Source organism: Desmodus rotundus, chromosome X, assembly GCF_022682495.2.
Source record: "Desmodus rotundus isolate HL8 chromosome X, HLdesRot8A.1, whole genome shotgun sequence".
NCBI classification, from domain to species: Eukaryota; Metazoa; Chordata; class Mammalia; order Chiroptera; family Phyllostomidae; genus Desmodus; species Desmodus rotundus.
The window spans coordinates 52,007,664-52,296,021 of NC_071400.1; the positions used below are offsets into that span (position 1 = coordinate 52,007,664).

At 38.2% G+C, this 288,358-nt stretch overlaps 2 protein-coding genes and 2 pseudogenes across 2 annotated transcripts in view; 2 read left to right on the forward strand and 2 right to left on the reverse strand.

Moving 5' to 3' along the window:
- The first annotated feature begins 29,514 nt into the window (after positions 1–29,514).
- On the forward strand, positions 29,515–31,745 carry LOC112308257 (heat shock protein HSP 90-beta pseudogene; annotated as a pseudogene).
- Positions 31,746–34,994: 3,249 nt separating this feature from the next.
- On the forward strand, positions 34,995–213,471 carry HTR2C (5-hydroxytryptamine receptor 2C). Its single transcript, XM_053917643.1, is given in 5 exon segments — positions 34,995–35,030; positions 41,899–42,211; positions 115,334–115,534; positions 212,539–212,847; positions 212,850–213,471. Coding segments are annotated over 5 exon segments (1,374 nt in total). The 3' UTR covers positions 213,365–213,471.
- LOC112308238 (cyclin-G1 pseudogene) lies at positions 80,411–81,181 on the reverse strand (annotated as a pseudogene).
- A 62,457-nt stretch (positions 213,472–275,928) lies between the features above and the next one.
- Positions 275,929–288,358, reverse strand: part of IL13RA2 (interleukin 13 receptor subunit alpha 2) — a 22,004-nt gene continuing 9,574 nt past the window's right edge. Inside the window, exons 7-10 of the mRNA XM_024564422.2 lie at positions 287,097–287,242; positions 285,545–285,689; positions 277,628–277,743; positions 275,929–276,047 (exon numbers count right to left, since the gene is read on the reverse strand). Of these exons, the coding sequence (XP_024420190.1) occupies positions 275,997–276,047; positions 277,628–277,743; positions 285,545–285,689; positions 287,097–287,242 (458 nt within the window). The 3' untranslated portion in view covers positions 275,929–275,996. The remainder of the gene's footprint in view (positions 276,048–277,627; positions 277,744–285,544; positions 285,690–287,096; positions 287,243–288,358) is intronic.

Genomic DNA, 288,358 nt, shown 5'->3' on the forward strand with positions numbered 1-288,358 from the left:
CTGTCTTTGCTGTTGTTCCTCAAGTTATCGTAGGTGTAGATTAGGCTCTTTATTTGAAATATTTCTATTATTTTTAGGTAGGCCTGTATTGCTATGGACTTCCCTCTCAGGACTGCTCTTGCTGTGTCCCAAAGGCTTTGTGTTGTAGTGAGTTCATTTTCGTTTGTTTCCAGAAACTTTTTGATTTCTTCTCTAATCTCATTTTTCACCCTTTTATTGTTTAATAGCATGCTATTCAGTCTCCATGTTTTTGAGTGTTTTGAAGTTTTTTCCTTGAGATTTGTTTCTAGTTTCAGTCCCTTGTGGTTGGAGAAAATGCTTGATATGATTTCAATTTTCTTGAATTTGTTGAGGCTTGTTTTGTGTCCTATCATGTGGTCTATCTTTGAAAATGTTCCATGTGCATTTGAAAAATATGTGTATTTTTCTTCTTTGGGATGAAAGGGTCTACATATCTCAGTTGAGTCCATTTCTACTAGGTCATTGTTCAATGCTATGGTATCTTTGTTGATATTTTGTTTGGAAGATCTGTCCATCTTTGACAGTGGGGTATTAATGTCCCCTACTGTAATTGTGTCCCTGTCAATATATTTCTTGAAGTCCTGAAAGATTTTCGTTATGTATTTAGGTGCTCCTATGTTGGGAGCATATATATTTACAATGTTTATCTCTTCTTGGTGGATTCTTCCTTTGAGTATTATGAAGTGACCTTCTGTGTCTCTCGTTATAGCCATTTTTTTTTTAAGTTTATTTTTTTCTGATATGAATATTGCTATGCATGCTTATTTTCCCCTGTCTATTTGCGTGGAAAATTTGTTTCCAACCCTTCACTTTCAGTCTGTGTAGGTCTTTTGTCCTGAGATGGGTCTATTGTAGGCAGCATATGTGTGGGTCATGCTTTCTTACCCCTTCACTTACTCTATGTCTTTTGATTGGAGCATTTAATCCTTTTACATTTAAGGTTATTATCGATAGGTAATTATTCATTGCCATTGTTTCCTACCTGTGTTCCTCTCTCTTTCTCTTTTCCTTCCTTTCCTTGAAGCAGTCCCTTTAGCATCTCTTGCAGAGCTGGTTTGGTGGAATTGTATTCTTTTGTACTTCTTTTGTCTGGGAAACTCTTTATTTGGCCTTCTATCTTAATTGAGAGCCTTGCTGGGTAAAGTAGTTGTGGTTGCAGGCCTCTGGTTCTCATTACTGAGAATATTTTTTCCATTCTCTTGTGGCTTGCTGCATTTCCATTGAGAAGTCAGTTGCTAACCTTATCGGGGCTCCCTTGTATGTTACTTCCTGGTTCTCCCTTGTTGCCTTTAAGATTCTTTCCTTGTCTTGGAATTTTGCCATTTTAATTATGATGTGACTTGCAGTGGGCCTCTTTGGGTTCCTCTTGATTGGGTCTCTCTGTGATTCCTGGATTTCTGTGACTTTCTCTCATCAAATTAGGGATATTTTCCATCATTACTTTTTCAAACAGGTTTTCTATCCCTTGCTCTTTCTCTTCTCCTTCTGGTATCCCTATTATATGGATATTATTGTGTTTCATGTTGTCCTGCATTTCCCGTAACCCCTCTTCATTCTTTCTGAGCCTCTTTTCCTTTTGTTGCTCTTTCTGGGTGTTTTTTTCTAACTTGTCCTGCAGTTCGCTGATCCAATGCCCTGCTTCATCGAGCCTGTTTTTCATTCCTTCTACTGTTTCTTCAGTTCAGAAATTGTATTCTTCATCTCCTCTTGGCCCCTGGTGATAGTTTCTATTTCCTTTTTCCTGTTGATGTAGTTTGCAGTGAGTCCATTGCACTTTCCCTGTAGTTTTTGGTATTTCTGTGTGAGCTCAGTGAGCTTCCTGATAACCATTGCTTTGAACTCAGTATCTCATAGTTGACTTGCCCCTCTTTCATTTAGCATTCTTTCTGCGACTTCCTTCTTTCCTCTCCTTTGCGGCTTGTTTCTTTGTCTGCCCAATATTTGTTTCACTCTTCCTATTAGCCTGTGCTTCTTAAGTTGCTCTGTTCGGCCTCCCTGGATATATGTTTTGAACTTCTGTGGTAGAATATCTGTGAAATTCCGTGGTACAGTCTCCTTAATCACCCAATCTTACTGATCTTGGGGTGTGGTTTATGTTGGCTCTCTGTACATCTTTGGTTTTTGGTGCTTTCTGAGCTTTTCTTTGGCAGGTCTTTCACACCTGCTGGTTATCTGAGGGTCAGTCTGTCCCCTACCTCTTGTTTTCTGTTGTACAGGTGTGGGCTTGTTTTGTTGGAGCTCGTCCTTCTGTATGCACAAGGTTTTGAGCCTTTTCTCTTGCTCTTGTTCAATTGTTTGTTCTTAGTAATTTCATCACTATTTAATTGTATTTCCAGATAGGTCTTGGATTGAGTTAGTATGACTTCCACTCCCTCCTTCACTTTCTCCTGTTCTTAGCTATTGGTGTTGCGTTTGTTGATGGGTTTCCTCTTCCAGGATGTATCCTGATATTCACAGCTTCTGCCTTCTCTTTTTTATGGTAGGTTGTAAGAGGATGTCGAAATGGCTTAAGAGAGCAGGAGTGTGTTATATATTATTTAAAGTACTAGCCCTTAGAGAAGATATAGGAGGTCCTTTGCATATATATCATGTTAACCATGATATTTCATCCACCTAGCCACTTTTTATAAAGGATGGAAAGATGATAACATTCCTGTTGTGGGGGTGAAGTATTGTGAGTTAGATCTAGAGAGCTGTGAGCTTGTGGGAGGTCAGATTATGAGGTAAAGTGAGTGTAAAGGGTAGAAAAAAGGTTTAATGTGTGAGAGAATAGATTTAACCCCACCATTAATAAAGTTCAGGAAACAGTGAAGTGGGCTGAGGTCTGGGAGGTGTTCTGTGTAGTATTTACAGACGTATGGAACAACTATTATTTACAATAGTAATGGAGCAACAATCATATGACAGAATCTATGTGATCTGAATAACTAGAATAGGGAGTACAGATCCTAGAGTAGTGTGCTAATGGAAACCAAGTGAAGTGAAAGACAGTTACTTAACAATACACTGTGAAAGAGAGAACAAGGGGGAAAGCAGTCAAACAATGCAAATTAACCAGTCAAGGAAGAAGACTAAACAGAAAGAAGAGAGATACAAAAATATTAATAAAATGAATGCTGTAAGGATAATGAAAAAATAATAGTACAAATATACAATATGTTGCAAGTTCTCTGGAGCAGCAAAGTGTAATTTGTTTCACTGTCTCAGCTATTGGGATGCCCCCTGTTTGGGTCCAACTTTGGTCTTTTTACAGTTCCAGGTTTTATTGTTTCACTTGTGGGGATTTAAAAAACAAACAAAAAAAGACAGAAGGAAGAAGAAATATAAAGAGAGAGAAAGAAGTAGTAGAACAAGAAAGAAGGAAAGAGAGGAAGAAGGTGTTAAAAGAAAGAAAAGATAATAAAAAATAATAGTAAAGAATTACTTAAAAACTAAAACTAGAACAAGAACTAAAACAAAACAAAATCCTGCTGGCCAAGTCAGTTTTGCTCGTCTTTCTTGGCTGTAGCCAACTCAGGCAGCCTCCCGCCCAGCTGTCCAGTGGCCCCTAGACCCACAGGTTCAGGCACTCACTGTCCTCTGGGTTATGGGGGTGTGTGCACAGGGCCTTCTTTGATTCACACTCTCCCAGGTGCCTTTGGTCTCCCATCTCTCAGAGTTGCATGCCACCCAGTGAGTGCCTGTGGTCTCGGGTGTGCACTCTCGCCTCCCCCCCCCAACCCGTGCTTAGGATTTGGGCTCGATATCCCCCACAGCCCAGATCTGCTGCTGCAGGAGAGTTCCCCAAAGTGCCCCTGAGGGTCTTTTTCTTTTTGGGAAAATCCTCCTGCTCAATCCTGCCGCTCCACACAAGGAACGGCCTGTCCTCTAGCACAGCCCACCTCTCCAGCTAGAACAGGGACTGTCCGTGTCAGGGCCCAACAAGGCCCAACTCTCAACTCTCCCTTGCTGGCGCCCATGCTCTTTGTGTGTTTACCACACTTCCTCCTTATTCCACTCCCTTGGACCTCAAACAACCAGGTCTCTCTTATGCTGCTCAAGCCTTGTTTGGCATGGGAGGGAGCTGTTAACCCGGCTCTCTCCCAGGAGTCCAGCGGCAGGCACGGTGGGCGCGTGCCTGGGGCTGCAGTAGCCTTGGTCCCCATGCTGGTTCCAGGGCCCTTGTTGTCCTAAAGCAGTCCCCTTACCAACTGTTTTTTCAGTGTCCTCTATACTTTTTGGTTTCCTCTCTTCATAAACACTGGGGTGCTTTTGGCTGTTCACTTTGTTCCTCAGTAGATCAGCTAGGCGTTTCACCCATGTGCAGGGGGAAGTGGACTCTGTTCCCACCTATCTCGCGGCCATCTCAGGCAAGGGGTTTTATTAGAAAAGGAAGGGAAACAATTACATGAACGTAATGAAGGAATTTCTATTGGTGCTAATAAGCTAAGTTATTCTTTAGTTATACATGGTGGTGCTAATTCTAAGGAATGTTCATAATCATCAGTCCTTGTGGTCAGGAGGTCTGCTCTCCTGTTAGCTTTATAGATAGATGTTTGGAATACACTGTCATTTGACACACTCCAAAAGTTATTTTCCTCATTTTGAACATTCCAAAGGTTTGAGGAATAAGATGTGCAATAAGATGAGGAATAAGGCAGTTCCTTTGGAATGGCTTTCCCAGTTTTATTTTAAAATAGCTGCACTTCCATTTTTAATATTTTGCGGTATCTCCATACTGCTTTCCATGGTGGCTTCATCAATCTGCATTTCCACCAACAGTGCATAAAGGTATGATTCCAATCATATGTGGATATAATGAACAACGTAAAATAACAAAACAGAAACAGATTTATAGATAGCAGACTTACAGCTGTCAGGGGGATTTTGGGGGCTGGATGAAAAGGTGAAGGGATGAAGCAAAAAAAATAATCTCATAGTTACAGACAACCACATGGTGATTACTAGAGGGAAAGGGGATTGGGGAAGAAGAAGAAGGAATGGGGGGATAATTGGTAATGGAAGGAGAATTGACTTGGGGTGGTAAACACACAATACAATATACAGATGATGTATTAAGTATACACCTGAAACCTATATAATTTAATTAACCAATGTCACCTCAATAAATTCAATAAAAATAAACAAAGTTGCTCCACTTTGGCTTTTTCACAATTCTTACATAACCATGATACAATTACCACACCTAACAATTTTAAGAATAATTTCCTGACATCGTCTAATATGCTAGTCCATTTTCAAATTTTCTCAATTGTACCAGAAATACCTTTTTATTTTTTCTTTTAAAATTTACTTTAACTTTATATTAAACTGTGGAATAACATGTTTGACATTTTAGCAAAATTGCTTACAGTTGATCTATATTATAGTAGGAATCTATGTGGTAGAAAACTATGTTTCTCCTGCACACAAGTAGATGGAACAATCAGGATTGCTTATATGTGTTATGATCTTCGGTGATATGTAAAAACAGGTGTGACTGTTATGTAGCATCTGTTATTTCACAAATGTCTTATTTTACTCCACTTTGCAGTGATCAATATTTTGTAGTGTTTTAATATCAGATAACTTAATTTACCTGCTTCAATACTGAGAATAAAAATACTCAACCACTAAAAAAAGGAGCTTTGAATCATTATGAATTGATTTCAATTTATGAAATTATGATACTTTGAAGGATGATAGTGATAAAATCTGTATATTCTTAGCACATTTTCTTTTTATTCCCCACCCTCAATATACACAAAAGCACACACATATACACACACTTTAAAATCATATGCAAAAGGATTTGAGGATTTATATTGGTTTGAACTCCTTGACAGATTTTATTTTTTAAATTGAGTTGTACAGGAGGTACTCTGGGAATGTAATTAGCAGGACTCTTACCACATCTTGCTAGAAATAAGAGTGAAAACATATTATGTGTCACTCATGGTCTCATATTTTAGCTTTAATCTCCCTGAAAAGAGTTATAAAATAGGCATATATCTTTTTCAAAATATTGACACCATCTGATATGAAGTTCACAGAACAAGTGCAAGTATCTTTTGAAGTCCTCAAACTGAAGTACTACTTTTCTCCATAAATTTTTAAAAAAGGAAGAAAATAACACAAAGCAGTGAATGTTTCAATTGAGCATTAAACCCCTAAAGTGGAAGTCAAGCTTTAAATATTTGCACAACTGGTCATTATTTCTTATACCTCACTTTTTCCTGTAAAATATTCTAGGCATAATATTTTTTTAATCAGAAAACTACAATTAAATAACTTGGTTTAATTTATTTGTGAGTCTGTGTAATCTCCTAACTCTTTGAGAATGAGCATATATTTCGGATTCAGTTAAGGAAGTAGAACACATAAGACAGGATACATATATATTAATTTTCAGGATATGTAGGATCCATTATGAGAATACTCAAATTCAAAGTCACTTTTGCAGTCTTTTGGAATCAAGAGGCTTTGTCAGATGCATATCCTGTTTTATTTATTTATTTAATATATATATATATATTTATTTTATTTTATTTTGTTTTTTATTCAGTTACAACTGTTTGCATTTTCTCCCCATCCCTCCACCCCACCCCAGCTGAACCCACTTTCCTCCCCCACCTCCACCCTCCCCCTTGATTTTGTCCATGTGTCCTTTATAGTAGTTCCTGTAATCCCCTCTTCCCACTGTCCCCAACCCACTCCCCCCTGGCTATTGTTAGATTGTTCTTAACTTCAATGTCTCTGGTTATATTTTGTTTGCTTTTTTCTTCTATTGCTTATGTTCCAGTTAAAGGTGATATCATATGGTATTTGTCCCTCACCGTCTCGCTTATTTCACTTAGCATAATGCTCTCCAGTTCCATCCATGCTGTTGCAAAGGGTATAAGCTCCTTCTTTTATATTTAATTGAAAATAACATGAAGTAGAATCTAATTATAACCAATCTTAACTATTTAGAAGAATTTTAATTAAAAAGCTTACAAAAATAGCATAAAGTCAAACATTTATGAAAATACCTGATTCACAGCATTTAAGAACCAGAAGGATAAATAAAGATCTTCTCTCACAACTCCTTCCTATCATGAATGGATAATCTGAGGCCAAAATAGGTTCAGTAACTTATCCTAAGTTATACATCAACTGAGTGATAAACTCTGGACTAGAACCCATGTCTCCCACCACCCAACTTAGGGCCCTTTATGCTATGCTACACATATTAAACATCTAGAGTATTGAATGACACTAGAAAGGATTATATATTATATAAATGAATAATTATGAAATGAATTTTGATTTGACTCACTTTAGTTGTGATATATTTTAATGGCACATTATCTGTTATGTGTAAATATTGCTGAATTTTAGTGATGTAGATGCATTATTTAATAATATAAAACAAGAGAGAGAGGATGGCGGTGAGATAGGTGGGAGCGGAGTTAACTTCCCCCTGCACCAGAGTGAAACACCTACCCACTCTGCTGAGAAACAAAGCGAACAGCCAAAAGCAGCCCAGTGTTTATGAAGATAGGAGACCAAAAGGTACAGAGGACACTGAGAAAACAGAAGGTAAGGGGATTGCTTCAAGACAAAAAGGTCCCTGGGACCAACGCAGTGACCAGGGCGGCTGCAGCCCCAGGCCTGCCCTTGCGGGGCCTGCCACAGGACTCCTGGGAGAAAGCCAGGTTAACATCCCCCTCCACTGCCAAACAAGGCCTGAGCAACACTATGAGAGACCTGGTTGCCTGAAGTCAAAGGGAGGAGAATAAGGACGAAGTGGAAAACCCAGGGAGACAGTAGGCACTGGACAAGGAGAGTTGAAAGTTGGGCCTAGTGCAATCCTGACCTGGACAGTCCCCTGCCGAGCTGGAGAAGTGGGCTGTGTGAGAGGAAAGGCCTTTCCTTGTATGGAGGGAACCACAGGATTGAACAGGAGGATTTTTCCCAAAAAGAAAAAGACCCTCTGGGGCACTTGGGGCTATTCCCCTGCAGCAACAGCTCCAGGCCCCTCTCCACTCCAACACCCATAGGGGGACTGTGCGCACCTCATCTCAGAGGGTGCTGATACTACAGGCACCACCCGGGGCAGGGTACCCAGCAATCAGGAGTGTGCCTATCCACCGGGGAGGGCTCACACCTCATCTCTGAGGGAGCTGAGACAACAGGCACCACACGGGGCAGGGTGCCCAGCAACCGGGAGTGTGCCTATCCACCAGGGCGTGCTTGCACCTCATCTCTGAGGGAGCTGAGACTATAGGAATCACTGGGGGAGTGTGCCCAGCTACCTGGGAGTGCCCGCACCTCATCTCAGAGGGAGCTGAGAGTACAGAAACCACCCAGGGGTGGGTGCCCAGCAAATTGGAGTGTCTGCACCTCATCTCGGAGTGAAATGAGACCACAGGAACAAGGGAGAGTGCGAATCAAGGAAGGCTCTGCACGCACACCAATAGCCCCAAGAAGACCTGCTATAATAGAAGAGTGTGTGGAAGCTGGGAACACCAGGATTCCTCCTGGAAGAGGAAACCCACCAACAAAAGAATCACCAACAGATAACAACAAAATAAGGTGAAAGAGGGAGTGGAAGTCACACTAACTCAACTCAGGACCTATCTGGATATACAACTAAATAGTGAGAAAAAACAACTGAAGAAGAGCAAGAGTAAAGCTTCAAAAACTTGTAAACACGGAAAAACCAGCTCCAATACAACCTTCCCACACCTGCACAACAGAAGACAAGAGGTGGGGGACAGACTGACCCTCAGATAACCAGCTGGTGGGAAAGACCCACCAAAGAAAGACCCAACAAGAACCAAAAACCAAAGACATAAACAGAGCCAAAAGAAACCACAGCCCAAGATCAGTAAGATCAGGAGATCAAGGAGACAGTACACAAAATCTCACAGGCATTCTACCACAGAAGTTTACACCAAAAACTCAGAGGGTCAGAAGAGAGCAACATAAGAAGAAAAGGATAACAGGAAGAGTCTCAAAACAATGGGAAGACAAAGAAAAAATCCCCAAATGAAAGGAAAGGGGAAAGTCTCAGAGAGAATGCTAAATGAAAAAGAGGCAAGTCAACTGTCAGATTCTGAGTTCAAGGAATTGGTTATGAGGAAGTTTAATGAGCTCACACAGAATTACCAAAAACTACAGGGAAACTACAATGAATTCACTGCAAACTATATCAACATGAAAAAGGAAATAGAAACTATCAACAAAGGCCAAGAGGAAATGAAGAATACAATTTCTGAATTGAAGAACACAGTAGAAGGAATCAAAATCAGGCACGATGAAGCAGAGGACCGGATCAGCAAACTGGAGGACAAGGTAGAAAAAAACACCCACAATGAGCAAGAAAAGGAAAAGAGGCTCAGAAAGAATGAAGAGGGGATACGGGAAATGCAGGACAACATGAAACACAATAATATCCGTATAATAGGGATACCAGAAGGAGAAGAGGTAGAGCAAGGGATAGAAAACCTGTTTGAAAACGTAATGATGGAAAATTTCCCTAATTTGATGAGAGAAAGTCACAGAAGTCCAGGAATCACAGAGAGTCACAGTCAATAGGAACCCAAAGAGGCCCACCACAAGAAACATCATAATTAAAATGTCAAAATTCCAATACAAAGAAAGAATCTTAAAGGCAGCAAGGGAAAAAAAGGAAGTAACATAGAAGGCAGCCCCGATAAGGTTAGCAACTGACTTCTCAATGGAAACGCTCCAAGCCAGAAGAGAATGGCAAAAAATATTCCAAGTAAGGAGAACCAGAGGCCTGCAACCAAGACTACTTTACCCAGCAAGGCTCTCAATTAAGATAGAAGGCCAAATAAAGAGTTTCCCAGACAAAAGAAGTCTGAAAGAATATACCTCCACCAAACCAGCTCTGCAAGACATGCTAAACGGGCTGCTATAAGGAAAGGAAGGAAAAGAGAGAAAGAGGGAAGAACACAGGTACAGAAAAACAGTAATGAATAAATACCTGTCAATAATAACCTTAAATGTAAATTGATTAAATGTTCCGATCAAAAGACATAGAATAGCTGAATGGATAAGGAAGCATTACCCACACATATGCTGCCTACAAGAGACCCACCTCAGGACAGAAGACCTACACAGACTGAAAGTGAAGGGCTGGAAACAAATATTCCAAGCAAATGCACAGGAAAAAAAAAAACAGGGGTAGCAATACTCATATCTGACAAAATAGACTTCAAAAAAAAAGCCATAAAGAGAGACCCAGATGGTCACTTCATAATACTCAAAGGAAGAATCCACCAAGAAGAGATAAACATTGTAAATATATATGCTCCCAACATAGGAGCACCCAAATACATAAAGAAAATCTTGGAGGATTTCAAGAAAGATATTGACAGCACCACAATTATAGTAGGGGACTTTAATACCACACTGTCAAAGATGGACAGATCTTCTAAACATAATATCAACAAAGATATTGTGGCATTGAACAAGGCCTTGGATGAAATGGACTTAACTGATATATGGAGATCCTTTCATCCCAAAGAAGCAACATACACATTCTTTACAAGTGTACATAGAACATTTTCAAAGATAGACCACATGATAGGACACAAAACAAGTCTCAACAAATTCACGAAAATTGAAATCATATCAAGTATTTTCTCTGACCATAAGGGACTGAAACTAGAAACAAATCTCAAGGAAAATACCCCAAAACACTCAAAAACATGGAGATTGAATAGCATGCTATTAAACAATGAACGGGTGAAAAATGAGATCAGAGAAGAAATCAAAAAGTTTCTGGAAACAAACGAAGATGAACTCACAACAACACAAAGCCTTTGGGACACAGCAAGAGCAGTCCTGAGAGGGAAGTTCATAGCAATACAGGTCTACCTAAAAATAATAGAAATATTTGAAATAAAATGCCTAATCCTACACCTACGAGAACTTGTGGAACAACAACAAAGACAACCAAGAGCAAGTACCAGGAACGAAATAAACAAGATCAGAGCAGAGTTAAGTGACATAGAGACTAAAAGCACAATTGTAAGGATCAACGAATCCAGGAGATGGTTCTTTGAAAAGATAAACAAAATCAACAAGCCCTTAAGCAGGCTCATCAAGAAAAAAAGAGGAGGACCCAAATAAACACAATCAGAAATGCAAGAGGAGAGACTACAATGGATACCACCAAGATACAAAGGATTGTAAGAAATTACTATGAAGAACTGTATGCCAGAAAATTTGAAAACCTAGATGAAATGGAAAAATTTCTAGAAAAATATAACCTTCCAAAATTCAATGAGGAAGAAGAACAAAGCCTGAACAGACCAGTAACGCCTGATGAAATTGAAACAGTAATCAAAAAACTTCCAACACACAAAAGCCCTGGACCAGATGGTTTCACAGGAGAATTCTACAAAGCATTTAAGGCAGAGGTAACTCCCATCCTCCACAGATTATTTCAAATAATTCAAGAAGATGGAAGACTCCCAAACTCATTTTACTAAGCCAACATCATCCTAATCCCAAAACCAGATAAAGACATAACAAAGAAAGAAATCTTCAGGCCAATATCACTGATGAACATACATGTTAAATCCTCAAAACAATATTGGCAAACCGCATCCAGCAATACATGAAAAAGATCATACACCATGACCAAGTGGGATTCATCCCAGGGATGCAAGGATGTTATAATATTTGTAAATCAATAAACATAATACACCACATAAAAAAAGCAAAGACAAAAAACACTTGATCATATAAATAGATGCAGAAAAGCATTTCATAAGGTACAGCACCCATTTATGATAAAAACCCTTAACAAAGTGGAAATACAGGGAGCATTTCTCAACATAATAAAGGCCATATATGAGAGATATACAGCCAACATCATACTCAATGGACAAAAAATTAGAGCTTTCCCACTAAGATCAGGAACAAGACAAGGATGCCCTCTCTCATCACTCCTATTCAACATAATACTGGAAGTCCTAGCCACAGCAATCAGAGAAGAAAAAGAAATAAATTGCATCCAAATTGGAAAGGAGGAAATGAAACTGTCACTGTTTGCAGATGACATGAAAATGTACATGGAAAATCCTATAGACTCTACCAGAAAACTACTCAACCTAATAAATGAATTTGGCAAAACAGCTGGATACAAAGTCAATACTCAGAAATCAAAGGCATTCCTGTACACCATCAATGAAACTTCTGAAACCGAAATCAGGAAAAAAAAATCCCATTTGATATATCAACCAGAAAAATAAAGTCCCTAGGAATAAACCTAACCAAGGAGGTAAAAGACCTGTACTCAGAAAACTACACAACACTGAAGAAAGAAATTAAGGCAGACACCAACAAATGGAAGCATGTACCATGCTCATGGATTGGAAGAATTAACATTATCAAAATGGCCATACTACCCAAAGCAATTTACAGATTCAATGCAATCCCTATTCAAGTACCCATGACATATTTCACAGATATAGAACAAACATTTCAGAAATTCATATGGAACCACAAATGACCCCGAATAGCTGCAGCTGCCGCGGTCCAGCCACAGCAGGGTCCAGGGATTCCTGAAAGGTGGGCAAGGCGTTGGCGATGGGAGACAGACGACATCACGCCTCAGAGGACAGTGAAGCTCTGTTCCGCTTATTGCAAGTACAAATGTATTTTTATATTTTCCTTTTTGGCATAGATTAACATTTGCAAGTGTATAACATCATCAGTTAAGCAGAAACATCAATACAAAGGTAACCAGGAAAAGTACGACAGTTTCCATGGATATAATTATATTAAACAAAGATTGTTTTGACCAAAGTTTCCATAGATTCAGTTATAGTGAACAAAGGTTATTTTAACTAGGAGAGTTATAAATCAGAAGATTAGACATTTTCAGAAATTGTTTATAGGGCAAAAGTATACGGTAGATTGAACAGAGGCAATAAGTCCTTTGTGATATCTAACTTAGCTATCTATCTTTTCTGTCTAAAATGTTTCTCTGTGTACTATAAACTTTAACTTCATAGTAACTGTTTCTATATGCTTAATAGCTAACCAGCTTTTCTTATTTCTATGGCTGTTTAATTGATATATATTCTTATTTAAGGTAAAGGAGGGGCTGTTCTCCACCAACTTTTAGACATTCAGGGGCTATTTCATTAGAGGGGATTATTTCTTACTCAGGTTTATAAACACATTGTTTAAACAATTTTGGGCATGATTCGGTAGTCTGGGGAGAACCAGTTGTCCCTTCAGAAGTTCCCTCAAGGTTCGAGCCTCTTTCTACTCATGGCCTGTTCTCATGGGAATCAAGGTTCAAAGTAAGACCATGAATAACATCAACAAGGAAGTTACTAAGAGCAATCCCAGGAAAATCACCGCCCCCCTTGTATGCCACGTTCTCCTCCAGAAAGATGGATTCCTTCAATTCCCTCTTTCCATGTCCGGACCTTGTCAGACAACATGGTTGGAAGACGACGTGGCATGCAGCAATTTTGAGAAAGAAGAACAAAGCAGGAGGGATCACAATACCTGATATCAAACTGTACTACAAGGCCACTGTAATCAAAACAGCCTGGTACTGGCATAAAAACAGGCACATAGACCAATGGAACAGAACAGTGAGCCCAGAAATAAGCCCAAGTCTTTATGGTCAATTAAATATTTGACAAAAGAGGCAGGAACATAAAATGGAGCAAAAATAGCCTCTTCAACAAATGGTGTTGGGATATCTGGACAGCTACATCCAAAAAAATGAAACTTGATCACCAACTTACATCACACACAAAAATAAATTCAAGATGGATAAAAGACTTAAATATAAGTCATAACACCATAAACGTTCTAGAGGAAAACATTGGCAGGAAGATCTCAGACATTCCACACAGCAACATCCTCACAGACACATCCCCTAAATCAAAGGATATAAAGGAAAGAATAAACAAATAGGACCTCATCTAAATAAAAAGCTTCTGCATGGCTAAAGAAAACAGCACCAAATTACAAAGAGAACCAACAGGATGGGAAAACATACTTGCCAATAATAGGTCAGGCAAGGGCCTGATCTCCAAAGTATATAAAGAACTCATACGACTCTACTCCAGGAAGACAAACAACCCAATTAAAAAATGGGCAAAGGACTTGAACAGACACTTCTCCACGGAAGACACACAGAGGGCTCAGAGACATATGAAAAGATGCTCAGTATCACTAGCCATCAGAGAGATGCAAATTAAAACCACAATGAGATACCATCTTACACCAGTCAGAGGGTCCTACATAAACAAATCCACAAACAAATGTTGGAGAAGATGCAGAGAAAAGGGAACCCTAGTACACTGTTGGTGGGAATGTAGACTGGTGAGGCCACTGTGGAAAACAGTATGGAATTTCCTCAGAAAACTAAGAATGGAACTTCCCTTTGACCCAGCAATTCCGCTGCTGGGATTATACCCTAAGAACCCTGAAACACCAATCCAAAAGAACCTGTGCACCCCAATGTTCATAGCAGCACAATTTACAATAGCCAAGTACTGGAAGCAACCTAAGTGCCCATCAGCAAAGGAGTGGATCCAAAAACTATGGTATATTCTACGCAGCAAAGAGAAAGAAGGAGCTTATACCCTTTGCAACAGCATGGATGGAACTGGAGAGCATTATGCTAAGTGAAATAAGCCAGGAGGTGAGGGACAAATACCATATGATCTCATCTTTAACTGGAACATAATCAACAAAAGAAAAAAAGCAAACAAAATACAACCAGAGAGATTGAATTTAAGAACCATGTAACAATAGCCACAGGGGAGTGGGTAGGGGATAGTGTGGAGAGGGGTTTATAGGAGCTACTATAAAGGACACAAGGACAAAATCAAGGGGGAGGGCTGCGGTGGGGTGGGGGGAAATGTAGAAAATGCAGACAATTGTAACTGAATAAAAATAAATTAATTATTTTTTAAAATAATAATAATATAAAACAAAAGTAGGAGTTGCTCTTTTTTTTTTTTTTTATGATGGGACAGAAGAACCAGGAATAGACTGAGTCTTTCACTCCAAAGTAGATTGTTGTTTGTTTGTTTCTCTTCCCTTTATATAGATAATTCTGAAGCTGTGAAATGAAAAGCTGTTGAGTAAACTGAGGAGTAAATAGTTCATTCAGATGTCCAGATGTAACCAAGTACCCAGTTATTTTTCACTAAATAGGTCTGATCAACTGATTGAACATTTTCTTTTCATGACTAGACTGGATCCCTCTACTATAACCTGCTGCTATATAACCAGAAGTTTGTGATCTCTTCACCTAATTAGATGGGAAGTGGGAATTGCTTATGGGGGAAGATACGCCATTGTAAATATTAGAACACAGTTTAGTATGTAACTAAATTGAATTTTAAATATCTTAGGGAAAGATGAAGTGGGTTTTCCCCTTAGAGTGCAAAATGTCAGTCAAGCTAACAGAAAATTTTGAACTGTTTCAACCAATGACAATTGTTATGTGCTTAACTCACCAGTGTAAAGGAAATGTATTTTTATTGTGATTGAGAATAACCAAAAACAATGGCTAATATTATTAGTATATTATAATATTTGTAAAATATGTAACCTCAAGCTATAGCTACATACATAGGTCCATCTAAAATATTTCCCCCAGTCACTCTTTATCCCATATAACATTTCATTTTATTTATAGTATTTTTTCAAAATGTAATTATTTTATTTCTATTTACTTATTTCTTTTTGATTGTTATTTTATTATAGTTGTCTCAATTTTTCCCATTTTACCTTCCTCTGTCCAGCCCACCCCCTGTTCCCACTGTTGTCCTTGTCCGTGGGTCATTCATACATGGTCCTTGACTTGACACTTCCCTTATTCCCCTGTTATCCACCTCCCCTCTCCCCTCTGGTCACTGTCAGTCTGTTCCATGTTTCCATGTCTCTGGTTCTATTTTTCTTATTAGTTTATTTTGTTCATTAGATTTCTTTTATAAATGAGATCATATGGTGTTTGTCTTTTACCACCTGGCTTATTTCACTTAGCATAATGTTCTCCAATCCCATCCATTCTGCCACAAAAGGTAGGAGTTCCTTCTTTCTTTCTGCTGCATAGTATTCCATTGTGTAAATGTACCACAGAAATTTGATCCACTCATCTACTGATGGGCACTTAGGTTTCTTCCAGCACTTGGCTATTGTAAATTGTGCTGCTATGAACATTGTGGTGCATAGGTTATTCTGAACTGGTATTTTGAGCTTATTAGGGTATGTTCCCAGCAGTGGAATCTCTGGGTCAAAAGGCAGTTCTAAGATCAGGGAGAGTTATCAACAGGGGAGTGGGGTGGGAGAGGGGGGGAAAGTTACAGAGAATAAGTGGCATAAATAGTAGGTAGAAAATAGATAGGGGGAGGGTAAAAATAGTATAGGAAATGTAGAAGGCAAAGATATGTATGTTACATACAGCCAACTTATATGTATGACCCATGGACATGAACTATAGGGGGGAATGTGGGAGGGAGGGGGTGGGCAGGATGAAGTGTAGTAAAGGGGGGAAATGGGACAACTGTAATAGCATAATCAATAAATATATTTTTTTAAAAAGAAAACAGGAAGAAAAAAAAAGAAATTCCATACTGTTTTCTACAGTGGTTACACCAGTCTGCATTCCCACTAACAGTGTACTGGGATTCCCTTTCATGCACAACCTCACCAGCACTTGTTTGTTGATTTGTTAATGAAACCCATTCTGACTGGTATGAAGTCATTTCTCATTGTGGTTTTAATTTGCATCTCTTTGATGACTAGTGATGTTGAGCATCTTTTCATATGTCCATGGGCCCCATACAGAGGGCCCATGGACATATGAAAAGACCTACTTCCTTGGAGAAGAGTCTGTTCAGGTCCTTTGCCCATTTTTTAATTAGATTGTTTGTCTTCCTGGTGTTGAGTCATATGAGTTCTCTACATATTTTGAAGATTAAACCCTTTCTCAATGTATCATTGACAAATATGATCTCCCATATGGCTGGTTCCTTTTTCATTTTGATTATGGTTTCTTTAGCTGTCTAGAAGCTTTTTAAGTTCATGTAGTCCAATTTGTCTATTTTTTTCCTTTTATTTTCCTTGCCCTAGGAGATATATCAGCAAAACCATATCTCTATGGTCAGTTAATATTGTACAAAGGGAGTACAAGCATACGATTGCATAAAAAATAGCCTCTTCAATAAATGGTGTTGGGAGAACAGGATTGGTACATGCAAAAAAATGAACCTCAGACACCAATTCACACCATACACCAAAATATAAACTCAAAATGGATGAAAGGCTTAAACATAAGCTTGGGCACCATAAAAGTTCTAGAGGAAAATGTAGGGAGGGAAATTTCAGATATTTATAGCAACTCTTACTATCTGAAATTATCCTACATATGTTTAAATGTTATTATCTGTACCTCTTGCTAGAATGTAAGCTCTATGAGTGCAGAAGTCTTGTCTATGTGCCCCAACATACAGCAGAGTGCCTAGCACACAATAAGCAAACAATAAATATTTGAATACATGGAAGTGCTATTATAGTGTTCAAAGTTTTCAGTCCTGTGAATCAGCTGGTGTTGGTCTCCAACATAGACATATACTGTATGGTTTGCTCCATGATCTCTGCTGTTTAAAAGCCTTCAGTTTACTCTGTTACGTGGATGGTTATGCTAAGATTATTCAGGGACAGGTTTGCTACCACCTATGGGGAAAGCAGCTTCAAATTCTGGGGACACTGTGCCCACTAAAACAGATTCTCTCAATGTCTGCTCTTACTATCATGGAGTGATTTGGGTAGCTCTTTTAACTCCATCAGTTTTGAAGCTGTTTTGTTTTTGAAGAATTTACACAAATGGAGTGGGTCTTGCTGTGAAAAACTTAAGATCTTATATAATGTAGATTTCAGGAGATAATTTTGTATAAGTCTCACAAAATTTAACAGTCATCATTCATGAAATATGTAAAATATGAACAGAAACATTTAGTAAACACAAATAAAGAAAAAACATTTTGTTTCATTTTAATTCTAAGTATAAGAGGAACAGTTAATTTTTTTAAATTTTTATTGTTATTCAATTACAGCTGTATGCCTTTTCTCCCCATCCCTCCACCCCACCCCAGCCAAACCCATCTCCCTTGCCCACCTCCACCCTCCCCCTTGATTTTGTCCATGTGTCCTTTATAGTAGTTCCTGTAATCCCCTCTCCTCACTGTCCCCTCCCCACTCCCCCCTGACCATTGTTAGATTGTTCTTAACTTCAATGTCTCTGGTTATACTTTGTTTACAACTACTTAACTTATCTTGAGGGGTTGGGGAAAGAAAATGACAGCAATAACATTAAGACCTGCATTCAAATAGAATAATCACCTTATTAAGAGGTGAAATGAAATGCCCGGGAGGCCTTGGCTGGGTAGCTCAGCTGGTTAGAACATCACCCCAATATGCCAAGGTTGCAGGTTCAGTCCCAAGTCAGGACACATACAAAAATCAACCAATTAATGTATAAATAAGTGGAACATCAAATCAGTTACTCTCCCTCTCTCAAATCAATTAAAAGAAAACAAGAAATGCCCAGGACAGACCCAGTCCCCTCCAGTTAATGTCCCCTGCCTTTCACTTTCAAAAGTATATCTGTTTGGAGAAGAAATAATAAAGTCACCCAACATATATAATTGCATATTCAGAACTGTTAGATTTCTTCAGAGCACACTATAAGGAAGCATCCAGTTTTATATCAGAAAGCTGTGTATTCTCAAACAAGGCAAAGAAAGATGCACTAAGTATGCTGCTAGTATTACATTATCCTGTGACATAGGTACTTGACTTAGTAAGTATTAATTATTCCAATTAAAGTTTCTTAGCTTGAGGCTTTTTTGCCTAATATAAAATAACTTTTTCTGGAAGAACAGATTCCAAAGAGTGAAAGGTTATGAAATTGCTTCTCATGGAAGTTTTTTCTAAAGAACATCAATTATCAAATTTGTGAACTGGATTAAATATAGACCCATCTGAATGCAAAGGGCTGGATTATTTGATCACTTATAATTTTTCAGCCCTAGGAGTGCTGTGAATTCATAATTGTAGAATAAGTTATGACTTGAAACTTGAAGATAGAAGGCTTGGATTTATTTAACTTCATAGAATAAATTTCTAAATGAGCTTTACATGCTTGCAGATCCTGTGTTTACTGGTACAAAAGCAGAGTTTAATTTCATTGATTACAATAAATGGATAAGTTAGTATGTTTCTATTAAAATCATAAGGAATTATCATTTGATTTAATCATAATCAAAAAAAGTTAACCTTCAGTATGACAGTTGTTTGATTTCTTAGAAAATTATTATAGTATGTTTGAAGTTAAGAGGAAAATTTCTACAATATTCAATTGTGCTAAGGATAACTTTTGAATTACAAATTCTCCCTAAAATGTTATAAATCTGTGGCACATTAACATAGTCTTCCCAGGACTAATCGGAGCATTTGTGATTAATTCACTTTTTTTTTTATTGTTATTCAATTACAGATGTATGCCTTTTCTCCCCATCCCTCCACCCCACCCCAGGTGAACCCACCTCCCTCCCCCACCTCCACCCTCCCCCTTGGTTTTGTCCATGTGTCCTCTATAGTAGTTCCTGTAATCCCCTCTTCCCACTGTCCCTGCCCCCTGCCGCCCCCCTCCCCCCGCTCTGGCTATTCTTAGATTGTCCTTAACTTCAATATCTCTGGTTATATTTTGTTAGGTTTTTTCTTCTATTGATTATGTTCCAGTTAAAGGTGAGATCATATGGTATTTGTCCGTCACCACCTGGCTTATTTCACTTAGCATAATGCTCTCCAGTTTCATCCATGCTGTTGCAAAGGGTATAAGCTCCTTATTTTTCTCTGCTGCCTAGAATTCCATTGTGTAAATATACCATAGTTTTTGGATCCACTCGTTTGCTGATGGGCACTTCGGCTGCTTCCAGTACTTAGCTATTGTAAATTGTGCTGCTATGAACATTGGGGTGCACAGGTTCTTTTGGATTGGTGTTTCAGTGTTCTTAGGGTATAATCCCAGCAGCAGAATTGCTGGGTCAAAGGGCAGTTCCATTTTTAGTTTTCTGAGGAAATTCCATATTGTTTTCCACAGTGGCCTCACCAGTCTGCATTCCCACCAACAGTGCACTAGGGTTCCCTTTTCTCCGCATCCTCTCCAATATTTGTTTGTGGATTTGTTTACGTTGGCCACTCTGACTGGTGTGAGATGATACCTCATTGTAGTTTTAATTTGCATCTCTCTGATGGCTAGTGATGCTGAGCATCTTTTCAGATGTCTCTGGACCCTCTGTATGTCTTCCTTGGAGAAGTGTCTGTTCAAGTCCTTTGCCCATTTTTTAATTGGGTTGTTTGTTTTCCTGGAGTGGAGTCGTGTGAGTTCTATATATATCTTGGAGATCAGGCCCTTGTGTGAGGTATCATTGGCAAATATGTTTTCCCATAATGTTGGTTCTCTTTGTAATTTGGTGCTGTTTTCTTTAGCCATGCAGAAGCTCTTTATTTTAATGAGGTCCCATTTGTTTATTCTTTCCTTTATGTCCCTTGCTTTAGGGGACATGTCTGTGAGGATGTTGCTGCGTGGAATGTCTGAGATTTTCCTGCCAATGTTTTCCTCAAGGACTTTTATGGTATTACGACTTATATTTAAGTCTTTTATCCATCTTGAATTTATTTTCGTGTATGGCGTAAGTTGATCGAGTTTCATTTTTTTGCACGTAGCTGTCCAGATCTCCCAGCACCATCTGTTGAAGAGGCAGTTTTTGCTCCATTTTATGCTCCTGCCTCCTTTGTCAAGTATTAATTGACCGTATAGACTTGAGTTTATTTCTGGGCTCTCCGTTCTGTTCCATTGGTCTATGTGCCTGTTTTTATGCCAGTACCAGGCTGTTTTGATTACCGTGGCCTTGTAATACAGTTTGATATCAGGTATTGTGATCCCTCCTGCTTTGTTCTTCTTTCTCAAAATTGCTGCAGCTATTCGGAGTCGTTTATGGTTCCATATGAATTTCTGCAATGTTTGTTCTATATCTGTGAAATATGTCATGGGTACTCTAATAGGGATTGCATTGAATCTATAAATTGCTTTGGGTAGTATGGCCATTTGATGATGTGAATTCTTCCAATCCATGAGCATGGAACATGCTTCCATTTGTTTGTGTCTTCCTTAATTTCTTTCTTCAGTGTTGTGTAGTTTTCTGAGTACAGGTCTTTCACCTCCTTGGTTAGGTTTATTCCTAGGTACTTTATTTTTCTTCTTGCTATATCAAATAGAATTTTTTTCCTGATTTCTGTTTCTGCAGTTTCATTGCTGGTGTACAGGAATGCCTTTGATTTCTGGGTATTGACTCTGTATCCAGCTGTTTTGCCAAATTCATTTATTAGGTCGAGTAGTTTTTTGGAGGAGTCGATAGGGTTTTCCATGTACACTATCATGTCGTCTGCAAGCAGTGACAGTTTCATTTCCTCCTTTCCAATTTAGATGCCTTTTATTGCTTTTTCTTGTCTGATTGCTGGGGCTAGGACTTCCAGCACTATGTTGAATAGGAGTGGTGAGAGAGGGCATCCTTGTCTTATTCCTCATCTTAGTGGGAAAGCTCTAAGTTTTTGTCCATTGAGTGTGATGTTGGCTGTAGGTCTCTCATATATGGCCTTTATTATGTTGAGGACTGCTCCCTTTATTCCCACTTTGCTGAGTGTTTTTATCAGAAATGGGTGCTGTATCTTATCGAACGCTTTTTCCGCATCTATTGATATGATCATGTGATTTTTGTCTTTGCTGTTGTTGATGTGATGTATTATGTTTATTGATTTGCGAATATTGTACCATCCTTGCTTGCCTGGGATGAATCCCACCTGGTCATGGTGTATGATCTTTTTAATGTATTGCTGAATGCGGTTTGCTAATATTTTGTTGAGGATTTTAGCGTCTATGTTCATCAGAGATATTGGCCTGAAGTTTTCTTTCTTCATTGTGTCTTTATCTGGTTTTGGGATTAGGATGATGCTGGCTTTATAAAAAGAGTGTGGGAGTCTTCCATCATTTTGGATTTTTTGAATAATCTATGAAGGATAGGGGTTAGCTCTTCCTTATATGCTAGTGCAATTCTCCTGTGAAATCATCTGGTCCAGGGCTTTTGTGTGTTGGGAGTTTTTTGATGACTGCTTCAATTTCCTTTGCTGTTTTTGGTCTGTTCAGGTTTTCTGCTTCTTCTTCATTCAGTTTTGGAAGATTATATTTTTCTAGAAATGTGTCCATTTCATCTAGGTTTTCAAATTTCTTAGCATACAGTTCTTCATAGTAATTTCTTCCAATCCTTTGTATTTCTGTGGTATCAGTTGTAATCTCTCCTCTTTCATTTCTAATTCTGTTTATTTGGTTCCTCTCTCTTTTCTTCTTGATGAGCCTACTTAAAGGCTTATCGATTTTGTTTATCTTTTCAAAGAACCAGCTCCTGGATTCATTGATCCTTAGGATTGTGCTTTTAGTCTCTAGGTCATTTAGTTCTGCTCTGATATTGATTATTTCCTTCCTTCTCCTTGCTCTGGGCTGTCTTTGTTGTTGTTCCTCGAGTTCTTGTAGGCGTAGGGTTAGGTTGTTTGTTTGAACTGTTTCTATCTTCTTAAGGTAGGCCTGTATTGCTATGAACTTCCCTCTCAGGACTGCCTTTGCTGTGTCGCATAGGTTTTGGGTTGTTGTGAGTTCGTTTTCATTTGTTTCCAGGAAGTTTTTGATTTCTTCCCTAATCTCGTTCTTGACCCATTCATTGTTTAATAGCATGCTATTCAGTCTCCATGATTTTGAGTGTTTTGGGTTTCTTCCTTTGGGGTAGGTTTCTAGTTTCAGTCCCTTGTGGTCAGAGAAAATGCTTGATATGATTTCAATTTTCTTGAATTTGTTGAGGCTTGCTTTGTGTCCTATCATGTGGTCTATCTTTGAAAAAGTTCCATGGACACTTGAAAAGAATGTGTATTTTGCTTCTTTGGGATGAAAAGCTCTGTATATATCAGTTATGTCGATTTCCTCTAGGGTTTTGTTAAGTGACACAATATCTTTGTTGATATTTTGTTTGGAAGACCTATCCATTTTTGATAGTGGGGTGTTAAAGTCCCCTACTAGAATTGTGTTGCTGTCAATATCTTTCTTGAAATCCTCCAAGATTTTCTTTATGTATTTGGGTGCTCCTATGTTGGGTGCATATATATTGACAATGTTTATGTCTTCTTGGTGGATTCTTCCTTTGAATATTATGAAGTGACCTTCTGGGTCTCTCTTTATGGCCCTTCTTTGGAAGTCTATTTTGTCTGATATGAGTATTGCTACCCGTGCTTTTTTTTCCTGTCCGTTTGCTTGGAAAATTTGTTTCCAGCCCTTCACTTTCAGTCGGTGTAAGTCTTTTGTCCTGAGATGGGTCTCCTGTAGGCAGCATATGTGTGGGTCATGTTTTCTTATCCATTCAGCTATTCTATGTCTTTTGATTGGAGCATTTAATCCATTTACGTTTAAGGTTATTATCCATAGGTAGTTATTCATTGCCATTATTTCCTACCTGTGTTCCTCTCTCTTTCTCTTTTCCTTTCTTTCCTTAAAGCAGTCCCTTTAGCATCTCTTGCAGAGCTGGTTTGGTGGAGCTGTATTGTTTTAGACTTCTTTTGTCTGGGAAACTCTTTATTTGGCCTTCTATCTTGATTGAGAGCCTTGCTGGGTAAAGTAGTCTTGTTTGCAGGCCTCTGGTTCTCAGTACTTGGAATATTTTTTGCCATTCTCTTCTGGCTTGGAGCGTTTCCATTGAGAAGTCAGTTGCTAACCTTATTGGGGCTGCCTTGTATGTTACTTCCTGTTTCTCCCTTGCTGCCTTTAAGATCCTCTCTTTGTCTTGGTAATTTGCCATTTTAATTATGATGTGTCTTGCAATGGGTCTCTTTGGGTTCCTCTTGCTTGGGACTCTCTGTGATTCCTGGATTTGGTGACTTTTTCTCTCCTCAGATTAGGGAAATTTTCCATCATTACTTTTTCAAACAGGTTTCCTATCCCTTGCTCTTCTTCTTCTCCTTCTGGTATTCCTATTATACGGATATTGTTACGTTTCATGTTGTCCTGCATTTCCCTTATTGCCTCTTCATTCTTTCTGAGCCTCTTTTCCTTTTCTTGCTCTTTCTGGGTGTTTTTTTCTACTTTGTCCTCCAGCTCGCTGATCCGATCCTCTGCTTCATCAAGTCTGCTTTTCATTCCTTCTACTGTCTTCTTCAATTCAGAAATTGTATTCTTCATTTCCTCTTGGCTCTTGTTGATATTTTCTATTTCCTTTTTCATGTTTATATAGTTTGCAGTGAGTTCATTGTAGTTTCCTTGTAGTTTCTGGTAGTTCTCTTTGAGCTCAGTGAGCTTCCTGATGACCATTGCTTTGAACTCAGTATCTGATAGTTGACTTGCCTCTTTTTCAGTTAGCATTCTTTCTGAGACTTCCTCCTTTCCTTTCATTTGGGAATTGTTTCTTTGTCTTCCAATTGTTTGTGAGACTCTTCTTGTTGGCCTCTGCTTCTTAAATTGCTCTATTCTGACTCCCTGGGTTTATGGTATGCACTTCTATGGTAGAATGCCAATGGGATTTGGTGGTGCTGTCTCCTTAATCTCCTGTGCTCACTGGTCTTGAGCTGACATTTATGGGTTTAACACGATCTAACTCTAGTCTTTTCAGCACTGCAGGTTTTGTTGTCTCACCTGTGCGAAAAAGAGAGAGGGGGGGAGAAAGAAAAAAAAAAGAAAAGAAGGGAAGGAGGGAACAAGGAAATAGAAAAGGAGGTAAGGAAGGGAGGAGGGAAGAAGGAATAAAGAAAGATCAGAGGCAAGACAAGAAGGAATTTTAACAAAAATTAAAACCTAGAAATAGATTTAAAAAAAGGCAGGAAGAAGACATAAAAATGGTAAAGGATGGGAGGAAGAAGGAATGAAAGAAAGAAAAAAAAAATCTTCTGCTGGCTTTAAACCGGTCAGGTTAGTTCTGCTGGTCGTCCTGTCTGTGCAACGGGAGGGGGTCGTTGGAAGTATTGGCTTCACTTTTCTCCCTTCCTGGGCCACACTCTTCACTGTAGTTCAGCCTGAAGTATCTCCTAGCCCTGCAGCTCCCCTCTGCTGGCTGTTCTGCCTTTGTCTTAGAGAGCTAGTAGGCCCTGCTGGGCTCTGTAAGCAGGTGTTAGGTAGGCGTTGTTGGTGTGGTCCCTGGCAGGCAATCAGGCAGTTGATCAGCCAATCCCGCAGCTTTGTTCTTGGGACGCACAAGCAGGGGCTCCAGCCGCTTTGGCTTGGGATGCGTGCGTGCGCAGCAGGGGGATCCAGCCACTTTCGGTTTGGGAAGCTTGTAAGCGGCTTGGAGCATGCAGCCAGCCGATCCAGCTGCCCTGGGCTTGAGATGCGCGCTCGCGTGCAGGTGGCGGATTCAGGTGCCTTGGGTTTAGGAAGCTCGCGAGGGGCTTTGTGCTTGGAAAACGCGCAGCCAGCCAGCCCTGCGCTTGGCGAGCGCGCAGCCGGCCTAGCCAGCGACCCTGTGCTGGGGAGTCAGATCCAGGAGCCCTGGGCTTGAGTCTCTCGGGTGGGCGGGGCCGCCCTGGGACTGAATCACGGGGCACTCGGTTCCGAGGTTTTGGGCCTGTGGGTGGAGCAGCTAGCCTCTGCTCCAGATGCTCTCGGAGGTTTCAGGTGTGGGCGCCCCTCCGGGGTTTCATGTATCGCCCCCGTTTGCTAATCTGCGTGTGCGCAACCGGGCCTCAGGTGAGCACCGGGGCTCTGGTGCTGCTTATCCCCTGCTCGCAGTCCAGGGGCGGAGGGGGGAGGGGCGCCAGGGGTCCCGGCTGCTGCCGAGAGTTTCTAACTAGCCCCTGAGTGTCTCTATTTTCTTCTTCTTTTTGAGAAATTCCTCCTTTTCAAGCCCCCCTGGTCCAATCAAGCACCTGGCTGCTCACAGCTCAGCCTGGCCCTCTCCCAAGACTCCTGCAGCGGCCCCTGCGCCTGGGCTGGCACTTCTGCCGCCCTTGTACCGCACGGGTCCCGGTCCCGGGGACCTTATTGTCCTTGAGCACTTTTCTTACCGTCAGATCTTTCAATGTCCTCTATCTTTGGTCTCTGATCTTCATATATGCTGGAAAACTGTTGGCTATTCGCTCTGCTCCTCAGATCAGCTAGGTATTTCCCTTGCGTTGAGGGGAAGTGGACTCCGCTCCCACCTATGTTGCAGCCATCTTTTTCTGAATTACCGATTAATTCACTTTTGATTGAGACAAATGGCTATAGTAACCAGAGGGATGATTTTTGAGTCTGTAATTTCTAAACAGTGAAAGTGACAAAATTAAACCTCTACATATATTATTATTTATTCAATTATTAAATTCCGTATTATAAAAAGTCAGACAAGAATTATCTCAGTTGACTGTTTATTCTATGATTTTTACAACATTCAGTATCAGATTTATTCTCTTCAGGATTAGAGAAAATAATTTGTGGCATCACTATGAGGAGCTCATAGTATTTTCAGAAATCAAATGTAAACTATGTCTTTTTGTGGGTTAATCTATACCCCCTAAATTTTGTTGAAAGCTGAATGGATTAAGCAGAGAAAAAAACTCAGACACAGACAAGGGTGGTGATCACCAAAGGGAAAGTGGAGTAGAGGAAAGAGGAGAGGGTAAAGGGGGGATAAATGGTGATGGAACGAGACTTGACTTGGGGTGGTGAACACGCAATACAATATACAGATGATGTGTCGTATTACAGAAGGGTACAAACATCAGGTAGAAATGCTGGCATTTTCTTCTTAGTCTCATCAATGTCATGTTTGACCAGGTCTGGGAAAGAAAGAATAAGAAATTCTTTGAGTACAGAAAATGTGATTGAAACATGACCAACCTTCCTTCAGTGTCAAAAGGTAGAAAAGGTAATGGTAAAAATGAATTATAAATGGTTAGTTTTAAAAGATACAAGAAATTGCCTGGGTTTTCAATAAAGTTATAGACTTCTGTCATCTCCAAGCACAATTTGGACAAAACCACAGCTCCTACTTCATTCGTAAATAAGATATTTTGTCTTCACACCTTAAATCTCTTTAAGTCTCTCCTTTTTCTTGTTTTAATCAATCAATTACATCATACCCAGCATTTGGCTAAGAAATGTGGTTGTTATGTGGGAAGTATGTATGTCCCCTTCACTCAAACATTTGTCTTTAGTGCATGTTTATTACACATCTGCTTCTGGGGCATTAAAAAAAACCCTTTAAATGTTTCCCTTTTCCTCCCCAACCACCTCCCCTCATCTGCCAAGTCCTCTTCTCTCCCCCTTTATCCAACTATATTTTAGACTCATTCTATATTATTTTATTGAAATGGTGCTAAGTCACCAACCATCTCCTTTTAGACAAATCACATAGTATGAGCTCTATTCCTTCCCAAAACACTCTCCTTTTCCCTATTCTTTCCATTTTATTTACTGCCTTCCTCCTTATTTTTTTTCTTTCTCTGATTTAGTATTTACTCTCTATTTGTTTAACAGTTGATTCTTAAAGCTAATCCCCAACTATGACTTTATGGGAGCCCAAATTACGTTTTTTCCCTTATTGCTATTGTTTATGTTTTTTGCCTTTTTCTCTCAATGGATAACAATATATATGCTCTTTCATAATCTAAATTTAACATGTGTAAAACTAATATGAAATGCAAAACTGATTTCCCTTTCTCATTCTTATAGTTTCAAAAAGTGAATTTGGTAGAAAATATTTTATAGACTACGAAGATGGCCACAAATTTCTCACCACTTGGTTGGCAAATTGACATAGAAAACTAGGTATCCTTTAGAGAGTGTATAGCACTGGTCTTCCAAGTGAATCATCACATTATCATCCAAAAGGTGTAGCATACTTAAACTCATTCCCATGCAAAACCTTTAAAAGAACACTATAAGAAGTCAAAATAGATTGTTTTTGTTTTTGTTTTGTTTTAGGTCCAGTTGTCGATAGTTGTGGGTTTGTTGTCATTTTACTGTGCATGTTTTTTATCTTTTTTTTTCTTAGATAAGTCCTTTTAAAAATAACAAAAACAAGCTAAGCAAACAACTAGAAGAGGAACAGAGTCATAGAGATGGAGATTGCATGGAGGGTTGCAAGTGGGGAGAGGGTGGAGGGAGAATGAGGGAAAATGTACAGGGAATAAGAAGCATAAATGGTAGGTACAAAATGGACCCAGAAAGGTTAAGAATAGTATAGGAAGTGGAGAAGCCAAATACCTTATATATAAAACCCATGGACATAAACTAAGGGGGAGGAATGCTGATGGGAGGTGGGGTGCAGGATGAAGGGGTATAAAGGGGAGAAAAAAATGGGACAACTGTAATATCATAATCAATAAAATATACTTTAAAAAAGAAGTCAAAATAGCAAATATGTACTAAAGAAACCTTAGATTCCATCATAATAATTTTTAAATTTAGAGATAAATAGGAATCACTCCAATTACATGTGAAATGAAGAAATCCCAAACCTAGCCTGAGGACTTGTTAGAAGAGTCCAAAACAGCTTTTGCTCTTTTTAAGCCATGCCAACCTTTCTTCACCAAGGCGTTTTCCTTGTTTTCAACTCTAAGATGATTATTGATAATAACATTTAAGTATTTCTGTAAGTGATACTGATTCTGATAGTTTGAAATTTATTTCTGAAGACACACTGGAGATCTTACTTTGGTTCAATTGTTTTCAAACGTTCACACTATATTTGATGATATATGCTTTACGACACATGACACATATTGACATATAAGCATAGATTCATAAGCATCGATTAAATATAATACTCAGCGTGTGAGTTTTGCTTAGTTAAAATTTCATATTAATTGAGGTTATTCTGCAATATTTTGGGTAACATTGTACTATTGAGAACTGTATGAAAACTAATATTTGTTCCATTTTTTGATTTAGCAAATGTAATTATTGTTATTGATGCCTGAAGATCTTACAGTGCTTTAGAGAGACCATGGAAAGGTTTGTGATTTATGCTGCAGTAGGAAATGAGATTGGTTTAAATGTGTACTTATTCTAAATTTATTTTAGTGTTGCTTTAGTTTGTGATTTTTTCTTCATTCCTATGACAGCTGATTGATGTCAGGTTAATCAATGTTTTTTTGTACACAGTACACAGAATTATTTTATATATTTTTGTATATATACACATTTAAATAGGTGCATATATTCTTACAACATTTTTATATTGTTACATGATCATAGTTTCTATGAGAAACATATAAATTCTCCTTCAAAATTAATTATTCTATTATCCCCAAAGCGATTTTTTCCTTTATTTTATTAAAACACAATTCTTGTCTCTTGAGTCAACCCTGCCCACGCAGTTTGTGGTGTGTGAGCCAAAAATAGTCCTTGCTCTCTGGTACTTGTATCTCTTCACTTTCAAGATGCCTGAGGAAGTACACCATGGAGAGGAGGACGTAGAGACTTTTTGCTTTCCAGGCAGAAATTGCCCAACTCATGTGTCTCATCATCCATACCTTCTATTCTAACAAGGAAATTTTCCTTAGAGAGTTGATCAGTAATGCTTCTGGTGCCTTGAACAAGATATGCCATGAGAGCCTGACTGACCCTTCCAAGTTGGACAGTGAAAAGAACTGAAAATTAACATCATCCTTAATCCCTAGGAACACACTTTGACTCTGGCAGACACAGGCATTGGCATGACCAAAGCTGATCTCATAAATAATCTGGGAACCATTGCCAAGGCTGGTACAAAAGCATTTATGGAGGCTTTTCAGGCTGCTGCAGACATCTCCATGATTGGGCAATTTGGTGTTGGTTTTTATTCTGCCTACCTGGTGGCAGAAAAAGTAGTAGTGATCACAAAGCACAGTGATGATGAGCAGTAAACCTGGGAGTCTTCTGCTGGGGGTTCCTTCACTGTGAGAGCTGACCATGGTGAGCCCATGGTCATTGGCTAGGGCACCAAAGTGATCCTTCACCTTAAAGAAGACCAAACAGAGTACTTAGAGGAGAGGCAGGCCAAAGAAGTGGTGAAGAAGCATTCACAGTTCATAGGTTATCCCATCCCCCTTTATTTGGGGAAGGAACTAGAGAAAGAAATCAGTGATGATGAAGCAGAGGAAGAGAAGGGGGAGAAGAGGAAGAAAAAGATGAGGAGAAATCCAAGACTGAAGATGTGTGCTCAGATGAGGAGGATGATAGTGTTATGGATAAGAAAAAGAAAACACAGAAGATTAAGGAGAAATATATTGATCATAAAGAACTGAACAAGACCAAGCCCATTGGGACCAGAAACCCTGATGACATCACCCAGGAGGAGTATGGAGAGTTCTATGAGACCCTTACCAATGACTGGGAAAACCACTTGGCAGTCAAACCCTTCTCTATAGCAGGTCAGTTGGAATTCAGAGCATTGCTATTCATTCACCATCAGGCTCCTTTTGACCTGTTGTCAAAAGGAGCCCGATGAAAACAACAAGAACAGCATCAAACTGTATATCCGCCATGTGTTCATCATGGACAGCTGTGATGAATTGATACCAGAGTACCTCAGCTTCATCCGCGGTGTGGTAGACTCTGAGGACCTGACCCTGAACATTTCCTAAGAGATGCTCCAACAGGGTAAAATCTTGAAGGTCATCCGTAAAAACATTGTTAAGAAGTGCCTTGAGCTCTTCTCTGAGCTGACGGAAGACAAGGAGAACTACAAGAAATTGCATGAGGCATTCTCTAAAATCCTAGAGCTTGGAATCCATGAGGACTCCACCAATCGGCGACACCTTTCTGAGCTTCTGTGTTATCACACCTCCCAGTTTGGGGATGAAATGGCTTCTTTTTCGGAATATGTCTCTCGCATGAAGGAGACCCAAAAGTCCATCTATTACATCACTGGTGAGAGCGAAGAGCAAGTTGCCAACTCTGCTTTTGTGGATCGAGTACGGAAGTGGGCCTTTGAGGTAGTATGTATGATGGAACCTATCGATGAATACTGTGTACAGCAGCTCAAGAAGTTTGATGGGAAGAGCTTGGTCTCAGTTACCAAGGAGGGCCTGGAGCTACCTGAGGATGAAGAAGAGAGGAAAATGGAAGAGAGCAAGGCCAAGTTTGAGAATCTCTGCAAACTCATGAAAGAGATCTTGGATAAGAAGGTTGAGAAGGTGACGATCTCCAATAGGCTCCTGTCTTCACCCTGCTGTATTGTGACTAGCACGTATGGCTGGACAGCTAATATGGAGCCTATCATGAAAGCCAAGGCACTTCGTGATAACTCTACAATGGGCTACATGATGGCCAAAAAGCACCCAGAGATCAACCCTGACCACCCCATTGTGGAGACTCAACAGCAGAAGGCAGAGACAGACAAGAATGACAAGGCTGTCAAGGACCTTGTGGTGTTGCTGGTTGAAACTGCGCTGCTGTCTCCTGGCTTCTCACTTGAGGATCCCCAGACCCACTCCAGCAGCATCTATCACATGATCAAGCTAGGTCTAGGGATTGATGAAGATGAAGTGACAACAGAAGAACCCAGTGCTGCTGTTCCTGATGAGATCCCCCTCCTTGAGGGTGATGAGGATGCCTCTCGCCTGGAAGAAGTAGATTAGGAGTTTCTACCTGCAGACCTTGTGTCCTCTGTGTAGTGTCTTCCTGGCTTCCCCAGCAGCCCTGAGTGACCCTAGCCCACCTGGTTTCCTCTGCTGTTTAGTGGGGCTTTTCTCCTGTCTGTTTCCTAAGGCAGGTTAGGATGCCCTCAAGTCTTCCCTTCTCATTTGCCATTGGGTTTGGATGTTGTTGTGTATTTTTATTTTGTTCTGAAATTAGAGTACACAAAATTAAAAAAAAAACACAATTCTACCCAAACTTGAATACTTAAATTCATAGGTATTCTTTTTATGTTCACACAACCATGAGAATTCCATTATGAGAAATTGGTGGAGTTGGAGAGGCACGCACATCAGAGCATTTAATTAGTTATCTAGTTATATATATTTTTTTCTGTTACTAATTTATCTTATCCAAAGTTTTAAGAGGTTTTATACTCCCTTTTTTACAGAATTACAGAACATTTCTCATTGTAAAATTTCATTACAAAGATCTGGTCTTTTGGTGAAACATGTAATGTAATATTACTTAGTTATATAATTTATATAATTTATGCCTGTCTAGCATATCATATCTCTAAACTTATCACCAGTCCTGGGCATTTTTCTATCAGGTTTAGTTAACTTTAAAAGGATGCAGATTTTAACAGAAAAGAAAATATTATTTTGCTTTCAAGGCATTTTAGTTAATATATTGGAGATGTATACATGTAATGCAGTACTTTTATGACTATTACTTGGCTTTTCTCAATTAATGAAATTGGACCTTTGAAAATAAATATTTGTTGTCTAATTTCTGTTTATATTTCTCATGAAAACATACATGAAAAAATGATGACACAATTGACAAAATTTTAAAAATTAATTTATCTATTTTTATTCAGTTACAATTGTCTGCATTTTCTCCCCATCCCTCCACCCCACCCCAGCCAGTCCCACTTCCCTCCCCCACCTCTACCCTCCCCCTTGATTTTGTCCTTGTGTCCTTTATAGTAGCTCCTATAGACCCCTCTCCCCACTATCCCCTCCCCACTCCCCTGTGGCTATTGTTACAATGTTCTTAATTTCAATGTCTCTGGTTATATTTTGATGACTAAATTTTAATGGAATGTATTATTTTGAGTAACAATGATGGGATTCTACCATGGCAGAAATTATGGATAATACAATGTTTATGACATGATTATCATATTGAACAAGGGCAAAAAACAATTTCAATTGATTTGTTATAATCTATTGGAGTGAAGCATACTTTGAAACTTTTAAATATTCTTTGGATACTTAATAAATAAAGTTGAAAACAACTTTTATATTTTATTATTAAAAATGAAAGTATTTGGATATTGACTGAAGGCTACAAAGAGAAATAAGACCATTTTGTTTCCCTTTACCATTTTTTTCTGTCACTTATTTCCAGTCATCCTAGAAAAGAAGAATTTGTGTGTTGTCTGGTAGAATTTTATGGTTAGAAATGGTCTGGCTATCTCTCTAATGTCACTCTATCTCTCCCTCAGTATATTTAGGGTTTCTGGAAACCAGAGCCCATGTTTTATGTATTACTATAGTTAAGGGGATGATTTTGAGATAGATTTTTTTGTAGACAGAACTGATAGAAATTACAAGAGAAAGTTGAGAAATAAGAAGAGAGAATAAATTAAATTTGTAGCTTGTGTGACTAGAATAATATTGCCATTAAATGAGATGGAAAATATAGGGAGTTCATATTTTTCTAGTAAAATTTTATTTCCAAATTTTTAAAAGGAACTAGAAAACGTTTTAAAAGATTACCAACAGTTGTTTATTGTAGTTCTTGAAAATTTCCAAATTAGACACAATCGTTATTTCATGTTATTCCTTGTTCTCAAGCTATTATATTCTCTCTCAACACACACACACACACACACACACACACACACTTTTTTCATTGACAATATCACCATCCTGACTTTTGTAATAGCTTGTGATCTCAGAAACACGTACAGTTGGATGTTTGGTGTGAGAGGAGAGTACAATCAAAATCCTAAAATAGAAAAACAAGATGGATAACAGAGAGGTTTATCCATTCTATTCCCAGTTAGGAACCACTAAACAGAAAAACCAAAGTGTCTCTATGTTCATCACTAGAACTCACTACTGAGTATTTTTTCAATATCAGTATAAAGGATGAGAGTGACATGTTTCACCCTGTAAGATGTTATTTTCACAAGGAGTGCTGCAGAGATCTCAGCAAATCTGCATCCGGTGTACCCTGGCCAACATTTTAGCATACTGAATATAGTGCATGCTAAGTGGTAAATAATCTGCTATGTAAATATTTGGTGGGACTTTGCAATGAAAAAATGACTTCTTGAAAAATAGCCTACATAAATCAAAGATATTCACTCTAAAATTCTTTAATAAGTTTTTTGGAGACTTGTCATGTTTCTTCCCTAGTACCTTTGAAGATACATTGTCACCTCTTAATAAAACAAACTAAAAATTTTTGTTTCAGTCATCTAGTGCAAGTAACTTTTTGTTTGCAATTTTCAGCATTTATTCCATGTGTCCCAACTGTAACATACTATCTGTTGGATACTAATTAGTTGATACATGAGGGTTTTTGCTATATTTAATATAGTAAACATAACAAATTCATTTATTTTCGCATAAACCTGTTTCTGCCCTCTGGAAACAGGTTTAATTGTTGATTAAAACAAAAGTATAAATAAAGCTATCTATGTAAATGCAGATGGCTTCACTTTCAAGAAAAATGTTTGAAATGTTGTACAAAATATGTTCAGTTTACAAAAATGCTTAAAACTTGTTTTAGTTTTCCATATTCCTATAAGATGAAAACCTTTTACTTTTTAGTGCTACTGAATTATTAGAGCACAAACTTTACCCTAATGGTTTGCAAGTTAAAGAAACACATAATCTTAATTTCTTCCTCAAAACACTGATTTGAAGCTCTCTGTCCTCCAACAGGGGGAGATTAAGTAGAAGCCCCATATAAATAAAGTGTATACAATAAATTTTAGAAAAACTATGATGGTTGTATATTGGTAAATAATGAAAAATTTATTCTCTTTGATTTTTGTCACTTATTTTATGTAATGTTCTTACCTGTTTGCTAAATTTAGTATTGGTTGTTTGTTATCACTTAATAAGTATATTTAGTTTATTTAATTGGTTGTTATATATTATAACTAAACCATAACTAAATTTCTTTTTCTTTTTTCTCACCAGAAAGAATGGCATTATGAATCCAATCTAAATTTCCATTTTTCAATTTTAAATTTTGGTTTCTTAAACCTGAAGCAATCATGGTGAACCTGAGGAAAGCAGTGCACTCATTCTTGTAAGGATGCTATTATTTATTGTTATTATTTATTATTTTCTAAAAGATAACTTTATGGTAGCTTACTAAAAATGTTAACAAGGCTTTTATATGCTCATTCAGCTATATTTTCCTCAATCTACACAAATGACTTTTGTTCCAATAGACTAATATTTTGTCTGTTTCCTATTCAAAGACAATAAATGGACCATCTATAAAGGACAAATGGAAAGAGCTGGGTGGAAGGTGGGATGGCTGGGGTAGGGGGAGTGGTGTGCAAAAAAGGGAGACAATTGTACTTGAACAACAATAAATAAATAAATAAAGTGAAGAAAAAACAACAAATAGGAAAAAACAGTCATTTGAACTCTGATTAAGCACAACCATTTGTGTATTCAAACAAGTAATATGGTAACGATACCTGTCATTAAAAAATAATCCCAATGCCAATGATTGCCTTTCCATGGTTAAAACACAGAAATGAGAAGATTCATTCCTTTTTCTTCCTGCATGAACTTAACAGCCAAGAAAATAAAACATCTTTATGTTTCTGGTTTTATAAAGAATATTTGAGGTTGAAAAAGAATGTATTGGAAGTCAAGTAGTAGGGGTTGGGGGATGTAGCTAGAAAGATGAAAACAATGCCATCTTTGGAAGTCTTGATACAATGACCCAGTGGTTAAAATAAATACATTGTAAACATAAAGGGGATAAGTAAATAACTGGATCGAAGTACTGAGCAATTCTAAACATGATCTAATCCAGGTGTATCTTCTTTTTAACTTGGTAAAATGTGAGGTTGGTTTCTTCTAAACTTATTCTTTAAGGAATGGGATATTGCAAAAAGATCCAGGACTCTGTACACTCTGACCCACACAGTGGAGAAGCCTTGAATTGCCTTGCTTCTGCACAATCTCCTCTATAATTCATGCAAAAGAGCTCACTCAAAAAAAAAAAGTTTACAGAGTAGTGTAGGTGTAAAGTACATCAACATCACATCCTCTCCAGTATGCACCATTGTAGACCATCTTGGATGTCATTGTACATTATAGTAATGGTAGTCTCGTGGATGTGTGATTCCAAGAGAACTAGAGCAGACAGGAAAAGGAAAGGGTAGACAGTGATAAAGAAAAGAGTCAGGTATAAGAAAATGAAATGACAAATATTCCATGTGCCTGTGCCAACTCAGTATTTGGCAATTGGTCTATATACCAAAATGCAGGACTACTTTAAAAAGTACCAAATTATTTTGGTATGAAATTAAGGAATTCATATAAACTTTTGTCCATCTATTAAGAAAAACAGGGACCTTCATTTCTTCTAATAATGCTCATTGTCACAGGCCAGGGAAAAACTCAGTAGATTTAAAGTGTACTCAGACTCTTAAATTAAATTTACATTTTGTTTATCTGCTAAGAATGTAACATTATATTTTCATTAAAAATTTTATAGCAATGGATAAATCACTTGCACTGTTCTAAAAGAACTTGAGTTTTTTTGCATATATTTTGTGGGACTTCTGCAGGCTTAATAACAATTCATATCAGCTTTAGGAGCAAGACCTAAATTACTTATTTTTGTAAAAGGACTATATGTATTTTACTAAGCATGTAAATATTAGAAACTACATTTAATTATAATATAGCCAAGTTTTTATTATAAAACTCAAAAATAAAGCTCATAATATCAATATTTTGCCCATAAATAGTACTCAATAGCAATTTATTAAGTTGAAATGAATTGAAACCAGGGAACTAAAGTAAATACTCTTTCAGGATCTTTCCCAGCACAATTATTTTATTTTATAATTCACAATATGTGTATTTAGATTTTACAAACTTGTTCAGTAGTTCAGTATTTGTCTTAAAAGCTCTTTAATAATATTTATGGATATCTGACCAATAGAGGTATACTTAAAGTAGTTTTCTACCCTAAAGTTCTAAGATATTGAAATTTGAAAATTCATAATTGGACATAGTTTTTATGTGTTTTGTTATGTGCAATTTTATTCTCTATTCCTCTAATATTTTAGACAAATATGAAAAGATTTAGATTATAGTTTCCACTATTTCCTTTTAAAATGTGAAGTTGTACTGCATATTCTGTTAGGACCTTATTCTATAGGCTTAAGGATAAATATATTATTTGCGAGTTTGCAAATGACAATTGAAGGTGAAGTATATTACTGTGAGCATAAACTCTTCAAGGACTATTTGAGATGATCACCATGTAATTTAAACCAGAAAAAAATGTAATGCCAGAAACACATTATTATTATTGTGGTTGTTGTTGTTGTTGTTTATTTAGGGGAGAAAAGACCCAAGATTTAAAATTATTATCTGAGCTTAGTTATTCATAAATAGGTAAGTCTTAAAATAAAATCAGGACGTAAATTCTTGGCAAATTTTAAAATACATGAATTGTGGTATAGTTACCATAAAATACTTGTTTACCTTTGAAGGCAGAAAGGAGGTAAGCTCCAACATTTACTGAAGACTTATTATGATAAACACAATTTTCAAGACTTCACACATCATTTATTTTTCACAATAATCACATGATAGAAATCATCCTCATTAGACAGATAAGGAAATTAATGTTTTGAGAGGTTAAGTGATAGGTCAAACAAATTATTGAGGTCATGTAGCTTGGACACTGGCCACATGCCAAATGCTACAGATACAAAATAATCAAAGCTGAGAGGAAATAACTTGCTTATATTTAGTTGGTCCCTTATTCAATAATTTCTATTCATATCAATCACATATTCATTATGATATAGATTATCTAAATCATATATTATTTTTTTAATTCTTGACATATTTATTGATTATGCTATTACAGTTATCGCATTTCCCCCCCTTCACTCAACTCCATCCTGCCCACCCGCTCCCTCCCACATTCCCCCACTATAGTTCATGTCCATGGGTCATGCTTATAAGTTCTTTGGCTTCAACATTTCCTACACTATTCTTACCCTCCCCCTGTATATTTTCCACCTATCATTTATGCTACTTATTCTCTGTACCTTTCCACCCCTCCCCCTCACCCACTCCCCTGTTGATAACCCTCCATGTGATGTCCATTTCTGTGGTTCTGTTCCTGTTCTGGTTGTTTGCTTAGTTTGCTTTTGTTTTTGTTTTAGGTGTGGTTGTTAATAAGTGTGAGTATGCTGTCATTTTTACTGTTCATATTTTTTTATCTTCTTTTTCTTAGATAAGTCCCTTTAACATTTCATATAATAAAGGCTTGGTGATGATGAACTCCTTTAACTTGACCTTATCTGAGAAGCACTTTATCTGCCCTTCCATTCTAAATGATAGCTTTGCTGGAGAGAGCAATCTTGGATGTAGGTCCTTGCCTTTCATGACTTGGAATACTTCTTGCCATCCCCTTCTTGCCTGAAAGGTCTCTGTTGAGAAATCAGCTGACAGACTTATGGGAACTCCTTTGTAGGTAACTGTGTCCTTTTCTCTTGCTGCTTCTAAGATTCTCTCCTTCTCTTTAATCTTGGGGAATATAATTATGATGTGCCTTGGTGTGTTCCTCCTTGGGTCCAGCTTCTTTGGGACTCTCTGAGCTTCCTGGACTTCCTGGAAGTCTAGTTCCTTGGCCAGATTAGGAAAGTTCTCCTTCATTATTTGTTCAAATAAGTTTTCAATTTTTTGCTCTTCCTCCTCTCCTTCTGATACCCCTATAATTCGGATGTTGGGATATTTCAAGATGTCCTGGAGGTTCCTAAGCCTCTCCTCATTTTTTTGAATTCTTGTTTCTTCATTCTTTTCTGGTTGGATGTTTCCTTCTTCCTTCTCGTCCACACTGTTGATTTGAGTCCCAGTTTCCTTCGCATCACTAGTGGTTCCCTGTACATTTTCCTTTGTTTCTCTTAGCATAGGCTTCATTTTTTCATCTGGTTTTCGACCAAATTCAACCAATTCTGTGAGCGTCTTGATTAGAAGTGTTTTGAACTGTGCATCCGATAGGTTGGCTATCTCTTCCTCACTTAGTTGTATTTTTTCTGGAGCTTTGAAGTGTTCTGTCATTTGGGCCTTTTTTTTTTTTTTTTTGTCTTGGCGTGTCTGTTACTTAAAGGGGCAGAGCCTTAGGCATTCACCTGGGCGGGGTAATGCTGGTTGCTGTGCAGTGACGCTATATGTGGGGGAGGGGCTGAGAGGGAGCAATGGCGCCCGCTCCACTCTCCACCAGATCTCAGTCACTGCTTCCGCTACCCACAATCAAATTGGGCCCCTCTGGTGCTGGTTCACAAGTGGGTGGGCTTGTGCACATTCTAGGCCTCTGTGGGTCTCTCCAATGACCTCTCCTGTGAGGCTGGGAGTCTCTCCTACTTCCGCTCCAACCCCTGCGGGCTCTTTCAATCAGAGGTTTGAGGCTTTATTTCCCAACGCTGGAGCCCTGGGTTACGTGGTCTGCTTAGCTCCAGGCCGTTCTTCCCAGTTTATCGGTGTGTGAGTGTGGGGCCGCAGGGTCTGCTAGTGGTCAGACTGCCTGCCCTGTTTGTCCCACACTCCGCCAGTCTCGGTCCTGCTACGGCCACGGGAGTCCTCTCAGCCCCGGTGCCCGTCTCCACCCCTCCTACAGGTCTGGATGTATGTTTCTTTTTATCTACTTGGTGTCGGACTTCCTTGCTGTTCGATTTTCTGTCAGTTCTGGTTGTGCGAGGAGGCGCAGTGTGTCTACCTACACCGCCATCTTGGTTCTCCTAAATCATATATTATTTTACCTTACTTTTTTAATATCCCAGGAAAATAATACAACCTACCATTGAAAGTATTTACTGATTACTTCTCATTATTTGATAAAAATTACTATGTATGTCTCCTCGCTCCATGTTGCTTACAATATGTTAGCTTTGACTAATGAGAAAGTAATTTTAAGCTAGATGTCTAATGTATTAATTTTCTATCCTTCATAATGATAAAGTAAAATGATAAAGTAAAAACAATATCATGATTTCTTCATTATCTTAAAATGCATTGTATATTAACAAAATATTAAGAGAAGTAATTTTAATATGCTATTAAATTAATATAATATTTTAAGTTTAAATAATGCCAATAATTTTTCAGTCAGAGTGTTATAGTTTGGATTCAGAAGGTATGATGCAGTACATGTGTGTATGTATAATAGTATAGATATGATTATTATAATCACAATTACCTAATTTTACTACAGTAAGTCTCTCTGATGATTGATAATAAGGAATGAGTCAATCAAACCACACATGTAATTTCCCTGTAAAGAGTTAATATTTTAAGTTCAAAGACCAAGTGAATGAGATGATAAAATAAAGTCATTTAGGTAAAGAATTCATAGACTCTGGATGTTGTAATGTCTTATGTTCCGTCTCCCCAATTCCAGAAAGAATATTACTTCAACTTTTTGCATAAAAAATTGTTCAACACATATTGTGCCTATACAGGAAATTTTCTCCCCTATAAATAATAACCACTACATATAGTCTAGTCACTGCTTAATATTAATTAAATAACTATTACTGAACATATCATAGAATACACATAAGACATTCATGCAGATAATAATCCTTGATTTTAAGAAGGAAATTTTGACTATGCTTGTCTTTCTTGTCTATTTTATTAAAATAAATGTTAATTTTATTAGACATGTTAAAAATTTACACTTTGAAAAAACACTTAATTTATACAACTTGAATAAATCTCATATCACCATCAGGAGAAGTTAATTTGGAATGTGCAAACCATAACCACATTCATATCTCTTGCATTAATCTGCAACCTGACCTGAAATTCCTACTAGTAGAATCTACCAAAGTACCATCATGAGAAATGTACCTTCTAAATGACTCCCAGCATAGGAAAGCAGCAAACCCATAGGATTTAATTATCACCACAAATCATTTTCTAGCCTAGAACAGGGTCCAGAAAATATAAGACAGAAATGGGGAGAGTGTCAGGTAATAGGAAAGATTCTAGCACAGATATTAAGAAACTATGAAATGTAGACAACTGTAATTGAACAACAATAAAAAAATGTAAAAGAAAAGAAATTATGAACTAGCATTAAGTCACTCTGGACTGTGAGAAAGTAAAAAGTTATTTTAAAATGATGAATATGTGCCATTGCCAAAACCCACTGTGTCTCTTTCAAAATCTTGCTTGAAGTTGATCTGATGACAACATAGTTCTTCTCAGTTTGGGATTTTAAAAGGCAATTTCTAATTTTCTCTCATGGTACTGTATACTTAAAAGTAAATATTTTCATTCTGTTTTCAGCTGTCTTAAATGATATCTAGAAAAAGTGAATGTTTTTAAAATATAAAGAATAGACCACTACAGCCAATGGAGCAATATACCGTGGTTTCAGAATACTTGCATAGAATAAAAGTTTAAAATACAGGCTCTGAAATTAGTGAAACCTGAGTATGGACTCCTCTTCCACTTACTGGTTATATTGCCTTAAGAAAGTTACTTAACCTCTCTGAACCTATCTCCTCATCTACATAACGGATATAAATCAGCACTGACCTCATGAGGCTGTTGTATGAAATCAAATGAGATTATAGATATATATTTTGGTAAGCTAAGTGCCTGACTCATAATAAGCACACAATACGAAGTATTCTTTGGATAGAAAATATTCTGAGGTTTATTATGAGTAGAAATGATGATGGTGATGATGAAGGAAATTGTTTTGTATATATAATTTACTGTATTTAAGCAATACACAGGGTGGAGCAAAAGTAGGTTTATAGTTGATGTGGAAAATAATACAATAATTAATAAATAATAATACAAGAATAAGCTTTGTGTTTCATGTACTCACAACTATAAACCTACTTTTGACCCACCATGTATAATATGTATCTGATTTTTGTTTTTCTTATTTTCAATGTGCACTTAATTGGCCTATTGGTTTGGCAATGTGATATTTCTGTGAGCCCAGTTGCAACCATAGTAACTGACATTTTCAATACCTCCAATGGTGGACGCTTCAAATTCCCAGACGGGGTACAAAACTGGCCAGCACTTCCAATCGTCATAATAATAATCCTGACAATAGGTGGCAACATTCTTGTTATCATGGCAATAAGCTTGGAAAAGAAACTGCACAATGCCACCAATTACTTCTTAATGTCCCTAGCCATCGCAGATATGCTAGTGGGACTACTTGTCATGCCACTGTCTCTGCTTGCAATCCTTTATGGTAAGTACAATTTTATTCATTTTTCAATATTAGATTATACCATGAATTTGTGTCAGGTATTGCAGTAAGCACTCATAAAGATAATTATTTTGCTGGTATCATCTGGAAAATGAAGAAAAAAGCAAATTATGTGGCAGAGGAAATTGGATATCTGTGCAGTATTTATTAAATAAATCAATAGCAGACTTCAAAAGGTAAAACAGACATTTCATAATATATTAAGATCATACATAGATACTCTGTAGCTCAGTGTCATGTGTAAACAATGATGGTTGCCTTACAATGGGACAGTGACAGAAACATACTCTCCTACCCCTATATTCTGAGCAGTATACATACCTAGTACTATCTCATACAAAGAAAGGTGAAAGGGATCATCATTTTAATAAATATATTTTTAGTAACCTTTTTAAATGCTAGCAGAGTGATTGTGGCATAATAAGTTATCAATAACAGTTATTCTTCATGGTATGTACAATTTGTTTTTATAAGGACACGGGATAACAAATTAATTAGTAACATAAATGCAAGGTCACATTTATCACAATAAAAATTCAGGCAGTGAAAGTTTTGATATATTGGTTTTAGAGAGGTTTTAATTTTTCTTTTGATTTCTGCCATCTCTATATCATATTTGCTTTAACTTAAATTTTGTTTCTAGCTAATATGTATAAAGATCAAAGTCACTTCTATAACACTACAAAGGATCTTTATTAGCAAATTTGAGACCCCAGTTTGAATTTGATTGCTGATATGCTCATCTCACAAAGGAGTTAAATAGACTCCCTGTTTCCTGGAGTGTGTGATGGAATTGCACTAGACAGGAATGATACTGAAAGTGTACCTAGTTATCAAATCCTAAAAAACATGTCTCTTGGAACATAAAAACTATTTCTTCTGTTCTAAGTATACAGTGATAATAGATTATCTTAAAGTCATTTTCTAAGTAGTATTCTCAGAATATCTGTTTTTATCTTTATTTTTTAACAATCCATTAATCTCAAAGAGGAAGTATTTTACCAGCTCAGCTCTGAGAATTGTACTACTCTATGGCTCAAAACTTACGTAAGAAAAGATTACTGAAAATAATATGCTTTAAAATATGTTTTAAAAGACAAAAACAATATGCTTTGTCTTTTACTGTCTGCTTTATTTTGCCAGTTTGTCCCTTAAAAAATATATTGGTGATCAAAAATAGTATCATCCTAAATCCAAATCTGGTAACACAACCATCCCCACAAGCAATAGGAAGGAACAACAGAAAACAAATAAAACTACACAATACAACCACCAAATTTGGAATACTGAAACCAGAAAAGACACTGACATTTGGCCTTCCTGTCACTACCAAACCCAATAAGCAATGACAGTGATTGAATCTTTATGGGCGCTTTATTCAGATGGCCAGCGATCTGAGAAGATGGCGGGTTCTCACCCAAAAGAACCATCTTTCCTTTTTCTTTCCAGGCCAGACTTTTTTTTTTTAATTTATTTTTTATTGTTATTCAATTACAGTTGTATGCCTTTTCTCCCCTTCCCTCCCCCCACCCTGGCTGAACCCACCTCCCTCCCCCACCCCCACCATCCCCCCCCGATTTTGTCCATGTGTCCTTTATAATAGTTCCTGCAATCCCCTCTTCCCACTGTCCCCACCTCACTCCCCACTCAGGCCAGACTTTTTATAACAGGGAATGAACAAGGTGCGGAGAGGGGTTTTGAAATTCACGGAGAATTAGGTGAAAAGGACTGCAGCATTCTTTTCCTGGGCAATTAGCTGTTCCCAGGGGCCAGTGGTCATCTGTCTCTCCCTGGAACACAAAGGCCCGGATGCCTCCAACTTGTCCTCCAACTTGTCCTCAAGCGGTAATCTTCAGCAGTGCCCCAAGAGGTCAGCTGTTTTCCCAGGAGCCAGGACAGGCCTCATCTGTAGTTCCTGAAACAAAAGCTTTAACATATACATTACTTCCTATGCTTATAACACTTTTTTAAATATTTTGTCACATGCTTTTTTATTTAATAAAATTACACTAACATAATGGATATTATGATTTTAAATATTGTATAATATTATTTTATATGAATGCACTGTAGTTTCTTTAAGTGAATTTCTATTGTTATATAACACTTTTTACCTTAAACTAAAATTTTCCAACTCTTGAGTCCCCTATCTTTCCCCACCGTTAGTATTAAACTATCTCATTTCTATGAGATCAGAACTTAGCATTGGACTGTCTGGTGGGGGAGGAGTTTAGGAATACACCTAATTGCATACCTAAATAAGGAGGCACATTGTATGCAAAAATGAGCTATGATACTGAAAAAAAAAATGACAAGGATAAAAAACAAATGTCTCTCGAAGACCGGGTATACTAGGCAGCCAGGAGGTTAGTTTAGACAAGTCAATACCAAAGAATCCCTCTCTCTGTTTTATTTTGGACACTGCATCCTTTACTTGCTTTACTTTATGCTCAATGAGCTGTGAACGGTCAGTTAGGTTAAAATAGCAGAGTCCTTTAAATTCTGTACATCCATGATTATGCCTTAAAAGAAGGTAGTCTATAGCTGCACAATTTTCCAGTACTGCTTCTCTGACTTTTCCTAGTTCTTGACTAATGGCACTGATGGCTTGCAAGGTGTCATTCAAAGCTTTCGCCATAGTGCAGGCTGATCTGCTTATTTCTACATTCAAATAAGTTGCCATGGTTGGCATGAAAAATATAGTTAAAGACACAAAAAGGCATAAGTCATTGATACAATCGAGTGTAAGGGAGAGATCCCATGGCACCCGGGTCAAGTGGGACTTCTGAGGCATAAACATCATCAGTCTTCCCAGAGAGCATGGTCCCCCAGAGTTTTTATTTTTTTCTGGAACACAGGAATAGACAGTCATTCCACATATCAGAAATCATCTTGTTGGCAGTTTAACATGAGCATAAGCATAAGATATGTCAGTGGTGGTGGTGCAATCCATCTTCACACCTGCTGAGAGCACAAAACAGTTTTAGTACAGTTGACAAAAGTTGCACACTCTCTAGCTTGGGTACATTAGTGACCTTCAGGAAAACATTTCCCTGTCCTTCATAGTTACGACTGGTTCCCAATTATGAATATCAGAGTAGATCATTTTCTTTTCGATATGCTTAAACTCAGTATAATTTCTAAGGCTTTCCAAAGGAGTACAGACACCTATAAGACATGAAATGAAAGTTTGTTCAACATAAGTTTCTCCTGAAAAGCAAAAGTCAAAAATATTCAGAACAATTTTTGCTAAATATATCCAAATATTTTCAACTTGTTTGAAAGGAATAAGTTATCCATAACAAGTGGTTAAACAAGAGATAATGAAGAGAACATAAGTCATTGTTTTTTAAAGATGACTTTCAGATCTTCCTCCAGTGCTTTCTTTATCCTGGTGTGACGAGTCCAAGGTTTTATTTCTGCCAGCTTCACTATGGTGGGGGTGGTGAGGAGCATGTCCCAAAGCCCAGTCCACTTTCCTCCTAGTTGGCTTTCTGGAGATGATGTCACCCAAATTTTGAGTAGCACCTTGTCTGCAGGCTCAAAAGAATGCAGCAAACCTGTGTGGGAGAAGTCTCTAATACAGGCAGTGTCATTCATCACAGCTAAGGTCTGACTTAAATGTTGTACATTTTCTTTACCTTTAGTTTTTTGTTTTTTTTTTTAACTATATACATATCCCCCACTCCAAATGTGACCTGAAATGGCCACCTGTCCACAATTTCATAGGGACTCAACTAAATACCACTTCGAGGAGCCACCCTTATCCTGAGCAGGGCAATAGAATAAGCTTGATCCCAATGGAAATGAGTTTCTTGACACAGCTTGACTATATTTTTCTTTATGTTGTGATTCATCTTCTCTACCTTCCCAGAAGGCTGAAGTCTCCATGCCATGTGGAATCTCCACTTGATTCCTAAAATTCACTAACCCCCTGTGTAATTCTTTTTTAATTTTTATTGTTATTCAATTTCAGTTGTATGCCTTTTGTCCCCATCCTTCCACCCCACCACAGCTGAACCCACCTCCCTCCCCCACCTCCACCCTCCCCCTTGATTTTGCCCATGTGTCCTTTATAGTAGTTCCTGTAATCCCCTCTTCCCACTGTCCCCACCCCACTCCCCCCCTGGCTATTGTTAGATTGTTCTTAACTTCAATGTCTCTGGTTATATTTTGTTTGCTTTTTTCTTCTGTGGATTATGTCCCAGTTAAAGGTGAGATCATATGGTATTTGTCCCTCACCGCCTGGCTTATTTCACTTAGCATAATGCTCTCCAGTTCCATCCATGCTGTTGCAAAGGGTATAAGCTCCTTCTTTCTCTCTGCTGCATAGATTTCCATTGTGTAAATATACCATAGTTTCTGGATCCACTCGTTTGCTGATGGGCACTTAGGTTGCTTCCAGTACTTGGCTATTGCAAATTGTCCTGCTATGAACATTGGGGTGCACAGGTTCTTTTGGATTGGTGTTTCAGGGTTCTTAGGATATAATCCCAGCAGTGGAATTGCTGGGTCAAAGGGCAGTTCCATTTTTAGTTTTCTGAGGAAATTCCATACTGTTTTCCACAGTGGCCTCACCAGTCTGCATTCTCACCAACAGTGCACTAGGGTTCCCTTTTCTCCGCATCCTCTCCAACATTTGTTTGTGGATTTGTCTATGTTGGCCACTCTGACTGCTGTGAGATGGTACCTCATTGTGGTTTTAATTTGCATCTCTCTGGTGGCTACTGATGCTGAGCATCTTTTCATATGTCTCTGGGCCCTCTGTATGTCTTCCTTGGAGAAGTGTGTGTTCAAGTCCTTTGCCCATTTTTTAATTGGGTTGTTTTCCTCCTGGAGTGCAGTCATGTGAGTTCTTTATATATTTTGGAGATCGGACCCTTGTCTGAGGTATCATTAGGAAATATGTTTTCCCATACTGTTGGTTCTCTTTGTAATTTGGTGCCCTTTTCTTTAGCCATGCAGAAGCTTTTTATTTTGATGAGGTCCCATTTGTTTATTCTTTCCTTTATCTCCCTTGGTTTAGGGGATGTGTCTGTGAGGATGTGTCTGCGTGGAATGTCTCAAATCTTCATGCCAATGTTTTCTCTAGGACTTTTAAGGGGTTACAACTTATATTTAAGTCTTTTATCGATCTTGAATTATTTTTGTGTATGGCGCAAGTTGTTGATCGAGTTTCATTTTTTTGCATGTAGCTGTCCATATCGCCCAACACCATCTGTTGAAGAGGCTGTTTTTGCTCCATTTCATGCTCCTGCCTCCTATGACAAGTATTAATTGACCGTAAAGACTGGAGTTTATTTCTGGGCTCTCTGTTCTATTCCATGGGTCTATGTGCCTGTTTTTATGCCAGTACCAGGCTGTTTTGATTACAGAGGCCTTGTAATACACTTTGATATCAGGTATTGTGATCCCTCCTGCTTTCTTCTTCTTTCTCAAAATTGCTTGCAGTTATTCAGGGTCGTTTGTGGTTCCATATAAATTTCTGAAATGTTTGTTCTATATCAGTGAAATATGTCATGGGTACTCTAATAGGGATTGCATTGAATCTATAGATTGCTTTGGGTAGTATGGCCATTTTGATGATGTTAATTCTTCCAGTCCATGAGCATGGTACATGCTTCCATTTGTTTGTGTCTTCCTTCATTTCTTTCTTCAGTGTTGTGTAGTTTTCTGAGTACAGGTCTTTTACCTCCTTGGTTAGGTTTATTCCTAGGTACTTGATTTTTCTTCTTGCTATATCAAATGGGATATTTTCCTGATTTCTGTTTCTGCAGTTTTGTTGTTGGTGTACAGGAATGCCTTTGATATCTGAGTATTGACTTTGTATCCAGCTGTTTCGCCAAATTCATTTATTAGGTCGAGTAGTTTTTTGATGAGGTCTACAGGATTTTCCATGTACACTATCATGTCATCTGCAAACAGTGACAGTTTCATTTCCTCCTTTCCAATTTGGATGACTTTTATTGCTTCTTCTTGTCTGATTGCTGTGGGTAGGACTTCCAATATTATGTTGAATAGGAGTGGTGAGAGAGGGCATCCTTGTCTTGTTCCTGATCTTATGGGAAAGTTCCATGTTTTTGTCCGTTGAGTATGATGTTGGTTGTAGGTCTCTCATATATATCCTTTATTATGTTGAAAAATGCTCCCTCTATTTCCACTTTGCTGAGTGTTTTTATCAGAAATGGGTGCTGTATCTTATCGAACGCTTTTTCCGCATCTACGGATATGATCATGTGATTTTTGTCTTTGCAGTTATTGATGTGATATATTATGTTTATTGATTTGCGAATATTTTACCATCCTTGCATCCCTGGGATGAATCCCACTTGGCCATGGTGGATGATCTTTTTAATGTATTTCTGGATGCGGTTTGCCAATATTTTGTTGAGAATTTTAGCGTATATGTTCATCAGCGATATTTGCCTGAAGTTTTCTTTCTTCGTTGTGTCTTTATCTGGTCATGGGATTAAGATGTTGCTGACTTCATAAAAATAGTTTGGGAGTCTTCCATCTATTTGGATTTTTTTGAATAGTCTGTGAAGTATAGGGGTTAGTTCTTCCTTAAATGCTTTGTAGAATTCTCCTGTGAAACCATCTGGTCCAGGGCTTTTGTGTGTTGGGAGTTTTTTGATGACTGCTTCAATTTCGTCTGCTGTTATTGATCTGTTCATGTTTTCTGCTTCTTCTTCATTCAGTTTTCGAAGATTATGTTTTTCTAGAAATGGGTCCATTTCACCTAGGTTTTCAAATTTCTTGGCATGCAGTTCTTCATAGTAATTTCTTACAATCCTTTGTATTTCTATAGTATCAGTTATAATCTCTCCTCTTTCATTTCTAATTGTGTTTATTTGGGTTGTGTCTCTTTTTTTCTTGATGAGCCTACTTAAAGGCTTGTCAATTTTGTTTATCTTTTCAAAGAACCAGCTCCTGCATTCATTGATCCTTACAATTGTGCTTTTAGTCTCTACGTCATTTAACTATGCTCTGATCTTGGTTATTTCCTCCCTTCTGCTTGCTCTGGGCTGTCTTTGTTGTTGTTCCTCGAGTTCTTGTAGGCATAGGGTTAGGTTGTTTGTTTGAAATGTTTCTATCTTTTTAAGGTAGGCCTGTATTGCTATGAACTTCCTTCTCAGGACTGCCTTTGCTGTGTCCCATAGATTTTGGGTTATTGTGAGTTCATTTTCATTTGTTTCCAGAAAGTTTTTGATTTCGTCCCTAATCTCGTTCTTGACCCATTCATTGTTTAATAGCATGCTATTCAGTCTCCATGATTTTGAGTGTTTTGGTTGTTTTTCCTTTTGGGTTGGTTTCTAGTTTCAGTTCCTTGTGGTTAGAGAAAATGCTTGATATGATTTCAATTTTCTTGAATTCGTTGAGGCTTATTTTGTGTCCTATCATGTTTTCTATATTTGAAAAAGTTCCATGGACACTTGAAAAGAATGTGTATTTTGCTTCTTTGTGATGAAAAACTCTATATATGTCAGTTAAGTCCATTTCCTCTAGGGTATTGTTAAGTGACACAATATCCTTGTTGATATTTTGTTTGGAAGACCTGTCCATTTTTGATAGTGGGGTGTTAAAGTCCCCTACTGTAATTGTGTTGCTGTCAATATCTTTCTTGAAATCCTCGAAGATTTTCTTTATGTATTTGGGTGCTCCTATGTTGGGTGCATATATATTGACAATGTTTCTGTCTTCTTGGTGGATTTTTCCTTTGAGTGTTATTAAGTGACCTTCTGGGTCTCTCTTTATGGCCCTTCTTTGGAAGTCTATTTTGTCTGAAATGAGTATTGCTACCCCTGCTTTTTTTCCCTGTCCGTTTGCTTGGAAAATTTGTTTCCAGCCCTTCACTTTCAGTCTGTGTAAGTCTTTTGTCCTGAGATGGGTCTCTTGTTATAACAGTTTTTTGATAGAGTCTTTTGGGTTTTATTTGTATATTATATGATGTCATTGGCAAATAGAGACACTTTTACTACTTCCTTTTTGATCTGAATGGTTTTTATTTCTTCAACATCTCTGATTGCTTAGACTAGGACTTCCAAAACTATGTTGAATAAAAGTGGTGAAAGGGGGCATCCTTGTCTTGCTGTTGATCTTAGAAGAAAAACATTTAGCTTTTCACTATTATGGTGTTAACTATAGGTATGTAATATATAGCCTTTAATGTATTGAGGTGTGTTCCAAGTCCTCTTTGCTGATAGTTCTTATAATAAATTTTTGAATTTTATCAACTGCGTTTTCTGCACCTCTTGAAATGATTATATGATTTTTGTCTTTCATTTTGTTGACATTGTATATCACATTGACTGTTTTCCACATATTAAACCTTCCTTGCATCCATTAAATACACCTCACAAGATTGTGGTATGTAATCATTTTAATGTATCTTTGAAATTGGTTGGCTAACATTTCGTTGAGAAACTGCATCTATGTTCATCAGATATATTGACTTGTAATATTCTTTCTGTCTTTTTTTTCTCTTTTTATTGTATTTTTTTACCATTACAATTTAGTTCCCTTATACTGCCCTGCCCCCCTCAATCACTACACTGTTGCCCAAGTCCATGACAACAAGTCCTTTTCCTTTTAAGCTCAATCCTTCCACTTTGATGTCATCCTGCTCTCTATCTATGAATCTGTCTCTATTTTGTATGTCAGTTCAGTATGTTTATCTTATTTCCCATATGAGTAAATTCATACGGGGTTTGTCTTTCTCAGAGTGGCTTATTTCACTTAGCATAATGTTGCGGGGCTTTTACGCAGCCCCCCGGTCTGCCACGGATGAAGAAAAAGACTACCAAGACATGATCTGCTTGGGGAGGAAAGGTGGCCGTTTCTCTCAAGGGGAGAAGGGCCCCGAGCCTCTCTCTCCAGGGGCTTTTATTAGGTTCATTCGCATAGGAATACAGATAAAGCTCATCAATCATTGTCAGCCAGTAAGGGTTAAACAATACAAGATTTACAGAGAACTTTGAGGGCTTATTCTGAGTTACAGCCAATTAGTTAGAGGGCCATAAAACTTTAGGCGCCAGACTCATCTCAGGTCTGGACCCTTATCTCTTAAACTGAGGGTACAAATTAAGTAGGTTTCACAGGGATGTATGTATTTTTGTTAGGCCTGATTCCCCAGGGAATCCGCCCCTCCCAGCACAGGACTGCACTGCCCTCTGTTATTGCTTCAGGCTTAAGTCAGGCAAGGGAAGTAAGGCAGCCAAGAGATTAGGAGACTTCTTGCAGACAGAATGAGGACTCAGGCTATTTCAAAGCCGAGGGGAGAAGGTCCATCACCCCCTTATTCTGTAGCCCCCCAAGTCCTTCCCTGCGGGCTTCTTCTGTGACCATGCCTGTCTTAGATTGATCGTCCCTTGAGGATTCTTACCTGTCATTGGCTAACTGGCCAAGCACAGGCCCAAGCAGTGTGAAGTGGGCAGAGGTGGCACACCTGCCAAGGAGATAAGCTTTGTCTCCTTAGTGACTTATGGTCCCAACTCTGACTCAGCCTTAACCATGGGGGGTTACAGCCTCTGAAACCAGGCAGGGCGGTTCCCAACAGCATAATGTTCTCCACGTCCACCCAACTGTCACAAAGGGTATTTTTCTTCTTTTTTATGGTCAAGTACTATTGCATTGTGTAAATGTCCCATAGTTACTTTATCCACTCATGTACTGATGGACATGGGTTGCTTCCATATCTTGGTGATTGCAAATAATGCTGCAATGAACATAGGGGTGCTTATATTCTTTTGAATTGATGTTTGGGATTCCTATGGATATATTCAAAAAGTGGCATTGCTGCGTCAGAAGGCAGATCCAATTTTAATAATTTGAGGTATCTCCATACAGTTTTCTGCAGTGGCTGCACCAATCTCATTCCCACCAACAGTGCACTAGGATTCTCCTTTCTCCACATCTTAGCCAGCACTTGTTATTTGATGATTTATTGATGATAGACTTTCTGGCAGTTGTGAAATGGTATCTCATTGTGGTTTTAATTTGCATTTATCTGATGATCAGTGACATTGAGCATCTTTTCTTATGTCAATTGGCCATTTGTGTGCCTACTTTGGAGAAGTGTCCATTCAGGTCCTTTGCCCATTTTTTAAATTGATTTGTTTGATTTTATTTGGTGTTGAGTTTTGTAAGTTCTTTAAATTTTGGATATTAACCCCTTATCAGATGTATCAGTGAATGTGTTCTCCCATAGTGGGGGTTGTATTTTTACTTTGTTGATGTTTTCCTTTTCTGGGCAAAAACATTTTTAGTTTGATGTACTCCCATTTCTTTATTTTTTCTTTTGTTTCCCTTACTTGGGAAGATATAGACGATAAATGAACAATGTCCTAGATTTTGCTGCCTATGTTTTCTTCTAAGGTTTTTATGGTTTGGGTCTAATATTTAAGTCTTTAATCCATTTTGAATTTATTCTTGTGCGTGGTGTAAGAAGACACTCTCTTAATCACTGTGGCTGTAGCAGTGAAAATAGCAAACATGAAGTTATATTTATTGAGGAAGATAAAAAATAAATAAATGAGTAAATAAAAAGTAAGTTAGATGGTATTCCGTGCTATAAAATGAAATAAAATGGCAAAAAGGGAATAAGAAATGTGTATGTGTGCACAGGTACAGTACTTTGGTAATGATGCGGTACAATATTATTTGATGATGATCAATGATTTAGTATTTGGTGTGTGTTTATGACCATTTCAATCTTTGCTTTACATCCCCCTCCCTAAATCAGAAAACAACATAAAAATAGCAAAAACTTAAGGGAGACACACACTAATATGTATCAAACACCAAAATTATATAATCAAAATATTTGCACTTTATTCTTTGATTTGTGATTTGTTGCTTGTGTAATGATAGAGGCAAATATAGGGTGGGACAAAAGTAGATTTACAGTTTGCATTAAAAATAATAATTAATAAGTAATAATACAAGAATAAATACTGTGTTTCACATCCTCACAACTGTAAACCTACTTTTGCCCCACTGTGTAATAAACACCTGTTGTTTATTTATAGTTCTAATCTGTGGCTGCCTCTTTTAAGCGGCAGAATCCAATCATGTAATATTCTAAGGAAGTACCCTTCTTCAATTTATTGTCCAGTTTAGGAACACCCCTTTAAAATGTGAGAGGTTATTCTGGCCTCACGTCAACCAGACCAGCTCATCAGGAATCAACAATCACACTATAAAGGACACTGGACAAAATAAAGAGGGGGTGGAAGCAGGGGAGGGAGGTGGGAATGGCTGGGGTGAAAGAAAGTGGTTGGGGGTAAATGCAGACAACTGTACTTGAACAAGAATAATTTTTTTTTAATTTTTATTGTTATTCAATTACAGTTGTGTACCTTTTCTCCCCATCCCTCCACCCCACCCCAGCTGAACCCACCTCCCTCCCCCACCTCCACCCTCCCCCTTGATTTTGTCCATGTGTCCTTTATAGTAGTTCCTGTAAACCCCTCTCCCCACTATCCCCTCCCCACTCCCCTCTGGCTATTGTTAGATTGTTCTTAACTTCAATGTCTCTGGTTATATTTTGTTTGCTTTTTTCTTCTGTTGATTATGTTCCAGTTAAAGGTGAGATCATATGGCAGCACGATTTACAATAGCCAAGTACTGGAAGCAACCTAAGTGCCCATCAGCAAATGAGTGGATCAAAAAATTATGGTACATTTACACAATGGAATTCTACGCAGCAGAGAGAAAGAAGGAGCTTATACCCTTTGCAACAGCATGGATGGAACTGGAGAGCGTTATGCTAGGTGAAATAAGCCCGACAGTGAGGGACAAAACAATAAAATAATTTTTAAAAAAGCAATTCATGCTCCAGATTAGAGAGAACTTTCACTTTTTTGTTTTACTGACAGAGAGCTCTCATTTCTCAGCTAAGAACACTGGGTGTCAGAATTGTAGGATCACAGTACCTCAGAGATAATGTTGTTACTTTCCTTTGTTTTCCTTTTAATATGCAAGATGTCTACCTTCTAGCTTATTGGAATCAATTTTGATACCTCCACAGTAAGATCTTATTTATTTACAATGAGAGAATTTTGGTTGATGGTAAGTAGGTGCAAACATCTGGGAAATAGAATAAATGCTAGAGGTCTATTTTGCTAATTTCTGCCAGTTTAAAAAGTCTGATTTGCATAAAACTTAAATATTAGATATAGGAAGGCCACAGAAAACATATTGGATTTGTGGAAGAAATATGTCTTTAAAGTCTGATTCAAACAACTCAAAACAAATAAAAACTAAAAATAAATACATAGAAGTTCAGGAATTGATATTCTGCACAAAGTTCTTCTCTACAACAGATCTGGCAGTGTGAATTAATTGTTGGACAGCTAAGACTCTTAAATGAGGCATAAGTAGCTGTAGAGACTTGCATATGACCCTTTGGAGACAGATATGCCTAGATTCAAATCTAATTCCTTACACTTATTACTTATATTACTTTCAGCAGCCTTTAAACTTCTGTGAACCTCACTTTTAAAAAAATCTATAAACTGCAGAGGACACAAACTAATTTTAGTTATTAAGATAAAGTACTGCATGTTCAATACAATAGTGTCATCTCCCAAATTGCTCAGATGTGAATGAAATAGCTTATTTTTTTGGTTCTTTAACAATGCCAAAGAAGTCCCAGCCAGACAATCTTACATTCTACTCTTTACCTTCCTAAGACCTAGTTTTCTTGACTTGTTACCTTTTGTTCACATCTTTTGCTACCCAATGATGATATATAAAGGCAAAAGCTAGTGTAATTGAGGATGCAATACACCCCTCACCATGCTGAGAATAATGACTTAAGTTAGCTGTATCTGATCACTGAGATAAATATTCCAACAAAGTGTGACTATCATAGGAACACACTACATTTTTAAGAGAATGTTCCTTGTAGTTGAAAATACCTCTCAGATAAATGTGAGTTGCCCCTAAAACAATTCTTCGTAGAAAGGGAAGTTTAGTTGAATCTGACTCCAATATCTCAGTTTTTGCAAATCAGCAGCCAGAAAAGCGTTGTGGTGAAATATCTCATCTTGCAAGAAAACTGTCTCATTAATGGAAAGGCCAAAGTTCATTGGCTTCTTTTAGTTTGCTTTCATAATTATCTTATTTTTTTCAGGACTTGCATCTTTTATTTTCTATTTTATTTTATTTATTTTTTTTAATTTTAATTAAACATTTTTTATTGTTGTTCAATTACAGTTGTCTGCATAATTATCTTATTCCTTGGTATGGCTTGCTGCAATTCACAAGACTTCAGTTAAGCAACTTATTTAAAAAGCTATACTGTTTTGGTACCAATATGGTTTCACTTTAAATCTTTATGGTAATATATTTGTCTCTCTATATGTTGAAGTCTGATGTTTCTATGGATTACTTACACAGATTTATCAAAAATAGAACAGTACTATTTTACCTATGGCCAAGAACTCTGAAGGCCTGAACTGTCTATCTCTTCTCCAAATCCACATACACATACTCCTTCTTTATTTCTATGTGTCTCTCCATTCTTTGTTAAATGGTTCAGTAGAAAATGATATGACAAATATTACAAAAGGATAATAAAAATAAAGCAGACAAATCAAAGCTTGCCAATTCTAAAGATAACAATATCATAAAAAAGAAGTTGGAAATTTTGTAATATAAACATTTAACATTCTTACATGTTAAATATCCTTAAAATTTAAAAACACTTTTACGTGTGGTATCTCATTTCTTTATTATTATTTGTGCCAGTGACTGAATATCACAACCCTGAGAATTGATTGTTAGTTTCATTTTTATTTTTTTATTTTTTAAAAGGTATCAATTTTCTCTACTTTATTCAATAATTTGTAAGTCATTTTCTTTTTTTCTTTTTTCATTTTATTGTTATTCAATTACAGTTGTCTGCATTTTCTCCCCACCCCTCCACCCCACCGCAGCCAATCCCACCTCCCTCCCCCACCTCTACCCTCCCCCTTGATTTTGTCCATGTGTCCTTTATAGTAGCACCTGTAAACCCCTCTCCCCACTATCCCCTCCCCACTCCCCTCTGGCTATTGTTACATGGTTCTTAATTTCAATGTCTCTGGTTATATTTTGTTTACTTTTTTCTTTTGTTGATTAGGTTCCAGTTAAAGGTGAGATCATATGGTATTTGTCCCTCACCACCTGGCTTATTTCACTTAGCATAATGCTCTCCAGTTCCATCCATGCTGTTGCAAATGGTATATGCTCCTTCTTTCTCTCTGGTGCATAGAATTCCATTGTGTACATAAATAAATAAATAAATCTTTAAAAAATAAAACATAGAGAAGAAATGAGGATCAGAGAGATTGAAAAACTATTCTAGCTCAGAAGTGGTAGAATTTGAATTAGTGCCCAGCTCTCTCTGACTCCAAAGACTGCAGTACATCATTTAATATGTACAGTGATATAACAGGTACATAGTAGAAATAGTATCATTATTGGAATTTACCAGGGTATGGTAGAGAATTTAGTACAACATCTGCAACCCAGTGTTCCTTTTTCCTTTCATTACATTGACAACCTGAGAGGGTGATATGTTTCTAATAGTAAAACTTGTCATTGTTAACAGGAATGATGTGTTACCCTTGACCATGTTCTCTTTCCACTACACCATTCCTTCTGTTAAATTGTGGCCCACTTAACTATAATCCACCTGTAGTTGGCCTAACGTTAATTATGGTGAAGACCATTTAATATAGTTTTCTAATTATTACAAGTTCATTTTTTAAATATATTCATTGATTATGCTATTACAGTTGTCCCATTTCCCCCCTTCACTCAACTCCATCCTGCCCACCCCCTCTCTCCCACATTCCCCCCCTATAGTTCATGTCCATGGGTCATGCTTATAAGTTCTTTGGCTTCAACATTTCCTACACTATTCTTACCCTCCCCCTGTATATTTTCCACCTATCATTTATGCTACTTATTCTCTGTACCTTTCCACTCCTCCCCCTCACCCACTCCCCTGTTGATAACCCTCCATGTGATGTCCATTTCTGTGGTTCTGTTCCTGTTCTGGTTGTTTGCTTAGTTTGCTTTTGTTTTGGTTTTAGGTGTGGTTGTTAATAAGTGTGAGTATGCTGTCATTTTTACTGTTCATATTTTTTTATCTTCTTTTTCTTAGATAAGTCCCTTTAACATTTCATATAATAAAGGCTTGGTGATGATGAACTCCTTTAACTTGACCTTATCTGAGAAGCACTTTATCTGCCCTTCCATTCTAAATGATAGCTTTGCTGGAGAGAGCAATCTTGGATGTAGGTCCTTGCCTTTCATGACTTGGAATACTTCTTGCCATCCCCTTCTTGCCTGAAAGGTCTCTGTTGAGAAATCAGCTGACAGACTTATGGGAACTCCTTTGTAGGTAACTGTGTCCTTTTCTCTTGCTGCTTCTAAGATTCTCTCCTTCTCTTTAATCTTGGGGAATATAATTATGATGTGCCTTGGTGTGTTCCTCCTTGGGTCCAGCTTCTTTGGGACTCTCTGAGCTTCCTGGACTTCCTGGAAGTCTAGTTCCTTTGCCAGACTGGGGAACTTCTCCTTCATTATTTGTTCAAATAAGTTTTCAATTTTTTACTCTTCCTTTTCTCCTTCTTTTACCCCTATAATTTGGATGTTGGAACGTTTCAAGATGTCCTGGAGGTTCCTAAGCCTCTCCTCATTTTTCCAAATTCTTGTTTCTTCATTCTTTTCTGGTTGGATGTTTCCTTCTTCCTTCTGGTCCACACCGTTGATTTGAGTCCCAGTTTCCTTCCCATCACTATTGGTTCCCTGTACATTTTCTTTTGTTTCTCCTAGCATAGCCTTCATTTTTCCTCTAGTTTTCAACCAAATTCAACCAATTCTGTGAGCTTCTCGATTACCAGTGTTTTGAACTGTGCATCTGATAGGTTGGCTCTCTGTTCACTGCTTAGTTGTATTTTTTCTGGAGCTTTGATCTGTTCTTTCATTTGGGCCTTTTTTTTTTTTGTCTTGGCGTGTCTGTTACTTACAGGGGCAGAGCTTTAGGTGCTCCCCGGGGCGGGGTAATGCTGGTTGCTGTGCTATGATGCTGTACGTGGGGGAGGGGCCGAGAGGGAATAATGGTGCCCGCTCCACTCTCTGCCGGATTGCATTCACTCCCTCTGCTCCCCACAATCAAATTGGGCCCCTCTGGTGCTGGTTCCCAAGTGGGTGGGCTTGTGCATGCTCTAGGCCCCTGTGAGTCTCTCCAACAAACTCTCCCGTGAGGCTGGGAGTTTCTCCCGCTGCCGCCCCAACCCCCACGGGTGTTTTCTTTCTTTCTTTTTTTTCTAAATATATTTATTGATTATGCTATTACAGTTGTCCTATTCCCCCCCAACTCCACTCCATCCTGCCCACCCCCTCCCTCCCACATTCCCCCCCTATAGTTCATGTCCATGGGTCATGCTTATAAGTTCTTTGGCTTCTACATTTCCTACACTATTTTTACCCTCCCCCTGTCTATTTTCCACCTATCATCTATGCTACTTATTCTCTGTACCTTTCCCCCACTCTCCCTCTCCCACTCCCCTATTCACAACTCTCCATGTGATCTCCATTTCTGTGGTTCTGTTTCTGTTCTAGTTGTTTGCTTAGTTTTCTTTTGTTTTGGTTTTAGTTGTGTTCATTAATAACTGTGAGTTTGCTGTCATTTTTACTGTTCATATTTTTTATCGTCTTTTTCTTAGGTAACTCCCTTTAACATTTCATATAATAAGGGCTTGTTTTCAATCAGAGGTTTGAGGCTTTATTTCGTCGCACTGGAGCCCTGGGTTGCACAGTCTTCCTTGCTCCCTGCCGTTCGTCCCGGTTTAGCTATGCACGAATGTGGGGCCGCGGGGTGCTACCCACCACACTGCCTGCCCCGGTCTCTCCCACTTTGAGTCCAGCCCTCTTGGTTTGTCTGTGCGAGAATGTAGGGCCGCAGCATCTGCCAGTGGTCAGATCGCCTGCCCCATTCGTCCCACACTCCGCCAGTCTCGGTCCCGCCACAGCAATGTGAGTCCTCTCTGCCCTGGCTGCCTGTCTCTGCCCCTCCTACCGGTCTGGATGAATGTTCCTGTTTTATCTACTTGGTGTCGCACTTCCTTGTCCTTGGATTTTCTGTCAGTTCTGGTTGTGCGAGGAGGTGCAGTGTGTCTACCTACGCCGCCATCTTGGTTCTCCAACGAGTTCATTTTTACTGATTAGTCAAAACTGTGTTTTAAGTTTCTATATCTAAGCTATCATATATATAAATTAAATACCCACAAGTACAAAAGCATCCACATATTTTACTTCTTGCCCTTAAATTAATTAAATGATAAATTAATTGTTGTGCTCTCAGGAGTTAATAGGGCTAATGGCTTTAAAAGTGTACAGTGTTCCATAAATGCTCTCTCTTGGGAAGTTGAAAACAAGTATTAATCAAGCTAAAGAAAATTTTCCCAAGGCAAACAGTGTGTGACTAAAATACCCGTAGTCAGACTGGAATGTCTGTTCTCATCAATTAGAAAAAAAGGGGACAAGCAATCTCCCACTGGGATATAACAGTAAAATTAACTTTGTACTTGTCACCTATACTAGATGTTGTGGTATGCATGTGCTAAGATAGGGGTATTGAAATAGTTAACCAGATTTTGATAAAATTATTTGTCTCCTTCATGTGATTTTAAACAGGTCTAAGTTAATCTTGCTGTTGATTAATAATATTAACATTAACATTGCCCTGTTAACATATCATTTCAGTGAACCTGAAAGAATGGTTTGAATACCTCTGTGTTCCTCAGATAATTAGAAAGACAACTAATAATTTATACCCTTTGGTCATATTAAAGACAATGCATTATCTTACCAGTCCAAAAAAAATATTTCTCACTCTGTACAAAGATGACATATTTCTAAGCCCTTCACTTCTAAAACATTAATAACCACTTCTTATGAGTTAAGCAGTTAGCTATTGGATAAAATATTTAGATAATTATTTCAATAAAGATAAACAGCCCAGAGCATGTATATATATGTATACTCCTGCAAAGGTATACATGGCTCAAGTCTTCAATACTATGTAGCACTGAATTAATTATATTTAAAATCATTTCTCCACTCTAAATTTTAGTATGATCTACAGTCTAAATTTTACTTTAACTTTGGCTATACCAGTTTATTGTTATTATGTTGATATTAAATATTGAACAGAGAGAGTGAGGGATGCATTATCCTCATTGTTCTCTCTTTTAAATGTTTATGAGCCTAGACAAAAGTGACAAATCTCTACCCCTAATGTTTACAGAAAAAGACGAAAGACAATGCAGAGTAGTTTAGACCAATAGACGAATACACAATAAATGTTATGTGAGGCAAGAGAAGGGAGCAGTGACTAAGAATTAATGGTCAGAGAGGTATATGTTGAGACAATATCAAACTCAAATGACATTTTGTGGAAACTCAAAGTTGATATTAGTGAATTTCAAAAGATAAGAAACTTTTTTTCTTTTTCAGTTTTTATTTTATTGTTGTTCAAGTACAGTTGTCTGTCTTTTCCCCCCACAACTACCACCCCACCCCAGACACCCTAACCTCCCTCCCCTGATTCAGCCCCACTTGGTTTTGTCCATGTGTCCTTTAGAGTTGTTCTGGAAAACCCTTCCCCCCCATTGTCCCTTCCTACTGCCCCTGTGGTTACTGTCAGTTTGTTCTTAATTTCAATGTCTCTGGTTATATTTTGCTTTCTTGTTTGTTTGTTTTTTTATTAGGTTCCACTTAAAAGTGAGATCCTATGGTATTTGTCCCTCACCGCCTGGCTTATTTCACTTAGCATAATGCTCTCCAGTTCCATCCATGCTGTCCCCAAGGATAGGAACTCTTTCCTTCTTTCTGTTGCTTAATATTCCATCGTGTAAATGTACCACATTTTTTAGATCCATTCATTTACTAATGGGCACTTAGGTTGCTTCCAGCACTTGGCTATTGTAAATTGTGCTGCTATGAACATTGGGGTGCATAGGTTCTTTTGGATTGGTGTTTCAGGGTTCGTAGGACATAATCCCAGGAGTGGAATTGCTGGGTCAAAAGGCAGTCTCACTTTTAGTTTTTTAAGGAAATTCCATACTGTTTTCCATACTGGCTGCACCAGTCTGCATTCAAACCAACAGTGCACTAGGGTTCCCTTTTATCCACAACCTCCCCAACACTTGTTGTTTGTTGATTTGTTTATTATGGCCATTCTCACTGGTGTGAAGTGGTATCTCATTGTGGTACTAATTAACATCTCTCTGATGGCTAGCTGTGCTGAGCCTCTTTTCATATGCCTCTGGAACCTTTTTTTTTTTTTTTTTTTTTTTTATATATATATATATATTTATTGATTATGCTATTACAGTTGTCCCATTCCCCCCCCACTCCACTCCATCCTGCCCACCCCCCTCCCTCCCACATTCCCCCCCCATAGTTCATGTTCATGGGTCATACTTATACGTTCTTTGGCTTCTACAGAGTCCTCTGGAACCTTTGTATGTCCTCCTTGGAGAAGTGTCCATTCAAGTCCTTTGCCCATTTTTTAATTGTTTTTTTGTCTTCCTAGAGTGGAGTCGTATGAGTTCTTTACATAGTTTTTTGAGATCAAACCCTTGTCTGAGGTATTGGTAAATATGTTTTCCCATACAGTTGGTTCTCCTTTCATTTTAATGCAGTTTTATTACCTGTGCAGAAGCTTTTTATTCTGATGAGATCCCATTAGTTTACTATTTCCTTTATTTCCCTTGCTCTAGGGAACATATCAGTGAAAACACTGCTGCATGGAATATCTGACAATTTTCTGCCTATGTTCTCTTGAAGGACTTTTATGGTGTCACGACTTATGTTTTAAGTCTTTTAACCGCCTTGAATGTATTTTTGTGTATGGTGTAAGTTGGTGATCAAATTTAATTTTTTTTAATTTTTATTGTTATTCAATTACAGTTGTCTGCATTTTCTCCCCATCGTTCCACCCCACCCCAGCCAAACCCACATCCTTCCCCCGCCCCCACTCTCCCATTTCATTTTGTCCATGTGTCCTTTATATTAGCTCCTGTAAACTCCTCTCCCCACTATCCCCTCCCTACTCCCCTCTGGTTATTGTTAGATTGTTCTTAACTATAATGTCTCTGGTTATATTTTGTTTGCTTTTTTCTTTTGTCCAGCATCAGTGGCCATCAGAGAGATGCAAACTAAAACCACAATGAGGTACCATCTCACACCAGTCAGAGTGGCCAACATAAACAAATCCACAAACAAATGTTGGAGAGGATGCGGAGAAAAGGGAACCTGTTGGTGGGAATGTAGACTGGTGTGGCCACTGTGGGAAACAGTATGGAATTTCCACAGAAAACTAAAAATGGAACTGCCCATTGACCCAGCAATTCCGCTGCTGGGATTATGCCCTAAGAACCCTGAAACACCAATCCAAAAGAACCTGTGCACCCCCATGTTCATAGCAGCCCAATTTAGTATAGCCAAGTACTGGAAGCAACCTAAGTGCCCATCAGCAAATGAGTGGATCAAGTTTCATTTTTTTTGCATGTAGCTGTCCAGCTCTCCCAACACCATTTGTGAAGACGGAATTTTTAATCAATTTTATGCTGCTGCCTCCTTTTCCAAATATTAATTGACCATAGAGGTTTGGGTTTATGTCTGGGCTTTTTATTATGTGCCATTGGTCCATGGGTGTGTTCTTATGCCAGTACCAGTCTGTTTTGATTACAGTGGCCTTCTAATACAGTTTGAAGTCAGGCATTGTGATTCCTCCTGCTTTGTTCTTCTTTCTCAAAATTGCTGCAGCTATTCGGGGTCATTTATGGTTCCATATAAATTTCTGAAATGTTTGTTCTGTATCTGTGAAATATGTCATGGGTACTTTAATAGATATCACATTGAATCTATAAATCAATTTGAGTAGTATGGAAATTTTAATTCTGTTAATTCTTCCAATCAATGAACATGGTATATGCTTCCATTTGTTTCTGTCTTCCTTAATTTCATTCTTCAGTGTTGTGTAGTTTTCTGAATACAGGTCTTTTATCACCTTGGTTAGATTTATTCTTAGGTTCTTTATTTTCCTTGTTGTTATACAAAATGGGATTTTTTTCCTGATTTCTGTGTCTGATATTTCATTGTTGGTGTACAAAAATGCCTTTGATTTCTGAATACTGACTTTGTATCCTGCTGTTTTACCAAATTCATTTAATAGGTCGAGGAATATTTTGGTGGAGTCTACAGGATTTTCCATGCACACTATCATGTCATCTGCAAACAGTGACAGTTTCATTTCCTCCCTTCCTATTCGGATGCCTTTTATTGCTTTTTCTTGTCTGATTGCTGTGGCTAGGACTTCCAATACGATGTTGAATAGGAGTGGTGAGAGAGGGCATCCTTGTCTTGTTCCTGATCTTATTGGGAAGCTTTTAGTTTTTGCCCATTGAGTATGAAGTTTGTTATAGGTCTCTCATATATGGCCTTTATTATGTTGAAAAATGCTCCCTCTATTCCCAATTTACTTAGTGTTTTAATCGTAAGTGGGTGCAGTACTTCATCAAGTGCTTTTTCCGCACCTATTGATGTGGTCATGTGATTTTTGTCTTTCTCTTTTTTTATGTGATGTATTACATTTATCAATTAGAAAATAGTGTACCATCCTTGCATCCCTAGAATGAATCCCACTTGATCATAGTTTATGATCTTTTTAATGTATTGCTGGATACATATTTCTAATATTTTGTTGAGGATTTTAGCATCTATGTTGATTAGTTATATTAACCTGTAATTTTATTTCTTTGTTGTATCTTTCAAAGGATAGGAAGCTTTAGTTTCAATGTATTAATTTTTCCATCATGATATTATTTTTTAATAAATTATTTTTTTTAGGTTTTATTTCTTTCCAGACAGAAGGGAAGGGAGGGGGAAAGATAGGGAGAGAAACATCAATGTGTGATTGTTTCTCGCATTCCCCGCACTGGGGAACCTGGCCTGTAACCCAGACATGTGCCCCAAGTGGGAATCAAACCAGCAATCCTTTGGTTCACAGGCCAGCACTCAGTCCACTGAGCCACACCAACCATGTCTCCATCATGATATTCTTTAGATAAACTCTCTCTGCTATAGCTCACTAATAATGAATGCCACTCAGAATGATAAAATTACCATAAGGTAAGTCACAACATATGAACTTTTGGCATTTGTCAGCATGATTTACATCACCACTTGTGTGTTACAAATGGTTGGCCTAGGCCATAGTTCTAATAGTCACTCAACATTCTTCCTCACTGAACAATAGAAAGAATTTTCATTACAAAGATTCTTCATTTCTGAGGGATATTTGAAAATTTTATCATATATTCTCTCTTACCACTTTGGGAAGAAAAATAAATTCTTTTCAATATCTACAAATACACTACCAATAATTCATTAAATAAAGAGAAATAAGTATTATAGATTTGAATTTAGCAGTATATTAGTACAGGATATATATAGTTATATTTAAATATATTTATATATTTTTATACACTTTACTATAATATTTGATATATACTAAATTCAAAGTATATAAAAGCTTCTGAGAATAATATATCAGCTCAGAAGCCTCATTCACTAATCCATTCATTTATTCATCTGAAAAATATTCACTTAGGGTATATTTTCTGTAAGGCACTATTTTTTGTTCTTTTTTTAAACATTTTTATTGTTATTCAATTACAGTTGTATGCCTTTTCTCCCCATCCCTCCACCCCACCCCAGCTGAACCCACCTCCCTCCCCCACCTCCACCCTCCCTCTTGATTTTGTCCATGTGTCCTTTATAGTAGTTCCTGTAATCCCCTCTTCCCACTGTCCCCACCTCACTCCGCCCCGGCTATTGTTAGATTGTTCTTAACTTCAATGTCTCTGGTTATATTTTGTTTGCTTTTTTCTTCTATTGATTATGTTCCAGTTGAAGGTGAGATCATATGGTATTTGTCCCTCACCACCTGGCTTATTTCACTTAGTATAATGCTCTCCAGGTCCATCCATGCTGTTGCAAAGGGTATAAGCTCCTTCTTTCTCTCTGCTGCCTAGAATTCCATTGTGTAAATATACCATAGTTTCTGGATCCACTCGTTTGCTGATGGGCACTTAGGTTGCTTCCAGTACTTGGCTATTGCAAATTGTCCTGCTATGAACATTGGGGTGCACAGGTTCTTTTGGCTTGGTGTTTCAGGGTTCTTAGGGTATAATCCCAGCAGCGGAATTGCTGGGTCAAAGGGCAATTCCATTTTTAGTTTTATGAGGAAATTCCATACTGTTTTCCACAGTGGTGTAAGGCACTATTTTAGATGCTTGCTATGAAAACTGACATTCAAGCAGGTTCTTAAAGTATAACTGCCATTTTCACAGCCTGAGAATAAGTAGAGCTGGACATTCTAGTCAATTGAAATTATAGAAAAATAAATGCAAATACATGATATGATCAGGAAAATTAAGCCTGTATGGTTAATATGCTGTGAATGCCCATGTTAAGGGGACCTAGAAAAAGTAGTCAGATGTCAAATTATAATGTCTCTTAAACTTCAAAATTCAAAGAATTTGGAAATCACAATTTGAATAATAGAATACTGTTTTTTCTTATTAAAGCTTTTCAAAATAATTTGATTTTTATTTAAGAAAAAAGCGTTTTGAAGGATTACTGGAATTAAGTAGAGCAAGTTGGAGGCAGCCATTTTTATACACACCCATCCTTTCTATATGTTCTGAAGCTTTGTCAATTCACTATCATATATGCAGGAATTTTTAATGACCTGGAAGTAAGCCAAAGCATCAGGGCTTACTGGACACACTTTAGACTGATGAGGAATTTTAACATTAGTGTTTATTTCTTTGATTATTTTTGGCTAATCATATATATTTTCTCTTAACTGATTTTTCTCCCATAATATGGCAAAACCCCAAACCAAAACAAAACATATGTCTGAGACATCAGTATTTGGTAATAAGCTGCAAGTGCTCTATGTCTCACTGCAAGATTTACATAAAAATAGATGTTACTAGCAGAAATGTAAAGTATAGTCATGGCCTCTGTGATAAAGACAAAGATCAATCTGACAGAAATTAATGCAAATTATTACAACATATACTGGCCAATTCTATACAAGCAAGTTTATTTTTTAAGATTTAATTTATTTTTTGATGAGGACAAGGGAGGGAGAAAGAGAGGGGGACAAACATTGATATGAGAGAGAGAGAGAGAGAGAGAGAGAGACATCGATTGCTTGTCTCTCATGTTCCCAACCAGGGACCTGGCCTGCAATCCAGACATGTGCCCTAGACTGGGAATCGAACTGGTGAACTTTCAGTTCACTGGCTGGCACCCAATCCACTGAGCCACAGAAGCCAGGGCCATAGAAGCAACTTTTTATGGCAGTTTATTTAGCCTCCTTATCACTGAACAATTCACATCTCCTTAAAGAATATGACTCAGTAGGCCCTTCTGTGTGTTTTTGTGTGTTAGCTCATGTCACAGAGGGACTCAAGGGAACACACCAAGCAGTGAGGAACATGAGGCAGCAGTGAAAGAGTTTAGGGAGCCCATATTAAGTTATTGAGAGTATTCGGCAATCTTTATTAAGCAGTGGCGAACAAACCTACATATTAACACAGCTACCAAGTCCAAATGTACATTTTTTTCTTCTCAAGTATCCAGTGTTAATTTTTTTCTGGCTTTTCTGTGTTGTCTAGGCATATAGTTTTCTTGTCAAGATCATAGTGGAGATTCCAGTCAGGCTCATACGTATTCCCCACAATGTTCATCATCAATACATCCAAAAAAAAAGCAAGCACTAATTTACATGAACTCTAGTATAGAAAGAACACAAGATCATTTCTTGCAGTCAATATGGTATCTGGAAGGAATAAAATGAGCTCTGATCATGAATAGCTTTTCTGTACTCTGCAGTATGTGTGGTGACATATTTGCCTCCATGCTAGCAAGGTATACTTTATTTAGATTAGTCTCATTTTCATGAGTTAGATCCTACCAAGTTAAACACTGAATTCCTGATGGAATTGGGGCATTTCAGGACAGCTATAATCACTCAGACAAAGAGCTTTTGTAACAAAGAACTTTGCTAGAAAAACTTGTGTGTGTGTCTCTGTGTGTGCATTCAAATGAGTGATCTTAGTTTTATTATTTGTAATTGACTTTATTTTAGAGAAGTTTTAGGTTCATAACAAAATTGAGTAGAAGGTACAGAGTTCCATATATTTTCTTTTCCTACAGGTACATAGTCCCCTCTGTTATCAACATCTCCCATCCAGCATATGTACATATGTGTTTGTTACAAATGATGAATCTACATTGACATATCATTGTCACTCAGAGTCTGTAGTTTTCTTTAGGGTTAATTCTTGGTGTGTACATTCTTTGGATTTGGACTAATGTGTAATGACATATATCCATCATCATAGAATCATATAGAGTGTTTTCCCTAAAATTTCTCTGTACTTTAAATATTTATCTTTATCTCCCCCTTCCAATGACTGATCTTTATATTGTCTCCATAGAACTTTTCCAAGAATGCCATATTGTTGGAACAATACAATATGCAGCTTTTTCAAATTGGCTTCTTTCACTTAATAATGCATCTAAGGTTCTTCCATGTCTTCAGGGCTTGATAGATCATTTCTTATTTCCCCCCATTGGGTTAATTGTTTTAATCTTTATTAAATGTATTGGTGTAATATTAGTTAAAAAAATTATATAAACTTCAAGCATATGACTTTATAATGCAGCGTCTCTATAGTCTATTATGTGCATGTGATCTTAATTTTAAAAGACCTCTGCAGTTTCCCCAAATTTGGGTACATTTTCTAAGCCACAAGGAGTTTTTGATGAAAGCCATATTGCAATATGGTATAAGGACAGCAAAACTCTCCCATATTCAAAAAGGTCCACTTATGAAAATTCTTATACTATATTCCTGATAAAGATGCCTAATACATTATTTTTAATTGAAGCATTTTAATTTTGGAATTACCAACAGAGCTTTTACAATAGCATGTGGTAGCTATCTGGTGAGTATTTAGCACTGACTATGAAGCATTCTTTTGTGATTTTAGCTGCATGAAGTTCCAAATACAAGATAATAAGCATTCTTATGTTTCTCTTTGCCTTGAAAAAATAGGCATCTCTGTGGAGACTAGCTTCAAAGTCTGATCTAATGATACTGTTAGAACAGTGATGGGAAATCAAAGAGCGAGGTCAGAAGATTTTGCACGAGTTTCTGGATTATTCCCTGACACTTCCATTAAGAAGATGAGCTAATTAAGTACAAAAAAGGCAATCATTTTAGAATGTGGCATGGAGTTTCACAATTCAACTTTTTCTCAGAAATATGCTTCAATATTTCCAAAGAACCAAATTAATTGCAAGAAACTCCTCTGTCTACTGAACTAAAACCAGGTCATTATGTAGCCCACGATGACATTTCGACATGAGGATCTCTACTTCAAGTTTTGCTCAACTTTAGCTTTACATTTTCTGGTATTATTTTATTGACACATTCTGCTTAGGTTTTTCTTTTTACCCACAGTTCTAGAAAAAAAATGTTACCAGCAGTAACCTTTATTCACTTTTTAAGAAAACCATAAATCAAGCCACTTAAATGTTTATTCACCTACATTTTTAAAGATGAAGTGGAACACCTAAAATGTGCTGGGCTTGGGGATCCAATGTGGGAGTGGAGTAGGTTGAAGCTACACTAACTACCCCCAGGAAAAAACTGGAATTATAACTAAATTATAGAAAAATCATCCTGAATAACCAACTGAACATTAGTTGGGGAGAAGCCTTAAAACCAAGGACAGACAGAAGGAACCACATCACAACAACAAGACTGGTAGTGATTGTGGAGGAGGTACAACAAGGCTGGCTGAGCCCCCATGGGAGGAAGCTAAAGGGCTGCAGGGTTATTTCAGCAGCCAGGGATTTACCCCTGAGAAGTGTGGGGTCTACACACCAAGCTGGGCTTGCTAGTCTGCAGCAACAGAGCCAGGAAAGAAAGTCAGATACCATCGAGCTGTGAAAAGCAGTGAGATGTATGTCCCCCAGAAAAAGATGGCTACAGATACAGAAAGCCTCTTAAAGGGCCAATGCACAAAATTTCATTTGCAGCCACATACCTTGGACTCTGGCACAGGGAGGGCAGAGTGGACTAAAGCTGTGAGAAGAGAGTCTAGGGTTGGTGGCTCTGGGGAGAGAGCTGAAGAGTCACCCACCAGGATCCCTATGGGGAGTCATTTCCCATTCAGTAGAAGATATCTTTCCTAGGCACAGCACTACCCTCTAAGCAGCAGCAGCCTGAGAGGAAGCAATAGCCCCACTCACAGGAATCCCTCTCTCTCCACCATGTGGAGCTTAAGCCAAGCTGCAGAAGAACACAGCTAAGGACAATTTCAGTTTTTAAGCTTATCAGAAATCTTGCAGATGAAGGTGGATTTCTGGGAGCTCTGAGACTTTAGCTGACCTTCCCCTGGGTCTGTTACTAGTAAACACCAGCCTTGATGCAAAGCCTGGTTGTTTCTTCACACAACCAGGCCCAGCAAAGTAAGATACAAACTATGGATTGCTGATAACTCCAAATAGGTTGCCCAGGGCCAGTCACAGGCAACATCTGACACAGATCTCCCCCAGAGTCTTTGCAGATCTACCTAATACATAGAAATAAACATTAAAAAGCAGCCAAAATTGGGAAACAACAAAACAGGCCCAAAATGAAGAAATAAGAGAATTCTCCAGAAGAACTGGATGAAATGGAGTCAAACAATGTATCAAATAGAGAGTTTAGAGTAACGATTATAAGGATACTCAACAGCATGAAAAAAGACAAAGAAACCATAAAAAGGACCACTCAGAAATGAAGAATGCAATATCTGAAATAAAAAATACACTGGAAGGAATAAACAGTAGGTTAGATGAAACAAATGGTAAAATTAGAGATTAGGAAGATAGGGTAGAGAAAACACCCAAGCAGCACAGCAAAAAGAAAATATATTTTTAAAAATGAGGAGAATTTAAGAAATCATTAGGACAACATGAAGTGTAACAATATCCACATCATGGGAATATCAAGAGAAGAGAGTAAGCGAGGGATTGAGAACCTATTTAAAGAAATAATGACCAAAAACTTCCTTAATCTTGTGAAGGAAAAAGACACAGAAGTACAGGAAGCACAGAGAGTCCCAAATAAGATGGACACAAAGAGACCCACAATAAGACACATTATAATTAAAATGGTAAAGCTTAAATACTGGGAAAGAATCTTAAAAGCTACAAGAGAAAAGAAGTTAGTTACATACAAAGGAGTTACTATAAAACTATATAATCTGATTCTCAACAGAAACATTTCAGACCAGAAGTTATTGGTGTGAAATATTCAAGGTTATGAAAAGCAAGGAACAGCCAAGACTACTTTTCCCAGCACAACTATCAATTAAAATTTAAAGAGAAGTAAAGAGTTTACCAGACAAAAAAAGCTAAATGAGTTTAACACCAAATCAGTACTGCAATAAATGTAAAAGGGTTTGAAAGAAAGGGGAGAGGAAGAGGAAGAGGAAGAAGAAGAAGGAGAAGAAGAAGAAGGAGAAGAAGGAGAAGGAGGAGGAAGGGGAGGGGGAAGTGAAGGAGTAGGAAGAGGAGGAGGAGAAGAAAGAAGAACAATAACAACAGAAGAAAATAGTCTGACAATAAAATGGCACTAAATATGTTTCTATCAACAATCACCTTAAATATAAATGGCTTAAATGCTTCAAACAAAAGATAGGGTAGCTGAATGGATAAGAAATCAAGACCCATATATATGCTGTCTCCAAGAGACCTACCTCAGATTGAAACATACATACAGACTAAAAGTAAAGATATGGAAAAAGATATTTCATGCAAATGGAAAGGAAATAAAGCTAGCAAAGCAATACTCATATCTGACAAAATAGACTTTAAAACCAAGGCTATAGTAAGAGACACAGAAGAACACTACATAATAATAAAGGGAACAATCCAACAAGAGGATATAACCCTAGCATACCTGCATGTACCTAACATAGGAGCACCTAAATATGTGAAGCAAATCTTGGTGGAAATAAAGGGAGATATTGACAGAAATAGTCGTAGTTGGGGATATTAACACCCTAATGACTTTAGTTGATAGATCTTCCAGACAGAAAATCAACAAGGAGACAGTGGGCTTAAACAACACAACAGATCAAATGGATTTAATCGATATTTTCAGAGCAGTTTATTCTAAAGTATCACAATATACATACTTTTCGAATGCTCATGGAATGTTTTCTAGGATAGACCACATGTTAGGACATGAAACAAGTCTCAATAAATTTAATAGGATTGGAATCATATCAAGCATCTTCTCTGACCATAATGATATGGAACTAGAAACCAATCACAAGAACAATGAAAAACACACAAAGTCATAGAAGCTAAATATCATGTTATTAAACAATGAAATGTTCAACAATGAGATCAAGGAAGAAATCAAGATACCTTGAAACCAATGATAATTAGAATACTAATTAGAATAATAATTAGAACATAGATAAATGGATAATAGATAGATAAATAGATAATTAGAACACTAATTATTTTCAGTGGGACACTGCAAAAGCAATCCTAAGAGGGAAATTGATAGCATTGCAGGCCTATCTCAAAAAAATAAAAATATAAAAAATAAAAATCTCAAATAAACAATCTAACTTTACACTTACAGGAATGTGAAAGAGAACAGCAAACAAACCTCACAGTGAGTAGAAGAAAGAAAATAATCAAGATCAGAGAGGAAATATATAAAATAGGGTCTAACAAAATGATACAAAAGACCAATGAATCCAAGCACTGATTCTTTGAGAAGATAAACAAGATTGACAAAGTTTAACCAGACTCATAAAGAAAAAAAGAGAGAGCACCATGTAAATAAAGTCAGAAATGAAAGGGTAGAAATAACAACTGACAACAAAGAAAAACAGGATTGTAAGAAAATGTCATGAATAACTATATGCCAACAAATTGGACAACCTGGATGAAATGGATGAATTCCTAGAAACATACAATGTTCCAAGCTAAATCAGGAAGTATCAGAGAATCTGAATAAACAGATTGATTGCACCTAATGAAATTGAAGCAGGAGTCGCTTCACAGGTGAATTTAACCAGACATTTCAAGGAAAACTAGCACCTACCTTCTCAAACTATTTTTAAAAGTTCAAGAGGATTGAAGACTCCCAAGCTTATTTTACGGTACCAGTATTATCATAATTTAAAAGCCAGATAAATACACTACAAAGAAAAAAAATATAGGCCAATATCTCTGATGAACATAGATGCTAAAATACTCAACAAAATATTAGCAAACCAAGTAAGAAATGCATCAAAAAGATCATACACCATGATCAAGTGGGATTTATTCCGGGAATGCAAGGTTCATACATTCGCTAATCAATAAATGTGGTTCACCACCTAAATAAAATGAAGGATAGAAACCACATGATCAATCAACAGATACAGAAAAAGCATTTGATAAAATCCAGTACCACTTTGTGATAAAAACTCTCAGCCAAGTGGGAATAGAGGAAACAAACTTAAACATAATAAAGGCCATATATGACAAACCCACTGCCAGCATCATACTCTAAAGGTAAAAATTACAAACATTCCCCTAAATATCAGGAATAAGACAGTGATGTCCACTTTCATCTCTCTTAATCAAAATAGTACTGGAAGTCCTGGTCATAGCAACCAGACAAGTAGAAGGTATAAAAAGCATGCAAATCATAAAGGAAGAAGTAAAAATGTCTTTATTTGCAGATGACATGATACTGTATATAGAGAGCCCCAAAGATTCCACCAAGAAACTACTAGAACTGATAAATGAATTCTGTAAAGTAGCAGGATACAAAATTAATATCTACAGATCAGTCATAATTTTATATGCCAATAAGGAACTATCAGGAAGGGAAATTAAGAAAACAATCCCATTCACAATTGCTTCAAATTGAATAAAATAGGAGTAAATCTAACCAAGGATGAAAAAGACCTGTGCTAGGAAGATTATAAGACACTGTAGAAAACAATTGAAGAAGATACAAATAAATGGAAGTACATACTGTTTTCATGGATTGCAATAATTATCATCATTAAAATGCCCATACTACCCAAAGTAATCGATAGTTTCAATACAATTCCTATCAAGATTCCAATGATGTATTTCACACAACTAAAATAGGTCAAAAATTTATATGGAAGCACAAAAGGCCCTGCATAGCAACGGCAATCCTGAGAGGAAGAATAAAGTTGGAGGAATCTCACTATATAATGTTAAACTATACTACAAGGCCATAGTAACTGAAACCACATGGTGGAAAGAAAGGGAAGGGACTCCTCAAAGAACATGTATGAATGTCCCATGCACATGAACAATGGTGTGGGGATTGACTGTGGGAGTGGGGGTGGGGGTGGGTGAAGGAGGGCAAAGAGAGAAAAATTGGGATAACTATAAAAAATAAACAGTAATAAAAATTTAAAAAACAGTATGGCACTGGCATAAAAACAGACACATATATCAGTGGAACAGAAGACAGAGCTTAGAAATAAACCCACACCTTTATAGTTAATTAATATTCAACAGAGCAAACAAACACATACAATGGGTAAAGATAATTTATTCAATAAATGGTGTTGGGATAATTGGACAGATACATGCAGAAAAATGAAACTAGATGACCTTCTTAAACCACAGACTAGAATAAATTCAAAATATATTTTTTGTTTTTTTAATTACTTTATTGTTGTTCAATTACAGTTGTCTGCATTTTCTCCCCAACACTCCCCCTGACCTCAGCTAAACCCACCTCCCTCCCTTTCTTCCACCTGCCACTTTGGTTTTATCCATGTGCCCTTTATAGTAGTTCCTGAAAACCCTTCTCCCCACTGTCCTCTTCCTCCTCCCCTCTGGCTATTGTTATATTGTTCTTAACTTCAATGTCTCTTGTTATATTTTGTTTGCATTTTTATTTTGTTGATTCTGTTCCAGTTAAAGGTGAGATCATATGGTATCTATCCCTCACCACCTGGCTTAATTCACTTGGCATAATGCTCTCCAGTTCCATCCATGCTGTTGCAAAGGGTATAAGCTCCTTCTTTCTCTCTGCTGTGTGGAATTCCATTGTGTAAAAGTACCATAGCTTTCTGATCCACTCATTTGCTAAATTCAAAATATATTAAAAACTTAAATATTAGACCCCAAACCATAAAAATCCTAGAAGAAAACACAGGCAGTATGATCTTGGACATTGTTCAAAAAATATTTTATCTATCTCCCCAGGCAAGGGAAACAAAAAAGAAAATGGGACTACATCAAACTAAATTTTTTTTTGCACAACAAAGGAAACCATCAACAAAATAAAAAGACAACCTACAGAATGGGAGAACATATTTTCTGATACATATGATAAGGGGTTAATATCCAAAATTTATAAAGAACTTACAAAACTCAACACCAAAAAACAAACAACCCAATTAAAAAATGGGCAAAGGACATGAACAGACACTTCTCCAGAGAGTACATTCAGAGGGCCAATAGACATATGAGGAGAATCTCAACGTACTAATCATCAGAGAAATGCAAATTAAAACTCCAGTGAGATATCACTTCACTCCAATCATAATGGCCATCATCAATAAATCAACAAACAACAAGTGCTGACGAGGATGTGGAGAAAGGGAAACCCTTTTGCATTGTTGGTGGGAATGCAGACTGTGCGGCCACTATGGAAAGTAGTATGGGGATATCTAAAAAAACTTAAAAATGGGTATGCCTTTTGACCAAATGATCCCACTCCTAGGAATATATCTGAAGAAACCCAAAACATTGATTGAAGAGTACATAAGCACCCTTATCTATGTTCATTGAATTGTTATTTACAATCACCAACATATGGTGGCAGCCCAAGTATCCATCAGTAGATGAGTGGATAAAACAACTATGGGACATTTACAAAATGAAATAGTACTCAACCATAAAAAAGAAGAAAATTTTACCCTTTGAGGCAGCATGGATAGACCTGAAGAGCATTATGCTAAGTGAAATAAGCCAGTCAGAGAAAAACAAATACCATATGATTTCACTTATAAGTGGAACCTAATGAGCAAATTGAACTAACAAGCAAAATAGAGGCAGGCTCATAGATGGAAAGCAGGATGACAGCTATGGAGGAAGGGTGGTTGGGGGTGGAAGGAGTTAGCAAAAAGGAAAAAGAACTCATGGACATGAACAACAGTGTGGTGATTATGGGGGGGGCAGGTATATGAGGGATAAATTTTAATAAAAAATATAATTAAAATAAGAAATATAAAAAAATTAAAATGTACTGGGCTCTGTTGAATAGCTGATGATTTAATATAATGAAGCATAATTACAAAGTTGGATCTATATTAGAGTTTCTTGTGAACACAAAGGAAAGTAGCTAATGAGGGTGGGTGAAGAGTTTCATGAATAGCTTCATGGATGTGGTGACAATTAAGATGATGATATTGCATCTCAGACTCAGGTTTGTCTAATTTCAAAGCCCATATTCATTCTGTTATAGTACAATAGAAGTTGTACAATGCTGAGCTAACAGTTAAATGTTGCTGAACAATAAGTTTTTCATTTTACAAAAAACATGCTTCTATTTTTTATATAAGGTTGAGATAAAAAGAATGAAAATCAACAATAAATAGTTCACATGAAAATGATGTTATGGTAAAATAGTATATGATTATTTTCTACTTTTGCAAAAATTTGTAATAGCCAAGAGACATTAAAGTGATCAAAAGAAATAAAATAAAAAATTAGAATCCTTCAGCTTTAGTATATGGACTCTGGATAAGCATCTGTAATCTACTATTTAGGATGAGAAAAGCCAAAAAGTTTTTAACTTTTTAAATAATTGCACCAAAATACTGTAGAATGCTGATTAATTTTATGTGCTCTTAAATGACAGGTAATCTAATCTGTTGAACCACAGCATCTTATGCTAGCAGTCCCTGGAATGATTTCAGGTGGTATTTCTAGGAATTTGTTGCAGTAACATAAATTTCAGGTAGAAAGTAATTTAAAAAGCTATTAAAGTTTTTTTGTCTGATAGCTGCTTCCCCTGTATTCTTGCTCTAGGCAATACACCCACTTCTCTATTTTTAGCTACCATCTGCTGATGACACCAAATTCTAAAGTCCAGACCATAAATGTTTCCTATTTTTATGCCAAGAGAAAAGTTTATGTGTTCGTGACAAAGGCATGCAGAACAAAATGCTGATCAGCATCCAGGGAACAAAATATGAAGGCAAAAAGTTAGAAAGGCAGCCAAATAGTTCATTTAATCTAGAGGAAACAGGGAAGACAGGAACTGGGATTCACCAGAGTTACCAATAGGTTAAAGGCGGCTTTTTTCCTATTATGTTTATCCTGGTGTGTCCCGTGGGTACTAAATTGCTCTATTTTACTTCTCAATCATATTTCTTGCATTTTCCCCTTTTGTTCCCTGCCTACTTGATCTTCAGACTTTGGATTATGATGCATCTGTTTCTTAAGCAGTAGACGTACAGCTTCATTCCCGGGTTAAACTTTGTTGCCTCCTTGACCAGGATTCACAGATTTCTCTTGTGATACAGTTCCACAGTCTGTGCATCACTGCAACTCTGTACCTGTCTTTGTTTTTTCAGTTTCATGTCTTCAATTCCAAATTCAAAGCAAAATTTTCATCACATAAGAAAATTTTAGAAAAATTCCTGCACCTCACCCTGGAGTGATTATATGATGATAATCCAGCTTAAATGAAAAGTTTTTGTTTATTTTAAAACAAATTTATGTAAATATGTTACAGTACATTATATAGAATATAATTAATAAAATAGAGAACATGTGGCATAGTAAGACCAATAAACTGCTTATGTTACAGATAGGATGGCTGTCTTGGAAGTTCAAAGTAAGCCTCTGATCAGGTGTTATTGGAGAGCCACTGCTAAAGTTGCTTTGCCTTCCCATACCAGCCAAAATAGTTCCCTATTCCCTGCCATTCTTTACAATTCCAACAACAGAAACTTAATTTTAGTTAAACATGCCTAATTAAAATATAGATGTTATTAATGGGAGAAAGAGATTAGAGAGTAAAGAAAGTGTCCAAAGACCAATTTGGTCTTTTCATAATTTCTTTTTTAAATTTTTTTTTATTCAGTTACAATTGTCTGCATTTTCTCTCCATCCTTCCACCCCACCCCAGCCAATCCCAACTCCCTCCCCCATCTGTACCCTACCCCTTGATTTTGCCCTTCTGTCCTTTATAGTAGCTCCTGTAGACCCCTCTCCCCACTATCCCCTCATACTTTCTTCCAGACACCATTTTATGTGTCTTCTAGAAGAATAACATTGTAATGCTTATAGAATGCTTTAAAGTCTTTGGATAACAAAAGAGATCTAAATAGTAAAATGACAGTAGTAATACAGTAAAATGTTTAAAGAGCATGTAGCTGTCACATATACATATGGAACACTCATATCAGGGAAACCCTTACATATCTCCTCTTTACTTTTGCATGGCACTTTTTTCTCTAATTGTGGCAATATCTGCCATATGAAAAAGGCAGGGTCATGGTAATATGATCCCATTGCAGGCATTCATTACAAAGATTTAATTCACTGGTAAATATATTAACATATTAAATCTGCAGTAAGCTTATCAAGACTAAATATTTTGTCACCATATATTTCTAAATGCATATTCTGAATAGAAGATATGAGGAGTTATTGCAGGAAGCTTCTTCCTAGGAAAGTTTTTGCTTTCTGGCAAGCTAGTATTTGTTCCCAGCCTATGCCTTTACTTGTCATTCATTAACAACCACAAGTTTATGCTCCAAATATTCAAGGTTCCCCATGGTAAAACAACTGTTTCTTCCTAGTGTCATTTTTTCCCACTGTTCTATGTAACAACAATTTTTGAGATATTTTTAGTGCTACTATCTTCTCTTCTTTAGGTTATTTACTCACCTAAAATAATTTCTCATAGAAAGAAGACACTTTTCTAGAGTGGTAGCCAATCTAAAACTCTGTGGGTTCTTCCCTGGTTACCTCAGTTTTGTCCCCAATCCCTTATGTGGGTTATGCATTTAACAAATGTACATTATGAAAAATAGGCCATATTCTTTAAAGACATTCTCCAGTAACTTAGCCAGAATAAGTTTAAAGAGAATTATGAAAATGCCATCATGTTGATCTCAAATAACTTGTTAGTGAATTAAAGTAGCTGATACTAATTTGCAATCTTCCATAGTAATACCAGTTTATAAATTGAATTATTATGGTCAATAGTGGATTTTTGTTACATAAAAATAAAAATATAAAATGGTATAACAAGTATTTGAATATTTTACCAGTCAAAAGATCTTTTAATATTTAAGTTTATTATAAATTAATTTTTTAAAATATACTATAGATTTATAGTTTTATCTAATTAAATTATTTGCATTCATAAAAATAGCCATACTGGTCTAAAAATAAAAATCTACCCAAAAACTATCATATACATCCAAATAGATTTCGCAATCTTCTTTATTAATGCGTACAAACATTTCAAACTACACTCTTGATGATTAAATAATGTCAGAAACAGACTCAGCAGAAAAGGATTTTGGAAGCTCTTGACTACAATTTGGTAGAAGAGGCCCATTAATCCATTCATAAATTTCTTCCATGGCAGGATAAAATAGTCAAGTGAAAAATGCTATCTCCATCTTCAAGACTGGTTCAGCAGATTGAATTCAAATTCACAAGCCTAAGGCACTAAACTAAAATTCAAACATAGATTATCTGGGCAATCCAAGGAAGTCATTTGTATTTTTTTATATTTCAATGACTTTATTGAAATGTATGTCCCTTAGTACCAAACAATAATAGTAAGTTGGTTAGGTTACCTCTGCCAAATCAACATTAACAATGATGTAATCAAAATATTTAAATATATCAGCATTTTGGAAAAACTAAAAGTTATCAACAAAACAGGGTTTACAAAAGTATAAGATATACTGTGGTTCTTTAGTTTCTGTTCTAGTGAATATTTATCCATTACATGATCTCAAAATTAGATACAGCCATCAAGGGTGGACTCAGGCTACGCAATGCACTGGGTAACTGTTTATAACACATCTAACACTCTAGATCTCCTTATATTCACTTAATAGAAAATCCTGGACACATTTCAGCAAACTCATGATTATGAAAATACTTATTCACTTAAGACTTCCTGTTGGCACAATAGGACATTTTTTTAAATCTAAATTAGAAACAATGGCAGTTTTATAAACAGAGTCCTTAGTAAAAACTTCAGAAGTTTTTAATCAATAAGTTTTCAGAGTGAGTTAATTTATTTTGAGTCACTAATACAATAAAACTGAATTTCTCAATGGGACTATATTGAAGCAGTGGATTTTGTATAAAACTTATTTGCTGGATACAAACATCATCTGTTTTCTAGAAAAATATTAAAGGTAAATTAATATGACAAAATTACTAGGTACATAGTTTTGCTTTAAATAAAATGGCCATAAATTTAAATGTAATTTTCATGTGGCAATGAAGTCCACATCTTTGGTTACTTGAATTATGGGTGCTAAGAAACCATTTTCACTGCTTAAAGTATTGAACCTTATTGTTCCATAAATATGAATTTGTAAAATACTGGTTTTGACATAAACCTTATAATTTAAATTTTAATTTTAAATTAAGTAGGTTACCCTCTTTTAATACCATCAAAATATATTAACCCAATATAGAAAGTTGGATCAATGTTAGAAATAGATTCATGGTTTACCTTCTCAGACTTGTCATTCATATTTCACATTATGTTCTTGGCTTTATTTGTATGCCTCACAGATGAATTCTCATTTAAGCATTATTCTACTACAGCATAATGTTAATTAGGCAATTTTCCCAAATCTGAGAACATCAATGTATACGGTTGTGATATTTTGAGGCTTCACAGCTTAAAACCACTATAACATTATGGAATTCATAGTTCAGGATTGTGGAGGAGGGCTTCAGAGAAATTTTTTTGTTGCAGTAATAATCCAATTAAGGAACTCTTTCAGGACTTGTTGTAAGCTAGGTTAGTCTGTAGTAACTGTGCTTCAATTATTTGTTTCTGCACAGATTGTTTCTGTGCAGTTCATACAGAAACAATCCATTTCAACTTCTGAATATTTAGTTTTGAACACTCATTTGATGAACATTCAGTTAAACACTTGGATATGAGTGCTGGCCAGAAGGTCATATCTCTGCCATTTATCTTGGAAAGTTTCTGAAGACGTTCTAGACCTTCTGTTAACTCTGCACACTTCTGTGCTTGGATTCCAATGCAATGACAGACAATGCCAACATAGAAGATTTTCCTTTAGAAAATATGATCCTGCAGTGGCATGCCTTAAACTGAGCTCTTAGTCATTCAAAATTAAGGCTATTCCTTCTTCCAAATGGTAAGTTTTCTTGAATCAGTGAATAATAGAGTTGCAGAAATTGTAAGGCAATAATAGCTTTGACTTACCAACACAACTTCTCCAACACAGTTGTTTCTATTCTCATTAAGTCTGGAACTCCATACCTACAGTAGCGTACTTGGATCAAGTCTGTCACCAATGGGACATTCCTTTCCTCTTCCATTGATTTTACAGCCAGGTAGAAGCAGCTCAGTATAACACGCCCCGAGTGCTTAGACTGTGCCTTTATTTTGGACAGGAATCTTTCCAGTAAATTTACAGCTAGAGAAAATGTCTCCATGTCAAAGCCAAACTACTGAGTTAGACTAAGAAGATCTTTAACTTCAGAGTCCGTTAGTCTTGCAATCATTCTGAGGCTGTCACAATGTGCAGATTCAATTACTCTCAAGCTGCAGACTTTCCTGTGAAGTTATGAAACCTACCACTATACCTACTGTGTACCTAGTCAGTGTTAAGAATTGGTAAGACAACAGACCACTTTATATGATTAATTAATAGGAAGTTAAAATGCAACTTAAGCAATACTAATAATATAGAGTAATATTAAGTCATCAGCACCTATAATGTTATGCAATTATTGTAAAATTATGAAACAATAACAAAACATAAATTGTCCTGATCCAAAACGAAGCCATACATTGTACAAATTATTGGCTGAAAGAAACCTTGTGTTCATCTATCAAGTTCTACAAAGAAAATTATGTAATAAATGGCATTCTGTTTCATAAACATTCCTTTCCCACACCAAAATAAAGTTTTTCTTATCATTGGTGGGTTTTCCAGAGAATATTAACTAATGGAGTGCCTTTTCTGTCAGTCTTTCATTTCTATATGGTGCTACTTGACAGCACTGCCCTATTTTGGACTGACCATAAAATTACCATTTATCTTCTTTCAAAATCAATTTGTTATATTTAGAAAGGTTAGAGGGATATTTGGATGATGACCTGAAAAGAGATAGTGCTGCTTTAGGCAATGAGGCATAACCTTCTCCTTGATTTTTTTCCTCCACCCAATTCTAGAAATAAAATAATAACTTTTTGTTTATCTTAAAGTGAGAGAATATGTAAAAGTACTGGGACTCCTCTTAACATTTCATATAAGACCTGTAAAATCAAACAAAAAGAAATCTAAAACCCTACCATAATTTAATAAGGAACATTGCATGCATGGAAGAATTTTAAACGTTTATAAAAATTATAATGACAGGGAGGGAAGATGGCAGAGAGATAGGTGGGAGCGGAGTCCACTTTCCCCTGGGCACCGGTGAAACGCCTAGCTGATCTGAGGAACAGAGTGAACAGCCACCAGTACTGCAGCATATATGAATATCGGACACCAAAAATTGTAGAGGACATTGAAAAATCAGATGGTAAGAAGAGTGCTTAAGGACAATAAGGTCCCTGGGCCCAGCACAGGGACCAGGGTGGCTGAAGCCCCAGGCCAGGCTGCAGGGTCTGCTGCAAGATTCTTGGGAGAGATCCAGGCTGGACTGTGTGAGAGGCCAGGTGCTTGTTCGGACCTGGGGGCTTGAATAGGAGGAATTTCTCAAAAAGAAAAAGAGAAAATAGAGGCACTTAGAGGCTGTTTAGAGAATTCTCCACAGCAGCCTGGCCTCTTGTGCCCCTACCCCCACAGCCCCTGGATGGTGAACACCGGATAAGCAACCCAAGCACCCACCTGAAGCCCCATCGGTGATCACCCCATTCAGCGGCCTGGGCGCCCACACCTAAAGCCCCGGTGGGTGCCCAACCCAATCAGCGGCCCGGCTACTGGTGGAGGACCACACCTGAAGAACCAGGGACTGAACACCTCCCAACTAACCCCTGCGCACAAAGCCCTGCAGGGCCTACTAGCTCTGTAGGAGGAAGGCAGAATGCCCAGCAGAGGGTAGCTGTAGGGCTAGGGGAGACTGCAGTCACCAGAAAGAATTGACTCAGTAGGGGGCTGAACTACCCTGAAGGGGCACTGAGAGCCCCTAGCATCTAAGACAGCAAAGAGCAAGAAGGTGGAGTGTGAGTTGCCCCTAATTGGTGCACCTCAAGGACAGCATAACTGGTGGAGTAAAGGTGTAGGCAGGGAGCAGAAGGATCCTGAGGAACTGGACTACTGGCTAGACAACAGCGAAGAGTGCTGCTCAAGAAGGGAGAAGAGTGAAACAAATCCCATCCCCCCTTTCACAAACAGGAAGACCTGCAGAACTAGCCTGACTGGTTTAAAACCAGCAGAAGACTTTTTTTTTAATTACTTCTTCCTTTCTGTCCTTCTTTCTTTTTTTATTCCTTCTTCCCTCCTTCCTTTACTTTTGTATTCCTTCTACCTGCTTTTGAAATTCACTTATTTATTTTAATTTTTGTTAAAATTCCTTCTTCCTTTCTTTCCTCCAATCTTTTTTTATTCCTTCTTCCTTCCCTCCATGCTTTCCCTTTCTATTCCTCTATCCTTCCTTCCCTTTTTCTTTTTTTTTTTTCTCCTTTTCCCACAGGTGAGACAATAAAACCTGAAGCTCTGAAAAGACCAGAGTTAGACCCAAACAGGGATCATCCTAAAAACTGAGACAGTGAGACAAGTTTCACTTTGCTACCCCAGTGAAGTGACGAGGTGCAAGCTGTGAACACCAGTACACATGCTGGAAGAGGAACCCCACCAACAAAGGAACCACCAAAGGATAACAATGGAAGAAGGTGAAGGAGGGAGTGGAAGTTACACTAAACTCAATCCAGGACTTACATGGAAATACAACGAAGTAATGGAGAACTTACTCAAAACAAACAACTGAACAAGAGCAAGAGAAAAGCCTCAAAACATTGTACACACGGAAGAATCACCTTCAACACAATCTGTCCACATCTGCACAACAGAATACAAGAAGCGCTGGACAGAGTGACCCTCAATTAACCAGCTCGAGGGAAGGACCCATCAAAAAACAATGCAACAACAACCAAATCCCAAAGACATACAGAGACCCAACAAAAAACACAGCCCAAAACCAGCGAGATCAAGAGATTAAGGAGATCACAACACTGAATCCCACTGGCATTCTACCATAGAAGTTCACACCATAAACCCAGGCAGTCAGAACAGATCAATTTAAGAAGCAGAGGCTAATAAGAAGAGTATCAAAACAATGGGAAGACAAGGAAACAATTCCCAAATAAAAAGAAAAGCGGAAGCCTCAGAAAGAATGCTAAATGAAATAGAGGTAAGTCGACTATCAGATACTGAGTTCAAAGCAATGGTTATCAGGAAGCTCAATGAGCTCACTGAGTTCACTGAGAACTACCAGAAACTACAGGGAAACTACAATGAACTCACTGTAAACTATATTAACATGAAAAAGGAAATAGAAACTATCATCAAGGGCCAAGAGGAAATGCAGAATACAATTTCTGAATTGAAGAACACAGTAGAAGGAATGAAAAGCAGACTTGATGAAGCAGAGGATCGGATCAGCGAGCTGGAGAATAAAGTAGAAAAAAACACCCAGAAAGAGCAAGAAAAGGAAAAGAGATTCAGAAGGAATGAAGAGGGATTAAGGGAAATGCAGGACAACATGAAACGTAACAATATCCGTATAATAGGAATACCAGAAGGAGAAGAAGAAGAGCAAGGAGTAGAAAACCTGTTTGAAAAAGTAAAGATGGAAAATTTCCCTAATCTGATGAGAGAAAAAGTCACATAAATCCAGGAAATACAGAGAGTCCCAAGCAAGAGGAACCCAAAGATGCCCACTGCAAGACACATCCTAATTAAAATGGCAAAATTCCAAGACAAAGAGATAATCTTAAAGGCACCAAGGGAGAAACAGGAAGTACCATACAAGGGAGCCCCAATAAGGTTAGCAGCTAACTTGTCAATGGAAACTCTCCAAGGCAGAAGAGAATGGCAAAAAATATTCCAAGTAATGACAATCAGAGACTTACAAGCAAGGCTACTTTACCCAGCAAGGCTCTCAATCAAGATGGAAGGCGAAATAAAGAGCTTTCCAGACAAAAAAAAAAAAAAAAAGTCTCAAAGAATACAGCTCACTAAGCCAGCTCTGCAAGGGATGCTAAAGGGACTGCTTTAAGGAAAGGAAGGAAAAGAGAGAAAGAGAGAGGAACACAGGTATGAAAAAAATGGCAATGAATAAGGACCTATCAATAATAACCTTAAACATAAATGGAGTAAATACTCTAATCAAAAGACATAGAATTGCTGAATGGATATAAAAGCATGACCCACACATATGCTGCCTACAAGAGACCCATCTCAGGACAAAAGACCTACACAGACTGAAAGTGAAGGGCTGGAAACAAATTTTCCAAGCAAATGGACAGGAAAAAAAGCAGGGGTAGCAATACTCATATCAGACAAAATAGACTTCAAAAGAAGGACCATAAAGAGAGACCCAGATGGTCACTTCATAATACTCAAAGGAAGAATCCACCAAGAAGACATAAACATTGTAAATATACATGCACCCAACATAGGAGCACCCAAATACATAAAGAAAACCTGGAAGACTTCAAGAAAGATATTGAGAGCAACACAATTATAGTAGGGGATTTTCACACGCACTGTCAAAGATGGACACATCTTCCAAACAAAATATCAAAAAAGATATTGTTCTTAACTTCAGTGTCTCTGGTTTATTTTGTTTCCTTTTTTCTTCTATTGATTATGTTCCAGTTAAAGGTGAGATCATATGGTATTTGTCTTTCACTGCCTGGCAAATTTCACTTAGCACAATGCTCTCAAGTTCCATCCATGCTGTTGCAAAGGGTAGGAGTTCTTTCTTTCTGTTGCATAGTAATCCATTGTGTAAATGTACCACAGTTTTTTAATCTACTCATTTACTGATGGGCACATAGGCTGTTTCCAGCACCTGGCTATTGTAACTAACACTGCTATGAACATTGGGGTGCATGATTCTTTCATATTGGCATTTGAAATTCTTAGGGTATAGTCTCAGCAGCAGGATTGCTGGATTGCAAGGCAAATCCATCTTGAATTTTTGAGGAAAATGCCTATTGTTTTCCATGGTGGCTGCACCAGTCTGCATTCCCACCAAGAGTGTACTTGGGTTTCCTTTCCTGCGCAACCTAGCCAGCACTTGTTGTTTGTTGATTTATCAATGATGGCCATTCTGACTGATGTGAAGTGGTATCTCATTGTGGGTTTAATTTGCATCTCTGTAATGGCTAGTGATGTTGAACATTTTTTCTTGTGTTTATGGGCCTTCTGTATGTCCTCTTTGGAGAAGTGTCTCTTCAGGTTCTTTGGCCATTTTTTAATTGCCTTTTTTATCTTCCTGGTGTGGAGTTGTGTGCATTCTTTATATATTTTAGAGATATAACCCTTGCCTGAGGTATCATTGGCAAATATGCCTTCCCATATGGTTGGTTCTATTTTAATTTTAATGCTATTTTCTGTAGCTGTGCAGAGGCTTTTTATTTTGATAAGATCCAATTTGTTTATTCCTTCCTTTATATCCCTTGCCCTAGGGGATGTATCACTGAAAATGTTGCTGTGTGTGATATCTGAAATTTTCCTATTTACCTCTAGGACTTTTATGGTGTCATGACTTATATTTAAGTCTTTTATCCATACTGTTTATTTTTGTCTATGGTATAAGTTGGTGGCCTAATTTCATTTTTTTGCAAGTAGCTGTCCAGGTCTCCAAGCACCATTTGTTGAAGAGGCTATTTTTACTCCATTTTATGCTGCTGCCCACTTTGTCAATTTTTTTTTATTGTGTAGTATGATTTATTAAAAAGTGTATAAAATATACATACAAATTAAACATGTGCAAGTCAAAGAATAGATTTTTTAAAAAGAGTTTAACATCATTCTTTTTTAAAATTTTTATTGTTATTCAATTACAGTTGTCAATGTTAACTCACCATATTGATATGTGTTTGTTTCTGGGTTCTCTATTCTATTCCATTGGTCTATGTATATGTTCTTAAGCCAGTACCAGGCTGTTTTGATTACAGTGGCCTTGTAATACAGTTTGATATCAGGTATTGTGATCCCTCCTACTTTGTCCTTTCTCAAAATTGCTGAGGCTATTGGTCATTGATGGTTCCATATAAATTTTCAAAATATTTGTTCTGTAACTGTGAAATATGCCATTTGTACTTTGATAAGGATTGCATTGAATCTATAGATTGCTTTGGGTAGTATGGACATTTTGATGATGTTAATTCTTCCAATCTGCAAACATGATATATGCTTCATTTTATTTGTTTTGTCCTTAAATTTTTCTTCAGTGTTACATAGTTTTCTGAGTTCATGTCTTTTACCTCCTTGGTTAAGTTTATTCCTAAGTATTTTATTTTTGTTGTTGCTATAGTAAATGAGTTTTTTCCCCTAATTTTTGTTTCTGATATTTCATGGTTGGTATACAAAAATGCCTTTGATTTCTGAATATTGAGTTTGTATCCTGTTGTTTTGCCAAATTCATTTATTAGGTTGAGTAGTTTTTTGGTGGAGTCTATGGGGTTTTCTATGTACACTGTCATGTCATCTGCAAACAATGACAGTTTTGTTTCCTCCTTTCCAGTTTGGATGCCTTTCCTTTCTTTTTCTTGTCTGATCGCTGTGGGTAGAACTTCCAATACTATGTTGAATAGAAGTGGTGAAAGTGGACATCCTTGTCTTGTTCCTGATCTTAGGGGAAAAGCCTTTGTTATCCACTGAGTATATTGGCTGTAGGTGTCTCATATATCTCCTTTATTATGTTGAGGTATGCTCCCTCTATTCCCAGTTGGTGAGTGTTTTTATCATAAGTGGGAGTTGTACTTTATCAAATGATTCTTCAGCACCTATTGATATGATCATGTGGAATTTGTCTTTTGTATTGTTTATCTGATGTATTACATTTATTGATTTGCATATGCTACACCATCTTTGCATCCCTGAGTTGAATTCCACTTGATCTTTTTGGTATAGTGCTAGATGGGGTTTGCCAATATTTTGTTGAGGATTTTAGCATCTATGTTCATCAGTGATATTCATCTGTAGTTTTCTTTCTTGGTTGTGTTTTTTACCTGGTCTGGGGATTAGGATGATTCTGGCTTCATAAAAAGAATTTGAGAGTCTCCATCTTCTTGGATATTTTTGGAATAGTTTGAGAAGAATGAGGATTAACTCTTCTCTAAATGTTTGCTAAAATTCTGTGAATCCCTTTGACCAAGGGCTTTTGGGTGCTGGAAATTTTTGATTACTGCTTCAATTTCACTGGCTGATATCTATCTCTTCAGGCTTTCTGCTTCTTCTTGACTCAATTTGGGAGGATGTGTTTCTAGAAATGTGTCCATTTCACCCAGGTTTTCAAATTTCTTAGCATATAGTTGTTCATAGTAATTTCTTATGATCCTTTGTATTTCTGTGTTATCAGTTGTGATTTCTCCTCTTTCATTTCTAATTTTATTTACCTGGCCTTCTCTCTTTTTTTCTTCATGAGTCTAGTTAAAGTCTTGTCAATGTTTTTCATCTTTTCAAAGAATCAGGTCCTAGACTTAGTCACCTTTTGAATTGTTATTTTAGTCTTTTTGTCATTTTTTTTTACATTTTTATTGTTGTTCAAGTACACTTTTCTGCCTTTTCCCCTCACCCCTCCCCACCACCCCAGCCCTCCCTACCTCCCTCCCTTGTTTCCACCCCCTGTTATTATTGTCCATGTGTCCTTTATGATTGTTCCTGCAAACCCTCCACCCTTTTCCCCTGTAATCCTCACCCCTTTCCGCTCTGGTAACTGTCAGCCTGTTCTCAATTTCAGTGTCTTTGGTTATATTTTGCTTGCTTGTTCATTTTGTTGATTAGGTTCCTGTTAAAGGTGAGATCATATGGTATTTGCTCCTCACCACCTGGCTTATTTCACTTAGCATAATGCTTTCCAGTTCCATCCATGCTGTCCCAAAGGGTAGGGGTTCCTTCTTTCATTCTGCTGCATAGAATTCCATTGTGTAAATGTACCATAGTTTTTTTTAATCCATTCAATCACTGATAGACACTTAGGTTGCTTCTAGCACTTGGTTATTGTAAATTGTGCTGCTGTGAACGAATATTGGGGTGCATAGGTTCTTTTGGAATGGTGTTACAGGGTTCTTAGGATATAATCCTAGCAGTGGAATTGCTGGGTCAAAAGGCGGTTCCATTTTTAGTTTATTCAGGAAATCCCATACTGGTTTCCACAGTGGTTGCACCAGTCTACAATCCCACCCACAGCGCATTAGGGTTCCCTTTTTTCCACAACCTCTCCAACACTTATTCTTTGTTGCTTTGTTTATCGTGGCCATTCTCAATGGTGTGAAGTGTTATATCATTGTGTTTTTAATTTGCATATCTCTGATAGCTAGCGATACTGAGCATCTTTTCATATGTCTCTGGACCCTCTGTATGTCCTCCTTGGAGAAGTCATTCAAATGACTCTTCAAGTCATTTGCCCATTTTTTAATTGGGTTACTTTCTTGTCTCCAAATTGAGGAAAAAAATAATAAAATCAGGTGGTTACCACAACAGAATGCTGCTCATTTTTGTCATTTATTCTGCTCTGATGTTGGTTATTTCCTTCCTTCTACTTGCTCAGGGCTTTGTTTGTTGTTCTTCCTTTAGTTTTTGTAGAAATAGGGTTAGGTCATTTATTTTAATATTGTCTATCTTTTTTAGGTAAGTCTTTATTGCTATGAACTTCCCTGCATTCCCTGTGTCCCTTAGGTTTTGGGTTGTTGTGTGTTCGCTTTCATGTGTTTCCAGAAACTTTTTAAAATTTCTTCCTTGATCTCATTGTTTACCCATTCATTGTTTTATAACATGATATTCAGTCCCCATTTATATGACTGTTTTTGAGTTTTTCCTTGAGGTTGGTTTCTAGTTTCAAGCCATTGTGATACAAGAAAATGCTTGATGTCATTTCAGTGTTCTTGAATTTGTTGAGGCTTCTTTTTTGTGCTATCACCATGGTGTATCTACAAAAATGTTCCATGTACATTGGAAAAAAATGTATATTTTGCTTTTGGGGGATGAAATGTTCTATATATATCAGTTACGCCCATTTGTTCTAGCATGGCATTCAGTGCCACAATGTCCTTGTTGATATTTTGTTTGGAATATCTGTCCACTGTTGACAGTGGGGTGTTAAAATCCCATACTATAAATGTTTTGCTGTCTATGTCTTTATTAAAGTCCTCCAAGATTTTCCTTATATATTTGGGTGCTCCTGTGTTGGGTGCATATATGTTTACAGTATTTGTAGCTTCCTGATATATTCTTCCCTTTAGAATTATTAAATGACCCTCTTTATCTCTTTTTCGGCCTTTGTTGTGAAATCTATTTTGTCTGATATAAGTATTGCTACTCTGGCTTTTTTTCCCCTGTCCATTTGCCTGGAATATTTTTTTTCCAACCTTTCACTTTCAGTCTGTGTAGGTCTTTTGTTCTGAGGTGGGTCTCTTGGAAGTAGCACATGTGTGGGTCATGTTTTCTTATCCATTTAGCTACTCTATGTATTTTGATTGGAGTGTTTAATCCATTTACATTTCAGGTTATTATTGATAGATACTTATTCATTTCCCCCCCTTTGTACCTCTGTTCCTCTCTCTCTGACTCTTTTTCTTTCTTCCTCAACCTTAAAGCAGTCCCTTTAGCATCTCTCACAGTGCTGGTTTGATGGAGATGTATTGTTTCAGTCTACTTTTGTCTGGGAAACTCCTTATTTTGCCTTCCATTTTATTTGAGAGCCTTGCTGGTTAGAGTAGTCTTGTTTGCAGGCCTTACCTTTTCATTACTTGGGATATTTCTTGGCATTCCCTTCTGCCTTGTAGTGTTTCTATTGAGAAAGCAGCTGCTAACCTTATAGGAGTTTCATTGTATGTTACTCCTTGTTTCTCCCTTGTGGCTTTTAAGATTCTTTCTTCGCCTTTAAAACTTGTCATTTTAATTATGATGTGTCTTAGAATAGTCCTCTTTTGGTTCCTCTTGATTTGGGATCCTCTGTGCTCTCTGAACTTGCGTGGCTTTTCCCCTCTCCAGGTATGGGAAGTTTTCTTTCATTATTTTTTTCAAACAGGGTTCATATCCTTTGCTCCTTTTCTTCTTCTTCTGGTATTTCTATGACTTGAATGTTGTTGCATTTCGTATTGCCCTGAAGTTCTGTTAAGCTATCCTCATACTTTTTGAGCCATTTTTCATGCTGTTGCTTGGTATTTCTTTCTACCTTGTCTGCCAGCTCACTTCTTCTGTCTTCTGCTTCATCCAATCTGGTTGTAATTCTTTCTAGTGCATTTTTTATTTGAGATATTGTATCCTGTTTCCATTTTCATGCTGTTATAGTTCCCGCTCAGTTCCTTGCTGTGGTCTCTGAGTTCCTTGAGCATCCTTATAAACATTTTTTTGAAATCTATGTATAATAGATTGCTTGTCTCAATTTCAATTAACACTTTTACTGGGGGTTATTCCATTGCTTTTGATTGGGGTATCTTTCTTTGTGTCCCCATTTTAGGTGACTCTATATGTTTGTTTCTGTGTACCAGGGCACGCTGCTTTGACTGTTTGTCTTTCTGGTGTGAACTTTTGTGGTAAGATTACTGTGGGACTTAGTGCTGAAGTGTGTTTATCTCCTTGTCTGGATGCTCTAGGTCTGTCCTTTCTTCCTTTTGAGTGTCTCTCTGGTTGTACTTGGGCTTTCTTTGTTGGTGGCTTCTCTGTTGATGGGTTCTCCCATTCAGCAGGCTAGGCATTGCAGTAGGTTAAACACAATAAACTACATAGTTCATCCTGGTAGAGGCTCAAAATCACTTTTAAGAGATAGGAATAGAAAAGCTATTTTTGATGTATATATTGTAATCCAGAAACCAGAATAATAGTCTCCCTTATTCATGGTTTCACTTTCCAAAGATTCAGTTGCCCACAGTCAACTGCAATCCAAGAATATTAAATCAAAAATTTAATAAATGAACAATTCATAGCTTTTAAATTTCACATTATTCTGAGTAGCATAATGAAACTTCACATTGTCTTGTTCCTTCGTGTCCAGGATGTGAAACCTCCCTGTGTCTATTGTAGTCATGTATACACTTCCCACCTGTTAGTCAGTAGCCATCATTGTTATAAATTCAACTGTTAGTGTATTGCAGTGCTTGTATTCAAGTAACACTTATACTAGCCTAGTGCTACACCCCGATGCCTATGTTATTCACCTACCTTCATCTCATCACATAAGCATTGTGTCATCTCACATCATCATATGAAGAGGGATGAGTACAGTACAATAAAATATTTGAAACAGAGAAAGACACCAGATTCACATAACTTTTATTCCAAAATATTTTATAATTTCTCTATTTTATTATTAGTTATTGTTAACTTCTTACTGTGTTGAATTTATAAATTAAATTTTATTATGGGTGTAGCTGTGTATGTATTGGAAAAATCATAGTCTATAAAAGGTTCAGTATTATCCAGGTTCAGGCATCCACTGGGATGTCTTGGAACATATCTCCAGCAAATAAAGGGAGATTACTGTATAAGGATAATGTATAGGTGGGGGATTAAATGGTTGAAAATGTAAAAGAAAAATTTTGAACAATAGGTCACGCTATTTATGATAAATGAGGCATCAAAATTAATGATAAAGAAAAGGGGATTCCCTATGGAAGTGGTGGAACATGGTGGAAGGGGACAAACAGGGAAAATTGAGACAATTTTAATAGCAATAAAATATTTGAAAAGAGAAAATGTGTTAGATAAGTGTAAATACTCACCTCATTCCACAGACAAAAATAAGTTCTAGGAAGAATAAATAGTTGACTATTTAAAACACAGCCAAAGAGCATTATGCTAACTGAAATGAGCCAGGTGGTGAGGGACAAATACCATATGATCTAACCTTTACTGGAACATAATCAACAAAAGAAAAAAGCAAACAAAATATAACCAGACACACTGAAATTAAGAAAAATGTAACAATAGCCAGAGGGGAGTAGGGAGGGGATAGTGGAGAGAGGGGTCTACAGGAGCTACTATAAAGGACACAAGGACAAAATCAAGGGGGAGGATAGAGGTAGGGGAGGGAGGTGGGATTAGCTGGGGTGGGGTGGAGGGATGGGGAGAAAATGCAGACAATTGTAACTGAATAAAAAATAAATAAATAAAATAAAAATAAAAATAATAAAAAATTTCAAAAAAAAAACCATAGCCAAAGTACAACAATGTACTAGGGTTCCCATTTCTCCACATTCTCTCTAACATTTGTTTGTGGATTTGTTTATGTTGGCCACTCTGACTGGTGTGAGATGGTAACTCACTGTGGTTTTAATTTGCATCTCTCTGATGGCTAGTGATGCTGAGCACCTTTTCATATGTCTCTGGGTCCTCTGTATGTCTTCCTTGGAGAAGTGTCTGTTCAAGTCCTTTGCCCATTTTTTAATTGGGTTGTTTGTCTTCCAGGAGTAGAGTCGTGTGAGTTCTTTATATATTTTGGAAACCAGGCCCTTGTCTGAGGTATCATTGGCAAATATGTTTTCCCATACTGTTGGCTCTCTTTGTAATTTGGTGCTGTTTTCTTTAGCCCTGCAGAAGCTTTTTATTTTGTTGAGGTCCCATTTGTTTATTCTTTCCTTTATGTCCCTTGCTTTAGGGGATGTGTCTGTGAGGATGTTGCTGCATGGAATGTCTGAGATTTTCCTGCCAATGTTTTCCTCGAGGAGTTTTATGATGTTACCACTTATATTTAAGTCATTTATCCATCTTGAGTTTATTTTTGTGTATGGCAAAAGTAGGTGATCGAGTTTTATTTTTTTGCATGCAGCTGTCCAGATCTCGCAACACCATATGCTGAAGAGGCAGTCTTTGCTCCATTTTATGCTCGTGCCTCCTTTGTCAAATATTAATTGACCATAAACACTTGGGTTTATTTCTGGGCTCTCTGTTCTGTTCCATTGGTCTTTTTGATTATTGTTTCAATTTCATCAGGCATTACTGGTCTGTTCAGGCCTTGTGCTTCTTCCTCATTGACTTTTGGAAGGTTATATTTTTCTAGAAATTTCTCCATTTCATCTAGGTTTTCAAATTTACTGGCATACAGTTCTTCATAGTAATTTCTTACAATCCTTTATATCTCGGTGGTATCCGTTGTAGTCTCTCCTCTTTGATTTCTGATTGTGTTTACTTGGGTCCTCTCTCCTTTTTTTCTTGATGAGCCTGCTTAAGGGCTTGTTGATTTTGTTTATCTTTTCAAACAACCAGCTCCTGTATTCGTTGAGTCTTACAATTGTGCTTATAGTCTCTATGTCATTTAATTCTGCTCTGATCTTGGTTATTTCCTTCCTTCTACTTCTTGTACTTGTTGTTTTTCCTCGAGTACTTGTAGCTGTATGGTTCAGTTGTTTATTTCAGCTGTTTCTATTCCTTTTAGGTAGGCTTGTATCACTACAAACTTCCCTCTCAGGACTGCCTTTGCTGTGTCCCATAGGTTTTGGATTGTTGTAAGTTCATTTTCTTTTGTTTCCAGGAACTTTTTGATTTCTTCTCTGATCTCATTTTTCACCCATTCATTGTTTAATAGCATGCTTTTCAGTCTCCATGTTTCTGAGTGTTTAGGGGTTTTTTTCCTTGAGGTTTGTTTCTAGTTTCAATCTCTGATGGTCAGAGAAAATGCTGTATATGATTTCCATTTTCTTGAATTTGTTGAGGCTTGTTTTGTGTCCTATCATGTGGTCTATGTTCGAAAATATTCCATGCGCATTTGAAAAGAATGTGTATTTTGCTTCTTTGGGATGAAAGGCTCTATATATATCAGTTAAGTCCATTTCATCCAAGGCCTTGTTCAGTGCCACAATATCTTTTTTGATATTTTGTTTAGAAAATCTGTCCATCTTTGACAGTGGGGTATTAAAATCCCCTACTATAAATGTGTTGCTGTCAATATGTTTCTTGAAGTCCTCCAAGATTTTCTTTATGTATTTGGGTGCTCCTCTGTTGGGAGCATATATATTTACAATGTTTATGTCTTCTTGGTGGATTTGTCCTTTGAGTGTTATGAAGTGACCATCTGGGTCTCTCTTTATGGCCCTTCTTTGGAAGTCTATTTTGTCTGATATGAGTATTGATACCCCTGCTTTTTTCTCCTGTGCATTTGCTTGGAATATTTGTTTCCAGCCGTTGACTTTCAGTCTGTGTAGGTGTTCTGTCCTGAGGTGGGTCTCTTGGAGGCAGCATATGTGTGGGTCATGCTTTCTTATCCATTCATCTATTCTGTGTCTTTTGATTGGAGAATTTAATCTATTTACATTTAAGGTTATTATTGATAGGTATTTATTCATTACCGATTCTTTGTACCTGTGTTCTTCCCTTTTTCTCTCTTTTCCTTCCTTTCCTTACAGCAGCACCTTTAGCATCTCTTGCAGAGCTGGTTTGGTGGAGGTATATTCTTTCAGACTTCTTTTGTCTGGGAAACTCTTTATTTGGCCATCTATTGTGATTGAGAGCCGTGCTGGGTAAAGTGTCTTGGTTGCAGGCCTCTGGTTCTCATCACTTGGAATATTTTTTGCCATTCTCTTCTGGCTGGGAGCGTTTCCATTGAGAAGTCAGTTGCTAACCATATCGGGGCTCCCTTGTATGTTACTTCCTTTTCTTCCCTTGCTGCCTTTAAGATTCTTTCTTTGTCTTGGAATTTCGCCATTTTAATTATGATGTGTCCTGCAGTGGGCCTCTTTGTGTTCCTCTTGATTCGGACTCTTTGTTTCCTGGATTTGTGTGTCTCTTTCTCCCATCAGATTTGGGAAATTTTCCATCATTACTTTTTCAAACAGGTTTTCTATCCCTTGCTCTTCCTATTCTCCTTCTGGTATCCCTATTATACGGATATTATTGTGTTTCATGTTTTCCTGCATTTCCCTTAACCCTTCTTCATTCTTTCTGAGCCTTTTTTCCTTTTCTTGCTCCTTCTTGGTATTTTTTTCTACCTTGTCCTCCAGTTCGCTGATCCGGTCCTCTGCTTCATCAAGCCTGCTTTTGATTCCTTCTACTGTGTTCTTCAGTTGGGAACACAGTAGTTTCCATTGTAGTTTCCCTGTAATTTTTGGTATTTCTGTGTGAGCTCATTAAGCTTCCTCATAACCAATTCCTTGAACTCAGAATCTGATAGTTGACTTGCCTCTTTTTCATTTAGCATTGTTTCTGAGACTTTCCCCTTTCCTTTCATTTGGGGATTTTTCTTTGTCTTCCCATTGTTTGTGAGATTCTTCCTGTTAGCCTCTGTTTCTTAAGTTGCTCTGTTCTGATGCCCTGGGTTTTTGGTGTGAACTTCTGTGGTAGAATACCTGTGAGATTTAGTGTACAGTCTCCTTGATCTCCTGATCTTACTGATCTTCGGCTGTGGTTTATGTTGGCTCTGTGTATGTCTTTGGTTTTTGGTTCTTGGTGGGTCTTTCTTTGGTCGGTCTTTCCCACCAGCTGGTTATCTGAGGGTCAGTCGGTCCCCCACCTCTTGTCTTCTGTTGTGCAGGTGTGGCCAGGTTGTGTTGGAGATGGTTCTTCCATGTTTACAAGGTTTTGAGGCTTTTCTCTTGCTCTTGTTCAGTTGTTTGTTCTCACTATTTAGTTGTATCTCCAGATAGGTCCTGGGTTGAGTTAATGTGACTTCTACTCCCTCCTTCACCTTCTTCTGTTGTTATCTGTTGGTGATTCCTTTGTTGGTGGGTTTGACTTCCAGGAGGAATCCTGGTGTTCCCAGTTTCTAGCCACTCTTTTTTTATGGTAGGCCTTCTCTGGGCTATGGGTGTGCATGTGAGAAACAGGAAGTAACATACAAGGGAGCCCCAATAAGGATAGCAACTGACTTCTCAATGGAAACTCTCCAAGCCAGAAGAGAATGACAAAAAATATTCCAAGTAATGAGAACCAGAGGCCTGCAACCAAGACTACTTTACCCAGCAAGGCTCTCAATCACGATAGAAGGCCAAATAAAGAGTTTCCCAGAAAAAAGAAGTCTAAAAGAATACACTTCCACCAAATCAGCTCTGCAAGAGATGCTAAAGGGACTGCTTTAAGGAAAGGAAGGAAAAGAGAAAGAGAGAGGAACACAGGTAGGAAAAAATGGCAATGGATAACTACCTATTGATAATAACCTTAAATGTAAATGGATTAAATGCTCCAATCAAAAGACATAGAATAGCTGAATGGATAAGCAAACATGACCCACACATATGCTGCCTACAAGAGACCCATCTCAGGACAAAAGTCTTACACAGACTGAAAGTGAAAGGCTGGAAACAAATTTTCCAAGCAAACGGACAGGGAAAAAAGCAGGGGTAGCACTACTCATATCAGACACAATAGACTTCCAAAGAAGGGCCATAAAGAGAGACCCAGAAGGTCACTTCGTAGTACTCAAAGGAAGAATCAACCAAGAAGACATAAACATTGTAAATATATATGCACCCCACATACGAGCACCCAAATACATAAAGAAAATCTTAGAGGATTTCAAGAAAGATATTGACAGCAACACACTTATAGTGGGGGACTTTAACACCCCACTATCAAAAATGGACAGGTCTTCCAAACAAAATATCAACAAGGATATTGTGTCACTTAACAATACCCTAGATGAAATGGACTTAACTGATATATATAGAGCTTTTCATCCCAAAGAAGCAAAATACACATTCTTTTCAAGTCTCCAGGGAACATTTCAAAGATAGACCACATGATAGGACACAAAGCAAGCCTCAACAAATTCAAGAAAATTGAAATCATATCAAGCATTTTCTCTGACCCCAAGGGGCTGAAACTAGAAACCAACCCCAAAGGACAAAACCCCAAACACTCAAAATCATGCAGAGTGAATAGCATGCTATTAAACAATGAATGGGTCAAGAACAAGATTAAGGAAAAAATCAAAAACTTTCTGGAAACAAATGAAAATGAACTCACAACCACCCAAAACCTATGGGACACAGAAAAGGCAGTCCTGAGAGGGAAGGTCATAGCAATACAGGCCTACCTTAAAAAGACAGAAACATTTCAAACAAGCAGCCTAACAGTACGCCTAAAAGAACTGGAGGAATGACAACAAAGATACCCCAGAACAAGCAGACAGAAGGAAATAACCAAGATCAGAGCAGAATTAAATGACATAGAGACTAAAAGCACAATTGTAAGGATCAATGAATCCAGGAGCCGGTTCTTTGAAAAGATAAACAAAATCGACCAGCCTTTAAGTAGGCTCATCAAGAAAAAAACAGACAGGATCCAAATAAACACAATTAGAATTGAAAGAGGAGAGATTACAACTCATACCACAGAAATACAAAGGATTGTAAGAAATTACTATGAAGAACTGTATGCCAAGAAATCTGAAAACCTAGGTGAAATGGACACATTTCTAGAAAAATATAATCTTCCAAAACTGAATGAAGAAGAAGCAGAAAACCTGAACAGACTAATAACACTAGACGAAATTGAAGCAGTCATCAAAGAACTCCCAAAACACAAAAGCCCTGGACCAGATGGTTTCACAGGAGACTTCTACATAGCATTTAAGGAAGAGCTAACCTCTATCCTTCACAGACTATTCGAAAAAATCCAAACTGATGGAAGACTCCCAAACTCTTTTTATGAAACCAGCATCATCCTAATCCCAAAGCCAGATAAAGACACAACGAAGAAAGAAAACTTCAGGCCAATATCGCTGTAGAATATAGACGCTAAAATTCTCAACAAAATATGACCAAACCACATCCAGCAATACATTAAAAAGATCATCCACCATGACCAAGTTGGATTCATCCCAGGGAGGCAAAGATGGTACAATATTCACAAATCAAAAAACTTAATACATCACATCAATAACTGCAAAGACAAAAATCAACTGATCATATCAATAGATGCGGAAAAAGCATTTGATACGTGACAGCACCCATTTCTGATAAAAACACTGAGCAAAGTGGTAATAGAGGGAGCATTTTTCAACATAATAAAGGCCATATATGAGAGACCTACACCAACATCACACTCAATGGACAAAAACTGAGAGCTTTCCAACTAAGATCAGGAACAAGACAAGGATGCCGTCTCTCACCATTCCTATTCAACATAGTATTGGAAGTCCTAGCCACAGCAATCAGACAGGAAAAAGCAATAAAAGGCATCCAAAATGGAAAGGAGGAAATGAAACATTCACTGTTTGCAGATGACATGATAGTGTGCATGGAAAATACTGTAGACTCCACCAAAACACTACTCGTCCTAATAAATGAATTTGGCAAAACAGCTGGATACAAAGTCAATACTAAGAAATCAAAGGCATTCCTGTATACCCACAACGAATCTGCAGAAAGAGAAATCAGGAAAAAAAATCCCCTTTGATATAGCAACAAGAAAAATGAAGTCCCTAGGAATAAAACTAACTAAGGAGGAAAAGACCTGTACTCAGAAAACTACACAACACTGGAGAAAGAAATTAAGGAAGACACAAAGAAATGGAAGCATATACCATGCTTGTGGATTGGAAGAATTAACATCATCAAAATGGCCATACTACCCAAAGCAATTTTTAGATTCAATGCAATCCCTATTAGAATATCTATGACGTATTTCTCAGATATAGAACAAACATTTCAGAAATTCATATAGAACTATAAATGACTCCGAATACCTGCAGCAATTTTGAGAAAGAATAACAAAGCAGGTGAGATCACAATACCTGATATCAAACTGTATTACAAGACCACGGTAATCAAAACAGCCTTGTACTGGCTTAAAAACAGGGACATAGCCCAGAAATAAATCCAACGCTCTACAGTCAATTAATAATTGACAAAGGAGGCAGGAGCATAAAATGGACCAAAAACAGCCTCTTCAACAGATGGTGTTGGGAGATCTGGACAGCTACGTGCAAAAAAATGAAACTCGATCACCAACTTACGCCATACACGAAAATAAACTCAAGATGGATAAAAGACTTAAATATAATCCGTAACACCGTAAAAGTCCTTGAGGAAAACATTGGCAGGAAAATCTCAGACATTCCACGCAGCAACATCCTCACAGACACATCCCCTAAAGCAAGGGAGAATAAACAAATGGGACCTCATCAAAATAAAAAGTTTCTGCATGGCTAAAGAAAACAGCACCAAATTACAAAGAGAACCAACAGTATGGGAAATCATATTTGCTAATGATACCTCAGACAAGTGCCTGATCTCCAAAATATGTAAGGAACCCACACGACTCCACTCTAGGAAGACAAACAACCCAGTTAAAAAATGGGCAAAAGGACTTGAACAGACACTTCTCCAAGGAAGACATACAGAGGGCCCAGAGACATATGAGAAGATGCTCAGCATCACTAGCCATCAGGGAGATGCAAATTAAAACCAATTGAGGTACCATCTCACACCAGTCAGAGTGGCCAACGTAAACAAATCAACAAGCAAATGTTGGAGAGGATGCGGAGAAAAGGGAACCCTAGTGCACTGTTGGTGGGAATGCAGACTGGTGCGGCTACTGTGAAAATAGTATGGAATTTCCTCAGAAAACTAAAAATTGAACTGCCCATAGACCCAGCAATTCCGCTGCTGGGATTATACCCTAAGAACCCTGAAACACCAGTCCAAAAGAACCTGTGCACCCCAATGTTCATAGCAGCTCAATTTACAATAGCCAAGTACTGGAAGCTACCTAAGTGCTCATCAGCAAATGAGTGAATAAAAAACTATGGTACATTTATACAATGGAATTCTAGGCAGCAGAGAGAAAGAAGGAGCTCCTACCCTTTGCAACAGCATGGATGGAACTAGAGAGCATTATGCTAAGTGAAATAAGCCAGGCAGTGAGGGACAAATACCATGTGATCTCACCTTTAACTGGAACATAATCAACAAAAGAAAAAAGGAAACAAAATATAACCAGAGACATTGAAGTTAAGAACAGTCTAACAATGGTCAGGGGGAAGTGGGGAGGGGACAGTGAGGAGAGGGGATTACAGGAACTACTATAAAGGACACATGGACAAAACCAAGGGGGAGGGTGGAGGTGGGAGAGTGAGGTTTGTTCAGCTGGGGTGGGGTGGAGGAATGGGGGAAAAGGCATACAACTGTAATTGAATAACAGTAAAATTTAAAAAAAAGAAAGAAGAAAATGTAACCTATTTATACACATGTTTAGGCACAAACATGCACACACACACAAACACTAACCTTTCAACAGAGACCTATTCTGAGAACACCCAGATGTTGATAATTAGAAATATTTAATAATATGTTTGTTTTCAGTGACATAAAAGAAAATATGCTCTTAATGTTTGAAAATCAGAAACTTCAGAAGAAAATAAAAACAAGAAATCTTAAAGGTGGAACCATTTGATTATTTTTATTTTTTTTGTTTTCTTCTGAGGTACAATAAAGCAAACAAAATATAACCAGAGACATTGAAATCCAGAACAGTATGACAGTAACCAGAGGGGAGGTGGGAAGGGATAATGGGGGGAAAGGGAAGAGAGGTTTTCAGGAACAACTTTAAAGGACAAATGGACAAAACCAAGGGGGGTGGAATCAGGGTAAGGAGGTGGGGATGACTGCGCTTAGGAGGAGTGGTGGGGGGATGTCGTGGGGCTTTAATGCAGCCCCCCAGTCCCCCATGGATGAAGAATAACACTACCAAGACATTATCTGCTTGTGGAGGAGAGGTGGCCAATTCTCTCAAAGGAGAAGGGCCCAGAGTCTTTCTCTCCATGGGCTTTTATTAGGTTTATTCGCACAGGAATACAGATAAAGCTCATCAATCATTGTTAGCCAGTAAGGGTTAAACAATCCATGATTTACAGAGAACTTTGAGGGCTTATTCTGAGTCACAGCCAATTAGTTAGAGGGCCATAAAACTTTAGTCGCCAGACTCATCTCAGGTCTGGACCCTTATCTCTTAAACTGAGGGTACAAATTAAGTAGGTTTCACAGGAATGTATGTATTTTTGTTAGGCCTGATTCCCCAGGGAATCCGCCCCTCCCAGCACAGGACTGCACTGCCCTCTGTTATTGCTTCAGGCTTAAATCAGGCAAGGGAATTAAGGCAGCCAAGAGATTAGGAGACTTCTTGCAGACAGAATGAGGACTCAGGCTATTTCAAAGCTGAGGGGCGAGGGTCCATCAGCCCCTTTTTCCACAGCCCCCCGAGTCCTTCCCTGAGAGTTTATTCCTCGTGACCATAGCCTGTCTTAGGTTGATCTTCCCTTGAGGATTCTTACCTGTCATTGGCTAACTGGCCAAGCTCAGGGCCAAGCAGGGTGAAGTGGGCAGAGCTGGTACACCTGCCAGGGAGACAAGCTTTGTCTCCTTAGTGGCTTATGGTCCCAACTCTGACTCAGCCTTAATCATGGGGGGTTACAGCCTCTGAAACCAGGCAGGGTGGTTCCCAACAGGGGAAAAATGCAGACAACTGTACTTAAACAACAATAAAATAAAATAAAAATAATCAAATGGAAATGTGAAAGCTGAAAAACAGTATGTGAAATTCTAAAAATTTCCTGGATGAGCTAAAAGGAAAGTGGAGATGGAAAATGCACTTGAATGTAGATCAATAAAAATCATCCAAAATCAAGATCAGAGAGAAAAATATATACTAAGAAGGAAAAAATGCACTTTCATGAATCCATGACCCAATATTAAACATTCTACCATACAACTAATTGGAGACTCGCACTGGGAAACAAGGAAGAACAGGGCCAAAACTATTTGGAAAAAAAGGATTGAAATTTTCTCAAATTTCATGCAATTCATAAGTTTTATGGATTAATGAAGCTCAATAAATAACAAACAGTGTAAATATGAATTCTAATCATTTATCTAATAACAGTCCATCATTCAAACATGCATGAATAACTCATATAGACTGAATCAGCACCAGCTATAAAAATGAAAAAATAAAATTTGCCTCTAGTATAAACATCTAAGGACACATTATATCCCACTAAAAGTTGGGAAGTCAGCCAAACTAAATAATAGTATTGATGAAGGGATAAGACCTCCAAATGAAAAAAATAATCAGCCGTACAAGGTCTCTTACTGATTGGCAATAATGTTCACCTTGAATATATGGTGGTTTAATCAGTTATTATCAAGAAAGACCTTACATCATTATATACCGGTTGATCAGTCTATATCTTCACATATCCTTCAACCCTTTCCTGAGAAACCAAAAATATCTAAAGGAAGGATACTGGTTATCTAAATATTTCTACATCCAGATTTCCTTTCTTTCACTTTTCCAAAAAAATAATATTCTGTATTGGTTATTGTGTAAAGTGATAATACCTACAAAGATTGCCTCAGAGCAGAGCACAGTGTCTAAGATAGTTCTTACTAACAACTCCAGACTAGAATAAAATACATTATAAAATGATTCAGCAAAGAATAGATAAAAAGAAGTTGACTTTTTTGCCTGATTTAGTTGCTAAATCCTGGATGCCAATGTCATTACAGAAACTTTAGACCTGGAGTTATTCTCTAGTGTGAAAGCTTTAGCACTATGAAACACCACTTGGATCTGAACACTTTCCTTAAGAACACCAATATTAAAAACAACCTATTTAGAGTATTCTGTCAATCTTAACACCAACTCAGAGTTAGAATAATGCCACACCAAAATCACCATTAAAAATGGAAGCAGGAATTCACCTGGTAGCTGGAAAAGCAGAAACAACATGAGTTTTTGCCACTTATGAATCCTTATTTCTAGCACTTAAAATAATGTTTAGCACACAGTAAGCAAAGGAATGACATAATATAATTTAAGGAATAATACTTTATGTGAGAGGTAACACCAGCGTTCTGTCTTTCCACAAGAGCAACAAATGACCTGGCAAAATGGAAAAATTGTTTACAAAACTATGAAATCTAGGCAAAAATTAAAACAAACAAGGAAAGCATTGTGAAGAAAGAAGCAGTTGTTATGTAGTAAGAGGACACTGTGGCATTTTAAAATGTCTGGCTACCATACCCCAAACTGTAGATCAGCAGCTGACTGAAGGACAACAGCCTGCCCTCCTAGTACAGCTAGTCAGTGCCAGAAGGAATAATACAGACCTTATTCTTACAAAAATTGTGCTTGTCTTTTTAGAGTTCTATGTGGATCCCTGAAGTACAGGCACAAGGACTTGCCTTTGTTTCGCCTGACAGAATATTCCTAGATCTGCCATGATGTTTTGGGTGGGGGTTGTCAGAAAAATTTAAAGATATAAGAATTATCTGCAGCAGATTGGGATAAGAAACAACAGACCAAACAAGAGACAGGCTAAATGACCTGGGAAAGAAGAGGTTGGGAAAGGAGATGATTTGAGAAATAAGACTTTATTTTTAAGGCATTCATGTATACCAAAGAATGGAGAAGGTCACATACAAGCTTGATGCATACTTATAAAAAGCCTGAGAACACATTTGTCGGGGGGCTTTAACGAAGCCCCCCGGGTCCGCCATGGAGGAAGAAAAAGACTACCAAGACATGATCTGCTTGGGGAGGAAAGGTGGCCGTTTCTCTCAAGGGGAGAAGGGCCCAGAGACTATCTCTCCAGGGGCTTTTATTAGGTACATTCGCATAGGAATACAGATAAAGCTCATCAATCATTGTCAGCCAGTAAGGGTTAAACAATACAAGATTTACAGAGAACTCTGAGGGCTTATTCTGAGCTACAGCCAATCAGTCAGAGGGCCACAAAACTCTAGGCGCCAGACTCATCTCAGGTCTGGACCCTTATCTCTTAAACTGAGGGTACAAATTAAGTAGGTTTCACAGGGATGTATGTATTTTTCTTAGGCCTGATTCCCCAGGGAATCCGCCCCTCCCAGCACAGGACTGCACTGCCCTCTGTTATTGCTTCAGGCTTAAGTCAGGCAAGGGAAGTAAGGCAGCCAAGAGATTAGGAGACTTCTTGCAGGCAGAATGAGGACTCAGGCTATTTCAAAGCCAAGGGGCGAGGGTCCATCAGCCCCTTTTTCCACAGCCCCCCGAGTCCTTCCCTGCGGGCCTCTTCTGTGACCAGAACCTGTCTTAGGTTGATCCTCCCTTGAGGATTCTTACCCGTCATTGGCTAACTGGCCAAGCTCAGGGCCAAGCAGGGTGAAGTGGGCAGAAGTGGCACTTCTGCCAGGGAGACAAGCTTTGTCTCCTTAGTGGCTTATGGTCCCAACTCTGACTCAGCCTTAATCATGGGGGGTTACAGCCTCTGAAACCAGGCAGGGCGGTTCCCAACACACATTATTCTTTCACATATGTTTGAGCTGACTTGAATATTCTGAGCCTCTGTGCAAGCTTAAATTGAAGGCTAACACAAATTTTTAAACAGCCTCATTATCATTGAAAGAGGGCTCACACACAGAGCCAGTCTGAAAAAAATTTAGAGAGTGTACTTTTTTTGATTTGCCTATAGTTGTTTAAGAAAACTCTTTCAATACTAGATGACCATTATCCCTGTCTGGTATGGCTCAGTGGATTGAGTGCTGGCCTGCAAAACAACAAGTCACCGCTTCAATTCTCAGTCTAGGTCACAGGCCTGTGTTGCAGGCCAGGTCCCCAGTTGGGGGTGTGCAAGAAGCAACCACACATTGATGTTTCTCTCTCCTTCCCTTCCACTCTCTAAAAATAAATAAATAAAATCTTTTAAAAATTATACTAGATAACCATTAAGCTGATAGAACACTGAGTTCAGTGGCCACACAAGACAAAGAAAACAGACTTCACAGAAGTAGTTTAGAAAAATCACAGAACGGACAAACAAAATTAACCTACATGTAGTAACAAGTAACCCTAGGAAGAGGGAGAAATCACTTCCAGAGTTGCCACATGGACAAAGAATTAAAGAAAACCAGGAGAACAATGTCTCAATAAATAAAGAATATCAATAAAAGAATAGAAATTATGAAGCATTCAAATAGAAATTTAGGTGCTAAAAGGTACCATAGTAGAAGTTAAAAATTCACTAGATTGTTTTAACAACAGAATTAAGCAGACAGAAGGAAGAATAAGAGAACTTAAAGACAGACCAATTGAGATTATGCCACCTGAGGAACAGAAAATAAAGAATGAAGTCAATAGCACCTGAGAGACACATGAGACACTATCAAGTTTACTGACATACACATGATGAGAGTGGTCAAAGGAGAAGAGAAAAAGAAGAAGGAAGAAAGAATATTTAAAGAAATAATGGCCATAAATTTTCCAGCATTGAGAAAAGACATGAATCTACACATCAAAGAAGCTGAATGAATTCTAACCACAAATTACTCCAAGAGATCCAAACCAAGATACGTTATGGTAAAAATTACAGGGGCTCTTTAGCAAGAATAAAAATGAATTCCTCTTTAGAAACCACTTAGGCCAGAAGGCAGTAAGATGATATACTTAAAGGGCTTTAAAAAAAAGGAAAAATTAAGATTAAATAAACAGTATACTTAATATAGATAACAATATTGTGTTATAATCATCAAACTTACTAATAAAATAGAACTTAATTATTTCAACTGCTAAAAAGAAAGTATAATTATGTAATGTGATAGAGGTACTAATTTTCATTACAAAGGCAATTGTATGACAATATATAAATATATCAAATTAACATGTGTTCACCTTAAATTTATGCATTATATATCAAGTATATTTCAATTTTAAAAAAGCATTTCTTGGGAAACAAAAACTGAAGAATTTCATCGTTAGTAAACCTGCCTCATAAGAAATGCTAAAGGGAGTCCATCAGAAGGCATATGAAAAAAGATTTTAAATGTAGCCACATAGGTAAATGTATTATATTATTAGTGTGTTACTCTTGTTTTACTTTACTATGTTATATAAAAGGCAAATACATAAAACAATACTTATAAATCAATGTACCCACAATGTATAAGGATATAATTTGTGACAACAACAAATAAAGAGAGAAAAAGATATACCATTGAAACTAAGTTGGTATTAATTAAAACATTCTTGTTATAATGTTCAGCTGATAGGTTTAAGTCTCAAGTTAATCTAAGGGAAAAAACTAAAATAATGTACAGAATAAGAAACAAGACGAAAACTAAAAGGCACCATATAAAATCAATTTATCATAAATGAAGATAGTAACAGAGAAATCTATGAGGAAAGTAATATGTATCATATAGGAAACAAATGGTGGAAATAAGTCCTTTCTTAACTGTAATGATTTTAAATGTGAATGCATTAAAATTTCCAATTATAAGGGTGAAATTGGTAAAATGGTTAAAAATACATGTAAGATTGGATTTAAAATTTTTTGTCCAGATACTGTCAATAAGAGACTCACTTTTAGTAAATTAAAACAATTATTTATTTACTCTTACAGAAAGGGGGAGGGAGGGATCAAGAGAGGGAGAGAAACATCAATGTGTGAGAGATGCATCAATCAGTTGCCTCTCACACGTCCCCAATGAGGAACCTGGCCTGCAACTCAGGCATGTGCCTTGACTGGGAATCAAACTGGCAACCATTGGGTTCACAGGCTAGCATTCAATCCACTGAGCCACACCAGCCAGATTCATTTTACATCCAAAGTTAAAAACATGTTGAAAGTAAAAACATGAAAATATATTCCATGCAAATAGTAACCAGAAAGAGCTGCGTGGCTATAGTTCAGACAAGATAGAACTTAAGACAAAAGTTGTTATGACAAAGAAAGACTTAATATATTGATAAAAGGCTCAAATCAGCAAGAATATAAAGCAATTATAAATATACATGCACTTTAAAAGAGAGACCAAAAAAATGTAAGAAACAAAACTGAAGGGAGAAAAAGAAAGATCTATAATGATACTTGGAGACAATTCCCTGTTTTCAGTAATGGATAGAACAACTAGACAGAGAATCAATAATGAAATAGACGACTTGAACAATACTATAAAGCAAATAATCCTAACAGACACACATACCACACCCCATTCAAAACAGCAGAAAAGGCTTTTTTTTTTCAAGTGCACACAGAGCATTCTCTGGAATAGACCCTTTATCAGGCCCCAATACAAGTATAAACATTTAAAATATTATCATTCAAAAAATATTCTCCACAATGGAATTAAACTAGAAATCAACAACAGAAGAATATTGACAGGTTCGTAAATATGTGAAAATTAAATACTACACTCACTATTAAGCAATCAATAGATCAAAGAAGAAATTACAAATAAAATTAGAAAATATTTTGAGAAGAGCAAAATGAAAACTTAACATATCAAAAATTATGGGAGGTATGCCCTGACTGGTATGGCTCAGTGGATTGAGTGCCATCCTGTGAACCAAAGGACCACCTGTTCATTTCCCACTCAGGGCACATGCCTGGGTTGTGGTCCGGGTCCCTGGTAGGGGGTATGTGACAGTCAAACACACATTGATGTTTCTCTTCCTCTCTTTCCCTTACTCTAAAACTAAATATATATTTTTTTAATTCATAGGAGGTAGCAAAAGCAGTGCTCATAGGCAAATAACCTAGAGAAGAAGAACAAACTTAACCCAAACTAGTGAAATAAAGGAAATAGTAAAGATTAAAATGAGAAGAGACAAAATAGAGCATAAAAAAAAATTACGAAGACCTAAACTTGATTCTTTGAAAAGTTAACAAACTTCATAAACCTTTAACTAGAGTAACTAAGAAATAAAAGAAGACACAGATCATTCAATTATAAATGAAAGTGGGTTGAGAGCCATTGTTACCAACCCTACAGATATTAAAAAAGATTATAAAAGAATACAATGAACAATTGCACTCCAATAAGTCAGATAACATGGCTGATACGGACAAATTCCTAGAAACACACAAATTATCGAAAGTGACTCAAAAAGAAAAGGAGAATCTGATGAGAATAATAACTGTAAGGATACTGAATCATTAATCAAAAAACCTTCTAAGAAAGAGTCCAGGATCTGAGAGCTTCACTGGCAACCTTTACCAGACATCTAATGAAGAATTTACACCAATTCTTCTCCAACTCTTAAAAAATAGAAGATAAGGGAACACTTTGTAACTCATATTATGAGACCAGCATTATCCAGAAACTAAAATCAGATAATGACATCACAAGAAAAGACAAATATGGACCAATATCACTTATGAATAAAGATGCAAAATCTTCAACAAAATATTAGACAATTCAATCAAGCATCATATTGTAACACACCATGACCACATGAGATTTATCCCAGGAATGCAAGGGCATTACAACATTAAAAAAAAAAACAATATAATGCATCATAGTGATAGAATGAACATTAAAGAAAACCATGACCATCTTATCAATTGAAATAAAAAGGTAACAAGATACATCACTCTTTTGTGATAAAAAATACTCAACAAACTAGTAAGAGAAGGAAATTTCCTCACCATAATAAAGCGCATTTATGAAAACCCACAGCTTACATGCTATTTGATCATGAGAGAATGAAAAATTTCCTTTTAAGATCAAGAAAAAGAGAGGATATCTGTTTCTTTTACTTCCATTCATCATTGTACTGGAAATTCTATCTAAAGCAATTAAGTAGGGGGGGAAAAAACCTATAGAATTTGTGCCCAAAATGATAGATCTAATAAATGCACTCAGAAAAGTTATAGAATGCAAGATTAATACATGAAAACTGGTTATAGTTCTATACACTAATAATGAACAATTCATAATTTAAATTAAGAAAACAACAGCACTTACAGGACATCAAAAATATCTCAACTAATAACAACTTTGTTCATAAAAAGGAATGATGTACTGATACATGCTACAAAATGGATGAACCTCAAAAAAGTATGCTAAGTGAAAGAATCCAGACACAAAAAGTCACATATTTTATGTCTTTATTTATATGAAATATCCAAATTAGCTAAATCCAACAACAAAAAAGCAGATTAAAAATTATCAGAGGATCGGTGAGGGGAGATTAAGGAGTGATTGCTTAATGGGTAATGATTTGCTTTGGGGATACTGAAATGTTTTGGAACTAGAAAAAGGTGATGGTTGCATAATACTGTAAATACTATTGAGTTGTCCAAAATTATGAATTTTATGTAAATTTTACCCTACCAATATAATGTGTGTAACACTGAAGATATTATGATGATGATGACCATCATCATCATCACCACCATTAATATGGAAAATGTTTCCCAAATTTCACTTTCTTTAAAATGCTTACACTAGAAAGAGAAGAACAAGAGCAAGGGATATAAAACCTGTTTGAAAAAGGACTGAAAACTTCCCCGTTTGGATGAGAGAAAGTCACATAATTCCATGAAACACAGAGAATCCCAATCAAGAGGAACCCAAAGAAGCCCACTTCAAAACACATCCTAATTAAAATTGCAAAATCCCAAGACAAAGAGAGAATTATAAAGGTAGCAAGGGAGAAATAGTAAGTAACATACAAGAGAGCCCTTATAAGACTAGCAGCAGATAAAAAAAAAAAAAAAAAAAAAAGACTAGCAGCTGACTTCTCAATGGAAAAGCTCCAAGACAGAAGGGATTGGCAAGAAATATTCCAAGTAACGAAAACCAAAGACCTGCAACCAAGGCTACTCTAGCCAGCAAGGATCTCAATTAAAATGCTAGGCAAAATAAGGAGTTTCCCAGACAGAAGTAGCCTCAAAGAATACACCACCACCAAACCAGCACTGCAAGAGATGCTAAAAGGTTTGCTTTAACAAAAGGAAGAAAAAGAGTGTGAGAGAGAGAGGAACACAGGTACAAAAGAAGTAAAACGACAATGAATAAGTACCTATCAATAATAACCTTAAATATAAATGGATTAAATGTTCCAATCAACAGACATAGAATAGCCGAATGGATAAGAAAATATGACCCACACATATGCTGTCTACAAGAGATCCAACTCAGAAAAAAAAGGTCAAGACAGACAGAAAGTGAAGGACTGGAAATAAATACTGCAATCATATGGACAGGAAAAAAGCCAAGATAGTAATAGTCATATCAGACAAAATAGACTTCAAACAAGGGCCTTAAAAAGTGACCCAGAAGGTCACTTAATGATACTCGAGGGAAGAATCCATCAAGAAGACATAAACATTGTAAATATATACGCACCCAACATAAGAGCACCCAAATATATAAGGAAAATCTTACAGGACTTCAAGAAAGATATTGACAGAAACACAATTATGGTAGGGAATTTTAACACCCCACTGTCAAAAATGGATACATCTTCCTAACAAAATATCAACAAAGATATTACAGCATAGAAACATGTCCTAGATCAAGGGTGAAAAACTCAATTCCACTGGGGACCACATCAACCTTGCAGATGCCTTCAAAAGGCCAAATTCACTTTAGGACTGTATAAATGTAACTACCCCTTAACTGTTATTGAATTGAAATTACATTCAGCTCTTTGAAGGCAACCAAGAGACTGATGTGGCCCCCAGCAAAAGTGAATTTGACACCCCTGTACCGGATCAAATGGACTTAACTGACATATATAGAACAATCCATCACAAAGAAGCAAAATACACATTCTTTTGAAATGCACATGGAACATTTTCAAAGATATACCACATGTTAGTAAACAAAAGAAGCCTTAACAAATTCAAGAAAATTAAAATGACATCAAGCATTTTCTCAGATCAATATGGCTTTACACTACAAACCAATGTCAAGGAAAAACTAAAAAATAATCAAACTTATGGAGATTGAAGAGCATTCTATTAACAATGAATGAGATCATTGGAAAAATGAGATTGGGTCAAGAATGAGATCAAGAAAAAATAAAAAGATTCTGGAAACAAATGAAAATGAAATCACAACAATCCAAAACTTATGGGACACAACAAAGGCAGTCCTGAGAGGAAAGTTCATAGCAATACAGGCCTACCTAAAAAACATAGAAACATTTAAAATAAACAACCTAACCCTACACCTATGAGAACTCAAGGAACAACAACAAAGACAGCCTAGAGCAAGTAGAAGGAAGGAAATAACCAAGATCAGAGCAGAATTAAATGACATAGAGACTAAAAGCACAATTCCAAGGATCAATAAATCCAGGAACTGGTTATTAGAAAAGAAAACAAATTTGACAAGCCTTTAAGCAGACTCATCAAGAAAAAGAGAAAGGACCCAAATAAACACAATCAGAACGGAAAGAGGAGAGACTACAACTGATACCACAGAAATACAAAGGATTGTAAGAAATTACTATGAAGAACTATATGCCAAGAAATTTGAAAACCTAGGTGAAAAGGACAAATTTCTAGAAAGATATAATCTTCCAAAACTTAATGAAGAAGAAGCAGAAAGCCTGAAGAGATCAATAACAGCTGATGAAATTGAAGCAATAATCAAAAAATCTCCCATCAAAAAAAGCACCAGACTGGATGGTTTCAGAGAAGAATTTAACAAAGCATTCAAGGAGGAGCTGACCCCTATCCTTCACAGACTATTAAAAAACATTAAATAAGATAGGAGACTGCCAAACTCTTTTTATGAAGCCAACATCATGCTAATTCCAAAACCACATAAAGACATAACAAACAAAGAAAATACAGGACAATATCGCTGATGAGCATAGACATTAAAATCCTCGAAAAAACATTGGCAAACCATATCCAGCAATATATAAAAGATCATATATCATGATCAAGTGCGATTCACCCCAGGGATGCAAGTATGGTACAATATTTGCAAATTAATAACCGTAATATATCACATAAACAAAAGGAAAGACAAAAATCACATGATCATATCAATATATGCAGAAAAAGCATTAGATAAGATACAGCACCCATTTATGATAAAAAAAACACTCATCAAAGTGAGAATACAGAGAGCATTCCTCAAAGTAATAAAGGCCATATACGAGAGACATACAGCCAACATAATACTCAGTGGGCAAAAACTAAAATCTTTCCCACTAAGATCAGGAACAAGACAAGCTCGGCCACTTTCATCACTTCTATTCAACATACTACTGGAAGTTTTAACCACAGCAATCAGTCAAGAAAGGAAATAAAAGACATCCAAATTGGAAAGGAGGAAGCAAGACTGTCATTGTTTGCAGATGACATGATAGTGTACATACAAAATCCTATAGACTCCACCAAAAAACTACTCAAACTAATAAGTGAATTTCACAAAAGAGTAGGATAAGGTCAATATTCAGAAATCAAAGACATTTTGGTACATCAACAATGAAATATCAGAAACAAAAACCATGGAAAAAATCCCATTTGGTATAGCAAAAAGAAAAATAAAGTAACTAGGAATAAACCTAAGCAGAGGGGTAAAAGACTTGTACTCAGAAAACTACACAACACTGAAGAAAGAAATCAAGGAAGACACACAAAAATGGGAGCATGTACCATGCTCATGGATGGGAAGAATTAACATAATCTAAATGGCCATACTACCCAAAGTGATTTATACATTCAATGCAATCCCTATTAAAGTACCAATGGCATATTTCACAGATATAGAACAAACACTTCAGAAATTTATATGGAACCATAAATAACCCCAAATAGCTGCAGCAATTTTGAGAAAGAAGAACAAAGCAGGAGGGATCAGAATACCTGATATCAAACTGTATTACAAGGCCACGGTAATCAAAACAGCCTGGTACTGGCATAAAAACAGGCACACAGACCAATGGAACAAAACAGAGAGCCCAGAAATAAACCCAAGTCTTTATGGTCAATTAATATTTGACAAAGGAGGCAGGAGCATAAAATGGAGCAAAAGCAGCCTCTTCAACAAATGATGTTGGGAGATCTCTGGACAGCTGCATGCAAAAAAATGAAATTCAATCACTAACTTACACCAGAAACAAAAATAAATTCAAGGTGGATAAAAGACTTAAATATAAGTTGTGACACTATAAAAATTCTAGAGGAAAACATTGGCAGGAAAATCTCAGATATTCCATGCAGCAACATCTTCACAGACATGTCCCCTGAAGCAAGGGTCATAAAGGAAAGAAAAAACAAATGGGACCTCATCAAAATAAAAAGCTTCTGCATGGCTAAAGAAAACAGCATTAAAATTCAACAAGAACCAACAGTATGGGAAAGCATATTGGCAACGATACCTCAGAGAATGATCTGATATCCCAAATATATAAAAAACTCACAGGACTCCACTATAGGAAGACAAATAACCCAATTAAAAAATGGGCAAGGACTTGAACAGACACTTCTCCAAGGAAGACATAAAGAGGGCCCACAGACATATGAAGAGATGCTCAGCATCACTAGCCATCAGAGAGATGCAAATTAAAACCAAGAATTGCCAATATAAACAATTCAACAAACAATTGTTGGGGAGGATGCAGAGAAAATGGAACCCTAGTACATTGTTGGTGGGAATGCAGACTGGTGCAGCCACTGTGGGAAACAGTATCCAAATCCTTACAAAACTGAAAATGGAACTTCTTTTTGACCCAACTATTCCACTGTTGGGATTATACCCTAAGACCCTGAAACACCAATCCAAAAGAACCTATGCACCCCAATGTTCATAGCAGCACAATTTACAATAGCCAAGTGCTGGAAACTATCTAAGTGCCCATCACTAAATGAGTGGATAAAAAAGGTATGGTACATTTACACAATGGAATTCTATGCAGCAGAGAAAAGAAGGAGGTCACACGCTTTGTGACAGCATGGATAGAACTGGAGAGCATTATCCTAAGTGAAATAAGCTAGGCAGTGAGGTACAGATACCATATGATTTCACCTTTAAGGGTAACACAATCAACAAAAAGAAAAAGCAAACAAAATATAACCAGAGTCATTTGAGAACAATCTAACAGTAGCCAAGTTGGAGGTGTAAGGGGACAGTGGGGAGAGCGATTTTCAGGAACTACTATGAAGGACACATGGACAGAACCAAGAGGGAGGGTGGAAGCAAAGGGGTGATGTGGGTTTAGATGGGGCGTGCAGGGAGAAAATGCCGACAACTGTAATTGAACAACAACAAAATGATTTAAAATAAAACTATGGTATATTTGCGCGATGGAATACTATGCAGCAGAAAGGAAAAAGGAGCTCCTAACCTTGGCGACAGCATGGATGGAACAGGAGAGCATTACCTTAAGTGAAATAAGCGAGGCAGTGAGGGACAAATACTTTATGATCTCACCTTTAATTGGAACCTAATCAAAAATACAAAGAAGCAAGCAAAATATGACCAGAGATATTGAAATTAAGAACAAATGGACAGTAACCACAGGGGGGATGGGAGGGGCTTATGGGGGGAACAGGAGAAGGGTTTTCAGGAACAACTATAAAGGACACATGTAGAAAACTAAGGGGTATTGGGATCAGGAGATGGAGGTGGGGATGGCTGGGTTGGGTGGTAGTTGGGGGGGGGGAATGTAGTCAACTGTACTTGAACAACAATAAAAAATTTTAAATAAAATGAAATAAAATGTTTAGATTATTAGAGATAAAATAATTAGACTAAAATTTAAAACTGCAGTCAGCATAATTTGTATAATATGTTCTTCTGTTCTCTCTGTTTTCTTTCAGATTATGTCTGGCCACTACCTAGGTATTTGTGCCCCGTCTGGATTTCTTTAGATGTTTTATTTTCTACAGTGTCCATCATGCACCTCTGCGCTATCTCGCTGGATCGGTATGTAGCAATACGTAATCCTATTGAGCATAGCCATTTCAATTCACGGACTAAGGCCATCATGAAGATTGCTATTGTATGGGCAATTTCTATAGGTAAATAACTTTCTGGGCCATTCGAATTACAATGGCTATGCTCAATACCTTCGGATTATGTACTGTGAACAACGAACAGACGTCGACTGGTAACATTTGTGTATAATCGGGATTGTTATGTTTAATAATTATTCTTAACTTATTTATCTGATATTTAGGTTAACCATAATAGAAGAAATGTAATGTATATGAGTATTTATATGAAACTTTTCTATTTATTATGCTAAATTATTTTATGCATCAATATGCCAATGAATTCTGCAACACAGACTCAAAACTTTTAAGATGTCTAAAAAGATTTGAAGATGAAAAAGATATGTGGCAAAATCTAAATAAAAAATGTAACATTTAAATGTTATAAAATATAAATCTACCCTACATATTAATATTAACATTTTATTCTATTTCCATATCTTCTTCAGTGGAAATATTAAGGGTGCAATAGAAATCTTCATGAAGTAAACATGCCAAATGTATGCTGTTAATCACCTAAATTATACTATTTCCTCTTAATTTTCAAATATCTCCTTGAATTTTGGTTATCAAAAAATAGAAAAATCTCTTGATTTGTTTAAAGATTTGGGGGAGGTTGAAGAAAAGAAGTGATTATCTTACTACTTGTATTTGAAATATTAATAAATGCCATAACAATGCTAATATTCAAGACACAAAATTTAACCAATTGGAATATAAGAGCTTTTACAATCCTCTTACTTATCTTTTTCTCTCTTGCAGTTGGAACTTATATATTTAGTGTCTCATTAAGTAATTCTTTTTTCAAGTTATGCTGCTGTAAAAGATTCTGGTAAACTTTACAATCTTTTCTGATATCATGTAAAGATTTTGATTTTGGGTTTATCTATAATATAAATTGATCTAACTTTTAAGATTATTCTATTATAGGTGAATGCACACACACACACACACTTTTGCAAAAAATACAATGAAACTTATATCACAAAAAATGTTCATATATATACATAGTTTGACCTACATACTCAAGTGTTCACAGATTTTACCTCCTTTATCCTTAAGAAGTCATCTAAAAAATGCCTTTTCTTATACTGCTTACAATGGAAATGCACAGCTAAATTAAATTAGAATATTTAGGGCATCAGCTTCTAATAATGACTCTTGCACTAAAAACAACTAAGACAAAGAAAAAATACTATAAGCATCATGGAGATAATAAGATAGTGAAGGATCCAGAAAGAGACAGAAATCCAGGAAAAATTATCATGATTTTGGTTCATTTTGCCAATGGTGCATTTGCAAACATGAAGCTGTGACTGACAAGTTAAGAAGCTCATTTTACAAACTCATGAAAAGAAGAAAACCATGGTAAAAATATAGAACCTGGCAAGGGTCAAACAACTTGAACTTATTTTTTGGATCCCAAAGGTCTGTATACGAGAAATAAGGATGGGCCAGGATTAAATCACCCTTGTCATATTCAGGCCTGATTCAAGTCACCTATGTAACTAAGAGAAATCTTAGTCTGGGAATTGGATTAATCTGATTTTATATTCTTCATGTTTCCAAATTTTTTGGTATAAGTGTAGAAAATCATCATCCTAGTCTTCAAATTATTTATTTCAATAATTTTTAATTACAGTAACTGGAATACAATAATAAACAGGCAAATGAAGATACAAGACAACATGAACAAAATAAAAGGTAATAAAAATGAACCCAGAGTCACTCAAGAGAATTACCTGACATAGACTTTAAACAACTAGTTATAATTTGCACATGGAAATTACAAGCTGAACTTAAATATTTCAACAAGAAACTGCAAACTATAAAGAGTGACAATTAAGATTTCAGAAACTAGAAAACATGGAGGTTTAGCATAACATGAAAACCTAACAACTCAAAGGTAGATTGGATATGGCTAAAGAAAGAATTACTAGAGGTTGGTTAGAAGAAACTATGATGGGTGAAGAAAGAAAAATTGGAAGAATGGATAACAGATAATAAAAAGATAATAATATCAAGTGAGAAGAGTTACACAAGGTGAGAAAAATGGCAGAAAAAAGAATATGAAGAAATAATGGCTTTTAGAATTGATGAAAAACACCGAGTCTCACATTTAAAGGGCTCAGCAGTCTCATGTAGAACGAATAAAAAATAATCAACATTAAACTCATCATAGTGGCAATGCAGCAATAAAAATAATGCCAACCTTAAGGGAAAAAAATAGAGATATACTTCAATAAAGAAACAATAAGATGTATCAATGCCTTCTCAATAACAATGAAAGCTAGAAGAGGTTGAAATAATAGTCTTAATATGCTGATAAAAAAAAGTGAATGCTCAGAGAGTTCAAGATGGTGGCAAGATAGGTGGGAGCAGTGTCCACTTCCACCTGCACGTGGATGAAACACCCAGCCAATCTACTGAGGAACAAAGCAAACATCCAACAGTACCCCAGCATATATGAAAATAGGAGACCAAAAGTTTAGAGGACACTGAAAAATCAGATGGTGAGGAGATTGCTTCAGGACAATAAGGTCCCTGGGACCAGCATGGGGACCAGGGCAGCTGTAGCCCCAGGCCCAGCACCTTCCAGGGCTGACACAGGACTCTTGGGAGAGAGCCAGGTTAACAGCTCCCTCCCCTGCCAAACAGGGTTTGAGCAGCACCAAGAGAGACCTGATTGCTTGAAGTCACAGTGAGGGGAATAAGGATGAAGTGGTAAACCCACAGAGACCATGTGAGCTGGCTGGGGAGAGTTGGGAGATGGAATGTGACAGGCCCTGACCCAGACAGACCCCGGTATAGCTGGAGAGGCAGGCTGTGTGAGAGGACAGGCCCTTCCTTGTATGGAGTGGCAGGATTAAGCAGGATGAATTTCTCAAAAAGGAAAAGTGAAAGAAAGAGTCACTAAGCTGCAGTTTGGGGAAATCTCCTACAGCAGACACTGCAGCCTCCTCCCCACCCAGCTCCTGCGGTGGTGGTGAAGGCCCTGGGACAACACACAAGGCCCCAGGGAGAGTGTGCACCACACAAGGCCTCCCGCTCACACATTTGGCCCTGGGGAATGCGCACTTTGGAGGGCCCCCAGCCCACATCCCAGGCACCTGGGAGAGTATGCACCATGGAAGGCCCCAAGCTCGCACCGGTGACCCCAAGGAGAGTATTTGCCCAAACCTGTGGGACCACAGGCTCCTGGGGAACTGGGCTAGAGTCTGGCCAAGTGCTGATCAGAACAGAGAAGAGCGAAACTGAGCCCCCCCAACCCCCAACTTGCTGCAGCCAAAAAGACAAGCAAAACTGGCTTGGCCAGTTTGAAACCACCAGGAGGATCTTGTTTCTTAAGTAATTCTTTATTTTTCTATTATTTTTTTTTCTTTTAACACCTTCTTCCTCTCTTTCCTTCTTTCTTGTTTTTTTTTTTTTTATTGTTATTCAATTACAGTTGTATGCCTTTTCTCCCCATCCCTCCACCCCACCCCAGCTGAACCCACCTCCCTCCCCCCCCACCCTCCCCCTTGGTTTGGTCCATGTGTCCTTTATAGTAGTTCCTGTAATCCCCTCTACCCACTGTCCCTGCCCCCACCCCTCACCCCAGGCCTGGCTATTGTTAGATTGTTCTTAACTTCAATGTATCTGGTTATATTTTGTTTGCTTTTTTCTTCTATTGCTTATGTTCCGGTTAAAGGTGAGATTATATGGTATTTGTCCCTCACTTCCTGGCTTATTTCACTTAGCATAATGCTCTCCAGTATCATCCATGCTGTTGCAAAGGGTAGAAGCTCCTTCTCTCTCTCTGCTGCGTAGAATTGCATGGTGTAAATATACCATAGTTTTTGGATCCACTCATTTGCTGATGGGCACTTCGGTTGCTTCCAGTACTTGGCTATTGTAAATTGTGCTGCTATGAACATTGGGGTGCACAGATTCTTTTGGATTGGTGTTTCAGGGTTCTTAGGATATAATCCCAGCAGTGGAATTGCTGGGTCAAAGGGCAGTTCCATTTTTAGTTTTCTGAGGAAATTCCATATTGTTTTCTACAGTGGCCTCACCAGTCTTCATTCCCACCAACAGTGCACTAGGGTTCCCTTTTCTCCACATCCTCTCCAACATTTGTTTGTGGATTTGTTTATGTTGGACATTCTGACTGGTGTGAGATGATACCTCATTGTGGTTTTAATTTGCATCTCTCTGATGGCTAGTGATGCTGAGCATCTTTTCATATGTCTCTGGACCCTCTGTATGTCTTCCTTGGAGAAGTGTCTGTTCAAGTCCTTTGCCCATTTTTTAATTGGGTTGTTTGTCTTCCTGGAGTGGAGTCGTGTGAGTTCTTTATATATTTTGGAGATCAGGCCCTTGTCTCAGGTATCATTTGCAAATATGTTTTCCCATAAGGTTAGTTCTCTTGGTAATTTGGTGCTGTTTTCTTTAGCCATGCAGAAGCTTTTTATTTTGATGAGGTCCCATTTGTTTATTCTTTCCTTTATGTATCATTCTTTAGGGGATGTGTCTGTGAGGATGTTGCTGCGTGGAATGTCTGAGATTTTCCTGCCACTGTTTTCCTCAAGGACTTTTATGGTGTTACGGATTATATTTAAGTATTTTATCCATCTTGAGTTTATTTTCTTGTATGGCGTAAGTTGGTGATCAAGTTTCATTTTTTTGCACGTAGCTGTCCAGATCTCCCAACACCATCTGTTGAAGAGGCTGTTTTTGCTCCATGTTATGTTCCTGCCTCCTTTGTCAAATATTAATTGATCGTATAGACTTGAGTTTATTTCTGGGCTCTCTATTCTGTTCCATGGGTCTATGTGCCTGTTTTTATGCCAGTACCAGGCTCTTTTGATTACCATGGCCTTGTAATACAGTTTGATATCAGGTATTGTGATCTCTCCTGCTTTGTTCTTCTTCCTCAAAATTGCTGCAGCTATTCCGGGCCATTTATGGTTCCATATGAATTTCTGCAATGTTTGTTCTATATCTGTGAAATATGTCATGGGTACTCTAATAGGGATTGCATTGAATCTATAGATTGCTTTGGGTAGTATGGCCATTTTGATGATGTTAATTCTTCCAATCCATGAGCATGGTACATGCTTCCATTTGTTTGTGTCTTCCTTAATTTCTTTCTTCAGTGTTGTGTAGTTTTCTGAGTACAGGTCTTTTACCTCCTTCGTTAGGTTTATTCCTAGGTACTTTATTTTTCTTGTTGCTATATTGAATGGGATTTTTTTTCCTGATTTCTGTTTCTGCATTTTCGTTGCTGGTGTACAGGAATGCCTTTGATTTCTGGGTATTGACTCTGTATCCAGCTGTTTTGACAAATTCATTTATTAGGTCGAGTAGTTTTTTGGTGGAGTCTATAGGGTTTTCCATGTACACTATCATGTTGTCTGGAAACAGTGACAATTTTATTTCCTCCTTTCCAATTTGGATGCGTTTTATTGCTTTTTCTTGTCTGATTGCTGTGGCTAGGACTTCCAATACTATGTTGAATAGGAGTGGTGAGAGACGGCATCCTTGTCTTGTTCCTCATCTTAGTGGGAAAGCTCTAAGTTTTTGTCCATTGAGTGTGATGTTGGCTGTAGGTCTCTCATATATGGCCTTTGTTATGTTGAGGAATACTCCCTCTATTCCCACTTTGCTGAGTGTTTTTATCAGAAATGGGTGCTGTATCTTATCAAATGCTTTTTCCGAATCTATTGATATGATCATGTGATTTTTGTCTTTGCTGTTGTTGATGTTATGTATTATGTTTATTGATTTGCGAATATTGTACCATCCTTGCATCCCTGGGATGAATCCCACTTGGTCATGGTGGATGATCTTTTTAATATATTGCTGGATGCGGTTTGCTAATATTTTGTTGAGAATTTTAACGTCTATGTTCATCAGCGATATTGGCCTGAAGTTTTCTTTCTTCGTTGTGTCTTTATCTGGTTTTGGGATTAGGATGATGTTGGCTTCATAAAAAGAGTTTGGGAGTCTTCCATCACTTTGGATTTTTTCGAATAGTCTGTGAAGGATAGGAGTTAGCTCTTCCTTAAATGCTGTGTAGAAATCTCATTTGAAACCATCTGGTCCAGGGCTTTTGTGTGTTGGGAGTTTTTTGATGACTGCTTCAATTTCCTTTGCTGATATTGGTCTGTTCAGGTTTTCTGCTTCTTCTTCATTCAGTTGTGGAAGATTATATTTTTCTAGAAATGTGTCCATTTTATCTAGGTTTTCAAGTTTCTTATCATACAGTTCTTCATACTAATATCTTACGATCCTTTGTATTTCTGTGGTATCAGTTGTAGTCTCTCCTCTTTCATTTCTAATTGTGTTTATGTGGGTGGTGTCTCTTTTTTTCTTGATGAGCCTACTTAAAGGCTTGTCGATTTTGTTTATCTTTTCAAAGAACCAGCTCCTGGATTCATTGATCCTTACAATTGTGCTTTTAGTCTCTATGTCATTTAACTCTGCTCTGATCTTGGTTATTTCCTTCCTTCTGCTTGCTCTGGGCTGTCTTTGTTGTTGTTCCTCCAGTTCTTGTAGGCATAGGGTTAGGTTGTTTGTTTGAACTGTTTCTAACTTCTTAAGGTAGGCCTGTATTGCTATGAACTTCCCTCTCAGGACTGCCTTTGCTGTGTCCCATAGGTTTTGGGTTGTTGTGAGTTCGTTTTCATTTGTTTCCAAGAAATTTTTGATTTCTTCCCTAATCTCTTTCTTGACCCATTCATTGTTTAATAGCATGCTATTCAGTCTCCATGATTTTGAGTGTTTCGGGTTTTTACCCTTGGGGTTGGTTTCTAATTTCAGACCCTTGTGGTCAGAGAAAATGCTTGATTTGATTTCAATTTTCTCGAATTTGTTGAGGCTTGCTTTGTGTCCTATCATGTGGTCTATCTTTGAGAAAGTTCCATGGACACTTGAAAAGAATGTGTGTTTTGCTTCTTTGGGATGAAAAGCTCTATATATATCAGTTAAGTCCATTTCCTGTAGGGTATTGTTAAGTGACACAATATCTTTGTTGATCTTTTGTTTGGAAGACATATCCATTTTTGATAGTGGGGTGTTAAAATCCCCTACTATAATTGTGTTGCTGTCAATATCTTTCTTGAAATCCTCGAAGATTTTCTTTTTTTTTTTTTTAAATATATTTATTGATTATGCTATTACAGTTGTCCCATTTCCCCCCCCCACTCCACTCCATCCTGCCCAACCCCCTCCCTCCCACATTCCCCCCCCATAGTTCATGTCCATGGGTCATACTTATAAGTTCTTTGGCTTCTACATTTCCTACACTATTTTTACCCTCCCCCTGTCTATTTTCCACCTATCATCTATGCTACTTATTCTCTGTACCTTTACCCCCCTCTCCCCCTCCCACTCCCTTATTGACAACCCTCATGTTCTAGTTGTTTGCCTAGTTTGCTCTCGTTTTTGTTTTATGTGTGGTCGTTAATAACTGTGAGTTTGGTGTCATTTTTACTGTTCCTATTTTTGATCTTTTTCTTAGGTAACTCCCTTTAACATTTCATATAATAAGGGCTTGGTGATGATGAGCCTCTTCAACTTGACCTTATCTGAGAAGCACTTTATCCTCCCTTCCATTCTAAATGATAGCTTTGCTGGATACAGTAATCTTGGACGTAGGTCCTTGCGTTTAATCTTGGGTAATGTAATTATGATGTGCCTTGGTGTGTTCCTCCTTGGGTCCAGCTTCTTTGGGACTCTCTGAGCTTCATGGACTTCCCGGAAGTCTATTTCCTTTGCCAGATCGGGGGAGTTCTCCATTATTTGTTCAAATAAGTTTTCAATTTTTTGTTCTTCCTCTTCTCCTTCTGGCACCCCTATAATTCGGATGTTGGAATGTTTCAAGGTGTCCTGGAGGTTCCTAAGCCTCTCCTCATTTTTCCAAGTTCTTGTTTCTTCATTCTTTTCTGGTTGAATGTTTGTTTCTTCCTTCTGGTCCATACCATTGATTTGAGTCCCAGTTTCCTTCTCATCACTATTGGTTCCCTGTACATTTTCCTTTGTTTCTCTTAGCATAGGCTTCATTTTTTCATCTGTTTTTTGAATAGATTCAACCAAGTCTGTGAGCATATTGATAACCAGTGCTTTGAACTGTGCATCCGATAGGTTGGCTATCTCTTCGTCGCTTAGTTGTATTTTTTCTGGAGCTTTGAAGTGTTCTGTCATTTGGGCCATTTTTTTTTTGTTTGTCTTGGCGCGTCTGTTACTTTAAGGGGCGGAGCCTTAGGTGTTCACCAGGGCGGGGTAACGCTGGTCACTGGGCTGTGATGCTGTACGTGGGGGCGGGGCCGAGAGGGAGCAATGGCGCCCGCCTCACTCTCCTCCGGATTTCAGTCTTTCACTCCGCTACCCACAATCAAACTGGGCCCCTCTGGTGCTGGTTCCCGAGTAAGTGGGCCTGTGCGCACTCTAGGCCCCTGTGGGTCTCTCCAACAACCTCTCCTGTGAGGCTGGGAGTCTCTCCTGCCGCCCCAACCCCCAGGGGCGCTTTCAATCAGAGGTCCGAGGCTTTATTTCCCCGAGCTGGAGCCCTGGGTTGCGCAGAGGTCTGCTTCTCTGCCCGCCGTTTGTCCGGTTTATCTGTGGGCGAATGTGGTGCCGCAATGTGCTATCCGCCACTCTGCCTGCCCCACTCTCCGCCACTCTGAGTCCGGCCCTCTGGGTTTATCTGTGCAAATGTGGGACCGCAGGGTCCGCTAGTGCTCGGACTGCCTGCGCCATTTGTCCCACACTCCGCCAGTCTCAGTCCCGCCACAGTCACGCGAGTCCTCTCCACCCCAGTGCCGTCTCCGCCCCTCCTACCAGTCTGGATGAATGATTATTTTCTGTTTCCTTGGTGTTGGTCCCCCTTGCTGTTCGATTCTCTGTCAGTTCTGGTTGTGCGAGGAGGCGCAGTGTGTCTACCTACGCCGCCATCTTGGTTCTCGAAGATTTTCTTTATGTATTTGGGTGCTCCTATGTTGGGTGCATATATATTGACAATGTTTATGTCTTCTTGGTGGATTCTTCCTTTGAGTATTATGAAGTGACCTTCAGGGTCTCTCTTTATGGCCCTTCTTTGGAAATCTATTTTGTCTGATATGAGTATTGCTACCCCTGCTTTTTTTTCCCGTCCGTTTGCTTGGAAAATTTCTTTCCAGCCCTTCACTTTCAGTCTGTATAAGTCTTTTGTCCTGAGATGGGTCTCTTGTAGGCAGCATATGTGTGGGTCATGTTTTCTTATCCATTCAGCTATTCTATGTCTTTTGATTGGAGCATTTAATCCATTTACATTTAAGGTTATTATCGAAAGGTAGTTATTCATTGCCATTATTTCCTACCTGTGTTCCTCTGTCTTTCTCTTTTCCTTCCTTTCCTTAAAGCAGTCCCTTTAGCATCTCTTGCAGAGCTGGTTTGGTGGAGGTGTATTCTTTTAGACTTCTTTTGTCTGGGAAACTCTTTATTTGGTCTTCTATCTTTCTTGAGAGCCTTGCTGGGTAAAGTAGTGGTGATTGCAGGCCTCTGGTTCTCATTACTTGGAATATTTTTTGCCATTCTCTTCTGGCTTGGAGCGTTTCCATTCAGAAGTCATTTGCTAACCTTATTGGGGCTCCCTTGTATGTTACTTCCTTTTTCTCCCTTGCTGCCTTTAAGATCCTCTCTTTGTCTTGGAAATTTGCCATTTTAATTATGATGTGTCTTGCAGTGGGTCTCTTTGGGTTCCTCTTGCTTGGGACTCTCTGTGATTCCTGGATTTGGGTGACTTTTTCTCTCCTCAGATTAGGGAAATTTTCCATCATTACTTTTTCAAACAGGTTTTCTATCCCTTGCTCTTCTTCTTCTCCTTCTGGTATTCCTAATATACGGATATTGTTACGTTTCATGTTGTCCTGCATTTCCCTTATTGCCTCTTCATGCTTTCTGAGCCTCTTTTCCTTTTCTTGCTCTTTCTGGGTGTTTTTTTCTACTTTGTCCTCCAGCTCGCTGATCCGATCCTCTGCTTCATGAAGTCTGCTTTTTATTCCTTCTTATGTGTTCTTCAATTCAGAAATTGTATTCTTCATTTCCTCTTGGCTCTTTTTGATATTTTCTATTTCCTTTTTCATGTTGATATAGTTTGCAGTGAGTTCATTGTAGTTTCCTTGTAGTTTCTGGTAGTTCTCTTTGAGCTCAGAGAGCTCAGTGAGCTTCCTGATGACCATTACTTTGAACTCAGTATCTGATAGTTGACTTGCCTCTTTTTCGGTTAGCATAATTTCTGAGACTTCCTCCCTTCCTTTCATTTGGGAATTGTTTCTTTGTCTTCCCGTTGTTTGTGAGGCTCTTCTTGTTGGCCTCTGCTTCTTAAATTGCTCTATTCTGACTCCCTGGGTTTATGATATGAACTTCTAATGTAGAATGCCAATGGGATTCGGTGGTGCTGTCTCCTTAATCTCCTGTGCTCACTGGTCTTGAGCTGACGTTTATGGGTTTAACATGGCCTAACTCTCGTCTTTTCAGCACTCCAGATTTTGTTGTCTCACCTGTGGGAAAAAGAGAAAGGGTGGAAGAAAGAAAAGAAAAAAAAAAAAACCACCAAAGATGGGAAGGATGGAGAAAGGAAATAGAAAAGGAGGAAAGGTAGGAAGGAGGGAAGAAGGCATAAAGAAAGATCGGAGGCAAGATAAGAAGGAATTTTAACAAAAATTAAAACATAGAAATAGATCAAAGAAGGCAGGAAGAAGACATAAAAATGGTAAAGGATGGGAGGAAGAAGGAATGAAGAAAAAAAAAGAGAGAGGTAGAAGGAATTCAGGGGGAAAGGAAAAAAAAAAGAAAAGAAAAGAAAAAATCTTCTGCTTGCTTTAAACCGGTCAGGTTAGTTCTGCGGGTGTCCTGTCTGTGCAACCGGAGGGGGTGGTTGGAAGGATTGGTTTCACTTTTCTCCCTTCGTGGGTCACACTCTTCACTGTTGTTCAGCCTGCAGACTCCCCTAACACTGCAGCTCCCCTCTGCTGGGTGTTCTGCCTTTGTCCTAGAGAGCTAGTAGGCCCTGCAGGGTGCCCAAGTGTTAGGTAGGCTTGTAGGTGTGGTCCCTGGCAGGCAATCAGGCCATTGATCAGCCAATCCAGCAGCTTTGTTCTTGGGACACGCAAGAGGCGGCTCCAGCTGCTTTGGCTTTGGACGCGTGGGTCCGCAGCAGGGGGATCCAGCCGCCCTGGGCTTGGGACGCTGGCGCGCAGGGGCGGATTCAGCCGCCTTGGGGTTAGGATGCTCGCAAGCGGCTTTGTGCTTGGAGAAATTGCATCCAGCCGGCCCTGCGCTTGCTGAGCACGCAGCCGACCGAGCCAGTGGCCCTGTGCTTGGGGGGCCGATCCAGCCGCCCTGGGCTAGAGTCTCTCGGGCGGGCGGGGCCGCCCTGGGACTGAATCACGCGGCACTGGGTTCAGAGGTTTTGGGCCTGTGGGTGGAGCAGCTAGCCTCTGCTCCAGATGATCTCGGAGGTTTCAGGTGTGGGCGCCCCTCCGGGGTTTCAGTATGGGCCCCGTTCGCTAATCTGCTTGCGCGCGACCGGTCCTCAGGTGAGCGCCTTGGCTCCGGTGCTGCTTATCCCCTGCTCGCAGTCCAGGGGCGGAGTGGGGAGGGGCGCCAGGGGCCTTGGCTGCTGCCAAGAGTTCTCTAACTAGCCCCTGAGTCTCTCTATTTTCTTTTTCTTTTTGAGAAATTCCTCCTTTTCAAGCCCCCCTGGTCCAATCAAGCACCTGGCTGCTCACAGCTCCGCCTGGCCCTCTCCCAAGACTCCTGCAGCAGCCCCTGCGCCTGGGCTGGTGCTTCTGCCGCCCTTGTACCGCGGTCCTGGGTCCCGGGGACCTTATTGTCCTTGAGCACTCTTCTTACCGTCAGATCTTTCAATGTCCTCTATCTTTGGTCTCTGATCTTCGTATATGCTGGAATACTGTTGGCTGTTCACTCTGTTGCTCAGATCAGCTAGGTATTTCCCTGGCGTTGAGGGGAAGTGGACTCTGCTCCCACCTATGTTGCCGCCATCTTCCCTCCTCAATTATATCTTCCTTCTTTCTTGTTTTATTCCTTCTTTCTTTCCCTTTATACCTCTTCTTCCTTCCTTCTTCTTTTTTTTTTTAATTCCCAAATTGAGACAATAAAACCTGGAACTGTGAAAAGACCAGACTAGGATCCAAAGAGGGGGCATCCCCACAACTGAGACAGTGAGAAAAATTTCACTTTGCTACTCCAGAGAACATGAAAGTTATTGTATTATTATTATTGTCATTATTCTTACATCTCTCAGTTTATTAGTATTTTTGTATTTCTCTTCTTTCTGTTTAGTCTTCTTCACTTAGCTGGTTAAATTGCATTGTTTGACTAGTTTCCCCTTGTTCTCTGTTTCATAGTGCATTGTTCATTAACTGTCTTTCACTTCACATGTGTTCCATTAGCACACTACTCTAGGAACTATACTCCCTACTCTAGTTATCCAGATCACATAGATCCTGTCATATGATTGTTGCTCCATTACTATTGTAAATAATAGCTGTCCCATACATCTGTAAATACTGCACAGAACCCTTTCCATATGTCAGCCCACTTCACTGTTTCCTGAACTTTATTACTGGTGCGGTTAACTCTATTCTCTCACACATTACACCTATTTTCTACCCTTTACTCTCACTTTACCTTATAATCTGACCTCCCACAAAGTCACAGCTTCCAAAATCCAACTCACAATCCTCCCCCTCAACAAGAGTTTTATCTTCTTTCCACACTTTCTAAAAAGTGGCTAGGTGGGTGAATTATCATGGTTAACACTATACATATCCAACGGATCTCCTATCTCTTCTCTAAGTACCCGTAGGCTGGTACTTTAAATATCATAGAATACATTCCTGCTATCTTAAACCATTTCAACTTCCCCCTCCAACCTATCAAAAAAAGAGTAGGTAGAGCTGTGAACACCAGGATACCTCCTGGAAGAGGAAACCCACCAACAAAGGAACCACCAAAAGATAACAACAGAAGAAGGTGAAGGAGGGAGTGGACTGCCACACTAACTCATTCCAGAAACTAACTGGAAATACAACTAAATAGTGGAGAAATTACTCAGAACAAACAACTGAACAAGAGCAAGAGGAAAACCTCAAAACCTTGTTCACATGGAAGAACCAGGTCCAAAACAACCTGCCCACACCTGCACAACAGAAGACAAGAGGTGGTGGACAGGGTGATCCTCAGTTAACCAGCTGGTGGGAAGTACCCACCAAAGAAAGACCCAAGAACAACCAAAAACCAAAGACATACACAGAGCCAACATGAATGACGACCCAAGATCAGTGAGCTTGGGAGACCAAGGAGACTTCACCACTGAATCTCACAGGTATTCTACCACAGAAGTTGACACCATAAATCCAAGGGGTCAGAACAGATCAACTTCAGAAGCAGAGTAAACAGAAAGAGTCTCAAACAATGGGAAGACAAAGAAGAATTCCCCAAATGAAAGGAAAAGAGGAAGTATCAGAAAGAATGCTAAATGAAATAGAGGAAAGTCAACTATCATATATTGACTTCAAGGCATTGGTTATAAGGAAGCTTAACTAGCTCACAGAGAATTAATAAAAACCACAGGGAAAATACAATGACCTCAGAGCAATCTATATCAACATGAAAAAGGAAATAGAAAATATCAATAAAGGCCAGGAGGAAGTGAAAAATACAATTTCTGGACTGAAGAACACAATGGAATAAAAATAAGGCTCAAAGGAGCAGAGGAACAAATCAGCGAGCTGGAGGACAAGGTAGAAAAAAACACCCAGAATGACCAAGAAACGGAAGGGGCTCAGAAAGAATGAAGAGGCATAAAGAGAAAGTCAGGACAACATGAAACATAGTAATATGTGTATAATGGGGATACAACAAGGAGAAGAAGAAGACCAAGGGAGAAAAATCTTGTTTGAAAATGTCATGATGGAAAACTTCCCTAACTTGATGAGAGAAAAAGTCACACAAATCCAGCAAACACAGACAGTCCCAATCGAGAGGAACCCAAACAGGCCCACTTCAAGACACATCATAAATAAAAAGGCAAAATTCCAAGATAAAGGGAAAATCTTAAAGGCAGCAAGGGAAAAACAGGAAGTAACATACAAGGGAGCCCAGATAAGACTAGCAGCTGCCTTTTCAATGGAAACACTCCAAGCTAGAAGAGAATTGCAAGAAATTTTCCAAGTAATGAAAACCACAAGCCTGCAACCAAGTCTACTTTATCCAGCAAGGCTCTCAAATAAAATGGAAGGCCAAATAAGGAGCTTCCAAGACAAAAGAAGGTTTAAAGAATATACCTCCAACAAACAGGGTTTGTAAGACATGCTGAAGGGATTGCTTTGAGAACAGTAAAAAAAAACAATGAAAGACAGAGGAACATAGGTACAAAAAAGTGGCAAAGAATAAATACCTATCAATGATAACCTTAAACGTAAATGGATTAAATGCCCCAATCAAAACACACAGAATAGTGGAATGGATAAGAAAACATGACCTACACATATGCCGTCTACAGGAGATCCGCCTCAGAACAAAAGACCTACATATACAGAAAAAGAGCTAGAAACAAATACTTCAAGCAAATGGACAGGGAAAAAAAAAAGCGGGTAAGCAATACACATATTGGACAAAATAGACTTCAAAAAGAGAGCCATAAAAAGAGACCCTTAAGGTCACTTAATAATTCTCAAGGGAAGAACCACCAAAAGACATAAACATTGTAAATATATATGCAGCCAACATACGAGCACACAAATACATAAAGAAAATCTTGTGGGACTTCAAGAAAGATATTGACAGCAACACAATTATGGTAGGAGATTGAAACCCCCCACTGTCAAATAAGGGTAGATCTTGCAAACAAAATATCAACAAGGATATTGTGGCATTAAACAATGCCCTAAATGAAATGGACTTAACTGATATATACAGAGTCTTTCATCCCAAAGAAGCAAAATATACATTCTTTTCAAATGCACATGCAACATTGTCAAAGATAGACCACATGATAGGACACAAAACAAACCTAAGCAAGTTCCAGAAAATTGAAATCATATCAAGCATTTTCTCTGAGCAAAATGGACTGAAACTATAAACAAACCTCAAGGAAAAAAAAACCCAAAGCACTCACAATAATGGAGATTGAATAACATGCTATTAAACAATGAATGGGCCAAGAATGAGATTAGGGAAAAAATCAAAAAGTTTCTGTAGACAAACCACAATAAACTAACAACAACGCAAAACCTATGGGACACAGCAAAGGAAGTCCTGAGAGGGAAGTTTATAGCAAAACAGGCTTAATTAAGAGGAATAGAAACATTTCAAATAGACAACATAACCCTACACATACAGGAACTCCAGGAAGAACAAAAAAGACAGCCCAGAGCAAGTAGAAAGAAGGAAATAACAAAGATCAGAGCAGAATTAAATGACATAGAGACTAAAAGCACAATTCTAAGGATCAATGAACCCAGGGGGTCATTCCTTGAAAAGATAAACAAAATCAACAAGCATTTAAGCAGGCTCATCAAGAAAAAAAGAGAGAGGACCAAAATAAACACAATCAGAAATGAAAGAGGAAAGACTACAACTGATACCACCAAAATACAAAGGATTGTCAGAAATTACTACCAAGAACTATATGCCAAGAAATTGAAAACCTAAATGAAGTGGACAAATTTCTAGAAAAATATAATCTTCCAAAATTCAATGAAGAAGAAACAGAAAGCCTGAACAAACCAACACCACCTGATGAAATGGAAACAATAATCAAAAAGCTTCATACACACAAAAGCCCTGGACCAGATGGTTTCACAGGAGAATTCTACAAAGCATTTAAGGGGGAGCTAACCCCCATCCTCCACAGATTATTTCAAAAAATTTCAGAAGATAGAAGACTCCTAAACACTTTTTGTGAAGCTAACATCAACCTTATTCCAAAACCATATAAAGATATACAAAGAAAGAAAATTTCAGCCCAATATCACTGATGAACATAGATGCTAAAATCCGCAACAAAATATTGGCAAACCGCATCCAGAAATACATTAAAAACATCATACACCATGACCAAGTGGGATTCATCCCAGGGATGCAAGAATGGTACAATATTCACAAATCAATAAATGTAATACATCACATAAACAAAAGCAAAGACAAACAGCACTTGATCATATCAATAGATGCGGAAAAAGCATTTGATAAGATACAGCACCCATTTCTGATAAAAACACTCAGCAAAGTGGAATAGAGGGAGCATTCCTCAACATAATAAAGGCCATAATTGAGAGACCTACATTCAACACCATATTCAATGGACAAAAACTTAGAGCATTACCACTACCATCATGAACAAACAAGGATACCCACTCTCACTATTCCTATTCAACATAGTACTGGAAGTCCTAACCACAGCATCAAACAAGAAAAAGAAATAAAAGGCATCCAAACTGGGAAGCAGGAAATAAAACTGTCATTGATTGCAGATGACATGATGGTGTCCTTAGAACATCCCTAGACTCCACCAAAAAACTATTCAACGTAATAAATGAATTTGGGAAAACAGCTGAATACAAAGTCAATACTCAGAAATCAAAAGAATTATTGTACACCGACAATGAAACATCAGAAACAGAAATCAGGAAAAAAATCCCATTTGATACAGCAAAAAGAAAAATAAAGTACGTAGGAATGAACCTAAACAAGGTGGTAAAAGGCCTGCACTCAGAAAACTACAAAACACTGAAGAAAGAAATTAAGTAAGACAGAATAAAATGGGAGCATGTACCATGCTCATGGATGAGAATTAACATCATCTAAATGACCATACTACCCAAAGTGATTTATACATTCAATGCAATCCCTATTAAAGTGCCAATGACATATTTCACAGATATAGAACAAACACTTCAGAAACTTATATGGAACCATAAATGACCCCGAATAGCTGCAGCAATGTTGAGAAAGAAGAACAAAGCAGGAGGGATCACAATACCTGATATCAAACTGTATTACAAGGCCATGGTAATCAAAACAGCCTGCTACTTGCATAAAAAACAGGCACATAGACCAATGGAACAGAACAGAGAGCCCAGAAATAAACCCTAGTCTCTATGGTCAATTAACATTTGACAAAGGATGCAGTAGCATAAATTGGAGCAAATATTGCCTGTTCAACAAATGGTTTTGGGAGATCTGGACAGCTACATGCAAAAAAATAAAACTCGATCACCAACTTACACTATACACAAAAATAAATTCAAGGTGGATAAAAGACTTAAACATAAATCATAACACCAAAAAAGTCCTAGAGGAAAACATTGGCGGGAAAATCTCAGACACTCCACACAGCAAAATCTACATAGACATGTCCCCTAAAGCAAGGGACATAAAGCAAAGAATAAACAAGTGGGATTTCATCAAGTTAAAAAGCTTCTGCATGGCTAAAGAAAACAGCATTAAAATGAAAAGAGAACTTACTGTATGGGAAAACATATTTGCCAATGATACCTCAGACAAGGGCCTGATCTCCAAAATAAATAAGGAACTCACACGACTCCACTCCAGGAAGACAAACAACCCAATTAAAAAAATGGGTAAAGGACTTGAACAGCCACTTCTCCAAGGAAGACATACTGAGGAACCACAGACTTATGTAAACATGCTCAGCATCACTAGCCATCAGAGAGATGCAAATTAAAACCACAATGAGGTACCATCTCACACCAGTCAGAGTGGCCAACATAAACAAATCAACAAACAAATGTTGGAGAGGATGTGGAGAAAAGGGAACCCTAGTGCACTGTTGGTGGGAATGCAGACTGGTGTGGCCACTGTGGAAAACAGTGTGGAATTTCCTCAGAAAACTAAATATGGAACTGCCCTTTGACCCAGCAATTCTGCTGCTGTGATTATACTCTAAGAACCCTGAAACACCCATCCAAAAGAACCTATGCACCCCAATATTCATAGCAGCAAAATTTACAATAGCCAAGTGCTGGAAGCAACTTACGTGCCCATCAGCAAATGAGTGGATCAAACACTATGGTACATTTACACAGGGAATTCTATGCAGCAGAGAGAAAGAAGGAGCTTGTACCCTTTGCAAAAGGATGGATGGAACTGGAGAGCATTATGCTAAGTGAAATAAGCCAGGTGATGAGGGACAAATACCATATGATCTCACCTTTAACTGGGACATAATCCACAGAAGAAAAAAGCACACAAAATATAACCAGAGACACTGAAGTTAAGAATAATCTAACAATAGCCAGAGGGAATTGGGGAGGGGACAGTGGGTAGAGGGATTACCGGAACTACTATAAAGGACACATGGACAAAATCAAGGGGGAGGGTGGGGGCGGGGGAGGGTGGGGGGTTCAGCTGGGGTGGGGTGGAGGGATGGGGAGAAAATTGCAAACAGCTGTAATTGAATAGCAATACACATTTTTTAAAAAAGAATGGTCAGCGTCACTAGCCATCAGAGCGATGCAAATTAAAAACACAATGAGATACCACCTTACACTGGTCAGAATGACCAACGTAAACAAATCAACAAGCAAATGTTGGAGAGGATGTGGAATAAAGGGAAGCCTAGTACAGTGTTGGTGGGAATGCAGACTGGTGCAGCCACTGTGGGAAACAGTATGGAATTTCCTCAGAAAACTAATAATGGAACTGCCTTTTGACCCAGCAATTCCGTTGGTGGGACTATACCTTAAGATTCCTGAAACACCAATCCATAAGAACTTATGCACCACAATGTTCATAGCAGCACAATTTACAATAGCCAAGTGCTGGAAGCAATCTAAGTGCCCATCAGCAAATGAGTGGATCAAAAAACTGTGTTACATTTACACATGGGATACTTCACAGCAGAGAGAAGGAAGGAACTCCTACCTTTTTCAACAGCATGGATGGAACTGGAGAGCATTATGCTAAGTGAAATAAGCCAGATGGTGAGGGACAAATACCATATGATCTCACCTTTAACTGGAACATAATCAACAAAAGGAAAAAGCAAACAAAATATAACCAGAGACATTGAAATTAGGAACATTGTAACAATAGCCACAGGGGAGTGGGGAGGGGATAGTGGGGAGAGGGGTCTATAGGAGCTACTATAAAGGACACAAGGACAAAATCAAGGGGGAGGGTAGAGGTGGGGGAGGGAGGTGGGACTGGCTGGGGTGGGGTGGAGGGAAGGGGAGAAAATGCAGACAATTGTAACTGAATAAAAATAAATTAATTAATTAGAAAATAAAGAGAAAAAAGAAAAAGGCATTGGATTTTTGTCTTTTATTAATATGCTGTGTCACATTAATTGATTTTTATATGCTGACGTAATCTTTAGTTTCTTAGATAAATCCCATTTAATCACAACATATAATATTTTTATATGTTGTTGGATTTGGTTGGCTAGCATATGATGCTGAGGATTTTTGTGCCTGTATTAATAAGTTTTTTAAAAAGCATTGCTCAGTTTTCTTTGTGTATAACTGTATAAAGATATTTTATTTACTTATTTTCATAGAGAAAAGAAAGTAGGGAGAAAGTGAGGGAGAGAAACATTGATGTGTAAGAGAAACAACTATTCTTTGCTTGTTGCATGCCCCCAGCCACTGACCTGGCTTGCAACCCATGTATGTGCACTGACCGGGAATTGAACTGGCAATCTTTTGGTTTGTGGGACGAAGCCCAACCCACTGAGCCACACCTGTCAGGGCTTATATATCTTTGCCCTTTGATGGTTTCAGGGTAATCATCAGGGAAATGTTCTGTTCTTTTCTAATTTTTTGAAGAGTAATGTTCACAGTTAATTCTTCTTTAGACATTTGGTAAAAATTCACCAATGATGCCATTTAGGCCTGGACTGTACTTAGTGGAAAGTTTTATTTTTTTATGACAAATTGAAACTTTAACTTGTTATATGTCTATTCAGATTTTCTTTTCTTTAGGGGAGAAAGTGTGGAAGCTGTCCTAATAGCCTCTGTATTTCTAGGAATTTTTTTTATTTGTGCAGCTTTTCTGAGTGGTTGACATAAAATTATTCATAGTAGTCCCTTATAATCCATTTTATTTCTGTCATGTTTGCTCTTTTATTCATACTTTTGGTAATTTATATTTTCACTATCTAATCTGATAAGATTAATTACTTGTTTATCAATGTTGCAGGTATTTCCAAAATACAAGTTTTGTTGTTTTCCATTTCACCCTGGTGGGTTCCCTTTTGTACTTTTTGTAGGACATGTTTGTTAGCAACAAATTCTCTCAGATTTTGCTTAGCTGGAAACATCTATTTTCTCCTTCATTTTTAAATAATAGCTTTGCTAGATATATATAGTATCATTGGTTGACAATATTTCTATTTCAAGACTTTGAATATATCTTCCCACTGTCTTGGTTCCTTGACTCCACGTTTTCTGGTGATAAATCAGTAAAATGTATTGAGGATCCTTCATATTTAATGAGTTGCTTCTCTTTTGCTACTTTCAATATTTTCTCTTTGTTTTTGGATTTTGACATTTTGACTGTGATGTTTCTAAACTCTTTGAGTTTAGTATACTAAAGTTCATTGAGCTTCTTGGATATATACATAAATGTTTTTCTTCAAATTTGAGGATTATTTTTCCATAATTTCTTCAAATATTCTTTGTGTCTCTTTCTGCCTCACTTCAGTTTTTGGGAAACACGTTTTGCATGTGTTCATATACTTGATGGTGTCTCACAGGCTTCTGAGGCTTTCCTCTTTTTTCCTCATTCTTTATTCATTCTGTTCCTGAGAATGTATTATCCCAATTGACCTATATAAATGTGTGTTGATGTTTTCTACTGCCAATTCAAATCTTTTGGTGAGCTAATCAAGTTAATTCATTATTTCAGGTATTGTGCTTTCAAGTCCAGAATTTCTATTTAATACTACTTCTTAATTTCTATGTCTTTACTGATATTCTATATTTTGTGAGGCATTGTACTCACAGTTTCCCTTAGTTCTCTTGGCAAAGCTTCCTTTATTTCTTTAAACATATTTAAAATATCTTAAGGCCTTTATCTAGTACATTCATTGTGTGTGACTTTCTCAGAAACAGTTTCCATTAATTGCTTTTTTAGCCTCGTATGGGCCATGTTATATTTATTTGCAGGATTGCAACTTTTTGCTGCAATCTTTACATTTTAAATAATATAAGTTAGAGTTCTGGCCAAGATGGAGACATAAGTAGAAACCCTTCGCTTCCTCACACAACCAAAAGGAGAATACCACTCTAAAATCAATAAGCAACCAGAAGCACCATAAAATCGAACTGCATGGAACTCTGACAACCAAGGAGTTAAAGAAAAAAATCATACAGAAACACCAGACCAGTAAGAACCTGGGGCAAGGCCATGTGGGCAGGGCTGGCTCAGAAAAACCAGAGCAAGGCAGTGGACCACAGGAGCAGGGCTGGCTGAAGGTGAAACTAAGATTCAAAGTTGACTGTGGACTACTGTGGTTGCCGCGGTGGGAGAAACTCCCAGTCTCACACGAGAGTTTGTTGGAAAGTGGGCTAGAGACTAGTAGGAAAGCTGCACTGTTCCCTCTCTGGCCCCTCCCCCACAGGCAATGCTGCAGCAGCACAGCAAGGAGTGTTGCCCTGCTCAGGTGAACACCTAAGGCCCCGCCCCTTTACAACTTAACAGGTGCACCAAGACAAAGAAATATGGTCCAAATGAAAGAACGGAGCAAAACTTCAGAAAGAGAGCTAAACAGTGAGGAGATTGACAACCTATCTGATGGAGAATTTAAAGTCCTGGTAATCAAAATGCTCACAGAACTGATAAAGCTTGGTCAAAAAATGAAAAAACAAAGCATACCCAAAATTAAATAAAGCAAAATATTCAGGGAACCGACAGTGTCAAGAAGGAAAGCAGGACTCAAAGCAATGATTTGGAACAAAAGGGAAAAATAAACATCCAAATAGAACAGAATGAAGAAACAAGAATTCATAAAAGTGAAGAGACACTTATGAACCTCTGGGACAACCTGAAACTTTCCAATATCTGAATTATAGGGGTGCCAGAAGGAGAAAAACAATAGCAAGAAATTGAAAACTTATTTGAACAAATCATGAAGGAAAACTTCCCCAATCTGGCAAAGGAAATAGACTTCCAGGAAGTCCAGGAAGCCCAGAGAGTCCCAAAGAAGTTGGACCCAAAGAGGAATACACCAAGGCACATAATCATTAAGTTGCCCAATATTAAAGATAAGGAGTGAATCTTAAAAGCAGCAAGAAAAAAGGAGACAGTTACCTACAAAGGAGTTCACATAAAACTATCAGCTGATTTCTCAAAAGAAATCTTTCAGGCAAGAAGGGGCTGGAAAGAAGTATTTGAAGTCATGAAAGACAAGGACGTACATCCAAGATTACTCTATCCAGCAAAGCTTTCATTTAGAATTGAAGGACAGATACAGTGCTTCCCAGGTAAGGTCAAGTTAAGGAGTTCATCATCACCGAGCCCTCATTATATGAAATGTTAAAGGGACTCATCTAAGAAAAGGAAAATAAAAAATATGAACAATAAAATGACAGCAAACTGATAATTATCAACAAATGAACCTAAAAGAAAAGAAAAACTAAACAAACAACTAGAACAGGAACAGAATCAGAGAAATGGACATCACATGGAGAGATTTCAGTGGGGAAGGTGAAGGGAGGAATAGGGGGGGGAAATGTACAGGGAAGAAGAAGCATAATTATTAGGCATAAAATAGACAGGAAGAGATAAAAATAGTATAGGAAACAGAGAACTCAAAGAACTTATATGTACAACTCATGAACATAAACTAAGGTGTAGGGAATGCTGGTGGGTTGGGAAGGCAGTACAGAGCATGGATAAAGGGGAAAAAGTTGGGAAAACTGTAATAGCATAATTGATAAAAAATACTTGAAAAATAAATAAATAAGTAAATAATATAATATAATTTAACAACTTTGGGAATCAGTGTTTAGTTTGATGTTGTTGCTGTTTGTAATTGTTGCATTTTTTTCCTTTTATCACTTTCCTAAACTAATTCTTTAAAGTATGCATTCTTTGTGCATGGCCATTGGTGTTTCTGCTAAGTTAGTTTAGTGGCCAGCTAACGATTTGGAAGGGATTTCCATAAACACCTGGACCGGTGAGTGTCCAGATCTTTGTCTAGAGGCTCTGTGTATATATTGGAACATGCCTTCAATGCTGCCAGTTTACAACTGTGTCATAGCCTTCATTTCCTTCTTGCTTAGGGCCTCAAGGAAATCCTTAGATAAGCACTTAGGGCCAGCTTAGATTTTTCCCTAGGTCTATGCACGGTCCCAGGCATGTGCACAGCTTTACTCATAGATTTCTAGATTCCCAGAAATATTTTGTATCTTTGAAAATATCTCATGGTTTTTCCTTGTAAGTTTTGTGTTCAGAATTTTTTTTTTTACCTCACCCTTTATCACCACCTAAGGCAACTGCAATGCTAAACACTTGCTAATGATTGGATTTCATAAATGACCCATAGGGAAAATCTGCTTTTACTGGATGAGCACTGAGTTAGGTCAACTGATGACAAACCCTAAAGTGGGATTTTCCAGGAAAAGGACAAAAAAGTTAAGAAATAATTCTCTAGAATGGGGTTTTGTGAGATCTACAACCCTGTTCTGGCCTCTGAAGTGGCTAGTAGGCTGCTAGCTTTCAGTGTTATTGCAGGACTGTTGTTTTCCACGGCTACAGCCGAGTTTTGGAGAGAGAAATAAGAACAAGGCAAGTTTAAATATCACAACACACTGTTCTTGTGGAGATAGAGCTCTTTCTTGAATAAATGCTCCTCATATTATTGGAAGATTTGTGGTGATTTCTAGAGTTCTAAAAATTTGATTTTGACAATATTTTCCAGTGTTCTTATTGTTTTCATGGAAAAGAGCATTTTCTGATACCTGTATTCCACCATTCCCTGTGATGTCACATTTAGTTATACTATCATCCTTTGCTTTAACCTCATTTTTGTCTTTATAATTAAACAGAGTTTCTTATAGATAAACTACAGTTGAGTCTTATTTATTTATTCAATCTTACAATATCTGCCTCACATACTTTTTTCATATCCTGCCTTTTTTCAATACTCAATCACCTCTGAGTCTCTTCTATTAACTCATTCATCTTCCGATTAGCAGTTACTCCTTCAAGATTCTTTACATGTCTAATACTTTCTAGTGTATGCCCAGCATTGTAGATATGATGTTTCAAAAGCCTTTGATTGTGTTATCTTTCTCTCATAAGTGTTAAATTTTATTCTAACTGAAAGTTAAATTATCAGCATATTACCTGGTTACCGTATCAGACTTTGTTTGGGAAAAGTGCTGTTTCACTTTACTCTTACTCCTAAAGAACATTCCTTACTTCTATAATAGTTTTTATTTATTGAATTGCATTAGATGGATGTCTGCATTGTTTTCAGTTTGGGGCTATTAGGAATAAAACTGATATGAGCGTCCTTGCACAAAGTTTTTTTAAGTCATATGTTTTCATTTCTTTTGGGTAAATACTTAGGAGTGGGATTGCTAGGTTAAAACAAAGATGAATGTTTATCTTTATTAACAAAAAAAATAGCCATTTACTTTCCAAAGTAGGTTTATTTCTGGGCTCTGTATGCTATTCCATGGATCTGTGTGTCTGTTTCTGTGCCTGTATCAGACCTTTATTAATTACTATATCTTTATATTATAGCTTAAAATCAGGGAGTGTGTTACCACTGACATTGTTCTTTCTCAAAATTGCCTTGGCAATTTGGAATCATTTTTGCTTCCATAAAAATTCTAGGATTATTGTTCTAGCTATGAGAAAAGTGCTGTCAGTATTTTGATAGGAGTTGCATTGGATCTATAGGTTGCTTTGGGTAGTATGGACATTTTAGTGATGTTAATTCTTCTATATGTGAGCACTACATATCCTTCCATTTGTTTGTGGCCTCTTGAATTTTTTTCATTTATTACAACATGGAGTTTTTTGTCCCTGGATATGTTTCAGTGTCTCCTAGTTAATAGTCTGTAAGCTCTTGAATAGAATTTGTATCCTGATGTTGTGTGAAATGGTATATAAATCTTAATTATGTTGAATTGGTTTATAGGCCTCTTCAGGTCTACTATGTTTTTATTACTTTTCTTTCCATTTATTCTATTAATTTCTGAGAGTCTAATATTGAAAACTTAATTTATCAGTTTCTCCTCTCAATTCTTTTGAGTTTTGCTCCATGTATTTTAAGGCTGTGTTATTAAGTGCACATATATTTTTAATTATTATTTTACTATATTAACCTGTTTATACTTATGCAATTTCCCTCTTTTCCCCTAATAATCATATTATGGAGTATGCTATCTGAAATTAACATATCTATTATAATGTTAAACTGATATTATTTCATTTAATATATATTCCAATTATTTATCAACATACATGTGTTTGAAATTAAAACATATCTCATGTAAGCACCAAAGATTTTAGTCTCTCTTTTTAAAACATTTTATCCAACCTGATGCTCTCTATCTTTTGATGAGTGTCTAGCTGGTTTACATTTAATGTGATTATTGATATTGTTGAATTTAGGTCTTCACTTTTAACATTTTTTCTATTTATCTTATATCTTTATTGTTGTCTGTTATTTCTCTCCTGTTTTTTCTTTATCGTGTTATAATTTATATACTATAAAGTTCACCATTAAAAGTGTATGATTCAGTATTTTTTATGTATTTACAAGCTTATAAAACCATCACTACTATGTAATTACAAAACATTTTCATGATACAAAAAAATAAAGTATCTCTCAGGAGTCATACCTCATTCCCCCTTCCTCCCAGACTCTACAAAACCATTAATTTTCTTTTGGCTTTTATAGATTTACCTATTCCTGTGGGGTCCCAATTATATTCTACTGGTCTATTATGCCTCTTCTTATGTCAGTGCCACATGGTCTTAATTCTCATTGCTTTGTATTATGTTTCAAAATCAGGAAGTGTGAGTTCTCCTAACTTGTTCTTCTATTTAAAAATTATTTTGACTACTCTGGGTCCTTATATGAATTTTTGAATTGGATTGTCAATTTCTACAAAAATGTCAGCTGGGATACTGAAAGAAATCTTAACTCTTTAGATCACTTTGGGAAGTGTTACCTGCCATCTTAACAATTTTAAATCTTATGATCAATGAACATAAACTTTCTTACATTCATTCAAATTCTTCACTATTTTTAACAATGGTTTGTAGTTTTTAATTTAAAAGTTTTGGATTTCTTTTGTTAAATTTATTCCTAAATACTTTATTCTATAAATAAAGTTGTTTTCTTTTTTAAAGATTTTATTTATTTATTTAGAGAGAGGAGAAGGTAGGGAGTGAAAAAGGGAGAGAAACACCAATCAGTTGCCTCTCCCACATGGTCCCCAATTAGGGACCATGCCTACAACCCAGACACCTGCCCTGACCGGGAGTTGAACCAATGACCTCTTGCTTTGCAGGATGACACCCAACCAACTGAGCCATGCCAGCCAGGGCTAGAATTGTTCTCTTAATTTTATTTACTGGATTGTTTATTGCTATGGTAAGAAATATAATTAAATTTTGTATATGGAAATTTTATCATGCAATTTTACTGTCATCGGTTCTAATTTTTTGTGGATTTTTTAGAATTTTCTATATACAAGATCATGTCATCTGCAAATAAAGGTAATTTTGGGTTCTTCCATTCCAATATGAATGTCTTTTGTTTTGTTTTCTTTTCTAATTTCCCTCTCTAGAAATTCTAGCACAATGATGAATACAAGTGGCCAGAGTGGCCATGTTTTGTTTTTGATCTTAGGGAAAAATCAATAGGTGTTTCACCATTAAAAATTTTGCAGTGGGTTTTCTGTAGATGCCCTTTATCAAGCTGAGTGGTTCTCTTCTATTTCTTGTTTACTAAGTGTTTTTATTATAAAAAGGCAATGATTTTTTTTCAAATGCTATTTATACATCTATTGGGATGACCATGTGGTTTTTGTTTTTAGTCTATTGATATTAAACCAACCTTGCACCTTGTGTAGCTGGGGTAAATTTCACTTGATTATGCTGTGTCATTTTTTAATATGTTATTGGATTCCATTGCTAAATTTAATGAGTATTTTGTGTTTATTTTGTAATTGAAATATAATTGGCATACAGTCTGTTTAAATTTTAGCTCTACAACATGTTCATTTGATACATTTATATATTGCAATGTGATCATGACTAATGCATTAGCTAACACTTCTATTACATCATTTGTTGTACTGGGAACAATTAAGATCTTGTTTCTTAGCAACTTTGAAGCTTATAATATAATACTGTTGACTATAATCACTATGCTGTGCATTGGTTCTCTGAGACTTACTTATCAACTAGTACCAAGTTTGTGCCCTTAAACAACATATCCGCAATTTCCTTACCCCCAGCCTCTGAAAAACTCCGTTTTATTCTCTATTTTTATAAGTTAGGCTTCTTTAGATTCTAACTTTAAGTGATATCATACAATATCTGTCCTTCTCTGTCTTACTTACCTCACGTAGTATAAAGCCCTCAAGGCCAATCTTTGTTGTTGTTGCAAATGACAGGATTTTCTTCTTTCTTGTGGCTAGATAATGTGTGTGTGTGTGTGTGTGTGTGTGTGTGTGTGTGTGACGGGGGGCTTTAACGCAGCCCCCCAGGTTCTGCCACGGACGAAGAAAAAGACTACCAAGACATGATCTGCTTGGGGAGGAAATGTGGCCGTTTCTCTCAGGGGGAGAAGGGCCCTGAGCCTCTCTCTCTAGGGGCTTTTATTAGGTTCATTCACATAGGAATACAGATAAAGCTCATCAATCATTGTCAGCCAGTAAGGGTTAAACAATACAAGATTTACAGAGAACTCTGAGGGCTTATTCTGAGCTACAGCCAATCAGTCAGAGGGCCACAAAACTCTAGGCGCCAGACTCATCTCAGGTCTGGACCCTTATCTCTTAAACTGAGGGTACAAATTAAGTAGGTTTCACAGGGATGTATGTATTTTTCTTAGGCCTGATTCCCCAGGGAATCCGCCCCTCCCAGCACAGGACTGCACTGCCCTCTGTTATTGCTTCAGGCTTAAGTCAGGCAAGGGAAGTAAGGCAGCCAAGAGATTAGGAGACTTCTTGCAGGCAGAATGAGGACTCAGGCTATTTCAAAGCCAAGGGGCGAGGGTCCATCAGCCCCTTTTTCCACAGCCCCCCGAGTCCTTCCCTGCGGGCCTCTTCTGTGACCAGAACCTGTCTTAGGTTGATCCTCCCTTGAGGATTCTTACCCGTCATTGGCTAACTGGCCAAGCTCAGGGCCAAGCAGGGTGAAGTGGGCAGAAGTGGCACTTCTGCCAGGGAGACAAGCTTTGTCTCCTTAGTGGCTTATGGTCCCAACTCTGACTCAGCCTTAACCATGAGGGGTTACAGCCTCTGAAACCAGGCAGGGCGGTTCCCAACATGTGTAATCTCCCAACTGCTTTATCCATTCATGCATTGACAGATAATCAAGAGGTTTCAATATCATGGCTATTGTGCCCTGGCCAGTGTAGCTCAGTTGGTTGGGCATCATCTGACAAACTTAAAGGTTGTGGGTTGATTGTTAATTCCTTGTCAGGGCACATGCAGGAGGCAACCAATTGATGTTTCTCTCTCACATCAATGCTTCTCTTTCTCTCTTTCTCCCTCCCTCCCCCTCTCCGTGGAATCAATAAAGGAAAAAAATTACAAATATCTTGACTATTGTCAATAATGTTGCAATAAACACAAGAGTGTAACACAAGAGTGTATTTATCTGTTCAAAACCTTGTTTTCATTTCATTTGGATATATACCCAGAAGTAGAATTTTTGGATCTTATTATAGTTCTATTTTATATTACTTGAATAACCTTCATATGGTTTTCCACAATGACTATACCAATCTACATTCCCTCCAACAATGTGCAAAGGGTTCCCTAATCACCACATTCTTACCAACACTCTACCTCTTGTCTTCTTGATGATAGCTATCCTAACATGTGTGAGGTGATTTCTCATCATGGTTTTAATTTCCATTTTTCTGATGATTGGAGATGCTGAATATCTTTTCATGTAATATGTATTCTTTGAAAAAATGCCTATTTAGTTCCTCTACCCATTAAAAAAATTGGATTGTTTTATGTTACTGAGTTGTATGACTTCTTTATATATTTTGTGTATTAATTCCTTATCCAATATATGATTTGCAAATATGTTCTTTCATTCCATGAGTTTCATTTTTATTTTTTGATTGTCTCTTTTGCTATGTAGAAGCTTTTTAAATTGTTTTTATTTTTTTTTAGTTTGACATACTCTTACTTGTTGAGTTTTGCTTTTGTTGCTTGCACTTTGGTGTAATATTCAAAAAATGATTGCCAGACCAATGCCAAAAAATTCCCCTTCTTTTGTTTTCTTCTAGGAGTTTTATGTATCAGGTCTTATGTTCAAGTGTTTATTTCATTTCTGGTTAATTTTTCTGATTGGTGCAAGATAGGGTGCAATTTTATTTTTCTGCATCTGTTGAAGAGACTATTTTTTCCCACTGTGTGTTTTTTGTTCGTGTCAAATATTAGCGTTGTGAATTAGTTTTGGGGATCTGTATACTGTTCCATTCATCTATGTGCCTATTTTTATGTTTGTACCATATTGTTTTAATTCCTATACCATAGTAGTATAGTTTGAATTGTGATAACTCTAACTATGTTCTCTCCCTTGATTTCTTTGGCTATTATTTGGAACTTCTGTGGTTCCATAAAAATTTTAGAACTGTTTTCTCTATGTCTCCAAAAAAATATTACAATTTTGATAGGGGTGGCACTGAATCTATAGGTGGCTTTGGGTAGTATGGGCATTTGAAAATATTAGTTCTTCTGATCCATGAACACACAATATCTTTCCATTTGTTTTTGTCATCTGAAATTTTTCTCATCAAGTTCTTGTAGTTTTTATTTTATACACCATTCACTTACTTGGCTAAATTTGTACCTAAGTATTTTATTGTTTTTGAAGCTATTATGAATGAAATATTTTTTATCTCTTTTTCAGATGTTTTCTTCTTAGTATATAGAAATATAATGAATTTCTGAATGTTGATTTTTAATCCTGAAACTTTACTGAGCTCATTGATTAGCTTCAACAATTTTTTGGTGAGTCAATTTTTCTCCATATAAGATCACATCATCTTCACATAATGACAATGTTCTTTCTTCCTTTTCAACATGAATGCCTTTAATGTATTTGTCTTGCCTAAATGCTCTGACTAGGATAGAGTGGGCACCCTTGTTGTATTCATGATCTTAGATGCAAAACTTTCAATTTTTTATCATTTAATATAATGTTAGCTTTGGGTTTGTCATATATGACCTTTAGTATGCTGAGGTATGTTCCTTCTAGACCAAATTTGTTAAGCTTTTTAATCATAAAATGCTGTTTCATGTCAAGGGCTTTTTAGCTTTCATTTTATATTTTATGCATTAGTTGATTCTTTTTTAAGTATATTTTATTGATTACACTATTACAGTTGTCCCATTTTTTCTCCCCTTTATTTCCCTCCACCCTGCACCCTGCTCCCTCCAGCATTCCACCCCCATCTTTAGTTTATGTCTGTGGGTCTTTGGCTTCTCCATTTCCTATACTATTCTCAACCTACCCTTGTTTATTTTGTACCTACCAATTACGCTTCTTATTCTCTGTTACCTTTTCCCCTAGTCTCCTCCCCACTGATAATCCTCCATGTTATCTCCATTTCTGTGATTCTGTTCCTGTTCTAGTTGTTTGCTTAGCTTGTTTAGTTTTGTTTTAGGTTCAGTTGTTGATGGTTATGAGCTTATTGTCATTTTACTCTTCATAGTTTTCATCTTCTTTTTCTTACATAAGTCCCTTTAACATTTTATATAATAAGGGTTTGGTGATGATGAATTCCTTCAACTTGACCTTATCTGGGAAGCATTTCATCTGCCCTTCCATTATAAATGATAGCTTCACTGGATAGAGTAATCTTGGATGTAGGTCCTTGCTTTTCATGACTTTGAACATTTCTTTCCAGCCCCTTCTTGCCTGTAGCTTTCATTTAATTAATAGGGTATATCACATTTATTGACTTATGTATATGGAATCATTTTTGCATTCTAGGTATAAATGCTACTTGATCATGGCATATGATCATTTTCATGTGTTGCATTTACTTTGGTAATATTTTATTGATAATTTTTGAATCAATACTCAGCAGATATTGGTCTATAATTTTCTTTCTTTGTAGTATCATTATCTGGCTTTGATATCAGGGTGATGCAACACATGAGTTGGAAGTGTTCCCTCCTCTTTAATTTTTATGGAAGAGTGTGAAAAGAATTGGCATTAATTCTTTTTAAAATGCTTGGTAGGGTTCACCATAAAGACATCTTGTCCTGGGCTTTTTTAGTGTTGACAGATTTTTATCACTGATTTAATTTTCATACTTATTAATGTCTGTTCCGATTTTTAATTTCTAATGGATTCCATCTGGGTAGTTTGTGTGTGTATAAGAATATGTATACTTTTTGTAGGTTATTCAATTTTTTTGCATGTGATTTTCATTGTAGTCTCTTTTGATCCTGTAAATTTCTGTGATATCAGTTGTAATTTCTTCTCTTTCAAGTTTTATTTATTTGAATCTTCTCTTTTTTCCTTAGTTCATATAGAAATAATCTGTCTATTTTATTTTTGGAAGAACTAGTTCTTAGTTAGGTTGATATTTTTATTGTTTTATGTTCTCTATTTCATTCATTTATGCTCTGATCTTTGTTGTTTTCTTCCTTTGGCTAAACACAGGCTCAGTGTATTTATTTCTAGTTTCTTAAGATTTAAAGTTTGCTTTTTTCTTCTATTTAAAGGAGGGGGTGGGGACAGTGGGAAGAGGGGATTACAGGAACTACTATAAAGGAAACATAGACAAAATCAAGGGGGAGGGTGGAGGTGGGGGAGGGAGGTGGTTTCAGCTGGGGTGGGGTGGAGGGATGGGGAGAAAAGACATACAATTGTAATTGAATAACAATAATTTTTTTATTTGTCCTTTTCTTTATTTCATTCACCATATTATTTTCTTTTTTCCACTCCCTCCGTCCCCCACCTCCATCCTCACACTTGATTTTGTCCATGTGTCCTTTATAGTAGTTCCTGTAATCCCCTTTCCTCACTGTACCCTCCCCACTCCCCCATGTCCATTGTTACATTGTACGTAACTTCAATGTCTCTGGTTATATTTTGTTCCTTTTTTTTTCTATTTATTATGTTCCAGTTAAAGGTGAGATCATATGGTATTTGTCCCTCACCACCTGGCTTGTTTCACTTAGCGTAATTCTCTCCATTCCATCCATGCCGTTGCAAAGGGTATAAACTCCTTCTTTCTCTCTGCTGCCTAGAATTCCATTGTGTAAACGTACCACCATAGTTTTTTATTCACTCATTTGCTGATGAGCACTGAGGATGCTTCCAGTATTGGCTATTATAAATTGTGCTGGTATGAACATTGGGGTGCATAGGTTCTTTTGAATTGGTGTTTCAGGGTTCTTAGGGTATAATCCCAGCAGCGGAATTGCGGAGTCAAAGGGCAGTTCCATTTTTAGTTTTCTGAGGAAATTCCATACTGTTTTCCACAGTGGCCTCACCAGTCTGCATTCCCACCAACAGTGCACGAGGGTTCCCTTTTCTCTGCATCCTCTCCAACATTTGCTTGTGGATTTGTTTATGTTGGCCACTCTGACTGGTGTGAGATGGTACCTCATTGTGGTTTTAATTTGCATCTCTCTGATGGCTAGTGATGCTGAGCATCTATTCATATGTCTCTGGGCCCTCTGTATGTCTTCCTAGGAGAAGTGTCTGTTCAAGTCCTTAGCCCATTTTTTAATTGGGTTGTTTGTCTTCCTGGAGTGGAGTCCTGTGATTTCTTCATATAATTTGGAGATCAGGCCCTTGTCTGAGGTATCATTGGCAAATATGTTTTCCCATACTGTTGGTTCTCTTTGTAATTTGGTGCTATTTTCTTTAGCCTGGAAGAAGCTTTTTATTTTGATGAGGTCCCATTTCTTTATTCTTTCCTTTATGTCCCTTGCTTTAGGGGACATGTCTGTGAGGATGTTGCTGCGTGGAATGTCTGAGATTTTCCTGCCAATGTTTTCCTCGATGACTTTTATGGTGTTACAACCTATATTTAAGTCTTTTATCCATCTTGAGTATATTTTTGTGTGTGGCGTAAGTTGGTGATCGAGTTTCATTTTTTTGCACGTAGCTGTCTAGATCTCCCAACACCATCTGTTGAAGAGGCTGTTTTTGCTGCATTTTATGCTCCTGCCTCCTTTGTCAAATATTAATTAACTGTATAGGCTTGAGTTTGTTTCTGGGCCCTCTGTTCTGTTCCATTGGTCTATGTGCCTGTTTTTATGCCAGTACCAGGCTGTTTTGATTACCTTGCCCTTGTAATACAGTTTGATATCAGGTATTGTGATCCCTCCTGCTTTGTTCTTCTCTCTCAAAATTGCTGCACTATTCGGAGTCATTTATGGTTCCATATAAATTTCTGAAATGTTTGTTCTATATCTGTGAAATATGTCATGGGTACTCTAATAGGGACTGCATTGAATCTATAGATTGCTTTGGGTAGTATGGCCATTTTGATGATGTTAATTCTTCCAATCCATGAGCATGGTACATGCTTCCATTTGTTTGTGTCTTCCTTAATTTCTTTCTTCAGTGTTGTGTAGTTTTCTGAGTACAGGTCTTTTACCTCCTTGGTTAGGTTGATTCCTAGGTACTTTATTTCTCATGTTGCTATGTCAAATAGGATTATTTTCCTGATTTCAGTTTCTGCAGTTTTGTTGTTGGTATACAGGAATGCGTTTGATTTCTGAGTATTGACTTTGTATCCAGCTGTTTTGCTAAATTCATTTATTACGTCGAGTATTTTTCCGGTGAAGTCTATAGGATTTTCCATGTACACTATCATGTTATCTGCAAACAGTGACAGTTTCATTTCCTCCTTTCCAATCTGGATGCCTTTTATTTCCTTTTCTTGTCTGATTGCTGTGGCTAGGCCTTCCAGTATTATGTTGAATAGGAGTGGTGAGACAGGGCATCCTTGTCTTGTTCTTGATCTTAGTGGGAAAGCTCTATGTTTTTCTCCATTGAGTATGATGTTGGCTGTATGTCTCTCATATATGGCCTTTATTATGTTGAAAAATGCTCCCTCTATTCCCACTTTGCTGAGTGTTTTAACAGAAATGGGTGCTGTATCTTATCAAATGCACTTTCCACATCTATTGATATGATCATGTGATTTTTGTCTTTGCACTTATTGATGTGATGTATTATGTTTATTGATTTGTGAATATTGTACAATCCTTGCATCCATGGGATGAATCCCACTTCGTCATGGTGGATGATCTTTTTAATGTATTGCTGGATGCAGTTTGCCAATATTTTGTTGAGAATTTTCACATCTATGTTCATCAGCGATATTGTCCTGAAGTTTTCTTTCTTCGTGGTGTCTTTATCTTGTTTTGGGATTACGATGATTCTGGTTTCATAAAACGAGTTCGGGAGTCTTCCATCGGTTTGGATTTTTTCAAATAGTCTATGAAGGATAGGGGTTAGCTCTTCCTTAAATGCTTTGTAGAATTCTCCTGTGAAACCATCTGGTCCACGGGTTTTATGTGTTGGGAGTTTTTGGATGACTGCTTCAATTTCGTATGCTGATATTGGTCTGTTCAGGTTTTCTGCTTCTTCTTCATTCAGTTGTGGAAGATTATATTTTTCTAAAAATGTGTCCATTTCACCTAGGTTTTCCAATTTCTTGGCATACAGTTCTTCACAGTAATTTCTTATAATCCTTTGTGTTTCTGTGGTATCAGTTGTAGTCTCTCCTCTTTCATTTCTAATTGTGTTTATGTGGGTAGTGTCTCTTTTTTTCTTGATGAGCCTACTTAAAGGCTTGTCGATTTTGTTTATCTTTTCAAAGAACCAACTCCTGGATTCATTGATCCTTTAATTGTGCTTTTAGTCTCTATGTCATGTAACTCTGCTCCGATCTTGGCTATTTCCTTCCTTCTGCTTGCTCTGGGCTCTCTTTGTTGTTGTTCCTCCAGATCTTGTAGGCGTACGGTTAGGTTGTTTGTTTGAAATGTTTCTATCTTTTTAAGGTGGGCCTGTATTGCTATGAACTTCCCTCTCAGGACTGCCTTTGCTGTGTCCCATAGGTTTTGGGTTGTTGTGAGTTCATTTTCATTTGTTTCCAGAAAGTTTTTGATTTCTTCCCTAATCTCATTCTTGACCCATTCATTGTTTAATAGCATGCTATTCATTCTCCATGATTTTGAGTGTTTGGGGTTTTTTCCTTTGGGGTTGGTTTATAGTTTCAGTCTCTTGTGGTCAGAGAAAATGCTTGGTATGATTTCAATTTTCTTGAATTTGTTGAGGCTTGCTTTATGTCCTATCATGTGGTCTATGTTTGAAAATGTTCCATGTACACTTGAAAAAAATGTGTATTATGCTTCTTTGGGATGAAAAGCTCTATATATATATCAGTTACGTCCATTTCCTCTAGGGTATTGTTAAGTGACACAATATCCTTCTTGATGTTTTGTTTGGTAGACCTGTCCGTTTTTGATAGTGGGGTGTTAAAGTCCCCTACTATAATTGTGTTGCTGTCAATATCTTTCTTGAAATCCTCCAAGATTTTCTTTATGTATTTGGGTGCTCCTATGTTGGAAGCATATATATTTACAATGTTTATGTCTTCTTGGTGGATTCTTCCTTTGAGTATTATGAAGTGACCTTCAGGGTCTCTCTTTATGGCCCTTCTTTCGAAGTCTATTTTGTCTGATATGAGTATTGCTATCCCTGCTTTTTTTTCCTGTCTGTTTGTTTGGAAAATGTGTTTCCAGCCCTTCACTTTCAGCCTGTGTATGTCTTTTGTCCTGAGATTAGTCTCTTTTAGGCAGCATATTTGTGGGTCATGTTTTCTTATCCATTCAGCTATTCTATGTCTTTTGATTGGAGCATTTAATCCATTTACGTTTAAGGTTATTATCAATAGGTAGTTATTCATTCCCTTTTTTTCCTACCTGTGTTCCTCTCTCTTTCTCTTTTCCTTCCTATCCTTACAGCAGCCCCTTTAGCATCTCTTGCAGAGCTGGTTTGGTGGAAGCGTATTCTTTTAGACTTCTTTTTTCTGGGAAACTCTTTTTTTTTTTTTATTGTTATTCAATTACAGTTGTGTGCCTTTTCTCCCCATCCCTCCACCCCACCCCAGGTGAAACCACCTCCCTCCCCCACCTCCACCCTCCCCCTTGGCTTTGTCCATGTGTCCTTTATCGTAGTTCCTGTAATCCCCTCTTCCCACTGTCCGCACTTCGCCACCACCCCCCCCCCGCCCTGGCTATTGTTAGATTGTTCTTAACTTCAATGTCTCTGGTTATATTTTGTTTGCTTTTTTCTTCTGTGGATTATTTCCAGTTAAATGTGAGATCATATGGTATTTGTCCCTCACTGCCTGGCTTATTTCACTTAGCATAATGCTCTCCAGTTTCATCCATGCTGTTGCAAAGGGTATAAGCTCCTTCTTTCTCTCTGCTGCGTAGAATTCCATTGTGTAAATATACCATAGTTTTTGGATCCACTCGTTTGGTGATGGGCACTTTGGTTGCTTCCAGTACTTAGCTATTGTAAATTGTGCTGCTATGGGAAACTCTTTAGTTGGCCTTCTATCTTGATTGAGAGCCTTGCTGGGTAAAGTAGTCTTGGTTGCAGGCCCCTGGTTCTCATTACTTGGAATATTTTTTGCCATTCTCTTCTTTCTTGGAGCATTTCTTTTTAGAAGTCAGTTGTTAACCTTATTGGGGCTCCCTTGTATGTTACTTCCTGTTTCTTCCTTGCTGCTTTTAAGATCCTCTCTTTGTCTTGAAATTTTGCCATTTTAATTATGATGTGTCTTGCAGTGGGCCTTTTTGGGTTCCTCTTGCTTGGGACTCTCTGTGTTTCCTGGATTTGGGTCACTTTTTCTCTCCTCAGATTAGGGAAATTTTCCATCATAACTTTTTCAAATAGGTTTTCTATCCCTTGATCTTCCTCTTCTCCTTCTGGTATTCCTATTATATGGATATTGTTACGTTTCATGTTGTCCTGCATTTCCCTTATTACCTCTTCATTCTTTTGAGCCTCTTTTCCTTTTCTTGCCCTTTCTGGGTGTTTTTTTCTACTTTGTCCTCCAGCTCGCTGATCCGATCCTCTGCTTCATCAAGTCTGCTTTTCATTCCTTCTACTGTGTTTTTCAATTGAGAAATTGTATTCTTCATTTCCTCTTGGCCCTTCTTGTTAGTTTCTATTTCCTTTTTCATGTTGATATAGTTTGCAGTGAGTTCATTATAGTTTCCCTGTAGTTTCTGGTAGTTCTCTTTCAGCTCAGAGAGCTCAGTGAGCTTCCTGATAACCATTGCTTTGAACTCAGTATCTGATAGTTGAGTTGCCTCTTTTTCAGTTAGCATTCTTTCTGAGGCTTCCTCCTTTCCTTTCATCTGGGGATTGTTTCTTTGTCTTCCCATTGTTTGTGAGACTCTTCTTGTTAGCTTCTGCTTCTGAATTTGATCTATTCTGTCTCCCTGGGTTTATGGTATGAACTTCTATGGTAGAATGCCAATGGGATTCAGTGGTGTTGTCTCCTTAATCTCCTGTGCTCACTGGTCTTGAGCTGACGTTTATGGGTGTAACATGGTCTAACTCTGGTCTTTGCAGCACTAGGTTTTGTTGTCTCACCTGTGGGAAAAGAGAAAGGGGGGGAAAAGAAAAGAAAAAGAAGGGAAGGAGGGGAAAAGGGAAAAGAAAAAGAAAGGAAGGAAGGAAGAAGGAATGAAGAAAGTTGGAGGCAAGATAAGAAGGAATTTTAACAAAAATTAAAACAAAAGAATAAATAAATGAAGGCAGGAAGAAGGAATAAAAAAGTAAAGGATGGAAGGAGGAAGGAATAAAAAAAGACAGAAGGACAGAAAGGAGGAAGGAATTCAGGGAAAAAGGAAGAAAGAAAGAAAAAAATAGTCTTCTGCTGGCTTTAAACCAGTCAGGTTAGTTCTGTTGGTCTTCCTTTCTGTGGAATGGGACGGGGTGGTTGGAAGATTTGGTTTCACTCTTCTTCCTTCCTGAGCCACACTCTTCGCTGTTGTTCAGCCTCCAGTTCAGTTCCTCAGGGTCCTTCTGCTCCCCACTCGGCCTGTAGTTCACCAGTTTTGCTGTCCTTGAGTTGCCCCAATTAGGGGCAACTCACACTCCCCCTTCTTGCTCTTTGCTGTCTTAGATGCTAGGGGCTCTCGTTGCTGCTATGGGGTGGTTCGGCCCCCTACTGGGTCGAGTCTTTCCAAGGAGTGCAGTCTCCCCTAGCCCTGCAGCTCCCGTCTGCTGGGTGTTCTGCCTTAGTCCTAGAGAGCCAGTAGGCCCTGCAGGGCTCTGTGTGCAGGAGCTAGGTAGGAGTTGTAGGTGTGGTCCTTCTTAGGCAGCCAGGCTGTTGATCAGTTGATCTGCTGCTTTGTGCTTGAGTCATGAGGAGCTGGTCCGCTTTGGTACTGAGTCTTGCACTGCCGGCCAATCCAGCTACTCTGGGAATGAGTCGTGTGCCGCAGGCCATTCCAGCAGCTTTGGGCCTGTGGGTGGGGCAGCTAGCCTCTGCTCCTGGTGCGCACCCACCGGAGGTTTCAGGTGTGGGCCCCCAGTAACCTGGGTCTGGGCAACCGGGCTTCAGGTGAGCGCTGGGGCTGCTTATCCTGCATTCAAAGTCCAGGGGCTGAGGGGGTAGAGTCGCCAGAGGCCACGGCTGCTGCGGAGAGTTCTCTAATTAGCCACTGAGTGTCTCTGTTTTCTTTTTCTTTTTGAGAAATTCTTCCTATTCTAGCCCCCCTGGACCAAACAAGTACCTGGCTACTCACACAGCTCAGCCTGGCTCTCTCCCAAGAATCCTGCAGCAGACCCTGCACCCGGGCCGGGGCCTGAGCCTCCCTGGTTCCCACCAGGTCCTGGAGACCTTATTGTCCTTAAGCACTCTTCTTACCGTCAGATCTTTCAGTGTCGTCTATCTTTGGTCTCCGATCTTCATATATGCTGGAATACCGTTGGCTGTTCGCTCAGCTCCTCAGATCAGCTAGGTATTGCACTGGTGTTGAGGGGACGTGGACTCCGCTCCCACCCATCTCGCCGCCACCTTCCCGAAAGTCCAACAATAAAAATTTTTAAAAAAAGGTTTAAAGTTTTATTGCTTATTGGAGATCTTTCTATTTTCTTAACATATGCATTTATCCCTATAAACTTCCCTCTCAAAATTGCTCTTGCATCATCCCATAAATTTGGGTTATTATGTTTTAATTTTTACTTGTTTAGAGATACTTTTATTTCCCTCTTGATTTTTTCTTTGACCCACTGGTTGTTTTAGAGTGTGTTGTTTTTCAATTCCCACATATTTATCTATTTTTCAATTTTTCTCTTTTATTTTATTTAAATGTTTGTTTATTTTTACAGATAAGGGAAAGAAGGGAGAAAGATAGGGAGATGAACATCCATGGGAGAGAAAAACACCGATACGTTGCCTCTTATATGTGCCCCAATTGGGGAAGCAAAACCACAACCTCAACCTTTCTCTTTGTGGGATGACACCCAACCCACTGAGCCACACTGGTCAGGGATCAATTTTTCTCTTTCCATTGTTTATACTTTCATATAATTGTGTTCAGAATAGATACTCAATATGATTTTAATCTTCTTAAATTTGCTCTGACTTATTTTGTGACCTATCATATATCCTGGAGAATATTCCATGTGTGTTTGAGAAGAATGTGTACTCTGCTGCTGTCAGACAGAATGCTCTATAAATGCATTTTAGGTCCATTTAGTCTATCATATGATTCAAGTCCATCATCTTGACTTTATGTCTGGATGAGTAATCCATTGCTAAAAGTAAGGTATTCAGGTCCCTTACTATTATTATAGTGATGTGTATTTTTTCCCTCATATCTGTTATTATTTGCTTAATATATTTAGGTACTTTGACGTTGGGTGCATATATGTCTACGTTGTTATATCTTCTTGATGAATTAACCCCTTTATCATTATATAATGACCATCATTGTATCTTCTTCCTACTTTTGACATAAAGTCTATCTCTTCTAATATAAATATAGCCATTCCCACTTTCTCTTGGTTTCCACTTGCAAAAACTAACTTTTTACATCCTTTCACTTTCAGCCTATGTGTGTTCTTAACCTTGAAGTGAGTCTCTTCTAGACAGAATATAGTTAAATCTTATTTTTTTTTCCATCCAGCAACTCTGCCTTCTGATAGATGAATTCAATCTATTTATACTCGGAGTAATTAGTTTTATGTGAGGACTTACTAATGCTATCTTACTAATTGTTTTCTGGTTCTTTTGTATTCCCATTATTTCTTTTCCACTGTGTTTCTGCCCATTTTTGTAAATTGGTGTTTTTCCATAGTGGTTTGCTTTGTTTTCCTTTTTTAAAATTTTTTCTACATTTGCTCTAGGTTTCTGCTTTGTGGTTACAATGAAGCTTACATAAGACATATAGAAAAAAGTCAGTTTTAATCTGACAGCAACTTAATTTTGATACCTACAAATGCTTTACCTTTTCACTCCCCTGTTTACATTTTGAAAGTCATTACTTACTTTTGTTTATAATATGTTTGGTAACACATTATAATAGCTATACTTATTTTTAATTCTCTTTTCATTTAACCTTAACATGATAGTTAAATGGTTAACTCATCACCTTATTTAACATTTTCTAAGTCTGCTTGTGTGTTTTTCTTTACCTGTGTTTCTGTGTCACTGATTTTTAGCATCTTTTCATTTTTGCTTGAACAACTTTCAGCATTTCTTGCAATGTTGGTCTAGTGTTGATAACCTCCCTTAGCTTTTGTTTATCTAGGTTAGTCCCTCTATGTTTTTTTAATATAATAGATAACTTTTCCACAGAGAACATGCTTGGCAGGTGTTTTTTTTCTTTCAATACTTTGAATATGTCTTTTTACTCTACTCTGGTGCAAAAGGTTTTGAAACAGGAAAAGCCAGCATGTGTGCTGCCTGTCACATACCGAACCCAATAAGCAGAGACAGGGATTGAATCTTTATGGGCACTTTATTGAGGTGACCAGCAATCTGAGAAGACAGCAGGTTTGTACCCTAATGAACATTCCCACATTTCCTTTCAAGCCAGCCTTTTTATAACAGAGAACAAAGTGCAGTGAGGGGTTTTGAAATTCAAGAAAAATTAGATTAAAAAAAAACCCTGCAGCATTCTCACCTTGGCTGGTTAGCTGTCTTCAGGGGGTAGGTGGTTGTCTGTCTCTCCCTGGAACACAACACCCGAATGTCTCCAGCTGTGCCCCAAGCAGTGGTCTTTAGCTGTGCCTCAGGAGGTCCTCTGTCTCTCCCGGGAGTGGTGGGCCATACCTGCAGTTCCTGAAACAATAGTTTTAACATATGCATTACCTAATAGGCTTATTAATTATTTACCTTAAACTAAAATTTTCCAACTCTTGAGTCCTCTATCAGTTTCTACTGAGAAAAAAGCTAATGGACTAATGGGAAGGGTAACCCATTGTAGGTTACAAACTTTTCTTCTCTGGTTATTTTTAAAATTCTTCCTTTATCCTTGAATTTTGTTAGTTTCATTATAATATGTCTTGAAGATGGTCTTTTCACTTTGAGATAATAGAGTGATCTATTAGTTTCATGAACTTGCATGAATTCTTTCTCCACAACAAAACAGTTCTCTATCCAGAATTGGGACGGTCTTAGCTATTATTTTTTAAAATACATTTTATTCTCCTTTCTCCCTCTCTTTTTCTGGAACCCCAACTATTCTAATATTTATACGTTTGATAGAATCCCATAGATCACATATTTTTTCTTTTCTTTTTTAAATTGTTTTTTATTTGTTCTTCTCTAACTGGTTTATTTGAAAATTCCTATTCTCTAACTTATTTTGTCTTTCATTACTTTACTGCAGATTCTCTCTAATGCATTTTTCGTTTTATTCATTAAGTTCTTCAACTCCAGAATTCTTGGATTTTTTTAATGATTTCTCTTTATTACAGTGCCATTTTTATCATATATTTTATTCAATTGTCATCCTGAGTTTTCTTGTAACTAGTTGAATTTGTTCAAAATAACTATTTTGAATTCTTTATCAACTAGATCACAAAATCCCTTGCCTTTGAATTGATTATGAAAGAACTCTTATTTTCTTTTTATGATGGCACATTTCCTGAAATTTTCTTTCTTTTTTTTCTTTTCTTTTCTTTCTTTTTTTTTTTTGTAGTTGCACATTGCTGGTTTTGCATTTGGAGTAACAGACACCTCCATAAATCTTTGCTAGTTGCCTTCAGATGCAGTGTTCTGTCCTGTGGTATTGCTGTTATCTGGGGTTTTCTCTGCCTTTGTGTAGGTAAAGCTGCTCTAGTCTTTGCTTCTTCTTGTGGCAGAGTTCTGAAGCAATTATGTCTTCTCTGGTTCTTAAAACTCAGCAGGCTGTCTACTGGAAACCTCTCTTGTTTTCCAGAAGGTGGTGCTATAGCTCAAGTCTGTGGTTTCTACTTTGCTCACAAACTTGGGCCTGTTTTCTGAGTACACTCCAGGTCTATCAAAGCTCTCTTTATGCCCTTTGACCCAGCAATTCCACTGCTGGGATTATACCCTAAGAACCCTGAAACACCAATTCAAAAGAACCTATGCACCCCAATGTTCATAGCAGCACAATTTACAATAGCCAAGTACTGGAAGCAACCTAAGTGCCCATCAGCAAATGAGTGGATCAAAAACCATGGTATATTTACACAATGGAATTCTACGCAGCAGAGAGAAAGAAGGAGCTTATACCCTTTGCAACAGCATGGATGGAACTGGAGAGCATTATGCTAAGTGAAATAAGCCAGGCGGTGAGGGACAAGTACCATATGATCTCACCTTTAACTGGAACGTAATCCACAGAAGAAAAAAGCAAACAAAATATAACCAGAGACATTGAAGTTAAGAATAATATAACAATAGTCAGGGGGAAGTGGGGAGGGGACAGTGAGGAGAGGGGATTACAGGAACTACTATAAAGGACACATGGACAAAATAAAGGGGGAGGGTGGAGGTAGTGGAGGGAGGTGGTTTCATCTGGGGTGGGGTGGAGGGATGGGGAGAAAAGGCATACAACTGTAATTGAATAACAATAATTTTTTTTTTTAAAAAAAAGGTCTCTTTCTCTTACACACATTGGAGTAAGCACAAGGAATCAGCCACAGAGCTGGTGGAGTTGTGGGTTTTACACTCAAGCACATTGGAGCTGCCTGTGACCTGGTAGGGAGCTCCAGATCAAGTACTCCCAGAGGCTTCTAGGTGGACTTCCTTCTGAGTACAATCTCTTTAGTGCCTTTTGAACTTTTTATCTGCCTGTATGCCAGTATTCGCCTTCCCTGAGGCATAGAAGGCTTTCTTTACCCTAGTTGCCAGACATTCCCTCACCACGCTTTTCCTCTGTAAAAAGAAGTTGCTGAAGCTGGATAGATTAGAGGCTGAATCAAACTAGGGTTCCTTTGTGGGGGAGGGGTTGGCTCTCTGAAAGTTTCTCTTACCATCTCCACTGTGACCTAAATAGTTTTACTGATTTTTTTTTTTTTTTTTTGGCAGGGGGTGGGGGTGTTGTTTTTTCTCCAGTGGTGAGCTGGAATTCTGCACATCTGCACATTCACTCACTCAAGGTTATCTGAACAGGTCAGCTATATTCAGATTTGTCCACCCTACCTCCAACCCACTAGAGGTGTCAGGAAGAGTCTGGACAGATTCGCTGACAGTACTGGTCCTGCAGACCAAATTGAGGTTTGTCTGCCTATTACCAGTTAGACAGTTAGGCAAGACTTTTTCTGGGTCCCTTGATATATGGTGCTAGATCCCACAACTCCCACCTTTGTTTATGAATTAATGTTCAATTTGTTGTTAAAGGAGAAAATGAAAAAGAAGAAACATCATACGTTGTAGGTTTCACTCCCATATTTCTAAAAAGCATTAGTCTATAGCTTTCTTTTTTTGTGGTGTCATCACCTTGTTTTGTTATCTAGCCTAGAAGGTGATGCTAGTCTAGAATGAGCTGGGAAGTTTTACTTCCTCTTCCATTTGTTGGAAGAGTTTGTAAGTAATTGTTTTTAAACTGTCCTTAAACTTTTGATAGGAATCAGAGGTAAAGCTATCTGGTCATGGATTTTCTGTATGAGTAGTTTTTCATAACTGATTCAATCTTTTTACTTGGTAAAGGCTATTCATACTCTATATTTTTTAGTCACTTTTGGTAGTTTGTGTCTTTCTAGAAATTTGACCATTTCATTTAAGAGATCTTATGTATTGGCATACAATTATAATAGTATTCCTTTATAACATTGTTTTTCTGTCTGGAAGGTTGGTAGTAATGTTCTATTTTAGTTGATTCTAATAATTTGAGTGTTCTCTCTCTTTATCAATATAGCTAAAGGTTTTTCAAGTTAGTTGAATTTTTCACAGAACCAGCTTTATTTTTATTGATTTCCTCTATTGTTTTACTATTTTCTATTTTATTAATAACTACCTTAACCTTTGTAATTTCCTTCCCTCTACTTGCTTTAAGTTTAGTTTGCATTTCTTTTATCCCGTGGCTTAGATATGTCAAATTTATTTGAGATATTTTTAAGCATTGATTATGCTATTACAGTTTTCCCAATTTTTTCTCCCCTTTATCTCCCTCTGCCCTGCACCCCCTCCCTCCAGTGCCCCCCCCCGTTAGTTCATGTCCATGGGTCATACATATAAATTCTTTGGCCTCTCCATTTCCTATACCACTCTTAACCTCCCCCTGTCTATTTTGTAGTTACCATTTATGCTTCTTAATCCCTGTACCTATTACATTGTAAGGAGAGGAGCCTTAGGTATTTGCCAGGGCAGGAAAACCTACCATAGCTGCGAGTTGTGGGTTGTCTGTGGGGGAGGGGTCAGAGGGGGAACAATGCCACTTGCTCAGCTCTCACCCCTCATTTAGTCTTCCCTTATTACCTCCAAACAAATTGGGCTCTTCTGGTGCTGATACCCAGGTGGGTGGATTTGTGTATATTCTAGGATCCAGTGGGTCTCTCCAACAAACTCTCCTGTGAGGCTGGGAATTTCTCCTGCCACCACAACCCCTATGGGTTGTTAGAGCCAGAAGATTTGAGGCTTCAGTTTCCCACACTGGAACCCTGGGTTGGGCAGTCTGTCTTGCTCCCCAGTTGTTCCTCCTGGTTTATCTGCCCGCAAATGTGGGACCAACTGGTCTGCCAGCTGCCTCCTTGCCACATGTCCTCTCTACCCCTTCTACCAGTCTGGATGAATGTTACTTCTTTAGACTTTCATACAATTTGATTTTCTTGGTAATTCTGGTTGTTTTTGTTTTTAAGTTGGTTGTTGTCTTTCCTTTGGTTCTATGAGGAAGCCAAGCATATTTACCTACACCTCCATCTTGACAGGAAGTTCTATTTGAGATCTTTTTTTTTTCTTTCTTAGTGTAGTCATTAGAAGCAAGAAATAAATCTCAATGCACTGTTTAACTGAATGCCCTAAGTTTGGGTATGTTATGTCTTTATTTTTATTCATCTAAAGTTTATCTAATTTTAGTTTTGATTTCTTCTTTGTCTCTTTTGTTATTTAAGAGTCTGTTGTTTAATTTACATGAATTTTGTTCTGTATTGATTTCCAACTTTATTCCACTATGGCCAGAGAACATAGTTATTTTTTTCTAGTTTTTAAAATATATTGAGGTCTGTTTTATGGCTTGACATACAATGTATTCTGGAGAATGTGCCAAGTGCACACAGGAAGAATGTGTTATAGTATAGATATCTTTGAGGTCTAATTGGTTTGTAGTGTTGTTCACACTCCATTTCTTTCAAGTGTTTGGTTCATGCAATTCAGTGCTCTGTTATTAGGTTAAAAAATACATATATGTACACACTTTTATATCTTCCTGATGGATTGATTCTTTTATCATTCTAAAATGTTACTCTCTATGTATAGTATTTTTTTTATCTTAGAGTCTATTTTATCTGATATTAATAAAGACAGTGAAGCTTTCTGGTTGTTTCTCATTCTATGATCTATTCCTTTTCATCTCTTAATGTAATTTTGATTTTTACTTTTTAATTCATTTCAGTTTATTTTTATCTTTGAATAGAAATTGTGGCAGATATGTATAGCATATATTTGGAACAGTTTTTCATCCAGTCTGTCCCTGACTTTTGAATAAACTTTAAAAAAAATTTTTTTGCAACAAAAAACAAATAGAATTTTATTTTTTATTATTTTTAATATATTTTATTAATTGTGCTATTACAGTTGTCCCATTCCCCCCACTTTACTCCACTCCATCCTGCACACCCCCTCCCTCCCACATTCCCCCCCTATAGTTCATGTCCATGGGTCATACATATAAGTTCTTTGGCTTCTACATTTCTTATACTATTCTTACCCTCCCCCTGTCTATTTTCTACCTACCATTTATGCTCTTATTCTCTGTACCTTTCCGCCCTTTCTCCCCCTCCCACTCCCCTGGTGATAACCCTCCATGTGATCTCCATTTCTGTGGTTCTGTTCCTGTTCTAGTTGTTGGCTTAGTTTACTTTTGTTTTTCTTTCAGGTGTGGTTGTTAATAAGTGTGAGTTTGCTGTCATCTTTACTGTTCATTTTTTTATCTTCTTTTTCTTAGATAAGTCCCTTTAACATTTCATATAATAAGAGCTTGGTGATGATGAACTCCTTTAACTTGACCTTATCTGGGAAGCACTATATCTGCCCTTCCATTCTAAATGATAGCTTTGCTGGATAGAGCAATCTTGGATATAAGTCCTTGCCTTTCATGACTTGGAATACTTCTTGCCAGTCCCTTCTTGCCTGTAAGGTCTCTTTTGAGAAATCAGCTGACAGTCTTATGGGAACTCCTTTGTAGGTAACTGTGTCCTTTTCTCTTGCTGCTTCTAAGATTGTCTCCTTCTCTTTAATCTTGGGGAATGTAATTATGATGTGCCTTGGTGTGTTCCTCCTTGGGTCCAGCTTCTTTGGGACTCTCTGAGCTTCCTGGACTTCCTGGAAGTCTAGTTCCTTGGCCAGATTAGGAAAGTTCTCCTTCATTATTTGTTCAAATATGTTTTCAATTTTTTGCTCTTCCTCCTCTCCTTCTGATACCCCTATAATTCGGATGTTGGGATGTTTCAAGATGTCCTGGAGGTTCCTAAGCCTCTCCTCATTTTTTTGAATTCTTGTTTCTTCATTCCTTTCTGGTTGGATATTTATTTCTTCTTTCTGGTCCACACCATTAATTTGAGTCCCAGTTTCCTTCGCATCACTAGTGGTTCCCTGTACATTTTCCTTTGTTTCTCTTAGCATAGCCTTCATTTTTTCATCTAATTTGTGACCAAATTCAACCAATTCTGTGAGCTTCCTGATTATCAGTGTTTTGAACTGTGCATCTGATAGGGTGGCTATCTCTTGATTGCTTGGTTGTATTTTTTCTGGAGCTTTGATCTGTTCTTTCATTTGGGCCTTTTTTTTTTTTTTTTTTTTTTTTTTTTGCCTTGGCTCACCTGTTATGTAGTAAGGGCAGAGCCTTAGGTATTCACCAGGGTGGGGTAATGCTGGTCATTGCACTGTGATGCTGTATGTGGGGGAGGGGTCTGAGAGGGAGCAATGGTGCTTGCTCCACTCTCTGCTGGATTTCAGTCACTCCCCCCACTACCCACAATAAAATTGGGCCTTTCTGATGCTGCTTCCCCAGTGGATGGGTTTGTGTAGGTTCTAGGACCCTGTGGGTCTCTCCAACGAACTCTCTTGTGAGGCTTGGATTTTCTCCAGCTGCTGCCTCAACCCCCACAGGTGTTTTCAATCAGTAGTTTGAGGCTTTATTTTCCCATACTTGTCACCTGGTCCACCAGCTGCTGCCTTGCTGGCCAGCTACAGCTTTGCCCACCCCGCTCCACAATCCGCCAACTCACTGGTCCGCCAACTCACTGGTCCGCCAACCGCCGCCTTGCAGTGAGTCCTCTCTGCCTTGGCTGCCCATCTCCCCCCCTCCTACCAATCAGGATGAATGTTTCTTCTTTATCTCCTTGGTTGTCAGACTTCCATACAGTTTGATTTTCTGTCAGTTCTGGTTGGTTTTTGTTTTTAAATTGTTGTTGTCATTCTTCTGGTTGTGCGAGGAGGCACAGTGTGTCTACCTATGCCTCCATCTTGGCCGGAAGCCCTGAATAAACTTTTAAATTCATTCACATTTAATACAATTATTGATATATTTGGATTCAGATTTGCCATGCTAGCTTTTGTTTCTGTATATTTCATAGTCTATTCTAGTCCTCCTTTTTCCCTTCTAGTCCTCCTTTAGTGCTTTCCTTTACATTAAATGATTATTTTGTAATGTAGCATTTTATTTCTGAAGGATTTTTACTATTTTTAGTTACTTTAACTCAAATAACTATTTTCACATATTTTCATAGCTTTAAGGATTATAATATACATCTTATGTTAACAAAATTAGCTCTTTATATCTAACAATTTTAGTTAAATGTGGGAACATCACTCCTTTATAGCTCTCTCCTTTTCCCCCTTTTGTGATATTATTGCTATACATACAATATTATACCAATAAATTTAGAAAAACAACTATACATTGTAATTATTACTTTATATAATTTTATATCTTTTAAAGAATCTGAGATAGGATAAGAGAACATGTTTGTATTTATAGTATTTGTTTTATTAACCTTCTTAACATTTTAGGTTCTCTTCATTTTTTCACATGGATTTAAGTTACTATCTAGATTATTTCTTTTGCTTATTATATCTTTTTTTCCATCTACCTCCTTTGTGCTGTCATTGACAAATATGTTACATTTCTATATTAATATGGCCAATAATACACCATGTATGTGTTTATACAATTTTGAATCAATTAAGGAAAAAGAAATATACACATTTATATCTTTATAATTAAAAAAGTTACCATTACAGGTGTTCCTTGTATTTTCTGTATATTTGCATTAGCATCCGAGGTCATTTGTTTTCAGCTTGAAGAACTTCCTGTAATATTTATTGTAAGACAGGTCTTCTGGAACAAATACTTGCAGGGAATAACTTTATTTTGCTTTCATTTTTTGCAACATAAATTTACTTAATATCGGCTGCTTCAATGGCATTTTTCCTCTTAAGCTATTTTGAATGTCATCTCACTACATTCTACTCTCCATTGTTTTTATTGCAAGTCAGCTGCTTATCTTATTATGGTTCGCTTCTTGATAATGAGTCATTTTTCTCTTCCTGCTCTTCAAAGTTATCTTCTCCTTTGGCTTTCAGCATTTTGACTATGATGTGTCTGTGAATCTCTTTGCATTGATCTAACATGGAATTTATTGAATTTCCTACATGTATAGATAATGCACATTCAATAAATTTAGGAAGTTTTCAGCCATTACTGCTTAAATATTAGTTCACTCTCTCTCTCTCTCCTCTCTCTCTCTCTCTCTCTTCCCTCCACCCATTATCTCCATTATATTTGCTATAGTGTACTTACTAGTGTCCCACAATTCTCTGAGATTCATTTTATTTTTCTTCATTTTTTCTATTGGTTCTTTGGCAAGTATACTCTTTATCAATATATCTTGAAGTTCACTAATTCTTTCTTCTGCCAGTTTAAATACCATGTTTTGGTGTGTATAATGCATACTTTTTGCCCAAATATTTGAGTGTAAAATAAAGGTGCCCATTATACATGGGTAGTACTAATTCAGTACTTCTGATATTGACAGTGACAGAATTCTTGGCCTTCTATTATGCATAAAATTGTAAATTTGTCACTGATACATAAAATTTCTTATACCTCGTATCTGTTCTTGTGTTTTATAATTATTTGTTACATAAAATTTCTTGTACCATAATATGTTCAAAAATAAATGCTAAAATTCCTTTATAATACAAAAAAGTATCTAAATATAAACAAATAAATAATTGAATTAAAAATTATAATGAAAGATTTTTTCCTGAAAGTGTGGACCAAAAATGTGGGTGTGCATTACACACCCCAAAATACAGTATAATATTGTGACCCTCAAGTAATTTTTTTCATTTGAGTTGTTATAGTTTTCAACTCCAGAGTGTCCATTTGCTACTTTTTGTATAATTTCTATTTCTATTTATAGCCTCTATTTGATGCTACATTGTCATCATATCTTCCTTTTTTAAATTTTAATTTCCTTTAATACCTCATATATATTCATAATAGCTATTTTCAAATATTTCTTATTTTGACTACTGTTTGCTCCCACAAGTACTTTTTTTAGCCTACTTTTATACCAGTATGGGGGCGATGCTTTCTTTCTTTCTTTGTTTTTTGGGTTTTTTTGCAGTTTTTCTAATTTTTTATGTTAAAAAGTTAACATTTTAGATAATATATTTTAACAATATTTAGAACCTGACCCCCATCCAGGTATTGATATTAGTATTTGCTTTTAATTAATTTAGTGGTCGATTGGATTATTTTAGTGATGTCTACTCTTGCCCTGTAGTGTTTAGGCTCCTATGTTACTCCTGAGGGAGGCACAGCTTTTGACATGCCCATATTGTGAAATGATCACCACAAGATGTTTAGTTAGCAACTATCATCATATACAGTTATAATGTTTTGGGTGTGTGTGATGAGAACATGTAATATCTGAGAGATCTGGTTTTTTAAATCCAACATTTTTGACCAATTCAGTTTATTTATATTGACTTTTCTTTGTTTCCGTTTCAGTTCTCACTTTTCTGTTTCTTTGGATAGTCAATAACTTTTTATGTAAAAGTGGACATTATTATATATTGTGATACTCATACTTTTTGTTTTATCTAATGGAAAGTATTGTTTTTGTCTTCTAGTAGACAGTTATCTTTCTGGACTCAAACTATAAAATGTGTCCTTCAATGTGCAGCATCTAATGCCTGTGCTCAGTTTCCTTGGCATCCAGCTACTTCCTTTTAGTGTTCCTACAATATTTTCCTCTGTGTCTATGTAGTTTAAAGATCAGTCAAGGATTGGGGCAGAGTTTATATAAAGATTTAAATACTGCTAATATATTACTAAGGAATTTGGCATCTGTGTACATTTATGATATTATTTTGTGTATGTCCCCTCTGATAAGGCTCTTCCCAAGTTTTTATATCAGAGTTATGATAGCCTCATGAAGTTACTTAATGGTGTTTCCACATTTTCAATTATCTGAAAGCACTTGTGTAAGTTTGATAATGTTTCTCTCTTAAACGTTTACCAGAATTCACCGATGAAGCCATGTAAATCCGAATATAGTTTTGGAGAAATGTTAAAATATTGATTTCATTAGTTTGATATGTGAGAAGTAATTTCAACTTTTTTAATTCCTACCATTTTGATTCACTCTAGTTCATAGCTACTTATGTAAGGCAAATATAAATAAATGAACATAATGAAAGCACAAAAAGTTAAAACATTCATACTTCAAAAGAAGCATCTATGTGGGAACTTCTTTTTTTAATTTTAATTTTTTATTGTTATTCAATTATAGTTGTGTACCCATTCTCCCCATCCCTCCACCCCACCCCGGCTGACCCCCCTCCCTCCACCACCTCCACCCTCCCCCTTGATTTTGTCCAAGTGTCATTTATAGTAGTTGATGTAATCCCCTCTCCTCACTGTCCCCTCCCCACTCCCCCTTGCTCATTGTTAGATTGGTCTTAACTTCAATGTCTCTGGTTATATTTCGCTTCCTTTTTTCTTCTATTTATTATGTTCCAGTTAAAGGTGAGATCATACGGTATTTGTCCCTTACCGTCTGGCTTGTTTCACGTAACATAATGCTCTCCAGTTCCATCCATGCTGTTGCAAAGGGTATAAGCTCCTTCTTTCTCTCTGCTGCATAGAATTCCATCGTGAAAATATACCACAGTTTTTGGATCCACTCATTTGATGATGGACACTTAGGATGCTTCCAGTACTTGGCTATTGTAAATTGTGCTGCTATGAACATTGGGGTGCATAGGTTCTTTTGGATTGGTGTTTCAGAGTTCTTAGGGTATAATCCCAGCAGTGGAATTGCAGGGTAAAAGGGCAGTTCCATTTTTAGTTTTCTGAGGAAATTCCATACTGTTTTTCAGAGTGGCCTCACCAGTCTGCATTCCCGCCAACAGTGCACTAGGGTTCCCTTTTCTCAGCAACCTCTCCAACATTTGTTTGTTGATTTGTTTATGTTGGCCACTCTGACTGGTTTGAGATGGTACCTCATTGTGGTTTTAATTTGCATCTCTCTGATGGCTAGTGATGCTGAGCATCTTTTCATATGTCTCTGGGCCCTCTGTATGTCTTCCTTGGAGAAGCGTTTGTTCAAGTCCTTCGCCCATTTTTTAATTGGGTTGTTAGTCTTCCTGGAGTGGAGTCGTGTGAGTTCCTTATTTATTTTGGAGATCAGGCCATTGTCTGAGGTATCATTAGCAAATATGTTTTCCCATACTGTTGGTTCTCTTTGTAATTTGGTGCTGTTTTCTTTAGCCATGCAGAAGCTTTTTATTTTGATGAGGTCCCATTTGTTTATTCTTTCCTTTATGTCCCTTGATTTAGGGGACATGTCTCTGAGGATGTTGATGCGTGGAATGTTTGAGATTTTCCTACCAGTGTTTTCCTCTAGGGTTTTCATGGTGTTATGACTTATATTTAAGAGTTTTATCCATCTTGAGTTTACTTTTGTGTATGGCGTAAGTTGGTGATACAGTTTCATTTTTTTGCATGTAGCTGTCCAGATCTCCCAACCCCATCTGAGGAAGAGGCTGTTTTTGCTCCAATTTATGCTCCTGCCTCCTTTGTCAAATATTAATTGACCGTAAAGACTTGAGTTTATTTCTGGGCTCTCTGTTCTATTCCATGGGTCTATGTGCCTGTTTTTATGCCAGGACCAGGCTGTTTTGATTACCGTGGCCTTGTAATACAGTTTGATATCAGGTATTGTGATCCCTCCTGCTTTGTTCTTCTTTCTCAAAATTGCTGCAGGTATTCGGGGTCGTTTATGGTTCCATATAAATTTCTGAAATGTTTGTTCTATATCTGTGAAATATGTCATGGGTACTCAAATAGGGATTGCATTGAATCTATAAATTGCTTTGGGTAGTAAGGCCATTTTGATGATGTTAATTCTTCCAGTCCATGACCATGGTACATGCTTCCATTTGTTTGTGTCTTCCTTAATTTCTTTCTTCAGTGTTGTGTAGTTTTCTGAGTACAGGTCATTTACCTCCTTGGTTAGGTTTATTCCTAGGTACTTTATTATTCTTGTTGCTATATCAAATGGGATTTTTCCTGATTTCTGTTTCTGCAGTTTCGTTGTTGGTATACAGGAATGCCTTTGATTTCTGAGTATTGATTGTGTATCCAGCTGTTTTGCCAAATTCATTTATTAGGTGGAGTAGTTTTCTGGTGGAGTCTATAGGATTTTCCATGTAAACTGTCATGTCATCTGCAAACCGTGACAGTTTCATTTCCTCCTTTCCAATTTGGATGCCTTTTATTGCTTTTTCTTGTCTGATTCCTGTGGCTAGGACTTCGAGTACTATGTTGAATAGGAGTGGTGAGAGAGGACATCCTTGTCTTGTTCCTGATCTTACTGGGAAGGCTCTAAGTTTTTGTCCATTGAGTATGATGTTTACTGTAGGTCTCCCATATATGGCCTTTATTATGTTGAGGAATGCTCCCTTTATTCCCACTTTGCTGAGTGTTTTTATCAGAAATGGGTGCTGTATCGTATCAAATGCTTTTTCTGCATCTATTGATATGATCAGGTGATTTTTGTCTTTGCTGTTGTTGATGTGATGTATTATGTTTATTGATTTGCGAAAATTGTACCATCCTTGCATCCCTGGGATGAATCCCCCTTGGTCATGGTGGATGATCTTTTCAATGTATTGCTGGATGCAGTTTGCCAATATTTTGTTGAGAATTTTCGCATCTATGTTCATCAGCGATATTGGCCTGAAGTTTTCTTTCTTCACTGCGTCTTTATCTGGTTTTGGGATTAGGATGATTCTGGCTTCATAAAACCAGTTCGGGAGTCTTCCATCAGTTTGGATTTTTTTCGAATAGTCTGTGAAGGATAGGGGTAAGCTCTTCCTTAAAGGCTTTGTAGATTTCTCCTGTGAAACCATAAGGTCCAGGGCTTTTGTGTGTTGGGAGTTTTTTGATGAATGCTTCAATTTCGTCTGCTGTTATTGGCCTGTTCAGGTTTTCTGCTTCTTCTTTATTCAGTTTTGGAGGATTATATTTTTCTGGAAATATGTCCATTTCAACTAGATTTTCACATTTCTTGGCGTACAGTTCTTCACAGTAATTTCTTACAATCCTTTGTATTTCTATGGTATCAGTTGTAATCTCTCCTCTTTCATTTCCAATTATGTTTATTTGGGTCCTCTCTCTTTGTTTCTTGATAAGCCTACTTAAAGGCTTGTCGATTTTGTTTATCCTTTCAAAGAACCAGCTCCTGGATTCATTGATCCTTTTAATTGTGGTTTTAGTCTCTATGTAATTTAACTATGCTCTGATCTTGGTTAGTTACTTCCTTCTGCTTGCTCTGGGCTCTCTTTGTTGTTGTTCCTCCAGTTTTTGTAGGCATAGTGTTAGGTTGTTTTTTTGAAATGTTTGTATCTTTTCAAGATAAGCCTGTATTGCTATGAACTTCCCTCTCAGGACTGCCTTTGCTGTGTCCCATAGGTTTTGGGTTGTTGTGAGTTCATTTTCATTTGTTTCCAGAAAGTTTTTGCTTTCTTCCCTGATCTCATTCTTGACCCAATCATTGTTTAATAGCATGCTATTCAGTCTCCATCATTTTGAGTGTTTTCCTTTGGGGTTGTTTTCTAGTTACAGTCCCTTTTGGTCATAGAAAATGCTTAATATGATTTCAATTTTCTTGAATTTTTTGAGGCTTGCTTTGTGTCCTGTCATGTGGTCTATGTTTGAAAATGTTACATGTACAGTTGAAAAGAATGTGTATTTTGCTTCTTTGGGATGAAAAGCTCTATATATCAGTTAAGTCCATTTCATCTAGGGTATTGTTAAGTGACACAATATCCTTGTTGATATTTTGTTTGGAAGATCTATCCACTTTTGAGAGTGGGGTGTTAAAGTCCCCTACTATAATTGTATTGCTTTCAATATCTTTCTTGAAGTCCTCCAAGATTTTCTTTATGTATTTGGGTGCTCCTATTTTGGGTGCATATATATTTACAATGTTTATGTCTTCTTGGTGGATTCTTCCTTTGAGTATTATGAAGTGACCTTCTGGGTCTCTCTTTAAGGCCCTTGTTTGCAAGTCTATTTTGTCTGATATGAGTATTGCTACCCCTGCTTTTTTTCCCTGTCCGTTTGCTTGGAAAATTTGTTTCCAGCCCTTCACTTTCAGTCTGTATAAGTCTTTTGTCCTGAGATGGGTCTCTTTTAGGCAGCATATGTGTGGGTCATGTTTGCTTATCCACTCAGCTATTCTATGTCTTTTGATTGGAGCATTTAATCCATTTATGTTTAAGGTTATTATCGATAGGTAGTTATTCATTGCCATTTTTTCCTACCTGTGTTCCTCTCTCTTTCTCTTTACCTTCCTTTCCTTAAAGCAGTCCCTTTAGCATCTCTTGCAGAGCTGGTATGGTGGAAGTGTATTCTTTTAGACTTCTTTTTTCTGGGAAACTCTTTAGTTGGCCTTCTATTGTGATTGAGAGCCTTTCTGGGTAAAGTAGTCTTGGTTGCCGGCCCCTGGTTCTCATTACTTGGAATACTTTTTGCCTTTCTATTGGCTTGGAGTGTTTCCATTGAGAAGTCAGTTGCTAACCTTATTGGGGCTCTCTTGTATGTTACTTCCTTTTTCTCCCTTGCTGCCTTTAAGATCCTCTCCTTGTCTTGGAATTTTGCCATTTTAATTATAATGTGTCTTGCAGTGGGCCTCTTTGGGTTCCTCTTGCTTGCGACTCTATGCATTTCCTGGATTTGCGTGACTTTTTCTCTCCTCAGATTAAGGAAATTTTCCATCATTACTTTTCAAACAGGTTTTCTATCCCTTGATCTTCCTCTTCTCCTTCTGGTATTCCTATTATACGGATATTGTTACGTTTCATGTTGTCCTGCCTTTCCCTTATTACTTCTTCATTCTTTTGAGCCTCTTTTCCTTTTCTTGCTCTTTCTGGGTGTTTTTTTTTTCTGCTTTGTCCTCCAGCTCGCTGATCTGAACCTCTGCTTCATCAAGTCTGCTTTTCATTCCTTCTCCTGTGTTCTTCAGTTCAGAAATTGTATTCTTCATTTCCTCTTGGCCCTTGTTGATAGTTTCTATTTCCTTTTTCATGTTGGTATAGTTTGCAGTGAGTTCATTGTAGTTTCTGGTAGTTCTCTGTGAGCTGAGTGAGCTTCCTGATAACCATTGTTTTGAACTCAGTATCTGATAGTTGACTTGCCTCTTTTTCAGTTAGCATGCTTTCTGAGGCTTCCTCCTTTCCTTTCATTTGGGGATTGTTTCTTTGTCTTCCCATTGTTTGTGAGACTCTTCTTGTTAGCTTCTGCTTCTGAATTTGATCTATTCTGTCTCCCTGGGTTTATGGTATGAACTTCTATGGTAGAATGCCAATGGGATTCAGTGGTGTTGTCTCCTTAATCTCCTGTGCTCACTGGTCTTGAGCTGACGTTTATGGGTGTAACATGGTCTAACTCTGGTCTTTGCAGCACTAGGTTTTGTTGTCTCACCTGTGGGAAAAGAGAAAGGGGGGGAAAAGAAAAGAAAAAGAAGGGAAGGAGGGGAAAAGGGAAAAGAAAAAGAAAGGAAGGAAGGAAGAAGGAATGAAGAAAGTTGGAGGCAAGATAAGAAGGAATTTTAACAAAAATTAAAACAAAAGAATAAATAAATGAAGGCAGGAAGAAGGAATAAAAAGTTAAAGGATGGAAGGAAGAAGGAATAAAAGAATGACAGAAAGGAAGAAGGAATTCAGGGGGAAATGAGAAAAAAAAAAGAAAAAAGTCTTTTGCTGGCTTTAAACCAGTCAGATTAGATTTGCTGGTCTTCCTGTGTGTGAAACGGGAGGGGGTGGTTGGAAGGATTGGTTTCACTTTTCTCCCTTCCTGAGCCACACTCTTTGCTGTTGTTCAGCCTTCAGTCCAGTTCCTCAGGTCCTTTCTGCTCCACACTAGGCCTTTAGTTCACCAGTTGTGCTGTCCTTGAGTTGCACCAATTAGGGGCAACTCACACTACACCTTCTTGCTCTTTGCTCTCTTAGATGCTAGGGGCTCTTGGTGCTGCTATGGGGTAGTTCAGCCCTCTACTGGGTCGAGTCTTTCCAGGGAATGCAGTCTCCCCTAGTCGTGCATCTCCCCTCTGCTGGGTGTTCTGCCTTCATCCTAGAGAGCCAGTAGGCCCTGCAGGGCTCTGTGCACAGTGTCTAGGTAGGAGTTGTAGGTGTGGTCCCTTGCAGGAAGCCAGGCCGTTGATCAGCTGATCTGGTGCTTTGGGCCTGGGTCTTGTGCGGCTGGCTGGTTCGCAGCTAGGGCGGATGCAGCCACTTTGGGCCTGATTCGCACGGGGCCTGAGGGGCTGCTCTGGGAATGAGTTGCGGGTGTCCAGCCGTTCCAGCAGCTTTGGGCCTGAGTCTCTGGCAGCCAGCTGGTCTAGCAGCTTTGGGCCTCAGTAGCGTGGGCATTGGGTCCGCTGCTGGGCCTGTGGGTGGGGCAACTAGCCTCTGCTCCTGGTGCGCACCCACAGGAGGTGTGAGGTGTGGGCGCCCCGCCGGGGGTTTCAGGTGTGGGCCCCCAGTCCGCTAATCTGGGCGGGTGCAACCGGGCTTCAGGTGAGCGCTGGGGCTGCTTATCCCACATTCACCTTCCAGGGGCTGAGGGCGGAGGGGCGCCAGAAACTGGCTCCTGCAGAGAGTTCTCTAATTAGCTGCTGAGTGCCTCTATTTTATTTTTCTTTTTGAGAAATTCTTCCTATTCCAGCCCTCCTGGTCCAAACAAGTACCTGGCTGCTCACACAGCTCAGCCTGGCTCTCTCCCAAGGATCCTGCAGCAGCCCCTGAGCCTGGACTGGGGCTTCAGCTGCCCTGGTCCCTGCGCTGGTCCCAGGGACCTTATTGTCCTTAAGCACTCCTCTTACCATCTGATCTTTCAAAATCCTCTATCTTTGGTCTCCGATCTTCGGTCTCCGATCTTCATATATGCTGGAATACCGTTGTCTGTTCACTCTGCTCCTCAGATCAGCTAGATATTTCACTGGTGTTGAGGGGAAGTGGACTGCGCTCCCACCTATCTCACCGCCCTCTTGTCTCATGGGAACTTCTAAGGAATTTACAAAAGGAAAACTTTACTAATATCAATAACTAAATTTATAATATAGTGCAATATCAGATTAATATACCATACAAAAATAATTTATATTTCCATACACTAAAAACAATGGAAATATGTGAAAACACTTTACACTATAAACTTCAAAACACAGTACAGAAGAATTCAGACAGACTAATTAACAGGAGAGATATTCTATATTCTTGAATTGGAACTAAAACCTAAAATATCACTCAAATTAATCTATGTAGAGACTCATAGAAACTCAAAAATAATATTATCCATTTCTTGTACAAACTGACAAAGTGATTCCAAAATTTATATGCAAATGCAAAACACTGAGGATAATCAAAATTATTTGGAAAAAAACTAAATTAAGAACCCTTACACTATGTGATTTTAAAATTTATTATAAAGCTAAAAAGAGGCAACAGGTTTTTTACTGGTAAAAAAATAAAGGAATGAATCAATGCAATTTTTCAAAATAGTTTAGAAAATACACATACATAATCAAATTTCAAAAAACATTCCAAAATAATTAAAGATATAAAGTAGTTCTTTCAATAAATGTTCTGGGTCTTTTGTATATATTGATATGAAAAATATTAACCTTGATTCCTAACTCATACTGTATAGAAATTACTTTAAAATATATTTTTTAAAAATAATAATAAAATAAAATAAAATATATTTAGACCTAAAAATAAAATCTAAAGCTAAAATTATTATAGATAAATTTTAAAATAACTATGTGATAGGCTAATATTTTTTAAATAGGAAGCAAAATACATTAAAAATGAAATTTTATGGTTGATAAATTGAACTTTCTCATAATTAAATACTGCTTTCTGTATGACACTGCTAAGGGAATAAAAACAATCCACAAACTCAGAGCAAATCTTTTCAAAATGTTTCTAACATAAAATATATATTAAGAATATTTAAATAAGTCTCCCAATTAGATAATAAGGTAAAAAAAGCTCAAAAATTGGCAAAATGTTGATCACCCTTTAAAAGAATGCATCTGATGGCAATAAGTATATGAAACAACATTCAGCCTCCAGATCTCCCAACATCATTTGTTGAAGAGGCTATTTTTATTTCATTTTATGCTTCTTTGCCCTTTGTCAAATATTAAGTGACCATAGAGACTTGGGTTTATTTCTGGGCTCTCTATTCTGTTCCATTGTCTATGTGTCTGTTCTCATGCCAGTACCAGGCTGTTTTGATTACAGTGCCCTTGTAATACAGTTTGATATCAGATATTTGTGCCCAGCTGATGCTGATAAGCTACTTTCACTTTGCCCCCCTTGATCAGTCTATGAGGTAAACTGAGTGAGAGCAAGTTGTGTCCCTACTTCCTCCTTTCTTGTTGGCCTGGCCACTGCACTTAAGGTTCCTGTACAGTGCACCTTAGTTCCCCTTTTGTAGAAAGTTTCTGTGGGCACTGCTGCCACTCCGAGCCACCATCTGGCTTTCCATACAGTCCAGTCCTCTGGCAAGTCAAGAGTCTATATAGGTCACAGCCAGTCTCGGCCCATCTTCTCTCCCAGCTCCAGGTGTCACCAGAATCCCCTAAATTCTCTGGCAATGACCCAGCAGGCAACCATCACTGCAGCCTGGGTACTCTGTTGTCTGTGTTGTTTGCTGCCTACCCCCACCCCAGTTACCTTCTGTGTCCACATGTCTCCTCGTGCAGGTCTAGGACTTCCATGCCCTGGGACGGGAGGGAACTGCTAGACTGCTGTCACTGATCTGGCTCTCCTCCAATGTCCTTGTGGTAGCCCAGGTCTCCAGAGTCAGGCCCAGAGACTTTCCCAGTAGGCCAATAAAACCTCCTTACTGCCTGTTTTAAAGCATCTTCTGCACACTTTGGCTTCCAAGCTTCATATTGGCTCAGATCCTGTTCGCTGTTCACTTTGTTTTTTGGACTATCCGCCAAGTGTCCCAGTTGGGTGCATGAGCAAGTGGGCTCAGCTCCCACCTACATACCCCCATCTTCTCCCTTCCTCCTTATGTTCTTAATATCTAAGATATGTAGGGCTATCCTCTCTTTTATATTGATATTGATAATTTGTGTTCTCTCTCTTTTTCCTTAATATATCTTGTTAGAGATTTGATTATTTTATTAAACTTTGCAAAGAACCAGATTTTTCTTTGTCAGTTTTCTCTATTTGTCTGTGTTCTCTTTCATTGATTCATGCTTTTGTCTTTATTATGTCCTTCCTTCAATGTAGGATTTACTTTTCTTTCTTGTTTTCTAACATAGACATTCATGGCTAAAATTCACTCTATACACTGTTTTCCAAATCTTCATCATAGTGTTTTAACAATTTTCCTTGAGATTTCTTTTTTTGCCCATGAGTAATTTAAATATTGTAATTTGATTTCCAATTATCTGAGGAGTTTTCTCAATATCTAGCTATTTCAGATTTCTACTTTGGGGTTTATTTTGAAATATACTTTCATTGACTTTATTGGATTGACATTGTTTACTAAATTTATGTAGGTTTCAGATGTAAAATTCTATAATACATCATCTGTATATTGTATTGTATGTTCACCAGTGCAAGTCAAGTCTCTTTCCATCACCATTTATCCCCCCTAGACCCTTGTCTACCTCTACCCATGCCGTTTATCCTCTGGTAATTACCATATTGTTGTCTGTGTCTATGAGGTTTTGTTTTTGTTTTGCTTAATCCCTTCACCTTTTTTTTTTCTTTCGTGATTTTTATTCTTTTTTTGATATATTTATTGATTATGCTATTACAGTTGTCCCATTTCCGCCCCTTCACTCAACTCCATCCTGCCTACACCCTCCCTCCCACATTCCCTCCCTATAGTTTATGTCCATGGGTCATACTTATAAGTTCTTTGGCTTCTACATTTCCTACACTATTCTTACCCTACCCCTGTCTATTTTCCACCTATCATTTATGCTATTTATTCTCTGTACCTTTCCTCCCTCTCTCCCCCTCCCAGTCCCCTATTTGTAACCCTCCATGTGATCTCTGTTTCTGTGGTTCTGTTTCTGTTCTGGTTGTTTGCTTAGTTTTCTTTTGTTTTGGTTTTAGGTGTGGTTGTTAATAACTGTGAGTTTGCTGTCATTTTTACTGTTCATATTTTTAACCTTATTTTTCTTACATAAATCCCTTTTAACATTTCATATAATAATGGCTTGGTGATGATGAACTCCTTTAACTTGACCATATCTGAGAAGCACTTTATCTGCCCTTCCATTCTAAATGATAGCTTTGCTGGATAGAGTAATCTTGGATGTAGGTCCTTGCCTTTCATGACTTGGAATACTTCTTGCCAGTCCCTTCTTGCCTGTAAGGTCTCTTTTGAGAAATCAGCTGACAGTCTTATGGGAACCCCTTTGTAGGTAACTGTGTTCTTTTCTCTTGCTGCTTCTAAGATTGTCTCCTTCTCTTTAATCTTGGGGAATGTAATTATGATGTGCCTTGGTGTATTCCTCCTTGGGTCCAGCTTCTTTGGGACTCTCTGAGCTTCCTGGACTTCCTGGAAGTCTATTTCCTTTGCCATATTAGGGAAGTTCTCCTTCATTATTTGTTCACATAAGTTTTCAATTTTTTGTTTTTCCTCTTCTCCTTCTGATACCCCTATAATTCGGATGTTGGGACGTTTCAAGATGTCCTGGAGGTTCCTAAGCCTCTCCTCATTTTTCTGAATTCTTGTTTCTTCATTCTTTTCTGGTTGGATGTTTCTTTCTTCCTTCTGGTCCATACCATTGATTTGAGTCCCAGTTTCCTTCACATCACTATTGGTTCCCTGTACATTTTCCTTTGTTTCTCTTGGCATAGGCTTCATGTTTTCATCTAGTTTTCGAACAAATTCAACCAATTCTGTGAGCGTCTTAATAACCAGTGTTTTGAACTGTGCATCCAATAGGTTGGCTATCTCTTCCTCGCTTAGTTGTATTTTTTCTGGAGCTTTGAAGTGTTCTGTCATTTGGGCTTTTTTTTTTTTTTTTTTTTTTTTTTTTTTTTTTGTCTTGGCTCGTCTCTTACTTTAAGGGGCAGAGCCTTAGGTGTTCCCCAGGGCGGGGTAACGCTGGGAGGCTGTACGTTGGGGAGGGGTTGAGAGGGAGCAATGGCGCCAGCTCCACTCTCCACCGGATTTCAGCCACTCCCTCTGCTCCCCACAATCAAATTGGGCCCCTCTGGTGCTGGTTCCCGAGTGGGTGGACTTGTGCACGCTCTAGGCCCCTGTGGGTCTCTCCAACGACCTCTCCTGTGAGGCTGGGAGTCTCTCCTGCTGCCGCCCCAACCCCTACGGGCTCTTTCAATCAGTGGTCTGAGCCTTCATTCCCCCCCCCGCCCTCGCCCCCCCCCCCCCCCCCCCCCCGCGCTGGAGCCCTTGGTTACACGGTCTGCTTCGCTCCCCACACCATTCATCCTGGTTTATCTATGCATGAAGGTGGGGCCGCAGGGTGATACCCACTGCTCAGCCTGCCCCATTCTCCACCAGTCTGAGTCTGGCCCTCTCGGTTTATCTGTGCGGGAATGTAGGGTCTCAGGGTCTGCTAGAGGTCGGACTGCCTGCCCCGTTCATCCCACACTCCGCCAGTCTGGGTCCCGCCATGGCCAAGAGAGTCCTCTATGCCCCGGTGCCCATTTCCGCCCCTCCTACCGGTTTGGATGTATGTTTCTTTTTTATCTACTTGGTGTCGGACTTCCTTGCCGTTCGATTTTCTGTCAGTTCTGGTTGTGTGAGCTTTTTCATCGAGCTCCCCAACCCTCCTCCCCTCTGACAATTGTCAGTCTTTTCTATAAGTCTAATTTAACTCTGTTTTTGTCAGAAAACATACAGTAAAAGATTTCAGTCTTTTTAAACTCCTAAGATATAGTTTATATTCCAGCATATGATTTACCTTAGTGAGCATTCCATGTGAACATTTATTATATAGTAAAAAAAAAAAATGTGTTCAGAAGCATTTGGGGTAGTGTTATGTGAATGTCAATTGCATCAAGTTATTTAATAGTATTGTTAATATTTTCTATATCTTGACTCTTTTTTCTAATAGTTACTGAGGGTGAAATGTTAAAATTGACAATTATGATTGCAGATTTGTTCATTATTTCCTTTAGTTCTTTTAAATTTTGTTTCATGTATTTTGAAGCTGTCTTATTTGAGAAAAACATTTAAGATTGTTATGTCTTTTAAACTTACTGTTTTATTGTTTTGAATGACCCCTTTTATTTCTGGTCATATTTCTTCCTTCAAGTATGCTTTGCCTGATATTAACTTGGCCATACCAGTTTTTTTATAGTGACTGCATGATGTCATTTTCATTTTTAAAAAATTTTCAACTTATATGTCTTCATATTTAAAGTTCATCTCTTTTAGACAGTAGTAGTTTGCTGCTTTTTATCCTAATCTAAGAAGTAATGCCTTCTAACTGGAGTATTTGGTCCAAATGTTACAGAACCCTACCAATGCTGTTCTGGAACATTTGTGGGGTTCAATTGCCTAAAACCAAGAAGCATGACTCCCAATGCAAGAGTTTTGTGAAAAAAAGAAAGAGGTTGTTTATTTAAAGGTTATGCAGATTTAGAATAATGGCACATGCCTGCCATTAAATCCCACTCCCTTTAAAAATACCCAAAAACACATAGTCCTGCCTCTCTTTGCCAAACTGGGGCAGTTTCAGAACATGCTAGTCAGAGGTACCATCTTTCAGAGAAGCAGAAGTCTGCAGCTCAGCTTTTCTGGTTACAGTTCAGCTCCAAGCATCCCCCAATGAATCCAGGTGGCTTGGCACTTCTCTGCAACTCCACCAGCTCTGCCTGGTTTCTCCAGTCAGACTAGAATCTGGGTGGCTGCACTGGTCCCCCACAGCCACACCACCAGCTGTGGCAACTCACTGAGCTGTCTTTTGGGTCTTCTCTCTCTTATTCCAGACCTCCTGCCTCTTGCCTCTCTTACTCCAGACTGTGTGACTTCTCTCCTCATAGCAGATCCCCTTCTCTTTCAGCCCACCCTCATTTAAATGCTTGGCCTGAAACTTCCTGCATGATCTCATATCTTGCCCCTCCTATGATGTGTTAGTGTCTACCATTTTTGCCTGTTCTCCATATCTTTTCATTTCTTTTGGCTGCCATCTTTAATCAAGGCAAAAGATCCCCATCAACGCAGGCACATCTGGGGTGGGCATCCGTCCCTGCCTCTCGCACAAGTGCCACATGAACCCCCCAACCCCTTGGCTATGTCATGAGTCCCTGAGTGTTTTCAGAGTCAAGTATACAATTCACCCTGAGCAACAGCCCTCCTCCCTTCAGGAAGTCATGGCTATTAACTTGCAATTTTTGTGCAATGTATCTTAAATGCCATGTCATCCACTTCCTTCTTCCCAAATTCAAGGATTGTTGGGGGGGTTCCTGTTTTGGGGAGACTTATCTTCTGTACCCCATTACACAATTACATTTCATATCATTATTGATATGATTGGGTTTAAGTCTGACATCTTGCTCTTTGTTTTCTATTTTTCTCCTCTTTTCTTGCCTTCTCTTCAGTTTATCAAATATTTTTGGCATTGCATTTCACTTTCTTTATTAAATTTTTAACTATACATCTTTTTAATTATTTTAGTTGATCTACTGATAACCATATGCTCTCTTAGCTCATAGTCATCCCTACATTTAATAATGTGCCACTTTCCCATTTCAGACTTCAGAAATGTAAGAAACAAAACAGTATAATGTCATTTAGTAGGCCTGCAGTGTTTTGCTATTGCTATTGTTGTGCATATGCTAGTTCTACATATATTATAGACACAACCATTAAATTAAATTACTTTTTTCTCCAAAACCGCATTTATATCTTTTAAGAAATTAGGATAAAACAAAAAGTAGTCTTTTATATTTACTTACATACTTACCATTTCAAGTGTTTCTCTTTCCTTCAGTAGATCTGAAATCCTCCTGGTATCATTTGTATAAATCTAAAGACCTTCCTTTAACTTTTTTTTTTTTTAGTGAAGGTCTATTGATAACAAATATTCTTAGCTTATTTTATCTGAAAATGTCTTAATTTTACCCTCATTTTGAAGGATATGTTCACTGAACACAAAATCCTTGGTTGACAGATATGGGTTTTGTTCTTATTTTGTTCTCTTTAAAGACAGCTTGATTATCTTCTGTCCTCCATGGTATCAGATGTAAAGTCGTTGAATATTTGTATATTAATTTTCTCTATGAAATGTCATTTTTATCTTGCCTTTTATACTTAGTATTTATATTGTTTATTAGTAGTTTTACTGTGATATTCTTATGACTTATTTTCTTTGGATTTATTCTGCTAAGTAATTGTTGAATTGCATAGACCTGCTATTGATTAATACTTTAACAAATTTGGGAAATTTTTACCATTATTTCTTCAAACATTTTCCTGTCCCACTATTTCTTCTCTTCCTTCTGACACTTTTTTTAAAATTTTTATTGTTATTCAGTTACAGTTGTGTGCCTTTTCTCCTCATCCCTACACCCCACCCCAACCGAACCCCCCTCCCCCTCCCTCCCCCACCTCCACCCTCCCCCTTGATTTGGTCCATGTGTCCTTTAAAGTAGTTCCTGTAATCCCTTCTCCTCACTGTCCCCTCCCCACTCCCCCCTGCCCATTGTTAGATTGTTCTTAACTTCAATGTCTCTGGTTATACTTTGTCTCCTTTTTTCTTCTATTTATTATGTTCCAGTTAAAGTTCATAGCAGCACAATTTACAATAGCCAAGTACTGGAAGCAACCTAAGTGCCCATCAGCAAATGAGTGGATCCAAAAACGATGGTATATTTACACAGTGGAATTCTACGCAGCAGAGAGAAAGAAGGAGCTTATACCCTTTGCAACAGCATGGGTGGAACTGGAGAGCATTATGTTAAGTGAAATAAGCCAGACGGTGAGGGACAAATACCATATGATCTCTCCTTCTGACACTTTAATTACATGTGTGTTAGGGTGCTGTTCCATTGGTCACTGAAACTTTAATCTTTTGTTGTTGTTCTTCAAATGAGTAATTTTTATGAATGTCTTCTGGTTTATGGTTTCTTTCTCCTGCCATCTCTAATCATCTGTTAAACTTATCCAGTTTATTTTTCATTTAGATATTTTACTTTGTAGTTCCAAAATACTATTCTATACTTTTTTTATAATTTACATTTCTTTACCATGAGTCGACATCTCTTCACAAATCAGGACCACATATTTTAAGTCTTTGAAATCCTTTATAATAGTTGCTGCAAATTGCTTATCAAAAAAATTCCAATCTTCAGTGATATAGGAAATCTGAAAAGAATAGTTTCAAATATTCAGTCCAGTTTTATAGTTGTTTTTTGCAAGATAACGAGTCTTTTTTTGTTTTATTTTTCAAATACAGTGGGCATTTAATATTTTTTTGGATTACTTTCAGGTGTAGAGCATAGTGGTTAGACAGTCATATACTTTACAAAGTAACCCCCCCTGATACTACAAGTGCTCACCTGGCACCATACATAGTTACTATAGTATTGTTGACTATATTTCTTCTGCTCTACTTTACATCCCCATGACTACTTTGTGACTACTAACTTGTATTTATTCTTTCACTTTTTCACCTAGCCCCCAACCCCTTCCCTTCTGAAAACCCATCTGTTCTCCATATTCATGAGACTGTTTCTATTTTTGTTCGTTTTTTGTTCTATATATTCTATAGTCCACATGTAAGTGAAATCATATGGTATTTGTCTTTTTCTGTTTGATCTATTTCACTTAGCATAATACCCTCTAGGTCTATCCATGTTGTTGGAAATGGTAATCTTTTTTATGGCCAAGTATATTTCATTGTAAATACATACTACCACTTTTTTATCCACTCATCTATTGATGTTCACTTGGGTTGCTTTCATAGCTTAGCTATTGTCAATAAAACTGCAATGAACGTAGGGGTACATATATTCTTTCTCTCCTAAATATTTTCTCAATCCCATATAAGAGTGTTTAACTGTATGATTATATTTTTTAAAAATCTCACTATTTGCATTCATCTATCTGCATTAACTCTCTTTATTTCTCATTGCTTTTTGAAATCAACACATATCCATTTAAATCATTTGCTTCATCCACTTAATAATTCTGCTCTTTTACCACCTAACACTTCTCACTTCTATTTATCCTTTTTTCACCTTTTCATATCGGTCCTGGTAATTTCTGCAACCCATTCATACTACCATCTCTTCTAATGGATAGTAACAACCATTTTTTAGTAACAGCCATTTTTTGTCCTAATGTAATTCTTCCAGCTGTTTCTGACTTTTCCTCATGGGGGAGCTATATCCAAGTGGAAGCTGAAAAGATAATGTTTTGTCTTCCCACCTCCTAGTTCCTCTAACTGGGCTAATAAGCAAAGAGATTAACAGGAAAAGTCAAATTTCAATACATGGGCATGTGGAATTCACATAATCATGAAAATTCCAAACACTGTGAGGTAAAATTTGATATATATATATATATATCATTTTGGATAAAGGAGACTGAAAGGAAGCAGTAATGGGTGATTTAATTACCAGGTCCCTGATTGATACCTTCCTATCACCATAATTAATTCAAATTAGGTTAAGGTGAAGATTTCTTTCTTGGAGCCATCCTTTCCATCTATATGAATCTCTTAGGTGGGAAAGAATGGAGGGTCAAAGTTTCTGCATCTTTTGTTTTTTAATCACCATCTTAAAATCAGTATTCCAAAAGGCAAAACATTTGCTTCTTTTCAGTTATCATCTGTAGCCTTTCTTTTTGGTATCTTAAAACTCTTCCATTCTACTGACTCTCAGCTTTAATGTGTATGCACATTATTACACATTAAATATAATCTTTAGTTTCCTCAAACTTCATTAGCTTGTGAGTAGTGTAGAAGAAAAAAAAAATCATTCTACCCTTCTGAGTTCATGGCTTAGATGCTCTGTAGTAAAAGACAAATTAATAAGAGAAATACAAACAGACTTTTAATAACATGTATGTAACCAAGCAAACTGCAGCTCGTCCACATGGTGCCTTGATGCATGACCCAACAATTAGTGTTGAAGGAAATAGGTTTTTATTTATAGGATTCCAACCTCAAGGGTTGGGGCACTGGGAGCACTCCTGCTTAAAGCTTTGTTCTCCCACAAGACCTAGCACTTCCCTTGCTCACCATCAGGCTATAAGCCAAAAGATGCCCAAAAGGTCCCCATATCCTTATCTGTTCTTAAGCCGGCTACACAAACAGTTCCTCAACCTCTATGCAAGGTACACTTGTGGGTTTCAGAGTTGCCATCGTCTTGCAGAAGCTCTCTCCTTCAGGATCTGGGGTACATTGTCTTCAGCCTCCATGTAGTAGTCTAGAAAAACATGTGCCATGTTACACTGGATCATGGTGAAGTTCAGGAAGGCACATCCCAAGAGAGTGGCTTCTCCATACGTCCTTCTGAGAAACATAAGTCTGCATTCCCTGGTCAAAGTTCAACATTCAATACATCTCTCACGAACCTGTGTTTTGTTTGGCAGGTTCCCGCAATTCCCAGATCCATCACCTTGGCTGGCATCTTCTTCAGGCAGGTTTCCCAGCAGGCCTCCTCTTTCTTACTCCAGCTCCTTCCACACTACAGACTGTATGGCTGCATCTCTTCATGGCTGCCTGCTCAGAGGAGCAGATATAGCTCTTCCCTCACTACAGGCAGCATGGCTGAATACTGACTACTGCCCGGCTTGGATTCTGCCTTACATACTAGTCCTCATGGCAGACCACTTCACTACACATGGCATAGCTTCTTGCTGCTTCCTTTCTTAGACCTCATGGCCAAATCTCCTTACTTCATGGCTCCTTCCTCATGGCTGCTACCTATTCTCTCAGCCCTCATGGTAGACCAGCCTTCCTCTCTCTGCCTGCCTTTATTTTAAATGCCGATCCAGAGATTCCTATGTGACCTCATATCCAGCTCCTCCCACAATGAGCTACTCTTGCCAGTTCCCTTGTACCTTTTTACCTTCTTTTGGTTGCCATCTTTAGTCAGAAGAAGAGTACCCTGTGACACAGGGGCCTCTGCCTCCTTGCCTCTCATTCAAGTGCTGCATAAGTTCTTCTGGCTACATCACCAGTCACTATGCATACTGAAAATCTGGTACTCCTTTTGTCCTGGGGCAGGGGTGGCAGCCTGCTTCCCTTCAGGAAAGACATGGCTATCCACTTGCCATTGTAATGAAAAGTATCTTAAAGAATCATTCATTCCCCCTTCCCCCAATTATAGGATGTGGGGGATAGTTCCTTCTCTGCACTCCATTACATGTATGCTTTAAGTATACATGCGAGATATCGGAAAAACTGAGTAAATCCCCCAGATTGCACAAGCCACCATCTTAAATACTATCTTCAGCAGAAATCAAAGAAAGATGTTGGCTATGAGGTTGTCAATTATGGAAGATTACAAGGACAATCACAATAAACAAGGATAAGGTTTGTTATGCAGATTTAAGTGGATGCCTTATCCATTGACAACATTATCTTGTGATTTAGAGTAATCCTCTTCTTGGGACAGAGGGAAACATTTATAATAGAGATTTCCTTTATAAATGCAAATTTTCCTCACAAAATGTTAAGTTCTACTCTGTTTTCAAATTTCTCTTGTGTCTGCCATTTCTTAAAATAATCCTTTTAGCATACAAAATATACTAAAGAGGCATATTTTGGGGTGGCATATTCTGCTACCTTTCAGTGTTAACTGTGGTCATATTTCATTGCTACCTCAAATTTCACTTCCTCATACCTTCAGCTACATTGTAGTTGAATACTAGGACCTCTTCCACCTGCTTCTCCACAAATTCTTTTCCAAGAATATCTTACAAAACCTGGGCATTCCTCTCATTAGTTCATGGACTGTCTGTCGGCTCATGCTTTCCTGCCTACAAGCTTTCTCTTTTAGTTCAACTTCCTTCAAATTCATTTAATGCCTTGCCTTACCACTGATTTGCAATTACTGTCTTTTATTTAAACATGCCTATGTTCTTACTATTGTTCCTGGGGTAAACGGGTCCATTTGCCTGCATGCATCAAAGCCCAGTTAAGACACAAACAGGAGCTTGCAGCAAAGAAATTAAGGGTTTATTTTCAGGATGTTGCCCGTGCCTGGAGACAGGTAAGCCAATGCTCAAAAAAGATCTGGCTCCTGGATGACTTCTAGGAAGTGGGTTATTCAGGGGAAAATGTTTAATCATGATGACTAAGGGAGTTAGTGTCATGGTTGGGGTCACAGTATCTGCAGATTGGTCATCACTAGGGTAAGGGGGGTGATTGGTGCCTCTGGCCATGATTTCAGCCATGGCATTGCTTCCTCTGGTGTCACCACTTTGCTGGGTCTGGAACTGAAACACAACTGAAGTCTAGATATTATCTCTAGTTAGGGACTCTCTCTCTGGGATCCATAGACCCAAGGCTTTGTTTCTAGACTATTCAATGTTGATCAAAACCTCACTGATGATTAAAGGAGTAGACTTCCAAGGGAGAATGAGGCAGGTGAGTCAGGGTGCTGGATGAAGACAGTTTGAATCAAAGGAAAGAAAGGAGAAAAAGTCATATTAAAAAATGCAGTTTCTATGCTGTTATACTATTCCTAAAGTGAAAAATAACCCTTGAAGTTCAAAGCTGACTCTGAATGTCACTCCGAATTTCTTAAAATTTTCACTGCACTAATACCATACTGATTTGATTGCAAAAGCATTCAAAATGCTTTTTTCCTTAAGTCTCAGTAATACTTCATTACCTGAGAACTGAGAAGCAGCACTGTTTGTGTTTTGTCTTCTGCATTCTTCTCTGAAAACAGTTTCTTCATCTTCTGATGTTAACATCCATGTTCAAAGGATTCACTTGTTACCCCAAGAGGCAAGAGACCACTCATGTCAGCCTGACATGGTGTGGTACTCCTAGGTGTCCTTGCAAAAAATTATTCATGGAGATAAATAGCTCTGATATAGCCCTGCAGTTTGGTAATAATTTTCTTAAAATATGTTTTCATTTTGATATTGACCAATCTGTTCCAGGAAATGTATTCTATAATCTCTTTTTTCATATTATCATTTATTAATCATCTGTTGGAAATCTGCATCTTGTCTTCACTACTCCACTGTAACTGTTCTCCCCATAGTTAGCAGTAACCACATCTTTTTCAAAGACAGAGAAAATGTTCAAATTCTAGACCCCTCTGTGGTATTTGACCTGTTAAGAATGTCTTCTTCAGAACATTCTCTCTCTTTGCCTGTTATAATTTTTGGTTCACACTGAAATATTTTACCTGCTGATTATGTGCTGTTGATACTCATTTTGCATATTGTGCTGTTGGTAATTTGGGCATCTTACCAGAAGATGGCTAAAGTATATTCAGACCAGTTTCATACATGCACTGGCAATGTCAGTTATATAATGACTGCTATCTGGCCATCAGTGATTTTTATTATTTTTTTTCTTTTTATTATTCTTCAAGTACAGTTGTCTGCATTTTCCCACATGACTCCCCCCTACCCCAGGCATGCCCACCACCCGCCCCTGATTCCACCCCACCTTGGTTTTGGTCATGTGTCCTTTATAGTTGTTCCTGAAATACCTTCCTCCTTTCCTCCCATTATCCTGCCCCACCTCCCTCTGGTTACTGCCAGATTATTCTCTTTTTTTTTACTTTTAAGGAACGGTTTATTTTGAAATAATCTGAATCTTACAGAAAAGTTACAAAGATAGTGGGGAAAATTTCCATGTACTCTTCCTCTAGCTTCCCCTGGTGTTACATTACACACTATGGCCGTAGCGCAGTGATCAAACTAATAAATTAACACTGGCACAATACTATACGCTACTTTAATTAGATGTCACCGTTTTTTTCCATTAATGTCCTTTCTCACTTTCAGGATCCCATCTAGGATCCCACGTTGTATTTGTTGCCATGTCTCCTTATTCTCCTTCATATCTTTGGTAGTTCCTTGGTATATTTTTTTTAAATAGCTTTATTGATGTATAAGTGATATAAGAAACACCGCACATATTTAATGTACAGCTCTTCTGTCTTTACTTGTCTTTTACAACCCTGACACTGTTGAGGAATGCTGGTCAGGTATTTTGTAGAATGTCTCTATCTTTAGCTTTATCTAAGGCTAAGGCTTTCTCATGATCCAACTGAGTTTATGAAATTTTGGAAAAATACCAAAGTCATGATGTGCCCTTTTAAGGACAATTTACCAGGGGGATATGATCTCAATATGTCTTATTACTGCTGGTATTAACCTTGAGCACTTGGTTAAGGCAGTGTCTGCCAAGATTCTCCACTATAAAGACACTGTTTTCCCCTGGGCAATTAATAAGTATGTGGAGGGAGATACATTGAGGTTATGTACACATTCTGCTTTTCCTTACACTTTAACCAATTTTAGTATTTATATTGCCTGCAGGAATTATTATTGTGCTCCTTTAATGGCAATTTTCTTTTTTTTAATTTTTATTGTTATTCAATTACAGTTGTATGCCTTATCTCCCCATCCCTCCACCACACCCCAGCTGAACCCACCTCCGTCCCCCACCTCCACCCTCACCATTGATTTGTCCATGTGTCCTGTATAGTAGTTCCTGTAATCCCCTCTTCCCACTGTCCCCACCCATCTCCACCGTGGCTATTGTTAGATTGTTCTTAACTTCAATGTCTCTGGTTATATTTTCTTTGCTTTTTTCTTCTGTTGATTATGCTCCAGTTAAAGGGGAGATCATATGGTATTTGTCCCTCATCTCTTGGCTTATTTCACTTAGCATAATGCTCTCCAGTTCCATCCATGCTGCTGCAAAGGGTATAAGCTCTTTCATTCTCTCTGCTGCACAGAATTACACTGTGTAAATATACCATAGTTTTTGGATCCACTCATTTGCTGATGGGCACTTAGGTTGCTTCCAGAACTTGGCTATTGTAAATTGTGCTGCTATGAACATTGGGGTGCACAGGTTCTTTTGGACTGGTGTTTCAGGGTTCTTAGGGTATAATCCCAGCACTGGAATTGCTGGGTCAAACGGCGGTTCATATTCGTTTTCTGAGGAAATTCCATACTATTTTCCACAGTGGCCGCACCAGTCTGCATTCCCACCAACAGTGCACTAGGGTTCCCTTTTCTCCGCATCCTCTCCAACATTTATTTCTGGAATTGTTTATGTTGGCCACTCTGACAGGTGTGAGATGGTACCTCATTGTGGTTTTAATTTGCATCTCTCTGATGGCTAGTGATGCTGAGCATTTTTCATATGTCTCTGGGCCCTCTGTATGTCTTCCTTGGAGAAGTGTCTCTTCAAGTCCTTTGCCCATTTTTTAATTGGGTTGTTTGTCTTCCTGGAGTGGAGTCATGTGAGTTCTTTATATATTTTGGAGATCAGGCCCTTGTCTGAGGTATCATTAGCAAATATGTTTTCCCATACTGTTGGTTCTCTTTGTAATTTGGTGCTGTTTTCTTTAGCCATGCAGAAGCTTTTTATTTTGATGAGGTCCCATTGTTTATTCTTTCCTTTATGTCCCTTGCTTTAGAGGATGTGTCTGTGAGGATGTTGCTGCGTGGAATGTCTGGGATTTTCCTGCCAATGTTTTCCTCGAGGACTTTTATGGTGTTACGACTTATATTTAAGTCTTTTATCCATCTTGAGTTTATTTTCGTGTAGGGCGTAAGTTGGTGATCGAGTTTCATTTTTTTGCATGTAGCTGTCCAGATCTCCCAACACCATCTGTTGAAGAGGCTGTTTTTGGTCCATTTAATGCTCCTGCCTCCTTTGTCAAATATTAATTGACCATAAAGACTTGAGTTTATTTCTGGGCCCTCTGTTCTGTTCCATTGGTCTATGTGCCTGGTTCTATGCCAGTACCAGGCTGTTTTGATTACAGTGGCCTTGTAATACAGTTTGATATCAGGTATTGTGATCCCTCCTGCTTTGTTCTTCTCTCTCAAAATTGCTGCAGCTATTCAGGGTCGCTTATGGTTCCATATAAATTTCTGAAATGTTTGTTCTATATCTGTGTAATATTATATGGGTACTCAAATAGGGATTGCATTGAATCTATACATTGCTTTGGGTAGGATGGCCGTTTTGATGATGTTAATTCTTCCAATCCATGAGCATGGTACATGCTTCCATTTGTTTGTGTCTTCCTTAATTTCTTTCTTCAGTGTTGTGTAGTTTTCTGAGGACAGGTCTTTTACCTCCTTGGTTAGGTTCATCCCTAGGTACTTGATTTTTCTTGTTGCTATATCAAATGGGATTTTTTCCTGATTTCAGTTTCTGCAGTTTCATTGTTGGTGTACAGGAATGCCTTTGATTTCTGAGTATTGACTTTTTATCCAGCGGTTTTGCCAAATTCATTTAAGGTCGAGTAGTTTTTTGGTCGAATCTATAGGATTTTTCATGTACACTATCATGTCATCTGCAAACAGTGACGGTTTCATTACCTCCTTTCCAATTGGGATGCCTTTTATTTTTATTTCTTCTCTGATTGCTGTGGCTAGGACTTCCAATACTATGGTGAATAGGAGGGGTGAGAGAGGGCATCCTTGTGTTGTTCCTGATCTTAGCAGGAAAGCTCTAAGTTGTTGTCCATTGAGTATGATGTTGGCTGTAGGTCTCTCATATATGGCCTGTATTATGTTGAGGACTGCTCCCTTTATTCCCACTTTACTGAGTGTTTTTATCAGAAATGGGTGCTGTATCTTATCGAACGCTTTTTCCGCATCTGTTGATATGATCATGTGATTTTTGTCTTTGCTGTCGTTGATGTCATGTATTATGTTTATTGTTTTGCGAATATTGTACCATCCTTGCATCCCTGAGATGAATACCACTTGGTCTTGGTGTATCATCTTTTGAATGTATTGCTGGATGTGGTTTGCCAATATTTTGTTGAGAATTTTAGCGTCTATATTCATCAGCGATATTGGCCTGAAGTTTTCTTTCTTCACTGTGTCTTTATCTTGTTTTGGGATTAGGATGATGCTGGCTTCATAAAACGAGTTTGGGAGTCTACCATCAGTTTGGATTTTTTTGAATAATCTGTGAAGGATAGGTATTAGCTCTTCCTTAAATGCTTTGCATAATTCTCCTGGAAAACCATCTGGTCTAGGGCTTGTGTTTGTTGGGAGTTTTTTGATGACTGCTTCAATTTCATCTGCTGTTACTGGTCTGTTCAGGTTTTTTGCTTCTTCTTTATTCAGTTTTGGAGGATTATATTTTTCTAGAAATGTGTCCATTTCACCTAGGTTATCAAATTTCTTGGCATACAGTTCTTCGTAGTAATTTCTTCCAATCCTTTGTATTTCTGTGGTATCAGTTGTAATCTCTCCTCTTTCATTTCTAATTGTGTATATTTGGATCCTCTCTCTTTTTGTCTAGATGAGCCTACTTAAAGGCCTGTTGATTTTGTTTATCTTTTCAAAGTACCAGCTCCTGGATTCATTGATCCTTAAAATTGTGCTTTTAGTCTCTATGTCGTTTACCTCTGCTCTGATCTTGGTTATTTACTTCCTTCTGCTTGCTATGTGCTGTCTTTGTTGTTGTTCCCTGAGTTCTTGTATGCGTACGGTTAGGTTGTTTGTTTGAAATGTTTCTATCTTTTTCAGCTAGGCCTGTATTGCTATGAACTTCCTTCTCAGGACTGCCTTTGCGCTGTCCTATAGGTTCTGGGTTGTTGTGAGTTCATTTTCATTTTTTTCCAGAAAGTTTTTTATCTCTTCCCTAATCTCGTTCTTGACCCATTCATTGTTTAATTGCATACTATTCAGTCTCCAAGATTTTGAGTGTTTTGGGTTTTTTCCCTTTTGTTTCATTTCTAGTTTCAGTCCCTTTTGGTCCTAGAAAATGCTTGATATGATTTCAATTTTCTTGAATTTGTTTAGGCTTGCTTTGTGTCCTATCATGTGTTCTATCTTTGGAAATGTTCCATGGACACTCGAAAAGAATCCGTATTTTGCTTCTTTGAGGTGAAAAGCTCTATATATATCAGTTAAATCCATTTCATCTAGAGTATTGTTAAGTGACACAATGTCCTTCTTGATATTTTGTTTGGAAGACATGTCCATTTTTCACAGTGGGGTGTTAAAGTCCTCTACTGTAATTGTGTTGCTGTCAATATCTTTCTTGAAGTCCTCCAAGATTTTCTTTATGTATTTGGGTGCTCCTATGTTGGGTGCATATATATTTACAATGTTTATGTCTTCTTGGTGGATTCTTCCTTTGAGTATTCTGAAGTGACCTTCTGGGTCTCTCTTTATGGCCCTTCTTTGGAAGTCTATTTTGTCTGATATGAGTACTGCTACCCCTGCTTTTTTTTCCTGTTCGTTTGCCTGGAAAATTTGTTTCCAGCCCTTCACTTTCAGTCTGTTTAAGTCTTTTGTCCTGACATGGGTCTCTTGTAGGCAGCCCATGTGTGGGCCATGTTTTCTAATCCATTCAGCTATTCTATGTCTTTTGATTGGAGCATTTAATCCATTTACGTTTAAGGTTATTATCGATAGGAAGGTATTCATTGCCTTTAATCCTATCTGTGTTCCTCTGTCTTTCTCTTTTCCTTCCTTTCCTTAAAGCAGTCCCTTTAGCATCTCTTGCAGAGCTCGTTTGGTGGAGCTGTATTCTTTTAGAGTTCTTTTGTCTGGGAAACTCTATATTTGGCCTTCTATCTTGATTGAGAGTCTTGCTGGGTAAAGTAGTCTTGGTTGCAGGCCCCTGGTTCTCCTTAATTGGAATATTTTTTGCCATTCTCTTCTGGCTTGGAGCGTTTCCATTGAGAAGTCAGTTGCTAACCTTACTGGGGCTCCCTTGTATGGTTCTTCCTTTTTCTCCCTTCCTACCTTTAAGATCCTCTCTTTGTCTTGGAATTTTGCCATTTTAATTATGATGTGTCTTACTGTGGGCCTCTTTTGGTTCCTCTGGCTTGGGATTCTCTGTGTTTCCTGGATTTGGATGACTTTTTCTCTCATCAGATTAGGGAAATTTTCCATCATTACTTTTTCAAACAGGTTTTCTATCCCTTGCTCTTCTTCTTCTCCTTCTGGTATTCCTATTATACGGATATTGTTACGTTTCATGTTGTCCTGCATTTCCCTTATTACCTCTTCATTCTTTTGAGCCTCTTTTCCTTTTCTTGCTCTTTCTGGATCTTTTTTTCTGCTTTGTACTCCATCTCGCTGATCCAATCCTCTGCTTCATCAAGTCTGCTTTTCATTCCTTCTACTGTGTTCTTCAATTCAGAAATTGTATTCTTCATTTCCTCTTGGCTCTTGTTGATAGTTTCTATTTCCTTTTTCATGTTGATATAGTTTGCAGTGAGTTCATTGTAGTTTCCCTTTAGTTTCTGGTAGTTCTCTGTTTGCTCAGTGAGCTTCCTGATAACCATTGTTTTGAACTCAGTATCTGATAGTTCACTTGCCTCTTTTTCAGTTAGCATTCTTTCTGAGGCTTCCTCCTTTCCTTTCATTTGGGGATCGTTTCTTTGTCTTCCCATTGTTTGTGAGACTCTTCTTGTTAGCCTCTGCCTCTTAAATTGATCTATTCTGACTCCCTGGGTTTATGGTATGAACTTCTATGGTAGAATGCCAATGGGATTCTGTGGTGCTGTCTCCTTAATCTCCTCTGCTCACTGGTCTTGAGCTCATGTTTATGGGTGTAATATGGTCTAACTCCAGTCTTTTCAGCACTCCAGGTTTTATTGTTTCACCTGTGGGAAAAGGAGAAATCAGGACAAAAAGAAAGCAGAAAGGAAGGAGGGAAAAAGAGAATAGGAAAGGGATGGAAGGAAGGAAGGGAGGAATGAGGGAAGAAGGAATAAAAAAAGATTGGAGGAAACATAAGAAGAAGGAATTTTAACAAAAATTAAAACAAAAAAAATAAATAATGGAAGGCAGGAGAAAGGGGAAAAAAAGGTAAAGGATGTAAGGAAGAAGGAATAAAAAAAGAAAGAAGGACAGAAAGGAAGACGGAATTATGGGGTAAGGAGAAAGACAAAAAAGAGAGGGAGAGAGAGAAAAGGAAAAAGAAAAAGTCTTCTGGTGGCTCTAAACCAGTCAGGTTAGTTCTGCTCGTCTTCCTTTCTGTGAAATGGGAGCGGGTGTTTGGAGGTATTGGTTTCACTTTTCTCCCTTCCTGAGCCACGTTCTTTGCTGTTGTTCAGCCTCCATTCCAGTTCCTCAGGGTCCTTCAGCTCCCCCCTATGCCTTTAGTTCACCAGTTGTGCTATCCTTGACTTGCCCCAATTAGGGGCAACTCCCACTCCATCTTCTGGCTCTTTTCCTGTCTTACATGCTATGGGCTCTCCCTGGTCCTTTGGGGTAGTTCAGCCCCCTACTTGCTTAGGTCTTTCAGGGGACTGCAGTCTCCCATAGCCCTGCAACTCCCCTCTGCTGGGCATTCTGCCTTCCTCCTAGAGAGCCAGTAGGCCCTGCAGGGCTCTGTGTGCAGGGGCTAAGTAGGAGTTGTTCAGAACAGGTGCTTTCAGGTGTGGTCGCCTGCAGGCAGCTGGGCTGTTGCGCGGGGACATCTGGCTGCACAGCCACCCGAGGTTTCAGGTGTGGGCTCCCAAGTGACTGATGGAGGTGCGCCCCCACCCAGGCGCTTTGTGTTTGTGTGCCCAGGCAGCTGGGCCGCTTATCAGGGCGCGCGCCCTCCCAGTGTTTCAGTTGTGGGCGCCCAGACAGCCATTCTGGGTGTACACAACCGGGGTTCAGGTGATTGCTGGGGCTTCTTATCTGAAGTTCACAGTCCAAGGGCTGAAGGGGGAGGGACTGAAGGGGGAGGGGCTGCTGCAGAGAGTTCTCTAACTAGGTGCTGAATGCCTCTATTTTCTGTTTTTCTTTTCCAGAAATTCTTCCTATTCAAGCTCTCCTGGTCCAGACAAGCACCTGGCTGCTCACACAGCCCAGCCTGGCTCTCTCCCAAGAATCCTGCAGGAGACCCTGCACCCGAGCCGGGGCTTCAGCAGCCCTGGTCTCCGCGCTGGTCCCAGGGACCTTATTGTCCTTAAGCCCTCTGCTTACCATCAGATCTTTCAACGTCCTGTTTTTGGTCTCTGATCTTCATATATTCTGGAAGACCGTTGGCCATTCTCTCTGTTCCTCAGATCAGCTAGGTGTTTCACTGGTACCGAAGGGAAGTGGACTCCGCTCCCACCTATCTTGCCCCCATCTACTGCCAGATTATTCTTCATATCAATGTCTCTGGTTATATTTTCCTTGCTTATTTGTTTTGTTGATTAGGTTCCACATAAAGGTGAGATCATATGGTATTTGTCTTTCACCACCTGGCTTATTTCACTTAGCATAATGCTCTCCATTTCCATCCATGCTGTCCTCAAGGTTAGGTGCTGCTTCTTTATTTCTGTTGTGCAGATTCCAATGTGTAAATGTACCTTAGTTTTTTGATCCATTCATTTCCTGATGGGCACTTAGGTTGCTAGCACTAGCACTTTGTGATCATAAATTGTGCTACTATGAACACAGGGGTGCATGGGTTCTTTGGGATTGGTGTTTCAGGGGTCTTAGGGTATAATCCCAGCAGTGGAATTTCTGGGTCAAAAGGCAGTTCCATTTTTAGCTTCCTGAGGAAATTCTATATTTTTTTCCACAGTGGCTGCACCAGTCTGCATTCCCACCAACAGTGTACTAGTGTTCCCTTTTCTCCGCATCCTCTCCAACACTTGTTGTTTGTTGATTTGTTTATGATGACAATTCCTATGGGCGAGAAGTAGTATCTCCCTGTGGTTTGAATTTGCATCTCTCTGATGGCTAGTGATGCTGAGAATTTTTTCATGTCTCTGGGCCCTCTGTATGTCCTCCTTGGAAAAATGTCTCTTCAGGTCTTTTGCTCATTTTTTAATTGGATTTTTTGTCTTCCTGGAGTGGACTTCTGTGAGTTACTTACATATTTTGGAGATCAAAACCTTGTCTGAGGTACCATTGGCAAATATGTTTTCCCATACTGTTGGTGCTCTTTTTGTTTTAATGCTGTCTTCTTTAGCCATGCAGAAGCTTTTTAATTTGATGAGATCCCATTTGTTTATTCTTTCCTTTATGTCTTCTGCTGTATAAGACATATTGGTGAGAATATTACTGCATGGAATATCTGAGATTCTCCTACTGACATCTTCCTCTAGGACTTCTATGGTGACAAAACTTATATTTAAGGTTTTATCCACCTGGAATTTATTTTTGTATATGGTGTAAGTAGGTGATCGAGTTCCATTTCTTTGCACGTAGCTGTCCAGATTTCCCAACATCATTTTCTGAAGGGCCTAGTTTTACTCCATTTTATGTTCTTGTTCACATTTATCAAATACTAATTGACCATAGAGACTTGGTTTTATTTGTGGGCTCTTTCTTCTGTTCCATTGATCCATGTGTCTGTTGTTATACCAGTACCATGCTGTTTTGATTAAAGTGGCCTTATAATACAGTTTGATATCACGTATTGGGATCCTTCTTACTTTGTTATTCTTTCTCAAAGTTGCTCCAGCTATTTGGGGTTGTTTATGGTTCCATAAAAACTTTTGAAATGTTTGTTCTATATCTGTGAATATGTCATTGGTACTTTGATAGGGATTGCATTGAATCTGTGAATTGCTTTGGGTAGTATGGACATTTTGATTATGTTAATTCTTCCAATCCATGAACATGGTACATGCTTCCATCTGTTTGTATCTTCCTTAATTTTTTCTTTAGTGTTGTGTAGTTTTCTGAGCACAGGTCATTTATCTCTTTGGTTCAGTTTATTCTTAGGTACTTTATTTTTCTTGTTGCTATATCAAATGGGACTTTTTTCCTGATTTCTGTTTCTGATAATTCATTGTTGGCATATAAAAATTCCTTTGATTTCTGAAACTTTTTGTATCCCTTGCTTTGTGAAATTTTCTTATTAGGTTGAGTAGTTTTTTGGTGGAGTCTATAGGGTTTTTATGTGCACTAACATGTCATCTGCAAACAATGATAGTTTTGTTTCCTCCTTTCCAACTTGGATGCCTTTTATTCCTTTTCCTTGTCTGATTGCTGTGGCTAGGACTTCCAATACTGTCACCACCTCTTGAATAGGAGTGGTGAAAGCAGACATCCTTGTATTGTTCCTGATCTTAGTTTGAAATGTTTAGCTTTTGGCCACTGAGTATGATGTTGGCTATTGGTCTGTCATATATGGCCTTTGTTATGTTGAGGAATGCTGCCTCTCTTCACACTTTGCTTAGTGTTTTAATCATCAATGGCTGCTGTACCTTTTCAAATGCTGTTTCCTCATCTATTGATATGATCATGTGATTTTCATCTTTCCTATTGTTTATGTGATGTGTTACGTTTATTGATTTTTGAATATTGTACCATCCTTGCATCCCTGGAATGAATTCCATTTGATCATGGTTTATAATCTTTTTAACATACTGCTGGATGGGGTTTGTGACTACTTTGTTGAGGATTTTAGTGTCTATGTTGATCCACAATGCTGGCCAGAAGTTTTCTTTCTTTTTTATTTCTTTATCTGGTTTTGGGATAAGGATGATGCTGGCTTCATAAAAAGAATTTGGGAGTCTTCCATCTTGTTGAATTTTTTGGAATAATCTGTGAAAGATAGGGTTTAGCTCATCCTTAAATGTTTTGTAAAATTCTCTTGTTAAACCATCTGGTCCACGGCTTTTGTGTATTGAGTCTTTTGATTACTACTTCAATTTCATCAGCTGCTATTGGTCTGTGCAGGCTTTCTGCTTCTTCTTCATTGAGTTTTGGAAGATAATAAAATTATAGAAAATTTTCCATTTCACCTAGGTTTTCAAATTTCTTGGCATATGGTTCTTCGTAGTAATTTCTTACAATCCTTTGTATTTCTGAGGTATCACTTGTAATCTCTCCTCTTTCATTTCTGATGGTGTTTATTTGGGTCCTCTCACTTTTTTTCTTGATGAGTCTGCATAAATGCTTGTTGATGTTGTTTATGTTTTCAAACAACCAGCTGCTAGATTTATTGATCCTTAGAATTGTTCTATGTCATTTAATTGTGCTCTGATCTTGGTTATTTGAACCCTCTATTAGCTCTGGGCTGTCTTTGTTGTTGTTCCTCCAGTTCTTGTAGGTGTAGAGTTAGGTTATTTGAAATGTTTTTATGTTCTTTAGGTGGTCCTATATTACTATGAACTTCCCTGTCAGGACTACCTTCACAGTGTCTCATAAGTTTTGACATGTTGTGAGTTCATTTTCATTTGTTTCGAGAATCTTATTTCTTCTTTGATTTCATTCTTGACCTGTTCATTGTTCAACAGCATGCTATTCAATCTCCATGAGTTTGAATGTTTTTAATTTTTTTTTCCTTGAAGTTGGTATATAGTTTCAGTCCCTTGTGGTTGGAGAAAATGCTTGATATAATTTCAATTTTCTTGAATTTGTTGAGGCTTGTTTCATGTCCTATCATGTGATCTATCTGAAAATGTCCCATGTGCATTTGAAAAGAATGTGTATTTTCCTTCTTGGGGATGAAAGGCTCAATATATATCAGTTAAGTCCCTTTCATCTAGGGCGTTGTCCAATGCCAGAATATCTTTGTTGACATTTTGTTTGGAAAATCTGTCCATTTTTGACAGTGGGGTGTTAAAATCCCCTAGTATAATTTTGTTTCTGTCAATATCTTTCTTGAAGCACTCCAAGATTTTCTTTATGTGTTCGTGTGCTCCTATGTTATGTGTGTATATATTTACAATGTTTATGTCTTCTTGATGAATTCTTCCTTTGAGTATTATGAAGTGACTTCCTGGGTTTCTTTTTATGACTCTTTTTTTGAAGTCTGTTTTGTCTGATATAGTATTGCTAACCCACCTTTATTTTTCTTTTTTTTTTTTACAATATCCTTTTAAAAAAAATTTTATTGTTTTTTTTATTTTTATTGTTATTCAATTACAGTTGTATGCCTTTTCTCCCCATCCCTCCACCCCACCCCAGCTGAACCCACCTCCCTCCCCCACTTCCACCCTGCCCCTTGATTTTGTCCATGTGCCCTTTAAAGTAGTTCCTGTAATCCCTTCTCTTCACTGTCCCCTCCCCACTCCCCCCTGCCCATTGTTAGATTGTTCTTAACTTCAATGTCTCTGGTTGTATTTTGTTTGCCTTTTTCTTCTGTTGATTATGCTCCAGTTATAGGTGAGATGATATGGTATATGTCCCTCACTGTCTGGATTATTTCACTTCGCATAATGCTCTCCAGTTCCATCCATGCTGTTGCAAAGGGTATAAGCTCCTTCTTTCTCTCTTCTGCATAGAATTCCATTGTGTAAATGTACCATAGTTTTTGGATCCACTCATTTACTGATGGGCACTTAGGTTGCTTCCAGTACTTGGCTATTGTAAATTGTGCTGGTATGAACATTGGAGTGCATAGATTCTTTTGGACTGGTGATTCAGGGTTCTTAGGTTATAATCCCAGCAGCGGAATTGCTGGGTCAAAGGGCAGTATGGGAAAGCATACTTGCCAATGATATTAGACAAGGGCCTGATCTCCAAAATATATAAAGAACACACACGACTCCACTCTAGGAAGACAAACAACCCAATTGAAAAATGGGCAAAGGACTTGAACAGACACTTCTCCAAGGAAGACATACAGAGGGCCCAGAGAGATATGAAAAGACTCTCCGCATCACCAGCCATCAGAGAGAAGCAAATTAAAACCACAATGAAGTACCATCTCACACCAGTCATAGTGGGCAACATGAAAAAATCAACAAACAAATGTTAGAGAGGATGTGGAGAAAAAGGAACCCTAGTGCACTGTTGGTGGGAATGCAGACTGGTGAGGCCACTGTGGAAAACAGTGTGGAATTTCCTCAGAAATCTAAAAATGAAACCACTTTTTTTTCTTTTCATTTGCTTAGAACATATTTTTTCTATCCCTTCACTTTCAGTCTGTCTAGATCATTTTTTCTGTGGTGGGTCTCCTGTGGGCCCCATATGTATGGGAAACAGTTTCTTATCCATTCAGCTTTTCTATGTCTTTGGATAAGGGCACTTAATACACTTACATTTAAGGTCATTATTAATAGGTATTTATTCACTGCCATTTTACTTCCTTTGTACCTATGTTCCTCTCTCTCTCTCTCTCTCTCTCTCTCTCTCTCTCTCTCTCTCTCTCTCTCTCCCTTTTCTTAAAACAGTTCCTTCAGCATGCCTTCCAATGCTGGTTTGGTGGTGGTATATTTTTTTAGTCTTCTTTTGCCTGAGAAACTCCTTATTTCTCCTTCCATTTTAATTGAAAGCCTTTCTGAATAGAGTAGTCTTTGTTTCAGGCCTTTGTGTTTTCATTGCTTGGAATATTCTTTGCCTTTCCCTTCTAGCTTGTAGTGTTCCATTGAGAAGTCAGCTGCTAGAAGTCAGCTACTTCCTGTTTCTCCCTTGCTACCTTTAGGATTCTCTCCTTGTCTTGGAATTTTGCCATTTTAATTATGATGTGTCTTGAAGTAGGCCTCTTTGGGTTCTTCTTGATTGGGACTCTGTGTTTCCTGGATTTGTGTGACTTTTTCTCTCATCCAATTAGGGGAGTTTTCCATCACTAGTTTTTCAAACAGGTTTTCTATCCCTTGCTCTTATTTTTCTCCTTCTGGTGTCCCTATTATATAGATATTATCACGTTTCATGTTGTCCTGCATTTCCCTTAACCCCTCTTCTTTCTTTCTGAGTCTTTTTTTCTTTTCTTGGTCTTTCTGGGAATTTTTTTCCACCTGGTACTCCCTTGCTGATTCGATCCTTTGCGTCATCAAACCTGCTTTTGATTCCTTCTACTGTGTTCTTCAATTCAGAAATTGTATTCTTCATTTATCTGGGCTCCTGTTGACAGTTTCTATTTCCTTTTTAATGTTGATACAGTTTGCTTGAGTTCATCATAGTTTCCCTGTAGGTTTTGGTAATTCTCAGTGATCTCTGTGACCTTCCTTGTAACCATTGCTTTGAACTCAAAATCTGATATTTGTCTTGCCTCTATTTCATTTAGCATTCTTTCTGAGGCTTCCTCCTTTCCTTTCATTTGTGGTTTGTTTCTTCATCTTCCCATTTTTTGTGAGAGTCTTCTTGTTAGCCTCTGCTTCTTAAATTGATCTTTTCTGACTCCCTGGGTTTGTGGTGTGAACTTCTATGGTAGGAGACCTGTGAGATTCAGTGGTATCTGAATCTCACTCTTTGATCTCCTGAGCTTGCTGGTCTTTGGTTGTCTTCTATGTTGGTTCTCTGGAGGTACTTGGGTTTTGATTGTTGTTGGTTCTTTCTTTTGTGGGTCCTTCTTTCCAGCTGGTTAACTGATGGTCAACCCACCGACCATGTGTTGTATGCTGTTGTGCAGGTCTGGATAGGTTGTGTTGAGTCTGGTTCTTCTGTCTGTCTGAGGTTATGAGGCTTTTCTCTCTCTGTTGATGAGTTTTGTTGGGGTGTTTTTTTTTTCTGGATAATTTCAATAATGTTTAGTTGTAATTCCAGATTGGTCCTGAGTGGAGGTTAGTGTGGCTTCCACTCACTCCTCTGCCATCTTCCTTTATTATCTGTTGGTGTTTTCATTGTTGGTGGGTTCTCTTTTCCAGCAGGTATATTGGTGTTCATAGCTCCCACATACTCTTTCATGTGGTCAGTTGGAGGAAGAATGCAAAATGGATTAAGACAGCCAAAGTGAATTCTATGGTATTTAAAGTACCAACCCATAGAGAAGAGATAGGAGATCTTTTGGATAAATATAGTGTTAATCATGATATTTCACCCAACTAGTCACTTTTCAGAATGGGTGGAAAAGAGATAAGACTCTTGTTAGAGGGGGGAATGATTGTGAGCTGAATCCAGAAAAACAGGGAGCTTGTGGGAGGTCGCATTATGAGATATAGGGAGAGTAAAGGATAAAAAGCAAACATAGTGTGCAAGAGAATAGAGTTAACCACAACAGTGATAAAGCTCCGGAAGATAGTGAAATGGGTTAAGATACAGGAGGGGTGCTGTGTAGTATTTACAATTGTATAAAACAACAATTTGTTACAATAATACTGGAACAGCAATCAAATGACAGAAACTGTATGATCTGAATAACGAGAATAGGAAGTGCATGACCTAGAGTAGTGTGCTATTGGAACACAAGTGAAGTGAAAGTAGGAAAATTAAAATACACTATAAAAGAGAGAACAAGGTAAACCAAACAATGCAATTAAACAAACAAAGAAAATGAAGAAAACTTAACAAAAAGAAGAGAAATAATAGAATACTAATAAAATAAAAGAAGTAAAAATAATTGGAAAATAATAATACAAATAAACAATAACATGCAAATTCTCTGGAATAGCAAATTAAATTTGTGTCAGTGTCTCAGTTGTTGGGATTAGCCTTGTGTTCCCTATTTGGTTCTGTCTCTGGTCCTTTCACAGCTCTATGTCTTGTTGTCTCACTTGGGTGAAAAAAAAGAAAAGAACAGAAAAGCCTCCTGCTGACTTTAAACCCACCAAGAGAGTTCTGCTGGTGTTCCTAGATGCCTCAGATTGAGGGGGGTTGTACTTTGCTTTTCTCCCTCCCTATGGTTTTGTGAGGATGGGGACCAGGTCTGGGCCATAATCTTCACAGCTGCCCAGTCTCCAGCCCAGGTCCTCTGTGTGCTCCTGGGCCCCCACTACCCATCTACACTATGCCAGGGCCTTCAATCCACCAATTGTGCCATCCTTGAGGTGCACTAATTAGGGGCAACTCACACACCACCTTCTTGTTCTTTGCTCTCCTAGGTGATAGGTACTCTCAATGTCTCTTTAGGGTAGTTCAGCTACCCCACTGAGTTAATTCTCTCTTGGAACTGCTAACTCTGTAGCCCTGCTGCTCTCTTCTGCTGGGGGCACCTCCTCTTTCCTCTTAATGAGTCAGTCGGGCCACACGGGGGCCAGGGCACTGCTGCTATTGCAGCAGGGGTGGGGGCATGGCCACAGGGGGGATGGGGGCACAGGCACAGCCACTGTGGCAGCAGGGGTGGATGTCTATCGGTGATTTTAAGGCACTATCAGTTGTAAGATGTATTGCACTTTCAAACATGTTAAAATCTGAAAGAAATGACCATCTAAGAATCATTGGCATATAGTATTATTACTGTTTGTTTGAAGAGAGCTGATCTGTGTTGCATGAATTCAAGGCTATAAGAAATAACATGAAAATCATTATACATTCTCTGAACTTGCATTATTTGCAATAAAATATACTGAATTATTGTATGCTTTTAATGAGCCTAGAATGAGATAATGCATGTAAAGTATGTAATACTGATAAAGTTCCAGAGTCAAGAAGTGCCCAGTGAATGAAAAAAAAAAAAAAAAGATAATAGTAATAGTAGTAGTAACATTAGTCTTCATAGTAGTCAAAGTAACACATGATATTTTCAATAAAAACTGGACTATATGTATATTATTAAATTCAATACTTTTGAAATGCTAAGACCCTATATGTTTATTGAAGGTTTTTTAACTCTGAGTTTAAGTAATCTTAATAAATAATAATCACTGCTCAGTGCTTTTGATGAGATAATGCATACAAAATTGTTGATTGTTTATTGGTTAAAATTGTACTTGATACTTTCAGAAGAAGATGAAATACAACTTAGTTTTATTGTTTCTAAAATTCTAAGGATTATATAGATTTATTGAAGTTAACTTCAGAAAGATTAAGTGATTCTAGTTAATAATTCTTTCTATGGTTTTATCTGGGTTGAGTAATATATGAAAGTATATAATAATTATAAAATAATTGACACAATTTGTAACAAATAGGAAGTACACAGTAAAATATATTATAATTTCAATTGTTGTTATTTGTACATAGTATTTTCTATTGTAGTTCATTTTTCCCTTTTTTTCCTTGGCCAAATTAAAAGTTTTTAAAATGTCAAAGATTGCTCTTGTATGCTTGCTAAACCTATTTAAATTTTCTGAAGTTAACTTCACCAAATAATATGTGTCTTTCAGAATTTCTATGAAAATGAATGAGATGATGCATGTGAAGTTTCTTGTTGCTGTTACTGATGTGTTTATGTTTACCTGACATTATAATATCTCCTGATTTTTTACTGGTTGACAAATTTAAAATACTGAGAAAGACAATACATTTGCTGAACTTAACTCTCTAGGGCTAATATAACTTCATCCATTAACATAGAATAGCAGTTCTCAAACTCTTTGGTGTAAGGGCCACATTATATTCTCAACATAATCGGAGACCACAAAAAGTTTTTGTTTATGTGATTTATATCTATTGATATTTATTATGTTACAAAGTACAAGTAAGAAGTATTTTAAAGTTTATGAATCATTTCACTTAAATGACAATAAGCCCATTTATTAACATAAATACCATATTTTCATGAAAACTAACTGTATTTTCTCAAAAAATTAAGACAGAAATCAAGCATTGTTTTACAGTTTTGAAAATCTCTTTAATGTTTAGTTTTATGGAGAGACAGTTGGATGTTCATACATGCATCTGCATTCAACCTGTTGTGATGTGTTGTTTGGATTACAGTTTATAAAGAAATTCAGTTTTAAAAACAAATAGTTGGAAAAGGGAAACCTAGGAAACTCTCTAAAAGAGTCTCAGAGTCTAAAAGCCCTTGAACCATACTTTGAGAACTGCTGACACATATCTTTAATTTTTAAAGTATTGAATGAGATAATGTATGCAATTTATATTTTTTATTAAAGCTACCTTAGTGGTTGCTATTATTTATAATTTCCAGATATTCTCAAAGAACTTGAGTTTCTTCTTGTTTTGTTGACTGCTTCCATGGCTTCTAAAAACAAACAAAAAAATGATGGTATAGATTTGGTAAAGAAGTTAAGCTACTTTACCAAATAATACCTGTATTAACCCAATTGAGATAATGATTTTTACATCTATAATGTCAGTAATATGTATGGTTCAGAGCCTGGCACATATGGTAGACTTGATGAAAGCCAACCTTACCCTTTACTCAATGTACATAAAATTATACCAATAGATGCCAGGGATAAAATTAGCCTCAAATATTCAACAACCGTTTCTTCTGATCTGGAATCACTCTGCTACTCTCTCTTGTTTTCCCTTGACAAGCCCTATTTTCAGGCCCTAGAATCCATTAGCAAAAAGAATAAATCTTATAACAGAAGCAAGCTAACACCACTCCATACCTGGGCTCATGAGTAATGCTGACTTACACGGATCTTAGAGTCGTGTATGAGGCCTTCTCCAGAGACTTCGGATGACTCTAGGAATACCTAGAAGATTGTGCATCATTTCCTGTGGGGATTGAATCTCCACTTTAACACTTGTTTCCTGAGCGTAGGTGTGTCTACCTTGTCAGGATTCCTCTAGACTCTAGTTCCCACATTTCTGGGGGGCAGTGCAGGAGGAGATTGGAAAATGTTCCCCTATACTCCTCTGGTCTTATGACAGGATCCTGAGAAAATATAACCATTTGTATTAGGGAGAGTAGCATGAGATACCTCAAACTAATCTGTAACAGTTTATTTTTCTAAAAAATGTCTGAAGCAAATATGGTAAAATATTAATGTTTCCACAAAAAAAAAAAAAAAAAGAAAATGGACTTCTTCCCCATAATTATATCAAAGTGGTGAGTGTTTCCACTTAGCAGTCCAAGTGTTTAGTTCTGGAGGTAATCACTTTCAAGATTAGCAATGGCCACTATGTCTTGGAGACCTTTCTGACCCTGATAGAGATTTCTTTGTCAGTTTCAGAAGGGACCTCTATGTTTTCTTTTTCCTTTTACAATTTTAAAACTATTATTAAACTTTGGTTATGGAGACTTTCAAAGAATACAAAAGTGCTTAGAATTATGAGGGGGACCCCAAATAACCCAGAATTTATTTACAAATATTTGTTTATTGATTCATAGATGTTTAAATTTCAATCACTTTCAAAGTACTCTCCATTTCATGCAATACACTATTGAGACTTTTTCCACTGTTCAAAACAGTTTTTGAATTCATCAATTTTGATGTCTTTTAGTGTTTCTGCCATTTTTTGTTTTACCTCTTCCACGTTGGCAAAACATTCCCCTTTGAGGACTTTTTCTTCTGGGAAACAACAACAAAAAAAATGTCTCTTGGAGCCAGAACGAGTGAATAGGGAGAGTGGGGCATAGGGGTAATGCCGTTTTGGGTCAAAAACTGCCGAACACTCAGCACAGTGTTCACTCATAAATCATATTTTGTGAGATGGGCAAACCCTTTGAGTCTTCAAAAAATTCACTAAAGCCAAATTCAGACTCTCACGATAGCACCAGCTGATACACTGATACAGATGGAGATGGGTTCCTAGAGCATTCACCTAACATGGGAAGCCTGTACTACAAGGGGCCCACCCTCCAGAATATAATTGTGGTTTCTTTTCGGTAATCCCTTGTATATAATAAGACCCATGCATTCATTATCCAGCTCCAAAATTTATCAGTTCATGGACTGTCTTGATTCATCCATACTTCCATCCAATTCTCCTTCTTATAATATTTTGAAATAAACTCCAAACAACATAACACTTCATACACAAATATTTCAGCATATATATCTAAAAATATAAGAACTATTTTTCTACATAACCACAATGTGAACATCACTCTTAAAAATTAATGAGCAATACATGGATTGGAAGAATTAACATCATCAAAATGGACATACTACCGAAAGCAATTTATAGATTCAATGCAATCCCTATTTGAGTACCCATGACATATTTCACAGACATAGAACAAACATTTCAGAAATTTATATGGAACCATAAATGACCCCGGAGAGCTGGAGCAATTTTGAGAAAGAAGAACAAAGCAGGAGGGATCACAATACCTGATATCAAACTGTATTACAAAGCCACGGTAATCAAAACAGCCTGGTACTGGCATAAAAACAGGCACATAGACCAATGGAACACAACAGAGAGCCCAGAAATGAACTCAAGTCTATACGGTCAATTAATATTTGACAAAGGAGTCAGAAGCATTAAAAGGACCAAAAACAGCCTCTTCAACAGATGGTGTTGGGAGATCTGGACAGCTAAGTGCAAAAAAATGAAACTCGATCACCAACTTACGCCATACACAAAAATAAACTCGAGATGGATAAAAGACTTAAATATAAGTCATAACACCATAAAAGTCCTTCAGGAAAACATTGGCAGGAAAATCTCAGACATTCCCCGCAGCAACATCCTCACAGACATGTCCCCTAAAGCAAGGGACATAAAGGAAAGAATAAAGAAATGGGACCTCATCAAAATAAAATGCTTCTGCAAGGCTAAAGAAAACAGCACCAAATTACAAAGAGAACCAACAGTATGGGAAAACATATTTGCTAATGATACCTCGGACAAGGGACTGATCTCCAAAATATATAAAGAACTCACACGACTCCACTCCAGGAAGACAAACAACCCAATTAAAAAATGGGCAATGGACTTGAACAAACACTTCTCCAAGGAAGAAATACAGAGGGCCCAGAGACATATGAAAAGATGCTCAGCATCGCTAGCCATCAGAGAGAAGCAAATTAAAACCGCAATGAGGTACCATCTCACACCAGTCAGAATGGCCAACATAAACAAATCCACAAACAAATGTTGGAGAGGCTGCAGAGAAAAAGGAACCCTAGTGCACTGTTGGTGGGAATGCAGACTGGTGAGGCCACTGTGGAAAACAGTATTGAATTTCCTCAGAAAACTAAGAATGGAACTGCCCTTTGACCCAGCAATTCCACTGCTGGGATTATACCCTAAGAACCCTGAAACAGCAGTCCAAAAGAACCTGTGCACCCCAATGTTCATAGCAGCACAATTTACAATAGCCAAGTACTCGAAGCAACCTAAGTGCCCATCAGCAAATGAGTGGATCCAAAAACTATGGTATATTTACACAATGGAATTCTAGGCAGCAGAGAGAAAGAAGGAGCTTATACCCTTGTAACAGCGTGGATGGAACTGGAGAGCATTATGCTAAGTGCAATAAGCCAGATGGTGAGAGACAAATACCATATGATCTATGATCTCACCTTTAACTGGAACATAATCAATAGAAGAAAAAAGGAAACAAAATATAAGCAGAGACATTGAAGTTAAGAATAATATAACAATAGTCAGGGGGAAGTGGGGAGGGGACAGTGAGGAGAGGGGATTACAGGAACTACTATAAAGGACACATGGACAAAATCAAGGAGGAGGGTGGAGGTGGGGGAGTGAGGGATATTCAGCTGTGGTGGGGTGGAGGGATGGGGAGAAAAGGCACACAACTGTAACTGAATAACAATGCAAAATTAAAATTAAAAAAATTAATGAACAAAAATTATTTAATATCATCAAAAGGCCAGTCATTGCTAAGAATTTCCAGCTGCATCATGAATATTTTTTAAAGTTGTTTGCATGAAGAACCCAAGGAATTTTACACATTATACTTACGTGATAGGTCTTTTAAATCTTTTAATCAGTAGGTTCTCCCTCTAATTTTTTACTCTTGTAAATTGTTTTGAAGAAGCCATTCCCTCTTTCTTTAATCCCATATTAGCTTCCTTAACTCCAGAAAGCTTCCTGCAGGTTAATCCTTCACTAAACATTTCAACAAGGACAAGTCAATACCCACTTCTTTGTGGCAGGCTTTCAATACACTCTTTCTAGAGATTCCCTTATATTTATGATATTTGGATTAAATGTTCTAATGATAAAAGCTGCAAATATTGTAACCTCCCTTTTTATACTCTTAAGACATGTAACCAGCATGGTTCTATTGTACTTTGTATTCCCAAAAGCCTGTTGAAATCCTCCAAACATTTCAATAAACCTGGTGAAAATCACCTTCTGATACTTGCCACTCTTCCCATCCAGGCTTAAAGGTTTCTTCACCAGGATCTAGCACTATATTACCTGAGCATACTTTTTTGTTTTTGATATCTCTTAGTTTTTATAGCCTTTCTTACTTTTTATGGATAACACGCCTAGGTGCAGAATTGTAGGGATGTCCCAATGCCCCAAGGAGTCTTGTCACATCTATTGCTGCTTCTCACACCATCACTTGGTCTCTTTTTTCTGGTATAAGGCCAATAATTTTAGAAATTCACTGTCTGAGGAAGAAAGCTTAAATGTGATTTTCCAAACATCCTGAGAGAGCTCTCACACACACAAAAATATTGACCACTTTTTCTCTCTTGACCGTCCAGTCACTTTATACCTGAGAAAGTATATTAAGACAAACTGTAGGGACTTTCAGTTTCAGATTTATTCCCTCTGTGTTCAAAAGCCAGCAATGATCTCTGAGACTGAACTTCTGTCTCTTCTCACACTTCACAGTGTAGATCTCCACCAGACCAGGATTCCTAATAATAATCTCTGATAGAATCCCAAAATATGCAATCTGAATTTTCCCAAGCTTCAACTTCCTGTGGACACTAGAGAGAATAAATTAACATTGAGATTTGAATTTCACTTGAAGGTTATCCCTATTTATTGATTCAAGACCTCTTCAGGATCTACTGTAGTGATTTCTGAAAATTTCCATCTTTCTTACTTATATTTGGGTAAAAGATCACCTTCTCCTCACACATTTTCTGCTTGGGAGCATATTTATCAGTGGATGTGCTTACCCAAAATACTACTTCTCAGTATTCTTAAAAAAAATGCTTCAAATTTCACAGAAAGATGGAATGATTGCATGTCTTCCAAGTTTGCATTTCACTCTCTCTTGACCTTAAAACAACATTGCCTATGACCAGATTCTCATTAAAACTCTTGCTAAGGCTTCCGGCCAAGATGGAGGTGTAAGTAGACACACTGTGCCTCCTCGCACAACCAAAAGAAGGACAACAAAAATTTAAAAACAAAAAACAACCAGAACTGACAGAAAATCAAACTGTACAGAAGTCTCACAACCAAGGAGATAAAGAAGAAACATTCATCCAGACCAGTAGGAGGGGCAGAGATGGGCAGCCAGGGCCAAGAGGACTCAAAGCAAGGTGGCAGCTCACGGACCCAGAGAGGTGGCGGAATGTGGAACAGGGAGGCAGCGCGGCAGCTACCAGACCCCACAGCCCCACATTCGTGCATAGATAAACTGGTAGGGATGGCGGGGGAGTGAAACAGACCTCACAACCCAGGGCTCCAGCGCAGAGAAATAAAGCCTCAAACCTCTGATTGAAAACACCCATGGGGGTGGAGGCGGCAGTGGGAGCAACTCCCAGCCTCACAGGAGAGTTCGTTGGAGAGACCCACAGGGGCCTAGAGTGTGCACAAGTCCACCCACTTGGAATCAGCACCAGACGGGCCCAGTTTGATTGTGGGTAGATGAGGGAGTGATTGTAATCCAGCAGAGAGTGGAGCAAATGGCATTGCTCCCTCTCGGACCCCTCCCCCACATACAGTGTCACAGCAAAGTGACCAGCATTACCCTGCACTGTTGAACACCTAGGGCTCCAACCCTTTACGTAACAGGTGCGCCAAGACAAAAAAAAATGGTCCAAATGAAAGAACAGATCAAAGCTCCAGAAAAAATACAACTAAGCAATGAAGAGATAGCCAACCTATCAGATGCACAGTTCAAAACACTGGTAATCAGGAAGCTCACAGAAGTGGTTGAATTTGGTTGCAAATTAGATGAAAAAATGAAGGCTATGCTAAGAGAAACAAAGGAAAATGTACAGGGAACCAATAGTGATACAAAGGAAACTGGGACTCAAATCAATGGTGTGGACCAGAAGGAAGAAAGAAACATCCAACCAGAAAGGAATGAAGAAACAAGAATTCAGAAAAATGAGGAGAGGCTTAGGAACCTCCAGGACATCTTGAAACATCCCAACATCCGAATTATAGGGGTATCAGAAGGAGAGGAAGAAGAGCAAGAAATTGAAATCTTATTTGAACAAATAATGAAGGAGAACTTTCCTAATCTGGCCAAGGAACTAGACTTCCAGGAAGTCCAGGAAGCTCAGAGAGTCCCAAAGAAGCTGGACCCAAGGAGGAACACACCAAGGCACATCATAATTACATTCCCCAAGATTAAAGAGAAGGAGAGAATCTTAGAAGCAGCAAGAGAAAAGGAGACAGTTACCTACAAAAGAGTTCCCATAAGACTGTCAGCTGATTTATCAAAAGAGACCTTACAGGCAAGAAGGAGCTGGAAAGAAGTATTCAACGTCATGAAAGGCAAGGACCTACATCCAAGATTACTGTATCCAGCAAAGCTCTCATTTAGAGTGGAAGGGAAGATAAAGTGCTTCTCAGATAAGGTCAAGTTAGAGGAGTTCATCATCACCAAGCCCTTATTATATGAAATGTTAAAGGGATTTATCTAAGAAAAAGAAGATAAAAAATATGAACAGTAAAAATGACAGCAAACTCATACTTATTAACAACCACACCTAAAACAAAAACAAAAGTAAACTAAGCAAACAACTAGAACAGGAACAAAACCACAGAAATGGAGATCACATGGAGGGTTATCAACAGGGGAGAGGGAGGAGGAGAGAGGGGGGAAAGTTACAGAGAATAAGTAGCATGAAATGTAGGTAGAAAATAGACAGGGGGAGGGTAAGAATAGTGTAGGAAATGTAGAAGCCAAAGAAGTTATATGTATGACCCATAGACATGAACTATGGGGGGGGGGGGGGATGTGGGAGTGAGGGGGTGGGCAGGATGGAGTCGAGTGAAGGGGGGAAATGGGACAACTGTAATAGCATAATCAATAAATATATATATTTTTTAAAAAACTCTTGCTAAACTGAGAGTCCTTTCAATTTCTGCTTGTGCAACATTCCTGAATTATGGTTACATGTAGTCCCTGTAGCATGTTTGGGGGTCACACTGTCCTCTCTATTCCCAATAACTCCATAGTTCCCAGGCCCCACTTCTAAAGAACTCTCACATAAACTTTCATCTTCTTGACTCCTTCCCTTGGAAAAGGGGGGAGTGTAAATTCATGTTGTCAACTAAAAACTCATTTCAAGTTCATCCCAACCAACCGTGATATGTTATTATTACTCTTATAAGCGATCTGCACATCATTTTTGTTGCATTTGGAAGATGATAGGCTAAAAAAGAATTAGTTGAATTTTTAATGCCATTGAGTACCGATGTAAATGGTCTCATTCATTCAAGAAATATTTATTGAGTACCTTCTCTGAGCCAGAACAGTTTTAAGAACTGGAAGTAAAACAAACAGGTACAATCTAGTCTTATACAAACCATATCCATAGTAGTTAACCTCAATAATGATAATTCCAAGCCTTCTACAGGAATTCGGGGAGAACGCATTCTTGACATGAAAAAAGATCTTTCATTTTCTAATATCATATTTGTACGCTTTCATGTGAGTGTCCTTTTATACTGTGAATAACTTTCAACAAATGTCAACTCTAAATTTTCTTCCCCAAAATGCAATTGAATATATGACATTGCACAAATCTGTTCAATCCTTCAATGTGCTGTAACAGTGTTCTACCTTTCCTGTTCTTGCTGTTCCTTCAGGTGTATCAGTTCCTATCCCAGTGATTGGACTGAGAGATGAAGAGAAAGTGTTCATCCACAACGCCACCTGCGTACTGAATGACCCAAATTTTGTTCTTATTGGGTCCTTCGTAGCTTTCTTCATACCGCTGACAATCATGGTGATTACTTACTGCCTGACAATTTACGTTCTTCGCAGACAAGTTCTGATGCTACTGCGTGGCCACACCAAGGAACCGCCTGGAATAAGCCTGGATTTCCTGAAGTGCTGCAAGATGAATATCACTGATGAAGAGAATGCTGCAAACCCTAACCAAGAGTTGAACCCGCACCAAAAAAGAAAAAAGAAAAACGTCCTAGGGGGACTATGCAAGCTATCAACAATGAACGGAAAGCGTCTAAAGTCCTTGGCATTGTTTTCTTTGTGTTTCTGATCATGTGGTGCCCTTTTTTTATTACTAATATTCTGTCAGTTCTTTGTGAGAAGGCCTGTAATCAAAAGCTCACGGAAAAGCTTCTGAATGTGTTTGTTTGGATTGGCTATGTGTGTTCAGGAATTAATCCTCTGGTGTACACCCTGTTCAACAAAGTTTACCGAAGGGCTTTCTCCAACTATCTACGCTGCAATTATAAGGCAGAAAAAAAGCCTACTGTCAGGCAAATCCCGAGAGTTGCTGCCACTGCTTTGTCTGTGAGAGAGCTCAATGTTAATATCTACTGGAATACCAATGAACCAATGGTAAACAAAGCTAATGACAATGAGCCAGGCATAGAGATGCAAGTTGAGAATTTGGAGCTACCAGTTAATCTCTCCAATGTGGTTAGTGAAAGGATCAGTAGTGTGTAAAAGAAGTTCAGCACAGTCTTTACCTACAGTAAAGCTAGAAATGTAGGGAAATGTTTTATAATTATTCTGTCCACCCTAATTAAATATTGCTGTCTGAATATAATGTTTTTATATATAGCCTTGCAATCCTGTACTTTATAATCATGCATACAATAGTGAGGTTTAGAGATGGGAAGATGGTGGCAACATAGGTGGGAGCGGAGTCCACTTCCCCTCAACACCAATGAAATACCTAGCTGATCTGAGGAGCAGAGCGAACAGCCAACAGTATTCCAGCATATATGAAGATCAGAGACAAAAGATAGAGGACATTGAAAGATCTGAGGGTAAGAAGAGTGCTTAAGGACAATAAGGTCCCCTGGTCGCGCGCGGGGACAAGGGCAGCAGAAGCCCCAGCCCGGGCGCAGGGTCTGCTGCAGGATTCTTGGGAGAGAGCCAGGCTGAGCTCTGAGCAGCCAGGTGCTTGTTTGGACCGGGGGGGGCTTGAATAGGAAGAATTTCTCAAAAAGAAAAAGAAAATAGAGGCACTCAGGGGCTAGTTAGAGAACTCTCTGCAGCAGCCACAGCCTCTGGCACCCCTCCCCCCACAGCCCCTGGACTGTGAACACCAGATCCCGATAAGCAGCCCCTGCACTCACCTGAAGCCAGGTTGCGCACACGCAGATTAGTGGACTGGGGGCCCACACCTGAAACCCCGGGGCGCGCCCACACCTGACCTCAGGTGGGTGCTCAATGGGAGCAGAGGCTAGCTGCTCCACCCAAGGGCCCAAAACAGCGGACCCGAGCGCCACGTGACTCAGTCCCAAAGTGCCCCTCCAGCAATAGAGACTCAAGCCCAAAGCCGCTGGATCAGCAGGCTGCGCAAGACTCAAATACAAAGGGGCTGGATTGGCTGATCAATGGCCTGGCTGCCTGCCAGGGACCACACCTACAATGCCTACCTAATGCCTGTGCAAAGAGCCCTGTAGGGCCTACGGGCTCTCTAGGACAGAGGCAGAACATCAAGCAGAGGGGTGCTGCAGGGCTAGGGGAGACTGCATTCCTCGGAAAGACTCGACCCAGTAGGGGGCTGAACTACCCCATAGCAGCACCCAGAGCCCCTAGCATCTAAGACAGCAAAGAGCAAGGAGGTAGAGTGTAAGTTGCGCCTAATTGGTGCAACTCAAGGACAGCACCACTGGTGAACTAAAGGCCTACTGGGGAGCAGAAGGACCACGAGGAACGGGACTGCAGGCTGAACAACAGTGAAGAGTGTGGCTCAGGAAGGGAGAAGAGTGAAACTAATCCTTCAAACCACCCCCTCCAGTTCCACAGAAGGAAGAACAGCAGAACTAACCTGACCAGGTTTAAAGCCAGCAGAAGACTTTTTTTTGTTGTTTCCTCTTTTCCCCCTGAATTCCTTCTTCCTTTCTTTTTCTTTTCATTCCTTCTTCCTCCCATCCTTTACTGTTTTTATGCCTTCTTCCTGCCTTCTTTTATTTATTCCTTTGTTTTAATTTTTGTTAAAATTCCTTCTTATCTTGCCTCAGATCTTTCTTTATTCCCTCTTCCTTCCTTCCTTTCCTTTTCTATTTCCTTTTTCCCTCCATTCCTTCTTTGCTATTTTTCTTCCACCCTTTCTCTTTCTCCCACAGGTGAGACAACAAAACCTGGACTGCAGAAAAGACCAGAGTAAGACCATGTTACACCCATAAACGTCAGCTCAAGACCAGTGAACACAGGAGATTGAGGAGACAGCACCACTGAATCCCATTGGCATTCTACCATATAAGTTCATACCGTAAACCCAGGGAGTCAGAATAGATCAATTTAAGAAGCAGAGGCTAACAAGAAGAGTCTCACAAACAATAGGAAGGAAAAGAAGAAATTCTCAAATGAAAGGAAAGGAGGAAGCCTCAGAAAGAATGTTAACTGAAAAAGAGGCAAGTCAACTATCAGATACTGATTTCAAAGCAATGCTTATCAGGAAGTTTACTGAGCTCTCTGAGCTCAAAGAGAACTACCAGAAACTACAGGGAAACTACAATGAATTCACTGCAAACTGTATCAACATGAAAAAGGAAATAGAAACTACCAACAAGGGCCAAGAGGAAATGAAGAATACAATTTCTGAATTGAAGAACACAGTAGAAGGAACGGAAAGCAGACTTGATGAAGCAGAGGATCGGATCAGCGAGCTGGAGGACAAAGTAGAAAAAAACACACAGAAAGAGCAAGAAAAGGAAAAGAGGCTCAGAAAAAATGAAGAGGCAATAAGGGAAATGCAGGAAAATGTGAAACAAAACGAACAATATCCATATAATAGGAAGACCAGAAGGAGAAGAAGAAGAACAAGGGATAGAAAATCTGTTTGAAAAAGTTATGATGGAAAATTTCCCTAATGTGAGAACAGAAAAAGTCACCCAAATCCAGGAAACACAGAGAGTCACAAGCAAGAGGAACCCAAAGAGACCGACTGCAACAAACATCAAAATTAAAACGGCAAATTTCCAAGAAAAAGAGAGGATCATAAAGGCAGCAAGGGAGAAAAAGGAAGAACCATACAAGGGAGCCCCAGTAAGGTTAGCAACTGACTTCTCAATGGAAATGCTCCGAGCCAGAAGAGAATTGCACAAAATATTCTAAGTAATGAGAAACAGAGGCTTGCAACCAAGGCTACTTTACCCACCAAGGCTCTCAATCAGGATCGAAAGCCAAAAAAGAGTTTCCCAGACAAAAGAAGTCTAAAAGAATACGCTTCCACTAAGCCAGCTCTGCAAGAGACGCTAAAGGGACAGCTTTAAGGAAAGGAAGGAAAAGAGAAAGAGAGAGGAACACAGGTAGGAAAAAATGGCAATGAATAACTACCTATCGATAATAACCTTAAACATAAATGGATTAAATGCTCCAATCAAAAGACATAGAATAGCTGAGTGGATAAGCAACCATGACCCACACATATGCTGCCTACAAGAGACCCATGTCAGGACAAAAGACTTACACAGACTGAAAGTGAAGGGCTGGAAACACATTTTCCAAGCAAACGGACAGGGAAAAAAAAGCAGGGGTAGCAATACTCATACCAGACAAAATAGACTTCCAAAGAAGGGCCATAAAGAGAGACCCAGAAGGTCACTTCATAATACTCAAAGGAAGAATCCACCAAGAAGACATAAACATTGTAAATATATATGCACCCAACATAGGAGCACCCAAATACATAAAGAAAATCTTGGAGGACTTCAAGAAAGATATTGACAGCAACACAATTACAGTAGAGGATTTTAACACCCCACTGTCAAAAATGGACAGGTCTTCCAAACAAAATATCAAGAAGGATATTGTGTCACTTAACAATACCATAGAGGAAATGGACTTAACTGATATATATAGAGCTTTTCATCCCAAAGTAGCAAAATACACATTCTTTCAAGTGTACATGAAATATTTTCAAAGTTAGACCACATGATAGGACACAAAGCAAGCCTCAACAAATTCAGGAAAATTGAAATCATACCAAGCATTTTCTCTGACTACACTGGGCTGAAAGTAGAAAACAACCCCAATGATAAAAACCCAAAACACTCAAAATCTTGGAGACTGAATAGCATGCTATTAAACAATGAATGGGTCAGGAACGACATTAGGGAAGAAATCAAAAACTTTCTGGAAAAAAATGAAAATGAACTCACAACAACCCAAAACCTATGGGACACAGCAAAGGCAGTCCTGAGAGGGAAGGTCATAGCAATACAGGCCTACCTTAAAGAGAGAGAAACATTTCAAACAAACAACCTAACCCTACTCCTACAAGACCTGGAGGAACAACAACAAAGAGAGCCCAGAGTAGGCAAAAAGAAGGAAATAACCAAGATCAGAGCAGAGTTAAATGACATAGAGACTAAAAGCACAAATGTAAGGATCAATGAAACCAGGAGCTGGTTCTTTGAAAAGATAAACAAAATCGACAAGCCTTTAAGTAGGCTCAACAAGAAAAAAAGAGGGAGGATCCAAATAAACACAATTAAAAATGAAAGAGGAGAGATTACAACTGATACCACAGAAAAACAAAGGATTGTAAGAAGTTACTATGAAGAACTGTATGCCAAGAAATTGGAAAACCTAGGTGAAATGGACACATTTTTAGAAAAATATAATCTTCCACAACTGAATGAAGAAGAAGCAGAAAACCTGAACAGACCAGTAACAGCAGATGAAATTGAAGTAGTCATCAAAAAACTCCCAACACACAAAAGCCCTGGACCAGATGGTTTCACAGGAGAATTCTACAAAGCATTTAAGGAAGAGCTAACCCCTATGCTTCACAGACTATTCGAAAAAATCCAAACTGACGGAAGACTCCCAAACTCTTTTTATGAAGCCAGCGTCATCCTAATCCCAAAAACAGATAAAGACACAATGAAGAAAGAAAACTTCAGGCCAATATCTCTGATGAACAGAGATGCTAAACTTCTCAACAAAATATTTGCAAACCAAATCCTGCAATACATTAAAAAGATCATCCACCATGACCAAGTGGGATTCATCCCAGGGATGCAAGGATGGTACAATATTCGGAAATCAATAAACATAATACATCACATCAATAACTGCAAAGACAAAAATCAAATGATCATATCAATAGATGCGGAAAAAGCTTTTGATAAGATATAGCACCCATTTCTGATAAAAAACACTCAGCAAAGTGGGAATAAAGGGAGCATTCCTCAACATAATAAAGGCCATATATGAGAGACCTACAGCCAACATCATTCTCAATGGACAGAAACTTAGAGCTTTCCCACTAAGATCAGGAACAAGACAAGGATGCCCTCACTCACCACACCTATTCAACATAGTATTGGAAGTCCTAGTCGCAGCAATCAGACAAGAAAAAGAAATAAAAGGCATCCAAATTGGAAAGGAGGAAATGACTGTCACTGTTTGCAGATGACATGATGGTGTACATGGAAAATCCCATAGACTCCACCAAAAAGCTACCCGACCTAATAAATGAATTTGGCAAAACAGCTGGATACAAAGTCAATACCCAGAAATCAAAGGCATTCCTGTACACCAACAACAAAACTGCAGAAACAGAAATCAGGAAAAAAATCTCATTTGATATAGCAACAAGAAAAATCAAGTACCTAGGAATAAACCTAACCAAGGAGGTAAAAGACCTGTCCTCAGAAAATTACACAACACTGAGGAAAGAAATTAAGGAAGACACAAACAAATGGAAGCATGTACCATGCTCAGGGATTGCAAGAATTAACATCATCAAAATGGCCATACTACCCAAAGCAATTTATAGATTCAATGCAATCCCTATTAGAGTACCAATGACATATTTCACAGATATAGAACAAACATTTCAGAATTTCATATGGACCATAAACGACCCCGAATAGCTGCAGCAATTTTGAGAAAGAAAAAGCAGGAGGGATCACAATACCTGATATCAAACTGTATTACAAGGCCACGGTAATCAAAACAGCCTGGTACTGACATAAAAACAGGCACATAGACCAATGGAACAGAACAGAGAGCACAGAAATGAACTCAAGTCTATACGGTCAATTAATATTTGACAAAGGAGGCAGAAGCATAAAATGGAGCAAAAACAGCCTCTTCAACAGATGGTGTTGGGAGATCTGGACAGCTAAGTGCAAAAAAATGAAACTCGATCACCAACTTACGCCATACAAAAAAATAAACTCGAGATGGATAATAGACTTAAATATAAGTTGTAACACCATAAAAGTCCTTGAGGAAAACATTGCCAGGAACATCTCAGACATTCCCCGCAGCAACATCCTCACAGCCATGTCCCCTAAAGCAAGGGACATAAAGGAAAGAATAAACAAATGGGACCTCATCAAAATAAAAAGCTTCTGCAGGGCTAAAGAAAACAGCACCAAATTACAAAGAGAACCAACAGTATGGGAAAACATATTTGCTAATGATACCTGGGACAAGGGTCTGATCTCCAAAATATATAATGAACTCACATGACTGCACTCCAGGAAGACAAACAACCCAATTGAAAAATGGGCAAAGGACTTGAACATACCTTTCTCCAAGGAAGACATACAGAGGTCCCAGAGACATATGAAAAGATTCTCAGCATCACCAGCCATCAGAGAGATGCAAATTGAAACCACAATGAAGTACCATCTCACACCAGTCATAGTGGGCAACATGAAAAAAATCAGCAAACAAATGTTGGAGAGGATGCGGAGAAAAGGCAACCCTAGTGCACTGTTGGTGGGAATGCAGACTGGTGAGGCCACTGTGGAAAACAGTATGGAATATCCTCAGAAAACTAAAAATGGAACTGCCCTTTGACCCAGCAATTCCAGTGCTGGGATTATACCCTAAGAACCCTGAAACACCAATCCAAAGGAACCTGTGTACCCCAATGTTCATAGCAGCACAATTTACAGTAGCCAATTACTGGAAGCAACCTAAGTGCCCATCAGCAAATGAGTGGATCCAAAAACTATGGTATATTTACACAATGGAATTCTAGGCAGCAGAGAGAAAGAAGGAGCTTATACCCTTTGCAACAGCATGGATGGAACTGGAGAGCTCCATTATGTTAAGTGAAATAAGCCAGATGGTGAGGGACAAATAACATATTATCTCCCCTTTAATTGGAACATAATAAATAGGAAAAAAAGAGGAAACAATATATAACCAGAGACATTGAAGTTAAGAAGAATCTAACAATGCACAGGGGTGAGTGGGGAGGGGACAGTGAGGAGAGGGGATTACAGGAACTAGTATAAAGGACACAAGGACAAAATCACGGGGGAGGTTGGAGGTGTGGGAGGGTGGGGGGTTCCGCAGGGCTGGCATGGAGGGATGGGGAGAAAATGCATACAACTGTAAATGAATAACAATAATTTTTTTTTAAAAAAGCAAAAAAAATATTGTGAACATATATGCACTCAACATGGGAGCACCCATATATAAGGAAAATCTTGGAGGACTTCAGAAAGGTATATACAGCAACACTCTTATAGTACGGGATTTCAACATTTCACTATCAAAAATAGATAGATCTTCTAAACAAAATATCAACAAATATATTGTAGAACAGAATGTCACTGGATCAATTGGACGTAACTAATATGTGTGTGTGTATAAACTTTCACCCCAAAGAAGCTAATTACACATTCTTTTCAAATGCACATGGAATGTTTTCAAAGGTAACCACATAATTGGACACAAAACAAGTCTCAACAAATTCAAGAAAATTGAAATCATATCAAGTATTTTCTCAGACCACAAGGGACTGAAATTAGAAACCAACCTCAAGGAAAAACTCAAAAACATTTAAATTCATGGAGACTGAATAGCATGCTATTAAACAATGAATGGGTTACGAATGAGATCAAGGAGGAAATAAAAATGTTTCTGGAAACAAATGAAAATGAACTCACAACAGTCCAAAACTTATGGGACACAGCAAAGGCAGTCCTGAGAGGGAAGTTCATAGTGATACAGGCCTACCTAAAAAAGATAGAATCATTTCACTTAAACAACCTAACACTACACCTACAGGAAGTAGAGGAACAACAACTAACAAAGCCCAGATTGAATAGAAGGAAGGACATAATCAAAATCAGAGCAAAATTAAATAACATAGAAACTAAAAGAATAATTGAAAAGATCCATAAATCTAGGAGCTGGTTCTGTGAAAAGATAAAAAAAAATAGAACCAGACACATGGGAATAAAGAACAAACTGACAGTAACTAGAGCATTGTGGGGAAGGGGAACAACAGGGGAAAAATGGGGGAAGGTTCCAGTCAAGGAACATGTATAGAGACCCATGGACAAAAACATCAGGGTGGGGACAGGATTGAAAGTGGAAGGTGGGATTGGGTAGGGCAGGGAGAGTAATGGGGGAAAAACTGGGACAACTGTAATTGAACAACAATAAAAACATAAAAAAAAGATTATAATGTCCAAAACTCCCACAAAAAATGAAGATTGAGAGAGGAAAAGGAGAAATGGAAGAGAAATGATTGCAGCATAATGTGTCACAGAAGACTTTATTTTCTTGTCAAGATACTTTGGAGAATTATTCTGGTGGTCAAATTACTATATTGCCAAATATAAGCTCACATCACCTCCTGAAAAAGGAATTATTGTAACTGACTTAAGGATGAACCTCCCTGACACTTTTGGTGTAGATGGCCTTGTCTTATGTGTTTGTACTTGCCAAAGCTGTTTGACACATATTTTATTTTGACTAGAGAATAGTTAGATAGACATCTCATTGGTCTTCATTCTCTGGCATTAAGTACTTCAGGAACTTGCCTGAACAGTATTTTATTTTCTTGATTCTATGCTACAACATCTTGCTCACCACATAAACACTTTTTTTATTCCCAGGGCTTTATCTACCATTTCATATTATTGTAGAATGACAGAAAGGGCTTCTCAATCTAACAACACTGATCACAATTCAGGACTTGAATTCCAAGTATCTTTTTGATGTTAATTGAAAGATTGTTATTTATTTAAAATTTTTAATTGATTTTACAGAGAGGGAGAGAAACATTGATGTGAGAGAGAAACATTGGTTGCCTCTTACACGTAGCCCAACTGGGACCAAACCCACAACACAGGCATGTGCCCTGATGGGGAATCAAACCTGCAGTCTTTCAGTTAACAGGCTACTACCCAACCAAGTAAGCCACACTGACAAGGCTTCAGTTATTTCTTTGTTATTTGGACAGATTCCCCATTATGGAGGCATTAATGGAGGTTCAATTCGTAAGTATTGATGGAAGTATGTGGTTTCACCATTTAGCCAACAAGAATCTCATGACAAGCAAGCAAAATATAACCAGAGACATTGAAATAAAGAACAAACTCACAGTAACCAGAGAGGATAGGGGAGGGGGATAACAGGGGAATTAGGGGAAGGGTTTTCCAAGAACATTTATAAAAGACCCATGGACAAAGCCAAAGGAGGGTAAGATTGAGGGTGGGAGGCAGGGATGGGTGGGGTGGGGGGAAGTGGTGAGGGGAAAATGGAGACAACTGTACTTGAACAACAATAAAAAATCTAAAAATCAAAAAGAATCTCATGTCAATATAGGCAAATGATCCTCATGCTCCAGCAGACTTCTCCTGACCATTTAGGTATTACAATGAGAGAAACAATTGAAATGCTCCAGAGCAGTGAATCTCAAATACCTTTACAAACCTATACTCAATCAGTGGTCACACAAACACCAGGGAAATTTGTTTTAAATAAACAACTTGATTCCTGGGTCCCACCCAAATCACTACCTCAAGAGATATCATTTACTAGGGATGTGTGGGCCCAGGGATTTCTGTTTCAAAAAACTCTCCTCATGTGTCTGATAATCAGCCAAACAGAAAATAATGTTCCAGAGTATCTTACACAATCTGTAAAAATACTCAGATTGCGCTAGTTTAGTTCTAACATGTTACCAGTGTCAGAAGAAAAGTAAAGTGGCACATATGCAGAAAATTATTTACAACCATATCTAATTTGTCATAGACAATAGGAGGTTAAAGAGACATGGTGACTTATATTCAAAGTAATGAAAAGCAGGGACCTACAGCCAAGATTGCTTTACTCAGCAGAGTTATCATTTAGAATCAAAAGGCAAATAACTTCACAGACAAGAAAAAGCTGAGTTCATCAGCACCAAACTATTATTAAATGAAATGTTAAAGGAATTTATTTAAGAAAAAGAAGGAGATCAAAACTGTGAACAATAAAATGGCAAGAAATGCATATTTATCAGCAAATGAATCTAAAAAACAAACTAAGCAAACAAGAAGAGAGACAGAATCATGGATACAGAGAGTATTTTGATGGTTGTCAGATGGTGGGTACTTTGGGGAAATGGGTGAAGAGCTGAGGAGACTAAGGAGTACAAATTCATAGTCACAGAATTGCCACAGGGACATAAAGTACAGTATAGGAAATGGAGTAGCCAAAGAACTTACACGCATGACCCATGGACATGAACAAAGTGTTGGGATTGCCTGAGAGAGTGGGGGGTGATGAGTGGGGGAAAGCAAAGGGGGAAAATTGGGACAACTGTAATAGCATAACCAATACAATATAATTTAACAGAAAAAATAAAAAGGAAAAGTTGTTGAGGATAAATCCTCAAAATGATTGCTGCATTACAAAAATTTGTCCCTTAAAGGGGCTGCCAAGGTGAGTGGCTCCAGATAAATATTGGGCTCTTTTTATGTGAGCACCTGGATGCCCTCCTACCAAGATATTCAGGTATAATGCTTTATCTATCTTTTGATAAAGTATTTAAGGTTGATTTTTTTATTCTGAATCCAAGAAAGAGAGCAAGAAGTTTCCCAAAATGTAAGGAATTCAAAAGTACAGAATCCCATCAGCAGTTTGGCCAACATGGGTCTTTGAAACAATGAAATGTCTAATGTGAGTTTTTTGAATTGCTGTGTACCCTCCTCTAACCCCCACAAAAATGAAGACTACCTGTGCAAATCATGATACAACTTAGTATGCTTGAACTTGTGAAAATCAGAGATGGTGCTGAGCTGTACATACTGTTAGATATATTGGTGAAACAGAATCACTACATGGGACTGAAATACAGGTGAAAACTAGGGTACAATACTTACATTTGCTAAACTGCTAGGTACTAGTCTACTTCACATGTCATCTTGATACTTGGCTTCCTCAGAGAACTTGTCAGACTTGAACTATATAAAGTTAAGTTCGTATTTGTCTGAATATGGCAGAGATAAAAATTTTCAGTTAGCAACACAGTCTATTGGTAATAGTGTAAATCATTTCTTTATTGGTAAACTGAATCTTCTCAAGTCTCTGTCTCTCATTTATACCTGGCCTCCAATGATTCCAGTTTTACCATCCTTTTTGAAAACATCAACCAAAACAGGAAAGTTTTACCATGTCTCCTGAAAATAACACCTTGAAATTTAGTCTCAACATTTCTCATATTAGGAGTTCAATCTCCAGTTATCATGACATCTTCTCCTGTTATTATTGTCTTCAATCTGCCCTAAATTTCTTTCCCTAATCCCAAAGCCCTCTATCCTACTTCATTTAAAAAAACAAAATCTGTCATGTAAATAAGTGAATCATAGAGGTAAGGGGATAGAAAATCCTTCCTATCAACAAAGCCTGACTTTTTAAGAAGAAAATTGCTGTTTTGATTTAGTCCCCAAATTTCCCACATTATGGGCTAAATCTAATGTATCTTGAGTATTAGGAATATACTAATTATATCTTTGGATTTCTGCTATAATTATTCTAAACCTCACCAGATACATGTATAACTGTTCCAAAATAAGAAAGGGTTCAATGCAAGGAAAAGCACAAATCATAGCAATATATATGAAATAACCTTGTTATAGCAATGCATGATTTCCTAAGGTAATGAGTTTGAAGAAATTTCACTAAAATTTTATATATTTTGTACATGGTTATTTCCAAAATTTTCTTTACTGCTTTATTTTATGTCATAATTAATTATTATTGAGAGAAATCATGTTGTTATGCTTTTTAAGTGAGAATCTCATTCTGACATCTATTGTCTTTCTGCCATCAACTTCAGAGAAACACCCCACCACTTACCCTAAATTTGTCCTCCGCACTTATCAGAATGTTATTTCTATAATACTAATCACATAATTCTAGAGCTGAAACTCTTTGAGTGGCTTCCCTATCCATCATCTACATTTATGATTTCAACTCTCACTTATATGTTAATGACCCCCAAATCTTTCACCCAAATGTTTCTGTTAGTGGTGAAATGGCACCAGAATGTTACTGGACCTTGGTTCAGAAACCTTTACACTTGAGTTCTGACTTAGAAAGAATTCAGAGTCAAGACTCAAAAATAGGCAAAAGTTTACTTAGAAAACCACAGAGGTAGAAAAAGTGAACCATGGAAGAGTAAGCCAGCTGGGCTGTGTGGACTCAGAAAACAAGTTACAGAGGCAAAAGAAGGTCCTTTGGAGTTTGGGAGAATGAAAGGAAAAGAAAACACACCTGGGGGAAGTAGAGAGGGTCATCCTCCAGTGAGAGAGAGTACACCCTGGAGAAGGAAAGGGCTTGGGAAAGGCATGGGAATGCTCAAGACAGAGAAAGAGCACACTCTGGGTCCTATATCCTGAGGGTTTTTACCTCCCCCCCTCTAGTGTGTGGATCTTAGGGGAGGTTCTAGGGGAAGAACTCAATAGAATATTCATATTTTCTAGGTGTATCATTTCAGGGTCACGGTCTCTAGTGATAGGCTGGTGCTAGGGGAGGGGGTCATTAGTCAGTGCATCTGGTCCTGATGTCAGCCATAGCATCACTCTGTCTGGTTTTGCTGTTTTTCTGGGCCTGCAGCTGAAACACAACTGAAGCATTGATATTATCTCTAGGGCTTAATGCTTAAGGGAGTTGTTGTGCAAGGGATTCATATGAAGCTCTTCTCTGGCCCCCTTTTTCCTTCTCTAAGGAGTTCTACCACATGACTAGCAACATGGTAGGGGATGAAAGGTCAGGGGAAGGACCAAACCACATAATCAGCAATATGGAAGTTCAGGGGTAAACAAGGACCCCCAGGGTAACATTTCCTCCCCTAGCATATCACTGGTCATGAGGTTTAGACTCCCTGCCTTTCCTCCCATACTATACTGTCTCCCCTTTATAAAATATATATCATATACCACATTACCTATCATTGTCATTTTACTTATTTGTTTTACCAACTAGATTCTGAACAATTTAAGAAAATGGATCATGTCTACCTTGTTCACTACTTTATCCCCTGTAGCATGAACAATTCTTAACACACAGAAAGCATTCAACAAATGTGTTGAGGGTATGACTGCAGGTTTGAATCAATGAATGGCTGCTTTAATATGTTTTCTGGGCAATCCTGGTCTATATAGTACTAAATGGTTTTGTAGAAAACACACACACATGCAACTGTAAGCTAAGAGCTTGGTTATATTTCACTTTCTTGAGATTTTCCATTTATTAAGTTATCAAATTATAAGAAAGTATTATTTATTATGTGTTCTGTAATATTGTGGTGATTGTGAAGTATTATCAGCCAGGGAATAAAAGTACTGCCAATAGATAGTTTAAAAGCAGTTAGTAATAAAAATCTCAAATGAAAAGATATTAAGCAAAACACTAAAAAATATAAATTTTAGAATTATCAGACATCTTTAGAGATTGTTGGTTTAAAGTCATACATTGCTGACACCCAGTGGTAATCAGATATAAAGCAAGTTTGGTTTATATGATTTCCATTTTTGACTACATTGAATGGTTTTATCTTTATTTTATATTTATATTTTATTTTATCTTTACATCCCTAATAATTTTAATTCTAGAAGGTACTGAGTTTTCAAAGAATATTGTTTGTTAGCACATCAATAAACAATAACTAATTTGTCTAATGCAATTTTAGACATAATTGAGGTCATAACAATAGTGTTTTAGAAGAAGTATTCAAACACATATTGTAGGTTTTTTCTCTAGCACATTAAAAGTGCTTTAATATCCATGTAATATTAAAACTATGAAGAAGCAAATAAGAAGGTGGAAGAAGTAGTTAAGTGTGTATCATCTTTGCAAAGCATTTGAAATGCATTATATGATACACACCTCAGTACAATATAAGAAGTTATCTCCTGTTTTTAAAGATTTTTGTTTATTTATTTTTAGAGAGGGGAAGGAAGGGAGAAAGAAAGGGGGAGAAACATCTATGTGAGAGAGAAACAGCAATCAGTTGCCTCCTGTACGTGCCCCAACTGGGGACCAAACCTGCAGCCCAGACATGTGCCTTGCCTCAGAGTTGAACCAATGATCTTTCACTTGGCGATACTATGCCCAACCAACTGAGCCACACCAGTAAGGTCAGAAGTTATCTCCTTTTTTCATAAAACTATTACAAAATCGTCAAATAACAGAATCAATCAATAGTCCCCTCTAATGTTCTCATGTTTTAATTGTCTTAACTGATAAAAGTATAGTAAGTCATTTTGGTGACTTTGAAGTACCTGAACATAAAATGACAAATTGAGGTCACTGCCACCATCCACATGAATCTTTCTTCTTACCCAAAGTTGGAACAAAATCTATTGCTGTATTTAATGCCAAGATGCCACCTGCTCGAGGAAATTGTCAGTGAAAACCAAAACATCATTCAAAGACAGCTGGAAGAAATGAGTATTTGTACTAGTAGATAGCCAAAGTGAGAACTGATGCTTTGATGTTTTAGCTTTAAGTGTAATTCATAGTGATCATAGCCTTTAGTATAGTGGTATTTACTATAGTGGTATTTATTTATTTGGAAAATAAAGCTTCCATGTAAAAGGTTGTTTAATTCACAAAAGTTATGTTTTAGATAACGAGATTAGTATTCTGTGGATATTCTGATAAATAGGGTCCAGCAGAAGTAAGGCCTATTTGAGTGTGGTTGGTAGGGTAATAATATGCGTGTAATAATTTATAATTTTAATTTGAACATTTCACCTGAATGTCCTATGGTGTACTTGAGTGTGATATTGTTATGTTACAGAATTACATGTTTATGATTTTGTAATAAAGAAGGGGCTTTATTTGTGCCAGACCCTGTATACATGTAGAAACTTCATTAGTAATGAGGAGATATACAAACAAATATTTAGCACGTCTTATGTGTCAAGAACTATTTGTGAATTATATTCACTATCTCATTTGATTCTCCTACCAATCATATAAAGTAGGTACTAATATTACCCTCATACTGTGATTGGGAAAACTAAGGCACAGAAAGGTTAAGTAACTTTCCTAAGGTTAAACAGTTAGCAATGGGGGGGAAAAAAAAACCCTATTTGAAGAGAAGGAATATGAATCCAGAGCCTGCAATGTTGACCAAAATGGTATAACTTTGGATTTGAATTGTTCACTTGCCTTGTTTTCATAGGTAAGAGGCAGTAAACAGAAAAAGTTAAATAGTTTTGAACTGGGTTCTGCTAGTCCATGTTGGTTACATTTGAATTTTCCATCAAAGAGCATAAACATCTACATCTCTAGTGACCTTCAAAGTGGTTTCAAGGTAGTTAGGAATAGAATACTTGGTTGCCTTGTTTCTCCTTCATTCCAGAGAAGGAGATGTCTGATACAAATTAAGTCATTTTGGTGACGCAGCAAAAAGTTATCTTCCATTTTCAAACAACCAGTCATCCTCCCTTGCTTGGATCAATAAGTGAGCATCTACTCTGTGCAATCACTGAGCTATTAATTTTGGACAATATAAAGAAGTGCAAAACATCTGGTCTCTGTTCTAAAAAATATGGACCTAGAAGAATATGCTATGGTTTCCAAGCCTGTACTCTCATTGGAATCCACTGAAGAGATTTTAAAAATATTTACATTCCCAAGCTCCATCCCAGATTTGTTCCATGAGAACAAATGTTCCATGAGAAATTCCAAGAATATAGTCCAGTGATATAAATATTTAAGAAGTACCTCCAAGTGATTTGTGTATGTGTATCCAGGTTTGAAACCTCTGCTGTAGAGCACTGAAAATCTTTGTAGTGACTGGAGGATTTTTGTCTGTCAGTTACAACTGTTCTTCCTAGATATCATGTGGGGGTCCTCAAACTTCTATTTCAAAAGCATCCCCTACTACTACAGCACAAGCTGAGAATGTAAAAACAGGATAAAACTAAATCATATAAAGCCTTGATTGTTATGCTAGGGAATACCATTATTTTCTAAATTAGTGATAAATGGAATTTTATAAAATGTCCTAAATTATTATTTCTGGTAATAGAGCCTGGGCATCTTTAACAGGCACTTGCAGAAATACGCAAGCAGCCATACACAGCCATCCAATTCGGGATCCATTACAAGCAAGACCTAGGCTACATGCTCTATCAGGAGATGCAGACTTGGTCACAATTCAATCTTAGTGTCCCTGCCCTAGTTTATAATAACAATGAACATAATTTAGCAATTGCAGCTGCCATGTATTGAATAAAAATTTTTAGTAAGGCATAATATAACGTGATTTACATGTATTACCTCATAATATTTGCAACAAATCAGTGAAGCTAATAATATATTTAGCATCATTTTATTGATGAAGAAAAATGAGATGCACACCAGTTATTTTACCAAGTTAGAACAATTAGTAAGGGGCAGATTCAGGATTTCAATTTATTTTCAAAATTTAGCTTCCCAGGAAATCCTTCTATTTCATGTAATATCTATTAACTTTCAAAACACCTATTAACGAGGGTCCTGTGGGGGAAACTGGGAAACACTGAGGTTTTGTCTTTTTAAGAAAAGGATACATAACCAAAATAGAAGAGATATATATGTTGAGTGTAAAGGAAAGTATCAAACCAGCAGAAGTCCAGTCTTCTCAAAAGTTAATGACAGATGGGCTCTATCTATAAGCAGAGATTAGAGAAGATAAGATTATGTCGTGAAGATGAATACTAGTCATCAGTTTGGCAGGTGACAGTTACTATTGAGAGCTTAAGGGAGGAGGAGGCCTAAAACAACAGCTGTAGAAACTGAAAGGCAAATAGAATAATTCCATAGTGGACAGTTTCAGTTGGATTTAAATATCTATGAAATATTTAGAATAGAATGTACCTTCCCCTCCATAGAATGTTTCTCTCTCCATAGATTAAGTATATTGGAAAAATGAAGTTTACATGCTATGGTAGACAAGAGCATGAATTCTAGGACCAAACTGCTTGGGTTCATATTCACATGACTCTGAGCAAATGAATCTCTGTATGCCTTAGGTCTCTCATCTGTAAAATGGATATAATCATAATTACCTACATTTTAGAGTAGTTATGAGGTTTAAATGAGGTAATACAAGTAATGTTTTTAGACTAATCCTTAGCAAGTAAAATGTATTATTACCACTCGCTTTATGCTCTTAACATCCATGCCCTGGCTGAAGCCCCGGCCCGGGCACAGGGTCTGCTACAGGATTCTTGGGAGAGAGCCAGGCTGGGCTGTGTGAGAGGCCAGGTGCTTGTTTGGACCAGGGGGGCTTGAATAGGAAGAATTTCTCAAAAAGAAAAAGAAAATAGAGGCACTCAGGGGCTAGTTAGAGAACTCTCTGCAGCAGCACCAGCATCTGGAGCCCCTTGCCCTTGAGCCCTTGGACTCTGAACAGGGGATAAGCAGCCCCAGCTCTCACCTGAAGCCCCAGCTCAGACCTGAAGCCCGGTTGGCGTGCACCCAGATCATCGGACTGGGCGCCCACAACTGAAACCCCAGGTGAGCGCACACCCTGATAAGGGGCCCAGCTGCCTGGGCACAAGACCCAAAGTGGCCCAGTGGGGGCGTACCCCAGTCAGTGGCCTGGGGCCCACACCTGAAACCCCGGATGGGCACGTGCCTTTATAAGCAGCCCGGCTGCCTGGGCACACAGACACAAAACACCAGGGTGGGCACGCACCTCCATAAGGGGCCTCGGCACACACACCTGAAAGCTCGGGTGAGTGCACACACAGATCAATGGCTGGCGGCCCCACGCACAGGCCCAAAGCAGCTTGATCTAGCAGCCTCCCAACCCAGGCCCAAAGCCATGGATCAGCGGATCAACCCTGTCAACCTCCTGGATGCCTGGGAGCAACCACACCTAAAAGCACCAGTTCTGAACAACTCCTACCTAGTCCCTGCACACAGAGCCCTGCAGGGCCTACTGGCTCTCTAGGAGGAAGGCACAATGCCCAGCAGAGGGGACCTACAGGGCTAGGGGAGACTGCATGCCCCGGAAAGACTCGACCCAGTAGGGGGCTGAACTGCCCCATAGCAGCACTGAGAGCCCCTAGCTTCTGAGACAGTAAAGAGCAAGATGGGGGAGTGTCAGTTGCCTCTAATTGGTGCAACTCAAGGACAGCACAGTGGGGAACTAAAGGTCTAATGGGGAGCACAAGGACACTGAGGAACTGGACTGGAGGCTGAACAACAACGAAGAGTGTGGCTCAGGAAGGGAGAAAAGTGAAACCAATTCAACCAAACACCCCCTCCCGATCCACAGACAGGAAGACCAGCAGAACTAACACGACTGATTTAAAGCCAACAGAAGACTTCATTTTTTTACCTTTCCTACTTTCCCCCTGAATTCCATCTTCCTTTCTGTCCATCCTTCCTTTTTTAATTCCTTCTTCCTTCCATCCTTTACCTTTTTTATTCCTTCTTCCTGCTTTCTTTTATTTATTCTTTTGTTTTTATTTTTGTTATAATTCCTTCTTATCTTGCCTCCGATATTTCTTTATTCCTTCTTCCTTCCTTCCTTCCCTTTTCTATTTCCTTTTTCCCTCCTTCCCTTCTTCTTCTTTTTTTCTTTTTGTGCTCATTCTTCTTTTGCCCACAATGAGACAAGAAAACCTGGAGTGCTGAAAAGACCAGAGTTAGACCGTGTTACACCCATAAACGTCAGCTCAAGACCAGTGAGCACAGGAGATTAAGGAGACAGCACCACTGAATCCCATTGGCATTCTACCATATAAGTTCATACCGTAAACCCAGGGAGTCAGAATAGATCAACTTAAGAAGCAGAGGCTAACAAGAATAGTCTCACAAACAATGGGAATAAAAAGAAGAAATTCCCAAATGAAAGGAAAGGAGAAAGCCTCAGAGAGAATGCTAACTGAAAAGCAGGCAAGTCAACTATCAGATACTGAGTTCAAAGCAATGGTTATCAGGAAGCTTACTGAGCTCTCTGAGCTCAAAGAGAACTACCAGAAACTACAGGGAAATTACAATGAACTCACTGCAAACTATATCAACATGAAAAAGGAAATAGAAACTACCAACAAGGGCCAAGAGGAAATGAAGAATACAATTTCTGAATTGAAGAACACAGCAGAAGGAATGAAAAGCAGACTTGATGAAGTAGAGGATCGGATCAGCGAGCTGGAGGACAAAGTAGAAAAAAACACCCAGAAAGAGCAAGAAAAGGAAAAGAGGCTCAGAAAAAATGAAGAGGCAATAAGGGAAATGCAGGACAACATGAAACATAACAATATTCGTATAATAGGAACACCAGAAGGAGAAGAGGAAGATCAAGGGATAGAAAACCTGTTTGAAAAAGTATTGATGGAAAATTTCCCCAATCTGATGAGAGAAAAAGTCACCCAAATCCAGGAAACAAAGACAGTCCCAAGCAAGAGGAACCCAAAGACACCGACTACAAGACACATGATAATTAAAATGACAAATTTCCAAGACAAAGAGAGAATCTTAAAGGCAGCAAGGGAGAAAAAGGAAGTAACATACAAGGGAGCCCCAATAAGGTTAGCAACTGACTTCTCAATGGAAACACTCCAAGCCAGAAGAGAATGGCAAAAAATATTCCAAGTAATAAGAAACAGAGGCCTGCAACCAAGACTACGTTACCCAGCAAGGCTCTCAGTCAAAATAGAAGGCCAAATAAAGAGTTTCCCAGACAAAAGAAATATAAAAGAATACACTTCCACCAAACCAGCTCTGCAAGAGATGCTAAAGGGACTGCTTTAAGGAAAGGAAGGAAAAGAGAAAGAGAGAAGAACACAGGTAGGAAAAAATGGCAATGAATAACTACCTATTAATAATAACCTTAAACATAAATGGATTAAATGCTCCAATCAAAAGACACAGAATAGCTGAATGGATAAGAAAACATGACCCACACATATGCTGCCTACAAGAGACCCACCTCAGGACAAAAGACTTACACAGACTGAAAGTGAAGGGCTGGAAACAAATTTTCCAAGCAAACGGACAGGGAAAAAAAAGCAGGGGTAGCAATACTCATATCAGACAAAATAGACTTCCAAAGCAGGGCCATAAAGAGAGACCCAGAAGGTCACTTCAGAATACTCAAAGGAAGAATCCACCAAGAAGACATAAACATTGTAAATACACATGCACCCAACATAGGAGCACCCAAAAGAAGAAAATCTTGGAGGACTTCAAGAAAGATATTGACAGAAACACAATTATACTAGGGGACCTTAACACCCCACTATCAAAAATGGACAGGTCTTCCAGACAAAATATCAACAAGGATATTGTGTCACTTAACAATACCATAGAGGAAATGGACTTAACTGATATATAAAGAGCTTTTCATCCCAAAGAAGCAAAATACACATTCTTTTCAAGTGTACATGGAACATTTTGAAAGATAGACCACAAGATAGGACACAAAACAAGCCTCAACAAATTCAAGAAAATTGAAATCATATCAAGCATTTTCTCTACCCACAAGGGACTGAAACTAAAAACCAACCCCAAAGGAAAAAACCCCAAACACTCAAAATCATGGAGACTGAATAGCATGCTATTAAACAATGAATGGGTCAAGAACCAGATTAAGGAAGAAATCAAAAACTTTCTGGAAACAAATGAAAATGAACTCACAACAGTCCAAAACTTATGGGACACAGAAAGGCAGTCCTGAGAGGGAAGTTCATAGCAATACAGGCCTACCTTAAAAAGATAGGAACATTTCAAACAAACAACCTAGCCCTACGCCTACAAGAACTGGAGGAACAACAACAAAGACAGCCCAGAGCAAGCTGAAGGAAGGAAATAACCAAGATCAGAGCAGAGTTAAATGACATAGAGACTAAAAGCACAATTGTAAGGATCAATGAATCCAGGAGATGGTTCTTTGAGAAGATAAACAAAATCAACAAGCCTTTAAGTAGGCTCATCAAGAAAAAAAAGAGAGAGGATCCAAATAAACACAATTAAAAATGAAAGAGGTGAGATTACAACTGATACCATAGAAATACAAAGAATTGTAAGAAATTACTACAAAGAACTATATGCCAAGGAATTTGAAAACCTAGGTGAAATGGACACATTTCTAGAAAAATATAATCTTCCAAAACTGAATGAAGAAGAAGCAGAAAACCTGAACAGACCAATAACAGCAGACGAAATTGAAGCAGTCATCAAAAAACTCCCAACACACAAAAGCCCGGGACCAGATGGTTTCACAGGAGAATTCTACAAAGCATTTAAGGAAGAGCTAACCCCTATCTTCCAGAGACTATTCGAAAAAATCCAAACTGAGGGAAGACTCCCAAACTCTTTTTATGAAGCCAGCATCATCCTAATCCCAAAACCAGATAAAGACACAACGAAGAAAGAAAACTTCAGGCCAATATTGCTGATGAACATATGCTAAAATTCTCAACAAAATATTGGCATAACCGCATCCAGCAATACATTAAAAAGATCATACACCATGACCAAGTGGGATTCATCCCAGGGATGCAAGGATGGTACAATATTCACAAATCAATAAACATAATACATCACATCAACAACAGCAAAGACAAAAATCACATATTCATATCAATAGATGTGGAAAAAGCATTTGATAAGATACAGCACCCATTTCTGATAAAAACACTCAGCAAAGTGGGAATAGAGGGAGCATTCTTCAACATAATAAAGGCCATACATGAGAGACCTACAGCCAACATCATACTCAATGGACAAAAACTTAGAGCTTTCCCACTAAGATCAGGAACAAGACAATGATACCGTCTCTCATCACTCCTATGTCGGGGGGGCTTTAACGCAGCCCCCCCGGTCTGCAACGGATGAAGAATAAGACTACCAAGACATGATCTGCTTGGGGAGGAAAGGTGGCCGCTTCTCTCAAAGGAGAAGGGTCCAGAGCCTCTCTCCAAGGGCTTTTATTAGGTACATTCTCACGTGAATACGGATAAAGCTCATCAATCATTGTCACCCAGTAAGGGTTAAACAATACAAGCTTTACAGAGAACTCTGAGGGCTTATTCTGAGTTACAGCCAATTAGTTACAGGGCCATAAAACTTTAGGCGCCAGACTCATCTCAGGTCTGGACCCTTATCTTTTAAACTGACGGAACAAATTAAGTAGGATTCACGGGAATGTACATGTTTTTCTTAGGCCTGATTCCCCAGGGATCCTGCCCCTCCCAGCACAGGACTGCACTGCCCTCTGTCATTGTTTCAGGCTTAAGTCAGGTAAGGGAAGTAAGGCAGCTAAGAGATTAGGAGACTTCTTGCAGACAGAATGAGGACCCAGGCTATTTCAAAGCCAAGGGGCGAGGGTCCATCACCCACTTTTTCCACAGCCCCCCAACTCCTTCCATGCAGGCCTCTTCCGTGACCATGCCTTACTTATGTTGATCCTCCCTTGAGGAATCTTACCCGTCATTGGCTAACTGGCCAAGCTCAGGGCCAAGAAGGGTCAAGTAGGCAGAGGTGGCACACCTGCCAAGGATATAAGCTTTGTCTTCTTAGTGCCTTATGGTCCCAACTCTGACTCAGCCTTAATCATAGGGGGTTACAGCCTCTGAAACCAGGCAGGGCGGATCCCAACACTCCTATTCAACATAGTATTGGAAGTCCTAGCCGCAGCAATCAGACAAGAAAAAGCAATAAAAGGCATCCAAATTGGAAAGAAGGAAATGAAACTGTCACTGTTTGCAGATGACATGATAGTGTGCATGGAAAATCCTATAGACTCCACCAAAAAACTACTCCACCTAATAAATGAATTTGGCAAAACAGCTGGACACAAAGTCAATACTCAGAAATCAAAGGCATTCCTGTACACCAACAACGAAACTGCAGAAACAGACATCAGGAAAAAAATCCCCTTTGATATACCACAATAAAGTACCTAGGAATCAACCTAACCAAGGAGTTAAAACACCGGTACTCAGAAAAGTACACAACACTGAAGAAAGAAATTAAGGAAGACACAAGCAAATGGAAGCATGTACCATGCTGATGGATTGGAAGAATTAACATCATCAAAATGGTCATACTACCCCAAGCAATCTATGGATTCAATGCAATCCCTATTACAGTACCCATGACATATTTCACAGATATAGAACAAACATTTCAGAAATTCATATGGTACCATAAATGACCCCAAATAGCTGTAGCAATTTTGAGAAGGAAGTACAAAGCAGGAGGGATCACAGTACCTGATATCAAACTGTATTAGAAGGCCACTATAATCAAAACAGCCTGGTACTGGCATAAAAACAGGCAGATAGACCAATGGAACAGAACAGAAAGCCCAGAAATAAACTCAAGTCTTTACGGTCAATTAATTATTGACAAAGGAGGCAGGAGCATAAAATGCAGCAAAAACAGCCTCTTCAACAGATGGTGTTGGGAGATCTGGACAGCTAAGTCCAAAAAAATGAAACTCGATCACCAACTTATGCCATACACGAAAATAAACTCAACATGGATAAAAGACTTAAATATAAATTGTAACACCATAAAAGTCCTTGAGGAAAACATTGGCAGGAAAATCTCAGACATTCCACACAGCAACATCCTCACAGCCATGTCCCCTAAAGCAAGGGACATAAAGGAAAAATAAACAAATGGGACCTCATCAAAATAAAAAGCTTCTGCAGGGCTAAACAAAACAGCACCAAATTACAAAGAGAACCAACAGTATGGGAAAACATATTTGCTGATGACACCTCAGACAAGGGCCTGACCTCCAAAATATATAAAGAACTGACACGACTCCACTCCAGGAAGACAAACAACCCTATTAAAAAATGGGCAAAGGGCTTGAACAGACACTTCTCCAAGGAAGACATACAGAGGGCCCAAAACATATGAAAAGATGGTCAGCATCACTAGCCATCAGAGAGATGCAAATTAAAACCAAAGTGAGGTACCATCTCACACCAATCAGAGTGGCCAACATAAACAAATCCACAAACAAATGTTGGAGAGGATGAGGAGAAAAGGGAACCCTAGTGCACTGTTGGTGGGAATGCAGACTGGTGAGGCCACTGTGGAAAACAGTATGGAATTTCCTCAGAAAACTAAAAATGGAACTGCCCTTTGACCCAGCAATTCCAGTGCTGAGATTATACCCTAAGAACCCTTAAAAACCAATCCAAAAGAACCTATGCACGCCAATGTTCATAGCAGTACAATTTACAATAGCCAAGTACTGGAAGCAACCTAAGTGCCCATCAGCAAATGAGTGGATCCAGCAACTATGGTATATTTACACAATGGAATTCTATGCAGCAGAGAGAAAGAAGGAGCTTATACCCTTTGCAACAGCATGGATGGAACTGGAGAACGTTTTGCTAAGTGAAATAAGCCAGGCCGTGAGGGACAAATACCGTATGATCTCACCTTTAACTGGAACATAATCAACAGAAGAAAAAAGGAAACAAAATATAACCAGAGATATTGAGGTTAAGAACAATCTAACAATAGCCAGGGGGGAGTGGGGTGGGGACAGTGGGAAGAGGGGATTACAGGAACACATTGACAAAATCAAGGGGGAGGGTGGAAGTGGGGGAGGGAATTGGGTTCTGCTGGGGTGGGGTGGAGGGATGGGGAGAAAAGGCATACAACTGTAATTGAATAACAATAAAAATTTAAAAAAATAGAAATTTAAAATAAAAAAAATGAAAGTCAGACTAGAACTTACACCATAGACAAAAATAAATTGAAGGTGCATAAAAGACTTAAATATAAGTCATGACACCATAAAAGTCCTAGAGGAAAACATTGGCAGGAAAATCTCAGACATTCCACCCAGCAACTTCTTTACTGATATGTCCCTTGAAGCAAAGGTCATAAAGGAAAGAGGAAACAAATGGGCCCTCAAGAAATTAAAAAGCCTCTGCATTGCTAAAGAAAACAGCATTAAAATACAAAGAGAACCAACAGTATGGGAAAACATATTTGCCAATGATACCTCAGACAAAGGTTTGATCTCCAAAATATATAAAGAGCTCACACAACTCCATTCCAGGAAGACATACAATCCAATTAAAAATGGGTAAAAGACTTGAAGGGACACTTCTCCAGGGAGGAAATACAGAGGGCCCAGAGACATATGAAAAGTTTTTCAGCATCACTAGCCATCAGAGAGATGCATTTTAAAACTACAATGAGATAGCACCTCACACTGTTCATAATAGCCATCATAAACAAATTAATGAACAACAAGTGTTGGAGAGGATGTGGGGAAAAGGGAACCCTCGTGCACTGTTGGTGGGAATGTAGACTGTTGCAGCCACTGTGGAAAACTGTATGGAATTTCCTCAGAAAACTAAAAATGGAACTGCCTTTTGACCCAGCAATTCCGCTGCTGGGATTGTACTCTAAGAACCCTGAAACTCCAATCCAAAAGAACCTATGCACTCCAATGTCCATAGCAGCACAATTTACAATAGCCAAGTGCTGGAAGCAACCTATGTGCCCATCAGCAAGTGAGTGGATCCAAAAACTATGCTACATTTACATGGTGAAATTCTAGGTAGCAGAAAGAAAGAAGGAGTTCCTTTCCTTTTTGACAGCCTGGATGGAACTGGAGAGCACTATGCTAAGTGAAATAAGTGAGGCAGTGAGGGACAAATACCATGTGGTCTCACCTTTCACTGGAACATAATCAACAAAAGTAAAAAGCAAACAAAATATAACCAGAGACATTGAAATTAAGAAAAGTGTAACTATAGCCAGATTGGAGCGGGGAGGGGACAGTAGGGAGAAGGGTTTTCAGGAGCTACTATAAATGACACCTGCACAAAACCAATGGGGATGGTGGAAGCAAAGGAGGGAGGTGAGTTTGTCTGGGGTGCTGGGGGTAAAATGCAGACAACTGTAATTGAACAACAATAAAGAAATAATTTTTTTTATAAATGAAGTTGAAGCGTATACCTTATACATTTAATTCAAGATGGATTAAATATTTAAATGTGAAAAAGAAAACTTTAAAATTTCTACAAGGAAACAGTAAAATAATATGTACTGTGAACTTAGGTTTGGAAATGATTACTTTTTGTGTGTGTTCCAATAAAATTTTATTTTTTTTAAGTTTCACTTTTTACCCTGGCTGGTGTGTCTCATTGGATTTAGCACAGGCCTGCCAACCAAAAGGTCTCTGGTTTGATTCCCCACCAGGGAACATGCCTGGGTTGTGGGCCAGTTCCCCAGTTGGGGGCGAGTGAGAGGCAACCAATTGATGTTTCTCTCACACATTGATGTTTTTTTCCCTCTCTTTCTCTCTCCTTTCTCCTCTTTCTGAAAATAAATAAAATATTTTAAAAAATTTTTATTTTGCAATTACACTCAAATTCAATACTATTTCGTATTAGTTTCACATGTACAGCACCGTGGTCTGACAATCATACACTTCACAATTTCTTAAACAAGAAAACACAAGAACTAACCATGAAAACATCCCCATAGCACCTATTCCTTATTTCTAAAATTCTATTGTATCTAATTTACATAGGATTACAACTGGTTACTTGATTGCGATTGTCTACTCTATGGAACTGACAACTACTTGAAGGTAGAAGCTAGATTCTATTAACTCTATCTTCTCCCTCACTCTGGCATGTCTTAGTTGTGTCTCTATGAAACAAGAGAGGAGTTTCATGAAAGAAGTTAAGTTTTACATTTCCCTTGATTTGGTACTTCAGTTCCAGTGCTTGGTCTTCACTGACAATTACCCAAGGTTTTGTCTCCCTATTAGACAAAAGAAGTTATACTCACACATCTGTAACATCCTCCTTCTCATTCTAGCCATGTTTTCATTGCCAACTCTTAATCATCACCTCATTTGAAAATTTTTGGTTCAGTATTTCATTCCTTCATGGCCTGAATTTCTGGACTTTCAAAGGGAACAACTAATTGAAGAATGAAGCTCTATTAATAACTAAAAATATTTGTAGCAGATCTTTCCCAGGTATTGTTTATTTATTTATAAATTGGATCTCTGAAGGCTAACCTGCAGAAACGAGATTCTAAAGGTACAATTATAATTCAGAATGAGAGGGCTATATATGAGGCCTGTCCAGAAAAATCCAGCCATTGTTAATATAACAAGATTGATGTGCACAACATCAGTGTAATCTGGGAGCCAAGGAGAGTGGACTGCAATGTGCATATGTGAACAATGGTGATTTCACTGTGATAGCCAGTGGAGGTGGTAGACGCCGTTAAGTGAGCATGTGTACTGTATGGCCTTCACATTCAAAATGACAGAGCAGGTAGAGCAATGAATCTGCATCAATTTTGCATTAAGCTTGAACATTCCTCCACAGAAACTATTCAGATTATTCAGAAGGCAGCAGCTATGAGCAACTGCCAACTGGAAACTTCATCACAACAATGTGCCTGCTCATGCATCACATCTCATGCAGAGTTTTTTGGTGAAATAGTAAACTACCCATATGTTTCATCCCCCCTATAGCCCAGATTTGGTGTCCAGAGACTTCTGGCTTTTCTCAAAACTAAAATCACCTTTGAAAGGGAACAGATTTCAGACCATTGATGAGATTTAGGAAAATACAATGGGGCAGATAATGGCAATTGGGAGAACTGCGTGAGGTCCCAAGATGCCTACTTTGAAGGGGACTGAGGTATCATTGTCCTTGTACAATGTTTCTTGTATCTTCTCTCTTCTTCCACAAATGCCTCTATTTTTCATAGTACATGGCTGGATTCCTTCTGGGCAGACTCGCATATCACTGCAGACCAGTCTTAGATCTGGAAGGGAACTTCCCAAGGAAATTGGGTCCAATTCCCCTTCCAATATGAGAAGTTCTTCTTTTAAATTTCTGACATTTCATGAACTTACTCAGTTGCAATCTTTCAAACAGAGCACTTCTGGTGACTGCTCCAGAAAAAGGTCTGTTCCATTTTGCTTAGTCCAAGCTAAGCATTCTAAATCTAAAAAAGGGAACACACAGCTCACATATTTCAATAGGTGGTTTCCCAAGATATTTTCTCCAGAAAACTTTTCAACATAACCCCGTAGATTGCATGATTAGTAACAAACACAGAATGCCCCAAAGCCCTTTGTGCATAGAAAAGCAACAAGTGAAGGCTAGTCACCTTCCTCTAAATTCTGCATTCCAGAAACGTCAAGTCATTTGAGAAGTGAAAAGACTTTGAATCATGAAGATCATACACCAGCAGCTCTGTAGGGTGTGACAATAATCAGATTATCAATGAATCAGAGATGAATGCTTACAGCTGCTTTGGAAAAGAGTCTAAACAAGACATAGAGGGCAAGCATAAATCAATTTCATTAAAAGAATCATGATATGTCAACTAGTTCAGTTGTATTACACAAAATAAAGATTTTACAAGAGATTCTTAATCAGAAGGATTTCACGGTAAACATGCTAAAAATAAAAATACATAGTAATATTCCTTCTTGATTAGCATGTAACAGGATCTTGATGATTGAAAAAATATTATTTAACTTTGCTTAACTTAGTGTATCTCAAATATACCTAGCTATAACCAACCCGCCAAGCGAAAAAAACATCGATGTGTGAGAGATACATGGATCAGTTGCCTCTCACACACCCCCACTTGGGGACCTGGAGCACAACACAAGCATGCGCCCTGACTGGGAATTGAACCAGGGACCATCTGGGTCAGAGGCTAGCACCAAATCCACTGAAACACTGAACTCTTTTCATTTGAAAGATAAAGGAAGAATGTCCCAGAAAAGTTTTCAAAATTCTTTTTTAATTGTTTTAATTTTTATTGTTATTCAATTACAGTTGTATGCCTTTTCTCCCCATCCCTCCACCCCACCCCAGCCAAACCCCCCTTCCTCCTCCAATTCTACCCTCCCCCTTGATTTTGTCCATGTATCCTTTATAGTAGTTCCTATAATCCCCTTTCCCCACTGTCCCCTCCCCACTCCCCCCTGGCTATTGTTATATTGTTCTTAACTTCAATGTCTCTGGTTATATTTTGTTTGCTTTTTTTTTTTTCTGTTGATTATGTTCCAGTTAAAGGTGAGATCATATGGTATTTGTCCCTCACCGTCTGGCTTATTTCACTTAGCATAATGCTCTCCAGTTCCATCCATGCTGTTTAGTTGCAGAGACAGAAGTACAACTGAGGTATATGGCAGTTTATAAATCTGGAGGATTCTCCTCTTCTGCCTTTAGTGTTTCAAAACGCCCAGGGAAAGATGACATTCCAAACATAACCGCAGATTGGTTTCTTGGTCCTCTCCTTCATTCCCTCTTTAAGGAAAATTTTACCACCTATAACAATGATTTATAACCAAATGAGTATTGTACTGACAGAGATCAGACAGGGGTGTTGACAGATGCTGTAGAGCAAGGAGCATATGAAATGGTAAAGTACACTTTTTTATTTGGAAAAAAGAACTTCTAAGCCTGTTTTATATTTTAAATTACAAAGAGTATGACATTATTGATTGCCAAAAATGATAAGGATTTTAAAAGGCTGTGAGACACTAACAATAAGAACATAAATGAAGAGAACATAATCTTACCTTACACAAGGCTTTCTGGAGAAAATGACATTTAATCTGACAATGAACAAGTAGGAGTCAGCCAGCCAAGTCAAAGCAAGAGTGGTGGAAGAGTGTTTCTGACAGAGAGGGTAGTAACTGTTAAGAACTAAAGGAAAAAGAGGTGGTGCTATCACTAAGGTAGAGCAAATAGTTCAGTGTGGCTGAAGGAGAGAGCAGGCTGTTGGGGAAGGTGTTGAGAGCTAGGAAAGAGGGCTAGACAATTATAAGCATTGCTAAGCAGAAAACCTCTTGAAGGTCACTAGAATGGATAAGGAAGAGAAACAAATCGTCATCCGAAATAAGCTTATGAACAGGAGACGGACAGATAGTTCCTCCTGAACCCAGAGCAAAACTCCTCCAGAGCTCAGAGCTATGCAGAGATAACAGCAACTCCCGCTTTTGTAACTTGCTTGCTTGCTTCTCACTGTATAAAAGAGCTAGCCTGTGAGCGTTCTGGGCGGCTCTCATCTGCAGCTCTTCAGAGCACCGTGTCTCCGGGACACATCGAGAGTCCGCCCCTGCGCAGGTTAAAAGAATTGGCCATTAAAGTAACAGGAAGTGGGCATGGCAGGGAATAGTACATGGTCAGAGATAAGCAACATAGTAAAGAGGGGGCAGATCTTGAAGGGCCTTGTATCCCATGCAGTTGAATTGATCTTTATTGTGTCTGCAATAGCAAAACATTGGAAAGTTTCAGCAAGAGAGTTATATATATATATACTCAGATGTGAATTATAAAAACCAATTAGGGCAAAAATCCACACTTACAGAAGGAAGTTTGTACTGTGCTCAAATTTTTCTGGTACTTAATTTTCATTTTTTTAAGCCAGTGTGGCCTTTATTCTGAGTGCTGAGTAATTATTATATAGGGCCTAAGGAAAAACTCTGACAATTTAAATCACTCAGAGATTGAGGTTCAAGAGTCAGCTCACCAAAAGAGCATAGCTGACTCAAAAGCAGTTACATAAATTGACCAAGTCAATAAGTATTGCAGTTGGGGTCACCAAGACAATAATACACAGTGAAACACATTTGTTATTTCCCTAAGACAGTATATTCATTGTGAGCACTTTATTTTTAACTTATATTAAAGTTTTAAATATTCTAATTGAAGAAATACAATTTTTAAATTTTCTGCCATAATTTAAATTGTCATTGTCTTGGAATTAATTTGTCCATCAAAATATTGTCTCAACCACCCTCACCCCAAGACTTACATTGGAGAACCTCATCATTTTTTAAGATCCTGCAATAGTTACAATGTAGTGATCCTCATCACATGACCAATTTACCTGAACTGCATTCATCTTACAAATAATGATTTTAATGAAGTTGGTCAACTATATTAGGGCCCATGTTCCACTTAACTGTCATAGACCCTACATAACTCCAATAACATACAACCATTGTTTGGTGCCTTAAATACTTTGTCATCTGCAAACCCCTATCAAAGGACAAACAATAATTATACTAGATGCATAAATAATAAATCAAAAAGTAATACTAATAATGCAATACTTTCTATATCTTAGGCACTATGTGTATTATCTCACACATATACGAAATCCTTTACAATATCCCATGAGTCAAATACTCTTAAGGTCCCAATTTAACAAATGAGGAAACTAATCCTTAGAGGAATTAGTAAACTGTCGGGGGGCTTTAATGCAGCCCACTAGTCCACCATGGATGAAGAATAAGTCTACCAAGACATGATCTGCTTGGGGAGGAGAGGTGGCCGATCTCTCAAAGGAGAAGGGCCCAGACAGAGCCTTTCTTTCCATGGGCTTTTATTAGGTTCATTCGCATAGGAATAGGACAAAGCTCATCAATCATTGTTAGGCAGTAAGGGTTAAACAATACATGATTTACAGAGAACTTTGAGGGTTTATTCTGAGTTACAGCCAATTAGTTAGAGGGCCATAAAACTTTAGGCGCCAGACTCATCTCAGGTCTGGACCCTTATCTCTTAAACTGAGGGTACAAATTAAGTAGGTTTCACAGGAATGTATGTATTTTTCTTAGGCCTGATTCCCCAGGGAATCCGCCCCTCCCAGCACAGGACTGCACTGCCCTCTGTTATTGCTTCAGGCTTAAGTCAGGCAAGGGAAGTCAGGCAGCCAAGAGATTAGGAGACTTCTTGCAGACAGAATGAGGACTCAGGCTATTTCAAAGCTGAGGGGTGAGGGTCCATCACCCCCTTTTTCCACAGCCCCCCCGAGTCCTTCCCTGCAAGCTTATCCCTGGTGACCAGAGCCTGTCTTAGGTTGATCCCCCCTTGAGGATTCTTACCCATCATTGGCTAACTGGCCAAGCTCAGGGCCAAGCAGGGTGAAGTGGGCAGAGGTGGTACACCTGCCAGGGAGATAAGCTTTGTCTCCTTAGTGGCTTATGGTCCCAACTCTGACTCAGCCTTAACCATGGGGGTTACAGCCTCTGAAACCAGGCAGGGTGGTTCCTAACAGTAAACTGCCAAATATCATACAGCTTGTGATCAAAATAGGAATTCGAGTCCAGGTCTGTATGACTGCAAAACATAACTCTTAATCTTATACTTTCTAGTATTTCTAGTTACTTACTATAGAGCACTCACTATATTCTTAGAATTGTGCTAGTCAATTTATAAGCACTATATCATTTAACCTTCAAACTAACCTACCAAAAGGTAATATTATCCATATTTTACAGATTAAGAAACCAAGGCTCAAAAAAATTATTTAAATTGTCAATTCTCATACAGATAGAAAGAAGCAAAGGCAGGATTCATATCTAGATGTGTCTGATTATAAATCTGTTTGTTTAACCACAATCTATGCCATTAGAGTATGATAACATAAATCAGTCATTTCCAGCTATTCTCCACAGAACTCCATGAATCTGAATATGTGGATCAAGTTTCACCACAGTAGACAGAGGAGTTGGCAGGGGGAGCAGAAGGGAGGCTGAGAGGGCATGCCCCTCTTTCCTGCTTCTCCTATAATACAAATGGTACAACTTCACGTTTATCTGTTTTATATTTTAGACCTCAAGATTTTAAAAGAAGAAAGAGCATTTAACTATTTTTAAACGTAGAAATTGAGAACCAAGATGGCGGCGTAGGTAGACACACTGCGCCTCCTCACACAACCAGAACTGACAGAAAATCGAATGGCAAGGAAGTCTGACACCAAGTAGATAAAAAAGAAACATACATCCAGACTGGTAGGAGGGGCGGAGACGGACACCGGGGCGGAGAGGACTCTCTTGGCTGTGGCTGGACCGAGACTGGCAGAGTGTGGGACGAACGGGGCAGGCAGTCCGACCTCTAGCAGACCCTGAGACCCTACATTCCCGCAAAGATAAACCGAGAGGGCCAGACTCAGACTGGTAGAGAATGGGGCAGGCTGAGCAGTGGGTAGCACCCCACGGTCCCACATTTGTGCATAGATAAACCGGGACGAATGGTGGGGAGCTAAGCAGACCACGTAACCCAGGGCTCCAGCACGGGGGAAATAAAGGCTCATACCACTGATTGAAAGAGCCTGTGGGGATTGGGGCGGCAGCAGGAGAGACTCCCAGCCTCACAGGAGAGGTCCTTGGAGAGACCCACAGGGGCCTAGAGCGTGCACAAGTCCACCCACTCGGGAACCAGCACCACAGGGGCCCAATTTGATTGTAGGTAGTGGAGGGAGTGGATGAAATCCGGTGGAGAGTGGAGCTGAGGCCATTGCTCCCTCCCGGCCCCTCTCCCACGTACGTTGTCACAGCGCAGCAACCAGCGTTACCCTGCCCTGGGGAACACCTAAGGCTCCGCCTCTTTAAGTAACAGACACGCCAAGACGGGGAAAAAAAAAAATGGCCCAAATGACAGAACACTTCAAAGCTCCAGAAAAAATACAACTAAGCAATGAAGAGATAGCCACCCTATCAGATGCACAGCTCAAAACACTGATAATCAGGAAACTCACAGAATTGGTTGAATTTGTTCGAAAACTAGATGAAAACATGAAGCCTATGCCAAGAGAAACAAAGGAAAATGTACAGGGAACCAATAGTGATGCGAAGGAAACGGACTCAAATCAATGGTGTGGACCAGAAGGAAGAAAGGAACATCCAACCAGAAAAGAATGAAGAGACAAGAATTCAGAAAAATGAGGAGAGGCTTAGGAACCTCCAGGACATCTTGAAACGTTCCAACATCCGAATTATAGGGGTACCAGAAGGAGAAGAGGAAAAACAAAAAATTGAAAACTTATGTGAACAAATAATGAAGGAGAACTTCCCCAAGCTGGCAAAGGAAATAGACTTCCAGGAAGTCCAGGAGGCTTAGAGAGTCCCAAAGAAGCTGGACCCAAGGAGGAACACACCAAGGCACATCATAATTACATTCCCCAAGATTAAAGAGAAGGAGAGAATCTTAGAAGAAGCAAGAGAAGAGGACACAGTTACCTACAAAGGGGTTCCCATAAGACTGTCAGCTGATTTCTCAAAAGAGACCTTACAGGCAAGAAGGGACTGGCAAGAAGTATTCCAAGTCATGAAAGGCAAGGGCCTACATCCAAGATTACTGTATTCAGCAAAGCTATCATTTAGAATGAAAGGGCAGATAAAGTGCTTTCTAGATAAGGTCAAGTTAAAGGAGTTCATCATCACCAAGCCCTTATTATATGAAATGTTAAAGGGACTTACCTAAGAAAAAGAAGATAAAAAATATGAACAGTAAAAATGACACCAAACTCGCAGTTATTAACAACCACACCTAAAACCAAAACAAAAGAAAACTAAGCAAACAACTAGAACAGAAACAGAACCACAGAAATGGAGGTCACATGGAGGGTTATCAATAGGGGACTGGGATGGGGAGAGAGGGGCAAAGGTACAGAGAATAAATAGCATAAATGATAGGTGGAAAATAGACAGGGGGAGGGTAAGAATAGTGTAGGAAATGTAGAAGCCAAAGAACTTATAAGTATGACCCATGGACATGAACTATAGGGGGGGAATGTGGGAGGGAGGGGGTGGGCAGGATGGAGTTGAGTGAAGGGGTGGAAATGGGACAACTGTAACAGCATAATCAATAAATATATCAAAAAAAGTAGAAATCCATTGCATCAAGTTTTTACCCTCTAACACCTTAGCAGAGGTTTGGTGACAGTCATCTGAGACCTGAGGGCATGGAACTCCATACTGACAGTAGGAGAACACAGCTGTGAAGACCAAGTATAGACTGCAACAGGGAAATCCAGAAAATGTACATCTTATGTGAGGCACAGGAATCTCTTTGTTTCCACTCTCTCCTCCTGTGGTGCTTCCAGTCTTGGATTCCAAGAATATAGGAAAAAAAAAAAAAAAAAAAGAGAGAGAGAGAGACATCCAAAAGCTAACAGTTGCAACATCAATTTTCTTGCCTCCTGAAGTGTCAGTGGGCTTTAGGCTCCCAGTCTTGAAAGCCTGTCCTAGGCCAGACTTGTAGATTTTAAAGTCACATTCCCTCTGTTGTTCAAAGAAGCAGGGGGATGGGCCTCATGAGACTAAATGCCCTTTATTCTGCCTCAAGATGCTTATAGTCATAGACATCAAATAGAACAAAGTACAATGTTTCATAAATATATTCCATGGAGCCCTCCTTGAAAAAAAAGTTCTCATGGACAAATAAGTGTTGGAAATGTTGTGTAAACTCTGTCTCAAAGATAGAGTGACCTATAATTAGTTATCTAAACTAGGCCACTTCTTTGTGCCAAAGGGGATGTGATTAATTACACTGAGACAACAAGCACATACTGGAAATGTCCTGGGAACATTGAAACCTATGATTAGCCTGCTGATTAACTCATAAGTTTCCAAATTTATATGGTCACAGAACATTTTTCTCCCCTTGTAATACCTGCTAGCCTCATGAGAGACCATTATTCCACAGAATATAATTTGGAGAACACTAAAGTTAGAGTTTCTACAAGAATCTTCATGAAATGCAATAGACCAATGCTTCCCTATCATTTTCTGTCAATGCATACCTAGGAGAGAAATTGTTAATTGTTATAGAAAGGTAAATGGTGAGGTTCCTTGTATCCAGAAGAGATGTCCAGGGGAGTAAGGTGTTTGCTGGCATTGCTATCTCAGCATTCCTGTAATCCTCTGACACATATAAAGATTGGGCAAACAGGTCAAGAATCTGTGAATACACCCACAAACAACCTCCATGTGTTTCTCTTCCTTAAGGCCAATTGCAGATGATTAAATTAAATGACGGACTAACAAAACTATTTTTGACCTTTTATCCTTCTCTTGACCTCTTTTGTTGACTAGAATTTGGGTCAGTGCAAAGATGGGGGCATGGGGGACACCTGTAATAGTGTAAACAATAAAGCAGTCCTGAAAATTATGGGAAATTCAACAAATCTCCTCACTGACTCAATCATGACACTGAAAAAAAGGCACTTCTATAGAAAAAGAAAACCTATATTAGGTATTTCAATATAAAGTTTAATATAAGAAATTGGTTAAACAAGCAGTAGACAATTGAAAAGTCATAAAAGGGAACACTGGGGCTACACAGAGACTGAGCTCAGGCCTCAGATTTCTGAGGAGTGGTCACTGCCCAATGATTATAGCACAACAGAAGGGCACAGGAGACTTGGTTTATTCACTCTGTAGATGATTTCACTCACTTAATTATAGAAGCATTTGGGGGAAAAATCTGCATCTTCAAGTACTGGATTTAATACCAGAACCAGCAGATAGTTCCTACCAGAGACCTTGCCATTGGATTGAGGACTGAGCTCTGAGGTAACTCTTTATAAGTCTGAGTTTACTTAGCTCAATAGCCTCACAGAAAACCCCTTGGAGAGGGGTTTAATTTAAATGGGAATTTGAAGCACCTCAGCCTTAAGCATTGCTTTGAAAATTTCAGTGAAGAAATAGGAGGCAAAAGGTAGAGCTCAGATGGAAGAGAGGAACTTGAGAGATATTCCCACATTTTCTATTCAGGAGGGAAAAAACTCCCATTCTAGAAAGTGTTTTAAACAAGGAAACGGGAGTCGAAGTTTAGTCCTGCCATGGGCTTTTACATTGTATTATTCATTTCATAATGATCATTTTGCCCAATTCAGCTGTTCAGTGAAAAATCAGAAGCCATTGACTTAACAAGCTGTCCTCCAAAATTTATTCCAGAGAAGGTCACACTGTGCTTACCTTCCTGAAAGGTTCTGTGGAACAAAGAAGTACAAAGGAATTCCCCTACACCCTGGCCAAGGAGAAAGCACGAAGGGCCTCAGATTAAAGGGTATGATCTGAAATTATAAACTGATCAAAACATTGAAAACTAACATACTCAAGAGAGGAAGCTTTTTTTAAAGGTTAAGATTGCAGGTACTGGTATATTATAGAACAGGAGTTAAATCTTGGCTCCTTTACTTTCTAGCTATTAACGCTGAAAAACTTTCTTAACCTCTTTAAGCCTCAATTTATTTGTAGAATTTTATAACCCATATGTTGGCATTATCCACATACAATGTCTCGTTTTTGCCCCTGCACCAACTGTTAAGCAGGACTCAAACTTTGTGAAGAAACCTTTTGCATTGAACGTATACCTAAATGAAAATTTCAAAGGCAAGCTGTTGTGGCATTGGTAGTATAGTGGTGAGCATAGCTGCCTTCCAAAGGCAAGTTGGAGGAGATTTACAAACAAAATATTTTTCTCCAAAAATCTCTATTTGAAATCTCTGTTTTACTTCTCATAGCTAGTAGGTCTCCTTTTCTGCACTCTTTTCTATTATGCTTATCCAACCCAGTTTTGGCTTCGCCCTTTCAGCATCACTATACTCCTCTTTCTATCCTTTCCTCAGACAAAGTCAGTTGTCTCTGTCTAGGAACTAACAAACTCACATACCTATACTCAAATCCACTCAGCAAACAAAGGACCCTCCATTTGTTTGTAAGGCCCACTCATTAAAGGAGAGCAAAAGATTATGAGTAACACCTTTTGCTCTCCCATGTGGATAATTACAGTAGCTAACAAACAGGGCTATTATGAGATTAAATGAAATAATAAATATAAAATTGTAACAGGGTGCAGTCAGGGAGCTCCCCAAAAAGGGATTTGTAATGGGGTCCAGAACTCAGGGTATTCAGGAAATATTAAAAATATAGGATGTCATCACCCCAAGTCTGAACTGAAGAATGGGACACATGAAGCAGGGCCATTGATAGTTACTTTGCATATCAACAATTTTACAAATAAACTCAAGAATGGTCATTTAACATATCTATAACTTTTGACTGGTTTCATAGATATGTTAAGTAGCTGTGGCCCTGCCTTGAACCAGGGAGATGGGATTGACTTCCACACAGGATGTAATTGGGAGGCAAACCCCCTCTGGTTACAGTGCTTACTATGAGAGCTTGGAGATAATTCAGTCCACACCACAGGGTCACACTTACCCGGACTTACTATGGCAGCCCAGAAAAGCTGGGAAAGTACTGGAATGATGATAGGTGTAGCTGATTGTGGGAGGAGTCAGAAATGGGGATGCAGAGGAAGATTGGCCCTGGGATTTAAACCCAGGCATGGCAGCCATGCAAAGGGGGAACCACACGACTTTGACAAAGTTTAGAATTAAGTGGCTTTGCCACGTAGCTTAGGAAGCTGGAAAGCAAGATGCAGAAGCGATGCAGAGCTCTCTCTTAGCAATTTAGAAGAACGCAGGAGAGACCTTGCAGGGAAGAAAAAGGGTGAAAGGACTCTTGCTGGTGGGACATAAGAAGGTGTCATGCGGGTATGGATTAACAACTGGAGATCCCAACAACACAGCTGATGTTGCTGGGAACCAGCGGAAGCCTGCCAGCTGAGCGTGGATTACTGGAAAGAACCTGGGGGCTGCCTGCGCCATGGACTTCAATTTCTTTTCCTGAGATATGTACCCCAGACTGGGCAAACAGGGGAAGGAAGGACTGTGTGCACTTGTGGGTGTTTTAAGGGACTTTGAGATTTCAGTGAAGATATTAAGTCATTACTCTAAGTCTGTATAACATTTTGAATTAATGCATCCTTTCCTTTTCACCAATCTCTGGCATTAAGAGCTATAATTTCCTGGTGGCTGGCAAGGTGAACCTAGTACAGGGGCAACCCATGGGAAGGGGGGATCTATTTGGTAATAGTATTTTGCCCCCCATGGGTCCGTTCCGTAACAAAATGACTTACACAGTGGTAATTAAGTGTTAACCAAATGTGAGCTGTTGTTCTTTTGATTATTACTATCTAAATTAAGGAATCCTTAACTGAACATATTTCTTCATTTCCAGTAAAATCATAATATGGGTGGAAGAGCAGAACTTAAGGTTTTAGTGAAAAAATAGTTTTTTGAAACATGCCAACTGAAAAATCAGATTATGTGCCCTTAAGGACAGTCCACTTTGCCTGAGCATTTGTAATTATTCCCATCGAGCCCCCTACCCTTGAGTATTTGCAATACAGTAGTCCTCAAGAAGTAAATTGACTCAGGTGCCATCTACATACTATGTTCTGAGGGAAAATACATTATTTTACATATTTTGAGAGAAATAAAGAGAAACATAACATTTATTGTGTTCTTACTATGTGATCAGTAAAGTCTTCAATAATACATACTTTAGTTATTTATTCCTCAAGAAAACAATGAAGTAAGTGATATTATTCCATTTGGAATCTTCGTCTCAGAGATGTTAATTAATCTTAGTTTTATTCTTTTGCTTGGATAGAACTCCACCAAACCGATGCCAGCCATAAATCCCCCACCACAACCAAATCTCTTAATCTAGAGGGGACAAATCCCCACCTTTTCCAGGCTACGTGCACAGTGTTTCAAAATATCTTGAAGTCTAAAGACTTTGTAATTTTCTGCTTTGCCAGTGGCTTTATTTTGTTGTAGACAGTTTATCACAGATACTGGATTGTCAAAATAAAATAAAAGAGTATTCCTGCTATTCTTTTTCCTTCCACTGGTTATCATTTCTTTACATCCAAGGAGAATAGAGAGGCTGAGTGAGCTCCCTCCTGCCAGGAATGCACATCTATTAACAAAAAACTGTATTGTATTCAGCCGTATTTCTCATCCTTCACCCCTTTTCTCTCCAATCACTCAAAACAGGAAGTGATAGGATCTCTGACCCTGAGCTGTTTTTGGTCAGGGACTTGTAATTCTCCACTTCCTATTTTTTAAACCAGCATCTAGAGAGGGGCCTGGAGATGGTTGCTTTCAACTCCCATTCAAACTTTCTGTTCTGCACCAACACATCCTACCTTCTGCCTGGAAACACCTCTTTCACACAGCTGCATGCAAACAGAAGCTGCAGATTTTAAATGGGAAGAGGGGGGAGTTAAATTTTGAACTGGGGATTACTGAGAGACATCCAAGTAGAAATGCAGACTTGGTGTTCAGGTCAGGGCTCTACACTGAAGACCAAGAAATGGTAGATTGTACCCAAAGTCAAAAGAACGGGTGAGGTTACTCGAGGAGAAAATGAAGGCAAAAGAAAGGGAAGTGAAGGAAAGAGAAAAGTGTTCAGAACAGAACTTTGGGGCTTGACTACATGGCAATGGAAGGGGCAAGAGAAAGAAGATTTACTGAGGAAGTGAGTAGAAGGCAGATTGCTCACCTGTATATCCCATTCTGCCTGCAGTCCCGTTAGCAGGGGTTATTATTTTCTTTTTTGTTTTTGTTTTGTTTTCGTCTCAGGGTACTGGCTTTCATCTCACTTCCTTTTTTTCATATTGATTTTCTCTTTATTTTATTTTTTAAAGTACTTTTGATTCCTATTCTTGTTCAAAGACAGTTTTCTGTCTTTTCCCCCCACCCCTACCAACCACCCTGGCATTCCTCACTTCCCTCCCCTGTTTCTACCCCCTTGGATATTGTCCATGTGTCCTTTATAGATTTCTGTAAACCCTTCCCCCTTTTCTCCCATTAACCTTTCCCCTCTCTCTTCTCTTTACTGTCAGCTTGTTCCCAAATTCAGTGTCTTTGGCTATATTTTGTTTGCTTTTTTCTTTTGTTGATTATGCTCCAGTTAAAGGTGAAATCATATGGTATTTGTCTTTCACCGCCTGGCAAAATTTCACTTAGCATAATGCTCTCCAGTTCAATCCATGCTTTTGCGAAAGGTATGAGTTCCTTCTTTCTTTCTGCAGCATGAAATACCATTATGAAAATATACCATAGTTTTTTCATCCATTATTTTACTGACGAGCATTTAGGTTGCTTTCTGGACTAGACTATTGTAAATAGTGCTGCTATGAACATTGGGGTGCATAGGTTCTTTTAGATTGGTGTTTAAGGGTTCTTAGGATATAATCCTAGCTGTGGAAGTGCTCGGTAAAAGGGCAGTTCCATTTTTACTTTTCTGAGGAAATTCAATACTGTTTTCCATTCTGGTTGTAGCTGTCTGCAATTCCACCAACAGTGCACTAGGGTTCCCTTTTCTCCACAACTTCTGCAACACTTCTTGTTTGTTGCTTTGTTTAGGATGGCCATTATGAACAGTGTGAGGTGGTATCTCACTGTGGTTTTAATTTGCATATCTCTGATGGCTAGCAATACTGAGCATTATTTCATATGTCTCTGGACCTTCTGTATGTCCTCCTTGGAGAAGTGTCTGTTCAAGTCCTTTGCCCATTTTTTAATTCGGTTGCTTGTCTTCCTGGAGTGGAGTCCTGTGAGTTCTTTATATGCTTTGGAGATTAGACCCTTGTCTGAGGTATCCTTGGCAAATATGTTTCCCCATACTGTTGGTTCTCTTTTCATTTTAATGCTGTTTTCTTCAGCCATGCAGAAGCTTTTTATTTTGATGGGGTCCCATTTCTTTATTCTTTCCTTTATGTCCCTTGCTTTAGGGGACATCAGTGAAAATATTGCTGGGTGGAATATCTGAGATTTTCCTGCCTATGTTCTCCTGAAGGACTTTCAGGATGTCACAACTTATATTTATCCTTTATACACCTTGAATTTCCTTTTCTGTATGATGTAAGTTGGTGATCAAGTTTCTTCTTATTATTTATTTATTTTTTTGCATGTAGCTGTCCAGATTTCCCAACACCATTTGTTGAAGAGGCTATTTTTGCTCCATTTTATGGTGGTACCCCCTTTGTCAAATATTAATTGACCATAGAGACTTTACTTTATTTCTGGGCTCTACGTTCTGTTCCATTAGTCTATGTGTCTGTTTTTATGCCAGTACCAGGCTGTTTTGATTACAGTGGCCTTGTAATACAGTTTGATATCAGCACGGTGATCCCTCCTATTTTGTTCCAATTTCTCAAAATTGCTGCAGCTATTCGGTGTCATTAATGGTTCCTTATAAATTTTTGAAGTGTTCACTCTATATCTGTGAAATATGTCATTGGTACTTTAATATGTATTGCATTAAATCTATAAATTGCTTTGGGTAGGATGCACATTTTGATGATGTTAATTCTTCGAATCTGTGTACATGGCATATGTTTCCATTTGTTTGTTCCTTAATTTCTTTCTTCAGTGTTCTATAGTTTTCTTTTTTAAATTAATTAATTTATTTTTATTCAGTTACAATTGTCTGCATTTTCTCCCCTTCCCTCCACCCTAACCCAGCCAGTCCCACCTCCCTCCCCCACCTCTACACTCCCCCTTGATTTGGTCCTTGTGTCCTTTATAGTAGCTCCTGTAGACCACTCTCCCCACTATCCCCTACCAACTCCCCTGTGGCTACTGTTACAATGTGCTTAATTTCAATGTGTCTGTTTGTATTTTGTTTGCTTTTTTTTTGTTGATTATGTTCCAGTTAAAGATGAGATCATACGGTATTTGTCCCTCACTGTCTTGCTTATTTCACTTAGCATAATGCTCTCCAGTTCCATCCATGCTGTTGCAAAGGGTATAAGCTCCTTCATTCTCTCTGCTGCACAGAATTCCATTGTGTAAATGTACCATAATTTTTTGATCCACTCATTTGCTGATGGGCACTTAGGTTGCTTCCAGTACTTGGCTATTGTAAATTGGGCTGCTATGAACATTGGGGTGCATAGGTTCTTTTGGATCGGTGTTTCAGGGTTCTTAGGATATAATCCCAGCACTGGAATTGCTGGGTCAAAGGGCAGTTCAACTTTTAGATTTCTGAGGAAATTACATACTGTTTTCCACAGTAGCCTCAAAAGTCTGCATTCCCAACAGTGCACTAGGGTTCCCTTTTCTCCGCACCCTCTCCAACATTTGTTTGTTGATTTGTTTATGTTGGACACTCTCATTGGTGTGAGCTGGTACCTCATTGTGGTTTTAATTCGCATCTCACTGATGGCCAGTGATGCTGAGCATCTTCTCATATGTCTCTGGGCCCTCGGTATGTCTTCCTTGGAGAAGTGTCTGTTCAAGTCCTTTGCCCATTTTTTAATTGGGTTGTTTGTCTTCCTGGAGTGGAGTCGTGTGAGTTCTTTATATATATTTGGGAGATCAGGCCCTTGTCTGAGGTATCATTGCCAATATGCTTTCCCATACTGTTGGTTCTTGTTGAATTTTAATGCTGTTTTCTTCAGCCATGCAGAAGCTTTTTATTTTGATGAGGTCCCATTTGTTTATTCTTTCCTCTATGTCCCTTGCTTTAGGGGACATGGCTGTGAGGATGTTGCTGTGTGGAATGTCTGAGATCTTCGTGCATCCTTCCAGGAATATTTTCTTCTAGGACTTTTTTGGTGTTACGACTTATATTTAAGGCTTTTATCCATCTTGAATTCATTTTTGTCTATGGCGTAAGTTGGTGATCAAGTTTCATTTTTTTGCATGTAGGTGTCCAGATCGCCCAACACCACTTGTTGAAGAGGCTATTTTTGCTCCATTTTATGCTCCTGCCTCCTTTGTCAAATATTAATTGATCATAAAGACTTGGGTTTATTTTTGGGCTCTCTGTTCTGTTCCATTGGTCTATGTGCCTGTTTTTATGCCAGTACCAGGCTGTTTTGATTACAGTGGCCTTGTAGTACAGTTTGATATCAGGTATTGTGATACCTCCTCCTTTGTTCTTCTTCCTCATATTTGCTACAGCTATTCTTGGTTGTTTATGGTTCCATATAAATTTCTGAAATGTTTGTTCGATATTTGTGAAATATGTCATAGGTACTTTCATAGGGATTGCATTCAATCTACAAATTGCTTTGGGTAATATGGCCATTTTGATGATGTTAATTCTTCCAATCCATGAGCAGGGTACATGCTTCCATTTGTTTGTGTCTTCCTAATTTCTTTCTTCAGTGTTGTGTAGTTTTCTGAGTACAGGTCTTTTACCTCCTTGGTTACGTTTATTCCTAGGTACTTGATTTTTCTTGTTGCTATATCAAATGGGATTTTTTTTCCTGATTTCGGTTTCTGCAGTTTCGTTGTTGGTATACAGGAATGCCTTTGATTTCTGAGTATTGACTTTGTATCCAGCTGTTTTGCCAAATTCATTTATTAAGTCAAGTAGTTTTTTGGTGGAGTCTATAGGATTTTTCACGTACACTATTATGTCATCTGCAAACAGTGACAGTTTCATTTCCTCCTTTCCAATTTGGATGCCTTTTATTGCTTTTTCTTGTCTGATTGCTGTGGCTAGGACTTTCTGTACTATGTTGAATAGGAGGGGTGAGAGAGGGCATCCTTGTCTTGTTCCTGATCTTAGTGGGAATGCTCTAGGTTTTTCTCCATTGAGTATGATGTTGGCTCTAGGTATCTCATATATGGCCTTTATTATGTTGAGGAATGCTCCCTTTATTCCCACTTTGTTGAGGGTTTTTATCATAAATGGGTGCTGTACCTTATCAAATGCTTTTTCCGCATCTATTGATATAATGAAGTCGTTTTTTCTTTGCTTTTGTTTATGTGGTGTATTATGTTTACTGATTTACAAATATTGTTCCATCCTTGCATCCCTGGGATGAATCCCACTTGGTCATGGTGTATGATCTTTTTAATGTATTGCTGGATGCGGTTTGCCAATATTTTGTTGAGGATTTTAGCATCTATGTTCATCAGTGATATTGGCCTGAAGTTTTCTTTCTTTGTTATGTCTTTATCTGGGTTCGGGATTAGGATGATGTTGGCTTTGTAAAACGAGTTTGGGAGTCTTCCATGTTCTTGAATTTTTGAAATAATCTGTGGAGGGTGGGGGTTACCTCTCCCTTAAATGCTCTGTAGAATTCTCCTGTGAAACCGTCTGGTGCAGGGCTTTTGTGTGTCGGAAGCTTTTTGATTAATGTTTCAATTTCATGAGGCGTTACTGGTCTGTTCAGGCTTCTTCCTCATTGAGTCGTGGAACGGTATATTTTTCTAGAAATTTGTCCATTTCATCTAGGTTTTCAAATTTTTGGCATACAGTTCTTCATAGTAGTTTCTTACAATCCTTTGTATCTGGATGGTATCCATTGTAGTCTCTCCTCTTTCATTTCTGATTGTGTTTATTTGGGTCCTCTCTCTTTTTTTCTTGATGAGCTAGCTTAAGGGCTTCTCGATTTTGTTTATCTTTTCAAAGAACCAGCTCCTGGATTCGTTGATCCTTAAAATTGTGCTTTTAGTATCTATGTCATTTAATTCTGCTCTTATGTTGGATATTTCCTTCCTTCTACTTGCTCTGGGCTGTCTTTGTTGTTGTTCCTCAAGTTTTTGTAGGTGTATGGTTAGGTTGTTTATTTGAGCTATTTCTATTCTTTTTAGGTAGGCCTGTATCACTATAAACTTCCCTCTCAGGACAGCCTTTGCTGTGTCCCATAGGTTTTGGATTGTTGTGAGTTCATTTTCATTTGTGACCAGAAATTTTTTGATTTCTTCTCTGATCTCATTTTTCACCCATTCATTGTTTAATAGCATGCTATTCAGACTCCATGTTTTTGAGTATTTTGGAGCTTTTTCCTTGAGATTTGTTTCTAATTTCAGTCCCTTATGGTCAGAGAAAATGCTTGATATGATTTCAATTTTCTTGAATTTTTGAGGCTTGTTTTGTGTCCTATCATGTGGTCTACTTTGAAAATCTTCCATGTGCATTTGAAAAGAATGTGTATTTTGCTTCTTTGGGATGAAAGGCTCTATATGTATCAGTTAAGTCCATTTCATCCAAGGCATTGTTCAGTGCCACAATATCTCTGTTGATATTTTGTTTAGAAGGTCTGTCCATCTTTGACAGCGAGGTATTAAAATCCCCTACTATAATTGTGGTGCTGTCAATATCTTTCTTGAAATCCTCCAAGATTTTCTTTATGTATTTGGGTGCTCCTATGTTGGGAGCATATATATTTACAATGTTTATGTCTTCTTGGTGGATTCTTCCTTTCAGTATTATGAAGTGACCTTCTGGGTCTCTCTTTATGGCCCTTCTTTGGAAGTCTATTTTGTCTGATATGAGTATTGGTACCCCTGCTTTTTTTTCCTGTCCGTTTGTTTGGAAAATTTGTTTCCAGCCCTTCACTTTCAGTCTGTGTAGGTCTTCTGTCCTGAGGTGGGTCTCTTGTAGGCAGCATATGTGTGGGTCTTGCATTCTTATCCATTCAGCTATTTTATGTCTTTTGATTGGAGCATTTAATCTATTTACATTTAAGGTTATTATTGATAGGTATTTATTCATTACCGATTCTTTGTACCGGTGTTCTTCCCTCTCTCTCCCTTTTCCTTCCTTTCCTTACAGCAGCCCCTTTAGCATCTCTTGCAGAGCTGGTTTGGTGGAAGTATATTCATTTAGACTTCTTTTGTCTGGGAAACTCTTTATTTGGCCTTCTATCTTGATTGAGAGCCTTACTGGGTAAAGTAGTCTTGGTTGCAGTCCTCTGGTTCTCATTACTTGGAATATTTTTTGCCATTCTCTTCTGGCTTGGAGTGTTTCCATTGAGAAGTCAGTTGCTAACCTTATTGGGGCTCCCTTGTATGTTACTTCCTTTTTTTCCCTTGCTGCCTTTAAGATTCTTTCTTTGTCTTGGAGTTTTGCCATTTTAATTATGATGTGTCTTGAAGTGGCCCTGTTTGGGTTCCTCTTGATTGGGACTCTCTGTGATTCCTGGATTTGTGTGACTTTTTCTCTCATCAGATTAGGGAAATTTTCCATCATTACTTTTTCAAACAGGTTTTCTATCCCTTGCTCTACCTCTTCTCCTTTTGGTATCCCTATTATATTGATATTATTGCATTTCATGTTGTCCTGCATTTCCCTTAACCCCTCTTCATTCTTTCTGAGACTCTTTTCCTTATCTTATTCATTCTGGGTGTTTTTTTCTACCTTGTCCTATAGTTCACTGATCTGGTCCTCTGCTTCATCAAGCTGGCTTTTGATTCCTTCTACTGTGTTCTTCAGTTCAGTAATTGTATTCTTCATTTCCTCTTGGCCTTTGTTGGTAGTTTCTATTTCCTTTTTCATGTTGATATAGTTTGCAGTGAGTTCATTGTAGTCTCCCTGTAGTTTTTGGTAATTCTGTGTGAGCTCACTAAGCTTCCTCATAACCTATTCCTTGAACTCAGAACCTGATAGTTGACTTGTCTCTTTTTCATTTAGCATTGTTTCTGAGACTTCCCCCTTTCCTTTCATTTGTGGATTGTTTGTTTGTCTGCCCATTGTTTGTGAGTTTCTTCCTGTTAGCCTCTTCTTCTTAAGTTGCTCTGTTTTGACCCCCTGAGTTTTTGGTGTAAACTTCTGTGGTAGAATACCTGTGAGATTTTCTGTACAGTCTCCTTGTTCTCCTGATCTTACTTATCTTGGGCTGTGGTTTCTGTTGACTCTGTGTATGTCTTTGGTTTTTGGTTCTTGTTGGGTCTTTCTTTAGTGGGTCTTTCCCACCAGCTGGTTATCTGAGGGTCAGTCTGTCCCCCACCTCTTGTCTCCTGTTGTGCTTGTGTGGCCAGGTTGCGTTTGAGCTGGTTCTTCCATGTTTACAAGTTTTTCAGGCTTTTCTCTTGCTCTTGTTCTGTTGTTTGTTCTCACTAGTTGTATCTCCAGATAGGTCCTGGGTTTAGATAGTGTGACTTCCACTCCCTCTTTCACCTTCTTCTGTTGTTATCTGTTGGTGATTCCTTTGTTGGTGGGTTTCCTCTTCCAGGAGGAATCCTGGAGTTCTCACGTTCTACCCACTCTTTTTTTTTATGGTAGGCCTTGTCTGGGCTATGGGTGTGCGTGCAGAGCCTTCCTTGATTTGTACTCTCCCTGGTTCCCGTGGTCTCAGTTCAGTCCGAGATGAGGTGCAGACACTCCAAATTCACTGGGCACCCTCCCCCGGGTGGTTCCTGTAGTCTCAGCTCCATCAGAGATGAGGTGTGGGCACTCCCAGTTAGCTGGGCACACTCCCCCTGTGATGCCTATAGTCTCAGCTCCCTCCAAGATGAGGTGTGAGCACTTCCCGGTGGGTAGGCACACTCCCAGTTGCTGGGCACCCTGCCCTGGGTGGTGCCTGTAGTCTCAGCTCCCTCCGAGATGAGGTGCGAGTACTCCCCGGTGGATAGGGACACTCCCGGTTGCTGGGCACCCTGCCCTGGGTGGTGCCTGTAGTCTCAGCATCCTCCGAGATGAGGTACGCATAGTCCCCTGATGGGTGGTGGGATGGAGAGGGGACTGGAGCTGTTCCTGCAGGGGAATTCCCCAAAGTGCCCCAGAAGGTCTTTTTCTTTTGGGGAAAAATCCTCCTGTTCAATCCTGTGGCTCCCTCCATACAAGGAAGGGCCTGACTCTCACACAGCCCACCTCTCCAGCTCGGCCAGGGGCCTTCTGGCCCAGGGTCGCACAGGGACCAACTTTCAACTCTCCTTGGGCAGGGCCTGCAGTCTCCCTGGGTTTTCCACTTCCTCCTTATTCCCCTCCCTGTGACTTCAGGCAACCAGGTCTCTCACAGTGTTGCTCAGGCCTTGTTTGGCAGAGGAGAGGACGTTAACCTGGCTTTCTTCCAGGAGTCCTGCAGCAGGCCCCGAAAGGGCGGGCCTGGGGCTGCAGCCACCCTGGTCCCCGAGTTGGTCCCAGGGACCTTTTTCTCTTGAAGCAATCCCCTTACCTTCTGTTTTCTCAGTGTCCTCTGTACTTTTTGGTCTCCTATCTTCATAAATGCTGGGCTGCTTTTGGCTGTTCACTTTGTTTCTCAGTAGAGTGGGTAGGTGTTTCACCCAGGTACAAGGGGAAGTTAACTCCACTCCCACCTATCTCCCCGCCATCTTCTCTCCCCCCTAATCTCATTCTTGACCCATTCATTCTTTAATAGCATGCTATTCAATCTCCACGAATTTAAATGTTTTTGAGTTTTTTCCTTGAGGTTGGTTTCTAGTTTCAGTCCCTTGTGGTCAGAGAAAATGCTTGATATGATTTCAATTTTCTTGAACTTGTTGAGGCTTGTTTTGTGTCCTATCATGTGGTCTATCTTTAAAAATGTGCATTTGAAAAGAATGTGTATTTTGTTTCTTTGTGATGAAAGGCTTTATATATATCAGTAAAGTCCCTTTGATCTAGGGTATTGTTCAATGTCACAATACCTTTGTTGATATTTTGTTTTGAAGATCTGTCCATTTTTGACAGTGGGGTGTTAAGATCCCCTACTATAATTTTGTTGCTGTCAATATCTTTCTTGATATCCTCCAAGAATTTTTTTATGTATTTGGGTGCTCCTATGTTGGGTGCATATGTATTTGCAATGTTTATGTCTTCTTGGTGGATTCTTGCTTTGAGTTTTATGAAGTGCCCTTCTGGTTCTCTCTTTATGGCCCTTCTTTTGAAGTCTATTTTGTCTGATATGAGTATTGTTACCGCGGCTTTTTTTACCTGTCCATTTGCTTGGAAAATTTGTTTCCATCCCTTCACTTTCAGTCTGTGTAGGTCTTTCAATTTGAGGTGGGTCTCTTCTAGGCAGCATATGTGTGGATCATGCTTTCTTATCCATTCAGCTATTATATGTCTTTTGATTGGAGCATTTAATCCATTTACATTTAAGGTTATTATTGATAGGTAGTTATCCATTGACATTTTTTTAGTTTTTTAAAATTTTTATTGTTATTCAATTACAGTTGTATGCCTTTTCTCCCCATCCCTTCACCCCACCACAGACAAGCCCACCTCCCTCCCACGCCTGCACCCTCCCCCTTGATTTTGTCCATGTGTCCTTTATACTAGCTCCTGTAAGCCCCTCTCCCCACTATCCCCTCCCCACTCCCCTCTGGCTATTGTTACATTGTTCTTAACTTCAATGTCTCTGGTTATATTTTTTTTGCTTTTTTCTTTTGTTGATTATGTTCCTGTTAAAGGTGAGATCATATGGTCATTGCCATTTTTTCATACCTGTGTTTTTCTGTCTCTCACTCTTTTTCTTCCCTTTCTTAAAGCAGTCCCTTTAGCATCGTTGCATAGCTGGTTTGGTCGAAGTGTATTCTTTTAGACTTCTTTTGTCCAGGAAGCTCCTTATTTGGCCTTCCATCTTACTTGAGAGCTTTGCTGGATAAAATAGTCTTGGTTGCAGTCCTCTGGTCTCATTACTTGGAATATTTCTTGGCATTCTCTTCTGGCTTGGAGCATATCCATTGAGAAGTCAGCTGCTAGTCTTATCGGGGCTCCCATGTGTAGTACTTCCTGTTTTGCCCTTGCTGCCCTTAAGATTCTCTCTTTATCTTGGAATTTTGTCATTTTAATGATGTTTCTTGAAGTGGGTTCTTTGGGTTCCTCCTGACTGGGACTCTCTGTGTTTCCTGAATTTGTGTGACATTTTCTCTCATCCAATTAAGGACATTGTCCATCATTACTTATTCAAACAGGTTTTCTATTCCGTGCTCTTTTTCTTCTCCTTCTGGCATCCCTATTTTATGGATATTATTATGTTTCATGTTGTCTTGCAGCTCTCTTACCACCTCTTCCTTCTTTCTGAGTCACTTTTACTTTTTTTGCACCTTCTGGTTTTTGTTATTTTTTTTTAACCTTGTCCTCCAGCTCACTGATTCAATCCTCTCTTTCATCCAGCCTGCTTGTAATTTCTTCTAGTGTGTTTTTTATTTCCGAGACTTTATTTTTCATGTCTTCCTTGTTTTTGTTTATAGTTTCTATTTCCTTTTTTATACAGTTGTAGTTTTCACTCAGTTCCTTTAGTTGTCTGTGAGTTCCTTGAGCATCTGTATAACCATTATTTTTAATTCTATATCGATAGTTTACTTACCTCCATTTCGTTTAGCTCCTTTAGTGGGGAGTCTTCCATTCCTTTTGATTGCATGTTCTTTTTTTGTTTTCCCATTTAGGTTACTCTTTTTGTTTGTTTCTGTGCTTCCTAGTGTTTTGCTTTGCTAGCTGTATTTGTAGGGTGATCTTCTATGATAGGAATTCTATGGGGTTCACTGGTGTGGTCTCTTTGATCTCCTTGTCTGGACACTCTGGATTTCCCTTTTCTTCTGTTTGTGTGGGCTCTCTTATTGTACTTGGGTTTTACCTTTTGGTGGTTCCTTTATCTGTGGTTTCTCTCCTCTGACAGGTACACTGACATTTGCAGCTCCCACCTATTCTTTTATGTGATCAGTGGCAGGGGGTAGGCAAATGGATTAAGACAGCAGGACAGTATTTTATGAGATTTAGAGTACCAGCAAGTAGAGAAGAGATAGGAGATTCTTTGGATAAGTATAGCATTAACTGATATTTCACCCAACTAGCCACTTTTTATAATAGGTAAAAGAGATATAAGACTCTTGTTAGAAGGGAGGAGGATTGTGAGCTGAATCCAGAAAACAGAGCTCTTGTGCAAGGTTAGATGATGAGATATAGTGAGAATAAAGGATAGAAAGTAGCTGTAGTATGAGATAGAATAGAGTTAACCACAACAATAATAATGGTCAGGATTAAAGTGAAGTGGGCTAAGATCAGGGAGGGTTGCTGTGTAGTATGTACAATTGTATGGGACAACAATTATTTACAATAGTACTGGAACAACAATAATATGACAAGAAATATATGATTTGGTAACCAGAATAGAAAGTACCTGATTGTAGTGTGTTATTGGTACACAAGTGAAGTGAAAGAAGGAAAATTAAAATACAATACAGAGAGAGTAAGGAAAACCAGTCAAACAACAATTAAACAGAGAATATGAGGAAAACTAAAGATAAGGAAGAGGAAAAAAATACTGATAAAATAAAAGTGGCAAAAATAATGGAATAATAATAATAATACCCATAAACAGTAAACTGCCAGCTCTATGGGATAGCAAAGTGACATTTGTATCAGTTTCTCAATTTGGGGGTTTAGCTTTGTGCTCCCCCTTTCGATCTGTGTCTGGACCCTTCGTAGCTCCATGTCTTATTGTCTCACTTGAGGGAAGAGAATAAAAGGGAAAAAAAGAGAGAGGAATGGAAAAAAAATAGGCCTCCTGTTGACTTTAAACCTGTTCAGCAAGTTCTGCTGGTCTTCCTAGATGCCACAGGAAGATGGGGACTGGGCTTCTTTTTTCTCCCTTCCTATGGTTTTGAGAGGATGGGTCCCAGGTATGGGCCGCATTTTTAACAGTTGCCCATCGTCTGGCCCATGTCCTCAGTGAGCTTCCAGGCTCAAATAAGCCGCTCGGCCTCTGGGCACACAGTACGAGCGAGACAAGCTCACACGCACAGTTCCACTTAGCCACTCAGTCTCTGGGCAAGCACAGCTCAAATCACCCTCAGGGCGCTGGTGAGAGTTCTTTACAAAGCAGCTGCCTGCCTTTCTTAACAAGTGCAAGGCTTTTCACACAGCCCAGCTTTCCAGCCAGTCTTGAGGCTATCCAAGTCAGGGTCTGACACAGCCCAACTCCTCCATTCTCTAGATGTCGTCCGGCACCTCAATTTCTCTAGTGCTGGCCTCCACAGTCCTCGTGGATGTATACTGCCTCCATGTGTCTCTCATTTCATCTCTATTCCCCCCAGCGACTTCTAGCATCCAGGTTCCTCCTGGTGCCAGGCTGCCCTCCCTGCTCTGGTAAGGGAGGGAGCTGATGATCTAACTCTCCTCCAAGTATCCTGTGGCAAACACCAGGCCAGGGGGCCACAGTGGCCTAGGACCTTATGCAGATCCCAGGGACCTTACCATACCAGCAAAATCTCCTCACCATCTGATTTTCAATGCCCTCTACAATTTTTGGTCTACAAACTTCATATAGGCTGGGATTCCTTTTGCTGTTCACTCTGTTCCTCAGAAGATCCACTAGGTGTTCCAGCTGGGCACAGAGAGAACTGGGCTCCGCTCCCACCTACCTCACTGCTACCTTTGTCCTCCTGTTTTCATTCTTAAAGTATTTCCTACTTTCCTTTTAATTCCTTCTCTGACCAATTGGTTATTTAAAACTGCATTATTTTATTTTGTTATTGCTCTATTTAAATTTTCGTTCCTTATTTTTAACTTTTTTCTATTTTTCTGTTGCTTAATTTTAATTTTTTTCAGATTTAAACATTACTTTCTTTTCATATTGTTTAATTACAATTGTCTCCATTTTCACTCTACCACGGCCCCCACCCCACCCATCCCTGCCTCTCACCCTCAAACCAACCTCCTTTGGCTTTGTCCATGTGTCCTTTATACATGTTCCTTGATGGACCTTCACTTATTTTCCCCAATTATCCCTCTCCCCCACCTCTCTGGTTACTGTCAGTTTGTTCTTTATTTCAATGTTTCTGGTTATATTTTGCTTGCTCGTTTGTTTTGTTGATTAAGTTCAACTTATAGCTGAGATCATATGGTATTTTTCTTTCACTGCCTGGCTCCTTCTTTCTGCTGCATAGTATTCCATTGTGTAAATGTACCATACTTTTTTTATCCACTCATTTACTGGTGGGCATTTAGGTTGCTTCCAGCACTTGGCTATTATAAATTGTGCTGCTGTGAAGGTTGGGGTGCATAGGTTCTTTTGAATCGGTGTTTCAGGATTCTTAGGGTATAATCCCAGCAGTGTTATGAATGGGTCAAAAGGCAGCTCCATTTTTAGTTTTCTGAGGAAATTGCATACTGTTTTCCACAGTGTCTGCACCAGTCTGCATTCCCACCAACAGTGCACAATGGTTTCCTTTTCTCCACATCTTCTGCAACACTTGTTGTTTGTTGATTTGTTAATGATGGCCACTCTGACCGGTGTGAGATGATACTTCATTGTGGTTTTAATTTGCATCTCTCTGATGGCTAGTGATGCTGAGCATCTTTTCATATGTCTCTGGGCCCTCTGTATGTCCTTGGAGAAGTGCCTGTTCAAGTCCTTTGCCCATTTTGTAATTGAGTTGTTTGCTTCCCTGGTGTAGAGTCATGTGAGTTCTTTATATATTTTGGAGATCAAACCCTTGTCCAAGGTATCACTGGCATATATATTTTCCCATACATTTGGTTCTTTTTTTCATTTTACTGCTGTTTTCTTTAGCCGCACAGAAGCTTTTTATTTTGGTGAAGTCCCATTTGTTTATTCTTTCCTTTAAAGGACCTAAGAATAAACCTAACCAAGGAGGTAAAAGACGTGTACTCAGAAATCTACACAACACTGAAGAAAGAAATTAAGGAAGATACAAGCAAATGGAAGCATGTACCGTGTTCATGGATTGGAAGATTAACATCATCAAAATGTCCATACCACCCAAAGCAATTTATAGATTCAATGCAATCCCTATTAAACTACCAATGTCATATTTCACAGATATAGAACAAACATTTCAAAAATTTATATGGAATCATAAGTGAGCCTTCATTGCCATAGCAATTTTGAGAAAAAAGAACAAAGTAGGAAGGATCACTATATCTGACATCAAACTGTATTACAAGGCCACGGTAATCAAAACAATCTGGCACTGGTATAAGAACACACACATAGATTAATGGAACAGAATAGATTACATTACATTAATAGATTACAGAATACATTAATAAACCAAGGTCTCAATGTTCAATTAATATTTGACAAAGTGGGCAGAAGCATAAAATGGAGTAAAAATAGATTCTTCAACAAATGGTGTTGGGAGAGCTGGACAGCTACATGCAAAAAATGAAACTTGATCGCCAACTTACACCATACACAAATATAAATTCAAGGTGGATAAAAGACTTAAATATAAGTTGTGACACCATAAAAGTCTTGGAGGAGAACATAAGCAAGAAAATCTCAGATATCCCATGCAACAATATTCTCAATGATATGTCCCCTAGAGCAATTTTATTTTTATTCTTTTCTAACTTCATTACATTATATTCAAAGAACATACTTTATATGATTTCAGTCATTTTAAATACATTTAGATTCATTTTATATCCTAGCATATGTGGTATATCCTGAAGAACATTCCATGCGCTTTTAAGAAGAATTTGTGTCCTCTGGTATAGGATAAATTGTTTTATAAATTTCTGTTATGTCATGCAGGTTTACATTATTGTTCAAGTTCTCTGTTTTATAATTGATTTTCTGCTTAGTTGTTTTATCTATTATTGAAAGTTGATTATGGAAGTGTAACTGTTTTTGTTGATTTCTCTATTTCACTGTTCTACTTTATCAGATTTTTTACCCATGTGTTTTTGGGCTGTCTTATTAGGTGCATATAATATAATCATTATGTCTTCCTGACAGAGTCACCTTTTTTTATCCTTATAAAATATACTTCTTTATCCTTAGTGACATTTTTTAAATTAATTCATTTTTTTACTCTAGCATAACCAATTCTGTTCTCTTTGGTTGATGTTTGCATAGTGTATCTTTTTTAGTCATTTCACTTAAAACTTAATATCATTGAATCTAATGTGTGTCTTCTGTAGATAGCATATGTCTTTGATTTTTTATCCAGTCTCAAATTGTCAGTCTTTTTATTAGATTGTTTAATTCAGTAATATTTTATGTTATTAGTCATATGATTGGATTTAATACTGACATTTTACTTTTTTGTTTTTTCTATGACTCATGTCCTTTTGTCCTTCTTTCCCTCTTTATTGGCTTCAATTGTAAATGAATGTTTTTAGTATAGCATTTAAATTACTTTAATTATTGTTCAATATATTTTTTAATGTATTTATTGATTATGCTATTACAGTTGTCCCATTTCCCCCCCCACTCCACTCCATCCTGCCCACCCCCCTCCCTCCCACATTATCTGTGGGCGAATGTGGTGCCACAATGTGCTATCCGCCACTCTGCCTGTCCCACTCTCCGCCACTCTGAGTCCGGCCCTCTGGGTTTATCTGTGCAAATGTGGGACCGCAGGGTCTGCTAGTGCTCGGACTGCCTGCGCCATTTGTCCCACACTCCGCCAGTCTCAGTCCCGCCACAGCCACGCGAGTCCTCTCCACCCCAGTGCCGTCTCCGCCCCTCCTACCAGTCTGGATGAATGATTATTTTCTGTTTCCTTGGTGTTGGTCCCCCTTGCTGTTCGATTCTCTGTCAGTTCTGGTTGTGCGAGGAGGCGCAGTGTGTCTACCTACGCCGCCATCTTGGTTCTGTTCAATATATTTTAAAATGCATTTTCCTAGTGGTTACACTAGGGATTTCAGCATACATGTTATCATATCTATTTCAAATTTATATTAACTTCAGTGAGAGTGAGTTACAGAAATGTTACTCCTATTTAGCCGTATCTTCTCTTACATCTTTTTGTGGTATTATGTTTGCTCACTAGCAAAATCTGCATTTTTACATCACCATTAGATTTGAACATCCTCAGTCTTTATTCCAGATAAAGTCAGTCTATTTGGGGAGAGCTAGGGAACTCTTTGTTCTTAAGACCTAACTCTGCCCCTATGCAGAATCTCTGTGCTAGTGTCCAGAAATGAGGGCAATAATTTTACTCTTACAAGTAAGACTCTGGCCTGGAGAGGGAAGGGCATCACTGGTCTTCTGGGTTTGTTCCTCCAAACATGGAATCTTTACTCCACACAGAAGCTGGGGTGAAATTTATTGGAACTCAGTATTCTCAGCTTGCTGTGCCTGGAGTAGAGTTTCTGTTCTATGGATGGGTACTGGTGAATATCTCTTGCCCTGGAAAAGAACTTCTGCAAAAAAGAATTAAGGAAGGTAAAAGATGCTGGGGACCAGCTTCCCATGGGGAGAAATCACAGTCTTAAACTTGATGTGGAAAAAGAGGAAGTCCTATGTTATTAGCTACACCCACCTTGAGGAGAGTTTCCATTGTACTGAGCTGGAAAAGATGGGAGAACAATTCATTGCTCAGATGACATGAACTCTAGCTAATATTATCAAGATTTACTGGATTTTTCTTCAATAAATGTTTCTCTACTTTCTGTAGGCTTTTAAGCTAAGTTCCAGATATATTAAATACTTGGGATTTTTAATAATTCTCACCAGTTACAGTTGTTTTGCTGATTGAGAGGGACAATGGGGCTCCTTATGCCACCATTCTAGAAGTGCTTTTTGAAATAACTGCCTTTTACTATGAATGAACCTAGAACTATTTTGAGCATAGAAATTATAATAAATTCTCACTCTAACTCTAATACTTTTAGAGGTTTTATGTCCAAACATTTAGAAATATTCAATGCCTTGCAACTCTATCATAATGCAAAAATTTTTAAATGAGAGTTCAAAAATTTCAATTTCAGAAAATTTGAGGTCACATTATTGAAAGGTTAATAAACCTACAGAGAAGCAGCCCAGTAGTTCCACTGGCCCTTTTACAAGGTCCAAATCTTTCTACATTTGGTGCCACTTGGTTGTCACATCCACTTATTGGGGCAATTCTATAACTGCAGAAACAGCTCAATCTGGTCTTATCCTGTTTCTAACAAGACCCAAAACTAAAGTTTAAACTTTGAATATACTACTTATTAGTAACACCACTCACAAATAACACTTGTGAACCTCTAACAATTCCTGCACATGAAACCTAAAGACCAGAGTATGACCAGAACCTCAAAGCTGGAACCCTTTGCAAGGCAGAGAGTTTGTTGTCCAGGAAGATCTGGTAGGAACTTTTAGGTTTACGGCAGGAATTCCAGAAATATTTTAATTTGTAGAGCTTGTTATGCATGCTCTGAACAGGAGAGTTGGAATACTAGGTCCCCAAGACCTATAGAGCCTCCAAGAATGGGGTTGCTTGCCATTTCCTTGCCTAGCTTTGACATCTATCCTCCACATTCTTTCTTCTTCCCCAAAACTCCTCAACACACTAAAAAAAACTTTAATAAGCCCTGGCTTGAGAGCAATTGCCAGTCATTTTATGTCTCAATTCATATTATTGCAGGGGATTCAATGTTCAATAAAGTTAGATCTACCTAGAGAAATGGTAGTGCATCATTGATTATATGTGATAGTAAAAGATTGTGAACCCCAAAAAGAAAGATTAATTTGATATGAATTTTGAGAAGAAATTTATCTGCTGAGAGGGAACTCCCCACAATTGACAGAAGGCCCAAATTTTGTGAAAAATAAGAGTCTAGCAACCATTTGTTGACAGGGGCTATGCCTACTCTGTATACCAGGAAGACCCTCAAACTGAACTCTTGGCTTTCAATACTATGCCTTGCTTGTTCATGTAGTCTAAATCAACTACTGCAGGGAAGCTCTAGTTTCCCTTTCTATCGGGGAACTAAGACCTTCCCTGTCCAATAAGAACTACACAAATTGTGCCCTCATTTGCATCTACACCAACCAATCAGAACTGCAACATTTGGAAACCACATTTGCATAAAATTGGGAACTTGTGCTAGAACTTTGTCTATAAAAGATGGTTTTCCCATTTGTCTCAGGGGATCCCAATTTAGGTTGCTACCTGAATCTCTGCTGAATTGCAGCAGTAACTGCATAGGAACTTCATTTCTCTAATATGACTTTTTCTTTAATTCAAGCTAGATTTTTCCAGTCCAATAATAACATAACATATTGCAGATCTACTCCATTAATTATTAAGCCCTTAGGACAACAGGTTCTGGTCAGTATCAAACTGTCTTCAGAATAAAGCCTAAGTTCTGTTGAGCAAAAGAACAAAGTTTTGGTCAAACTGAAGATAACATCTTGACCTCAGTTGTGTCTCAGCCCCAGTCCCATCTAAACAGAAAAACCCTACCAACCACTCCCTCATAAAGCTGGGTAGAACAATGCCATGGCTGACAACAGGACCTGATACAATTATCAATTACTCCCTACCCTGACCCCAACACATCATTAGATCTCACAACCCAAACTCCATTAGTCACCATAACTAATGATTTTTCTCCTATATAATCTATCCCCTAGAGGCCATTGTGGAGGTCTTAGAGCAACAGTTCACCTGTGCCTCTGGGATCAAAACCATTCCCTTAAAAAAAAAAAAAAAACTTTACATTTTTGCTGCAAACTCCTGTTTTCATTTTATTGGACTTTGATGTACACCAGCAAATGAACCCCCTCAGTTCAGTAACACAACTCTGCTGACTCAAATAAATGCTTTTAATCTTTTATTGGATTCTAAAATTAATTTTGGTTTACAGTATTCTAGTTTACACCTGAAGGGGAAGAGAATTTGCCACCCACAAATATGCCTCTTTAGCATAAGGATTATTTTTTAAGAAATAACAGATACGAGAAAAGCTCTGAAAACTAAGTAGAACTTACTCTCTAACAAGAGACATTTACATTTAAAAGGGCATCTCCATTTGTAAGAGTGTCACACTCCCTGCACCAGGAAGAGGAGAATGACTATATCTCTAGACATTCTTGTCTATGGAAAAGACAACTGACTTAAATCTGCATAACAACCTTACCCTTGTTTACTGTGCTTTTCCTGGTAGCCTCAATAAGTGGCTTTCCACCACTCCCCAACACCTTCTTTTGTCTTTAACTTGAGATGGTATTTAGGCTGGTTGCTTGGGACATTTTGGAGACTTACTCAGTTTTTCTGGGTCTTTCCAATATATACAGGAGGTATACATATTATTAAAATTATGTTTCTCCTCTGTTAAAATGTCTTTTATTATGGGATCAGGGGAGGGTGTTTCAGCCAAGAACCTAGAAGGATAGGAGAAAATTATTTTTTCTCCCCTACACACTAGAGTTTTAGCTATTTTTCCCCTCTTAAAGACATAAGATTAGTAACAATGACAAAGTTGTAGTTACCCTGCCCGTGGGCTTGATTTTTCATTATATCATTTTAGTGTTTTCCATTTTCAAACAGTGCTGTACAATAAGTTCTCAGTTAACATCATTGAAACGTTCTTGGAAAGTGTGACTTTAAGTGAAATGACATAAGGAAACAAATTCTACCATAGGCTAATTGATGTAAATAAAGGTTATGTTCCTGCGGCATGTTGTTGGTAACAAAAACATCATCAAATTTCTAAAGACCCAAAACATTTCTGTTATTAAACAGAATATAAACAGTATAATTAAACAGATTATATAAACAGTATATAATTGTATATATACTCATATTGAGATAAATATGAGTATATATACAATTAAGAAATAATAATAAAATCAAGTATTATTTTCCAACCCACTTATTCAAATTCAGGGTGGCAGGTGGCTGGAACTTATTCCAGCATCTCAGAGCACAAGGTACTAACCCACTCTGGAAAAGATGCTCTTCCATGGAAGGGTGCACTCCTACACACACACTCATCCAGACTGGGGCAATTTAGACATGCCAATTTACCTAATGTGCACATCTTTGGGATGTGGGAAGAAACTGGACTACCCAGAGGAAATCCGCACAGACATGGGGAGAACATGCAAACTACACACAGATAGCAGGCATGGATGGAAAACAATTTTTTCTCAATGTTATAGTGAAAAGACATTATTCGAGAACCTGCTGTATATCAGTGTTTTTCTAGTTGAATGTACAAATGAATCTCCTGGGGACATTATTAAAAAGAAAGTTGCTAATTGGACAGGTCTTGGTTGGAGTCTGAGATCTTGCATTTCTCATAGGCTCCCAGTTAATGCCTACTGTATAGGTAATGTGGACCAGAGTAGAATAACTCTGAAGAATATTAAACAGTGATTGATCCAAATTAAACCATGGATCCTGATTATAATCTGTTGGTCATTTATTATTTCTTATATTTAAAGCAACTGTCTACCCCTAAATTGCCACATTCTCTCCTGGATGTCAATTGTCAATTAGTCTGATGTTTGGATGTACTTTTAAAAGGCTTCTTACTGATTTCACAAGCTCCTGCCTTTTGGTCCCTGAACTGAAAAAAATCACCCCATCAAAATGAAAATACATTTTTTGAGGAAATTCCATACTTTTTTCCACAGTGGCTGCACCAGTCTACACTAAGTTTCCTTTTCTCCACAACCTTGCCAGCACTTGTTGTTTGTTCATTTGTTTATGATGGCCATTCTGACTGGTGTGAAGTGGTATCACACTGTGGTTTTAATTTACATCTCTCTGATGGCTAGTGATGCTAAGCATCTTTTCATAGGTCTCTTGGCTCTCGCCTTTTGATCCCACAATTCTACTGCTGGGATTATACCCTAAGAATCCTGAAACACCAGTTCAAAAGAACTTATGCACTCCAATGTTCATAGCAGCATTATTTACAATAGCCAAGTGCTGGAAACAGCCTAAGTGCCCATCAGTAAATCGGTGGATCAAAAAACTATGGTGCATTTACACAGTGGAATACTACACAGCAGAAAGAAAGAAGGAACTCCTACCCATTGCAACAGCATTGATGGAACTGGAGAGCATTATGCTAAGTGAAATAAGCCAGGCAGTGAAAGACATATGCCATATGATCTCACCTATAAGTGTAACCTAATTAACAAAACAAACACGCAAGCAAAATAGAACCAGAGACATAGAAATAAAGAACAAACTGACAGTAATCAGAGGGGAGAGGTGAGGAGGATAATGGTGAAAAGAAGGGGAAAGTTCAAGTCAAGGAACATGTACAGAAGACCCATGGACAAAGACAACAAGGGGGGAGGATTGAATGTAGGAGGTGGGGGTTGGTAGGGCAGGGAGAATAATGGAGAAAAATGGGGACAAGTGTAATTGAACAAAAAAATTCAAAAAAATAAACAGACTGAAATGTAACCTATTTTAAAATTTAAAATTCCATGAGCAATAACTGAAAAAAAAAGAGGGAAAATATGTTGCCCGTAAGTATAGGAAACTCCCAAAATGTTATTTTGTAGTTTGTGTAGTCTATGACATCTGAATTTTTTTTTCAAATATGATCTCTAGTCATTTTATTACTTTCAGCCTTTTAAAGGTACTGCATTTTTCTCATTTCTTTCATTAAATGTGAAGCACATTTTACACTATGAATGTATTCAAAACTTCTTATCAATCCTCTTCCTGGGTTATTTTTAAAGCCAAACAATTTTATTTATGACGAACACTTCCATTCCAAGTGCAATTTTTTTTAATTAGACTCTTCACCTTCCAAGATTGGACAATATCTCTATAGCTTAGTGCAACATGTGAAATCACATTGTTTTATTAATGTAGTAGGCAGTTAAACAGGCATGAGCAGAACAGGAACAATGGGCCCGGTGTACAGGGTCATCAGGGCAGACAGCCCCAGGTGCCTAGCAACAGGCAAAACTACAAGCCCTTTCACGACCTCTCCTTTAAGCATTAACCCTTGGAGATGACATCTAGGCCTTAGCAGTGTTTCAGCTCCAAGCCCAGAGAAGCAGCAAAACCCGGTGGAGCAATGCCATGGCTGACATCAGGACCAGATGCAATGAGTAATGAACCCATCCCCTGGTGCCAACCAATCAGTGGGGACCATGACCCTGAGGAGATACACCAGGAAAGATGATGAATATTGTATTGAGATTCTCCCCCAAAACCTCAGATAACAGCCCACAGGATGGAGGACCCAGCATGGCTGTTTCAATGGAGCACATCAGCACTTTGCCCCACTCCCTTCTCTCCCCAGGGCACTCTCTCTCTCTCTCTCTCTCTCTCTCTCTCTCTTTCTCTCTCTCTCTCTCTTCTGGAGCACACCTGAGCCTCTACTCCCTCTTTTTTTCTTTAAGGCATTTCTGTATCTCTCTCTTTCTTTCTCCTAAGCTCCAAAGGCCCTTTTACATCTGCGACTTTCTAAATAAATTTTCTCTTATAATTTGAGACTTCACTCTGATTTCTCTTAGCCAGAACTCAGGAACTGAGGTTGCTGAACCAAGGTTAACAGCTGGCACTGTTTTTCCACCGCTAACAATTAATACATCACTGAATAGAATCTGACCCATCCTTTGACTTCTATAAATGCACCACTCTCACCACATATTAATGAGGAAAAACCTTGTTAATAGAATCTAGAAAATTTAATACTAGAATGATGGTTTGAGTACTCTAAAGACTACTTAAATACAATGCTTTTAAAATCAGGTTTATTAAACATTTGGAGAAAAATTTCAGTTTAATAAGACTCATAGTTAACATTTGGCCATAAAACAAAATAACAGAGTCAACAGAGTGTCTCTTGATGAGAAAAGACTTCTTGTTTTGTATCAAACATCTGAAATTAAAAAAGAGCTCTATTATCAACAAGTAAGCATTAATAACAAACTATTTGACTTAGATTAATTACTTAAGGATAGGCAAAAGAAAAAAAGAATTCAGCAGAGAAATGAAGTGAAACATACTATACATAATCTTTATTTTTGAAAGATTTGACATTAAGATATTTTCCTCCAAGTCACAGTTCCTCCTGAAAGCCCACAAACCCATAGTGATCCCTCCATCTTTTGAAATTCTATTACATTATCCATACAACTCAAAAACCAAAAATCTAAAATCAGCTTATAATGCAGGTTATTTTTTGTATAAATTCTATCTCCCTCAACTAGACTGTGAGCTTGAATAATAGGCATTCTGGTAATGTTTGTGATCCTCTGCCTGTGGCACACTAGTAATACATTTCAGAGTATGTCCACTTTAAGTCACTCAATATTTTTCTCCTAACCCTGCTTTTCTCCTGTAACTCTTTTCTTATATTTTCCCCTAATCTAAATGTAAATAGTGTTTCATATTCTAAAGCATTATTCTCTTATTGCAGCAAAGATAAATCCACCCCAAAATGTAGCTTTTTAGGGTTAATTTCTAAATTGTTATATTTTCTGAAGATCTCATCACAACCCATACAACATCAATTGTCTGTCCACAGTGTGTAGGTAAAATTATAAAATATAAGTCCATTAGTCCTAAATGCAGAACATTTCTTTTTATCTCCTGTTGGGAACCACCCTGCCTGGTTTCAGAAGCTGTAACCCCCCATGGCTAAAGCTGAGTAAAAGACCTTGGGACCATAAGCCACTAAAGAGACAATGCTTATCTCCCTGGCAAGGGCACCGCCTCTGCCCCCTTTACTTCATCCTGCTTGGCCCTGGGCAGATGACTTGTTAGCCAATGATGGGTAAGATTCCTCAAGGGGGGGATGACCTAAGACAAGCACAGTCACAATGGCACCCTCAAGGAAAGACTTCGGGGACTATAGAAAAAGGGGGTGATGGATCCTCACTCCCCAGCTTTCACATAGCCTGAGTCCTCATTATGTCTGTAAGAAGACTCTTAATCTCTTGGTTGCCTTACTCCTCCTGCCTGACTTAAGCCTGAAACAATGCTGGATGGGGGTGCAGCCCTGGTCAGGAACTGGCAGTTCCCCAGGGTGATCAGGCCTAAGAAAGAATGCATAAAATCCTGTGAAACCTGCTTTGCTAAGAATACCCTCAATTTTCTGATAAGGGTCCAAGCATAAAATGAGTTTGTTCCCCAAAGTTTTATGGCCCTTTGGCTATCTGACTCTAACTCAGAATAAGCCCTCATAGTTCTTTGAATGTTATTTATTGTTTGATCATTACTGCCTGACAATGATTGATGACCTTTACCTGTATTCTTGTGCAAACTGAACCCAATAAAAGCCCATTGAGGAACAGGTTCAAGGCCCTTCTCCTCTGTAATACTGGCCACCTTTCCTCCCCAAGAAGATCACGTCTTGGTAGATTTATTCTCATCTGCGACAGCTGGGGGTCTCTACTGGACAAAGCTCCCCCACAATCTGCTGTCCCAGAGTAAGTATTATAATGTTATACAACTTACCATTTTCAGAAAAGCTTTTTGTTTAGAAGTAAGCAGGCAACTTATTAACAGAATAAAAATTAAGACAAAAGCAAATGGTATCAAGAAAAATAGTGGGATTTCCTTCTGCATACCACCTAAGTGAAAAAAATCACAAGAAAAGGGGAGAAGGGTTAGATGTTTACAATTATTTTTGAAACTGAATTATTTCATAAATAATCTAGTAAATGGTGAAGAATTGTCTTTTAACTCGGAAATTTCTACTATCTTTGTCAGTACATACACCCCACAGATATGTTTGAGTGTACCATTTCTTTCATTTGTGCACTTTTTATGTAGAACTACCTCACTGAAGTGTGACATCTCTTCATTTCACTTGGAAAAATAACTCCCCAAAGCCCAATTCTTATTTTCTGATATGGTTTTGTTTAAAAATTGACCTTGTGAACTTTTCATAGGAACAAAGTGATAAAACATTAGCCAAGTAATAAAATAAACATATCTTGTGTATCTCTTAACTCTCAATAAGTCAAATGTTTATATCATATAATGCTGTACTAAGCAAGAGCTGGTCTTCAGTATAAGTCTATGTGTAAATAATGGACCTAGTCTTTAAAGGTTATGATTTTAAAGTTGTCTTACATTTCAGTGATTAAAAAGTTTTTCTTTATTAAATTATTATTTTATTTTATTTTTTATTTTAGAGAGAGAGGAAGCAAGAGAGAGAGAAGGAGAGAAACATCAATATGGGAGAGAAACATCGATTGGTTGCTTCTCACACATGTCCCTGACCAGGGACCTGGCTTGCAACCCAGCCATGTGCTCTGACTGGGAATCAAACTGGTGACCTTTTCTTTGCAAAAAGATGCCCAACCAATTGAGCCACACCAGTCAGGGTGTTTTTTTTTCTTTTCTTTTTTTTTAAGATTGTATTTATTTATTTTTAGAGAGAGGGGAAGGGAAGCAGAAAGAGAGGGAGAAAAACATCTATGTGTGGTTGCTTCACACGAGCCCCCTACTGGGGACCTGGCCTGCAACCTAGGCATATGTCCTGACTCGGAATAGAACCAGTGACCCTTTGGTTCACAGGCTGGAATTCAATCCACTGAGCCACACCAGCCAGGGCAGGGTTTTTGTTTTCTTTTAGAGATGAACTTTTAATGGTTATTCTGAATAGCAAGGAATGAGAAATGACTAGACAGACTTAGAATAGGAGGCAAAGCTTGTCCTTCCAAAACTTGTATCTCTCATTTGTTTTGAAGTAGTATTGTAGAACATCTTGAATCTTAGGCCCATACATACACTTAAAAGTACCCACAATCCAACCTTTTTCTTTATCTTCTTCCTTCCAGATCTTATTTCCTAATAAGCCTAATTCATATGGTTAGTTCAGTTATGATTTGCAAGGATATAATCCACAAAAGTAACTAATAATGTAAGGTTTTGGCATGGAAAAACAGTGAGAAAGCAGGTTTCTTTCCTGAGTTTCCAGTTGTTTTTTCTATATGTAGAGTAAATACTGAAGAAGATATATTTCATTAAAAAATTGTTCTATTCTTCCATAATTTGAAACATCCAATGAAAAATAGCCTAAAGAACTAAAACCACATGCATCTCAGGAAATTCTTTACTCCTGAACTCAAAGTTTTGAGATTTTGCCAATAGATATCCACCAGGGAAAAAGAAATCTCAGTCATCAATATCATGTTAAGACTATATGTACAATATATAAAAAGATGTTGATTTTGAGGATGTGGCTAAAATCTCACCATAAACTATGCATCAACTAATGACAAGATACCAGTAGAACATGACTTTCTCAATGTCAGTTCCATAGAGTCTACAGATTTCTTATAGTGACGACAAAATTAAAAAAGTAGAACCAGTAAGTGTCTGTTCTTATTTCATGTTATCTTAGTTAATTGAGTTCTCCATCTCTCTGCCTATTTTTTCTCCATAGCCATTAGTGATTATACATATGATATGTTTGGCTTCTTTGTTTGTTGCCTATCTCTACTCAACGTGGGAGTAAAATATAAATTTCTTGAGAACAGGGATTTTTTTTTTTTTTACTGCTCTTTGTCTCATGGCTAAAAACTGTGACACACAGTAGGTGCTTAATAAATATTTGAAAACTGAAAGAGAACAATTATACCACTATATTAATAGGGAGATAGTCAAACAGTAATTCTAGTGTAATGGAGCAACATGAAAGGAGATGAATGATAGATAGAAAGGACGGAATCTGTCTGTATCTATATATGTATATGTACTCACATACCTATATATCTGAAAGAGCAATGCTAAGTTAATGTGTTTCATTTTCAAACAATTATTAGTCATGTCTATTGATAAAGCTAGTATACTGAGAAGCACAATAATACTTTGCCTCATTCTCAAAGCTTCTTAGTTTATATTGCTATTTCAATATGTACTTTATCATGTCAATTTAAATCAGTGTTGGAACTGAATGGAATATGTATTTTACTAATGATGACATATTAAGTAGAAAAACATTCATTAGGCACAGTACAAGATACTCAAAAACAAGTATATGCTGACTTATCCTTGCATTAAGATTTCTGTTCTCTGAAAAATTGAAAGCATAGGAAAATATTTTTTAACATAGGCCCCCCCAAAAAACAGAACTAGCATGTTCTCTTTATTGATAGAAAGAAACACAAGAATGTTGGTAATAGAACTATAGCAAGACTCTTACACTACTTTAACTACTCTTAGTTAAAACTGAATATTAGATTTTCCATAAATCTATGTTTCATTAAGGTACTTGCTAATTTATCTTCTTTGATTATAGACTCTATGAAACAGCCTTTTGATTTCTTTTTTAATATATTTTATTGATTATGCTATTACACTTGTCCCATTTTTTCTTCCCTTTATTCCACTCTGACGTGTACTCCCGCTCCCACCATCATTCCCCCACTTTAGTTCATGTCCACGGGTCATAAATACAAGTTCTTTGACTACTCCATTTTCTGCACCATTTTTAACCTCTCCCTGTCGATTTTCTACCTACCACTTATGCTTCTTATTCCCTGTACCTTTTCTCCCATTCTCCCCCCTCCCCCTCCCCACCAATAATCTCCCATGTGATCTCTATTTCTGTGAATCTGTCCCTATTCTAGTTGTTCGCTTAGTTCATTTTAGTTTATGGGTTTTTTTGTTGTTGTTTGCTTGTTGATAGTTGTGAGTTTGTTGTCATTTTACTGTTTGAATTTTTCATCTTCTTTTCCTTAGGTAAGTCCTTTTCACATTTCATATAATTAGGGCTGGGTGGTGATGAACTCCTTTAACTTGACCTTATCTGGGAAGAATATTACCTGCCCTCCCATTCTAAATGAAAGTTTTGCTGGATAGAATAATCTTGGATGTAGGTCCTTGACTTTCATGACTTGGAATACTTCCTTCTTTTTTGGAGTAAATTCAAGACTTTATTAAGGAGATTCATTATGAGTTAAGAGAAAATAAGGCATCTATATTAGATAATGGTACACATGATGCCCCTGTGTTCCCAGATGAAGAGATTTTTAAAATTTATTTATTTATTTTTATTCAGTTAAAATTATCTGCATTTTCTCCCCTTCCCTCCACACCACCCTAGCCAGTCCCACCTCCCTCCTCCACTTCTACCCTCCCCCTTGATTTTGTCCTTGTGTCCCTTATATTAGCTCCTATAGACCTCGTTCCCCACTATGCCCTCCCCACTCCCCTCTGGCTATTGTTACAATGTTCTTAATTTCAATGTCTCTGGTTATATTTTGTTTGCTTTTTTCTTTTGTTGATTATGATCCAGTTAAAGGTGAGATCATATGGTATTTGTCCCTTACCGAATGGCTTATTTCACTTAGCATAATGCTCGCCCGTTCCATCCATGCCATGGCAAAGGGTATAAGCTCCTTCTTTCTCTCTGCTGCATAGAATTCCATTGTGTAAATGTACCATAAATTTTTGATCCACTCATTTGCTGATGGGCACTTCGGTTCCTTCCAGTACTTGACTATTGTAAATTGGGCTGCTATGAACATTGGGGCACATAGGTTCTTTTGGATGGGTGTTTCAGGGTTCTTAGGGTATATTCCCAGCTGCAGAATTACTGGGTCAAAGGGCAGTTCGATTTTTAGTTTTCTGAGGAAATTCCATACTGTTTTCCACAGTGGCCTCACAAGTCTGCATTCCCACCAACAGTGCACTAGGGTTCCCTTTTCTCTGCATCCTCTCCAACATTTGTTTGTGGATTTGTTTATGTTGGCCACTCTAACCAGTGTGAGGTGGTACCTCATTGTGGTCTTAATTTGCATCTCACTGATGTCTAGTGATGCTGAGCATCTTTTCATATGTCTCTGGGCCCTCTGTATGTCTTCCTTGGAGAAGTGTCTGTTCAAGTCCTTTGCCCAATTTTATATTGGGTTTTTGTCTTCCTGGAATGCAGTCATGTGAGTTCTTTATATTTTGGAGATCAGGCCCTTGTCTGAGGTATCATTAGCAAATATGCTTCCCCATACTGTCAGTTCTCTTTCTAATTTGGTGCTGTTTTCTTTAACCATGCAGAAGCTTTTTGTTTTGATGAGATACCATTTGTTTATTCTTTCCTTTATGTCCCTTGCTTTAGGGGACATGTCTGTGAGGATGTTGCTGCGTGGAATGTATGAGATGTTCCTGCCAATGTTTTCCTCAAGGACTTTTATAGTGTTACGACTTATATTTAAGTCTTTCATCCATCTTGAATTTATTTTTCTGTATGGTGTAAGTTGGTGCTCGAGTTTCATTTTTTTTTGCATGTAGCTGTCCAGATCTCCCAACACCATCTGTTGCAGAGGCTATTTTTGCTCCATTTTGTGTCCCTGCCTCCTTTGTCAAATATTAATTGACCATAAACACTTGGGTTTATTTTTGGGCTCTCTGTTCTGTTCCATTGGTCTATGTGCCTGTTTTAAAGCCAGTACCAGGCTGTTTTGGTTACATTGGCTTGTAATACAGTTTGATATCAGGTATTGTGATATCTCCTGCTTTGTTCTTTTTTCTCAAAATTGCTGCAGTTATTTGGGGTTGTTTATGGTACCATATAAATTTCTGAAATGTTTGTCCTATATCTGTGAAATATGTCATGGGCACTTTAATAAGGATTGCATTGAATCTATACATTGCTTTGGGTATTATGGCCATTTTGATGATGTTAATTATTCCGATCCATGAGCATGGTACATGCTTCCATTTGTTTGTGTCTTCCTTAATTTCTTTCTTCAGTGTTGTGTAGTTTTCTGAGTACAGGTCTTTTACCTACTTAGTTAGGTTTATTCCTAGGCACTTTATTTTTCTTGTTGCTATATCAAATCAGTTTTTTTTCCTGATTTCTGTTTCTGCAGGTTCGTTGTTGGTATACAGGAATGCCTTTGATTTCTGAGTACTGACTTTGTATCCAGCTGTTTTGCCAAATTCATTTATTTGGTCGAGTAGTTTTTTGGTGGAGTCTACAGGATTTTCCATCTACACTATCATGTCATCTGCAAACAGTGACAGTTTCATTTCCTCCTTTCCAATCTGGATGCCTTTTATTTATTTTTTTTTTTTGTCTGATTGCTGTGGCTAGGCCTTCCAATATTATGTTGAATAGGAGTGGTGAGAGAGGGCATCCTTGTGTTGTTCCTGATCTTAGTAGGAAAGCTCTAAGTTTTTGTCCATTGAGTATGATGTTGGCTGTAGGTCTCTCATATATTGCCTTTATTACGTTGAGGAATGCTCCCTCTATTCCCACTTTGTTGAGGGTTTTTATCAGAAATGGGTGCTGTATCTTATCAAATGCTTTTTCTGCATCTATTGATATGATCATGTGATTTTTGTCTTTGCTTTTGTTTATGTGGTGTATTATGTTTATTGATTTACAAATATTCTACCATCCTTGCATCCCTGGGATGAATCCCAATTGATCATGGTGTATGATCTTTTTAATGTATTGCTGGATGCGGTTTGCCGATATTTTGTTGAGGATTTTAGCATCTATGTTCATCAATGATATTGGCCTGAAGCTTTCTTTCTTTGTTATGTCTTTATCTGATTTTGGGATTAGGATGATTTTGGCTTCATAAAACGATTTTGGGGGTCTTCCATCTTCTTCAATTTTTTGAAATAATCTGTGGAACATGACTTCGAATACTTCTTTCCAGCCCCTTTTTGACTGCAAGTTTTCTTTTGAAAAATCAGATGATAGCCCTATGGGAACTTCTTTGTGGGTAACTGTCTCCTTTTCTCTTGTTGCTTTTAAGATTCTCCCCTTATCGACCCAGAGACATATGAAAAGATGCTCAGCATCACTAGCCATCAGAGAGATGCAAATTAAAACCACAATGAGGTACCATCTCACACCAGTCAGAGTGGCCAACATAAACAAATCCACAAACAAATGTTTGAGGGGATGCAGAGAAAAGGGAACCCTAGTGCACTGTTGGTGGGAATGCAGACTGGTGAGGCCACTGTGGAAAACAGTATGGAATTTCCTCAGAAAACTAAAAATGAAACTGCCCTTTGACCCAGCAATTCCGCTGCTGGGATTATACCCCAAGAACCCTGAAACACCAAGCCAAAAGAACCTGTGCACCCCAATGTTCATAGCAGCACAATTTACAATAGCTAAGTACTGGAAGCAACCTAAGTGCCCATCAGCAAACAAGTGGATCCAAAAACTATGATATATCTACACAATGGAATTCTATGCAGCAGAGAGAAAGAAGGAGCTTATACCCTTTGCAACATCATGGATGGAACTGGAGAGCATTATGCTAAGTGAAATGAGCCATTCGGTGAGGGACAAATACCATATGATCTCACCTTTAACTGGAATATAATAAGTAGAAGAAAAAAGGAAACAAAATATAACCAGAGATATTGAAGTTAAGAACAATCTAACAATGGGCAGTGGGGAGGGGACAGTGAGGAGAGGGGATTACAGGAACTACTATAAAAGACACATGGACAAAATCAAGGGGGAGGGTGGAGGTCGGAGAGGGAGGTGGGTTTAGCTGGGTTGGGGTGGAGGGATGGGGAGAATAGGTACACAACTGTAATTGAATAACAATAAAAAATTAAAATTAAAAAAATAAAATCATCTTTGAAAAGGAAAACAAAAACAAAAACAAAACAAACAAAAAAAAAGATTCTCCCCTTTTCTTTCATCTTGGGTAATGTAGTTATGATGTGCCTTGGTTACATAACACGTGGCTGGGTTATGGTGCTGTCTTTGGGGGATGGTTCTGAGAGGGAACAGTGCCACTTGCTGGGCTCTCAGCTGGCTTTCAGTCACTTCCCCTGCTACCCACAAACAAATTGGGCCCTCCTGGTGCTGATTCTTGGGTGGGTGGGTGTGTGTACATTCTAGGACCCTGTGGGTCTCTCCAATGAACTCTCCTGTGAGGCTGGGAGTTTCTCCTGCTACCTCAACCCCCACAGGTATTTTCAGTGAGAGGTTTTGAAGCTTTATTTCCCCGCACTGTAGCCCTGGGTTGCATGGTCCGTCTCACTCCCCAGTTGTTCCTACTTGTTTATCCACATGCAAATGTGGGATAGGATAGCTGCTCTGCCAATCAGCACCTTGCTTGGTCCGCAAGTTTTCTCCAATATGGCTGCCCATGTCTACCTCTCCTACCGATCTGGATGAATGTTTTTTCTTTAACTCCATGGTTGTCAGACTTCCATATAGTTTGATTTTCTGGCAGTTCTAGTTATTTTTTGCTTTTAAACTTGTTGTTGTCCTTCTTTTGGTTGTGTGAGCAGGCAAAGTATATCTACCTATGCCTCCATCTTGGCCAGAAGTCTCCTGCATCTTGAGCAGAGGTCCTGATTTATATAATCACAAAGTACACTGCTAGAAAATTAATTTTGCTAGCAAATAGCCAGTAATTTAGTTGCTGTTCTTTTATCTCATACCTCTCCAGCATTGTGTATCACTCCATGCACTCCAAATTCCATCATCTGAGCAATAAATATTCATTCTGCTTCTCACTAAAAAGCATAATTGTTGGCTTTCATTTGATGTTCTTCTGACATATATTTCATTTTCAAATGTGGTGGTCTGAAAGCCAAGGAAAAAATAAGATGCCATTATTTGATCTAATTGTAGCTAGATAAATCCCATTTGTTTTGTCACCTTCAAAATGGATTTTGTTACATAAAATACATGCATCAAATGACTAGAAACGTATATACCAGAATGTTAACAGTGATTATCTCTCTGTAAAGTGGGTTACTTTTTTTCATTTTTTATTCCCTTCTTTATCTATATTTTAAATTTTCCCTATAGTGACAATGAACACATGCAGTAAAGGGCATGTGTGACAACACACAATTCCTAGGTAGCTTTGGTGTGACAACCAATATTTGGATTAGTGTCAAATTTCCCAGATTTCATGAATTGGAAAATGCTAGTACACTGTGTTAGAAAAAGACAGAGCCATCATGCAAATGTTGTTGCTATGGAAACTATACAATTCATACACATAAAGCTTTCCCCCCCTTTTTTTAATTTTGGTTAATCACCTAAGACCTGTGTAGTAAGTGGTCTGGGCTTGGCATGAAACTACCCTTTCAGATGTAGGAATACACAAAGGTGGATAATCTCAAAGGAAAAAAATCACTGAAGCAATTACTTCAATTTTATATTTTAAAGAGCTGAGGAGTGTTTCTCATAAGAAATAATAGCTTTTATTTTGTTGTAACTTTTCTTGGGAACCAACATAATGTAATATAGGTTAAAGTGGACAGGGAATAAGATCTGGATTTTAGTTCTAGCTGTGTAATGTGACTGTAAATCAATTCACTTCCTTGGGACTTGTAATCAATTCAACTCCCAGTTTTCTCATGCTTATGAAATGAATTGATTAGAACTTATACCTCACTTACTTTTCTCCAACACCCTCTAAGTTACAAATAAATGATTAAAATTATCATATAACAATGTGGGGCTAACAGCATCATCACATTTTTGATGCTAGAGGATAATCAGTCTTGCAACCATTTCCTACTTCCTTTTAACCTCTCTTCTCAGCTACAAGCAATTCTCAGGAAGCCCAGCTAGACTTGACTCTAACTCTGACCTGATGGTTTTTCCTTAAGAAGTAGTTTTTATGTTTGTGTTTTTTAATTTGTTCTTTGTTTCAACCTGAGACCTCTTCATAACCTATCTTATGCATGTACTTGGCAACTTTAATTTATTCACACATTCTTGAAAATAAGTGACTAGATTATCTCTAAAGTTCTATGCAGCTTTAAAATTGGTATGATTGATTATACTTTCAAACAGCAAAAATCTTTCTTTTATCCACTAGATGATTTGATTTTCTTGAAATTAAACTAAGATACATGTCAATGTCATGTTACCTTTTGTGCTACCTCCTGTGTATAAGAATTGATTGGTTCTCATGTGTGTTATTTTATTTAAAAGGCTATGTTTGTTTTTCCCAAATAAATGTAATGTTCATACCACCCAAGTAGCATCATCTTCTGTGAACTTAATTTCATAAATGAAACACTTTGATGGAATGGGTCCATTAGGTATGTTCCATTTCAGGTTAATTTCCTCTGAATTCTTCACAATAATACTAAGATAGTCTGGTGGCAAAGGTTTAACTGAAAAACAAAAAGAAACCATTTCAACATGGAGGTTACTTCAACATGAAGTTTAGCAGTAGTCTATATGAAAAGTAAAGGAAACCTAGTAACATAAGCCTCTGGGACAAATCAGGTGGCTCAAGACTATTCTCTATAATGTGAATTAAAATCAAGGTTGCTTCCCAACCTAGTTTAGGTTATTAATAAACTTGGTTGTTTTGGAAACTAATTTTTGATGAGTCACATATTGACAAATAATAAAGCCAAAGAAAAAAGTTAGATGATCCAAATAATTACAGTCATTTTTTCATTTTGTAGTGAAGGGAAACAGACTATATCACCACAAAATGTGCCACTTCAGCATGTGGATTATTTTAAGCTAAAAACTATTAAGGTTCAACAGACTCAGGAAGTTTTCTTTCATTTTTTTCTTAACCTCCCACTTAACTGACTGAAACAATTTAAATAGGTGCTGGTCCAGGAAATGAGCTATCACCAGAGATAATTACAAAATGTATGGGCCAGGGGTGGTGAGCTGGGGAGAGCTGGCAGGGACTATTTGTTCAAAGTCCTCTCTGTGTCCCACTGTCTCTGAATAGCGTTGTAAATATTTGTTTAGCATTTACTCTTTCCATCTTCCTGTGAATTGTCTTCCTTCTCTTTGAAACCCCAGGCCCTTAGACCTTTCTTAGCTCAGGATGACACATAAGCCTCAATTGTTTAATTGTCTTTGGGTTTCTCATGTCTATGTGGGTCTCTCATACATGTGTAATTAAATTTGGTTTTCTCCTGTTAATCTGTCTTATGTCCATTTAATTATTAGGCCAGTCAAAGGAACCTAGAAGTGTAGAGGAAAAGTTTTAGCCCCTACAATAGCATTAAAAACACTTACCATAACTATGACTACTACTATTTTTATTAATAGCTAACATACTTAGAGCTTATGATGTATCAGGCTGTGAACCAGGAATGTTATATCATAAGTTTATTCATACCCAAAGTAAATTTATGAGGTGATCCTTTATTATCCTCATTTTACCAATAAGGAAATTGAAATATGTTAAAAGTAACTTGCCCGAAGTCATATCCCTAGAAAGCGGTAAATTCAGGCTCAGATATGGTCAACTCTAGAAC